Here is a 288358-nt window from a genome sequence, read left to right on the forward strand (position 1 = left end):
AGGAGAAATTGAAAAAATTATAGAAGTGACAACAATTATTGTTTATTTTTGATAGGATGTCAAGGAATGTTTGGTTTTGTGAAGAAAAAAAAAGCAAAATAAACAATAAACAATGTACAATTTATATTTATACTTCTGTCCATTGCTGCAGCACCTCTGTTCACCCTGTGTCTGAACCCTGTTTCAGTGCCTGTCCCATTAAAGTGAAACTCTCGCCAGAAAGCAACCGAGGCTTTATTTGTGAATGAATATGAGTCAAACCTTCGTGTGAAAGCATAATTACGACGAAAGAGGCACTTTTAAAATTTACCGTAGTTTCGTTTTTGGGGAAGCTTATTTTCAATGGAGTGCATGGGGCACGGGTAAGCTAGCACCAAAATCTTTATTTTTAAAACAGTAAGAAGTCTCGACACAACATGAAACTTTGCTCGTAGTATCACCAGGGTCTCTACACATGAACATGAGAATTGAGAACATTGTTTGTGTACACAGAGTTTACTGAAAAGAAGGTTTTTGGCCAATTCACGTTAGCAGTAGCACCTCTGGCGCGCTGCCATCATGGCAGACAAAATGTGTTGATCCCCGAGTGCGACCTAACAGGAAGGTTTGAGCCACGGTCCCCCATTACTCTCCTGCCTGTTAGGGCGCACTCAGGGATCAACACTTTTTGTTACTGCTAACGTGAGTTGTCCAAAAACCTTCTCTTTAGTAAACTAGTAATACCACAGTGTAAAAGTCTACAGAAATATAAGCATCACAATAATGTAAGTATTCATTTTGCAGCCTGACTGAATTCAGAAATAATATATAATTGAGTTATTAGTAGTGAAGCAGGCAGTCGCGGCTGTAGCCTCACACACCCGGCTTAATGACACCTATGTCAGGTACTATACATTGAGTTACTTCACTGAAACTGCTACCTGCTGCTTCTGCTGCTCGAAACAAGGCTGATGATGAGAGCCAAAGAAAAAGCTGCTCCTCGTTCACCTCTCTCACATTATACATAGTGGTTTGTTTTATCAGTGCAACTTTAGTTCAGTGTTTTATTGCTGGGAACACCCGAGAAGATTACTGAACAGCACAAGTGACTCAGTGATGGCTTGGTTTGATTCTGGCTCTAAAAATTAAGTTTCCAGTCCATTCTACGTCTAAGAACAAAGAGTTGTCTGTGTTCGTGCCTGTCACTGGAAAGACTCTTACAGTAATACATGTCTTTTGCAAAATGTTCACCTCTCACAGACCTGTCGCCTGGGACAGATGGACATCACAGAGTTCAGAGGGGTGCTTTGAACTGTTGACCAAGTAAACCTGGGACCTTTACAGACCTACAAGCTAGTTTCTTGTTATATTAGCCTCTCTTATTTTAACTTAGCACATCTACAGTATGAAGAGGATGATCTTAGGAGACAAGGCCACGTTATCTGCAGAGATCATCAGATACTGATGAGAGAACACTTTTTATATGATAGTTTGTACTTACAAGACACACGTACTGCCTGTGTTACTCCAGTGAAGGGCTAACACAGTCTTCTTCATTATTGCACTCTCATAAAGTTAGATGATTTAAAGAGACAGGAAAGAAAGAAAGAAAGAAAAAGTAAGAAAGAAAGAAAGGAAAAGCGAATGGTTGGCTACATATAAAAAGAGGTTCATTTACTGATTTTTTGTCGCAGCTATCAAGCTCCAAAATCACTGGACCAACACTCCCATAATGCAATCTTTCAGAGGTAGGGACTTTGGAATTTGGTGATTTTAAACTGAACTTGACAACAGAAAAGACCTGCAACTGAAATCACTTGGACGTCAGCCATCAACCTGAGGTCGTCTCTACGCCCCGTCACAGAGGGTATACAACTGATTCCAAGAGGGGGAAAATAATCAAGATCTTTACTTCAGTAAACATAGCAAGATGGAAATCTAAAATACTACATTCTCAGTTGAAGTTACATGAAAACATGTTGTAAAAAGATATAGATAGATATTTGATGCGTGTATACATACAACAGCTGGAAAAATGGATGTGTGGATTTGTCAAACCTCTAAGACCAGATTTTGGTCTGTGATTCAAGATAAGCATGAGAAACCACACTTTGGGTACAGGATACATACATGGGTGATTTTTTTCTTTTCCATTGTGGAATTGTAAGGGGTTCCATATGTAGAACTTGTAAACAAAGATTGCATACATATGAATTTTTTTTCATTTTCTTATTCTTTAATATTCTATTTTGTTAATTATAATTATAACTGTGCCTGAAGGTGTTTTGATACATCAGACTAAAAAAGTCGTAGAAGTGCAAAAGTATCAGCAGCAAAATACAGTTAAAGTGCCAAAATTTAAGTTATCATGCAGAATGATCTGAGGTTTGTGTTATACATTAAATATACTATATCATTGTCCCAAATGTTTCCAACAAGGTCCAAACTAGAGAAATCCACTAGTTCAGTCAAGGTAATGGTGTGTTTCATTCAGTCACATATCTGTAGTGGCTGTAACTTCCAGGGAAACACGGGAAACAGCTGAAGATGGTTGTTTAACAATAAGGACAACAACTACCATGATCCCATGCTGCTTCATGACATCATCATCATCTCCTTCTTTCGTAACTGTTTGACTGAGACATCTTACGTAAGAAATGACGTGCTGTGTGTTTCACACAACCCTGTCATATTTAGGCTGAGGGCTGATGTTTAAAAAGTTAGGAATGTCATGTTGAATAAAAATGATGAAGGATATTTCAAACTTTCATTTTAAATATCAGAGAGAGCATTTTAAAGAATATCACTGTCATGTACAGCTGGGGCAATATCACAGTATCAGGTGGACAGTGCAGAGACTGGAGGAGGAGCTCAGGGCCCGGAGATAAAAAGTCCTGTCCTGGTCTGAGAGTGAATGTTGATTAGCAGCCACACAGAGCGCAGTGTTGGATAAAAGGAATGAACCCAGAAATAGTTCACTCCTCTGTAGGTCAGTTCGGTCCACACGGGGTCCTGAGCGAGCCTTGTGTTACTGCTGGTCAGTTGAAGCTGAAAACAGGCTGCGTTCAGCTTCTTGGACCCCCGAGATGGGCCTCAGGTTGCCGAGGAACAAGGATCCACTTTAGACAACAGTGTTCACAGAGCTCAAGCAGATCAAACACTGCTGTGTCTGAGCCAGAGACAGCCACCAGGGGGCAGGAGAGACTCTGCAGCAGCACCGGCATATCAGGTGACGTTTCATCAAAGATGCATTTCAGGCACTCTGTTGGATCTGTGTCATTGTAGTCCTGTCTCCAGCACAGTGTTCATGGTTCCTACAAATTAATGATAATTAATATCTCATTTTCCATAAATGAGCCAAGCTTACATAGTAAAACATGAAATAGACTTTACTGTAACCGTGAGTCCATACATCTGTAGGCAACAACCAGACAGGAGATGTTCGCACTGAACTGACCTGCAGAGGGTTGTGTTACGTCACCAGCTGTTTGATGGAGAAGAGCTGCCAGCCTTAGTATTAAAGAGGAGCTCAGTGTGATGTGAAAGGATGAAATCTGCCTGGAGTCACATAGCTTGAAACACATGCTCCTCATGGATACAGGACCTGTATACATGTCTACTGTTTTAATAAAAAATGTATGTAAAAAAACCAAATAACTAAGCTTTTTTTTTGCCTACATTTGTGTTTATGACAGAATGCAACACATGCGCTTGATAAAGCTACTTTTCGGGCATGTTAGCAGCAGGGCTCCAAGGACGCTAGTGTCAGTCTGTCTGTCTGTGAGGTGCTTGGTCTACCACTGTGGTCCAGTCAGAAGGTTTAGTTCAGTATTGATATCCACAGGCTGATTCCTATTGACTTTTCCTCTCGTGCCATCATCAGGCCAACATTAGAATCTGTCCAATATTTTGGTTTATCACCACATACCTGCAAAATGAATGACATTCCCTCAACCTCAGACATACTTTGAGTTTGACGCGAACGAGCAAAAGTTAGAATGTGAACCCACCGAACTAAGATGGTGAACACAATAAACATTATACTTAAAGGTCCAGTGTGTAGAATGTAGTGGCATCTAGCAGAACAGACTTGGCAGGAATGGAATATAATATCCATAAGCATGTTTTAAGAGAACACATGGAACGATAACTAACTAGGATATTTAGCGCTAGGAGTGTGCCAAACACAGTCAAAGAAATGACGTAGTGTGACAGATCAACTGAGGAGAGAGATTCTGTGAATATTTTTCACAGGTCTCTCTACTTTCTTTGTATGATCCTAGTATGATCCTAATTTGACTAAATACATATTTACCTCATCACTTGATTCAGTAAAAATACTCGATGCTTTTGCAGACCAGTCCATGTTTAGAAAATGAGTTTCTTGTTGTTCTGAGTTTCCCTAACCCTAACCCTTGGGCCACTGTAGATTCTGGAGCTTCTCCCTCTTCTTCAGAAAGGGAGGGCTGAGCGAGGGAGTGTTGCAATCTATCTCACTGCTAGATGCCGCTAAATACTCCAAATGCTACACACTGGACCTTTAATCATATTAACATTGTAATTTTGAGCATGTTAGCATGCTAATGTTAGCATTTAGCACAGAGTATCTCTGTATCTTAGTACAGCCACTCAGACCTGCAAGCATGGCAGTAGAGTCTTTTTACTGGCTCTGAAGCTGGTTTCATTCACAGCCTGTCCCCGTCAGGAAACAACCATCTGGGTCAGCTATGAAACTTTGAAACGTTTGCTGTTGTTAGGAGGAAACCACAAGTGGCTGCAAAGGAGGAACTCAGGTGAAGTAGTTTAAAACGCCACAAAGTCCCTATAGGCAGGAGGTTGTGGTTTGATGCTTGGGACAAAAAAACCACTGGACTTTCATGCAGGAGACCACGGTTCAGGTTTCTTTGTGAAGACTGAGATGTTTTAAGCTAAATGTAGTTAAGTTAAAAAGCCAAAAAACCCACTTACACCCTCTTACATCTGGCTTTTCTGTGCAGTGTGAATATAAATTATGGTCGTGTGGTGTGAACCCAGCACCAAGGTGAACACGCTAATTTCACTCTTTGGGAGCAATGTGACGATGTGTGTTGAAGTAAAAGCTGCTGGCTTGTTAATACTTCCCCATCCATCTCTGTCAAGCAGCACTTGTACGTCGGGATGAGTTTGAAAGAGAGGCTGAAGTTAAAGATATTAACAAAGTAACCGTTGTTGTAGCTTCCGTGGTCCGAGCCTGTCAGCCGCCTGATCGGTACTGAGCATGTTCCACTCATCAGAGACCAGAAAGAAGTGTAAACTGTGTTATCAGTTATGGAAAAAATTACGTGTTTATTCCAGAAAATTACTTATTGATAAATGAATGAACAATGACTTGTTAAAACAAGTCGAACATCTTCCGGGTGTAGTCTGATGAGGTATATGATCTGCTGATTGCTACTGCTCCCTGTTTTCCCTTGTGTTTGTGATGCTGACAAAGGGGAAAAAACAGAAAGGCAAGTGTTCTCACTAATGTCAGCAGTGACATTACATAGTCAGGAGGTTAAGTGGCTTTAGTGCTTGCCAGAGTATTTGGAATGTGCTAACATCCAGCAGATGTTCCTTGTAATAGGCACATTTTAGTTGTGAGCATAGCAAGACTGAAGGGCCGTCACACCAATACTAATGACTACTGTATAACAATAACTACAAATATATCATTTCAAAAATAATTTCAACACAAGGGGATGTAGGAGTTCACCCCACAACTACAACGACAACCACAGCGGCAAATGCTGTCAACTGGATCACTTTTAGAACAACTGAAGCACTCACTGCCAATTACATTACATCATGAATTTACAGGGCACAAACACATAACTAACGCAGTACTTCACTACAAATTACACATTAAAAGCACAATTTTACCTGACACATACTGTCAAACGTCTTTGGTGCTGATGCAGTCACTGAAGTTTGTTCTGTCTTTTCTGTTGTTTGCTTAAAGGGATATTCCGGCGTAAATTTAATCCATGGTCTAACACAACGTGACACTGAGTAAGACCCCCCCCCTCAAGGGATCAAGTTTCCGACCGCTAGTTTATGTAGTTTTAGCATCCTCAGAAAAGAGTTGATAACCGAGTGCAGTAAGAAATGCTCAATTCCGTTCTTTTCCCTGTCAGCTCTCGATAATAACTGTTATAAACTGGTAGGCAAGACACATGGAGTTCCATGGAGTAATAATCATACATTTTCATCCTTGAGCTTCGGAACTCTACTGCACTCGGTAATCGACTCGTCAGGGCTTCCACACAACGAGCCAGCTGCTGCAGGAGAGTGGCGAGTTGTTTTGTCTTTTCAGCAGAAATCCGGCTAAACTAGCAGATGTTTGATGCCTCAAACTGAGACCCTATTTGTTCTGTTGCTGAAGTTTGGTGCTGTTCTGAGCATTATTTTTGTCTATGAGGGGCTTTTTGATGGTGGTTTCTTGGTGGAGGCATAGACTGCAGTGTATTGTTATTGTGCTGTCTTTTCTGAGGTTGCTAAAACTACATAAGCTAGCGGTCGGAAAACTTGATCTCTCGACGGGGGTCTTACTCTGTGTCACGGTGTGTAGACCATGGATTACATTTACGCCGGAATATCCCTTTAAACCTGAAATTGTATAATTTTTCATGTCTGTTTTTCACTGCTAGTTACTACTTTAATCAGGTTTCTATGTTTTTGGCTGACAATGTTTGAAGTGAAAGACTGTGTGAACATTTACTACTGTGATCCGTAAAGCTGCATTGTGTTACATTTCTTGAGAACACACACACACACACACACACACACATAGACGGACACACAGTAAGAATAACTTGGACCCATCAGGGAGCTGGTAGCTTCCTCATGCAGCCACTAGTCAAAGGTCAGAGAAGGTCAGACTGCAGTCCAAACACACACACACACACACACACACACACACACACACACACCAACAACAACAAACCACTCGTCTCACTATCCGAAGGTCAAGAGGTGGTCAAGAGGTTCTTGACTGTTTCTGATTGGCCAGGGTCAAAGGTCAACAGACTAGAGGCGGACAGCGTGAGGTCAAGAACAGGTGGAAGCCTGTGAGAGAGAAACAAGAACAACAGAGAAGAGTCGGAGCAGAAGAGAACAAAGCAGAGAGCACTCAGCCTGACAAAGGCTGACAGTCCTCAGAGCATTGCTTTACCATCATGCTCCAATGAAGAACAATTACCATCAGAGTAAAGGAGGATTACACTGGTTTGAACAGAGGCTCAGCCTGAACATGTGCTTTTCTACACTCACTGATATGGAGACCCTATGGAGTGGTTTCCCTCTCATATAAACAGCAGCAGATTAAACAGTGATGGGTGAATTTACCACCACATCCTTCACACCTGACAACTGTATCAGTTTCCATGACGTGCACATTTTAGAACATTTAATGTCGATATTGTTATGGATTTGTGGCAATAACAAAACGCGTTTGATTTTGGCAAGTGGCATTCTTTCAAACAGTCAAAACAGTTCAACCAAAAATGAAAAGTGTCTACATCATCTCCTCCCTCCATTCTGATGGAAAGTCAGGTGAAGTCTCATAGTCCACAAAACATTTCTGGAGCTTCACAGCAAAACAGCGTGGCAGCATTCTCCTAAACAACTGAAGTAGCTGGAGATTTGGTCTATGATGGAATAAGAACCAAAAATGGCATTATTCAAGTCTCTGGACGCCCTGAGAGCCAGCAACATTATCTACACCCTTGATGCACATTCCCACTTGTACCCACTTCAAAACAGGGTGTAGGCTAACACTCTTAGCTTAGCAGCTACAGTGAAGATTTCAGATCTTCACAAAGGGTGCAAATAATGACTTCTCAAATTGATTTGGGATCTCAGGGCTTTTGGAGACCTGGGTTATGGCAAATGAACTGCAGGGAGCCATTTTACAAATTATTTTCCAGTTCTCTTAGTGTTTTAAAACAAGTTCCCAGCTACTTCAGTTTTTTTGGATAATGCTGCCATGCTGTTATGTTCCAGAAATGTTTTGAGGACTACAAAACTTCATCTGACTTTCCATCAGCATGGGGGGAGATAGCTTCTCCTTTGAACAATAACTACTTTCTGCCCTGTGAAAACATTCAGAAATCCACAACATATATATAAACAGATGAATCATTGACTCAACTTCACTCAGTCACACTTAATGAGTACACACCATGGCGACAACATGCATGGCATAATGTGTAGACTGTGGTGTCCTCTGGAATACGTTATGTCCCTGCTACTTACCACACGTTTTTTGTATTTGGGTGTGTTTTTTCCTTTATTTGCACTGCATGTGTTGAATTGATGATGTTTTCTTAGTTTGCTTGCCTTTGTCTATTTGCATATGTTTTATCAATGCTGGAGTGCAGGAGGCAAGCCCCAAGACCAAGAGAGAGATTTACTGATACTGTTACAGAATCACAACGTCCAAAAGATTGAAACCATCGGGTGCCCAGGGAAGGAAAGGAAGAAAGAAGAGGAAGAAAAATGTGTAGAAGATAGAGGTACAGTAACGTCAATATGATGAAGTGAATGAAATTAGTAGTTTAATGATCGTAGTTACCGTTGAGTGTTAACTTGCTAGCTTAATTCAGACGATAGTAGCCTTGTTTAATAATGAGTAAATACCTGAGTTGACATAAGTTAATGTTACTTCACTTGTTTTCATGTTCACTGTGCACTTATTTTTTATGTAAATAGAATAATATTTAATATGTTTGTGCAATGCCTTATATATAGTGTATTTAATTTATCACTTGTTCCTTTCTTCAGTTTTTATTTGGTGTGATCCTTTTGACTTAAACGTAATAAAATCTTGAATACATACATGCAGTTTCTGTGTGAGTGTATGAAAACTGATTGTGAAATGAACTACGATGGAAGGGGGCACCGGCTAAAATCTTGCCTAGGGCACCACATTGGTCAGGGCCGGCACTGCTCACACTTGTCAAACAAATCGGACATTGGTGGTCAAGCGTGCTCGGGATCGCCTAGTGTGAGTGTGCTTTTAATGACTCTGCAGTTGATTGCCTTGGATCATGCTTCTTGTTTATATTTTTATATTAACCCTAAAGTTTTTTATGTGGCACAACAGATCAAAATATCAAAATATGTGATAGTTATTCCGTGTATACGTATATGTGTAAATGCAAGCTTTGCAGTCTGGAACAGATCTCCAGGTGTGTTCCTGAAGGTCCAGTGGGGATTCGTTTGGCAAGAAAAAGAGATTTGAGATCAAGGTTGTGGCGATGTGGGCGTATGTCAGTGTGTCTATTCACTAGATCTTAACCTTGACAAGGCAACTTGCACTGAGATAAGAATCTCTGTAGAATGAGAGACCTGGAAAAGACAGATGCATTACACCATAGGTGAAGTTTATGATACTCAAACACTGAGGGGCAAAGCACACGCAGCAAATGTAGTCATCTGTAGCTTTAACACCAGTAAATCTACAGCCATGCTAACATCTCTATGAGGCTGTGCCTGCTTTAAATGCTAACATTAGCATGCTAACATGCAAACAATGACATATTAACATGCTGAGTATGTACTGTGCTCACTGTCTTGGGGCTGACAGGGGTGCCGGCTAATGGCCGATAATGAAATCAGAGCTGGTTAATAGAGCCAACAGGAGGGGGCAAAACTGCTGTCAATATGCACAGCATCTACACAAATCTATAGTGTGGAAGTATGCGCCTTTACACAATGTAGACTTGAGGGGAAACATGCAGTAGGTTTGGATTTATTTATGTTTACGTAGGAAGAGAAAATGATAGCAATTTGTAATACATGTTCCACAAGTGTTCAGAGAGAGGGGAACATGTCTGTAAGTTTTAAGACTACAAAACGTGTTAGAGCTTTGGAATAAGACATCATCCATCTTCCCTCCCTAGATCTTAGTCTTTCCTACCCTCAGGTGTGCATACTACACTGACAGGGGTTAGGAGCTGACTTCAGGTTAGAACTTCCTTTTGAAATACAATAATCTTCCATGAGAAGCAGGTAGTTATCAGTTATCTGTATTGCCTAAACATTCCATACTGTGCATCCCTAATTCTTTAACCTACTGGAGGAGCTACAGGAAAGTTCATTAGAATTCATTGAGCAGCTCTGCTTAACACCACCTGGTGGGACTTGCTCTGTAAAACTGAACTGTGCTGTGACTCCAAATGTTTTTTCAAATCTGATGTTGCGTTTTTGAAGCTTGATAGTACTTTGTCGCCAGCACAGAGTGAACAACAAACCTTAATATTCTCATCTTTAGCTGACACGAACTCAAAGTAATGACTGTATTTCCAGCTAAGAAAACGCGCATCTCCTCCCTCCATTGTTGCTTGTGTTTGTGTCGCTGCGTGGTGTTAAACGTGAGTTGTCCTCATGCTGAAAAACGTGACTTGTCACATACGTGACATCACTCCCCGAGACGCAAGAAGAAAGCAAAAATATATATTCTTACTAAGGAAAATGAAAGAAACAATTATATTGTAAACCAGCTGACATCAGCCCTTGATATCAATTGTAAGCTTCTTCAGTGGGTCGGTGTCAGTCTCAATGAGTTCCTATAGTACTAGATTTACACTGTGCTGCCGACGAGAAACAATCTGTTTATTCTGATCAATATCGCATTTCTCTAACCTTTGTTTTTGTTTTCTGTTCCCACAAGCTGCAAGCTGTGTCACTCTCTACACTCTCTATAGATTCTCCTCCTCCTCCTCCCCCTCCTCCTCCTCTTCTCTCTCCTCCCTCTCTTTCTCCTCCTTTTTCTCCTCTTCCCCTCTTTCTTTCAGGCTCCCTTCTGATGGACCACGGCCCTCTGGGACCATCTACTGTTTCCGGGCTCCTGCTGCCTTGAAACACGGACTGATCTGGATGGTCACACCCCGGGCTCTGCTGGAGCATTGCTCTCCTCTGCTTCACTATCTCCTCATATCTTTATTTCTGTTAACCTTGATGCCTCTCTCTGTCTATGACTAATTATCTTGTGTGTCCTGCCCTCTTCCAGGTCAACATGGTGGACAGGAGGTCGTCTGGCTCGGGCTCCACTTGGTGATGCCTCGTCCTGCTCGGTCGTCTCCTGGATCCACTCACTTTACATAACTTGTATCAGACTTTCTGTTAATGTAACTTGTAAACTGTGAATTGTTGCTCTGTTCTGTACACGCAACATCTATTGCATGTCTGTCCGTCCTGGAAGAGGGATCCTCCTCTGTGGCTCTTCCTGAGGTTTCTTCCATTGTTTTTTTTTTTTTTTACCCTGTTAAAAGGTTTTTTTTTTCCATCAACATGTGAAGTTTTTCCTCACTGGAATCGAGGGTCTAAGGACAGATGATGTTGTTCACTATACAGATTGTAAAGCCCACTGAGGCAATGTGATTGTGATTTTGGGCTATATAAATAAAATAAAATTTGATTTGAATGCACAGTGACTTGAATAAGTAACTTTAATCTGATTATTGGTTTGGAAATATTAACGCATTAGATTACTCGTTACTAAAAAGAGTTGTCAGATTAGAGTAACGCGTTACTGGCATCACTGCATGTAAGTGATGTGTAATGCTATTATGTGGAAAAGCTGTGAGTGTTTCAAACATGCTAAATGTACAATCAACTTCACAAACATGAATTAGGCTGCAGGACTTTCTTTTACATGTCATGGACAAAACTCTTGGTGGCCATCCAATCCAAGCTGAGTACAGCCGCTGTCTGCTGTGGGGGCACGTGATACAAACATCTTTTCACTGGAGTATTTCTTTTGACACAGTCCCAGCCATGAAGCTGATTGGAAAACTAAACACTCTGGACTTTAATCCAACATTCTGCAACTGGATATTGGGCTTTTTCGCAAACACTTTAACAGCTGAGATTGGCAGTCACACCTCCTCAACATTAGTGCTCAACACTCCAAAACACAAATATTGCGCTTTAAATTATATTTACTGTAAACACTGAACCTTATCCTCTCGCACCCTATGTACCACTTACCTTTTCTCTTCTACCTCAGTGTTTTATTTTATTTTATTTTATAGTTACTTAAGCATTTTTATGTATTAAGCATCTATCTATAGCTGTTTTTAGACAGGGCACCAAGCCACCAATCTGCCCGTCCTTTTGGCGGCTCGGTCCGCGGTTTTAGACAGAGGCCGGCAAATTGGGGGTCTGTTGTGGTCCGCTGATTTTACTCCTCGGAGGGAACACTTATTTCCACCTCGCCTGCTATCTAAAACCGAGGCGTCAATGTGCCGGCCTCTGCGTGAGGTGGGCGGAGGTTTCGATGACCTGCACGGTTGTGCGACCCACAGCCGGGGAGTTTTAAAACCAAGAAACAGCTGATCACAGCAGTCAGTCCATCACTTCATCAGCAGACATTAAGATGAGCAACTGGACAGCCGCTGAGATCCAGGAGATGCAGCGCCTCCTCGGTCTCTGTAGCTGTTTGGTTGTGTTAACTTGTTGTGTCGGGAAGCTAAGACCGGTCGCTACTTTCAAATTAAAAGCCCCCCGCTAAGAACCCAGTTCAAAACTCCAATGGGGTGCAATGTAAAGCTCTTATTTTGAAGTCATATTCTATGTCACTGTTCACAGCCCAACTTCGAGCTTCACATCACATCACATGTTTACGCCGACCTCAGAGGCGGCTTTTGGAAAAGGAGGAATATTACGCCTCCGTTTTAGAAAGACAGGCCGGCACGTTGCCGCCCTTACCTTGGAGCAAATGTGCCGCCTTTTCTACCTAAAAAGGGCTTCTAACACTGGAGGCCCCCAGGGTTGCAGAGTGGTGCACAGAGAACTGCTCAATGTCAGCAAAACCAAGGAGCTGATTGTTAATTTTAGAAAGAGGGAAGCAAAGACACACCTTCCTGTCTACATCAGTGGAGCTGAGATCGAGCATTTGAACAGTTTTGGGTTCCTGGGAATAAACATCATGGAGAACCGATCTTGGTCATCATACATCACCACTCTGGTTAAGAGAGCACAGAAACAGCTCTACTTCCTACAGAAACTAAGGAAGTCTAAATTCAACTTCTACAGAGGAGCAACAGAAAGCATCCTGTCTTGAAACATCTCAAACTGGCATGGTTTATCACGGCCCAGGACAGGAAGGCTCTACAGGGGGGAATAAAACCACCAGAACATCACTGGTACCATCTACAGAGCATCAGTGACATCAGTGAAGTGAGATGTCTGCACAGTTCCCGTTTTTGCAAACCATACAAAAAAAAGTTGAAAAGATTTAAACAGAAGAACTAATTCTTTTTCCCTCTGATATGCGACGCGCCAGCCGTAGCTGTGAGGGTCTGGGAGTGGCAATGCACGATGTGCTCCAAGTGGAGCGGGTGGACGGAGATGGAGTTGGGGGAGGAGGAGGAGGAGGAGGGGGCACAACAGGAGCAGGTGGTGCGTTTGGAGACTTGAGGCGATGCGCCTGAGAGGCCGCAGCAACATCGCCACCTGGTCAAGACGGGCATTAATTCCTTGCTGCATCTTGCTTATGTAATCTATATATAATATGATAGTTAGGTATTGCTGTTGGCTGTGGCTACACCACAGATACACTTACATTATGGGATAGAATAATTTTATTCTTTATGCCATGGTTATGTAATAGAGCCACTATTAAATTTTTATTACTCTATTTTTTACTGTATAGTTTTAGTGTAGAAGTGATACCAGTGGCATCCCTACTACGCTAAAATTATAAAGTAAAAAATACCGTGTTACATGTCTCTGACAGTATCACAGTTGAGGTGCTGCTTTGGGCTGAGTTCAGATTCTCCTTGTCTGCTTGAGGAATCACTGCTCTGACCTTGTCAGAACTACAGACAGAAGTGAGAGCCAGCCCCGCAGGGATCTGTGGCTGCCTTTTTGCCCTTTTGAGAGATTTTAAAGAAAGTTTCTCGAGCTTTATGAGTATCACAACATGGATGTAACCCTGAAGATGAACAGAGAGAAATTTAAAAAAAATTTAACATTTCTTTACCCTTTATTTTAAGATAGACTCCCATGACAGAATAATATCATACCTCATATGTCATATCATTTTTCTCTTTGGACCCAAGTTCAAATGTTTGCAACCGTTGTCTGCAACTCCAAGTATTTACTACTCACATGTGACCCCTTTTGTCTGTGCTATAAGATCAGACACAACTTACAGGCCTGCACCCACCCTGCTTTATACTATGGTCTGGATTCTGATTGGCTGCAGGGTGTCAATTAATCCCTGATATATGGACACCTACTAAGTAGTTCCAGTCAAATTGTCTGTTCACCGTTCTAAATTAATGCGTTAGCTGGCATATCATGTATCCACATGAAAAAAAATCGAGTATTTTATTTCCAGCACTGAGTTCAGTCCGTCAGTCCTTCAGTGTCTTATCCTCTGAACACCACAGGATGGTGACTGTAACACACAAGCTGCAGAAAGTTCACTTCCCCTCTAAACTTACTGCTACTTTGTATCACAGAAGCGAATAATCTGACATCCCGTTCACTGTTCAGCTCTCTGCTTCAGGCTGCGGCTACAGTAACGTTACACACGGCCGATCATTTGTTCGTGAAAATCTTGATATTGATTTGGGGACAATGACATGCCTGGTTAGCTAGCTAGTCTTGTTGTTAAACATACTGTCAAATTATATTTACTGTTTTTCAAACGTACGCAATGTTATTGACTTTGAATCTTACCAGCATAGCGTTAGCTTTCTGGCTCATCACTGAGCGGACTAGAATATTTCCCGTTGCCAAGTCGTATCTACGGTCCGTCCTATTTACTGGAGGAGCGAACAACGTTTCCGTTACATAAGAAACTTACGTAAAGATTGTTCCAGGTATTAGTCAAACCCTCAGGCGTTACCAGGGAAACTAAGTTATGGCTTGTGAAAAACTTTATATTTTGATTGTAAAATGCATGAAAATATAAATTAATGGTCTTAATTTCTTTTCTTTGTCAAGTGACCATGGTATAATACCCTTCGAGGTGTCCATAATCAGGAATGAATGGATTTTGCAGAGGCAACTGTCCTCCGCTGCGCGTCGGAGGATTCCTGATTATGGACACCTCGTCGGGCATTATCCCTCACATATACCACCTACAACAACTGTTTGATGCATGCCCACTGTTGGAAGGCTAACATCAGTGTTGTGAAAGTTTCTGCTTACGTGACAGATTTGCAAGCGCAATGTTACTTATATCATAACATTTTGCCGCTACTAAATTCTGATGCGAAATGCTAATGTATATTGGTGACATTCTGACCAGCAACAACATCAACGATCCAAACAGGACTCTCGTGAATGGCTGTTCCCCCACTTGCAGTACCAACTGATCCAATCAGAGCCATTGTGGGCAGGACTGAAGTACCGTCAGCCAGAGGTGTTTGAGGTTCTTACGATCCAGTTGCCAGAATGGACATGAGAAATGTCATTTTCTACATCCCTGTTCAAACTTTACATTTCTTAGCGTTCTAACTTTCCAATTCTTTAGGTTCAATTATAGTTATAATACTGACGACACTTTATGCTGTGGTTAGAGGTAGTTACCAAAACCACTTGGTTAGGGCTAGGCTAAGAGCTCGTTTTGCCTTACTTGGTTCTGTCTTGAAATTGTCCTAATGTCTTTATAAACATATCCTGTGGTTTCACACTTACAAAAGTTGAAATTTCGCCTGCAACAGTGGTCTGTTGCTTGATAGTCAGTCCTTCCAGAAAAACACAGAGTTTTTTGTGATTGTTGCAGGCAAAAATCCTTGATTATGCGGCACATTTTTTTCTTAAAAAATGCGATGGAATATGTGGGATATTTATGCAATTTTATGCGATGAATTTGCGGGAACTTGCAAAAATTGCGGTTTGATGAAAAAGAGAAAAAAAAATGTATTCCCCCAACACCCTGTTCTCACTGGGCTACTATTTCTTATTACTTCCTATGATAAGCAGAATACGACATCACAGAAAGTGCTGAGAATATTTAAGTTCTTGTTTTATTTCAGACCTTAATAAACACATGGCTCAAACTTACAAAACATTGATGAGTCAAACAAGTTCTGTAGCTTTACAAACGGAATATGCTACAACTTCTGTAAAAATGAATAAATAAAATATAAAAAAATAAAATGTGTTTCTTGTTTTACAGAGGTAGCTGTACAAAACAGACATCTTCTGTTAAAATAAGTGCTTCCAATGTACAAAGTGCAATCTCTTACTGTACCATACATTTACATACTACTAATATATTTACATCTGTAAGGTTTTTGAAACTAGTATGATTTTTTGTTGGCAAATGAGACTGATTTGCGGGCTTCATCACGGGGTTTGCAGCTTTTCGATGATGTTCACGTCGTGTAATTACGTCACTTCATAACGTTCCCATAGCAACAGGGGAAAATGGCTGCTCTTGTGTGAAGTAAACACAACATTTTTAAACTTTCTGCTGAGATATATGTGACTTTTTTGCAACGAAAATGCGGGGATTATGAAATCATGCAAGCCCTGAATATTTTGCGTGGAAATCTGCAATTTATGCGGCGAAAGTGCGGCGTATTTGAAAAAATGCGGCCCCTGCATAAATATGCGGACTTTGGCTGATTATGCACTGAATTATGTGATCGCATAATCGCGTTTTTCTGGAGGGACTGGATAGTCATGGTCAGCTGTCACACCAACTCCTGACAGGAAAGTCACTTGATACTCATGTAAAGTGAATGTGATGTGACACATACTGCAAAAATGTTCATACAGTTTATTACCATCAGTACTGGACCCATGCTGTATGGTTGCAGTTGGTTAGGTTTGGGCAAAGAAACTACTTGGTAAAGTTAAGGAAAACATCATGGTTTGATACAAAATAACGACTTATGTAGATTCATATATGAAGGTACTGATATAACTTACCGTGTCGTATCTTATGCAGGGGTTGAAGCAAAGAAAATGTTCAATATCTTTAGACCATACTGGAAGACATTGCAGGACATCCACAGGTCTCAAACTCACAAAGGTAGCTGTACAAGCACACACACACACACACACACACACACACACACACACACACACTTACTTGACTGTTATCTCGTCTCTAAACAGGCGTGCAGTCTGTCAGTATCTCGTTGGGGGGGGGGAATCAGTGGTGCATTGGGGATTATTAAACATTTATTATTAAAAATATCTAAAATTATCAATATTTTTAGATCATACTGGAAGCACTGAGGCATAAGTACTGAGGCATTGCTATAATCACTTTCCTGTGTTGAGTTTTTACTCCATTGACAGTTTTGTCAGAGCAATGTTGTTTTGCGATGAATGTGCACACGCATATTTTCAAGTCGTATTTTCACACACGCGGTCAGCCACTGATGCCGGTACGTCAGCTGTGGTTGTTGCTCCCGGTAATCATGTTGTGTGTTGGAGAGTACAAACAGCTGCTCTATGAGTGGGCTCTGATTCGTGACGTGGTAGCACTTTTTCACCGCTAGTTACATAGATAAGCTTTCTCGAGCACAGAGTGCAGGAGCAAGCACTTGCTGCTCTTAACTTCTTGCATGAGCTACCAAAAGGCGTACCGTCTTTCCCTATTTCTTCTATCTACGCCCGGCGCCATTTATTTGTAAATCCGTAATCAATTAGGAGGGCATCTTCCCCAGGCTTCGTGAATTTACTTACTTCCATCCTTCCACTTTTTTTTTTAATATAGGATTTTTTTTCCGCAGCCAAACGCTGCATGCCGGAAATCCGGCACGGTGCCGGAACACTTCAAGCCCTGCTTATGTTACTCAAGATACGATATTTTCGTGATGTACCTTCGCTACGTTGGATTAATGACTAACTTCTACCTTTTGGTTTCATGGCTGGTGATATGCTATATTTTTCTAATTATCAGAAAATCCCATGAGAAGACCAAAACACTGAACTGACTCCTACCATTGCACTTGATGACACTGTAGCTCAATCCCACATACACCCTCAGACAGTCTTTAATACTCACAAGTTCAATTTAGTTGTATGAATCTATAGACCCTAGTGCATGACAAATGCCACTAACTTTGTGGCACTACCCACCAAAGCACAAAAAATGTATAGATGACTGACATAGTGTGCTTGGTCTGTTGGAATTGTATGAATGTACTGGTATGTAAAATACTGTAGAAAGAAAGGGAAGAATCTAATCCTGGATCTTCACATTGGTTTTGCAAGTTTAGGGGAAATGTGGCACAAGGAGTAGATTATTATGAAGAAAAAGGCTTGAAGGTGAGCGACTCAACATACAGACACACCATTTTACTATTCTATTTACAGTATCTCTACTGTAAGAGACATAGTAGTCTCATAGTAGCTGACACCCACACCCTCTCCACATACACTATTTAAATGCAAATTGACAAGGTTGCAAATGTGTGTGTGTGTGTGTCTGTGTGTGTACACACAGTTTAACCCTCTCTCCCCCTCCAGCTGACATCCACCAACAATGCCATTGTCCTTGTCATTGACCTTTCCAACAGGTACTTTTCAGTCCACTTTAACTGCAGTCAAAGGCACTATAATAATTGTGTCTGGATGGCTATCACTGTCCTGCTGCTGTGGGGCTTTTATTGGATGAACACCCTAGCCAATAGAAGAGATTGGAATTACATCTCTCCTAGCAACAAGGCTCATTGGTTGTGTATTGCCACTAGCTAAGTGACACCCCAAGAGAAACCATTTAAAAACTAGTACTATTAGTCTGATGACATTATTCTTGTGTTGTGGCAGTGGTTGTTTAAGACGTCATTGACAATGTTAGAAAGCTTTATTACATCGATAATGATAATAATAATAATAGACTTTATTTCTATAGCACATTTCAATCCCATAGTTACAAGATGCTTCACAGAATATGATGGCATTCAGTACAAGACTGACATATTAAGCAAATTAAATGCAATAAAATAAAATCAGACGCTTCACAAAATACTGTACTGGTGCAAAGAGCAGTAAACAAGAAATATAAAACACAGATAAGACAAAATATAAAAAGCAAGATTAAGACTTGAAAATACATTATGATAATGCTTAATCTGTACAGGTGTGTTTTTAAAAGTGTTTTGAATTGTGGCACTGACGCGGCTGCTCTGATATTTAGTGGGACTTTGTTTGTCAGTGTCAGGGTGAGAACCCATGAAGCATGATCCCCCTTTGTTTCCAGTCTGGACTGTGGTACTGTTGTACCATGGAGGAGTCTTGGAGCAGAATAAGGGGTGTATGTAAAGTGTAACAAGACCATTTAGGGCTTTAAAAGTAATCAGTAACATTTTGAAATGAATTATGTGATGGATTGGTTAGTCTGGCTGTTGTATTTTGTACTAACCATAGGTAGGCAACTGCTGTGTTGTTTAGACAGGTGATGATGAGTTACAGTAATGTAGATAGGAGATATGAGGGTTTGGATGAGTTGTTCAACTATGTTTCTGGGTAGCATTGGATTGACTGTGGCAATATTTCTGATTTGTAAATAACAAGTTCTGACTAGAATGTTAATGCGTTGATTGAAGGTGAGATGGTGATTGAAAACAATGCCCAGGTTTCTAGCTGACTGTTTTGTGTTTGTTGTTATTGGGCTATGGTTAAGGTTGACAGTATTAGTAATATGATCTGGACCAATAACCAGTACTTATATGTTGTCTGTGTCCAGCTGCAGAAGGTTGGAGGACATCCAGTCCTTAATGGCAGCATGGCAGCAATGCAAAGAATCCAGGTTATTGTGTTTTTCAGGGTAGCAATGGCATAGCATAGCAATGGTACAACACAGAAGTAAACTTGCGAATAACATGGCCGAGAGGCAACAAATACAAACTAAACAAAATTGGACCAGGGACTGAGCCCTGTGGGACTCCACATGACATCAGAGCAGTTGAGGAAGTGCAGTTGTCCATAGTGGCCATGAATACTCTCTCTGAAAAGTGGGATGAAAAGCAGTCCCAAAACAGTCCCTGAAGGCAAATCCAGTTTCTGAGTGTGTCTAGTAGGATAGCATGATCAAACGTATTAAAAGCTGCACTCAAATCCAGTAAAATAAGGACAGTGGTGTTTACGGAGCCTGCACTCATTAACATATCATTTGTCACTCTAAGTAAGGCTGTTTTGGTACTGTGGTTCTTTCTAAAATCAGATTGGAATTTGTAAAATAAATAGTTTCCTACCATTATTTCTAAGAGTTGCTTGGCAATAATTTTTTCGAGTGTAAAGGCAGTTTAGACATGGGACAGTAGTTAATGGGAAGAGTTGGGTCTAAACCAGGTTTCTTAAGGAGAGAGTGTGACACAGGCCTGTTTAAAATAGTCAAAGACGAAGCCAGATCAAAGTTATGTATTTACAATGTAGAGAAGCCAGGGGTCGATCACTCCAAAAGTCTCTTTGAAAAGGGCGGAGGGAAGATTGTCAGGTCTGCAGTTAGAGATATAAATACTGGATACAAATTCAGCCAAATCCTGAGGGGTTATGGGTTTGAACGTATCCAACAGTGTGGTGGAGCTCAGCTGAAGGTAAAGGTGAACCTGCAGGAGTAATAAAGAATTTAACATTTTCTATCATTAAACAAATTAATTTAAAAACTTCTCGCAGCCTGCTGCAGAGGTAATATGAACAGCATCTGAGGCAGGATTTACTAGGCTGTTAATGGCATTAAAGAGGATTGCATAGGAGTTATATGTCTTTAACATGGATGTTAAAATCACCAACTATTAAAATGAGATCATAACTGAGAACAATCGAAGAAATAAAATCAGAAAATTCGGATACAAAAACACTATTTGGCTTAGGAGGGAGTTAGACGATAACACAGCATGCATCATGACTTCAAAGCTGGGGGGTCTCTCCACTGAGATGCAGGTACAGTTCATAGATCTTCATCTTCTTCATCTTCATCATCTTCTTCATCCTAATCTTCTTCATCATCATCTTCTTCTTTTTCTTCATCTTCATCTTCTTCTTCTCATGTGAGGCTCTGTACTGCGGCACAGGGAACAGCGGGATGCCCACTCTTCCATCGGGGCTCCAGTGGCAAAGACACGGGATGAAGGTGCTCAGTGCTCCTGGTCATTAATAACTTGGTCGCTTCGATACTGTGGCACAGGCTGAAAGTCTTATCACCCACAGATGACCACCACCTGATCGACGACATCCAGAAAGACCTCGTGGACTTCTTCTGGACTGGACAGCACTGGATCAGGGCTGCAGCTCTTTATCTACCAGTGGAGGAAGGAGGACAGGGACTGGTGGACATAAGATCTGTAATGATGTCCTTCAGACTGCAGACTGTCCAGAGGCTGCTGTATCAGTGTGGTCTGCGGTGGCAGGAGACTGCAGAGCAGCTTCTGCAGAGGGTAAGCTGACTGGGATATAATAAACCAGCTGTTCCTGGTCCGGCTGGATGAAGTGGACCTTACCGGCCTGTCATCTTTCTACACATCTGTCCTGGAAGCATGGAAGTGTTTGAAACACACCAGAGACTCTGCTGCCTCACCTGGCAGGTGGCTCCTGGAGGAACCTCTGCTGCATAATAACTTAATAACATCTCAGACACTGTCCTCCTCCAGTCTGTGTTGTGCTCTGCAGAGAGCTGGCTGTGTCTAACTGGGAAATCTACTACACAGCGCAGAGACATCTCTTGAGGGTTTGGCTCGGAAGATGGACATCAGGTCCTCCAGGATCCTGGACAGAATGGTGAAGGAGGTCTGTGCCTCCCTGCCGGGGCCGATGAGGGCCTACGTTGAGAACCAAACCTGTGGTGAACAGTGTGAGGACGGAGGTCTTCGTAGCTTTCCAGCTCTAACTGTTGCTCCTGTGGTTGGGGAGTGGCAGGAGGAGAAGGGCAAGCTCGCAACCTTTGTTACTCCCAGGCTTGGATGATTTGAGGCTGTGGAGAAGAAGCCGCTGTACCAGCTGTGTGAAGGTGTGTCGTCTGGACTCCCTGGTTTGAGTGAAAGTGTTGAAGTGGACCAAGTTGTTTGGCCAGGATAAGTCCCCGACAGGCAGCTGGAGGTCCTTCTTTAAGCTGCCTGTAGAAAAGCATTCAGCTGATCTGCAGTGGAGGATTGTACACGGAGCAATAGCTACGAACAGACACATAGCACATCTGGACCCTGGTCATGGGAGGGCTGTCTGTTCTGTGCGCAGGACGAATCTCTGGTTCACCTGTTCACCGAGTGTCCCTGCTTATTTGGTCTGCTGGGAGTTTTAACGTCATGGTGCACCAGTTTTGGGGAACAGTTTTCTTTGGATTTGTTTATTTATGGTCCCAAATACAAGGTGAGGAAAAAGAAGGTTTTTATTCTGATGAATGTTGTGTTTGCCGTGGCGAAGCTAGCGATCTGGATCTCCAGGAAGAATAAAGCAAAGGGTTGAGGGTGCACTGAGGATGAGGAGGTGATGAAGGGGCTGCTGGCTGCACATATCAGGGTTGAACATGTTTATTATCAAACTGTTGATGATCTGGAATCCTTCTCAGTGCTCTGGGCGGAGGGAGGAGTGTTGTGCTGTGTGGGCGGGGCAGGAGAGCTGCTGCTCTCTTTCTGATCGTCACACATTGTTGACTGTAATGAGTTACAGTTGTTTTTGTTTGTTTGTTTTTGTGTGTTTTTGTTTTTTTAAACTTTCTTTTTCTTTCTTGGTTGTTTAGCTGCTTGTGCACTTTTTGATTTTGAGAATAACTAACTGCAAAAATAAAGTTATTTTTAAAGTCAAAAGTCTTCTTCCTCTTCTTCTTCTTCTTCTTCTTCTTAACTTCTTCCCCCTTTTTTCATATAAAAACCGTATTCATTTTACTCAGTACTTTTACTCTTTCATGTTGTTGAACTATTGGTGTAGTTGCAGGCTGACTTCTGCAAGAAATGTAAGGTGAGGATGTCATGCTACCTTACAGGATAGCCAAGAACAGTGAAGTAATTCAAACATTAGACATCAAACTCGTATTTCCCCAAGTACCTTGGGCGGTTGAGCTAACGGCGTCACACCATACCACTCTGAAAAGAATCTAGTGTCGTGAGCCTGTGCGCGTGTGTAGTAGCAGTTGTAAACCTTATTTTAGGGCAATGTTGCCAGAACTTTTAAGTGTTTTTATCAGATTTGACAGGTGATTCTACAGTATACATGCATTTGTATGAGCCAGTGACCATTGAAAACGAAGTTATGGCTTACTCCCCATTCATTTTGTCAGGAGGTCTGGTCTTGTTACTGAGATAACTGCCTGGGGGCATTGCCAAGATGGCTGCTGAATGGAAAGACTTGCTTAAAAGGACTAAGAATCTCAGGCAACGGCTGAGCAAGCCTAGCTTTATTAGGAACAAGTTTTACATACAGCAGCATGTTGTGCACTGATTGCTATTCTCACTAAATTGCATTTATAAATGAGTTTCAGTCTTTTTTTGAGAAATTGTGTCCTGAACAATATTTCTGCTAATGAGCTTTGTTGACACACAAACCAACTCACATTCAGTCTTTTTCCATGAGACCTTTTCTCCTTGGCTGGTAAATAAATTAGGAGCACACCATCTGTCTCTGCTGTGACTTTAGAATTTGACCATCACACCATTCTGACACACACACACACACACACACACACACACACAGCTCTGCTATTTGTAAGCTTCTGATTTGTATTTACAACCACTTTACTAAAGTGCTGTTGTAGCTCTGTAGTTTCCCTCAGCTCTCCTGTATGTTTATTCAGTCTGCAGATGCCTCCTTGTGCACACGCCATGTTTAAAAAGCCCTGCCTGTAGTACTTTTTAATGATGGTAAATATTCAGAGGGCTCTTGGCAGAAGCATGCATCATTTTCACCCCTTCAACACCCAACATTCGAGGACAAAATTGCCTTTCCAAATACCACAAGTTTGCTTTCCTTCAATTGCTTACGTGCAATTACTGCAAGTATGTGTAACCCAGTGCTGCCACCTGCCCATAATGTCAGTGTGCTGTACCTACAGTGTGCTGTACCTACCTGTATGTAAATATTACATAATACATTCATAATACATTACAATATTTCATATGTAAAATAGCAAATATTTGTATAAATCTTTTCATGGGACAACACTGAAGAAATGCCACTTTGACACAAAGCAGTGAGTGTACAGCTTGTATAACAGTGTTCATTTGCTGTCCCCTCAAAATACCTCAACACACAGCCATTAATGTCTAAACCGCTGGCAACAAAAGTTAGTACACCCCTAAGTGAAAATGTCCAAATTGAGCCTAAAGTGTCAATATTTTGTGTGGCCACCATTATTTTCCAGCACTGCTCTCACCCTCTTGGGCATGGAGTTGACCAGAGCTCCACAGGTTGCCACTGGAATCCACCTCCACTCCTCCATGACCACATCACAGACCTGGTGGATGTTAGAGACCTTGCGCTCCTCCACCTTCTGTTTGAGGATGCCCCACAGATGCTCAACAGGGTTTAGGTCTGGAGACATGCTTGGCCAGTCCATCACCTTTACCGTCAGCTTCTTTAGCAAGGCAGTGGTCATCTTGAAGGGGTCATTATCATGTTGGAATACTGCACTGCGGGCCAGTTTCTGAAGGGAGGGGATCATGCTCTGCTTCGGTATGTCACAGCACACGTTGGCATTCATGACTCCCTCAATGAACTGTAGCTCCCCAGTGCCAGCAGCACTCATGCAGCCCCAGACAATGGCTCTCCCACTACCATGCTTGACTGTAAGCAAGACACACTTGTCTTTGTACTCCTCACCTGGTTGCTGCCACACATGCTTGACACCATCTGAACCAAATAAGTTTATCTTGGTCTCATCAGACCACAGGACATGGTTCCAGTGATCCATGTCATTGTCTGCTTGTCTTCAGCAAACTGTTTGTGGGCTTTCTTTTGCATCATCATCAAGGAAGAGGCTTCCTTCTCGGATGACAGTCATGCAGACCAATTTGATTCAGTGTGATGATGATCTGAGCACTGACAGGCTGACCCTCCACTAGGGATGGGTACCGAATTCGGTACTTTTATTGGTACCGACCAAATTCCCCAAATGTATTTTTATAATGTTTTTACAAGTGTTTATAGGTGCTAATGTATGTAACGCTGTTACTGTGATGATACATGACAGTTAAATATTTAATCTGTGTCTATAATAACCAGATCCTGACATGTAAATGTGACATCGTTCTACCATACTGTCAACTTGTTTCATTAAATTTAAGTTTAAATAACTGAATTCATAATATATGAATCAGAATCAGAAATACTTCATTGATGCCCGACGAGAAAGTGCAGCGTTACAGATGCTCCCATTCAAAGTCAAGAATATGCAGAAAAATAGTACTACTACAGTCTACTACTACTACTACTACTACTACTACTAATAATAACAACAATAATAATAATAATTAAAACTATATATGGTGCATATTTATAATAGTAGCCCACTGCAACTTTACTCTTTTTTTACTATAATTAAATGTTATTTTATACAATGTCATATGTTATAATGTTCTTTCATGGAGTATATCTCCATTCTGCTGAAAAAAAGAAAGCAGGCTCACTGCTGCTGCAGTTTCTTATCTTGATTTGCAGACTTTGTTAATTTTTTGTCGCCATGATTGTTATAATTAGTACTTAGATCATCAAAAATCAAGCATAATGTGACCATGGATAGACACTTCAGAAAGTACAGAAAACAGGTACCGATATATACCGGTACCGATTTGCAGGTACAGAGTATCGGTACCGTATCGGTTCAAATGTGAAAGGTACCCATCCCTACCCTCCACCCCTTCAACCTCTGCAGCAGTGCTAGCAGCACTCATACGTCTATTTTTCAAAGACATCCTCTGGATATGACGCTGAGCACGTGCACTCAACTTCTTTGGTCGACCAGTATGAGAGAGTGTGAGAGCAATAACACCAAATTTAACACACCTGCTCCCCATTCACACCTGAAACCTTATGACACTAACGAGTCACATGACACTGGGGAGGGAAAATAGCTAATTGGGCTCAATTTGGACATTTTCACTTAGGGGTGTTGCAGCGGTTTAGACATTAATGGCTGTGTGTTGAGTTATTTTGAGGGGACAGTGAATGTACACTGTTATACAAGCTGTGCACTACTTAAATTGTATTAAAGTGTAATTTCCTTAGTGTTGTCCCATGAAAAGATATAATAAAATATTTACAAAAATGTGAAGGATGTACTCACTTTTGTGAGATTCTTTAGTATATATATATATATATATATATATATATATATATATATATATATATATATATATATAAACTGTCAACACAAATGCGGTTGCCATGTCCACGCCTGCCTTCATATACACATCCATGCTTATATACAGGAGGTACTAAAACATGAGCGATCAATAATCTCCCACTGTCATGCGTTCGCCTCAGGCACAAGGGGCTATTCATGTGAAATGCCATAAAATGACAGCTTTTGCTGTTGTATGGTCATAGGGAGTGTGTCAGTGGAATATAAGCTTCAATGTATTAATATCAACAGAGAAACTTGAATAAATGGCAATATTGAGTAATAATATCAGAAAAAAGGTTTGGCAGGTGATCAATTAATAATTTATTTTGAGAGGATAATTTTTCTCAGTGTTTGTAATTTTCATTTCAGCAACACTGAAGTGCACCACAACCCCATTATCTAGATAGGATAGTTATGTTTTCTCTCAGGCGAGTCATAATTTCTCTTATAAGCTATATGCAGTACTTTGCGTGATTGCAAGTTTTATAACATTACTGCTATGTCTTTCTCTTGGCAGAACAGTGCGGTCAGTAAAATAAAGAGGAATGAAAGACAACAGAACAGCTCTGTGTACCTTGCAAAAGTCTGTACCCTGGGTGGACAAGTGTGAGGGATTGTTGTCGAGATGTCTGGTGATGCATGGGTGTGCCTCACAAAGTGCTGGAGAAACATGATGAAAGTCAGTCTCCTGCGACCAGCCTGACCCTCTGGCTGTGCCAGTGAAGCCAGTGGGTTCACCATTAATCCTGAAAGGCTGGAACTTCTTTCTGGCAAAGATGAATTGGGGAGGCATGCCAACATGTTCTCACTCCAACTGCGTCAAAGACGGCAGCTTTGGTCAGTGGCCTTAACCTCGAACTATGACGCTACCTACCTACCCCTCTAGGGTCCATTTTGCATGAGAAGGGCTCCATAGTCAAGTTAGCAGTAATATGTTATACACTGTCCAGAGGTTTTCTGTAGTCAAAACCTTCACTGATGACCCATCCTACCATCCCCTGGCTTCCCCGTTTCTCTCTCTTGGTGATACTAAACTAGTGGGTGAGTGACAGTAGAGTGGTACCTACAGCATCAGCTGGGTATACTGTCACCCTGTGCCTTAACGGTGTGTGCTGTGTGAACCCTCCTCCCAGCCGTCCAAAGCTGCTGTGATAGCGGTGTAAACAGCAGCACTCCCTGGCCGTGCACAGGGCGCTTTCAGGAAACTCAATCAATTGAAGAGCTGAGGACGAGTAGCTGGAGAACATCAGAGGGAAAATTAGAATATATTTTGTTCCATAAAGTATGATTTAGTTTCACCAAAATCACTGTTAGCTGGTGTTGAGTTTGATGTAGTGCTGCAAAGCGTTAACCCCTGTGATCCTACCCATTGACTGAACTGACATTGCAGAAAAAGTGGTAGGGGGTGTATCAGCAGAGACAGAGACATTCATCCTACTATAAGTGTATCGTTAAACTATTTTGAAGCTGTTATCCTAAGGTAATCTGGTTACTCCCCTATGCATTGCTGTTACCACGGCTTTTGCGATTCCTCCACTAGCAGTCACTGAAGAGAGACATTTTCCTATCCCAAATATAGGGGCTTTCATATTTTTGTACTGTAAATCATCGTTATTTTTGAAATCATCACCAATAATCAAACATAACAGAATTCACTGATCTCAATATAGCGAGATCTAACAACCATTATAGATAGAAAGGACTCTAAAACATTGTTAATAAATAATAATCGAGCAATCTGTAACCTTATAAAAACCAGAGACAGTACAATGCCATATCAGTCATATAATGCATGGAAAATGTTTTTTTTTTTTTTTTTATTTAAAATGTTCTTTTCCTTTCTTTGTATTTATTTATTGTATTTTTCAATGGCTCCATGTTTGAATACACACATGAAAAATCCACCATACCACAGACAAAAGGCTGACGCACTTTAAGAGATACTGTGTGCATTTCAAACTCATGAGTGCATTGTGCAGCATATAGAGATGTAAGTACATGTCAGTGCAGCTCTCCTCTGACCCCGCAGAGGTGTTGCATTACTGCAGGCTAGACTGGGAACTGTGTGTTTGAAGACTCCCCGCAGCCTCAACCAATAACACCCCCCACGATGCTGTCAAAGGGATGGAAGGATGGAGCCATCGAGGGAGGAGTAAAAACCCCTTATTGGCAGCGAGGAGGGGAAGGCTACTGTAGCTGAAGATATAGATGTACAGCGCAGACTCCCCAGTTGCTCGTCTGGAGGAGCAGAATATGTTTGATGTGTGTGTGTGTGTGTGTGTGTGTGCGCGTGCATGCGTGCCTGTGTATGATGTCCTCCTTTAATCTCTGTCAGCATGCTAGGCCTTCCGAGAGAGTCTGGCTGTCAATATGAGCTCATGGTGGTGTCTGACTTAGATGCTTATGTTTGTGTGTTTGTGTGTGTGTGTATATGTGTGTGTGTGTGTGTGTGCAGAGGGTCTCATTTCCATCTGCAGTGTGAGAATACACCCCTCCTCATACATTTCCCTATCCTCTCCTCCCCTCCATTCTCGGAACAAGGCCCCCACTGGACACAAAGGACACATTTGTTCTCAACCTTGTGCCATGCTTCTCCGCGCCATTGTTCTGAAAGCCTACTGTTAATATCCGTTGCAAATCTGCTTACTTTCAGATTCCATCAATACGGGTGGGGTGGACAAAGAGAGGACTATATGGCCCGTTCAAGACCCGGAGAAAGGATGCAAACAGAGGTTGTCAGTGTGTTCCTTCACTCTGGGAGGGCACTGACAATGGCAGCAGTGTGCAGGAGCGTGGTGATTGATCAGTCTGATGTTGTGCTGTGTGGGATGGATTGTAGCAGACAGAATTAACACAAACAAAGGTTGAGAGGAAGTGGCATGATTTAGTTGATGGGGTTTAGAAAGGATGAATATGAGCTGCGTGGATGTGGTGGGTCTGCATCTCCTTCCTGTAATATATAAATTATTTCACACTGTGTCATGATTAAGGTAGAAAAATAGCACAACCACCTACAGCAGATTTCTTTTTGAGAACACGCAGCTGCTCTGGGTGCAGAAACGATTCCATTTGGTGACGTTGAGTTGTAATAGACTGAGGCAGACAAAGCTATTTGTAAAACTTGAATGGAAACATAAGATCTTCGGTCAAAATATAAATAAAATATAATAAGTCCAAGTTGTATAAAAGCCAAGGAGAAACATAGTGCTGTGTGCCCATCACAAGCCAACAGAGAGAATTAAGAAGGATATGGACTGGAGTCTGTCAGGAATTGGCCAATGAGGGAAAAAAGGACAATAGAAAAAAAAAAGCTTTCTTCATTTTAGTGTATTGAAATTAGATGCTGTGAGTATAGATGGCTTGAGTTCATAAAATGGATGGGTGGATAGAGTTTAGCATGGCTAAACTGCATTCTTAAAGCTGCACTGATATCGCTATTCCAGCGATGGAACAAATGACTATGTCTAATGTAAAAGGCGTCGCTCCCTTGAGCTTTTTTACCAGCTTTTAGCTCATCGTTTTAGTTTCACGGTCAATAACTTTACTACTTTGGTTCACCTAATTTGGCTCATTTCCGGCAGCAGACATCTTTTTTCAATGAAAAGGCTCAGATAAACCAACCATCTTACCTGCCCATCCCAACAGTATACAGATAACATAAGTATCTATTTAGTGAACATAATGTATCCACTTCAGATATTTATCAGGACGCTGCACACAAGAACAGAGGATTAAATTAATTATTGTGAAAAACTTAACATGAATTGAAATGTTGCTCTGTGTGTTCAGGATGTGTAGATAAGAAACTATTTGCCAGCGTTAGGGTTGTTACTCAAAAAAAATAATGCTGTTCTCCCTGTAGAAAATATCCATTTACATTTACCAGACACTTTTGTCTAAAGCAACTTACAGTAATTCATACATATATACGTACACTACATACACTCCATGCAAGGTGCCGACCAGCACATCAGGAGCAGTCTGGGGCTCACTGTCTATCCTGGGGACAATTTAACATGCAGACCAGGGGATCGAACCAGAGACCTTCTAATAAGACGTTTGCTCTACCGATAAGCCACACCCGCTGTTACAATGCTCCTTACATCACTTTTGCGTTAGTCCACAACATCACTCTTTAACAAAGTGATACCACAAAGCTGACAGGAGAAGTTACAGAAAATTAGACCAAAGAGTGCTCAACAGAAAAAAGCTCTGCGCAGTAACTGAATAAAACAATGTAAAAGGTTGTCCTTTCTATCACTACCTGCTAAAAATATGAATAGAATATATGCATAAAACATGAAATCATTTGAGATTGGTATTCCACCAGTACACCACTACACAATGATAATACAAAACGTGTTTAAAGTGAAACTCTCGCCAAAATCCAACCTAGGCATTTTTTGTGAATGTCTGTGAGTCAGACCTTCGTGTAAAAGCATAATTACGACGAAAGAGGCACTTTGAAGATTTACCTTATTTTCGTTTTCGGGTCAAACTCATTTACAGTGGGAGTGCTACAGACACTCTTACGCTAGCATCAAAAGCTCTCTTTTTAAAACACTAAGAACACAACATGAAACTTTGCTGGTAGTATCACCAGGGTCTCTACACATGAACACGAGCATTGAGAACATTGTTTGTGTACACAGAGTTTACTAAAAAGAAGGTTTTTGGACAACTCACATTAGCAGATGTTTCCTCCACTCGCTGCCGTCCTGCCAGTGAGAAGTGTTGATTTCCGAATGCGACATAACATGGAGGTGAGTTAAGATGGAGCGCTCCTAAAGCTTAGTTCAATATAAATGCACATTTAATTCATTGTTTTGTTGTTAGCGAAAAACAATATTGACCTTGAAGTTGTAAAAGGAGCCTCATATAAGAAACAGTGCTAAAATCAAAAGTCGGAAAAGTCACGTGAGATATTGCGTGGATAGTTGTTGCCGGAAGGCAGTAGTTCCACCTTAACTGTCCTCCAGGTTACGTCACATTTGTCTGTGTGTGTGTGATGCAACACATGCTGGAGTACACACACATGGTTACGTTATTTTAACAACATAATTGTGGCATCTTTTCAGGTGGAACGTTTCTTGCTTGCAGGGCTGTAGCCAAGATTTTATAAATACTGAGGTCATATGTACTAGAAGGAGCAGCATTCAGAAATGTTTTTCTTGAAAAAAAATCTTTAGCTGCACAATGACCCAGAAGACATTGACTTTTTGCATATATGACATGTTTATTGCCCTGATAAAATCCATCCTTGATCAAAAATGTATTCCCATGGTGCCAAATATGGGTATGAGTATGAGTATGGCAACGTAATAGAGGTAAAAAGTGTAATTTATGCATCAGGTAGGCTGCTAGTTTATTCACAGCTGCTGCTGTGCACTGTAACTTTTGTCATCATGTTCTTGACACGGTGAATATGTTTGCCACTGAAAATGTCAGAGCAGAAACTTCTGATTGACTCTGTGATCAGAGCCTGACATGTCATGTTTTAAATGAATATATGTTAATAATTTGTTGACTCAAGCGGCTGCTTCTGTTCCTGTGCTGTGACTCTTGGTTTCTTGTGTTGAGTGTGTAGGTCGGTGAAGTTCAGCCCCTCACACAGAATGACTGACAGGATGATACTGTACATACCAAGCTCGTTACCTATGTGTCAAATAATGTCACACGCTGTGAATGCAGAGCTGAAAAGATGCAAACCTTTGTTCAAAACAAACCATATAACTAAGTAGTTTGAGCAATTCATCATTTTAACAATCAACCACATTAAACTGACTGTCAACATTTTATTTTCTCACTTTGTGAAAAAATGCCTATGTTAACATCAGTGTTTTTGTGGCAGGACATCATCCATACAAAACAGCAGCAGCAGCTTCAGTGCCCCACCTGTGTCTACACAGGATGCATTGTGGTGTTTGTATCACTCACTCAGAACCAACACACAGCTGCTGTAGTTATATACTGTATAACAGAAGTAAATAGAGTTGAAACTCAAACCGAGCGCCACCTAGCATTCATACATACATAGTGTGAGAAAAGCCTTTACACAGCCTGTGTAGCAGGTGGACAATCTATAATATGAGTGCAAAGATGAGAGACGGACAATTGAAAAGCGTGGCTGAAAAAGCTTCTGTGTAAACACACACCATTGCCCCGAGCCTGGTGATGAGCCACACACGAGATTCAGGAAGTAAAACTATTTAGTACTCTATTAACAAAGATGTCCACAGTTACTCATAGCTTCAGCACTGTCTTCCCTAACTGGTGAGGCGATGACAGGCAGGCGTTGTCCAACCCTAACCCCAACACCACAAAAACCTACAAAACACAATGAAAGGAGACAGAAATGACAGGACCACAACACTAATTATTCTAATGTAATTATGTTGAGCTTATGTAACACAGTTTTGCTGAAGCATCATCAATTCATCAACAAAAATGAAAACGAAGGAAAGGTGAACTTTCATAAGAGTTATATTTTCCATTTACTGCACCACGTTAATGTCACCATCCCACCACCGGAGTGTGACCCATGTAGGTTTAAAGATAAGATCACACATGAAGAATAGTGACACTGAGACATATGCGTTGTAACTTATCGGCCCTGTGAGGAATCTGCCGCTGATAAAGATCCCACGTGAGATGTCTCTGTGTTACGTCTGAAACGTAACAAATCCTCCATCTTCTCTCCGAGCCTGAGCTCACAGCACGGCACATCAGCAGCACATGTCTCTTCTCTAACCTTCTGTCAGGTCCTTGTTTTTGATCTAACTGTTATTTAAAGACTTTAGACAGATAAACTATCTTTACTGGCCCCCGGTGCTGCTTCTGTTATGCTGATAGATGTGTCTTATTTGATAATGCTTTAATCCCTTTACATGCTTTCCCCTAAAAGCCGTATTGGTAAATGTGTCCTCTCCCATGCTCAATGACACACAGCTCAGCCCTGCAGGAAAAGTAGCATTGTTCAGAACAAATCCTGCCTCCTGAGGATGGAAACCGATTTTCTTCTTGGTGCTGACAAGACTTACTGTAAATGCTACCTTTAGACCCTGACTGAGTGCCAAGACCTGACCTGTTTGATCTCTTCTTCACCTGCATCGTTGCATTTGGAACTTAGAAGATACCTTTGATCTTAATCTCTCCTCAGATACTTTAAGTATATGAGGGCTAAATGAGACACTTACGCCTGGGACACACTGCCTACCTGAGCAGCGCGTATGTCCATGCTACACAGTGTAGAGCAGCGTGGCTCAGTGCGTCACCTTGACCTTTAATGCATGAGGCAGCATATACTTTACAACTTGCCAGTGTTAACACAGTACTAATGTAAACTAACTTTCCAGTAGTAACATACATACTGGTTATGTACTTATCGCTCATGTGTCTGTGTTCCAACCTTTTCCAGTTGGCATCGTTTGAGTGCTAATGGTATTATACTCTGAAAAGTGGTGTTGAGCATTTCTAGGGCCCTATAAAATCTGTTTTATTTTTTCCCAAATTCCGTTTTATTTTTTCCCTAATTCTGTTTTTTCCGTTTTAATTTTTGGGAATTCCGTTTTTTCCGTTTTAATTTTTGGGAATCCCGATTTACTCTTATTATACTACCAAAAACAGTGTGTTTTTAATGTAAATGACTAAAATGTACACAAATTAAATAGAAATTACCTTAAATTAATTGAGGTGACAAACATATTTCCTCAATACTGTACCGTACAGTACAGTAAAGTGCATCAAAAACATTTTGACTTCATCATATCTTCATACATTAGTATATTTTGTGTTTTTATGGGTTTCATTGAATAAAAACATGGTCAGCTCTCAGGCAGATCCAGAAAAGCCTCCCAGCCCAGGCAGAGTCAGCTAGGAGGGCTGTGGCTAACGGGGCTAGCTAGCTAACAGCAGCTACTGTTAGCAGCAGTTAACAGTCACTCTGGTGATATGCCGATAATATGAATCAGACAGGTAGCTAACTCTAACGCATTAACGTTACACCTTTAATTATGATTTCTCAGGTCTGCTTCTTTGCAAAACAGTTCACCTGACACATACAAGTCGTTCGGGAACTGCTCGGCTCTGTACTGAGGGGTTAATGTCAAGTTTCTCAGCTTTTTCGCAGACGAAGACGGAGCCGTGGGCAGCCGCTTCGCCGTGCTTACATTTTTGTTTACATTACAGCTTTGACGGGGGAGCTCAGTCTGTGGGAAGGGGGGCAGCGTCTTGTTGTGCCACACAGATTTGGTTCCCCCTGTGCAGTTTCCCCAAGACAAACGTTCCTCTTCCACACGAGAACAACCTTTTTAGTGAAATTATGTCAAATTCCGCGATATTCCACGTTAAAAAGTAGATTCTGTTTTAATCGGCCAATTCCGCGATTCCGTCCGCGTTTCCGTGATCGCCGAAATCATAGGGCCCTACATTTCAGTCTATGAGTCTATGACTGAGCCAGTCAGAGACAGTGTTGGGCACGTTACTTTAAAAAAGTAATTAGTTATAGGTACTAGTTACTTCTTCCAAAAAGTAACTGAGTTAGTAACGGAATTACTCCACTATAAAAGTAATTAGTTACCAGTAAAAGTATCGCGTTACTATTAATTATTGCCCCTTTTGAGCTTGGCATTCATTTTAGCATACTTGGCATCCATGTATTTAGAAAATATCTTTCTGCATGGCGGACCGGCACCTGTTCTCCCAGATAGTTTTGCCAGTGAGTGTTCTGAAGGAGTCTGAGTCAGCTGTTGATAACAGGAGCATGTTCTCAACAACATACCTGCCTATCACTGCATTCAGTTCAGTCTGTGTCACAAGTTAAGGTGAACTTGGAGCAGAAACATCCAGCTGTAGCTGCTTGGACGGCTCCGTGTTAGCGGAGCTCACGTTAGCCACACCTGGCCTGCTGTCATCATCAACAGTGTCAACAACGGTGTTTTTGGCCACTAGTTTTGTAGAAGCGTGTGCTGCTGAGAGATGATTCATTAGATAAGAGTTGCTTACAATGGACGTGGACAAAAGAGATTAAAGTAGTATCTGTACTTCCACTTTGAAAACGCCAACTTTCCCTCTGGACTCTTCATTGCTGCAGCTCACCACTGCTAGTTAGTGTGTGTGAGGCTGCTGTGTGTGGTTTGTGTGTAAACTGAACACTGCCTCTGATTGGCTTACGAACTCTCACTCTACCTTAGAGAGCCAATCACCATCACTTATGCGGTTGTCCCGCCCCTCCCTTCTCCCTCGCCAAGCTAAAAAAAAGAAAAAGTAAAACAGCTCTGCTGCTCCGGTGGCTGAGAGCCAAGTCGGATGACAACAGCTTCAATGAGCAGCTTCAGTTTGTAACGCGCCACATTTGATAGTCGGTAATGGTAACGGCGTTGTAACGGTGGAAATAGTAATTAGATTACCCGTTACTGAAAAAAAGTAACGCCGTTTATTGTAATGCTGTTATTCCCAACACTGGAGACAATGAATAGCATCCTGTCTCTCCCACCAAAGTGTACATTTGGGCGCCATTTGGACGCTATGGCCAACAACAAGGAAGGTTGTCAGCTCTGACTAGACAATCCAATTGGCTTTAAAGTCATTCAGGTTTATACATGGTGAAAACTTGTCTTATCCAAGGGAACATCTTTTGAGCCTTTGAGGCCCGGAGCAGGAAATAATTTTTTGATGGCGTCTGGTGTCTGAACAGGAGCGCTGGTGTTGGGGTCATTATTTGATACCACTGATGGTCCTGTTACTGAAGGTTGGTGAACTATCAGCTGGCAACTATCTGGCATCTAAATGCAAAACTTGACTAGTTTTACACATAAAAAATTCTGTCTGTATGCAGATGGTAAGTGCCAATGTAGAAATTCGGGTGAGGCAGATGGTAAGCGTGTGGAGGTTGAGGTGGAGGATGGGCATGTAGCAAGTCCAACTTTCATGCAGGAGGTTTGCCACCTGTCCCAGACCTGTAAAAAACATAGCTAGCTATGATTTAGCCCCTTTTAGCTCTGTTCTGATCTCCACCAACTGTTGAGCTAAATCTATGGCAACATTACGTAACTTTTTTGTAACAGCTTCAAAATCATTTTTCTAATGGAACAGTGACTTTTAATAGGGAGAATGGTGTCTCTGTCTCAGCCACTACATCCCCTATCATTTGTGTCTGCACTCAGTGAGCGGGTAGGATCAGTTCCTGAATGCAACCTGTAGCTGCTGCTTACTGTAGCTACAGGTTGGCTGTGCTAATGTTAGCTGACTGTGCTCAGAGCACCAGCAGGGAGTACTGATGTTTACACCGCTATCACAGCAGCTTTGGACCACCGGGAGGAGGGACCACAACCGGTGCCGGGTTAGCGGGCAATAGAACCAGGCTCAGCTGCCTCTATGGACATCATGACAGAGGTGAGAAGACCAAAGAGGACATTGACAGAGGAAAAGACAGAGAAAAAGAGACAAGAGTAAATCTCAGACTGGCTTGCGTTGCAGACAGACCACAGCTGGACTAGCTGCTGATGAAGAGTCAGTGATATTAGCTGCTTGCTAAGTTATGTGTCTTGTGTTGCTGCACTTGCAGAGGTTTAGCTGGTAGCATGTTACAGCCAGGTGTGACTGTCTCTGGTTCAGGTTACATTAGCTTGGGCCGCTGTTACTGTTTTGAGTCGTGTGCAGTGCAAATACCTGAGCATGAAGGTTTACGACATGCCAAGTCTGTTTGTAGTTAGCCGTTTCCAGTTAGCCGCTAACGTTACATTACATCTAACAGAAGCCTGGGATTTGTGTTAACAACAGTTTTGCTGCGAATCACATGTAATATGTTTTTCTACATAATGTTGTTTTAAGCAGCTCCATTATGTAAGTCATTTTCAGCTGAAAGCTACATCGACAAAATTGTAATGTGGCAAAATGAAAACAATGAGGTGGAAGACACTCAGAAGAGGTGATTAGACCAGCAGAGTGGTGGTAATTCTCCGTGGAAACCCCTCTCCGCTTCATACTGTCGTGTAATCCATTGTTAATGGAATAATGTTGATTGGAAATGCCAATCTTATATTGACATCAGACATAACAAAAATAATTGAATGTTATTTATATTTATACAGGTTTGTCCAGCATCAACTCTTTTGTTTAGTAATAGGATTGATACCAAGATGTTATCTAATACGTAACATATTGGGTAACATCAACTGTAAATATTAGCATGCCATGTGTTGTTGACTGATGTCACCACACAGTAATTTCATTCTCAGTCTCTGCCAAGGTCCAAAGCTCTCTGAAGCCCTCAATCTCACTGATTATCAGTAGGAACTTTTAGTCTTTTGTTCTTGCGGAAGCATGTTGTGGATGCTTTGCAGGGTAGTGTGACCTGGCACTGCTGCTTCAGAACAATGGATCCATCCGTGTGAGCTCTCATTGTGTGTCTCGTCTTTGTAATGAGGGAAGTTCTCCCCAGTGATGAACCCTCGTCCATTTTATTTTAGACACTCTGGCTGCCCGCTGCCCCGCCTTGCTGGCAATCTCCTGTGGTTAATGAAAACATAACAGACTGTTTAGCTGGTTTGGGCAAAATCCCCATCATCTCCCAGTCATACCAGCCAAAACTCCTGGTGGCCCACCCCCTTCGCACCCACCCAAACTGTCCCCTCTGTCCCCCGTCTCTCTGTCTCCCCTCTGCTTCATTTACAATGCCCCCCTGTCACCCCCTGGCCTTCCACCAGCATGAATGTCAGCCAAACCTATTCTGCTCCCTGCCTCTATATCCTCTGGGCTTCTTCTATCTTCCTCATCACTCCTCAGCCACCATTCACTAGTCCTCCACTTTCTCACCCCTCCTCAGGCTCTCTCATCCCCCATTCCACAAAGTTCTGCCTCCACCCATGCCACAATTTGTCCTCAATTTGTGCCCCTCCAACCTCAGATCCCTTGGTGCCCAGCCACCTTTGCCCTAACGCTTCTCCTTTCCCCTTGTACAAACATATCTGGCTGTGCTCGTCTCTCTTCCCCCTTCCTTCATCCCCTCATCATCGCTCTCTCCCCTCCCTTATCTCATTGCAGCCCCATTCTCCTGCCTTTTCTGCTGTTCTGTTTGCCGATTCAGTGGCTCGGTCCATTTGCCCGACAGCCCAGTCTGGGGAGGCTGCCTAGTCCCTCTGAATGCAGCCTGGGAGACATAAAGCCCTGCCAGCTTCCGATGTCATTACTGGAACACAAAACGGTCAGACAGGCAGACGCGAACACATACACACACCAACACGCTATGCACATTTCTGCACACACACAAAAGCATGCACATAAACCAACACACACATGCACACACACTAGGATGGAGTGAAAGAAGAGCCTACCAGAACACACTTTACCAGTTCAATTTTGAATTGGTAAGACGAGTTATCTCTCCAACAGTATGATGAAGTTCATTGACTGGGTCATTCAACACAACTCACCTCCATCACAGTTCATGTCATGGATTAAAATGGTTAAAACTTTTATTAACTTCATGGGACCTTGCACAATCCTATTGCTGTACTTTTTTAGTGATGTAGTTTTGAAGTCAGGCTCTTGAGCTTAATTTCAGATTCTTTCTATGTGTATTCTGAGCCTTACAATGAAACCCTAAAGGTGATGTATGTAATACATGTATTCAATTGAATATGCAGCATGTTTACAGTAATCAAATCAATAAAACCTTTTTTTTTTCCTCGAATGAAGAATCTTTCATTTTGAAAAATTAATATCTCCTCTAGTCTTCACTTTGTTGCAACCACACTTTGATTCTGTGATGTATGGATGTAGTTCTGTCACATTATCCGGCATTAAAGATTGAATGCCACAGGTCTTGCTAAATGTAGCTTTGGGGAATTTCGAGAGGGAATTATTTTAATTTCACTTTTATGTGTGTATATTCATTGCAGACATAAAATCTTATATTATTCCATCATATTATACATTTTGAAAAACCACTGATACGCTCAGAATTATACGCGTCATAGGTCACGTACCATATTGACATTTATACAAAATGTGTCATATCATGTTCACATTATGTTCATGACCTGACTCTCATGTCAACAAGACCACGGCCATCTCCAGATGTGTTTGTGGAGAGTTAAACCAGGTGTTTCTCAGCTGATACCTGATAATTTCCCAAACCGAATCAAGTGGTGTCTGTGCCCAAATCTAACCCTAAATTTGAATTTGAACTGTGAATATTTAGAGTCACAGAGAAATATGGGTTTGCCTAACTGGACCTAGGTTGGCAAACATGGATGGATGGTTTGTTGCAGAGGTTAAGAGGTGGACGTTATTCTTACTTTACAAATCAAAAAAACGTTTTGACAGAATGACAGGGCAAAACAAAAATTCCTCTCATGGGCGGGTAAGGTGAAGCAACATGGTACATGAAATGTAGTTTCCATGCGGAGCATTGTTAACAATAGTTTTACTTATGCTTAAAAACGCTGGCCACAGGTAGCACATTTAAGAAATAAACACTAATCTGGCATGAAAATGTCAGTCGCCTTTGTCAGTGGTTTGTGCTGTTTATTGTAAGCAGCTCTCTCTACCTCTGCTCCTCCTCCTCCTCTTTTGTTCTCACACATTTTTGCAAGACCTTCTCGGAAGAGTCTCCGCAGACGCATCATGCTTGAGTTGATGTGATTAGTTTTAAGGCTTATAGGATATAGATGAAAGGATACAGACGGAAGCCTTCTGTTGGCTTTTCCCACTGACAGTTGAATAGGCACTCTGTGGCTTTGAGAGTACCCCACACTTAATTTGCTGTGGCAGGCTTAGATAGCATATGACTTAAGATGGCCACCTCGCACAGTGGTACACAGATAGAGTGAGCAGTGTGAGTCAGAGATAGGCAGCTGAACTCAGACAGTATTCATTAAAATAGCTGTTGTACTATTAGGTAATTCCTCCACAGCGAGGACGACCATCACCTGGAGCAGCGCAGGGCTCAATCCTCGGTACATCACATGGCTTATCTCAGTGTACATGTTTTTAAATCTGTCCAAGCTATAGACCTCTGCTGCTCAGAAAGTCCGGCTGAAACTGGCTCTAACAATCACTGCATCATTTGAAAGTACCAGAAAAAGCTGGTAAGTGGAGCTTACAATATATACACACACTATATATACCATTCTTCCCAGATAGCAAAATTGTACCAGATGCCCCAATCCAGCCCATCGTCTGAGCCAAAAGCAGCCATCGCATGGCCACATTTCAGCCAAGAGCAAACTGCCCAAATCTGGTCCACAGTTAATTCTATTCTGGTTTATTCAGTTTCGCTCTTGGCTGATGTGGCCATGCTATGGCGTGCTAGTAGCTAGGATCTGGCAACCAGGAATGGGCCGCCTAAGTGCAGTCACTCCAAGTGGTATGTGGGCCACATGAACGTTTTTGGTGTGGGCCAGATTCAGGCCACAACAATTTTGCTATCTGGGTTACAGAATTATAATCTGTTTATTATTTTATAGCAAATTTGACATTAGATAAAAAAAACCAAAACAAAACAAAAAAAACATTCTTCATAATAAAGAAAGCATTACAAGTTTTTTCCTGGAGTGCACTTAAACAAACATGGTTTAGGAAAGTATATGAAAAACGAAGATGTCTGTTTTTGCTTATGATTGATCCACTAGCTGAACTGCAAGGGACCATTGTCTTTCTCCACTATTGCATTAGGAAAAAAAGGCCAATAATGAGGAAGATGAGGCAGAAGGTTTTGCTCCTGGTGTGATTCTAAAACTCCCAGAAGGCACTGCTGCACCATGCTGCCGCTTGTTTCACTTCTGATGTTGCGAAAGTGATAAGGAATCTGTTAACAATGCATGATGACAATAAGGATAAGAGACGCACACAATCAGCTGACAAACTTACCTATTTTTTGTAACTGTCAGTATATGTTATGATATGAAATATGCTGATGCATATGATCATGCTCATGTTTTGTTTTTCACTCTGAAGCTTATGTGTGATCTTAGATCTCATTATAGGTGTAGACTTTCAGAGGTTAGTACTGTATACCCACAAGCTTTTAGTTTGACATTACTTTTAAGGCTTTAACATTTTCTTTAAAAATTGTATTCACTGTATTTAGTGATAAGTGAAAATCTAATCTATTTCTCAGTATTTACTGTTTGTCTTTCCCCCTGGTGAACATATTAGCACATTTCTATCAGCAGTGTGAGGATTGTCCTTGGGTTTCCTCCATCAGTTTCTTCCTTTGTCTGGAAATGTTGTAGTTTGTCACCAATTAGAATGAACATGAATGGAAACTACACTGTCTGTGTCTGGTAATGTGCCATCTTTTGCAAGGTTAGACCTGCCATGCCAGCCATTTAAACCAAACATTGTTGGTGCTAAGCAGTGGTCCCTGTGGTCTTCTTATTGGGTAACGAGGGATGAAAAGAGAGCGAGTATAATGAAAGAAATCAGCAACTGAAGAGGAAAGAAAGAGCAGTATTTTAGGAATTACTTTTATTGTGGAAGATTCATTGTCCCTACGATTAATGTCCAATGACAATGACAAAAGCTGCTGCAAGGAGCAGAGTGGCCTTCATGCTGAAAGGAAGGATGTGGAGGTCAGGGTGGCATAAAAGGCCTGAAGCTCATCAGACTTTAATGCTGGAGACTGGAGTTTATGTCCCGTCACAAACCTGCAAGTAAACTCTGGCTTTTAATTCGCTGCAACCACAACCTCACTGAACTTTTAGTGCCAAATGCTTACGACACCTTAACCACTTTAATCACCATAAAAAACATTATTTCCAAAAATTCTGGAGTTTCTGGAAATACTGTAGTTTCCAGTTGCAGATAATGTAGAATACAGGTATTTTGTTTTCTGTCATTAAAGTTTTTATTTGAAGTTCGCATTCGTCAAACTTTCCACGAAAAAAAACTACAAACCATACAACCATGTTAGATAAAGGTACATAAAATAAATAAATATATGTTCATTTCAGCACAAAAACATAACACATTGTCGTTTGATACTAAATACTATATTCCATATGTCCTCATCTATGAAGGATATTGAATAAAATAATCATCTAGCTCCCAGACCTGGTATATTGTTCCTTCCTTAAAATTTAAACTGGCTATCATCAATTCAAAGGACGCACTACCAGTCATTTGCCGAACCCAATAAATTCTGACTCTCTCAGTTAGGAATAATAATTCTAGCTGCAGTGATGAAACCTGTCACTTCTAAAGAAAACTGTTAAAAACTGTGACACTGAACAGAAAATAACATTGAATGTTATTCAGGCTCTTTCAGAATGGTCGATCATTACATTTGTTTAGTGACACAAAAGCCATTTTATACATTAAATATGTTTATTATTTACCCATTTATCTACAGAATATATTTTCGCAAAACTGCAGAGCTACAGATAAATTAAAACTCAATGTTTCTTTAGGTTAAACATTTGTCTTCTTTAAACACTGTGCCTTGGTGAGGTTAGTATGGCTTAGGAAAACAGGTTTTTGCCTTTGAATGCCTGATTTGGTCGCCGCAAATGGGGCTGATGATGTCCAGACTTCATGTTAAAACACATCGACTACTGGAAATTGTCCTAAAGTCTCCTTAAAAATATCCAGTGGTGTCACATTTACAAGTGTTGAAACACTAGCCTCTTTCACACTGCCATTTGTATGCGGGGATCCTGCGCCAATTCTCCGCACCCTCCTCTGTGTGAAAGTTTCAGATGTGGAGAGGGGGGAAATTTCGCTCCGGCGCTGATCCGCCTCTGGAGGTAGTATCAGGGCCACATTATTGGTGAGCCGTCCCAGTGTGAACGGATAATCCGGAGGCACGCAGCGAGGGCGTGTCGGTCTGACAGTCTGATAACTGCACAGGTCCTTCACTCAACTAAATACAGAGAAATGTACAACAAAGCAACGTTACAGGACCGAACAAAAGTAACGTAGTAACTGTAACTGTCTTTGGCAACTTATATGAGGAAAACAAATACTGCAGCTGTATGTGGAGAAGCGTCTGTCCTCCTGTCTGTCCTCCTGTCTGTCCTCCTGTCTGTCCTACTGACTCTTCCTCACATGTCTGCTCAAAAAACAGCATCTGTCACAGGCAAAAAACTTTAACTCACCCAGTGTTTAATAAATCACTGCGACCGTCAGCCCTCCGGGCCGAGACTTCAGGGAGCTTTCCCCCAGAAAACAGCCTCCATCCCCGCGAGTGACAGAGTCAGACAGCGTCCTGTTTACTGATGGTGATTATGTAATTATGTCATTTAGCGCAAAAAATTTAACTTTGTCACTTTCCAGGATGTTTGGTGGGTCAGGATCTCAATCACTACACATTATAACAGCATCCATATGATTATAAACTGTCCGCAGGTTTAGATTGACAGGAGGAACACCTGGGAAACACCGACGTCATCAACATGACGTGTACCGTCACGCCTCTTTAGGAGCCGCAGCGCCGGCTTTCTGTGTGAATTACACACGTGAAGGTGGAGATGCTTCGCTCTGTGTGAATCACCATCGGTGGAGAAATGGCGAACCACTGCTCCGGAGATAATGCGGAGAGGCTGTGTAAAAAGGGCTACAGATGCAAACTGCAGCTATCCATTTGGAAGCCTTGTCGCTTGTAACTCCACCACCACCACCACCTCCAGCTCCTGACATGACAGCCAGGTAAGAATCATACAATAATCTAACATGTTTTGAGAAGTGTCAATATGGTGCGCAACCTATGACATGTATATATTTGAATACACCTGTGAGTTGCAGAAATGTTAACAGCTAACATTCCATCCTGTAAACTGGATACAGTCTGGTACAATGTCTCACATGTAATTAGACAATTAGACATGCAGTATAGATTATGTGGGACGCCTGGTGGCAATGCAAAAGAAGCTGAAACCACGACGTTGACATTCCATCACCTTGTAGGGTTGTTATGGCTAACTTGTTAGCAAACAGTTTCCTTTTAACACAGTCAGCAGACATGGGGCAACGGTGGCACACATTTACAGTACATACATTACCAACTTCTGAGAAAAATATCAGCTGCCTGACGTGGCTGGAAACTGGATTGATGAGAGTCTTGCCATTATTAAAAGAATAAATTTAAAAAGTTTTAATTTTCAAAATGAAATTGTACCTTTCCCCCTGAATCATTTCAACTCCACTGCCACCTTGCACCCTGGCAGAGTGAAACATAGCACACGCACAACTGCACACGAGCCCACCACTATCGTAAACTACTCACTGATATCCTGATGTCAGGAGGCTGAGTTAAGGTGGGTCACACACTGCCACTGCTAAAAGCCTTGAACACAGAGAGTATACAAGGTTGGAAGATGGCAAACATGATGGGAAGGAGGAAAGTAGGAGGGCAAATTAGACTAAAAGAGAGGGCGAGAAAGAAGGGGATGAAATGTAGCAGGTGAACTAAACAGAAAACTATGAAGGGTACAAAGGTGGGAAGTGGCACTAGCAGTAAGCTTTTATTTTTAGTTATTATCTTTTACTGCAGGACCACAAGTACATTAGACGATACAACTGGGAACCTGATAATTCTGCAAACAGCTAAAGTCATTGTTGGTGATTAACTGTGTTTGGTATTTAATTAGATTTTTTGGGCTCTGTGTGTTAGAATTGTATATTCTTTTCTATTGTTTTCTATTCTGTATTAATGTGAGCAAATATGTATTTTAGACAAAAAATGTTTTTGGTCTGAATGTATTGACTGTTCACTAATGGGTTTTCATTTACAGCATCAAGTAGTCTGAGACAAAGAGTCAGTAATGTAACTACACTGAGCTGTGGGTGGGAGAGGAGCAACAGGATAAAACTGACTGAGGATCAGAGAGAGAGGGAGAAAGAGAGGGAGCAACATCAAGGGAGAGAGAGGGGTGAGAGAGGTAGACATTTGGAGGGGTGGGAGGAGAGCGGGGCGGGGTGTTTGGGGGGCGGTGGGGTTAGTGCAGTGGAGTCAAGCTGCCGTCTGGCCTAATGTACCCGCAGTGTGATTGGCTGGGATTGCTGGCCTGCATACCTGATACTGGGCTCTGCTATAATCGTCCTTTTCCTGTAGCTGGGCTCGGACAACGCTCCTTTCTCCTTTTATCTCGCCCTGCTCCGCTCCCTGCTCAGATCAGGTTGCTAAAAGAAAAACGCCGCCCGCCACCAACTCTCCAGTTCTTTACCCCCTTGCAGTCCCTCTCGCTCTCTTTCTCACACTGCTGCTGCAGCCCTCCTTTTCCTCCACCCTTTCGATTCTTACTCTGTCGTGATGGCAAGAATCCATTCTTCTCCATTCAGTAAAAAACCCTCCACACTGGAAGCTGACACAAAATGGCTGCCAAGGGATAAAGAAACAGGGAGCGAAGGCCTATTTGTAGCGGGGTTGTTAGGCAAACTTTATGTTAGAAAGGGATGGAACCACATTTCTGAGGACTCAAAGGTGTTAAAAAACAAACACAATGATGTTGATGAGAGTTTGACAGGTTTTCATTTTAGAAACCCTATGTTGACATTTTGAAGTCGTTATTTCCTGATAGTTAGGGTTAGGGTTAGGGTCAATCTTGTAATTATTGCTTGGTCTATAATTGTGTGGGACATTCTCTTACAAGTACATTCTAATATTCTGTGAACATTTGTAACAGTTTCAAAGCCGCACTCATCAATATTTTCATATTAACCATGGGAGAAATGAATATGTTTAATGTAAAATGAGTCACAGTCAAATGTGGGTAACTGTGGGTAATTGTCAAACAAACGGTTAACTGAATTGTTAAACTTTAAACTTTCTTCGCTGTCATTTCCAGCTACAGCAGGCAGATAAAAAAAAGCTAAAAAAGGCTAAAACAAACTAAAATAAAAATAAAAAAACTACTTTACCTGCACAGCTTCAAACAGCAGCAGCTTGACACGGTGGATCACTGATCAGCTAAAGAGCAAAACATGGTGGAAACCAAAACCAAGCTTAAACAAAATGAATATTGAACTTATTTTCACAAGTGAACAGTAAGCTACTCCAAATAACTGCTTGTGTTGTATGTGTAAAAGTCAACTGTTTGCTGGTAATCAACTACTAATGCCTTCACATAGGCAAACATACACAAAATAAACAAAACTATGAATTGCTTAAAAAAATCGTCTTGTCCATAGATGTGGACTGGAGTCATTATGACTTGGACTCCAGTTGACTGGAGTAACTGTTTTTGATGAGTAGTAACTTGTCTTGTCTTACAATTTTATGTTTTCACTTTTTCTTCTGTCAGTTTTTCACCATTTAAAAGTGATGGGGACGGAATTAAATGATCGAGAATGCCATAAGAAATAAATAAGCTAGTATAACAATATTTGTTATACATTATCTCCGCGAAGTCCATTAATTCCTGTTTATGGACACCTCGAAGGGCATTATCCCGCTTATACCATGGTCACTTGCCAAAGAAAAGAAATTAAGACCATTAACTTATATTTTCATGCATTTTACAATCAAAATATAAAGTTTTTCACAAGCCATAACTTAGTTTCCCTGGTAACGCCTGAGGGTTTGACTCATACCTGGAACAATCAATACCCTCCTGTAAGATTCTTATGCAACAGAGACGTTGTTCACTCCTCCAGTAAATAGGACGGACCTTAGATACGACTTGGCAGCGGGAGATATTCTAGTCCGCTCAGTGATGAGCTAGAAAGCTAACGCTATGCTAGCAAGCATTCCCCCAGCCCATGGCATAAATATATTTAATTGAATCACAATAATTATAATTCAAATTCAATTCAATGTGATATTTTCTGAAAGGGTTAGATAAACCGACCAGTAATATCATTATGAGACAGGTGCTATACCTTGTCTTACATCTTTATAAAGACAGGATACTGCAGGTAAGACTGCAGCACACTGTGGGTGTGAGGATTGGGGGACAATGTAGTTAGTGTCTTTCAAAAAGACCCATGTGCTAAATACAACCATGCACAGGCAACTGGAGTTACTTGGTTAGGATTAGGGAAGGATTGTGGTTTGCTTAATAGAGATAAAAATAGAAAGCAGCTTTGACTGAGAATAATGCTCTCTCGTGTACTACACACTTTACTAGTTGTGGCAAGCCAATTGTCTGACTCAAGTGTTAGCCAAAGAAGTGCAGTTGAAGTCAGCCATATCTGACTAAAAAAACTGAGAGGATACAGAGAGGAGGTCCAATATTATCAACAAGAATCACAGGTGGGATACCACAGGGTTCAATCCTGGGCTCAGTGCTTTTCTCTGTGCACATGGATCCAAACTCCAAATATAAACTATTAACCTGCACACTTTTGTCACTGGGGTAAAGAAAGAGCAGGTTGAGGGCAACAAAAACTACCTGGTTAAAATTAGCAAAAGACTGCGGTGATGATAAAAATGTCATCCAAGTCTCATGTCAAAGGGTGTAGTAAACCCACCAATCCACTGGAGGACAGTATGGAAGTGTTGCTGTTTATCTCCTGCAGGTGCGATAACAATGCGTGCTAAGAGCCAGGTAGTCCATGTTGGGAGGTCAGGCTTGGTTCATTTATTAGACGTTCACCCAGGCAAGCAGGGTTTAGGTCCTGTGAGAAGCTTGTAGTCAGTAGTGACCTTAAAGGAATGAGTTATTTTAAGTGAGATCCATTATCTTCTCCTAAACCTTTGCATACCTGTCTTTATTAACTTGATCACAATATGACAATGTGTTGTGTTCAAAGGTAGATTGGTGATGAAATGGTAGGTCTGTTAAAGAGGTTTGGAGTGATGCCTTGTTTAAAAAAAAAAAACTGTTGGAAGGAGACAGAATATATACGTAACAAAGTTGAGGTTTGTCTATAGCCAACCTCGTCCCTCGGGAGTTTAGCGCAACAATGCCTGTTTACTTTTACCTTTGCTTTCGACAAACAACAGTCATCATTTTTATGGCCACAAGGGGTCTCTTTGTCAGGAAACTGTTAACATTGGTGTTGGAACTAACGGTCGATTTGGTATTCGGTTCTATCCTGTCTTATCTAGCGTTGTCCTACATTGTCCTGTCCTGTCCTGCCTCCTCCTGTGTTAAAGCAGAGGAGACACAGAGCGTTGCAGGGGCCAGGTGTTGCTGTGTGTGGATTCTCAGTGTCACTGTGCACAGTGGGAGGACAAAGACAGTATTGAGGAGGCAGGCATGGAGCAGGGAGCCGCACAGGATACTCTTACAGACCGGCCAGTGTTTGTGCCAAATCCTCCCTTCATACACACAACAGACACTGTGTTCAGTTTCTCCCCACTCCCAGCTTTGTCCTGCCTAGCTCTCTTTCTCTGCCTCCCATTCCCGCTACCTCCTCTCCTCCGTTTTTTTTTTTTTTGTTTAGAGCAGGTTGGCTTCCACTGGAGTCGGCATCTAGGGTGTAGATGAGAGGCCCAGATAGCAGAGGGTCTAAGAACAGACTTGGGCATTCGAGACCGTTCTCTCAACCTCTAGGACACAAAGAGATGGAGGGTGGAATGAACTTGAAAGAAACTCTGTCGAGTTACGCTTCAGACTGCATAACAAAGAGACAAGAAACATCACTCAATATATATATTTTATTTTTAGGGTGATGTCTTTTTCTCTCAAAAAGCAACAAAATATGAGCTCAATCTTGAGGCCATATTTGTTTCTGTTTGTGTTGAGACATCATGAAAAGATCAGATCTTGTTACGTGCAGCACTGCAGGTGAAAGTATCAGATTTGTGCTGATAGCATAAGGGAGGCATCAGACACCCGAATACTCGACATGCCAAAGAAAGGAAATGATAATACAATTGAGAAAGGACATTTAAACAAAAGCCCTGAAAGCATGAGGAAGCCTTCTGCTGTCATGGTTACAGATTCCTTGGAGACTGGCACTTTGCCACGACAAACGTAATTGCCTGAATTAGCCTGATATTCAGGCTGAATGGCCATTTCGTTCGTTTCACTCCATCATTTAGGCTGACATTGCCCTCTTGTTGGCCAGTTACTGTGTTTTTTCTTTTTTCATCACAAGTCACCAGTGGATGACATATCCAGCCTCTCCAACATAATTATTTCCTACACCGTAGTATGCATATGTTAAAGGTACAGTGTGTCCCTATACCCTGTTACATAGGGGTGTGTTCAGACATTTTTGACTGGGGGTCGGGGGGCACCGACTTATGCAGGGGTGGCACAGAGTACGTCGGAATAGCATTCTTTTACCATTTCTCAGATTCTTTGATCACCAACATGAGCAGGGGTCGACAATATAAACGGCTCGGTGGCCCGGATGTACTTTTAAAACTGTCAGGGCCACCAGAACGCTCCAAGCACTGGCCCGGTGGGGCCAGTGAAAAATAATGCCTTGAAAAGAGATAACAAGTAAAAAATCTAATAAATCTAATTTCACGTTAATTCCCTGTGGTTTGAAATGATTTCTGTGAAATCGTCTCGGTAGCTAATTACCGCTAATAGTGTTATGAGATCCCGACCCGATCAAAGACAGAGACATCTACTTCCTGTGCGCAGCGAGCGCTATGCCCTGGGACGTCAGCACACCAGCTGCACGCACCTGCAGTGTGCACAGCTCGCTCGCTCCTGCAGAGCGCGCGCTGCTCGCCCACTGCTGCTGATTGAAGGTTGTCACAAGAACCGATAAGAACCTTTTTTTCATTACCATGAAACTTTGCCCTCAGCGCGCGTCGTGTCGAGTCCTGTTGGGACCGATGCGGACGTTACACGCGGGCCAGAGCACGCGCTGGGCCTCAGTGCGGCTACAGTCGAGCTCGCGGTCCGTTTATGTGAACGCGGCCGATCCTCGAGCCGCTCCAGCTGCTCGATGTGCGCCACAGCGGTGGTGCGCGTTTAGACCATAATACATCCATGGTTACACAAACGTGTGTAAACACAAAATAGAGCTGAAAAATGAAACAATGAGTTGCATCAGTCTGTGGAAGCAGCTTAAAAGTGAATGAATGAGAACAACAGTTCTATCATTGAACTACTGGAAGATAAAAGTAATGACTACATGACTTTCCGTTTGTGTTGAGGCATATTTACCATTTTAACTCATTTTACTTCATTGTTAAAGCGCAGTGGAGCTTAAATACAAGTTTGATGTGAAACAGTTATTCATTTATTTATTAAATAAAGTAGCCTAATGAATTTTTTATTTGGAATTTTTTTTAAGTTCTTTTCTTAAAGAGGCACTATGCAACCATTTTAGCAAAATTACATTAATTATGCAGGCTGAGAGTCGTTCTGATGGTTCATTGACACTTTCTGGGTTGTTTGGTGGCCCCTAGTGCTTCTGGGCGGAGAAACGGAACATGCAACTTGCTGCCACCGGTCCGAGTTCAATCCGGATGTGAGTCGGCGGAAGTATCCCATCGCCCCTCGAAAATGTAGTCAGATTGTAGTTTCGAAGCTGCTTTACGGCAGACACACCCCCAACCATGGAACCGGGTAGATATAAACTGCCAGTTGCAAGGCAATTGTTGTATTCATCATGGATCAGTCGACTAAAAAGAGACCCAGGAAGCCACAGTCGGAGGAACAGAAGAAGAAGAAAATGGAGCTTGACAAAAAAAGAGACCAGACACGAGTAAACATAGGACGAGCTTTTGAGGAATGGCGTCAAGTGAGAGACTTGGCCATGTTGCTGTTGAAATTGTAGCCTACCCTTGGATGAACTTTGTCTTTGCAACGTGACTTGATAGTCTTTTGAGCAATGTGTTTGCTTGACTGTTTCATTGTGAGCCCTGTATGTGTTTAGCTTGGTTTCTTGATGGCTAGCTCACTAGTTAGCGGGTGTTTAGCGTAGCAGTCACTTGCTACCAAACACGTTTGTTTGCGTTCTGAATCCAGGTTCTCGTTGTGTATTTAGATATGTAGATCGGTCTTCGAATGTCACATGATTTGTGGCCTGTATCATGTGATATGTCCCACTGTTTAGCCGGCCGATACACATGGTAACGTTGTAGCTTCTAGGTGGGCGGGGGAGATTCGTCAACAAGTCTTTACGACAGTGTTAGTGATATATCTGTGCCGAAGCTGTAGGGGGAGCCCTGTAGTGAAAAACGTAAGCACAAATCTGGTGCAAAGCTAGAAAACGGCGAAGGAATCTGGTCTGCAAACTGCTACTGCATAGTCCGGCTTTAAATCGTGGTATCGAATAAGTATCGAGAATCATGGAAATTTACTAGTATTGGTATCGTAGAAAGTTCCAGCCTTGATGGCTAGACCGCAGGAATTGGCTGGGATATGTTCTTTTTGTTTTTATGGGGATCGATACCTGACATTGTCCTGGGCCAGTGGTTAGAATGGTGGGGCCAGTGATCTTCAAACTTCCCTTATTGTCTACCCCTGATGAGTGTCTCACAGTTCTTCACATTCCGGTTTATATATTCATTTTATTTATTTTTGGTTGATTTAAGTAGATTTTTTACAGTATATTACATTTAGCTGATAGTAAATGCACTGAAAAGGATTATAGTCGCACCAATGACGACACAACAGAATAGGGCCAAACAAATCTAATATAAAGTTTCCATGCCTTATTCTTTTAGTCTTGTTGGAGCTCTAAAAGTATTCTTCTAACAGAATGAAGGTGTTGCCTCTCACTGGGCAGATAGCCAGTCATACTTTAGGGGTTGCATTTGGGGTGGCCAGTGCCAATAAGTTCTGCACTTTTTGGATGTAGTGAGGCAAATGTTTTGCCCTTTAATTAACCATAACCATTATCTTAACCTTAGTTTCATTTAAAAATTAGTGTTCAAGCCTCAAGAAAATAGGTGGGGGGGGGGGCTCTGTAGTACTTGAGTGAAGCATACAGTGTCTTGATCATATAAAGCCTTTAGTCTCTAAAACTGTGCAGTGATGTATGCCTGTAGTCTAACCTGGAAGTCAGAATCATGCTGTTCAGTTTTTTGATACTTGCCTGCTTTGTTCGGCAAGTTAATCTTCACAGATGAGCATCACTTTCTTGATTTTTGAAGATAAAAGGCAATCAGTAGAAGTTGAAATGTTAGGCTTTGAACAAAGTACTTCGTGATCACATAATATCAACATCACCACTACTAAGCATCTTGCTACACTGTCTAAAATCCAATGAAATATTAGAAGCTCTTTCACACTGCAACAGCACTTAGAGTTGATTTGAGGATTCTAAAAGTTCTTCACAGGGTAACATGTCAACAGGTCTGATGATTCCAAACAATGACACTGTTTCCTCGCTGAATATGATGAAGAAAAGTTTCAGACATTCAAATCATTCTCTATTTATGTGTTCAATACAAGTGAAATCAAGTTTATATCTGTCATACTTGAGTTTAGTCATGTTATGAGGTGAGTTATCTTCACAGTCTCGATTACTGGCAGTGATTATGCAGCATGCAGGGACAGCTCTAGTCAATGGATGCTTGGATGAATTATGCAGAACGTTAAACATCTTTTAGATCTGGCGTAGTATTGCGACTCACTCTGCAGCTTATACTTATGAATCTAAAGTCATAACAAATAAGGAGCTGTGGCACAAGCATCAAAAGAACTCCTAAAGTTCAGTACTTACAATAATCAAAAAGAAGGGCAAAAATCATCCGTGCTTATGTTAACATTTTTTCTAACACTCATTTTTCTGTAAATAACTTCCAGAAGAGCAAGGTGAATACAAAGATGTTATAGTAACAGTTTACTCAGTGGAGGCTACTGTATTGAATCAATCAAAAATATCTGAATCAAATTCATTTGAATTAAAAAGAAAGACCTGACTTGTAAAGATTGGAGATTTCTGCAGTGTGCAACTTTATTTGAAGTGTTCAGAATCATCTAGTTCTGCCTGACAAAGCCTGAACACATCACAGACTGGAGTCCCAACTACAAATGCTCTGATTGGCCCAGTTGTTTCTCCAATCGGGGACGAGCTGCTGACAGTGGTAACACCATCTCTCTGAATCGCTGGGGCAAATTTAAAAAGTGGGCGGGTGATTCAGGGGGCTGGAATGAGGCCACGGTTACATTTCAAATAAAGCATTTGTGTGCTGAAATGAACCCCCACCGCTCTGCACAGACGAGCCGCTGAACCTGTTGTACAAGTCAGGTTCAAATGAAGATAGTTAGGCAGCGTGCATTACACAGTGCAAGACACCTGCCCTGACAATGTTGTACCATGCATACAAATAAAGGACAGGCCCGTCTGATAACAGGCCACGAACCACTGTGGATATCAAGACTGTAAGGCCCCGTCCAGACGACAACGTTTTTTTTCGCACGCGTATTGCATCGTTTTGGCCAACCATTCATATGGATCCTGAAAACGCACTTTTTTGAAAACGGGTCTCAGGGTGGAGAAATCCGCATACTTTCCAAAACGATGACGCCATCGCCCCACCCCTCGACCTCTTGCCTCTGACCTCTGAACCCTGCGACGTCTCATAACAATAACAACAACAATGGCGGACTACATGCTCGTGTTCATGCCGCAGAAGATGTTGAGCCTTTCTTGCAACTTCCTCTCCTTGTAGTTGAGTGTGAGTCGCAGCAGCAGTTCGACCTCATTAACAGTCCACACAAACGATTCTGGTTTCCTTGCACTAGCCATTTTCATCTTCTTCTTGTTGTGTTCGGTTTCTCCGTCTACTGTCTGTTTGTTTACAGCGCACAAGCTTAATGCGCATGCTCCGTGTCTTCTTCTCCGTTTTTGGTGAATGTCAAACGTCACCTAGAGGCCTGGAATATGAACTACAGCGTTTTCGGTCATTTTCAGTAGATCCATGTGGATGCAAATATTCTTAAAACGATGACGAGGAATGATAGTTTTCGCCCATGTGGACGGCCCCTACGTGTGTGTGTGTGTGTATGTGTCTGTCTGTGTCTGAGGGTGTGATCTGGCGTTTGAATGAAAACAGAGAAAGATGACACTGATGTGATAATGAGAACCTCACCCTGTGGCTCCTGGTGAAGAGCGCGGTGTCATCAGAAAACAGACGGCGGTGCATAGTCTGCTCACTCTCTTTCTGTAAATAAAACAGTTAATTAGCCCCAGCTCTGTCAGGCTGTCTGCAACACCTGCAAGTCTCACACATCGCCCATCCCCCATTGATTCTCTCCTTTAGTCTTGAAGCAAGTAAAAAGAAAACCCCTCAGAGAGAAACACATCGATGCCGTGTTGTAGTGCACAATGATGCCGGCAATGTTTAATGTCGGAAGAAGAGCTTTTACTCCCTCACAATGATGATGGTGAACCTGCAGTATGTATGTAACTTTTCTCAACCTAACATAGAAAACAAGTCTTGGTTTTATGTGTTCTGACTTACTGTACACTGTATATTGTCATTATTACTCATGACAACATGACTGTTCTGATGCACACTAGATGGGTGTATCTCTGGTGCCCCTTAAAGCTAGCTGTGGAAATGAGCTGTTATTGGGCAGTCCTGATTTCTGAAACATACCTGTGGTGTGCTTTTGGGTCTTTTTGAGTCCAAGCGTTCTTCAATTGACTGTGTAAGTTGCAAATGTTACTTTCCAATGGCTTTCATACACAGTTTTGCCTCATGGTTAACCAAAGCTACATCTCACAATAGGCCATATGACAATGCTCAAAAGGAGAAAATCCTCAACTATGCGACAGCTGCAATGTAGAAAGCTGCAACACTGCTACATGCAGAATTAATTAAATTAAACTAAATTAAAAAAGTGAAAGGTAAATTAAAGGTTCAACCCAACATAATAAGTGTTTCTCAGCAGAACATGTTGAACAACTGAATCAACGTGTTGATTCTACCAGGCAGACTTGGACAAAGATATGACAGGTTAATAACAGGAAGATAGGCAGGTTCTGGAATCATCAATTTTGTTTGTTTTTTTTACCAGTGATTTCGCTGTGAAATCATGAACATTTATTCAAGATTACACTGAGATAATGATATCCTTTGGAAAGTCACACTGAATCCTAAAAATATATGCATCATGCCCCTGCATTCAGATTATACTGACATATGACTCAGAGAAGAAGGATTTCAAGCGCTGATTTGAACCTCACACAGTGTCTCTGCCCTTGACTCTACTGGCTCAGGAATTGTGTCCCACAGTTCAACAACCTCTGTGTGGTCTGTGAGTCTCATGAGGAAGCATCAATAAATAAATGGCTTTACAATTTGCATCTCATTTACACAGTGTCACACAATTCGGGGGGCTGTGGCTCGGGAGGTAGAGCGGGTTTTCTAGGAAGGTTGCTGGTTTGATTCCCCAGCTTCCCCAGCTGCAAGTCAAAGTATCTTTGAACTGAACGATGCTGAACCCCAGATTGCTCCAGAAGAGCAGGTGGGCACCTTGCATAGCAGCCTCTGCCATCAGTTAATGAATGTTTGTGTGAATGTGCCAAGTGTTGTAAAGCGAGCTACCAAACACAGTGCTGGCCTGACCATCGGGAGCAAATTTGGTGCTCAGGATCTTTGAGATGTGGAGCGAAGGAACTGGGGATTAAACCACCAACCGTGTGATCAGTGGATGACACACTCTACATCCTAAACCATAGCTGGCCCAAAGTGATGTTGTCGTTAGGGTAGATTTTGCAATCTGTACATGTGGCCATTGCCATCCCCTACTTTTATTATCTCAGTATTGTACTAGTTCCATCAATCCATTGTATATTCACATCTACATTATATTACAACCATTTCAGTATATTACATGGTAACTAATTTATATCTCATGTAAGTCGGTTCTAATTCCTTGTTCTGGGTAACCAAACCTGGAATGAATCGTCAACCTGCTCTACCAACAGAGCTACCATTTAATCAGTAAAGGGTGCAAAAATGATTTACTTTGTTTTGTCGTCATTATAAAAAGTCAATGTGATGAACAACAATGAACTGTAAGAACAATCGAAGTGTGAACTCCTTAAATGCAGAGCAGAGGAAGAAAGAATAATCTGACCTCACCAGTGTGATTGATTGCAGCCATTCACTTGTCCCTTACAGTTTTGGTAGATTAAGATCCTGCTGATAAATGAAATATTAGTGGAATATAACTTATTAGTTGGATTCAAGAATGGACATGTATCCAAGAGAAAATGCTAAACAAGCAAAATGGCACAGCATCTTACTCATGCTGATGATTGTGAACTAACTATGAAAGTCTCAACCTCTAATATGCATAAATCCCTGAACACACAATCCCTGAGACAATGTGGCGGAGAAGCTCTGTTCATACAGCAGCACACTCACTCTGCAAAGCTGCTTTATGAAGTGATAAAATCCAAATCTATGTAAAGCTTTTATGGCAGGGCCGGGCACTGGCTGTCAGAGCATCAGTGCGTCCTGGGTGGCTCCTTCATCACCTTAAGGAAACTGGTATGGTATCCTAAGTCTGTCTTTTGCCTTGTTTGGGAATTCCATTTCCACTTATTTCATTTATATAAAGAGTGGACAAAAGAAGATAGTGATTGTCTTCTTATATAGATGCATGCGCACAAACAAATACACACACACAGTCATATGTCTGCAGAATGGATGGTTCCGCTGTGGCTGAATAGATGTTGCTCGCAGCGAATATTGCAGACAATGAGTTTGGGTGAATAAAGCAGGATTTGGATGGAAATCAGTGAGACGAGACGAACAGGGTGTGGAATAATTATGTGTATGTTTGTGTGCGTGCATGCACGAATGTAGATGTGTGTGCGTTGTGGTATATGTTCATCTGCATTTGTGTCTGTGGTCCATGCACGTGTACCGAAGTGTGTGTCAGTGTGTGTGTGTCTAAGATAATTAACCGTCCACAGAAGCGTGTCATTCCTCTATTGTGTGTCAGAGTGGACCGCGGGGGTCCTGAGGAGGAGCGGAAATGCTGATTTAGTCTCACATTAGTCCATGGGCGCGCTTTTCCATTTGATTAGAGCAGCATCCTCCTTGGCTGTTAGATGGCTCCGTTTATAAATACCTCCCAAACGTTACCTTCCTACCACCTGCCTGGAAAGCTTAGACACATTTTAACACACATACACACACACACACACACACACACACCTATACACACACACACACACACACATACACACACACACACACACACACACACACACACACACCACACACACACACACACACACACACACACACACACACACACACACATGTTTACATACATCCAATCGACCTCAACCTGGTACATCCACAATCCATTAACTGTACCACCAGCAGACCACTGGCCAGCCGGATCGACGCTTGGTGGCCTTTTCCAGAGGAATTCTTAGGGTGGGTTTTTTTCTTGTAGATATTCCACGCCGCTTTGCGCCCTCAGATTTCACGCTGCAACATTAACATGAGCTGACACACTGGATTAAAGGCAGACAGCTGGAATGCCCGGGCCCTTTGTGCAGCGTGGACCTCAGCCAAGAGCCTTCGCTCTGAGGCCAAGAGAGACCTGGGAAAGAGAGCCCTCCTTGGAAATAAACACAAGATTGGCAAAGGATGCTGGAATGTACCTGATGTAGTAAATCCTTCACTGGCTTGGTCTGGCCTGGCCTAGGTTGTCTGAGTCTGGACAGGTGAACCTGAAAGAGGTCTCTGAGGGCAAAAAAAGATTTAGGGCAAGTGTGAAGTCAAAGCTGTGGAGGAAAGAGGACTGCCTAAAACATGGAAGGCCTGTCTCACCTGTTTGGGATACATTCTAAAGATTTTAAATTAACAGAAATCAGAGCTTAAACTGGTGTTCATTAATTAAAGGGTCATTAATCAAAAGTTTAAAAATCAGGAGGGCCAAATAAGAGAACAAGAAGGTAAAACCTTTGATTTTGCTGATGCTCTGCATTGTTTTTCAGAGGTTAATTGCCACGAGGGACAGTTATGTGAGAATGTCGTCATTCAGTTGACTGACTCACTAATGTCCATTATATTATCAGAATCAGAATCAGAATACTTTATTAATCCCTGAGGGGAAATTGTTTTTGTTCCAATGCTCCATGCAAAGTAGAAATAGAAATACAGCATGAATGGAAACAAGAGATAAAAATAAAGATATAAATAAAATACTAAAATAGGCAATAAAATACAATAAAATAAAATATCAAAGTAGACAATAAAATGAAATATTAAAGTAGACAATCTGGAAATATATACAATATAGAGTGAAATGGTTGTAGTGTTATACATGATATAAGAATGAGTAATTATAGTTTGTTTTGTTTTGTTTTATTTTTATAAATAGCTATTTGAGTCCGATCATCAGAGGGATTCACGGTATTCTACCATTAGCTAACATTAGATTCTAGTTGTACCAGACCAAGTAAAGTCTGGGTCGGACCAGAAAGTGACAGATCTTTGCATCCTTCTAGAAGTATGGGGACCGAGTCACTATTGAAGGGGCTACATACACAAACATAAATCATATACTGGGAAGTATTTGTTCCACTGACTGTATCCATGTCATTTCAATAATAATTGAAACATTCAAAACTTTGAGACTCCTTCAAAATGGTTTCAGCCACCGCCCTCCTCCATGATGCAGGTAGAGTGAATGTGTGGGAATCTGACAGTGTGCTGTTGGTGGCTGACCTCCAGTAAGTAGTTCAAACAAAAGAAAAGTTACTTATTTGCCACACAATGCAATTAAACACATTTACAACTGGAGTCATGAGAGATGCTGGTAATGCAATAGTGTTCCTTAGCTGGTGGGTGACGTTAGCAGCGTTACTTTTGGTGTTCCCCTCATTCTAGCTTAAAGAAAATATCATGAGGTTGTCCCCCCTCAGTGCTGATATTAGAGGTTTGCCCCTCACTACGGAGCCAACTAAAAAAAGATAACTTCTTCTATTTTGGACCATAGATATATTAACAGAGGTGGATACTTTGCAACGAGTCACTCTTGACTCCTGTCAATTCATCCCAGTGGCCAACTGTGGTACTGCAGCAAAATAATCTCCTTTTTTCCCAAAAATATTTTCCCCATACCACCATGATAAAGGGAAGAGACATCTGTAAAAGATCCCATGTTAATCATAACTCTTTGCACTTTGATTTTTGATTTTTTAAATATATGTGTATAACTTCCCCAGAGCCTTGAAAAGCAATTGTTATGCATGTGACGTCATCCCGACATCAAGTCTTGTGGTGACTGAATGACTGAGCGGATGGGTGATGGTGTGTTCAATAGCTTATGTCTTCCTTAAAATAATAAATATAAAAGCATTCTCTAATGATGCAGTGCATCAATATTATTATGTTCTTCAGCGTATTGGTATCCGCCTTCAAAAATCTCTTTCCCTTCCGTAACATTTCAATACTTAAACAGTGTCTTTAATCCAGCCTGCAAATGAGATTCACCCAAACGAGTTTTTAAAAGTGAGAAATAAGAGGAAGAGAGGGAGAGAAAGTGGTAGAGCGACACTGGCTTGTTGAAGGTCTCCATGGTAACGGAGCAGTCTAGTCACGCCTCATTATGGCGAGCAGAGTGTTTGTATTGGCCGGCCAGTTCCGGAATGTATTCTCCCCATGCTAATAGCCTTCAGATGCCATCGGCTCATTGCACTCAGCAATGTCACCCAACTCACCCAGGCACACACACACACACACACACACACACACACACACACACACACACACACACACACACACACACACAATAGATACAAACACAGAGAGGCGGGGAGAATAGAGAACTGGCAGTTTTATGGCTTCAAATATTTCCCCCCGGAGATCTGTCTAAATAGATAACATAATCATTCCTAAAGTACTGCTGGCTGGCACAACTGGCTAGATTCACTTCACTAAGCTCTCCCCTGGTTTGTGTGTGTGTGTGTGTGTGTGTGTGTGTGTGTGTGTTCATAAGCCCTCATGGATCCTGCATACTGTGTTCTTTTATCATTTGATGACAATGACGCATTTCTTTGTTTTTGTGAATTATTTCTCTTCCATCAGATTTCAATGAATTGTCATTGCTTCTCAGACAGACATACTTTCATATCAAACACTGAAGTCACAGAAAACCAGCCCTATTCTTTTATACAATTTTATTTCATAAAAGTAGAAAAAATAGTTAAATAAGTGTAATTAATTCTGGAGGTAATACTTATTTAAACCTCCCACTATAATGTAGATATAGCTGTATAAAATAATACATTATTAACAAATCTAATGTATTTTTCAGCAATTATTTTTTATACAAAAATAACATGTTATGATACCCATCCTATATACATGGTTATTTTGTAGTAAATAAACTTTATTTCATTATTTCACTGTTTAAAAACAATACCATGCTTTTAAAATCATTTTTTGTTTGCAATTACAATTGTATGTGTTTATTGTACAATCCAACTGATGTTTTTAATACTTTGTAATTGGCTAATAAATCCTGTGTAGATCACTATTTGAATGGTTGATATTAAACTGCAACTGAGTTGCATTTTCTTTCAATATTCACTAACTAATACTTTTATCAGTTCTTCTTTTTTGTCAATTATTACTGAACAAACTCACAAAGCACTGATGAAGATCACAAGTTTTGCATGAAAGCCCCAGAAAAATCTAGTAGGTGGACCTTGAATTCAAAATTTTGAAATGTTCTTTTTCTAATCACAAGATTGAATGTTGTAGCTCAACATGTCAACACAGTTGATACAGTGTAATGCTGTGTTCACGTGACTAGATTACACTTAAAGTCAATGATAAGAGTGATCAGACACGATTGAAGCAACGGTGTGAAAAATCATGTCAAGTGAGCATTCGTGTGATTTGAAAATATTGAACTCACTTTTTCACATGTTGCAAAATGGACGTGATGGTGTTTACACTGCTGATATCCGGACATTGAACAATGACAACAATGGAGGACAGGATAATAATCCTGGCTGTTTGCGAACACCCAGAGCTGTACGATAGCACATCTCCATGTACTAAGACAGGACCAATAAGGAGCTGCAGTGGAGGGAAGTGAGCGAGAATCATGAGATCAGGCTTTTTACAAGGCTTTTATGATGTTGTTATTTCAGCGTTCTTTTGATCCATTTATTGCAGTCAGATCACAGAGAAATTTCCTGGTTCCATACCGATGTGGTTCATGGTTATTTTTATTCACCTTCCTCACTTGAGTCGAGGCGATTAAAAATGGATTATCCCGTGATAAAACTTGTGCAAGTAACACAACGTTCGATCAGAACACAACATGAGTATTTATTTATGCTTGTACAGGTAATCATACATCATGATTGCGGCTATGTTTTACTGTGTTAATCATTTATCAACTGTTCATACACAGTTGTGGATGCTAATAAAACACTTTACTGCTCTTAAAGTGACCAAAGTGGCAGGGATTTTAAAGAGAGATAAACTGACATTCTGCTTTCAATGAGAATCACAATCAACACAAGTATCCAACACAAACATATGGACATGACACAGAAAAGCTATTTGAGATTCTGGAATCAATACATTTCTGGTAGTTTTGGTTAATTAATAAATCAATATATTTTGATATACTTTTTCCCCGGCACTAGTTACTTCGTACTTTTTTGCCTTTTGGTTAATCATTTGCTGTGAAAAGATGAAAAGACTTGATTCTGTGTGCAGTGATGCTCGCCTTGATGCTCCTTTGGGACTTCACAGGGATTTAGTTTTCCCTGGCAACTCCAAAGTCCAGCCCGGGCCCACTAATCTGCACAGTGTAAGGCTACTTCACTTAAGACAGTATCAGCAAGCCTTCATGCAAAAGATGATAGCGCTGGCTTGGCTCAGCATGGTAGCCAAGTGAAGAGGTAGGAGGCGTTCAGAGGGAGAGGATGGGATGCAAGGTGGGGAAGTGAGCACAAATAAAGGAATAAAGGAGAGCGGGAAAGGGCAGTGGAGAGAGAGAGATAGGAAAAAGAGAGGTGAAACCAGGACGAGGAAGCGTATGAATGGCAAGATTAAGGGGCCAAAGCGAGGATAACCGCGGTTGGTGGCGCGGCTGAGGGAGGGCTTGGTCCTCCAGACAGTATTACTAACCGTCTGGGCTTCTACACAACACAAAATCATAATTGGGCATCAATTTAACTTCACTGAGCTGCATGATTGATTAAAATAAGCTGAATGATTAAATATAATGTATTGAGCTGCCTTGCTGTGAAATGAGTGCAAATAAAAAGATGGAGATGTTATGTTTTTGTACAGTAGTCTTACTGTGTCGGAAGACAAAGTGCCATATTAGCCAGCTGTCTTTTAGAGGGACTTCAGGCTATTCTATACATGCTGAGAACTCATTTTGATTGGTTTTAATGGACAATGGGTCACTTTGAAGAAACAAAAACAATGCCGTGTTGCTGTGGGCACCACACTGAGAATAGATTACTGATTACTTCTATTGTTCTGTTTAATGTTTAAAATCAACCTTTTTATTGTGTTAAATCTGAAATGTTTAAAACTGTCTGCCTTCTTGTTGGCAGCACAACAAACTGTGAGCACAATATGTTCACTCAACAAGGTTGTGGCTCACTTGCCAGGTCACCTCTTTCACATCCAGCAGACTTTGAGCAACGTTAGCATGTGTTTGTGTCTACTTGATGAAGTCCACCATTCACTCGAATTTTAGATCTATTCTTGGTCTCCACCAGTTCCTGAGAAAAAACAATCTGGGACTGCTCTATTCCACACTATTTTTATCAGCTAGTTTGGCTTTTCGCTCGAATTTATGTGCCGACCATGTGAAAACAGCTACCAACTGCACCTGGAAATAAAGTTAATAAGAGCAGTGAAAGTGAGTAAAACAGTAAAAAATGCAAGCTAACAAATCAAAATAATAATAAGGAAGAGATGATTTACAAAAGCAACAATGTTACAAGGTAAGTGCACTATACTCTATCCCTGACAATGCTACATGGTGAACAACAAATCATTAAAATAACTATAAAAGGAAATAGTTATCAAGACAGAAAAAAAAAATCTGCTGGTCACTGCTACCGACCATCTGCTCACTGTGTTCATATCTCTGTCATTGTTAGACGTATCATAAAAAATAATATGGTATCAATTTCTTTGGCATTTTGTGAAAATCAGATTTCAACACGGTCAGAGAAAGTAAAAGTGTACGCCCTGCAATATTTCAGTTATAAAATCCCAGTGGACATGGAGCATCTCTGCTGTCATGCTCCTGATGTTGCTGTCAGAGCAGGGTGGAGCTAAACATTTAGGGGCCCGGGGCAAGACTAGGATTTGGTGCCCCTAAATTGAAGCCTCTCTTATCAGTAGTTTCCCCCCTCCTTCTCCCTAACCTGCCCCTCCCAGTGTGTGTGAGTGTTCTGGTGGGCATTTCTCCGCTGCAGTAGAGAGGTGCACCTGTTCTTCATTCTGTCTCATCAACTGCGTCTACAATACCCTGATCTCTAAAACACTCCAGTGCCAGATTGTTCCCTCACCTACCAATGACTCTCCAGTATACTCTCTTTGTGACTAACTCTTGTGTTTTTGATCTCTGATGTTTTTGACTTCTCGGGCTCTCATTTTTGGACGCTTTTGTTTGACACAGTTTTTGTCTCCACCTTGTGTGCAGATTTCACCAGCGACCATCTGCTCAGCCTTCCACACCACCACCATCTCCAATCTGCCAGTGCTACCCGCTAAATCCCAGTAACCCAGTGAGACCACTCTACCCAGCCACTCGTCAACACCTGCTTACTTGCTCATCTCCATCTTTGCCCATTCACTTCTTGTTCAAAAAAAGCTTTTGTTTTTGCACAGCTTCTCATGTCTCTGCGTTTGGGTCCAACCAAAACGTCACAGAACAATCTCGCCCATATGGACCCAACAGACAACATCACGCAATTTATGGATATATGTGACAATTCGTGTTTTACTTTGAATATCAACATGGACATTATGGAGATGCTAGAAGTCATAGCCATATTTAAAAAGGAGCTGGTCTTTAAGCCCTGGTTGCGAGAAACACTGGGAGGAGCGGAACTCAATTCTTGTGTGGCTATGTTTGAAAATCTCCAGTGTTTGCCAGAGTCCCATCAGCTCCAATGTTTGGCAGCTTCTAGTCAGCTCCAGGGCCTGCTAGACACCAGCTAGCTAGTCTCCAATAAGATCCACTGTTTGCTAATCCCCAGCCAAAGACCACTGACACCTCCAGCAGGCCCCAAATGTATCCTTTCCGGGGAACCTGCCAAGCCCACAGGGTGCCTCAACTGAAAAAGCGAGCCTCCCAACCACATCCAGACTCTCTAACATCTGGCTCCCTTGTCTACTGTTCTTCACCACTGTCCAGGTGCTCGTCTTTGCCACTGCCCAGTGGCCCAGGGCCAAACCTGCCCAAGCTCTGCCATCTCAGCATCCATCAGGCTGTGGTTCCAAGTCGCCATCCATACTAGCCATCTGCTCAGCCTTCCACATCGTCATCTTCTCCAGTCTACCACTGCTACCAGCTAAATCCCAGTAACCCGGTGAGACCGCAATACCCAGCCACTGGTCATGAACCATTCGTCCTGCCTGTCTCCAGCTTTGTCAGTTCCCTTGTTGTTCAAATAAAGCTTTTGTTTCTGAACAACTCCTCGTGTCTCTGCATTTTGGTCCAACCAGAACCTCACGTGAGGTTTTTATTTTTTATTTTTTTTACTTCATTTTGCAGAAATATCACTCAATTTAGTTGTATTTACTTGTGAAAATGAATCTCCTTATACTTTTCCATATGTGTTAAGTTTGTCTCTACTGGATTCATAATCATGTACATCTTATGCTTTTTATTTGCAGCTGTTGTGAAGCTGTGCCCCCAGTTAGAACTGTGATTACACACTGTAATCATCGTGTGCTCTCACCGGTGAGGTGGTAAAAAAAAAAACCTAATAGGCAGCAATTGAACATGAATTTGTATGTGTTAGCGTGTTAAACTGTGTTTCTATATTGGACGAGTTTGACTACCCTGACAATTCAGTGCTTTCTTATAGCAACTGGCCTTAAATTCATTAAGTTCATGATACCACAAGCCTGGGTTGTTAGTTACTTGGATTGGATGAAGAGACTATTAGCAAGGGGTGGGAAAAATGTTCGATCATTTGATGCATCGCGATTCTCTCTAGAATGATTATATCTTGATGCAGGTACGTCATTAATTGGATTTTGAAAACTGAAATTAGTTCGCCGCTGAAACATTCAGTTTGCCCGTTGCAACATTCAGTTCGCCTGCTGCAGAGTGCTACAGAAAGTGCCTGCTGATTCTCTGCTGTACACGCATGCACACCGAACACACATGTGCGAGTTGTTGTTTGAGCGGCGACAAAATGGCTGCAATGGCTAGCAAAGCCTATAAGACTGGCACCGACTTCTGTGAAAGCTACTGTATGGCAGCATGTTGAGTTCTGTGAAGTCAAGGGGAGAACAGACAAATACTTCGGCAACAGAACTAATTTGAGAAACCACCGTGCACGATACCACCCAGAGTTGGGAGAGAAGCAGTGACCTGTTGCAGACGCCAGCCAGAGAATGATCGAACAGGCGGTGGCACTGCTTCAACTGAACTCTGAGAGAGTGAAGCGGATTACCAAATCCATTGCAAGTTTTATTGCATTGGATTTAAGACCATATTCAGTTGTAGAGAATGTGGGTTTTCGGATGATGGTGTTCACTGTGTAGCCAAGATACAAAATACCATCTCGGCAATACTTCAGTGACACAGCCATACCGCAACTACAGTGAAACTAAAACAGAAGTTTTGGACACTTGATGAAAGATTGTCCATTTTAGAGTGTCATCACCAGATTGATAGACTGACAATTTTAGTTTCCAGCTCAGGTCCAACGCCAAACCAAAGCATCACATCAAGATTAGACTCAGGCAACCACCTTTGACCCAATCCCAATACACCCCCTTGCCCCTATCACTTACCCCTACACCTCTGTTTTGCACGTTCACATCTAGATCTAGGGCGTCGTGAAGTTTTTTGGTCCTTCTTGTAGGGATAGAGGGGTAGGGTGAAGTGTTTGAAAAGAGGTTTTTCAGATGTGTGCTTCAAACTGAGGGTTAAGAGAGCTCTCTGTTGATTAAATGTATTGTGGTCATTTTCTTTATAATGAGCATTACATAATTGCAACTGTTGTGATAATACTGAGATTGCCACAGTAACACAAAAGAAATCACCACAGCAAAAGACGGCATATTTGAAATCATCGATCGTAATTAAAATCATCTTCCTCAACTGATGATGTATGCCGGGGTCTCATAGTTCGTAGGAAGACATTTCAACCACTACACCTTGTAATTCTGTTCTTAAGGGCAAGGGGGTTCACTCGAAAACCAGGGGTAGGGGTTGAACTTGGAAATAGGATTGGGACTTTCTCCAGGAAGTAAATGTGTTGCTGCTTTAAATATATAGGTAGCTTAGTAACTGTTTGGTACAGCATTGGGAAGACAACCATATCCACCTTCTCTGACAATACACAATACTAGTCACAAGGGACGGCATAATTAATTATTTACACACACACACGTACACACACACACACACACACACACACACACACACGCATGCACAAACAAAACCTCCCACCTGCTCTTCACTCACATGAGTTAATTTCCCACAGGGCAGAAACACATGCATGCCAAAACTGGCAGAAGCTACAGGTAGGTTGTGTGAGAGCCTGTTGCTAGGCAGACTGCTGAGCCTCCATGTGAACACATAAGGCTGGTAATTAAAAGCCATTTACAACCAGCAACTGAAAGGGCTTAAACCAATACCTGTCTCTGAAGATCACATGCCAATTTAATATTTTGTGCTTGAAGCTGGCAATAGATAAAAATGATGCTAATCCTTTCTAAGCTAAGCTACTTGCCTTTTAGCTCCATGCTTAATGCCAGTGATGGAAGAAGTATTTAGGTCCTTTCCTGAAGTAAAAAGCAGGATAAATTCTCTTACAATTAAAAGCCCTCGTAAACACCCTATCACATTCAGATATCTCTTTTACAGAAGGATCATTGCATCGCTCTTGTAGCACATCTCTGTGTGGCAGCAACAAAGGGTATTCAGACATGGACAGGTCTTCCAAAACGACATCAGCACCATTACCGTCAGGCACCACATTTGGACTTGGTTTGGCCATGGCACACGCAGCCGCGCAGGAGGAAGACACCTCTGGCAACACTCAAGCTCTCCTCGGACACAAAACCAGACAGACAAAAGTTACAATAGCCGAGCGAGTAGTGTTGGCTCACACCAGCCAAGCCTTTGCCTAAAAAAATTTTGTACCTGGGCAAAACCGGGCGCACACCAACAGCTACCTCACCCTTCACCAAATCACAGTCCAGAACCATATTGAGTATAGGAACAGGAAGAATGACTGAGAACACATTCACCGGTATCAGTTTGCCCTAACATGGGAAAGACAGAGTCAAAAATAAAGGAATCATAGGCACCTTTGTCTCTGAAGATTGTTACAGGGACCTTCGCATCACTTCCCACTAAGGACACAAACAATAATAATAAGCTTGCCAAACATCTTGTTCATCAGCCTGATGCACGATGAGCTTAAGTACAACCGCACGCCGCAACTCACAATTGAAGCTGTGCAATTCAGCCTCTAATCCTCTCATTAGTATTCCCCCTCATAATGAAGGATTGCCGCTGTGTCCTGTTCTTTCCTTCCATATCAACTCTGCTGTTTCCCCGAGCTACAATCCTGAGAACAACCACCATCAGCCCTTTAGCAGGACACTGATGCGGCCAATGCCGTTCATCCATGCTGACGGACCCATGTGCTGGATCAAAAAGGGGGATTGGCACACTCACAAGTGCAGTCACAAGTGAGGTAATTAGTGTCTCAGCAGATACTTGAGATTTATAGCGAACATTTGCATGCTTTTAAGCAACATTTATTAGGGAGTTTGCGGACTGCTGATTCTGATTTGCTGCTGGTTTTACACTGTAAAACATTGTTATTGCTGCTTGCTTTTCTTTGTGCTCACAAGCTGACTTGAGCCTCTCCACTTTGTGGAGCTCGATAAGCCACGTTTCTATCAAGGAACAAGGACCAATGGAACGTGATTCGCTTGTTTTTCGCTTGGAGAAGTGCATCAAAGACAGAGAGAAAGGGGGCTTCTTCCTGTTGTAGGTCAACTACTTCCACCTTCAGCCAGGCTCCTCACCCTGCCCAGGAGCATAGACTAGTTTCATGCCCCTCATCTAATCCCAGAGCTCCTGCTGCTGCTCCGGAGCAACCCATGTAAATTAGCTTGGTCTCATCTGTCACCTGAAGAATGCCAACAACGCTTCATGAACAAGCTGTGTATATACTGTGGATGACCTGGACACCTCCTCACCTGATGCCCTGCTATGCCAAAAGGACAGGCTCCCCAGTGAGTGAGAGCACACTGGTGAGCCAGACCTCCACCACTACTAGCTCTCATAGCCACACTACTGCCTCTCACTAGTGGTCATGTGAGCTCCTCCCCATGCATGGATTGATTGATTTCGGTGCCAATGACAGCCTTATTGACTCTACTCTGGTGGAACAAGCACATGTTCCCATTGTGGCACTCAAATTCTCCACGATAGTCAATGCCCTGGACAGCCTGTTCATCATTTCCTCTCCTACCTCACCAGTTTTACTTGGTCACCCCTGGCTAGGACTACATAACCCCTACATTAACTGGGCATCAGCCACCAGGCAAGTTGGAGCATGTACTGCCATTCTTGCTGTCTCCAGTCTGCTGCACCTACCAAGTCAACCTCTCTAGTGCCCAGGATTACCATGACCTTGCCAGAGTTGTCAGCCCCTGCATCGACCTCATGAGCGTGCCATAGAGCTTCTCCCTGGCACCTCGCTTCCCTCCAGTCTCCTATACAATCTGACACACCCCGAGAGAGAGACCATGGAGAGGTAATTAAATGACTCCATGGCCATCAGCTTCATCAGGCCCTCCTCCTCCCCTCTCGAAGCCTGGTCTTTCTTTGTGGACAAGAAAGACAAGACCCTGTGCCCTTGTATTGATTGCCATTGCCTCATTGATATCACTCTCCACCTTACTGATCCCTACTTTGAGCCTCTGTGTCATGACACTGTCCTCTCTAAGTGGACCTGCCGAAATGCCTACCATCTTTTTCGATAAGGGAGGATGAGTGGAAAACAGTTTTCAACAACCCTGTAGGCCACTTTGAGTACCTTGTCGTGCCTTTTGGGTTAACCAACGATCCTGCAATATTTTAAGCTCTCATCAATGACATTCTCCAGGACATGTTGAACCATTCTTGTGTTTGTTTATTTAGACAACATCCTGATTTTGTCCCACTCCATGAAAGAACACATACAACATATGAGGTTGGTGTTGTGAACAAGCTGGCGCTGGAGAACAAGCTCTTCCTTAAGACAGAAGAATGCAAGTTCCACTCCCCTGCAGTCAAGTTTCTTGGTTATGTGGTGCCTCAGTGCCAGCTTTAGCCTGACCCTGCCAAGATCGATACTGTGGAGGAGTGGCCCACACCGACTTCCAGGAAGCAGTTTTTGACAATTTCTGCAGATTTATTTGTGACTGCAGTCGAGTGGCAGCCCCCCATACCAAGCTAACCTCCATCAGCTCGCCATTCACTTGGTCCCCTGAGTCTGGTGCAGCCTTCCTGAAACTTGAAAAAATGTGAACCAGTGCACCTGTTCTCCAGCATCTGGACCCGTCCCTTCAGTTCATGGTAGAGGTTGATGCCTCAGACTCAGACAATGGAGCAGTCCTCTTCAAGTCTAATGCCTCCACTCAGAAACTACATCAATGTGCCTACTTCTCTTGCTGCTTCTCGCCAGCGGAACCAAAATTACAACGTCGGAAATTGGGTGTTGCTGGCAGTGGCATCGCCTCTTCAGGAATGGCGGCACTGGCTAGTGGGTGCCAAACAACCATTCATTATTAGGACTGACCACAAAAACAACTTCCGCTGGATACGTGTCAGCTAGCGTTACGTCTCCGCCACGCAAGCGGAGCTGATAGGTTCACTTTAGTCTATATGTTAATTTCTACCAGGTCCAGTGCGCTGCATATCACAGGACTTCTATATCTGGCGGATACCGGAGCACAACGCAGCAATTCAGCTGAATTTAGCACCGAGCAGACAGGAAGTCAAGCACGGAAACAACAATATAACATCCGGTTACTTTTTAAAATAAAACACTGTGTTGACACCAGCACATAAATCTCAAAAAAGAGACAAGCACAAGTTCTTCTGCTAATCCTTGGGTCAGGAACACTTTGTGTTGTTGTTTTTATAACACAGACCTATAACTGCGGTCGCGAGTGATCATGTGATTATCACGGGAACTCCTCTGCCTCGCAACGCCAGCTGTATTCTGTCCTGCGCCATGGCGGACTCAAAATGCAACCGGTGGGGATTGCCGGACGGCGGAGAAAAACTGGATCGGAGCCGTAAAGCAGCGGACACGTATCCAGTGGAAATTCGGGGTTACTCATTCCCTCCTGGTTCCTTGTTACTGTAATAGTAAGCCAGGCACGGTTTCCCGGCTCACCTCCCCAGATTGATATTTGCTGACCCTGAGTCTATTGTGCCTCCCCTCCTGATTATTGGAGCAGCTACATGGGAGATAGAGACTCGTGAGGGAGGCACAACGGGACCACCCTGACCCTGGCATGGGACCTGCCAACTGCCTATTCATGCCTATGTCAAAATTTCTACAGTGGGGCCACTCCTCCAAACTCATCTTTCACCCTGGAGTTGAGCAAATGCTCCTGCTCCTCTGTCAGCATTTTTGGTGGCCCAGTCTGTCCAAGGATGTGAAGTAGTTTGTGGCTGCCTGACTATTTTGTTCCTGATACAAGGCCTCTCATTGCCCTCCGGCTAGTCTCCTTTCTCTACTTCAAGTCGCCCCTGGTCCCACATGGCAATGGATTTGGACAATGGAGCTGCCCTCAGCCTTTGAGACTGCTGAGCTCCTTACACTTCATGTTTTCCTGATCCAAGGTCTCCCAATTGACATTTGCTGTGTCTCAATTCAGGGTCTGCATCCTTCGAAGGACCTGGCCTTTGCGTTCTTCGAAGGCGAGTCCTTCGGAGAGACCTTCGAAAGCCACATCAACTTTTGTTAAATGGGACGGTCTAGCCACTGTCGCTCTCGAGGGGGGCAGCTAATATCATCTTTGAACTTGGTTTTGGCCCTTTTTTGTGTTTGATTTCTGGTGCTTATTGTGTTTCAGAGGTAGTGGAGAGGCTGGGTGGGGATTTCCCCCTCAGCACCTCTGAGCCTCTCCCCCTGCGCTATCCACCATTGCCACCTTGAGTTGCATCCATTGCAACCCTGGCAAAGTCTAGCCTGAGCTTGAGTTCCTTCTTTGACCTGCTTGCATCTCCCGTTGTGTCTATAAACTCCTTTCAAACTTCTTTCTGCTCTGGTGTCTGCTATTCATAACAGAACCCCTTCTTTTGAGACTGTTTTCCAGTGTGGTTATTGGTTCCTGATTCCAGGATGGTGTTCCCTATTTTTAATTTATATTGATAATTTATATTATGGATTTTGATAATTACCATTAGTGATTATTAATTGTTAGTAATAACTGTTTGCAACTGATGAATTTGTAACATGAGCATCTTTACCTCCCGCAAAATGAACAACACTCATGAGTACAAATGGGCAGAAAAGGGAGAAGGGTAATATTTAACCAACCATTATAGCTCAAGTTCATTGTAATTCATTACAAATACAGTGGTGGGTGACATTAGCCCAGAGCCCCTGAACCCCCGCATAGTCAGAAACATTACATCTGATTGGTCGACATATACAGCCAAAGGCATTATGGGCCTGCCAGTGGACAACTAACAGTCTTGCTAACAACAACAATAACTGTTTTTGAACCAGAAAATGGAAAAATAATCACAGAAGACATTTGGTATTGGTTTTATCATTGTGGATTTATTTTACAAAGTCTCCAAAAAGGCTGGATTCCAGCTGAGAAGGATACAACCATACTGAAGGTTTCAATAGCAAAACAGTACAAGCAAAAAAAGTAAGTCAGCAACATCCAACTTTCCAGAGATTTAGGGTGTCAATAAAGATAAGAAATATCAGTACTGATTATTTAAAATGGTTTCATGGCTTAAGCTGTGACTCGGATGGAATACTGTGTCTGATGGATGCTAGTACAGAGGTGATTTACAGCAGCTCTGACCAGGACTATGACTCCGGGGCAGCAGGTGAAAATGGCAAAAATATTTTCACATCATACTCTATGAATTTATGTTTTTTGAGCCAAACCAGATATGATTGTGAAAAGACAAACCAAGACTGTTTTAGTGAGTTTTATTCATTTTGTCAGCTTTAAATGAAATGTGTTTGCAAGAGGGATATTACACTCATCTCAGTTCGGTAAATGAGAGGAACTTGAATTCAGACCGTGTAGAATTTCATTTTAGTGTGTAGTTAGGACAAGAGGTGCAAAGTTGATAACTTTCTTTACATTTTGTGAATTGATTTTGTTTAAATAATCAACCAAGTAGTTTACATCTCCCAGCTGAAACTATGGGAGCTATCAGACTATCAACTCTTCCTATACAATTGGTGTTGTGAGAAAAAATTCCTTGCTGCATAAATTGCAAAAAAAAAAAAAAAAAACCCAGCTGTGAACAGCTACAGTGTATGTGGGTAACTTTACGATCTTTCCTTACAATGTTTTATAATTTTTTACAAATATTTATCGATCAAAAAAAGCGTTATTTTGACAGCCCTAATACTGTAAACACACATGCTATATATAGTGGGTATGAAACAATGTGAAGAATTCCCGCAGTGATTAATGTAGTGGAGTGTGGTAGACAAGTGGCTGTTTGGATAAAGTCTCTGTGGGTTTCCTCAGTGTCGGCAGTGACTGATATGTGCCCTGTGATTGTACTTATCTCCTTGTATTCTGGTTGAAAAGGCACATTGAGTCAGCATGCGAGATAAAAAGAAGAAAAAAAAAAGGCTGGAAAAGGCCTACAACAAAGATCTCTACATTGTTTATGTAGTTCCACACAATTGGATATGAATAGTCTATAATATGCAGCCTTTTATGGTGTGGTGGAATTGCCCTGCTTGTGGCATAGCGTGACATACACACACTGAATACATACGCGCACAGCGATTGTATCGAGCAGCTCGGTTCATCCGAGCATTAAACAACTCCAGCACCTATCTGTAAGACAAATAAACAGTGTCTGCAACCAAGCGCAGACGTCTCTAGCCTGTCATATGGCAGCTGGCTGCAGTCGTGCTGCAGGGACCAGCTTGTGTGTGGGCGGCCAGAGTCTCTTTGCTCAAACTGTTATCAACAGAACTCTGGCACACACATATACAGACTAAAGGATGAGAGGACACAGAGAGAAACAGAATTTTAAATAAGATGTTTTAATTTAAATTTAAATGACTCATGTTATTCAATTCAGGCAAAACCCCTCCTGTGCAAAATCAATTACATAATTAACAGTAAGTAAAACAAACAGACTGCATCATACACATCATTAACTGTTTGATAGAAGTGTTTCTTTAATCCTCTATATTTTCACTATGATTTTTGTGGTTTGTCTTTGAGGTGGGTATTTGTTAAAAACAAAAGATATTGGTTCTAGTTTTAACACAAGGCATCACAGTTCCTAGCCAACACTCTGCTCTTGCAGGTTGAACCTTTTAGCAGCTTAGCTGATAAGAGACATAAAACAAACCAATAATACAACATAACATAATATAACTGAGGTGATGAAACTGTCATACCTGTTTTAATACAAATTTGTATCTTTTCAGTTCCCCTGTTCAATTAACATATTGATGCACCTTTGTAGTTATGCTCCTACACACAGAATTTGGAAATTTCAACAATTTAATCAGTATTAGCTATACAATATCGCATCTCTGCTCACTTACTAACCAGTTTTGGCTTCACATTATGTCAGTGTGTGCTACTCAATCGCAGCATGTGATATTAAGCTGTTAACACAGACCCAGGAAGGTGGGAACTGACACTCTGTTGATGTGTGATGATGATACTAAAGATCACCATCATACCTACAAATGTGTTAATTTTGGCTCCTAATAACAATATAATATATATAATAATAATATAATATGATTATTTAACCCAATCACCAAATTAATCTGGTCTGTTTTTATAATTATGTTTTAAAATGTTGATATTTAATATATGTTTCTAAACCATATAAGTTTATACAAGAGTGTACATTTTGCCTACATTTTGAATAATACATTATGAACCTAACTAAAGTAATTTTATAGTGTATTTGGTAAATTTACCTCGTGCTGCTACCTTGTCGTGGTGGGGAGGCCCTAAGATTCTGGAGGCTATACCGGTGGGGGTCAAATCCCCCGGCAGGTTCAACCAAACCGGGCAGGTTTCCAGAGGAGAAGCCAGACGAAAAACAGCACACTGGCCCTCCAAGTTGGGGGTTGGGCGTGGGGCTAACAATCCAACCCCGAAACGAACGGTAAATATAGTTATGTTTATTATCATTTTTTATGACAAGGTGCAGTGCTGTCAGTAGTTCAGCATGCTTAGCTGGTCGCTATGTACAGGGAAAATGTGATGCTGGTTCATGAAGACACAATCTCTGTTTTATCTCTATCAAAACAAAAGACGTTTGCTGCGGGCGGAGCGGGGACGGCAGAGCCGATGCTCAGCTGCTGCAGAGAGTCGCTGCAGCCAGAGACCTTCTGGAGGAATAAACACCTGGAGTCACTTCAGATTCTGCTTTGATCCGAAGCTATTTAACGAAGGGAAGAGAGCTCAGAGATGACTTTTTGTCTTTTGGAATTAAAAAGTGGATTTATGTTCACTCCTGTTTATCAACCTGACTGCAGCAGTGATCCGTGGAGGTGGCCTCCTTTTTAAGGTGTTTTTGTTCTGTAATGTTGACTGCTGACTGGAGCTGAAGGGGAAATGTACTTTACCTCATGAATGTCATGTTACAGAGGGGAGAGGGGGAAAATAGAGAGAGAGAACCAGAGTCTCTGCTGACTACTGAGTTCAGTCAGAGATTCACCTGGATTCAAACACACACGCGCGCACACACACACACACACATTCACTTCATTGGTGGTGAATGCTTTATTAAACAGCCACCATTGCTCATGTGACTCAGGCACTAATGTTCATGAACAAGGTAAATGTTTTAGAGTTTTATTCCCATTATGTTCCCTGTTCGCTGACTTCCTTCCTCATGTATATCAGGGCCAGATGAAACACAGCGTTACATTAGGTACAATTGTTTTTCTGGATTTAAAAAATGTTGAAAACATAAGGGATAATGGCACACAGTTAAATGTACAACATTACATATACAAAGTTCTAGTAGCTTTCAGACATTTTAATACTGAAATGTTACATATTATATTTTTAATGTATTGAATCGCCAAGACCTCCAAGTAATTCTAAAGTACAATTTGCAAAATACTATATATACGTTTGTCAATGCCCTTTAGAATGAGAAACAAGTGGGATCTGCTATGCTATCGGAAGGTCAACCTAACATATCTGTGCCTTCCAAAACCATTACAAATTACTGTTACAGTAACAGACACTATGGTAACGGTTTGGTTAGGTTTAGGCACAAAAACTAGTGGTTAGGTGGAGAAAAAATGTAGTGTGATATAAAATGACTACTTTGTAAGACAAGGGGATATTCACATAAGGTTATGGCTAGGGAACAGTTGTCATCATGCTTTAAATAAAAACCTTTACTGGCAGTTAAAAAACCAACAGCAGTCTCCCATGGTGAAATCTAAAGTTTTCTTCACTCATCAGTCCCCCGACATCCTCCCTTTCATTCCTAAACCTCATTTGAATTCCACCTTTTGCGGCCATCATGATTCCTACAGCCACTAGAGGGCTAGGTCACTTAAAAAATAAAGAGAGGTTGTTTTGAGGAATTTGCTGTTGCAACTGATGCTGCTGGAGAACAGTCTCCGACTTAAACAACAAGTCGGCAATGGACCAGTCTGAGATGTAACCTTTACACAGGATGGAGCCTACTGTGATACTGTAATCTAAATCTGCTTCAAATGAACCATCGTTCGCTGCCTCCTGGACCAAGAAATTACTTCATTTTAGAATCAGTTGTGACAGTTTTTTTCAGTTTTTCCCTTGTAAGTATGTGCCTTGTGTAATAGAATATGAGAAGTTATTATTGATAGCTTTAACCTCCGAGGAGTCATTAAAATCTAATAATCACCCAATTGATATTAATAACATTCTAAAATTATAGAAACACTCCAGTTCACTACAACTACAGGAAATTGTTATGGGAAAAGTAGTAACAGCTCTTCGAATGGCAGATAGAATGTAGATTATAGGCAGTCAAACATTTCCCCTATGAGTAATTATAGTGTCACATAGAATAATATGGTCATTAGTCATTAATTAGAAGAAGTTCAAGCTAATTCTTAAAGGAAAACTTGTCATGCATCGGCAATAATGATGAACGGGCAATGCAGCCCTTTCAGATGGGGGATAATTAGCTTGGTACTTCAGCTTTGCACATGAACAACCCTGAGTTTAAGATAAAATCTGAGGACCAAGATTTAGTTATTCCACACATCACACTTGATCCTGTGAGTTTGGAAATTCACCCGTCTGTAAAAAAGAAAAAAAGGAAAAACCTTTGGGAGCCACCTGGTTGAGAGGGCGCCGTTTCTAACGGGCACTGTTCATTCATACTGTAGCAGCCTGTGATTGTGTGACTGCGCTGCGTTTCATCTGAGCGTCTGCATGACAGCCTGAATGCAGCCCTCCCTCCAAGATATAATAGGGTTTTATTTGCCCCTTGAGAACCAGTTAGGAAGCCCAAAATGCAGCTGCAGGGCCACAGGAGTGCCAGCCCCCCTCTGGAAAAGAAAAGAAAATCCAAGTGAGGAGGACAGAGGGAACTGGATGAAAGAGAAAAATATGTTTGCATGTGTGTGTGCATGCGTGTGTGTGTGTGTGCGTGTGCCTGCATGTGTGTGTGTGTGTGTGTGTGTGTGTGTGTGCCTGGGTGCGTGTGTGTGTGTGTGGTTTTGTGTGTTCGTACATTTATGAGGACCAAGTCTACCTGCAAAGATATAAAGATGAGCATATTTAACTTTTCAAAGGTTCCCTGTGGAGGTTTTGACCTCTAGTTACACAACTTAGCAGTTCTATGGATGGGTCCTCATTTTGTTTGTCTCGTACACAAGGACGAACATGCACACATATGTGCATGGTAGTGACATATTTCTGACGATTCTCTCACACTATTTCACTGATTACCAGTTGGCGGCAACATGCCAAAGAAGTGCAGTAATATTCCCACAAATACAGGGAAGATGTGCTGGTGCTGGTTTCAAACATCAGGGAAAAGGTGGGTTTTTTAAGTGTTGAATGAAGAATGAAATCCATTCATCCTGTTTGTTAGACCTTGAAGATTCACACAGTGAGTTTAAGTAAGAAACAATTTAAAAGAACACCTCTGTTTACAATCAAACTGCAGAGGAGCTTTAAGGAGCTCACAGGTATTTAAATTAGCCAGGCTTGTTGAGATCAGTGAAATGATGTAGTGTCATTGCAAGACCTTACTTTTAACTGTAAGGTAGGAAGACATGAGAATGTTACATTGCAGCACTGATGCTTAAAATGTTTGCCACATTAAAGTTAAAAGTATAAACCCACTGTGACATCAACCATTGATTTGTGGACTACCATTCATCGCCGTTCTTTGGACAATATTTAAACGAGAAGGTGGGGCTCTGGCAGAAATGTATACCCTGCTTTACTGTAAATGGGACCATAATTTACAAAAATGAACATCAGCCTGTACAGAGGAGGACTTGAAATTGGCAACTGAGACCCTTAACTCATTTGGAAAGTAAATCAAGTGAGAAGTTGGCTTATTTTCCCATAAGCTTACATACATCCCCAGCTAATAGAAAGAATACAGCTCTAATACACTTCAACACTGGCTTAATTTTTCAGTCAAGGTCTGTCCACATTTTTTGTAGTCAATAGTTAGTTCCCATCTCTTTCAGAAAGGAACGCCAAGGAATGACAAGAAAGGAAAAACGTGTTTGGTTAATTTTCATTGTTCAGATGATGATACCACTGCTCTTCTATTCTCCTATTGGAAGAGGTGACTCATCAAATAAAAAACAAAACTGGAATAAAAAAACACACCGATAGAGTTGTATTCATAGATAGATATATATGTAAAAAGGCTTGTGTACTGTCTGTATATTATATAATATATTATTTGTACTTAAAAGAACTGTTATAAAGTATGCACAAGGCCACTAGCTACATTAACATGGACCCTAACATTCCACTGATTGTCAATCAATCATAACCCAGTCAGAATAAAAATCCTTCATGTAAACACCTGAATCGGTAGAGACTGATCCAATCTGGCCTAACCTGAATTAACTTTCAATCTGATTGAGAGGGCAGGTGTAAACCTTTGATGTTCAGATCAACAGGAAAATCTTAACCCTGTAAAAGCTTATTCAGATCATTTCTCTCTGGTTGGAATAAATATGTACTTCAGGGGACAGAGAAACATTGTGGGAGCAAAACAAAACTGGTCTGTGGCTGCCGTTTTATGTGCCGGAGGTCTCAAAAGGAGTAAAAGGTTGATGACTGCCTTGATGGATGAGAGGCCACCGAACCACTGACCAAATAGAGAAACACTGGTGCAGTTTGAAGGCAGCCTACTTGCGTTTCAAGGCTAAAAGTCCTGACTGCAAAAGTGATTCCAACACAGACAGGCTAATGGATGCAATGATTGGCGGACATGACTTGCTACAGTGTGGATTTGGGGTTTGAGGATAACTTGTGTGAGGCTGCTGTTCCTATTAAAGAGGACAGCAGATTCGATGTTTCACAGTGGCTTGGAACACAAAAGGTTACATTCTGATTAAATCCTTTGGGACAATCCTTTTATTGGATTACTTTTTTTTTGCCACCAATGTAAACGATGAAGTTGAAATCTCCAATCAAATGATTTCAATCTGATCGAAGAATTATTGTTCATGTAAATGCAGCTACTGTTGTAGCTTGCTGTTTGGATCAAAATCAAAATGTTATGTTATGTTACTTGTAATGAAAGTTCAAATGAGTGCAGGGTCGTCTTGGCATACATGCTGCCTTTATCTGTTCAGTGAAAGATCACTATGGCAAGCTAGCTGGCTAGCTAGTTCAGACTTGGAGATTTAATTTAAAATGCAAAGATATCAAAACAAAACTCTCTGGACAACTTCTTTAAGAGGCCATGCAGCAGAGGATGTGGAGCAGATGACAGCGGTCTGAAGAAAAGAGCTGTCTAGGGAAAATTGGACGCCGACATCAGGGATGCTTCTCCATCCTCCAGCACCTCTCCAGCCACAGACCACGGAGTTAGGGTTAGGGTTAGGGTTAAAAGTGTAGCTGTTTGATGAGTATTTAACCATCATTACACCACTGCAGGCACAACTCAAGGTTTGACATTGCTGCAACAGTTCTGCTATAATGTCATTGGATGTATGTATTGCTGCACTGAATGAAGAAATAAAGTTGCAGCTCACCTCGACCATCTCGTGTCTTAAAGCTATCGCTCTTCCAAGCAACAGTAAACATAACCTGTAGTCTGCTATCGATGCAATAATGCTGACAGTCGACAAATATACAATCAGTAATATTTGAATTAGTGTATTAGTGCGTGTTGATGAAAGTGTCTGGGTGCTTTGACAAGGAAAAACCTCATTAAAAAGAGGTTTGTGTTCAGTGTTGTCTTGAATAAGACATCCATGATGACTGCATGAAAATCAACCATTTGCATGTGTTGGTTAAAGTCCACATACAAGCATATAAGTTAGTAAGTAAGGTCAGTCTCTGTGTGGGGCAGGGTGGCATTTAGGGGCGACTGGATGGCGGGGCCAGCGAGCTGGAAGAGTGGGGGGCATTCAAATCCCAAGAACAGTGGGGCTGATTTGAGGGACCCCTTGCTGGCTGCTGTGAATGGAGAGTTGCATACCTTTCTGACTGTTGTTTGTGCAGCAGCCCATAGAAGAAGAAAGCGGAGGAAAAGAATCACAGGAAAGGAAGAGACAGAGAAAGAGAGAGACAGAGAGAGAGAGAGAAGACAGAGGGAGGGGTACTTGAACTTGGCTGATAGCATCTGTAATTTCCTCCTCCACTGTTCCTCTATATGTATCAGCCGCTGGCTTATTACTGGCTGGCCTTGTCTCGCCTCTGATCTGGCTGTTGTGAGCCAGAGTGTGAAAATAACAAAGGTCTTTGTAAAGAGCTTTCAGTCAGTGAGTGCTACAGAGGATCATATAGCTGCCGTCAGACACACCAACACGTCCTCTGCAACACCCCTCCTGGAGCCACCAGCTGGTCCTTCTCGACAAACTCGGACTGTGTACGAACTCACAGAACTTTACGGGACTTCATCACAATCAACTTTTTTGGCTCACAGTGTTGAAGCAAACATGAAATTTGTACATATGTATGCGTATTATTTTTCCATACATTGCCTTTAAACAATTGTTGCACTGTAACAGCCAAATGAATGCAAACAATATAGTACTCACATTGTTACTGTCCACTGAATACACGGGGGGGGGGGGGGGGGGGGTTGTTTAAAAGTCCAGTCAAGTAGTCAAGATACATATTACTTTACAATGAAACAATAAAAAAAGATAGAATAAATGAATTATTTATTTTTAAATATAATAATATAAATCAAATCAAATGTGCACAAAATGCGTACTTGATCAATGTGTGCATGACAAAGATTCAAATGTAGGGAGATTCAGACAGAGAATATATCTACTGTACAGTATACAACACTGTCATGACTGGTGGACAAATGTTGACTAAGGTAACAAAAATCAAAATCATGATTAACAGGTTAAATTCAAAACACAAAAAGTTTACCCAGGAACAATGTAGGCAATGGCCTCTACAACACCATGCACCGGCAGCTCTACAGAGGAGCTGTAGGATGATTCCAGTATTTGATTCACTCTTTTATTTTTGTCCCTGAGGACTATTGGACCTTTGGCCTACAGATCTGGGAAATGCAGTCTAGTTCAAGAAGAAAGAAATATAAAAAGGTTGTGTACTGTCTATTGAGAACAACAGCATTCTCAGTGTAACTCCACCAACTTTACACTTAAAGTTTGTTTACAGGTGTTGGGAGTACTACTGCATATGTGAAAACCTTTTATGGCTGCAGAGGAAGCTGCATGTAATCTGAAAAGTTGCCTACAGTGATGTCAGTGGCTGAGTGTGCATTGTGGTTTATCAAGGCAATAAAGTCAAAATCAAAAAAACAAAAAAGCAAAAGTTAGATGAATTGATCCAGTGATTATGATGATTCATATCTTATTTATAATAGCTTAAATTGTTCTTAAAAAATGGCGTGAGTTGAACTGCAAGGCACTAAAATAAAAGCTCTTCTCTATTTGAATGTCCAAAGGATGAAGTTATAATGCAATGTATCAACTTGAATAATGCAATAATTCTTTATTTTAGAATAAAATGTATTAAATTCACGATTAACAGTTTACATTAAAAGTTACATTGCAATTAATTTCCATGCATTAAAAAATTAACATAGGCAATTGATGAGTAACAGTTTTTAATCTGATCGAAGACAATTAAACGTTAAATTGTATTCACTTCCCATTAAATCATATTTTGATGAAAAAGTAAATGTATTTAATTCATCACTTGTAATTTTCAATTTCTTTTAGAACATCCAATACAGTAGAACCAGAGATATGACCTTTTCTATGCCACACATTATTCTGCCTTTTCTGAACCTAGTGCTTACATCTCACCTATATACTGTAAGCAGTAGTGCTCCCCAAACACCGGTGGAGTTACCCGTTAAGGCGAAGGAGGTGGCTGTAGCTCAGGTGGTAGAGCGGGTCATCTAATAGTTACATCGTCGCTGGTTCAAATCTCCAGCTCCCTCAGCTGCATGTTGAAAGTGTACTTGAGCAAGACACTGAACCCCAAATTTTCTTCTGATGAGCAGTTGGCACCTTGCATGGCAGCTTCTGCCATCACTGTATGAATGTGTGTGTGAATGGGGGAATGTGTGTTTTGAGCTGTCAGTAGAGCGCTTTAGAAAAGTCAACTTATCATTGTCACAAGAGTTGAAGTTCTGTACTTACCTTCGATTGAAGAAAACATTTTTTGGAGTAACTGATCATTTATAGGGTAATAAAACAACCAACATATTAATCTTTTCATTCAAGTTATTTGAAACAAGTACTGAAAGGTTGGAGTCTTTTCAATAACTGGCGATTCTTGCCACTGTAATCACAAACACACTGTAGTTGACCGACAGCTGCAGTATTTAGTAGTTATAACTGTATTTATCGGTTATACATATAGATGACTGGCCAACTCACACTGCCACACACCTGCCTTTGGTTATTTTCAGGGTTACAGTGATGCCGCATTTTTTCTGTTATATCGGGTGAATATGTGCTTTATTAAAATATGACTTGTGTTTTTCTATTCTTTTAGATATTAGCTTCTACTGTATGAGTCTATAAAACATTCCTTGAGCTTTTTAATATTTTTAAAATATCTATAATAAAATAAATGTATAATATTTAGTGAATTCCCACATAACTCAACAAGTACCTGTCTGAACAAGCAAAAAGGTGCACATAAGACTCACTTCAAGATGCCATTTAACTACACTCCTCATTTAAAAGGGCAAAACATCAAAACACTTCAAGGTAACAAAAATAATGTATGTATATCCTTGAGGAGCCTTTAAATCTGTGTGGTCAGACTGAATGCAAAGTACATTTAAAAGGCGGTGTGATTGCGTATAAAATCAATGGAATGATGTGAATAGACAGAAATAGACTGTCCTCCCCAGACGGACCATCCGCTGTGAAAGCTTATTATTACCCTTAATTATGTTTCTTGTTAGGTTGCGACTTCTCGTTGCCATAGTAATTATCACAACCACAAAGGAGGTAGTCAGGTGAAGTAGAAGTGAAGAGCAACAAAGTCTGCTTAAGGAGGAGGTCAGGGGAGGATGGCTGGGTTAGACAAGCAACGGCCTTTCACCCTGTACACTGCAGTTCATGTCCAGTGTGAGTTCTTTTAACTGCCTGTTTAAGTCACATCATGTACATAGTGGAACTAAAGATACGTAGGTCACATAAGAACGTTCTAGGATATAAGATTTTATCACAGGTTGGGATTAAAACACTTAAGTTGATCGTGGTGAATTTCCATTATCAAGATTGTCATTGTGAAGAAGGATAATTGTGAATTTACTCACATCAGAGAATTGAAGAAGTTGTCAATTGCTTGCTAATCTTAAGTCCTATGTTGATTTGCTGATGCATTTTGAATGAAAACAAAGGAAGGCAGCATCTGTCCAGTCATTGCAAAATCCTGAGCCCATCAATATGACTGAAGGCTCAGTTTGCCCAGTGTATCTACACCCCAAAAAGTTCAAACGGATGTGTGGAAATACAATGGATTCCAAACTAACGAACAACAGAGAGACCACTTAGGTTTCCTTTATTTATGTGTGGGGACCTTATGAATCATGATGACCTGATTCAAGATTGTTTGATTGTGGATTTTCACTTAAAAAGGATGTGTGTCTTATTGATGATGCAATTAAAATATTTGTTTCTTAACAAAATGTATGGTTATGTGAGTTTAAAACCAGTCATTACCAGCCTAGAATATTTGTAACTGAAGATACAGTAATACATGGTGATTTTGACCGAAATAAAAAAAAAATCTAAACCTAACCAAACTGAGAATATACGACGTACAACTGTCACTGGTACACTTCAACTGTCATGTTTTTTTGGGAACAGCAATATATGTATATGTATATACCTACTCACTCGTGTAGGTATGAGGAGGTGTTAGTGCAAGAGGAAAAAAGAGAGACTGGAGGGGAGGAACAGAAAGAACTGGAGTTTCTGGTGAGCTGCACACAAAGACACACAAGCATACTCCCAACGACATGGGCAGTGCATTTATTTCTACTGTAGCTTGCTTACAGCTAGATCGTGGACATTTTGCTCTTTAGGGCAAATAAACCTGTTAAACTTTTGGTGGGGGCCTGAAAACACATGATTTGGAACCAGGTTCTAGAAGGTAAACGTTGTCATGTAAACTGGCAACAACCAACTCCTGTGGAAAATGTTTCGACACAGCCCAACTTCCAGTGTGTGTATTATGTTTTCAGCCTAATAACCACGGGCGAATAGGATGACAGCTGTACAAGAACAATGGTGGACCATCAAGCTTTGTTTGTGCTGCTGACTTAATTAATTTATTCAACGCTGGTGTTGTTCTGTGGTGAATAATTGGAAAGTCACACCACTACCTACCTGCCCGGCATGCAAACTAACAATTTTTCAATTGTTTTTGAAGATCTGTGCACGAGGATCTATTACACAACGTTTCCAGCAAAACTGTTGTCATGTTAACAGGGCCTTAGTATTGGCCTTGTGAAAGCCTTATCGGTCGTGCCTCCGTCTTTACTATAGAGCTCCTATGTCCCCTGCAGCCATAAGCAGCTCCTGTATGCTCGTATAGTTTCAGTTCCACCAAATCCTCCCGTCAGACAATGCTGCTCCGCTTGGCTAACGTATTGTTCAGCCTGTGGGAACCGGCTTCCTATACTAAGAAACTGAGGAGAGAGAGAGAGAGAGAGAGGGCTTAAACGCCTGCTCGTTCTCCCACTTTCCACAGACATAATAGCATTCTTAGAATGGGAGAGCAATGAAAGACAGTGGGAGAAAGTTGCACACTCTTCACACTTCAGTGGTCCTCACCCCCGCTCTCCTCCCTCCGCCACCTCCTCTTCTTCTTCCTCCCCCTACCTTTTTTCCTTCCCCTCCAGCACACACACTTTTCTTCTTAGGGGATTCTTTTGAAATGGGACAAGGGAGAGGGCAAGATCAAAGGAGGCCAATTGCCACACACAGCATTCCCAGCCTCGGCTCTGTACATTTACACACACACACACACACACACACACACACACACACAGACAACCAGTCCTTCATTTCCAGCATCCATCTTTTGTGATGTTGAAGATATATTCCCTCAATCACTGCAGTGTAATGGAAAAGTCTTTGAATACTGTACCTCTGTCTCAGAGAGGGAAACGTAGAGGGTGAGAACCCAGGTGTTACCAAAAATACTGCACACACACACACACACACACACACACACACACACACACACAGCTCTCATATCCCAACCTTTTAACGGCTTTGCTTCTTCCAATTAAGTTTACAATAATCTAATCAAAAGTATGTTTTATTTTTCAAAACAAATAGTCAAATAAAAGTATTCCACAATTTCACGGCCATGTCTTTGTCCTAAATATATCCTGAAAGTGATGCTGGATAGACAACGTGACAAACACAACTGCGATTCCAAAAGAGTTGAGACTTTTTGAAAAACACAAATGAAACAGAATATGATCATATGCCAACCCTTTTTAATATATGCAAAGAAGAAGAAAACTGTACAACAACAATATATTTAGTTATTATCTATAAGTACTTATTCTGAATTTGATGCAGCAACACCTTTCAAATGTGGGACAGGGGAAACAACTGTGAAAGTGGCTGAACACTCCAAAAACACCTGTTTGGAACATTCTAAAGGTAAACAGGTTCATTGGTAACAGGTGATAGTATCAGGATTGGGTATAAAAGATGTTTCCTCAAAAGGCTCAGTAAAGGTTTGAGATATAGTCTGAGTTTTGTTGGGGTCTCTAAAATTATTGACTTCAGGGGACGTTGCAGGAAGCAGCTGCTATTTTTCTGGCAGCCTTGTTGTAGATAATATGGGCCGCGGTACATGTTGTGTTTTCTTTCTCCAGTTTGGTTCATGACATGTTCACGGCTCTAATGCTCTTGACAGACATATTCTACTGGGTCCTTTTGGGTGGCTTGGTGTTAAAGGTGTAAATGTGAGGAGTATAGGGTATAGTTCTTATAGAAGATGTGTTTCTTTTGGCCTGTTTACCATTAACGTTAATAATACTGATTACATGGAAAAAAACATTATTTGGGATTAAACCAAGAGTTGCTGGTAATGTATTATTGCACGATTTTGCTGCTTGCATGGAAGCTCAGCCCACTCTGGGCTCACTTGTTCACCAGCAAGGTTGGGCGACATTCAACAGCTTGTTTGCAAATGTTGGATTTTGCATTCAGCATCTCAGGGACTCGGGTTGTATGACAAAGTGAGTCTAATGCTCAGGTCGATCAAGTGGATGCCAGCCCACAATGAGTTGAGAGAAATGAATGCTGCCCTTGATGGATGTATTTTCACTGTACTTCCCTCTTACTTGAAGGGCTTTTTCTACTTCATCCACCCCCATGAGCTCCTTATTTCTTCCCTTTTTGACGGTCTATTCTTGCTGCCGGAGGTCACTCCTCTATCCACTACCACTATCTTTTTCTCCAATTAGTGTTCCTCTTTCAAAAAACAGGTAACAGTGGGTTTTGGAGATCTATATGTCCTTGAACAACCAGGATACTATATGTGATACCTTTATATATTTCACCTCTTGGCCAAATTATTCTGAGTTAGCGAATACATTTCCACTTCTATGCAGACGACACTCAGATGTAGGTGCCCATAAAATCTGATGATGAATCTCAAATTATGAAATTAGAGACCTGCTTGTATGCAGTGAAGAAATGGATGTCAGAAAACATCCTGCTCCTGATTAAAAAAACAACAACTGAGATGCTGGTCATTGGCCCCACTCGACAGAGACACCACTTTGATCAGGGGACCGTAACTCTCGACAACTGTGTTATTTCTCAAAGTTCAACTGTCAGGAACCTTGGTGTTACTTTGGGTTCTGCCCTCTGTTTTGATCAGCACATCAAAGACATTACCAAGATCGCTTTCTACCACCTGCCCAACACAGCCGAAATGATGTCCTTCCTGTCCACCGCGGACGCAGCGATCCTGATTCATGCCTTTGTTTCCACTAGGCTAGATTATTGTAATGCCTTATTTTCTGGTCTTCCGCATGAGAGCACTAAATGTCTTCAGATGGTTCAGAATTCTGCAGCTAGAGTTTTAACATATTAAAGAAAATGTGATCATATTACACCAATCCTAGCGTCACTGCACTGGCTCCCAGTGCATCTAAGATCAGACTTTAATGTGCTGCTGATGACATACAAAACTGCACACAGCCTCGCCCTGTCGTACATGTCAGATCTCATTACACCATATATTCCAACTTGTGCATTACGCTCTCAAAATTCAGAACTCCTGATGGTTCCCAGGGTTAAGAAGAACTCAAAAACACACTTAAAACTCACTTCTTTGACCTTTATTTAGTCCTGATTTTGATTGGTAGCTTCTTTAGTGGGTCGGTCTCAGTCTCAGTGAGTTCCTATAGTGTTACAATTCACATGTCCTGCTTATTTCTCAAACTTCTGTTTTTGTTTTCTGTCCCCACATGCTGCAGGCTGTGTCACTCTCTCACTCTCTATAGCTTCCTCCTCCTCTTTCTCCTCTTTCTCCTCCTCCTCTTCCTCCTTCTCTTTCCCCTCCTCCTCCTCCTCCTCCTCTCTTTTCATTCAGGCTTTCTTCTGATGGACCACGGGCCCCTTGGACCTTCTACCTCTCCTGGTCCCTGCTGCCTCGAAATACTGACTGATCTGGATCATCACACCCTGGTCTCTGCTGGATCATTGCTCTCCTCTGTTTCACTATCTCCTTATTTCTGTATTTATATAAATGTTGATGCCTCTTCACTCTGATGTTTTCTCCGTTACTGCTAACTATCTCGTGTGGCCTGCCCTCTTCCAGGTCACTGTGACAGCGAGGAGGTCGTGTGGCTCGGGCATCACTTGGCGATGCCTCGGCCCGCTCAGTCGTCTCCTGGATCCACGAGCTTTACATATATTAGAATTTGTATCAGATATTATGTCATAGCAACTGGTACACTGTGGTTTTGTTGTTCTGTTCTGTACATGTGACATCTATTGCATCTCTGTCTGTCCTGGGAGAGGGATCCCGCCTCTGTGGGGCTCCCGGAGGTTTCTTCCGTCTTCTTTTTCCCCTCTGTTAAAAGTTTTTTCTCACCAAACTCGAAGGCCATTGAGGCAATGTGATTGTAATTTTGGCTTTTTATAGATAAAATTGATTTGATTTTGATTTACCCTCTGCTGAACAATGCACTTGCAGAGCTCTCTTTCCACACGTCTATCCCCCACCAAGGCATCAGATGTGATGAGGAGCTAAATGTGGCCTCACACCTTCTGAGACACCATATGCCACCTTGCTGTATACCTCAATAACTATGTGGCACCTCTGCTTGTTAGAGGCCTCCCACTGGTTTTCAGGGAAATGAGATATGGACTGCAGATATGGAACATTAAAGGCTGGATTGGATTTAGAGGCTAATGTGATTTCCGACCATGATAACAAATGTATAAAGGTCAGTCAGGACACTAGTACTTAAGGGGTTCCTCTGCTGGAGGTCAACATACAGAGCGATAATGCAGTTTGTTCATGTGTAAATTTGACTGCTTTGAATCCACGAGGTGTTTTGATTAGTTCTCTTGCAAATCTACTAAAGAATACACATAGTTTGGGATCTTACAGGACAAACTCCAAATTCCAGAAAACTGATGGCTGCATCAAACTGTACATGAATAAGACTCATGAGACTTCAGTTTTCATTTCTGTGGCGTACCATGGGCAGGAAATGTGAGGCAGGAACTCACTAGCTGTACTGCCTGCAGCTGTACCACATGATGACCAAGGTTATCACAGTCTGACTGCACACCATAAGCCTCTGGGAGGAATGTAGCTGATGTTACATCGAGGCTGCTCCATCCTAAACATGCTCCTCCTTGTGACCGTTCAAGTCAAACCTTTCTTTATGGAGCTCACTCGCTTCAATACTTTTGAGGCCTGAAGACATCAGTTCTTCATTGGGTCCTTACTCTGCATACTGGCACTTGCACCTCGTTTCCAAAGCTGGGTATAGACTTCATTGTCTTCACTGGAGCTGCTAAGCTAAAAGCATTAGCAACTCAGTCTATAGTGGGTGTAAAAGCTTTACCGCTCACTGAGGGTGTAAATGTCATTTTTTCAAATCAGTTAACGATCTCAGGAATTTTGGCGACTTGGACGACTCTGGACAAGCTGTATGGAGCCATTTAACATGGTTTTCCCCACCTACTTTGTTGTTTTGTTGTTTAGAAAAGCACTGTTTCGGTGAACCTGCATATGTTTTATGAACTACAAAACATCGTCAGAGCGTCAGTTAATAATGAATGAATCTTAATTTTTGGGTGAACTTTTCCTTTAAAGTGTTGCATGCTCACTAGACATGACTATGAGCTAGCAGCTGAGAGGAGAAATGTGGTATCTCTATAGAACTGATATGGTTTCACTTCAGTGACAGTGACATTCATCACACCAATGTCAGGTGAATCCAGTGTTCCCCCTGTATGTATCCAACAACAGCTCAGTGCAGCTGTTGAATAATGCAATAAACTGGCTATCTCTATTTTAAGCAGTCAGAGTCATTGTCATTGCCACTGCTTAGCAGTCTATTATTGGTTATTGATCTTTCAAAAGTGAAGCTGCCAGAGGTCAAACCTCTATCCACTACCACTATCTTTTTCTCCAATTAGTGTTTCTCTTTTGAACCCTTTGCCGTGAAGAAAAAAACAGGAAATAATGAGAGGCTAAATCTTTGGGCCTCAATATGTCCTTGAGCAACCGGGATACTATATGTGATACTTTTATATATTTCACCTCTTTGCTCCACTACCTAACTATTACAACAGAGTTCAGCGAAGATGTAGAGATGCACAAAAGTTCAAAGGTGGCTACACCTCCTTATCAAAGGGGTACCCATCTTTGTCTTAATGGTAAGTCTAATATTTAAGTGCGCAGTCAGAGGGAGAGGACATCCTGTCTATCAAAAGGATCAGATAACTTAGAGATGACTGAACTCTAGTATCTGAACAACTACAGTTTGCTATAACGTTACATCAGTTCTCTCTGAACCTCCCAGCAGGCACATCAATAATCTTCACCAACTTCCTCTAAGCATGACTTTTTTCTGGCCATTATTTGATATGGAGGGGGAAGACAGAGCAAACGTTTCAGTGAACCTGAAACTGCGTGGTGCGTTTCCATGTTAAGCAGCAGACGTGAATAGGAGATCTACACTGGAACACAGCAGCCTGATCAACATGGAGGACTGAAACTGCCAAGAAAGAAATTGGTAAAGAAACCAAACATGTGGCTCGATAAAGAAAAGTAATACACCATTAAACGTACCAAAAATAATATTCAAAACAAATGTCGACATTTTTTATTTATTATTAACTGTTAGTTAATATATAAAATGTGACATTAATTGTGAATTCTATTTCTAGTGGAATTTTTTGCTGTATTCATTTACCTTTTGACTCTATTCATTCAACTATTTATTTACTCTTCAATTTATTTTCCATTTTATGTATTCATTTATTCATTTGAAAAACGATGTATTTAATTCTGTATTATTCTTGTTTGAACTTATTTCCACAAACACATTTATAACTGCATGGCCTTTCACATTTTTGCATGCATTTCTGTGTCATCATACAAGTGATTTACAGCCAATCACAGCCAGGGGAAACAGGAGAAAAGAGGCCTCTGCAACCTGGGATCTGATCTGGATCATATTTTATGGAGATGATATTTTATGGTGTTATAATTTAGGGTTTTTCTGATGTCCTCCAGCTGATGATCATCCCAGTGAAGCTGAGGCTGGTTAGATGGAATGAAGTGTGAGAGAAGGCCTATCAGGAGATTTTTAATTTCACTCTTGTAGGGTGCTTAATCAAGCACTTTACTTGATGTTTTCAATTTTGAAACACTACAACAAGGGTTAGGGTTGGGACAGGTGCAACAGGAAAGAAGAGGAGAAGCAAGACCAGCCACTGGACAGTTTATTGATTGAACGTTATTCAACATCTACAACTGTGTTCAAATATGTTTCTAAAGGTCTTCATGTGTCAGCGGGATAATAAGATAATAAAAGATAATGAAATTACAATTGCTGGGGAACAAAACCTCTGTGTGTGTGTCTGTGTGTGTGTGTGTGTGTGTGTGTGTGTATGTGTGTGAGGGCGTTTGTGAGAAGAGAAGATGAAGACAAGTTTCTATTTTCAGAACAGTTAACTTCTCTTCATAGACATGTGACACATACACACACAGAGCGTCAGATGCATGAAATCACAATGTCACACTTCATGTTAAATAAGTAAAATTCATGCTCGCTGCAACAACAACAACAACTCAAGAATAGGATCCAGTGCTCCTGAGCATTGTCTGAAGAGAGGCTTCAGGTTGTTTTCCAGACTATTCATGTCGAGATTTTTCAGGAAAAATACATTATTTTCCTTCAGTTGAAGAATTGACAAATTAACCACTTGTCATGTAAATTTGCTGCTGAAAATAACATTGAACAAAATAAATGTGTCCAGAGTATATTGCTGAACAATTTCATAGTTCCTTTAAACAGAAATGCTCCTGTGTTTGAAAGAAAAGCTCATCACGAGTGATCAGTGGTGTTTATAATAAAGGTCTCTTTTTTTTAAAGACATTTTGATGCAGAAACGTTGCATATTGAATCAGGCCTAACTATGTAATATATAGACCGACTACTGATACTGAATCTACCCCTCCTATACATTTTGGTACAAGTGTTTTTTTTAATAATTCATTGTCCTTTGTCATTTTAATCAGCAGCAGTCAAACCATGACACAGTTCTGCAAAACAGATGAATCCTAAAATCAACTCTGCACCTAAATCTTCATGCTAATCCAGAATAAAACTCCATGATCCATCATGAAAAGTGATCATTAAAAGTCTCTTGCTAAGTACAGATGAATCAGGGCTGTGTATTAACAAGGATTGACTGTGAGTGCATTTCTAATCCATAATGATGGCTATCGCTCATGCCCACAGCTGCTCTTTGTGGTGAACAGGAATAAATACGGGAAGTGAAAACGACGCTTGCCTTAACGATGTGATACGATAAAACAAAGCTTTTGTTCGACCATGTAGAGCTTATCCAACTAGATCTAATCAAGAACTTGGGATACAGAAAACAAGAATTAGAGTAGAAAAACAGATACAAGTTTACTAGGGAGGTGAAAACGGCTGCCTCAATTGCCTTTGGTGCCTTTGAACTTCCCACTTGCGCCGCCAGAAATCAGTGCCAATTATGCAATACGCTGAAAAGATACAGTGCATCCTACAAAACATCAGTACATCAAACACATTGCACTTTCATCATTCACAGCAGCTAAAAAATATCTGTGTTAGCCAGGGGAAATGGTGTTAACGCACAGGAAGAGTCATCTCAGCTGTCTAGACATACTGACAAACAGAAAACCCCGAGCTACGGTGGGCTAGCAAGAGGAAGTCATTTGGATGAAACATGGCTCCCCAGTATAAATAGCCTGCACAGGGCATGTGTACTGACAGATTAAACCATCTTTGAAGTCTGCCATACATCAGTTGAAAACTCCCTTCCCCTGCTCTTTAAGCTAATAAGCTTAAATCTTCCTGCAGCCAAAGCTGCTCCTCCATGAAAAAAAAAAAAAAAAGACGAAGAAGTGGAAAAAAAACCTTTTAATCCCGGCTTTGATGATACATTATGTGCTGCTGGAAAGAACACTCAAAGTTCCCCCTGAAACTTAAAAGTGACATGGACCCCATCAGGCTGTTCTGGATGGAGGAACCGGCAGAAGGAGCGTCCACATGACAATAGCATCGGCAGCTGGAGGGTTTGGGGGGTTGGGGTGATGGGACTGTACAGAGTGGGGGGAGTGGGGGGCATTTTTCCATTCTCCGTTTGTCATATAATCACTTGTATTTCAACCCAGCCCCATTCCTCAGATATGTCGGCGGCAAACAACACGCAGACGCAAGCATAAACTAAACATGACCCTGCTTTCTGCATGTGTAGCACTCGGCGGCTCAGCGAGCGGAGATTAAGCTTTGAGGAGACGCAGCGTGGGGGCCGAGGTAGTACCGAGAGAGGAGGGAAGGGAAGGGGAGAGACGGAGAGCGAGAGATAAAAAAAAAAAATGAGGAAGGACGGTGTGAGAAGGAAAAAAAAGCAGGATCACAGAGGGAGGAGAAGAGGGCTGAGAGAGGGTGAGAAAGGAGAACGGGAGAAAGGGGAGGGAGGTGGAGGGGGAGGCCACGGAGTTCAGATTCGACTGTCATTTTCCAGCAGAAAGACAGAAAGAGAGAGAGAAAACAGAGTGGTGCAAAGATCTGCTTTCGGGTTTCTATGGCAACAGCAGGCTATTATCCTCAACTGTCATTTGTTATGAAGGGATCTGACTTCAGCGAGGGAACGAGAGAAAGAGGACAGACAGAGAGGTCAGGCCTCCTGTTTACCTTTGGGAGCAGAGAACGATCTGTGAAGTCATATTAACTGAGGTGAACGCCGACAAATGGCTGCCTCTCCTCAAATCACATGACGACATCAGGATCCAACACTGATACTTATCATTATAGTATCCAGCATCTTTAAGGTGGACTTTCCAAAATATTATTAGAAATCTTTTTTTGTGTCAGACAACCATTTAAATGCAAAGTTAAAATTGATCTCATGTCATGTAAGATCATTGCAGTATATTGACATGTTTTGGAGCCATCACACAAATGATATGTGCTTCATGTTAAAGTGAAACTCTCGCCAAACGCAACCAAGGCTTTATTTGTGATTGAATATGAGTCAAACCTTCGAGTAAAAGCATAATTATTACGAAAGAGGCACTTTTAAGATTTACCGTAGTTTCGTTTTCGGGCACGTTAATTTTGAACGGGAGTGCTCGGGGCAGGATACGATGGCATCAAAATCGCTATTTTTAGAACACTAAGAAGGCTCGACACAACATGAAACTTTGCTCGTAGTATCACCAGGGTCTCTACCCATGAACACGAGCATTGAGAACATTGTTTGTGTACACAGAGTTTATGAAAAAGAAGGTTTTTGAACTACTCACGTTAGCTGCTGCATCTCCGGCGCACGGCCGTCATGGCAGACAAAAAGTGTCGATCCACGAGTGCGACCATCAGGAGTAATGGTGGGACGCTCCTCAAGCTTAGTTCCATATGAATGCACAGATAATTCATTGATTTGTCGATAGCGAAAAGCAACATTGACGTCCACGTTGAAAAGGGAGCCTCATATTACAATCAGCAGCCGGAAAAGTCACGTGACATCTCGCGTGGATAGTTGATGCCAGACTGATTTATTTCATGTACTGATTTAATGTTTTGCAAGTAAAATCTTAACTACTAAAGTAACTACTAGCTGCAGTTGCAAAAGAAATCTAGCGGTGCTAAAAATACAATTTACTGTAACATCGGTAGTGTTATAGTAAAAACATAAAAAGTCATATTTCCATTTTTAAATTGAATTTTGAACTGATGTGAAGAACTGAAGAAGCGTCTTGGATGAACTGAAAGTCCAGTTGCCTACGCTACAGCACTTTACACTGACCTGGATGAGTGAGAACCTTCATCAGCAGCTTGCTACAGACAGAATATTAATCACAGAGAACAAGCAGCATGTCCACTATTAACAAAGTCAGGTTTCGGTTCTACACTGATACAGTTGTAACTGCAGATTGACTGGAAAACCTGTAACAGTAAAGTTATTTTGACGAATGAAAATGAAAAATGTAACCATGATTTGTTTCCAATGAGTGATTATGTTGAGCGCATATTAAGAAAAGCATGAGAGATATTTGTTAACATAGGAATTCAACTGCAACTCGATCAGCAGAACGGGTTGGTTTCAGTTTTCATGATGGATCAGTTCTCTTAACAAACATACACCAGCAGTCATGGACAGTGCTTATGATCTCCCTGCACATGCATGACTGCTGTTCCACTGACTGCACTGCTCTGTGAGATACAGTGGATATCTCAGAAGTGAGCCAGTAAGTTGATTCTGTGTGAAGTTTCTTTTCCTTTCTGTTTTTTAAAAATTGCCATTATCTCTGATGGGGATCATAAAAGTAAGAATTGTGTAAAACAGTGGTATCATCCTTTAATCAACCCCCTAAAGGAGCACCCTGTAGTTTTAGGGAAACAATGTTAATGAGATCTTTATTGGCTGATTTTGTATTTCTGCCTCAACAAACTAAATAAACTTACTCTCTTTGTTTTCATGACTTAATAAATTGAATAAACAAGTTAACCTTATTATTTTCCTCTGATAACAGTTTGTTTGTTCAGTTATGGGAAAGGGAATATTTCTAAGTTCTAAGTTCTACCTCATCAATATTTCAATATTGTGAATATTAAAATTCTGTGTTTGATTTCTCCAAAACTACATAGTGCCCCTTTAAATAATTGAACTCTGTAGCTGTGCCTTTCAAATTGATTCATATAAAAACACCTGCATTAATACATCAGATCAAACTCTGATATGAATGAATATCATATCTAATTCTGAATAGCCCATTATTGCATGTACAATGGCAAAAAAAAAAATATTGTTCCAACTCCAATCTACATCTCAGGTTGATCAAAATGGCTGCCTAATGTCCATACAGCAATACACACATTGTATACTGCAAGGTTAAGAGCGCCTATGGAGTGGCAGGACAAGAGTAGAGGAGGAAAAATAATCAAACTTGAATGAAAGGTGTTTCCACATATAGCATGGTGTGAGAGAGCCTCTGCACACAGTAGCAAAGAGAAACTGTTGCTGTGACCAAGGTGGAAATGATTATGGAACAGGAAGCAGCTATTCCAATTGGAAATGGATAGCACTGCCCCTGTAGAGTACATGGAAAATATCCCTCCATTATTTAAACTGCACACATGAGCTAAATAAGCATATAAATATACATACATATACATGTACAGATTGGGTTTATTTTCAGCTTACTGAATTCCATGCTAAAGGAAAAGAGGTGGAGAGCTGTGTAGCAGAAAGAAAAAAGAGAACTGTAGAGTGGATGGGTGGGGGCGGTGGACAAGAAATAAGATATGAAGAGGTGGGTGGTATTTGGGTTGAGATGGAAATATCTCTGTCTTGTTTTCCTCTTTCCTCTCCCCTCCTGTGTATCTCTCTATATCTCTCCACTCCTCCCCTCAGTCGGCTCCTGAGAGTGTTTGGGGGCCGGCCCAGCCAGGGCTCCAGGTGGCCCTCTCCGGAGCCCCGCGTAGCGCTGGAGGGATGGGCTCTACATGCCATGCACTACCTCAGGGTCAATGGGTTTGTTCTGGCAGGGACAGCAGCAGTGAATGGGCATCATTACAGTTTCATTACAGCGGGAACTGGCTGAAATGAAATCTGTATTTAACGTCCAGAAGAGCCCCTGCATATACTTGAAAGCCAGGGGAGAGAGAGACAGAGGGAGGGAGAGACGGTGAAATTAATCTCGATGGGAAGCAAGAAGAACGTATTTTCCAGTAATACATCTGGAGAGACCTGTTGTAGAAAGGGCACTCGTTTTTTCTTAATCTGTGAAGGAATTCACAGGGATGTGGATAACAAAGTTTGTTTCTCAGACAGTAAATAACATCTGGCCCAGTTGTGGCCCACATATCACATAAATACCAGTCCAAATCAGCTTTTGTGCCCACTCAACATCTTCAAAATACATTACAGTATTTAAAACATTAAATATGATAATCACATATGGATAGATGATCCAAACTATTATTTTGCAAACAAATTAGTTAAAAATACATATAATAAAAACATGGCCAATCATGTAAGCTATGATGCCTCCTTTTTACTGCCTGGCCAGGTTTACAAAACTAACATTAGCGCTGACTCCACTGCAGGAGCGCCCTCAGCTAGCATGCACTGTAGCTGCTCAGCATTCGGGACAGAGCCTTATCTATAATTTTCCATGGACGTGTGTTGTTTGGATAAAAATGTGTTCATGGTCAGTGGCCAACTGTCAATGAAAACAGTTTTCAATACAGACAACTGAATAAACAGCCACAGAAGACCCCCCAGTGTCAAATGTATCATGAATTCATTATAAAAATCTCCTAAAAGAGACTTCAGTTCAACAGTGGATCACAGGGACACAATCACACTGAAACCCTTTTTGGGATCAAAAAGTAAGTCTCTTAACACTCAGATTTCCGCAGATATTAAGTAAGTCCTGTATTACACTGTCAACCCCAGACTACAAGATAACGAGGTGCATGTTGTTTTTCTCTTAGGCAGTCATGCAATTGTAAAATCAAATGAATTAATTGAATTTAAATATTTTTGACACACAAAAAAACAAGCAAAAAAAAGATAAAAACAAAACAAATGATCTAAAAACAACACGACAGGTTCAGACCATATATCTAAAAGCTTGGTGTGGGGTTGTCACCGATTGTAATGGCATTAAGAGCAACAAGACAAAACGTACCTTAAAGGTGAGTGTCATGTCCTGTCATGATAGCCAGCAAGGTACATGCAGGTGCCAGTCAAAGTAGTAGCATGTTGTTTCTTGGGATCTCCATAAATTATTTCAACATCAACAGGACACTAAATTCATTCAGTGTATCCAAAACATGTACAGTATTCTACCATCGACCACTGTCTCGCAGTTGTCTGTGACCCAGGCCTCTGTTGTGGAGCAGGCAGAGGAGGTTGAACCTGCAGTTTTACTTTATTACACATCAAGCAGTTCAATCATCAAGAATTTGAAAATGGGTGACTCTAAAATGTTATCAATATTGATACTGATGCTGCTCATTGATATTTGGTGCTTCTCTTTATTATTTAGTTCAATTTTAGCACATTTAGACACTGAGTTTAAAGTTAGGCTACCTAGCGATTAGCTGAACTAACTTGCTTGTATATTTTGTAACACCCCTGTGACATTCAGCTCTTTCATTATTATTCATTTGAGTCCATCTCTGGACACCAGGCAAAAGTAAAGGCAACTTTCCCCCCTTTTTTTGGCTGTTGTGGTCCATTAACTCCACCACCTATATCTGTCTATTTAGCCACTAAATGCTCCAATATGTCCACCAGCTAGTCTCCAGCTGTGTCTGTCTGTGGAAAACAACACTCTGAGATTGGTGAGAGTGAACCAAACACTAAGGCTTTAGGTCGGACAGAAAAGTATCAACCAAATACACTTCAAATATGGCACAACACAGATAATAAGCTACAACAGTGTCCTCCATTTTCTGAGAATTTTGCTCTCAATTCTGTCAGAGGTCAACACTGTCAAGGTGGCTATCTATTGGCCAACGTCAGATTTGTGTGTCAAAATAAACCAATTCAAGATTAACTTAAAAAATGTGTGTGGATTTACAGTGAACTATGACACTGCAAGAACTGAGTTTGAATTCCTGAGAACTGAATTTCAAAAGTGGCACTGCTGTTTGAAAAAACATTTGCAGTTTTAAAACAATTTCACCCAAAATATAGAAATGCTAAATTCTGACATAAAAAAGGCTCAATAAAATCTTAATTGCAAGTTAAAACATGTTTTTCTAATTATGTTTGCAATTTCACAGATAATTTTCCCCATAATATTACATTTATACCATGGTTACATTTCAAAAGTCACTCTTATATTGGCCTGACATGATGGATGATGTTTCTGAAATGGAGGGGGATGTGCCAGACCAGGCCTAGATCTGTTCAATTTATGAAACAAATGAACTCAAAACATATGAAAGATAGATAAAATATACAAGATACACATGAAAACATTTCTATAAACCTTCTGGCGGGTTGTAAGGCACAATTATTGTCATGGTAACTTTTCAATACTCAACCTAAAATGGATATATTTGGATGAATGTATATATATATGTATATATATATATATATATATATATATATATATATATATATATATATATATATATTTATATATATATATATATATATATATGTTTGTATGATATAACAGTTGAGGCCATGACTCTTAAATGCCAAGCAATTCTCAAAATCCACTGTAATATCTGTCATTCAATCTATTTGTTATGTTATTTTTCTTTCTTTTTTCTTTCTTTAATTGATATACATTTCAGCTTATTCTCGAAATACAACATCATCAGCACTTTCAATTCTACTTCCATAACCACAGTGAATGACAATTTAATATGGCAGTTTTCACAGCCTAGTCAAAGTGCTGTACAACCACTTGCGTGAGAAAGATATACAATCAAACAATACAGCTATCACTTTTGACGTTTTGTTCAGACCAAGCAGTTTTATGAATGGCATATTTTGTGTTATCTATCCAGTCATGGTGTACCCATTATAGTCTGAATAATGGCATTTAGAAGCTTTTCAACCTCCAGAATCCTGGTTTGTCTCTTTTATGTGGAGGTCATTTCAAATTCAGACAATATATAATATATTTGTCAATCTTGATATTCAGTACCAATGCAGGAATTAAAGTGTGACATTATAATATTATGTTATTATATTGTAAATAAACCTGATTGTTTTTGACACCAAGGAAACAGGTGCATGTGTGATGTCAGGTCAAAAAACGTTTTCAGTGGTTCATATTCAAAATGTAATCGTGACTAGAGCCTTTGTTTTACGTTGATCTGGTAATTTCATTGCTTAACCCCAACTGAACACAAAAGGCCATCACCCAAACAGTTTCTTAGCCTCAATTCTGCTATTCAAGATGCATAAACATACTAGTGAATACATTAATTATGCTTGACATTGATATAAAACTGTAATTGAGCTGTTATATTGCCCCTTATGTTATATGTTAAGTATTAAAACATAAAAAGGTTGGCAATGGACACTTAATCATAATGTTTTGTGTATTAATATGATTACAAAAATGTTATCTTTTGTCATTAGGTTCTCCCCTAAACATGTGAATGAATGTTTCAACATAAACAGTTTAAAAAACATATATTTGATGTAATTATTAAAACTAACTGGATATAAATACTGTGACTGTGGAGTAACATGTTGTGTGTACAATAGTACACATTTGTGTAGGACTTTGCACACTATAAGGTTAAAACACACAGCAGTTGAGCTGTGCTAAAATGAAAGTGAATACCACCCAGTCTTATTTAATTGAGTGAAACAAGAACTCGTTTTTAGACAAAAATGACATAAAGAAGGCCATCATTATAACCTGATAATTATAAATAGTATGTTCCTCCGTACTGAATTATGAAACAGTTGGTACAAACGTTTCCCCTTTTCTCAGGAAATAAAATATTTGAGGTTAAACTGGCATAAATCATAAACATCATTTAAATAATGAAATGTATGGTAAATCAAACTTTAACCCATATCAATTAATTTAACCCATAAACATTATTCACAAACATTGTCATGTTTTATAAACCGTTTATTGAGTTGTAACTAAATACATTGTATTGCAAAGTTCAACTGATGTAAACGGTTAATTAATACTGTGCAGTTCATTGATATACATTATTTGCGATGGCAATATCAAAGTTGGAACTGTTTGCAAACAGTGAAATGACTGTAAACTGAAGATTCATGAACTATAAATCGAACACTTACTGATGATGGCTGTTACACAGCTTTACCATTTGTAAGTAAAACAACTGTCAAACCTACAGCAATAGGCTTTTAAATGCCATGTAATGTGGAGGTTTAGGGCAGATTTGAGAATTAAAAAATACATTTAGGTTAAAATTAAGACTTTCATGAGCTGGGAATCAAACATACGTTATGTAGATGTACCAGACCCCAAAATGTCTTTGATATCTGTCAAATTCAGCTGTCAAATAATGGACTACTTCTTGTCATGTGTCTTGTTTCTGGTCATGCATGTTGTAAAGTAATACATTCTAATTAATAAGGAAAAACATTTGTGATTTAGAAATCTAATCTCAACTCATTATATGACTATTTTATAAGAATTGGGTGATTATCAGGTCTGGTTTTACTGATGGAAGTCAAACATAATGACTCGGTTTTTTTTATCTTTAGTTTGTATCATTTATTCAAACAAAAATGTCAATATTAAAAATGACCCTTTAAATATTTACACATAATGTCTGAACTCTGCGGATCTGTAGGCAGCTGGATTTGTGTACCGGAGTTCAGAAGATCAGACAAATTGGGACTTTCAGTTCTCTCAGTGGAATGAACTGCTTTGAAGAGCAGAGGATACAAATTCTTTACAAAGAGTTGTGTTGGGGATGTAAAATATGTGATATATATTATAATGTGCCATGTGTGAGATGGTGACACCAAAAATGTGAAGCCGATATTTTTTTGTATGTGAAGCCTCAATTTTAAAAGAAAATCCTTTAAAGGGCAAAATAATTTGTTCATTAAGTTGCATTCAGGGTCAAGTCAGTAAAAGAAAGAATGTAAAATTTTGTATTCACATTTTAGAATTCAACATGAAGATACAATTCTACACATTTACATGGTCAGCAGATTGATTTATTTAACATTTTATTACAGAGGGTTATATGATGAAATGCAGTCCTTGATACTTCACAAAAAAGGGTAAATAGATGAAGAAATAAGAAAGAAATAAGTCATGAAAATAAAACTATATTTTTGCCATTAAATAGCACATTATCCAAATTACATGAAAAGGGGGAAAATCCATATTGTCATAACCCATCCATGATCAATGTTCATTGTATAAATCTGCCATGTTGTGGGGGACAAGGACACAACTACTGTAAAAAGACAAGAGGGCAAATTCTTTTCTGGTCGATATTATAACTCGGAGCTTAAATTCACAAAGACAAGTTTAAGAATGAAGTCCTGAGGGGTCGAGAGAGTGACACCAAGAAATGTTGCTTCTTAATTATCAGAAAGGAGCTTTTGTTTTAATGGTGAGGCCTGTAGAAAGACTGTCCCTTCACAAAGATGACCTTATTCATTTACATTCATGCACACTACAGTCGGTTTCAGGATTCTTTACAAAAAAAGAAGGCTTAGATTCATAAAAGGAAGAGATTTGTGAAGATTTTGGCTTAAATGTTTTTACTCGCACAACAAGGCCGTGTTTGAACAATCTGAAGTTGAATGCTCATCCATTACTTAAATATTGTTAACCATGACAACTACAGTCACTTAGCCTATTTTGTCATTTCAACAACAGAGACAAAAGTGTTAAACCGGCACGTGCCTACGTCTTCTAAACCACCATAGCTCTAAACACAGCTATTGTGGCCCATTAATGTCAGTTTACTTGTTCTGAAATATGCAAGCATCGCTTCTTTTTCTGTTTGAATTTTCAATCAGAAAGATCGTTTCAATTCAACAGCTTCAAGGATGAGTTAATTCGGTGCAGAGTTAATACCTTTATATTGTTGTCTAAATATAGCTGTCTATAAAAATGCAACAATTAAAGATATAAAACATCTATTGACCCTAAAAAAATAGATTGGATTGCAGCCTATTCACAACAAAGAATTTTAATGTGTTGTGTGATCTCAAAGAGGAGTTGCATAAAAAGGGCCTTAAATGAAAAGAAAATAGGATTTATAGGTGCAAATGATAAAGAATCATCTCCTTCTTTGTGTCCCCTGTCAGTTGCTTTCTGTCATTTCTCCTCATCCGCCTGTCCCGACCTCCCTGCCTCGCTCTGTCTCTCCCTCTGTCTCTCCCTGAGCCCTGTCCTCAGATGGCTTTTGGCCTACTTTCGGCTGCAGTGAGTTCCAGTGTGTGTGAGCCAAATCTCAGCGTGGATTTACAGGCAGAGCGAGCGAGAAATGGAGGGATCGAGGGAGTGAGAGACGGCGATTGAGTGAAAAAATTCATGTCGAATGAGATAGAGATTCAGTTTTTTGCTGTCGGTATACATTGCTCTGCCGCTGTGTCTTTGTTCCAACAGTCGTGGGTAACATTTTCTACAGATTTAGTCATGCACATAAACGACATGTTAAACAAATTACCTTACTTATTCCCTTAGTCAAATTGACAATGATCATAACTCTCATGGTATACATTCAATGAGCTGCTCATATGCATTCCTCTTGAGGCAGTTTCTGGTGTGAAAACTGTTGAGATTGAGCCTCAGAACAGCCACATTTAAATTAAAATGGAAAATACTCGCAAATGTCCTTAAAATATGACTGCATCTAATTTTCAAAAGGATGCATCAATGCATCCTATTAAAAGCTGTAAATAGGGATTGATTTCCTCTGTGCTGTTTGTTTTCTATAATCAGAGGGCTCCATGGCGACCACACACTGAGGCGATTCACAGGATAGCTGTTAATGAAGTCATGTAGAGGAGAGAGGGGTGGGAAATCAAAGTGTTGAAGCAAAGCAACAAACCATCAAAATATACTGTGTGCATACTTCCAGTTTATTCCAGACTGAGCTTAAGTTATAACAGAACAGATAGCTATGCTGTACTCGTGATGATCTTTTATACCTTTTTTTCTTGAAAGTCATTGAAAGGGACTGAATCTAAATGACTGACATTGATGATGGGATAATTGACTTTATTGTTGTGAACTGTTTTAAAGAAAGGCAACAATTTCATATTGGTTGACCAAATGATAAACTTACCTGTTGGGAATTAGAAATCAAAATGGTTCATGTTTTTTTTTTTTTTTTTACTCTGGTGTTAACATTTAATCATAGATTAAGTGTTGTTGGATCAAAAATACAAGTTTACATTTAAAATGTATGTTTAGAGAATAAAAAGACAATGGCATCTACTTCTAAAAAGTAACTTCATCAGTACATTTCAATATATTAAGCATTAACATTTTACAATTTTAGCTGAATATATGGTTCTACAAATATTGGCCTCTGAATTGCATACTGATGTAAAGATAATTCTAAAAAGGAAAAAGTTAATAATACATTTATTTGCAACTGCCCAGAATAACAAAAATACCACACAACCACCTGTGAAACGGAAACAATTGTAATATATTTTTCTTTTACATAAGCAAGCATCTGGAGCTCATGCTGCCGTCTGTAGCTCAACCAGGACTTTAGCTGTTTGTACTATTTTGTGTAAATCCAATAAACCCAATCCAGAAAAATATAATAGTCTCAGTTTGACATTTACTTGAAAAGGTTTGCAACATGGAACATTTTTTTTTCATCTCACCAACCAAATCTCATCTCGCCAACAAAACATGTGACAGGAATTGTTTATCCTGGATTTATTTTCTTTTCCCAGTGACATGGATGATCTGTATGGCCAAATATAGACTGCACCATGTTGCACAGAGAGCAGCTGACATAATAGAAGATGCTGATCAAAAGCATATAATGAACATCAGTTCTTTGTATTACAATAATGACTTTCCATAATATACTGAAAAATCTGTCTATGAAGAAGCATGAGCAGTGCATTTCTTCTTTCACAGTAGCCCTGGTTGTTTATGAAGCAATACAACTACAGGACTTGAGTGTTGTTTTTCACACTTGGAAAGTATCACCTTGATGCAGTTATTAACCATCTTGCTGTATCAGCTACACTGTGCCTATATCACTGTCATTATAACTATGGCCAATGTTAAACTGAAAGCTGACTATCACAAGTCCAGGCAAGACCTCCTGCAGTGTTGTAAGTAATTCTTGGAAGTGTGATGAATCACTGAGGAAGAGGAGGCAGGCTGAGGTTAATGGACACCGCAAAAGGTTTACACTTCATCGCTCAACCACGTTTGGAATTAATGCCATGAATTGATAGGTTGCGGCACCCTGGAGCATGTGAAGATCGAATTTTCCTCTAAAAGTCAGCAATAGAAATTCACTTAGCATAATGTATGCTATAATGTTAGCATCAGAATGACTTAATGCTCACTAAAATGATAGCATAGGGCTATATTACTCATAATTATGTACATGTAAATTAGCTGGGAGTATACTAACACATGGCATAATGTCTGTAATACAATATTAGCACGATGCCTTGTGCCGCTCAACACTTTGTATGCTTATATGTTAGCATTGGGTAGTATTTAACAGAATAGTATACACTAAAATGTAGGCTTGTAATATAGTGTCACAGTATGGTTGCCTACAATCACTTCAAATACTTTGTATAAAAATGTCAGTATTGAACCTACTGTCACTTATCACAGAACATGCTAAAATGCTGCTATAAATATCGTTTAGCACAATGTGTCATATGTGTGACTGTACATGTGACAAGAAAACCTGATTTGATTTGACATTCAGATACTTATGGGTTAGCATGACACATAGCCTGCTATTGATATATGCTTACACAGCATTATGTGTACTTAAGTGTAAGCATAAACCTTATTATTACTTTTAGTAATTATTTAGCAAAGTGAAAAAGTGAACAACCAACTTAGCAATAATTATTCCTGTCAAATCATAGAATTCTTAATTCTTCTTCCAGCCTGTGAAAAAATGTTTGAATAGAACCATATCCATTTCTTGAAATAATGCAAAAGACGGACATTTTTAATAAATATCTTTATTAGCATCAAAACATTTTAAAAGTCATTACTCTGGAAAAAGCATCTTAATATCACATTAACAAAAAAAGATAATAGTCCTACTTTGGCTACAAGTCAGTATGTGTGTGTGTTACCAGTAAAATGTAAGAACATGTCAAAATATCATGTACACCACACCAATATATGAAGCCCATGCATGTGTATGGGCAGTCGGAGCTTGCTTCAGTGTGCCTGTCATATCCGTCTCAGGTTCATGGACCATTCCTCGACATGTCCTGACCTGGTCTAATAGGCTGTAAGAGAGAGAAAGACAAAGCTGTTTCAGAAAGTACAGCACAAACTGTATGTATAACACGCCAGCAGCACACCACATTGGTGCTACTGAAGTTTGGATTTCCTCTCCTCCTGCTGAAATGAATGTGAGCAAACGAAAAGCAACACAAATTCATCACAATCTGAACATCATACTTCAAGTCACATTAATATTTGGATTTCTAGTTACATATTTATGGTATTTATGTAGGTCTAATTAGCGTGACAAAAAGGGGTTAATCATGTATTATTGTGATATTGTAAGCCATTTCACATCAATACACAAATGCATATATCCAATTTCAGATCATATGGACTAATTACTGCAAGCATAGTGAGACTAATGAGAACTTGCTTGTCAACCAAATGTATTAATGTCTTTATTTCAGTCCATTTACTGTACCACTTCTTTGTGGTCAGCACAGAGGATGTTGTAATATATCTTGGCAGCTCTGCAGAAACAAATATCAGGCCAAAGAATTAATCGTGTTGAAACAGATTCAAGACTTAAAAAAAGGTACAAAAATACCTTCACAGATAAAATATACAACATGCCAGATGACATGCCTGTTTAGAAAAAAAAGTCCCACAACTCACTCAGAGCTTCTATTAATAAGCATGACAGTTGAAAGAATTGACAATCATGTGAAACGACAGCATCAAGGCTTTATTTAGACACAACTGTAAGACGTCTCTATTTCAATACCAGGCCTCTGAAGAGAACACTGCGCTTACTGTACTGCTCTCACATCCGTGCTTTATTTATTGGAAGGGGAAGAAAGTGTCATTATCTGTTATATGTTATATTGTAGTATGATCCAATATCTAGTCATGATCTTTATAAAGTTGCCAGAGCAAAATAGAAGTAAAATGTAGAAACACATTAACTAAATTCTCTGCTGTTGTACAGATCACTATATAAACGTAACATGAAGTCTACATGATCCATACACTATAAATTCATAGCATAAAGACTGTTTTCATATACGTTTGCCATACACATCATCTTTGGTAATGATCTGCGGTAAGCACACACGTAATGTTTCTTCTGCAGTGGCTTAATAAAAGAGATGCACCAAAAAAGATCCTTGTAAGTTGTAGATTTGACGTTCACCTTGTAGAAGAAATGGAACATGGCAGTGACAATGCACTCTGACCAACACAGACAACACATGACAGTCAGTGTCACTGAGGTGAACAATGCACCGTGATCTCACAGCTGGATATTCACAATCAGACCTAATGAATTGGAATTCATTTGGACTTATTTGAAAACATTAACGCCGTGCAACATATTGAACATTCACAAGTAAAACACAGAAAAGGTCAGCTGAAAGACAGGTAAAAAAAACAGTAACACATGAGATCATGTGCTGAGCAAATTATGTCCCAAATTGCAATACTGTACAGTGTAGTATTAAGATGTATGTACTAGATGCACATAAAGTACTCCATATTTTAGTTTTTAAAGATTACTTTAAGATACTGAATATCTGCAGTGACACTTCAGCCTCCCTGGGCTGTTTTTTCATAATTGATTAATCTGCCTTTTATTTTCTTGACAAGCTTTGTCCATAAAATGTAAAAAAAAATAGTGACAAATGTCCACCTTTTCTGACCAACAGTCCAAAAATCTAATATATTCAGTTTATATTTCTGCATGACATAGAAGCAACTTGGAAACCGCACATTTGAGAGACTCAGATTATGTGAGAATTGTTGGTGTTATAATACTGTCCTGATCCAACTGCTGCAAGACAAGCGCATCATCATCAAAAAGATTAGAGATATAGTCCTTCAAAAATTTGCCAGCTCAGTTGAATAAAGAGAAACCAACTCGAAGCCTCCAAATCAAATCTCTTTCTGTGCAGACTCAGAGTGGCTGATCGCATCTGCACGGCTCCCCCGTATCAAGGCTGTGGAGGCAGAAAATGATCCAAAACGATGAGCTCTTTTTGCTTCAAACACCCAGAAAATGTTTGCAGCTTTTAGGCTGACGTGGCAGTAAAGGGTTAAATGTTGATTCATCAGGGGATTTCCAGCGTGTCTTTAAATCCAGCGTGACCTGCAGCAGGACAACACTGACACTGAAGAGGAGACGGGCTCGGCCTCAGCCTCCGGTCATCACTACCTGGATTTCTAATAGGTGGAGACAAAGGGAACAATTTTAATGCAGGTGTTTCTGTGTGTGTGTGTGTGTGTGTGTGTGTGTGTGTGTGTGTGTGTGTGTGTGTAACTGCTGACACATTGTTGGTGACATTAGTCTCTCTGATTAATGAGGTTAGTGTGTAGCCTGGTTAATCTGCTGGTGTGATCTGGCTGCACACAATCCCCAAGCTCCTTTAAACTGGCTTTAGTCAGGGTGGACCTACACACACACACACACAGACACACACACACACACACACACACACAGACAGGCGTGCGCGCATACACACATGCGCACCCACACGCACCCACACATACAGGCAAATCATGATGAAAATGTACTCGTCCACCCGACTAGCACATTAAAAACTTCCAGACTGCAGACAAGACAGCATACAGTTTGGCAGCTGATACACAGACCGAGAGAGAAAACCAACAAGAAAAACAACGAAAGCACTGGATCTGCCCCAAATCCTAAATCTCTCAGTTGGCCAAGATACAGTTCTGAGAAGCACATCAACAATTTCAGCGCTGTGGTGGAAGAAATACGCCCCAGGTGTGCCATTACAAAAAGGACCTCCATGGTTTTCTGGTCATAGAAAGTGGGTATGAGCCCACGTGGAGCTGCGACGCCATCTTGTTTCACCGACAAGACTGGGAGGAAGGGGTAGTGAACTCCTCTGCAGTGGGAAGAACTGCTAAACACACACGCACACACACACACACACACACACACACTAACAGACATTACAGACATGCTGACAGATACTGTAGGAAGCAAGCATGCGCACAAACACACGCACGCACGCTGACCAGCTCTGATTATTGATGAGTGTGCTTCTCCCGCCTGCAGCTGAGCCGAGACTGTGTTGAAGGGAGTGGCAGAAAAAACTGCAGAATGGTGACTGTAAACTCAGCACGGAGAGAAACCACCCTGCCGCCACAAAGGAACGTCTCGGCTTATCGCCAGCCGTCTGTCACCTCAATCGACGCTCTCGATGGGCCGATCAATCTCGCTGATCAATAATTTTGCTCTTTTTTTTATCCAATGAGGTTGATTTGTGAAATGTTGTCTCATGGCGCTTTGGGTGTAACCCTGCAGCAACCCACCCAACATACCCTCCCCGCGTACACCTGAACTACTGGACTCGAGACTCCTTTTGACAAGATTTAGATCTTCCACTGGGTGTCCACCGCGCGTTCCACCTTAAAAAAGGTCTACCTTAAAAGGGATTTCATCAATCAACAGCTGTCTGCTAGCACTCTGAATCAACCGATACGGGAGTAGCAGATATTTTGAGTCACAAAAGCTGCATTTAGACAAAAAAATTGAAAATGAAATCTAGACAAGAACATGGCGCAGGATCTCGGTAGGGAAGGTGTCATCACAGGTTTTACTGACTGACACACCTGACGCTGCTCAGTGCAAGGTTCCCAAAGAGTCACCACTTATCCAAAAAAAAGAAGATAAGCATTTGCAGCACATTTTCGTTAGCTCTGTTGGAAATGTTGGATCAGATCTGCTCACGGGCTTTCCAGCTGCAAACCGCATCGTCTCCATCGTGTCAGGAGGCGACGACACTCATCGACACATATCCTCTTTCGTAAAAAAATGTAATCAACATTGGTGAAGCAGATTATCTAGGCGGGTATATGCCCTGCTCAGTCTGTCTGTCTGTCTGTCTGTCTGTCTATCCTCCATGTCTGCCTCAGCTATGGGGACACAGTGTACAGACAGTGTGCGGAGCAGTCGAACAATGGAGAGCAAGCCTGCAGTCCCTTTTTCAAGCTTACCGGCCAGACACTAACTGCTCCAGGTTAGTGTTTGTTCACTGGGCTGGACAAATAAAAAACGATTTTTAGGCAGAGCACTGGCAGAAAAAGAAAGACACAGGGCTGACAGAGGTGTTACATAAGAGAATTGCTAAAGCAGCAGATTAGCAGCACAGAGGGGGTTCAAGTTATAATCCATATTAGTTCATTAACAACCGGACGGAAGCGTCTCCGGAAATCCACCAAGTCACGGTTGATGCACTGAGATACAGGGAAGCATCTTTTGCAACATCATATCCAGCTGTTGCGAGCTGGAAAAAAAATGAGACTGAAGGAGGGAAAATGATAAGTGTAGCTTTCAAGGTCAAAAGTGAAAGCAAACTGTAATGGATGTGATGTCAAAAAAGGCCTTTATTGATCAACATAAAATGAAGCCTCAGGGTCACAGTGATGTCAGACGTCAGTCATACAAGAGACGCAATCTCTGAAGCCAAGCATGTCCGAATACGAATCTTACAATGTCATAACATCAAATCGAAGATAACAAACTGCAGAACATTTAAAACCAAAAAACAAGTTTTTCATACGCATCTATGTGGGGCTTTGCATTGGCACAACTAATGTCTCGCACCCAGCTCAACTTCCAATTCCAAATATCTGAAATGTTCAGCTGTATAAGATTCAGCATCTATTCAAATGAACAGAAGCATCCATGAAGAAGAGTTATCATCAATATCCATGCTGCGCGCCCCATTAAAACCAGATATTAGCTGTGGTGTGATTGGCCTAAGTCAAATATTGATGAATCGTGCTGTCACAGAGCTGCTGTTAAAAAAAAAGAAGAAAAATGCTGCAACTGGCTTTCAGGAGAGCGACAGCCTCCTAAGCACAAACTGTAAGGTTCAGAGGAGGACGATATGATATTCTCAGCTAACCCTTAAACAACCAGTCGGAAGATTCGGGAGAGAAAACAACCTCATGGCTCAAAGAAAATTGATGTGCACCCTGAAGAGCCGCCATGTGCTGCCTTGCTACTATAACCAGCTGAACTGTCATTCAAAGTCAGAGAGTCGGAGTCTTGCTACTATCAACGACAGGTTGCGGCTACACACCACGATCAAATCAACAGTTTCATATTCAGAAACACTTTGCGCATGAATCATGGAGGGTGTCGATGGCGTCGTCTAGCGGCAAAAGGCGCCCCGGGGTATCCTCAGTGGACATCACTAGCTGCGCCATGAGTGTGTTCTCGCTGCTGCCTTTTTACATTTGTGTTAGCATGAGTGAGTGAGTGAGCTCTGACATCGCTGAGGGTTCACTGAGGTCAAGCACATAATGTACAGAGCTGTCATGGTCACGCTCTCAACATTACTCTGTGCTGCTCTCAAGTCATAAAGGTACATGCGCACACACGGACAGCCAGGCTGCTGGAGAAACAAAGAGCGACCGCACTGACAGATGCTTCTTTACTTAACAGTGTCCACTGGTGTATGAGGAGGCTAATGCTATCACAGCGGCAAAGAGCAGAACTTTCACTATTCCTTTAGCAGCACCTGCGACAGCGCCTATTAGGTTTAGTCAGCAAGTGGCTGAGGGTGCTAAGAAGGCTGGTTTTTAAAGATTCCTTTGCTAAATAATTAGCTTAGATGCTCAACCAAGAATTCCATTGAGGTGGGGAGTCATTTTAAAATTAGCATGTAACATTAAAACTGAAAAGCAGAATAAAAGGCTTTCACGCATCAGATCAAAATGCTACATTAGCATGGCATCATGAGGTGTTTTATTTGTGAGCACACGTGCAGCATCACATTAAAGTTCAACAATACCGACTGACTGATGGCTGATGGGTAAATTAAGGCAAATATCAAAGGCAAATTATTAGCGCAGCCCTCGTGCCAGTGGCCAACACAGATACAATCAGGCCTCTGTTGCATTAAGAGGATAGCTTCCTGTCATCCATGTAGCTGCTTCGGCTCACCCTGCCTTAACTTTGTCACATGACCCCTAAAAAACAGATGACATGCCACTACATCCTCCTAAACCCAGAGATTTCACCAGTCAATAGTCAATAGTATCGACTTAATCCACATTTCATCATACGTGATGGTGCGTGCTGCAGCAGACTGAGCACAGGTGACATGCAACATACAGCAGGGTGTGAGCCAAACTGAAAAGTGTGACACGGTGAGCGTATGGTGAACGCCTTAGCTCACTGCGCCATGGCCTTCCCCCTCTGATCGCCATTGTTCGCGGCAGGAACATGTGGGAGATAATGCTGGCCGTGCATCCCTCTCAGCTCCCGAGAGCCTAACCCGTGGACATGAAAGCACAACGTCACAAGTTAGGGTCTCAGGGACGGAGAGAGATGCATCTTCCCACGGACTCCTCTACTTCCTCATATAGCTGCTTCCAGCGCTGAGCGTTCGGGATTTTCACTCTTTCGTTCTTTGCCATAAAATTCGAGAGGAATATTGTTCCTTGACAAAAACGCGTCCGCGCACTGAACTCGTCTTTAAGTCAAATGAGGACTCAGAGCGTCTGAGCATCTCTTGCATACAGAGCGAGCGCTGCCTCTTACAGACACGCAGCTACGCATCACACACACACACACGCACACACACACACACACACACACACACACTCCTATATTACTGCATTAATTGAGCATGCTCATTGCAACCTCCACTGCCCCATATGTATCTGTGAACATACAACAAGTGCAAGCCTCAGCCAGACACAACATTGGCCAGCCTCCCCCCCAACTCTCGCTCTCTCTCTCTCTCTCTCTCTCTCTTTCTCCCTCGCCCCCTCCCCCACCTCAGTTGAACAATACAGCACTTTGAAAAATGCCTCCTGCCATCAGGTACAGAGCTCGCTGTTGTACAGTACGCCTAAAGATCCCCCGCCGTCTCAGGGAAAATCAAACTCAGCCGATGATTGTTGATCATTACCGCAGACGTACGAGATAAAAAGCCTGTGTGGATGCATCGATTACAGCATCGAAATCTGAAGCTGAAATCCCTCTGACACGATGACTTGCATGCTCGTCTGACCGTCATGTCTTTCACTGTTAATAAAACCGTTGAATTCATGCTCAATCATGGCTTGCGCAAATTTCCCGTCCAGGCTGCACAGAGAAAAAGACGATCCAGATAACAAAGCTCTACGGCTCCTTCATGCCACCATGGTGGTCTGAAGCTTAGGAAACAGATGGGGAGCAGAGAGGAAAGTGGAGAGGAAGAGTATACGTTGGTATCGACTCACCCTCCCCTTCGGATCCAGGATGCCTTCTTCGCTCGTTGTTCTTCTAGCTGGCTTCCTGCTCGGGAAGGGAAGAAATAAGAGACAGAGAGAGAAAGAGAAAGCTCAGATTTAAACTCACAGCATGCCAACAAGATTCCAATTATTTTCAGAAGAAGGGGCTTTTTTATCACAAAAAAAAACAAAGCGCAGAAGAGGTCCATCCATCCGGCGAGCTGCTTGAAGCCATGCGAAATAAAAATAGGAAGAGATCGACGGACGGAGAAAGAAAGAGCGGCATGAGGATGGGTGGTAGGACCGAGCCGGAATGAACCATGTGCACACTCTCTCTCCCTCTATCTCTCCGCTCTCCAGCTCTCTTTCATACACACACACACACACACACACACACATATACAAACACACACACACACACACAGAGGGAGAGTGAGCAGGCCGGGGAGGAGGGTAGCGAGAGAGAGTCGGCGAGACGACCTTCTTCCCAGAAAACGAAACGCTGAAAGGAAGAGAGACTTAAAGGTTAGCAAGAACAGGTAGACGGCAAGGAAAAGTGAGGGAGACTGAGCGAGCGGACGACAAAGAGAGTGAGAAAGAGTGATAGAGAAAAAGCGCTAGAGAGAGAGAGAGGGAGAGAGAGGGGGGAGAGAGAGAGCTAAAATAAAAGCGAGCATCGAGCCACGGAATCAGTGCTTGCAGCCAGGGCCACAGTGCCAGTGAGCATACCAGTATGCTGCCTCACCGAAGGGAGATGGTGGAGGGGGTGGGGGGGGGGGGGTAGTTGTTGGTGGTGGTGGTGGTGGTGGTGGTGGTGGTGGTGGTGGTGGTGGTGGGGGGGGGGGGGGCACTCACACACATGCATTGCATACACTAAGTAGTGACACACTCATTTGCTTTTCCTCACACCCAAGCTACTTACTTTTTTATCCAAACCTGTAGGTCCAAGGCAGGTTGGCGAGGGAAACAACACACACACACACACACACACACACACACACACACACACACACAAATCCAGGTTAAAGGACAAAACCAATGCGCCTGCTGATCTCTTGTCTCGCTCCTCTTTCTCTCTCCTCGCCCTTTTCCCTCGCATTGTTTTCTCTCTCTTTCAATCACATGCAGAGCTGGAAAGGAGGGAAGACAGGAAAATAACATAACTCCCCCCTCCTCTCCTTCTACCCAATATTAGCACTCCACCTCTTTCACTCAATCTTTCTCTCACTCTGTCTTTTCCCCCCTCTGCCTCCTTTTTCTTTCCATGTTGATCGGCACGAGGAAAAATATTTTTTTCTTTAAAAAAGGCAAAAAGGGGGAGAGAAATATCATCCATAATTTGCCTCACAGCTGTAATTGCTTACAGCCAGAGGCCCACTTTTCCTCCGTGTCAGACGAGTGAGAGAGAGGGAGAGAGAGGGAGGTGGGGAGGAGGGAGGGAGGGAGGGAGATAGAGAGAAAGTAGTCCTCCTTTTGTTGTTTTTTCCACCTTGCCGTTGTCCGCTTTCCACCCATAAAACAAATCCTCTGTTCTCTTCTGCATGCATGCAAAAACAAAAATCCACTTTTCCAGTGTTTGCACTCTATCATTTCTTTTCTCTTCTCTCATTCTGTGTCTCACACGAGCCGACATCACTCACACTGTCCCTTCAGAAAAGGAGAGAGAGGGAAAGAGACGGAGCGAGAGAGAGCGAGAGAGAGAGAGAGAGAGAGAGAGAGAGAGAGAGAGAGAGAGAGAGTGTGAGAGAGAGAGAGGGGAGCATAGAAAAATTGCTACATGATGTGCTTTGGCTTATAGAGGCTACATTTAATCTCCCCCAGGCTGAGAGAGTGAGTGAGTGAGTAAGAGAGAGAGAGAGAGAGAGAGGGAGGGAGGGAGGAAGGAGAGAAAGAGGAGAGATGATGGGATGATGGGGGGAGGGACAGATGGAGTGGAGAAGGAGAGCGAGACGTACAACCAACTGTAGGCCCAAATCAGCGACGGGGCCCGGAGAGACTGGGAAGGGGGAAAAAAAGAGAAAAAATCCCTGAGACCACACTGCCCTCTTGCTTTTCTTCCGCTCTCTCCCTCCCTGACTGACTGATTGACCGACTGCGTCTGCACCCCGGCTAATCTCCAATCCTCTTTGACTGCCGTCTGGCAGGCGACGCATTGTGCCGTTTTCTATCTCTATACAGCTGCAGTTGCCGGAGAAAACTGTGCATCTGGATCTACAGTGCGCTACACCCCCCCGGCAACATACACTGACCTTAACCAATTTAAAAGTGTCCCTGTTGACACAAACATGCAGACACACAGAGCAGCTATCCTCATTTAACACCTGCTTTGTGTCCAGATAGAGGCAGTCTTCAGTGAGGTGCTAATATTAGCATGCTTTGACGGTGAGAGCCTGTAGCAGGCAGACAAAGGCTCACACACCCCTGCACTCACACATGTGCATAGTGAGGCATACACACACACACACACACACACACACACAGCTTCCTACGTACCTTCCAAGTAGGAAGGTGCAGGAAGACACCAACTATGAACAAACAGAGAAAATCATTGAAAGGGTTTTCATGGCTATGAAATGAAAATACTTTGATTAATCTTGGTGCAAAACTCCATCCACACGCTGAAGGCTAAACTTTGCATCCAGGTAAATGACAGCTCATCCATTGATTTACCGATCCCATTTCACCCTCTTCAAGCATTCGTTATATGCTGGTAATGGCCAGGAATCAGCCCCAGCGAGCCAAGTAGTACATCAAGAGAGACCCAGATCTGTCACACTAGCCCACGCATTCGTGAAAACAGCAGCAGGACTGCAAATAAGCACACAGCACCGGGCCTGCAGAGCCAGAGAGGCAGAAAACAAACATACAGTGTCAAGGCTGAGTGTGTGTGTGTGTGTGTGTGTGTGTGTGTGTGAGAGAGAGAGAGAGAGAGAGAGAGAGAGAGAGAGAGAGAGAGAGAGATAGAGAGAGAGAGAGAGAGCGAAAGAGCACGCTGAGCAGAGCAGGGTGACATGCCAGACACACTTGCTGGATGGCTGAAGCAGCAGCATTGTTGGCCAGTGTGACTGATTGACAGCTGTCACGTCTGACTGATGGGACGAAGAGGGCAGGCGTTCATGGGGTCATAAAGGTGTGTTGCTATGGCAACAGTAATGATGAAAATAAAGGTTCAGGAAGAAGATGTAGTGTTACTGTCATAGAGTTAGACTGAATGACTGCATATCTGTAGTTGTTATTGTTAATACACATTTGAAACATTTAATTTCTTCTGTTTTTGTTTTCTAGAGGAAACCTGCTTAAATTGTTGAATCTCAAATTTCTGACAGTGAAATAACAAAAGAAAATCCTAAAAAACAAGATTTGAAAGAACAATCACAGTGCAAGGAAAGCCTGCAAAAAATGTGCCGTAATATCACTTCAGTATTGTAGTAAATGCTTGGAAGCAGTTACAGTAAATGCTGACATTTCTAGATTTGAAGACGATAAAATGGGAGAGTAAAGTAAAGAAAACAAGTGGGGAAATCTACAAAATGGAGTAAAAAAAAAAAGTCTGGTGGTTAGGGTTAGCGCGCACGCACACACACACACACACACACACACACACACACACACACACGGAAAAAGGAACAACATTTGTATATCTGCTACAGAGAAAAAAAGAGGAAATAAGGGGAAAACTGAAGGAGCAGACAGACCGCATCATACCCTACACAGCTCTAACTTTGTGCTCTGGTTTGGATTAATGCATCATGCCACACTCACACACTCTCACACGTGTGCATGCACACACAGTCACTAAAAAAACACGCAAGTGTACATGTCACTTTAGGATAGCCTCATATGTTTTAAAATCTATTGTTTCATTTTTTCAATCATTTGCCAAGTCACCAAATCTTAACCTCCAACAGCTGTACACTTCACAAATGTAACCAACAGGGGGCAGTCTTTTGCTCCTCTACCTATTACCTCAGCGCCACATACACACACACACACACAGACACACACACACACACAGACACACACACACACCCACACACACACACACACACACACACACACACACATCCTGATAGACTGGGAGGCAGGCGACTGGCAGGCCTCAGTATACTCTTGGTTTACACCATGTGAAGGCTAATACATGCATGCTGCTGCTTCACTGGGAGTTCTCAGTGCTGTGGCTCCAGCAGAGACAGGCCAGCTTTATAAGCACACATCAGCCAGGAGATTCACAGCAATAGAGAGGAATTTACTACGTTTCTTATCACGAAGAGAGTGGAAGAAACAGGAGTTCTCTTTGATATGAGAGGACACGTGTAGAGGGAAGGGACTGAGCAGCGATAGTTGCTGTGATTGATTTCCAGAGGATTTCATTAAAAATAAATCTAAAAAATGATTTTATTTATTCAAAAGTTTGACATGAGAAGAGATTCCCTTTTGAAATAAAAGAATAAAGTAGTGAATCCAATAAATCTTGTCTAACAAGCCGAGCCAATGCCATGCTGTGGAATCCGAACAATCTTCTGTGTGTTGCTGTAATTGTTCAGTAGATTTCTCGTTCCTCCATGAGTGTCACAATATTTCACATGTCAGATAGTATGACAGCAGTAGCTTCCACGCAGTCTGCGTCTGCCCATTGGAAATATTATGACAATAATTGTTCACGGTGACAACTGATTTCACTGCCTGTAAACGGACTGGGATGCTGTCGTCTGAGGCTCGCGTTCACATTTCAAACTCTTCTCCCTTACGTGTCTGATACCTTTTACAACGGCTATCTGTCATCACACAAACAACTCGACGGAGGCAGCTGAAACTTCTTCCACACAAACATCGGCGTTAATGAAGTTACCGCTGAGCGAATAATAAAACGCCACCTCACAATGAAACTGAACTGGTGCTTCAGACGCTGAGCGAGGTTAAAAGCCCTCACATGTCAGTCCATCAGCTCTGATCGCTACCTGCCTGCTACACACAGACCAACACCACCTGACACACACACTGACACACACCTAACAGGTCAACACACACACAAACCCAAAGATTTGGACCTTTTAGTAATAATCTGATTAGAGCTTGAACCATACTAGATTTTTGAGACAGACGTTGGTAGTAAAAAATCAGCCAATATTATCATTTACACAGAGTATTTACATAGACACACATTTGTGAAAATATATGTAATGGAGGCAGGATATTTTACAGTTTAACAACAAACTTTATTGCATTCCAAAATGACCGTGGGGCACTATATCAGTAAACCTCACAGTGAATTTAATAGATATAAATTATGTTATTATTATATAAGTATATCTTTCAATGTAAAACACATATAACAGACACATCCACCAACTGATGTGTCAGTTGGGCTCTGAACTCTGAAATACTGTAGCTCTGAAATACCATCCAATTAGAGTTGTCTACAACTGGTGGATTTGCCGATTTGCTGATTGTCAGAAAATGTATAGCAGTAATTGATAAACCTCCGATTAGGTCAATTTTACAACACAAAATACCAAAAATGTTCCAGCTGCAGCTTCTCATTGTTAGAAACCTGAATAGGTTTATGCAGGTGGTCAAACAAAATAAGCCACCTGAAGACATCACTTTGGGCTTTGGAGAACTCTAATTGACATTTATCACTATCATTGTTCTGACATCTGATGGACCAAACAATCCACTATTTGAAAAAATAATCTTCAGATTAGACTTTTTGCTGTGACGGGCCAAAACTCAAACTTAATGTTGGACCACAGGACAGAAGTTACCACATATTGTGCTGTAGTGTTACTGAAGACAAGTAAGGAAAAATAAATAAATAATTTATTTTCTAAGTTTGATCTATTCTCTTTTGTCCTGTGTTAATGACTCAAAAACTTAAAATAAAAAAATACAAAAATAAATACAAATAAAAAATGTTTTGCCATGATGATTTTTCTAATTTCCTCAAATCTTTTTCACTTGTCTCTCAGGACTTCTGTAGCACTGAGTTCCCTGCCTGCATAAAATGTCCCTCACTGTGCTTTAGATTATGAAGATAATGATCATTTGAAATGCTATGTATCTAAAGAGCATTTTTATAATAGCATTTAAAAACATTTTTTTTAAAGAGAGCATAAACTGTGATTCCTTAATGCTTCATTTATTTTTTGCTAGAAACATTTGGCAACCAAACACTATCTTATGGCGGGCTGACTTTGGTCCTTGGGCCCCACTTTGGTCAGCACTGTTTTAGATAATAATTAAAGAAATTTAAAAGAGATATTTTGTAACTCAAATATGCAGATAAATATAAGTACATATAAATCTGAAGGAAACACTGAAGACATTTTTACAACACTATTTTGTCATGTAAAAAGTTCACATTTAACACTTGTAATATTTCCATATAGACCCATAAATATCAGCTTCAGTATCAGTCTAGCCCAAGAATTAACCGATAATGTACAAACACACACATGTCATAGACAACACACTGGCATCACTGAGCCAAAAGTGGAAACCAGAGCTTTCTCTGCTCCCGCTCCATCAGCAAACAGCCTCGATTGTTATTGACCATGTGGAGTGTATACTATCTTGTGTTGGCAGGCTTTACTTTTTTTAGTTTAACTGCTACAGTAACATTGTATTGTATTGATCCAGCTGTGCAGAGCGCCATGCGTACCTCAGGGAAAGCTAGGAGGTTGTACAGTTATCTCCCGGGGTGTAATTCTCAACTATACAACCTACTACCTCAACCTGGGAGCAAGCAGACCTGGACACCAGGGCTTACTGGCCCAGGGAAAGTCAGGAGACACTTGAACCAGAAAGGGAAGTCCCTCAAAAAAGTTGTACATGCTAACTGGATGCACTTTTTACTCAAACTGCTTTTATCCCGTCTCAAAGCAATTATATCATTTTAAGAGCTGCCCTGGCAGTGCAACTGTGTATCTTAGATACAGTCTCTATACACAAAGCAGATAAACATGTGTGACTCCAAAGCGCCTCCAAACTCTCTACGTCACTGACCCCAAAACACACAAACGAGCCCCAGCCTCCCCCCACACGATGATCAGATTTTCTCCCTTAAACAAAAGGCTCACAGTTGCTCATTTCAAACTGCTAACATGGGAGGTTATGGCTGTTTGTGAGGAAACAGGCATTACAACTGTCATCCGTATGTATTCTCTAATTGGGTTGTCGCCTATTTCATTAACACTAGAAAGGCCGAGCGGCAGCTAATTGACTGCTGAGTAAAATAGCTGCCTCCAACATTTGAAATACACACAAAGAAATTGTAGCTCTAATTATATTTTCTTTTTAAATTGACTCTTTGTTGGCTTTGTCTAACCCCTCAGGGTCCAGTTAGATTATGGACTGAACTGTGTAGAAAATGTTAAAGACCCCTGGAACACCAAAACCCAACTTTTCCAAACTTTGGAGTCATTTTTTTTTTAATAGGTTTTTAGAGGGTTTGAGTTGAGAAACGTGTTCAAGAATGTAAAGATTAAATTTTAAAGAAGCAATCTCATGCGAGGAGAGAGGGAACAATGTAGGCCAGGACTAGTTTCTTGATCAGAGGAAAGCAGTACTGCTGCTATCTGTGACAGGGAAATGGTTAACAGAGTTGGTGAGAGCTGGTGAGCAGCCCCCGCTGTATTTTGCTGATGCTGCTCAGGTCGTTGGTGCTGCACAGACGCAGACCTGTAGATACAAGCTTGTGGTGTCAGTTAACACAAGTTCGGATCTACGGGTTTGGGGCCGTGAGCAGATGACTTCATACATCCATCAGCATGGCGAGACTTTTTGTACTTTATCTTTCAAGAATCCTTTCTAATGGCAGTAAATAAGTGCAAGTTAGAGTCTATCAATTTAAAACTAAATACACAGCCCTTAACACCACTTATTGCTGAAAATTAGATGCAAATAATTAGCCTAATGTTCAACAAAAATGATGAAATCTCCTTCACCAAAGACTTACAAATATTCACAATTTATCTATTTCATAGGAAAGAGAGTGTAAGTGCAGAATAAGGTGAACTACAGATTGTACATCTTATGAAAAAATAAATAAAAGAAAAACTTTGTAAAAAAAACCAAAACAGAACTGAGAGAAGAAAATTCCCTGCTCTCACACAATGTTATTCACAAAATTGTGGGTGGTCATATTTCATTCAATCTCTTTAGAGAGTTTCCACAAAACTCCTTTGACTCCTGATCTCATTTTGATCCCACAATGCACAGCATCATTTCTGTACAGTACACACTGAACTTCGTGTTGTACTAGTTATTTGCTCACAGATTATTACTATGCCAACACTTGCACATCACTCGCGAGAGTCGTTTTAGTGAGTGATAGGCGGAAAAATCCAAGTGGCATTTTAAGAGGCATGTGGCTGAGCTCAAATGAGACGTAAGTAATATAAAATGTTGAAAATAAATTGCAGGAAAAATTGCTCTCGTAAAACATTGTGTTGGAGTTTTTGCTTCATTAATACCTGTGGATATTTAACAGGGCTCTGTGACGACAGAACCATGCCTGACTGTACAGTAAACACTGCAGGAATAATGTGAATTGTCTTCAAACTATTAAATGACCTCTGATGGCGTGTTAGATTTGGGATGCTGTTCTGGTCACTTGATGTTCACGTTGTGTTTGAATACATACAGCTTAAATCATATCAATGATTTGTGTTTTAAAGGATAAAACTGACAGGGTGAAGACTCATGGCATGGTTCTGGATTTCTTAATTCTCAAATCCTCATGAATGTATAAATCCATTCATTAAAATGAATAACAGCAAGAACGGCTATTTAACTGAGGTGATAAACCACCTCCACGTCACAGGACTGTTATCTTGATATAGAAGAAAAATATGGTCATTTTTCACAAATGTCAGAGAGCTCAAACTGATCGCTCACTTTACATTACAAACATTTCACTGAAGGTAAAAAGCCACAGTTGACATCGAAGCACATAAAGTTCAAATCTGTTTCAGCACATTCCTGACTGATGTGAATAGAGTCGTCGCTCTGCAACACAAGCAACAAAATAAAACCTGTAAAACTTGGGAGATGAAAAAGAGAGTGAGTGGTCGAATTTCAACTTTCAGACTCCATCTGAAGTTCTTTCTCCTTCCCTTCCCTCTGCCTGAATTTAAATGAGACGTCTGACTTTGAAGCTGTTGCCAAGTTGCTTAAAGTATGTCAGTGGGTCTTTGCCAGCGAGCTGAAAGACACCTTGAGATTGGCTGAACAAAGAGGTCAGCGGGGTCCACAGCACCCTGCTGGCCAACGCCGCCACTGCTGCACCGGCATGTGTGTGTGTGTGTGTGTGTGTGTGTGTGTGTGTTTGCATATGTTTGTGTGTGTATGTGTGTCTGTGTGTGTGTGTGAGCATGACAAAACGAAGACCAGCTAAAGGCCACCACCTGCATTATTTCGCCACTGAACGGGGCCAGCAGCCAAACCCAGCGGCGCAACGTCCTGCTCGCCCCAAATCTACCCAGCAACAGAGGTGGCGTGTGTAAAAGAAAGGGTGGGGTGGGGAGGGGTGGGGGGGTCAACAGAGGTGAAGAAGTGAGAGGTGAGGAAGCGGCATGTCGTTAGCACTTCATAATATCACGCAGTGCAAACAGATAGCCCCGGCTAGCCAACAGGTAGCATTCAGTTAAGGCCCCCTTCACCACAGCTAATACACAGTCAACATCACAGAAACACTCAGCAACCACACCGGTGAATGTTAAGAGCCACAAAGCAAAGACGTGGAGAAAGCTCGGAGCACATTGGTAGCATGATGACTTACCGATTTGTCTTTATGTTTAGTTTCCAAATGTTTCTTTGCTCTACTCTGCAGGGCCTACGGTGCTTGGCAGAAGGTATAGGCAGTCATGTCCACTGTGGCCCATCAAAAAACAAAACAAAAAGAAAAACAGCTCAAACATGCAACTACAGTAACAAAACCACCCCGAAAAGGGAGCTCGGGGAGAGGGTGGGAAAGAGTGAGACAAAAGAAAAAAGCAAAGAGGGAGAGAAACTGGTGGGGGGGAAGAGAGGGTGGGGGAAAAGTAAACGATAACAGAAAAACAGACTCGTTTTTTTGGTGTTTTTACAATTTCGGTTTACCGCCGGCTAGTAATAATAAGTATAAATAAGCAAGAGGTAGTCTTTCTGCCTGTAAAACTCTGCAATCTACAAGCTGCTTCCCTGCACTACGAGCAAATGACAAGCAACATCTGTTTGTAAGACAGCCAAAATCCCACCCTTAAAAAAAAAAAAACAAAAAAAAAAACGGAGAAAATTGGCTTGATTTTTCTCTCATTTTCAGTCTTGAAACTGCAAACTCTCCTTGTCTGTTTGACTCCCTCACTCGCTCAGCTGAATAAGGCAAAACAGAGAGGAGAAAGGGGAGTGTGCAAATTCAGCGCAGAGAAAACGCAGCCATGAAGCCATCCTCCTGTCACCCCTGAACCTCTCCCCTTCCCTTCTTCTTCTTCTTCTTCTTCTTCTTCTTCTTCTTCTTCTTCGACTTCTTCTTCTTCTCTCTCTTTTTTCCCCTCCTCCTCCTCCTCGCATACTCCTTCTTCCTCTTCTTCTTCCTCTCCCCCCCCCCCCAAAAAAAAAATAAAAAACGCGGGAGGGACAGTCCAATCGAGGTTTAGCTACTTACTCACTCAGTCCTTCTCTTCCCAAAACGCCCCACTACTCTGACACATAAACACTTGGACACACACACTCGTATGCTCGTCTCCCAGAGTGTCCCACAAAGCCAGAAGCAGACTGACTGGCTTGCACGCACACACTCATGGATGCACTAACATAAGTGCACATGAAGACGTACACACACACGCACGCACGCACACCACACACACACACACACACACACACACACACACACACATTTCTTGGAAAGCTTCCATGCACCAAAAACAAATACCAATCTTTAGTTAGCCTCAGCTGCGAATAGAAAAGAAGGAGTCATTTCGGGACTTGGCTCTAGTTTACCAAGGCACCGATACAGACCATTTCTCCATATGCCTGTCTTTCACAGCTCGGGAGCAGCTCCAGATTTGACTGTATCATAATACTGCGAAAAAACGTTCTCTGTCACTGATATCTTATGATAACATCCAGCTCCAGTAATAGGACCGTGAGAGTGGCCGACATTCGGCAAACCTGAATTGCTGGACTTGTTTGTCGTGTTGTTTAGTCCCCGAATTAATAGGTAGGGTCGTGCGGCTCTCCAAATCCTAGTGACAGCACATGAGCTCTGTTCCATTATGGGACATAAGTGGGTGCCAAGCGAATCAATACAGCCCATGGAGACAGAGAGACAGTTTCAATTTAAGCTGCAGTAGCAAAGATACACATACTCCACTGAGGTGCTGCAAGCTTACCCTGTTTTTTTCCAAATTAAATTCAGGTAGAAGGTGGAGATATCTCCTAGAACTCAAACTTGAGAGTATAATACGAGCTGTCTCCTTACAGCAGTGCGTGAGCACTCACGTCCACAGAAAGCTGGACTCACTGAAATGATCGGTTTCCCTCCCTCATCTCTTTGGCATTCTTTGGCATAGGGCGTCACAGACTGGCTGGTTTGGTAAACAGGGGCATGATGACATTACATTACAAGAATTCTGGGTATTCAAGTGGACGAAATAGATCGCCCAGAAATAAAATCCAACTACTCATCTGGGTAATTATGGATCCCATTGCAGTTAAGGTCAGAGACCAAAGAACTATACCGAACCTGTACCAAAGCCGTCCTGTCCCTCAACGAACAGGCCCTTTTTTAATCTTGTGCCAAAAGACAAACTTTCAGTAATGAAGGCCAATCACAGCGACTCTGCTATTGTTGCTGTAATTCTACCACAACTCCTCACAAAGTATATTCAGACTAGCCCCGGTTCATGCCTCTCATATATCATTATTGCCCCGGATCACTTTTGTCACAGGGATCCTTCACAATCTCTGAACAAAATCCTGAAGTTGTTCACTAACTCCTGCCACTGTTTTGAAGAGCCTCTCCACAAAGGTGTGTATGCATCATAACAGGTGCCCTTTTAAAAAACATAGAAAAAATACTGAAAGAAATATGAAGATAAAAGGTGCGCGCAACCAGAATAGATGCTGCAAAAAATATGTTTTTTAGAATAACTATGTTATTTTCAACAGCCATCATCTCCTCCCCCCATGCCGATGGAAAGTCAGGTGGATTTCATAGTCAACAAAACATTTCAGTGTTGCAGCTGGAGATTGTTTTACTTTAAACTGACATGGGGATGAGTAGATAATGACCGGATTTCCATTTTTGGCTGAACTTTTCCTTTAAAGTTGAATCAATGAAGTAGACTTCAGACATACAGGCTTCAATCTCCCAAAACTGTCAGAGGCACTAACTGGTGAAAGTCCAAACAAATCTTTTCGGTTTTTTGGTACAAGAGAAAGAGCATTAAAATTGATTCAACAGGCGATGGTTCATCAATCAATCTGTCATAATAAAAGCATGATCATAATAAAGCAACTAAAAACAAGCTAACCTGCTATGTGCTGTATAGCGGAGTAATCTTTCACTTCAAAGGTTTGTGAACTGTTGCCTTTAACTGTCATATCGGGTCAAGTAATCTGACGAGAAAACAGCACAAATACACGTGTACCAAGCTAACAACTGTTCGACTGTTCCTGCACTCTGAACAAAGGGCAAAAGAAGAAGCCCCCTATGACCACTGGCCTTCACACACTCACTCCAGTCCAACCTCTGGCACACACAGATAACTAGCATAAAGTTTCCTCCAGGGACTAGAAAACAAATAAATGCTATAAACTCAAAGTCGATCCACAATAATCTCGCTGTAATGAAATTTTACTGTGTCAAGCCTTCAGCCCGAGTCGGTCTTCCTGAGATGTGTTTGCTGCAGTCCTTGTAATCCCTTCAAATTGCTTCTCATACAGAACTGAAAGTTGTATGGTGCCATTTCATAGATGGTGGATTAGGGGTTCTGCCTCAAATGCACACGATAAACCCAGACTGGAGTTTCACTTTCTTGGACTGTAAGCGTGACTGTTTGGTCTGACTAGCAGCTCTCTGCAGCAGGCCGACTCCATGTTACTTTAAATGGGCTGAAACATTATAGAATGATCCTCCTTGTCCTCCCACTTTAACACTTCAGGATTAATCCTCGTCCAACTCTTAATTTAAACAGCTCCTTATAAACTAAACCCCATGCAAATGAGGACTCTATAAGTGTGCTGTTTTACATTTTTGTTGAAGTTTACTGGCACTTTCTTTCATGCAGCGTGAGCGGCTTGTCTTTAGTGTCTTCAGGCGGAGACTATCACCCCTTTCCAAAATTCAGTGTCTGTACCCTTTCCATCTTCTCTCCTCTCTTCTCTCTCTTCTCCCTCCGTCTGATATTCTGCTCACGCACAACTGCGGCAGCCCTCCTCCAATCGCTGGCATTAATCCACACCTCAGACCCCCCAGACACACTGTCTGCTCTCCCACAATGCACCTCAGCTCCAAAACTTTCCCAGACACATTTGGCCTTCTCTCTATCGCTTACCTCTCCCTCCCTCCCTCCTCGGCCCCTTTTATTTCTCTCGGTCTCCCCATAGCTCTTCATCGTCCAGTTTCATTTGCGCTGCCTCTTTCTTCCTCAAACTCTCTAAATTTCCCCTTTCTTTCTCTCTATTCAGCCACGGCCTGTCAGACAAAAGTATCTCCTAATCTTCCCCAGAGTCCATTTGACATAAAATGGCGGCTCCGCAACCGACCAATGCTGGTCGTCCTTCTAACAGTGGAGAGAAGAGCGACACTCCGCCTCAGTTGTTTTATGAAGTTTTTTTTTTTGGAGCGTCTCAGAGGGCAACAGTACAGGATCCTGTCTATCAGGGGGCACAGACCCTAAGAGTCCAATTCTGACAAAATGAGGTTTTGGCAACACATTCTTGTTTTTTCATTCCACCCAAATCAAATAGTTCCCTAATTTATATTAGGTAAAACTGGTCAAATGGAGACATTATTACATTATCCGACAAAGCTGCAACCAAAACATCATCATCAGTTGAGTCACCATATAGGTCGGATGTGATAGCAGCTTATTACAATATTATAACTTATGACCAATATTTATTTTTCTCTATTGGCAAGCACGATGGCAGCAAAGGAAGAAGTCAGGTGAAGTAGTCTGGCAAAGTCTACACTGGGAGCAGGACAGGTGGATGCGTGGCTAAAACAAGGACAAGACTTTAAGCCATGATTTCACTGTTTCTGTTTCAGAAGTCGACAATGAGTTACTTTAAAGGGACTCTGTGGAACTTGTGTGTTGTGATGGAAGCTGGTAGTTTGAATTTATATTACCTGCCTCTTTTTGCTCTCTGTTAGAGAGCGGAGAGAGGTGCTCAAGATCGAGCATAAAGTCACATCCTTTCGTCTGTGGTGGAAGAAATCCAGTCCCTTTCAACGAAATCCACAATCCAGCAGCATTAAACTGCTTCAACAAAAAGTCCACAGTACCTTGTAAAGGCAACTGAGAGAGACGGGGAGGGACTCAACGAGACAGTCACATTTATTATGGTCAATGAAACAAAAGAAATTAATACATGTGTTTGCAACAACTTCAGACAATCACATTTTTTACAGTGAGAGTAAACCACAGCTCCAAACATGTGTATTGTCACAACCACTAGAAAAAGGTCCCTCTGACATCTGTTAAAGGAGGATCACAGACATAAGTCATAAAAGCAGAGGAGCACCTGCTGACGACCACCACAGAATGGACTTATCAATTGTTCACCTAATCTTCGATGGGATGCCAAGCTCCTTAACATTCTTGTACTGCACAGTCACTAATTTATTGCACGGTCACTAATTTATTCTTTGGAAATCGACTTGTAAGAGATAAAAGACCCCTCTGGAAAGGCCACTAATCAGCATCTGTTGGCTTGGACTGGTAGTCTCCCCTCTGTGTTTTCCTCATAAGGGTTTTAACGTTTATCTGCGATCTTATTTGGCTTCGGTCTTGGGAATCTTGCTGTTGTGCTGGGAAAAGACAAAGCCAAGAGGATTGAATCTGGAGCTAGAGGCAGACATGATGGGAAGGACAGATAAAACTGGAATGAGTCAGCCCTGCTGACTGATAAAGATTCATCCAAGATGAAACTTATGAGGAATGAGTTTTAATTTATTGAGATGTGATAACAAGTTAACTTACAGCTCCCTCCCATCCACAAAGACCATATATTCAGTTGCTTAGAAGTTTTATTACTAAGCACCGAGTGCAATAGCCATTTTCATGCTATGTTTTCTCTTTAGAAAGGTGAAAGGAGCAGCCTTCTGGAGAATCAACACTCATGTAATACGAATCTGCACATCATAATCCTTACCCTGTGCAAAAGTTTAGCGTGAGGGCATTCACAGTGAAGTTATGTTCCCTATATGCAGTAGGGGATTTGATGAAATGTAACATGAAAGCAGCTTATTATGTTTGTTGTTTGGTGGCCACCTCTAGTGGCTGCAGTAAGTATTACAGCTGCAAAGGAGGAAGTGAGGTTATGTAGTATAAAGAGTGTAAAGTCTGTGAGACTGCTTTTTGAGTGAAAATATAAGTCAATGATGAGTTCCTTTTAACCTACTAATGTAGTGAAGTTTTTTTCACGCCCATAATCTAACTTAATTTATTTAAGTAATGTAGGTAGCGGATGTTACAGATTTAACACAATGTGTGCCTAAACCTTACCAAACTGCGAGTGTACGACAAAGGTCTCTTACGCCTGACACCTTACGCGGCAGTGATCATGTTGTTCTTTGGAACTGTGATGTAGTTTGTCCTTTTGTAAGACACCGACCTATTCAGTTATTCCAATATGAGGATGTGTTGGTTCGACATGTACGGATATAGAATATAAGAATTTTATTAAGTGCTAAGTGCTAATAAAATTGAACAAAATCCAAATTCCAATTTTTCATTTTTGCTGCTGTAACAATGCCAAGTGGGACTAATGAATGTTTATCTTATTTTATCTTATCTTATGGCAAGCAAAGTATTAAAGTATGGCTATTGTTAGGCAACTAAAACATTTGGTAAAGGTCTGATTAAGAACACAAACTCTCCTGTATCACAGGATTACATATGTATCCAACACTCCATGCTCTTTGTATTCAAACTACACAAACAAGTACCATTAGATGCAAATGATGAGGTGTGCACATTTACACACCTAACGCAGGTGAACAGTGGCTTCTTTTGGTAAATAAAAAACATCTTTTCTGTTCCCCAAAATAAAGTATAGTTACAGACATCCAGGTAACTAGGGCACTGCAACTTTTCACAGAAACACATGATGCAAAACACAATCACACAAAACACAAATCCTTTATAGTCAGATATAGGAACACACTGCATCATACGGAGGTGGATGATGATTCTGTGACATCACGTGGCCATTATTGGCAGCATACATCAACGAACAGATTCATGGGTCTAACCCTGCCGCCCAGCCTTTGTTTGCCTTTCTCACTGTCCTTTTGTTCTTTCATCGTACAAACGCTCTCTCCTCCTCCTCCCTCCCCCCTTCCTCACAATCCTTTTTGCCTTCCTTCTCTTTCTTCCTCCGCTCGCCATCTCTCTGCCCGCCCCACCACCTATCCCCTCCACGCCCCTCCCCCCTCTGTGTTTGTGTCCTCATCTGACCCTGCTCGTCCTGAATTGCTGTCGGTGCCCATTTGGATCGGGCACAGCTGGTGCTGCCACTGAAAGCAGGGTGCCATTACCGCCGCTGTCTACTGCCTGTCTGAGAGACACATCTTCATGATGATACAGTATACACCCTTTTTCTCTGATATTGTATGGGCTCCATCACTAATTTCACATACTATTTTCCGTGTTTTATGTTTTTTCCCCCACTGTATTGACCACATTCCTCCAGCAGGAATCATTTAAGTTTTATCTTATTTGCTCTGCCATTCTGGAAATATAAAGAAATTATAAAAAAAAAAAAAAAAAAAATACAAACCAAAGATAGAAATAGAAAGCCCAAACGTGTCAACAATTTCTGAAGAGGACTACAATAAGTGGATGAGAGGAAGAGGGCATCTGTGCCCCTCTCAGCCCAATCAGATGTCACGGGTTGATAAAGACCAGGAAGTGGACACTGTGTGTTTGTAGCTGATTGGTTGGAGTCGTTGCAATAGCTCACTTTGTGCCAGTTGCAGATAAGCTCAGTGAAAGCAAAAGAGCAAAATCAGAGCGTGCTGCGCAGAGCAGAGTGCTGCAGCGACGCTCAGATAACACTCAGTGCTCATAAGTGCATGATAAGAACAATAAGAGCTAATTGTTACAATACAATCTTAAATATTTAATGGGGCATGTGTGGAGTCACTGACATTTTTGTTCATAGAAACATGTGATTAGATTGTAAATCATTAATCCGTGCTCCTAATGCGATTAAAGTTTTTGAAGTTTGTTTTTTAATTCTAAAAGGAAGTAGAAATTTCTCTGTAAAAATAAAAGCCACCGCTGAGCCGGACCCTCAGCGGTCCTTATTTGGTGCTCGGCTGTGCCTGTCAGGTAGCATCAGCAGCTCCGGCCTCGAGGACGTCTTTTTATAGCATGTAGAAAATATGACAAAGGTGCTTTAAATTTCAATGTCTTCAATTATTACTGTGATTAAATAAACTGTGGGGCTTAAGCAGGCTCGAAGGTGAAAAATAATTTCTCCAAAATAATGAGTTGTACACTGAAGGTCCATCGATTAAACAGGGACCGAGGCTTTCAAAGCACCATTTTATATTTGACCTTTTCAACAATGGCTTGCATAGAAAACAAGAGAACATAAAAAGGAAAAATGGGAATAGAAATAACCACAAGACTGACAGCAGCATTGAACTCTCCTTATTGCTGATTCCACTTATCCCATATTCTAGTTACATAAAACAACCAGGCTTCGGTCCAGATACAGTCCATCATTCAGAAGCATTACATGTTTCAGTTTTTATATCTCAATCATGTATGCCGAGGATTTACAATTAGTGGATAACAATTAGTGACAGGACGGTGTGGCTCTAAATCAACATTACGTCCAATACTCAGTGTTATATTTACAAGACACTCTTTAAGGCAAACTAGAGAAAAAAAGGAAAGAAGCCCAGTAAAGTCTATTGTTTGTGGTTCACGTTCGATTCAAACAATAAAGAATTAAAGTCACATAACTATTAAGGTTAAAGTTGGAGAGAGCAATGCCAGTAGCAAGGAACAGAAGAGCTGGCTGCTGAGCTGGGGAGGAGACTGCTGGAGAAAAGATCCACGAGGAGAAGGATCTGTGCCTGGCTCTGTCTGTTATCTTATCAACTTTATCTAAAGCAGCGTTTAACTTCAATCGTGTTAGTTTAGGTCAGGTAAATAAACAGAACAAATACCATAGAGTAGAGAAAACTGATGCAGAAGTCATCTCCCCCCACAGACGCTCGGGCTGATGACTCATTCATTTTTGTAAACGGCAAAATCTATACAGTAGATTTCTCCCCTGAAACGCTATCAGAACTGAAGAAAATTAAATAAAATCCATCCGCCTCGCAGTCCAGCGTTGGACGCAGAGACACAATGCATTCTGGGTAGAGTAAGCTGACGGTGCATGCTCAGAAATTATTGCTAATGTAGTCCAAACCCAAGACACATAATCCACATACTGCAGCTGTGACACACTGCATTTACATCGTAATTAGTATGAATAGTTATTTTTCAAGAAATTCCGAACATGCACACACACACACACACACACACACACACACACACACACACACACACCTATGTGGCAGTATTAAACAATAGGTAAAGACAGAAACAGTGAGATTCAGCTAAACAGCTTACAGCATATGTTATTTATGTAACCATTAAAATAAAAGAACAAATAAATAACTGTCAGCTAAATGTAAGCCACATGTTCACTTGTGTTTGATATTTGCTTTAACCTGGATAGCCAAATTAACTAATGGGGTAGAATTAAAAAAAAAAAAAAACACCCATGCAGATAATAGACATGAAAGGTTTCAGGTTTTATCCCTGATGTGAAATGTGCATGCAAACTCTTAAACAGGGTTCTTTGAGCATCTAACGGCAGTGCACAGCTGAGTCAGGTGCTTCTCAGTTCGAGGACAGCAGGGGAAGAAGGGACTGATTTGAAGCAAACAGACCAAAATTGAGTCAAACTGAAGGACGTGGTTTTGAATTGGAGAGACTGATATCAACATTTTGCCAGACACAACAGACTGACAGGAACGGGAAGATCACAAACAACTTAAAAGCTAAATAGGGTCATTTTAAATTAAAATACAAAAAAGAATGTCTGAACAGATTCAAGCATTTCTGTCACAATGTGAATCCGGTCAGAATGGAAGACAATCTATTCGTCGTCATGGCACATTGTTGGTGAGCAGCTCAAAGCAGGTGAACCAGCATGTTTGTAGATGTTCTGGGGTGGTTTTTTTTAAACCAAACTATTCTTTATAAAAGACAAAAATCATTAAAACATTGTGACAGCTTTTAGAGATTAAAGTATTTTGCATCGGTGGAAAAACTGACTGGGTAATGTATGATACTTAATAAAGAGGCTATATGATACAATGCAAACTGCTGAACTTGTTTTCTGCCGGCAGAGCTGCAGCCTTTGGCAGATAAAAATGCAGTGAGGAAACTGTAGCTACAACGTTTTTAATCACGCTCAGCCCATTACATCCCATTATTAGCATCTGTATGGTATCTGGCTCACAGCAACAGATGTTTTTTTTTTTTTTTGCTTTTGTTGCGTTTTTTAATCTGTGATTGGCCAGCGAAACCTCCAGCCCTGTGGACAAATCTGCCTGTGAGCAGAGTCATGCAGACCAGTTATTCAGGCACACAGCTGCATGGAACCAATCAAATTCCAGGCAGAATTTTCTCCGCTGTCCAATCAGACAGCAGGACTTGAAATTAACTTTGGAAGCAATTGTAGCTTGAAATAGCCTGGGCGGCAGTGAAATTGGCTGTGATTCTGAATGTAATGTAACACAGTTCATGCTACCATATGAAATGGATGCTGCAGTGCCATCCCTGCAGGTCACAGGCTGGCCCTGCCGCTGCCCTGAGATGACTCCAGACTCCATCGGCTTCCACAGTTCAAACCAACGTGGCTAACATTTCCCAAATAATGATGGAAGTCTCTGTCTGACCCATGGTCAAAACAAAACGTGGGTCCAATCAAACTGATCTGATGTGTTCAAAGCAAATCAAACTGTAGCTCACACAACTAAATACCATACGTGAATGAAAACTCAGCTATGAGAAAAAAAATAGGTAACACTTTATGATAACATCATTAATGAATTGTATATTTACAATTAAACTTTAGCTAATAGTTATTTCACTGTTATCAAACAATAACATGCTTTAGAAACCTTGTATGTATTTATTAAACAATTGTAAAGCTTTATGAACATCAGTTTAATCACCATCCATAAAATGTTAGATTATAGATGAACTACACAGTATTTATTTGCTATAAGTATTATACACATCAGCTATCACTTTACAAGCAACAGCTGCTTGTAAAGCAAAGCAGTATTTTTTAAAACATGTCATTGTATCTTAACACACTGACCCACTACCTCAGTACACTTCTACAAAAACTTCAAGTGGAGGTCGGCAAAAACAAGATTTAAACTAGTGCTTTGTTGCTCTTTTCATATTTTGATTAACCCTAACCTTAACTGAAATCTGAGATTAATAGCTTAATAAACTAAATAAACCCACGGAATGTAGAAAAGTTAATTATTAAGAAGCTAAGTACAAAAGTGGGTTTTCATTGCTTTTAAACCAACATTTTCTATACTGCATTTCATTTTTGTAAAGTTCTTGAACTTATAAATACAGACACTGATCAATTTGAGAGGTTTGCAGTTTGGTTATAGTTTAGGTTTAGGCACCAAAACTACTTGGTTATGTTGGGGAAAAGATACTACTTTGGGCTTAAATAACTACATCCACTCACATAAGTCACATAACATAATATAAGATGCAAGTATGTCACTTAAGTAAAGTTCGGCAAGTGAATTACGTTCAGTATCTTATTGTACAAGTAAAGTAGGGGGGGGACTGTACCAACAGCATCAAACTGAGAAGCGTTAGTCCACTGTTCAGGCGGCTGTTTTTGCAGCACTGGGAGTGAAAACAGGCTGCACTGTCAGCTGTATTGAAGAGATTTTAAGCAAAAACCAGGCCAATAGATAAAAACCATCAGTCAAACACAGTTAAGTTGTGCATTTGACCCGCTTCTTTTGCAAATCCACATGTTGGAGGATTTGGGGTACTGAAGTAACCCTGCCCTCTTTCTGTCCTTCTCGCTGTCCTTCCCTCCTCCTCCTTCTCTCCTCTCTTCCTGTCATTTTCATTTGCCAGCCCCCCCATGAAGGACAGCCACTGTGAGCTGACAGTCTGGCTGCCTGCCATTCGTTACTCTGCCAGTCGATTTTTCTGCCTCCCCACCCACCCACTCCACACCAATACCCATCATGCATTTGTCAGACACTGTCTGGGTGCTGCTGCTGCAGTTGTGAGATGAATACAAGAGAGAAAATCAATGCTTTTGTTCAATCTTATGTTTTGAGATGATATTTGTTTATCGCTTTTGAGACGAAATGAGTTCAACATGTATCACTGCACATTTGCTACTGAACCCCAGATTATAATAGCAGTAGCAAATGTATCTCACAGTAAAAAAAATGGAAACATACCATCGACAATCAGTAGTATTGCATTCAGATAAAAATCACAATGTGAGATTTGCGCTTTAAGTTTGCTGACAACAATTCCAGAGATCCGGCAGCAAGGGAGTGTGACATTGGGCTGGAGAGCGAAACACAAAGAGAAATGTCTGATCGTCAGATAGGAGAGACCAGGATGATTTCAAGGCCAGAAGACAAGGCTGCAGACAAGCTGCTCAGAAAAGGAGGCAATCCCTGCGTGCAATCATCCCACAAAATGATCAAAATGAATGCCTTGGAGCTCTTTCCACTGTGGAACATGGTGACCCCAGTTTTGTGGGTATGGTTCTGGACGACTGGGGCAATTCCTGCTTGTTTCCATGGCTTCTCTGGACTGTACTTTAAAATTGAGTAGACACTAGGCTGACTGCTGTAAGGTTTGCCAAACTGATGGAGCCAAGCTGAGGTTGTGTATTATCAATGATGCTGGGGCTATCGGCACAGTGTCTGAAGGCTTTCTTTCTTCTTTTCTTTTCATCCCCAATCCAGCTGTTGATATACAACTTCACCACTGAACAAGATGACATTTGATATTCTGCAATTTTCAAAATGAAATATTGACCTTAATATGTAGTGCGCACTGACTGCAAAAGTGTTTATGGCTGTTCCGAGGGAAACACTGGAAGCTTGGCTGAAAAGCCAGCGTCAAAGGGAGAGGGAGACTTGGTACTCATACGAGGGGACAATGACCCAGACTTTTGGACAGCATCCCTTTGAATGCATTCATGTTGCTGCATTTGGTCACTTACTTTCAAAATGCAATATATTACACATTACTAGCTGCTAACATTTTAAAGTAATATATTATATTACAATTTTATCTAGAACCTTCTAAAATAAATGAAAGGTCTCAGACACAGGGATGAGCAGACAGACAAGATTTATTCTGAGATAGGAACACATCTACATTTAATTGTAGGGCTCAGTCATATGAAACACAACAGACCTATACTACATATGCTGTTTGTTATCATTTAACCCTTCTTAATTTGTTTTCAAAATGTCTTCGATTTACTGTGCAGGACTCCTAAAAATACCAAGAATGTTAATTATGTTTAAATTCATCAGTAAATAAAATTGTGTGTGAGTTTGATAAAGAAGCCAGACACTGACAAAAATAATCATCTGGTAGAAGTGTGGTGGGGCTGAATGATTTCCACTTCAGGGATAGATCCTACAGCTCCGTCTTATTTCCATGCTGTCAAATACCAAGATTTTGTCACATACCTCAGTGTGTCATACAGATACAGACAATATGAGATGACCAACTGCTACCATCAACTGCGTTGGATCCTACTAAACTTGCCTTCGTGACGCTTCTTTTGTACATGTATGTAAGCACATTTTTTGTCTGATTTATAAAGCTGTGTGTTGGCATCATTCTCTTAATTTCTAGTGCTGTGGAAATGGGTGCACATGCAGGAGCTTCGTTTCCACTCCGACAATTATCCATAAATGGATGTAGAAACGCCCTTAAACATCTGTTTGCACGTCAATACGTTTGGCCACTCACCACTCATTAGACCTGTCAATGAGAACAACGGCAAAGAAAAGAAAGGTTTACATCAGCAAGGTTCTCATTATGTGTGGCCATTACGCACGGCTGAGGCTTTTCATAGAAGGAAGATCAATGACTGATCTATAGTGCTCATTTTCACTTTTCAAAGTGCTTCACGATTCAGCATCAAATGAAAAGATGTAATGAATGACTCTAATGTAAATGAAAAGAATGATATAATGTGTCACTCATAAATAATTAACAATTTTGTTTATAATTGCGCCTCTGAGAGACATTTTACTGAATGCTGTCAGTCAACTTGGCAATCAACTTACAGTAAACAAGGTCGATTTTACTATTTGTTTCTCACCTTGTATTTCATGTCCACCTCATTGGTTCACCTGCAGTTATCTCCAGAAGAGCATGTGCAGCTGTATGCGTGAGGAACATACATCCTCTATGCACAGTCTCTTTCTAAACACCAGTTCATATTTCAGACATGTGTTTTGTGAGTGCACATTGTTTATACATCTGGCCCCAGAAGTGGGGGAATGTCACAAAGGCAGACATGCTCAAGAAGTATGTATAATCCCAAGAGGAAACAGAATAAAATGTTGCTCACTGTCTCTGCTTCTCTGCCACACTCTACACAATCTGCATTATATAGCAGCACAAGATTCTTGGCAAAGATTTCTGGCACACACCAAACACCTCTCTGGGTGCCAATCTTGCGACTGAAGTTGTTAAATCAAAATTTCACTGTTAATGGTGCATTATTAATTGTAAACGCCCTCATAATGAGTGCAGCCTCTGTGAATGGCCTCCTTGGTGTATCTAAATCCTGTCTGCTTTAATCAAACTGTGATAAAGCCCAATACAGCACGAGACTTCTCTTGCCAGAAAGCCCTCCTTGTTTATCTGAATGGCAGAAGGCCACAGGATGTGCTATGAGGCTGTTATTGCAGCGAAAGGGTGGCTATTGCTAAAAAAAAACAAAAAACACAGGAGGGAACAAAACAAAAAAAGCCATGGATGGCTATTAATGAACTTCACATGCTGAAGGCTTCTGTTGTTCAGGAAGGCTAGAAAGATGGCACACATCTGCATGCCTCAGTGGAAGAAGACGATGAAGACACAGAGCAAAGTCACACATGTCTGTATAGAATTTTGCATGGTTGCATGGTGAGGTTTTTTTTTTTTTTTTTTTTATCATTTCTGAAATACATTATTTGTCTACCAAAACCTTTCAAACCTTGTATTTGTAAGGCTGATTTTCAGAACTCGTAGGTGGCATTAGTTCCAAGTAAATGTTGAGGCACTATGGGGTCGTGAGATGGCAACATCATCCAGCGCAAGTCTATGTTTATATATATGATTTAATCCTCGTTCTACTCCTCTCAACAGCCATCACAGGCTCCAATAAACATGCATGACAGACAATGGAGCTGGCATCTCATTAAACACAACTGCTTTAAGCAGCTGCTCTTGTTCAGCATGGAAAAATACTGGTGAATATAAGCTCAAACTGTTTATATAGTAGTATAGTATATAGGCCCTAATATATAACTCTGTGCATAGGTTGTGTGAGGACACAGTGTAATTGATGCTGCTGGAGCCTGAGTGGAGTCAGCCAGCCGGAGGATGCCTGGCCCAGAGTCGAAACATGCCAGGAATTTAAGAAGACGGCTCAGCAGCAGCTCCAGATGTAGGCAGAGTGGGAGGCTGCATTAGTTATAGAAAAAAGAAGTATAGGGAGCGAAAGGGAAGGGGGAATAGGGATGCCTTCTGGTATGAATGGAAGACAGAAATGGAGAGTGAGATTGAAAGAGGAGGGCAATCTGTAAGTGAGGTCCAGCAGGGGGGCAAAGGAGGAGACAGAGGGAATAGAGAAGGAGGCATTGGAGACTAGAGGAGGGGAGGAGGTAGGCAAGCAGAAGAGAAAAGGGAGGAGCAATGTAGGTAAGGAATAATGCGACAAAGGGGAAAATGCAATGGCGTTTTTGAAGGCTTACATGACTGGTCTGGATGATCTACATACAGTGTATTTGAATATCTTTATGCAAATAATAAGTCAGAAAACACAACAGCAAGTTTTCTGACTTGTTGTGTTCTCTGTCAAATGTGTCAAATACAGTCCTGTACTGCACTGCACATGTGCTACTCTCGACAGAGATGAGAACGAAGTGAGATGTCTCACTCCTTATTTATTATTGTTATCAGCTCTGGAAAAAAATGATGTGTCCAATCAGGAATAAGACGTTGTTATTTGTTAATAAGACAACAAAGGTGCTGCACAAGAATACAAAAAAAATCATTAAGTTAAACTCATCTCCTGTCTGTAGGAAAAGATTCCATTGCAATTTTTGGCAGATTTACATGCACTTAAAAAACACAGCATGCTAATTTGGGTATTTTTATATCGCAAAACCTGTTGCTTGTTTTTCTTTTTACAACTTGGCTTATGATCTATTGGGTATATTCTGAGCTTTTCCAGCTTTCAGCACTAATTCAGCTAAGACTCTCCAAAAATGATGTCCACATTTACATCCAGCACCAACTTATGGTGGCAAAGCAGGAAGAAGTGTGCACCTTGCGAAGCGAAGCAGAAAGTAAGAATGGGGAAGTTGGGGAAAGAATGGGCATGAAACTTTCATGTACATGACCAACATTTGTGTACAGTAACCACAATCTTACACAAACTTAAGTATACCATAGGGATATCTTCTAGCTCAAACTAGAACAATTTGACATGTAAAAAGTTGGACTTTTCACATGTACCATGGGTGTGTCAGTGAATGTAAATCCTGATTTTGCAGAACAATGCAATGAATGGTGTTGTCTGACGGTTTAGGTATTTAGTATTTTTTTTAACAAAATGTTATCATTAGTTACATTGTGATAACCTGCAGTTTTTCTTTAGTGCTTTTGTAAACGTCCTGAGAATAAATTTGGTTTTAGCTGCAATGACTAAGTATATTCCTACATGCTAATTATTAAACCTGGTTGACACAACTGGAAAGGTTCTTGTGAAATGTTGTCATACCCTAGGTAACAAGATGCTGATTTCATTGTCAAAATGATTAGTACTGGACAGACAGTTTTCATTTCATGAAACAGAACACTTCTATAGTTGTGCCCTGACATTTTCTCCACAGCCACACAAGCTGTAAAATGATCTGGGCAGCCAACCTGCTTTACCTTTAGTATTGCATCCACAGTACATACTGCTGGCTAACCAGACTTATCAGCAAAGTGGGCTCTCAATGATGATGTCTGGAATATGTGGAGGCTAGGGGAATCCAGTCAAATGATGCATCAGTTCAGTCAAATAGACAAAATGATGCAATGCATCATTCTGACCCTACAGACAAACAGCAACCAATTCTACAATAAATATGTAATCAATAAAGCTGCATCACAGCCATCATTCCAAAAGTGGATGATGCTGACCTGACGATACACAATTTTTCATAAAAGGTTGATATCAGCCCTTTATAGAAAACCAATTTATCACAATGGAGAGCATTCTACAGCTGTACTCGTTCTCCAACTGTGAATCATTTATCATGCAAAGTACTTGAGTCCTCTGGTGCATTTAGCCATATGGGAACATTGTGATGCACTTTATTTCCTAGACAGATGATAACGGGTGAGGGAACAAGGCAGACAGGAAGGAGGAGGGGGGAACAGTGCTGTCTACGACTTCCTCCAGCTCTTAAAGCCCTCAAGAAGAACAATGATTTCTTCCCTCCGAATCTGTTGCAGCACTCCGGCACAGACAACCACTGGGAGGTGTTTGCCAAGAAAAAGATGGAGGAAGAATACCCCCATGTCTTACTGAAAACATTAACTTCCACAGAAAGAGGTAGAAGCTGTTCGCTCAATGCACAGCTCTTGAGAACTGCTGGCTGCCAAATGAGCGATGGTAAAAGTTAACACAACGCTGATGAAAAGTATATGTGAATGATGGTGATGAACTGAAAAATGCTACGGAAACTGTTTCATTCTGCTCTTTCTGGAATACCTAGTCTCTATTATCTGTTTTTTTCTACCTCAAGAGGATCGAACACACAGAGAGAGGAAGTTGGTGTTGTTCTTTCTTAAATAGATGGTTTTGGTAAGGGGAAAAAGAGGGGGAAAGCTAAAGTACTATCCATTCCATCTTATCCACTGAAATAACAAAATGGAACAGGACAACATCTCATTACCAATAATTGAGACAACGTAGACTCACCAATTTCAAACAAACTAAATGACAAGATGTTCAATTTGATCTCTTCCCTACAAAATTACACATGTAATTGTTTACCTGATCAAGCACTCTTTATAGCACTTTCTTTGTAATTGCACTTAACTCTGAAACTGATGATTGTTACAAAATTGATTCATGAGTGTTTTCTGCCACCACTATGATTAAGATACACCAAACCCACTTCAAAGAACTAGCACCACCCAAAGTCGACTCTTCTCACAGCAAAGACTACAGCTGACAGACTACTAGCTTGTACATTTTGCGCCTGTGTGAGAGGAAATAATTCTGAATCCCAGCAGGTGGCGGTAGTCTGTATTCAACATTCAAAAATGGAAACCAATGGAGACTCAGAACTGACCCATGTTATGATAAAACATCATATTTTCTTGCTAATATGGAAACGTCTGGCAATAATCTGTCCAATTAAAAGTTACACATGGCACTGAAAAAGAGCTGAAGGTGAAAAAAAAAGAAACTGCACTAAATCATGGATATACAGCGACAGGCTCCAAAGGTTTTCTCTTTCTTATTTGATTCTCTTCTTGTGCACCGATTCACTTCATTCATTCAATCAGAGTGAACAATGGGCTCTGCCACTGATTCTACATGCTCAGTAGGGAAATAGCAGCCAACAAGGGCCGACTAGTGCCAAAAGTGTGGCACACATATAGTAGCAAGAACCAGGGCCACAGAGCCTCAGTGACAGCCTGACATCAATCCGGTGTTTCAGGGTCCTCAGTCACTGAAACCAATTTGGGGGAGTTAAGGAAATGATCATGGCAACGTTAAAAAGAAACCAATACTGACTGTGGAAATGGAAACTTAACTTCTAACCATCCAACCGTTACCATGCCAAGATCACTTCACTCATGACCAAGATTTGCCATTCAGAAATGGGCTTAAAAAGAAAGCCCAAGGACATCTAATTCTGAATAATGCTTCCTCTTTTCAATTCCTTTTTCCATCAGTCCATTTTATAGATTGATTTTATAGTCTGTGTGATAACTGTGACTGCATACTTTCAGTTCAGCCCAATCGCCAGGATAAAATGTTTGGAGTTAACGTTTCTGCAAACGGCCTAAACATCTATACACAGGTTACATACCATATTGACATTCGTACAAAACATGTCATAACATGTTCACATCACATTCTTGTTAAGTGACTTTTTTTATCAGCAGGTGGAGGGACAGTGGCGTAGTTATAGGCGACAAGGCTGTCAAGCCAGTGGCCACAGTTCAAGTCTGCATTTCAGCACTTGTGAGACCCCTGGACACCATAGTGTTTCAAGATTTGTGACCACTACACTACTGGATATAATTAAGAAGGCCTTACGACAATCACAGTGTTGTTACAAGAGAAAAAATGTGTTTTTTAAAATTTGCAATCTCATTATTATATTTGAAATTAGGTTATTCAGTTAGTGTTGTCTAGTTGGACTGGTTAGAGTAACCTGGTCTCACACAGTCATTCAGTCAGTCAGTCAGTCAGTTGCCTGTAAGGAGAGCAAAGTACATTTTCTATTGCTCACAAAAAGTTAAGCTTTGTTCTGGCTTGAATTATTATTTGTTGGCTTGAATCACTTTGCAGTTCAGTTATTTTCCATTAGGTAAGGGAAATGCATTCATCAACTTGCCAGTTTCAGCATCAGCATCAAAGGGAAAAAATTCTTTTGACCTCCATGTCCTCCATATCATGCATTTTCAAAAAAAGCCTGTCAAATCTACCTGTCACTTCATTCAAATGTTTAGGTTAAGCTTACCTCATATTCTGTTGCCATCTCAAAGTGTGCCGGTCTCCCATTTCAACTGAGAGTTCATATACTAACTTCGGCTTTGAATGTATTGGCCATCAGGTCTTAAAGAAATCCCAAATCAAGAAGCCATGCAACATTTTTTTGTGATTATTGTTCAGGGCCTCCGAACACTTGACAAAGTTCAGCATGTAGGAGCAAGTCACCGTAAGCAGCATCAACATCGTCTCTTGAAGATTTGAACAGTCAGCGCTCAGGTTCTTTTGAGCCAAACCAAGCTATGTGTTGCTTCACAACTCCTTATCAAAGTGAACGCACAGAGTTAGTGAAAACTCCAACCAGGCCCAGTTAGGGTGGACTAACCTTTAAGATGGACCTACTATTCTCATTTGAGTGACAAATCACTTCTGTGCCCTGTGACTCTGTGGACCATGACTGTTTCATCTTTTCCTATTAACTCTAAACCTTAACTGGGTGGATGGGTTGTTTCAGTTGCCACTGACTGAACTAAAATGAGAATGGGTGAGTTTACATTTTTAGATAATAGTAGGAATGTGCTCTTTCTTCTTTCAGAAATGCTAAAAATTGAGTAAAAAATAGTAGAACAAAGTGTGAAAGGGAAGTATTAAAGTGGAAACCACAAAAAAATGACACGTGCACTTAAATCCCATATCTCCTGCCAAAGCTCAATGTAAAGAAAAACAATTCTTTTCTTTACTTCTTCTACTTCTCATTGCTCCCCCAGGGGGTGTGGACTCTTAATGCCCCCACTGTACTCTGTTTCAGTGCTTTCTCCCGGGGAGTGCCATTGGTATGAGGCAACAAATCTTTTTACTGTACAGCACCTTTGGGCCACATACACATACACACAAAAATGCACACACACAGGTCACGTGGCATAATAAATAAACTAATAAACTTCAAATAGATATTCAGCTAACAAACAATGTTCCAGTTCTGGAAAATCTTGGACTATCTAGAACAAATCTGCGACCAAGTCTGGGTAAATTAGAACTTTTCAGAATAAGAACATAGTTCTAAGCTCCAGTCACTCTAGCTGACGATGTGTGCCTTGTGGCAGAACATTTACAAGATCATTTTATTTGAGTGAAGCAGTAACCAAATTCCTCCTGGCTACTGCTTTCTCTTTAAATGGAACCCTATTATTACTTGCTCTACAGGATTGTAAGCAAACTACAAATTAAACGTTTTCCCCCTTTTTTCTCAATTGTCAGCAGGTGTTAATGTCAGTTGTCTGCAGGTTTTTCTGTTGCTTTTACAGTAGTTCAGAGGTGTCCTGGGAGGGCTTAACTTTCTAGACTTTAAATTTAGTGCTCATTTTTGTCCAACTTTCTCACGTTACACCAGTCAAGAGTGAACTGGTTTGACTACATAGACCAGTCTAACATATCTTTGTGAAACCAACCTCTGATTGGACAGATGTGTGGGTGGTTCAGTTGGGGTAAGAAAGCCATCTATTTTCACATGTTTGTATGAGCCAGTATTCAAAATCAATTAATACTTTCATGGTTGAACACCTATGTGTTGGTGGATCATGTGCGAGCTGTCAAGGTAGACTTTGCAGTTCTGCATCAAAAGGCAACAAGATTAAGGAAAAAGGATGAACGGATTCCCAGCCATTCAATATAGTGAAGGTGACTGGCTTACCTTTTGTGTATCTCCTTATATGTCCTCAGCCTTCAGCAGCAGAATCCTCCATGATTACTAATGTGAACAGAAACAGTTTCAATTAGAGCAACCAAAACAAACACCACACCTGAAACCCAACCATCTTCCATGTCCCAATCCATTTTAATATCCACAAACTCACATGTCATTTGATATGCATGAGAGGAAAAATAAGAATGCGCTGACGCTGGAAAGAAAGACAAAGATTATCTAGACGATGACCAAGGTTGCTTGGATAAAATCCAATTGTAGCTCTATTGACGGACTTGACTTTTAATTGCTGCACAGAGCTCCGGCTCACCATTCACTTCAAACCTTTTGGCTCATCCCATTCTCAACAGGTTCAACAGACCTTCAGTCACTTGTTGATGTAAGCTCATTCAGCACCCCCCAATTCACACCAGAGAAACTCAAGTATCAAACACGTTCTGCTTTTCTTTCTACAGATGCTGTGGGTCAGGCAGTCAGATCTGTTATTAAGATTTAGTTTGTCTTCATTATACAGAGAACTAGAGAGGGTGACACTGCATAGAATGAGAGGAAAAGGAGGGCTGAAAACATTTGTGTGAAGGAATGAATAGGACAAGTACCACATAATTAAGATGACAAAATTTAACTTGACACATTTCATGTTTGGGTCAATGTCAGGACAATCTTTGTGACCAACTTAATATTTACATTTCAAAAAAATTCAATCAATTTGTGACATGTATCACTGTCTTCTATAAAAACTACTTAGTTTGAATAGATTTTCGGTAGGTTCCAATAATATTTTTTCTTTTATGCTTTGGCAAGTCAACCCTTCAAAATGTCAGGCGACTTTCCATGCGACTGAACAGATTAAGAAAACTGTTCAAAATGGCGTTTTTTTTAATATTTGAAAGGCCATTGTATTTTATTTTGAATTTATTGTCATTACTCGTTTGAGATTATTGAGAACGTTTTGTAGAGCAATTTGCATCCTCTAAAAAGTTAAGGTTGCACAAACATGAACATAGCTCTTTTAACTAAAGTGGTAATAACAGTAAACAAGATATTTAATCAACAAGACATTCATGGTGCCCTTTATGACTGAATGAACTGTTAATATTGTAGAAGACAGCTATTTTCAACTCGTAGGTAGGCTGATTTTCCACGTCAGGTGGTACAACCGAAGTAAAATTAGAACGATTATATTACTATATTAGTTAAATAAAAGTCTTCATTTTATTTACCATTATATAATGAGTTGCAAAAGTTCAGGTAGTTAAACCTGGAAGTTTGAGGGCGCAATTGCAAGTGTCAATATATGAAATAAATAATGCTATTCAAAGCTCAACGATTATCGACTACATTTGTGTAAACTGGTCTTTAGTTTTAAGTAAAAACCTTTTTCATGATACTAGTTCATAATTTTGTGAAGCCAATATCAAGAATAGGGAAAGCAACTCCACACAAGGAGTGCATTACAATTAATCCAGTAGAAAGAGACGTGTGTGTTGCAAAATTAAAAAAGAGAGGTAATACAGTTTGATACACTGTGATACAACTCCAGATTGAAGTTTATTTTGACGCTATCATCTTTAGACAGTAGACAGATGTCTCAGAAATAGGAATATACCAGTCTATACATTAGTTAACAGAGGAGAAAGAGAGGGTACAAATTACGAAAGATTGTTCTGTCCAGAACAGAAAATCATAAAGTAAAAGACAGGATGCAGTCACTCAATCTGCAGCATGATTCAGAAAAGCAAAAAAGACCCACAAAACCTCTTACACACAATACGTTAGATATTGTCCTTTTTTTGTAACACAGCCAGTGTCAGACAGGAACACTTATACATACTTGGGCCAAAGGAATGTCAAATTCTTCCAATAGGTTTTTATATGTGTCTCTTATTCAAATCAAAGATGTATGATTGAGATACAATAAAAATGTAAAGCTATTACCATTACACCTAATGTATCTTAAGCAGTGACATCTGAGATATTACCATTGGCAATTCACTGAGAGAAACAGCAGCATGTCAAAAGCTAAACTAAATAGTATTTACCATATCAAAGACCAACTGTGACTTTCTTGATTTGCACAATTATCTCTCTATAAAAGCAAGTAACCTCTGTCTGACTGTCTGTGTGTGTGTGTGTGTATGTGTGCCTCAAATATCTCTGCGGATCAGGATCAGACTAACCTGAGACTTACAACATGGCTGCTGCGTGTTTTAAGGGTGTGCGACGTCAGATTTGTTTGGACTGCAATACCTTGTTATTTCATAAATGCTTTACTAATTCTGCTAGCATTGTCAACCGTAGCCACCATAGCCACGTGAGCACTAGAGCCAATCACTGCACACCGTAGCCACGTGCGCACCAGAGCCAATCACTGCAGAGCTCAAGCCCACGACACACTTTAAGAAACAAGCGGATTTATACCTGAAGCGGCGCGAGCTGGACCGGGATTTTGCCAGCGGTTCGGTCCCGTTCTATTCTGTGCATCTAAACTGACTGTTGTGGATTAATGAGACTAAATGAGTCCGGACCGAGTCTGTTCAGGTCTGAGGAGATCCGGAGACGCGCGGACAACAAAGTGGAATCGGAATCTGTGGATGTTCGTGTGTAGCTAGCTGCTAGCCGCTATCCCACCCACACGGCCCACCTCCTGAGTCGATGGACCGGACCCACCGGCACGTTCAAAACCGGACTTAGGGTAAATAATGTCCGCCACGCTTTTTCACGAACATTGCCGTCACGTTTGCTTTGTGTCTGGTGCCGGAAGAAACAGTAAAAACGGGCTTTTGTCACGATAGTGTCCAAGCAGCAAGTTTGGTTGCTGAGGAACAGGAAGTTGTGGGAGGGACCTAGGCGGTGGTGATACAGACAGCGACAGAGATGGCGAGTTTTGAGAGTTGAGAGATTTGTGACATATAGCGTGTTTGGAGTGTATAGTTAGTATGTTATATAGTGTTTAGTGTTGTGTGTTTAGTGTGTAGTGTAGTCGTTTTTTTGTGTTGTGGGTCAAAACAAGGAGGAGACGGCTGAATGTGGAGCAGGCAGTGCAGCTGAGGAGCCTGAGGCATTGCCTGCATTTAAATGTAAATAGTTACATATAACTTTGTAAATTTTAAAAACTTATGCACAAATTTAGCAAACAACAATTTATATTTGCCACTTTTGGTATCACAAGGTACTACATGAAACTACTTGCATCGAGCAGTCAAGAGTTAGCCACAGTGTAAAAACAGAAAACACACAAATAGTTCAGGGGACAGGTTATCTCTGGCAGGTGACCCAAAATCTCAAAACATCCACACAAGAAGCCAATATCACTGTTAGCTAAGCTAGCTCTGCTTTTTTAGCTATGTTAGCTAAACTGCGAGTACAAACACAAGAGCATACCGCTAATTTTAATTCTTCATTGTGATACCACAGTGAAAGTGTCTGAGATGCCTTCCTTGTAGTCCAAAGTATCAAATATTGGCAAATTGATTAGCTGCCAGCTTCTTTGACATTAAGATAATGGGACCCTGAGAGTGACATAGGCCTTACATGAACACCACAATTCAGCCACAAATCATTGGCCTCCCTCTACCTCATCTTCTGCCTAACTCTTTAATCTATGCATGTATGTGTTAGTGTGTCTTCTAGACACACTACGTCCATACCTGTCCTCTAAACGTCCTCACTGGGCTCCCACAGCTGTGGTCAAGCTGCCTGTCTGTCTCGCGTTAGCAGGCAAGCGAACAAGATTGTTCAAGCCTGTGACTGATATCCTGTCTGTCTGCTCTAGACTCTAAGACTGACTACTAAAAGTGTCTTCTTATCATTTGTACCATATGGAGACCACTTTTTGGCTGAGTTGTGGACACCGCTGTGACAATTATGTCCACACTGACTGCAACTGAAAACTCCCCAGCATTGGTTTCCCACTGCTTTTCCCAGTCAGCGACAAATTGCAGCAAGTCAAGGCTTACTCTGACTAATTTAGCATTCTAGAAATCTTTGACTGTACCTCCTATATTATTTTTCTATATTAGGACACCTGAAACAACAAAGGTCTTTGCATAAGCGACATGTACGTACTGAACAATAGAGTGGGAACAAAATGTCAATTTATTGTGAATGTCACTTTATTATAGAACTGTTAATGGGCTAGAAATGGCGTTTGCGTAACTGAAGTTACCGACTGCTACTGTGCGTTTCAGAACTGACCCCTGAGTGACACTAAACCATTCAGCAACAGTGAGAACAGTATATCCATAAAGCAGTGACCATCGTATTAAAGCAGATAGAATGAGGACAAGTCACAGTACGAATCCTGCATATTCACAATCAAAAGAACAACAGCAATATTTTTAGCTGTGATGAAAAAAGCACCAAGTCCGTTATCTGGCTAAGTATAACAGGAAACAAACAGTCCTTTTAAGCCTCTGTGAAACCTTTCATCTATTTATACTGCAAGAGGCCTAATGAACTTTGCTCGATTTGTATTCTTTAACAAAAAACTGAGTGGAGGTCAGCAGTGGCATGCTTTCTCTGGTCTCCTGTCCCTTTAAAGACAATGACCTGACCAGCGGGGCAGCTTGGCTGGAGATGAGAAAGCAGTTATTTCCAGCACCCTCCTCATTTATTTGTGTACATGTTTTAAGAGACCTAAAGCAGCAGTCTGGATGCCTGGGTGCCATGCTGATAAAGCAAGATGGGGACTCTGTGCACTTTACTCAGGGCCCCTGAGTGAGTCGAGGGGCAGTGTGGGGGGGCTTGGACAGGGGATCAGGGCTCTAAGCCAGGCGGATACACTCGGGTGGATAACATGTCTTTAATGCTACTGATGGACTGCCCAACTGGCGCCCCGGCTGCCTGGCAACGTGCCCAGCGTTCTTCCACTGGCTGAGCGGCTGTATAGCTTGGCTGACTGTTGTGAGACAGACAAGGAAAGTCAGGGGTGACAGACAGACAGAGAAACCAGAAAAACAGACAGAGCGACAGACAGACACACACACACACACACAGAGGCCAAAGGCAGAGACAGACTGGGAAGAATCACTGAGGGACAAACTGGGTGGAATGTTAAGGTACATACATACACACACTCAGTTCATTCACATTTTAATGTAGGATATGAGGTTGCTTAATGCATCACAGAGAGCCAACAGCATCGTACTTAAGTCAAATGAGGCCTGATGTCTGACTTTTCGTGTGTTTTTGGGTGAAGTTCAAAGCAGCATCACAGAGCAGCCATGTTGGTAAAATATGACGTTACTCAACTGATGCCAGCCTATAAGATTTCCTGATGCTGAAGTTGAACCATTCTCAATTCTGTCAGAGCATATCCATCTTTTTACTTTAGCATTTCATCACCACAGCAAACAAGCTACAATTTATTTTCCTGATATCCATTTGAGATTGTGTGAAAAACAAATCTGTCAGAAGAGACTGGCAATTCTGAAGAAAACACAATATAATTCTCCTGGAAGAGTTCATGCTAAATGTGCTCAGTCAGCCTAGAGCTGCAGTCTGAAATAACAGAACGAGAGAAACATTTGGAAGGAAACTGCAGATTTTAGAAGTTGGAATGCCATGCATCAACTGATTCACATTAAGTGAAATCTGAACCAATAAAGTTTACTGCAACAATGTCAAACATTTTGACTCTTTCCCAGCGGTCATACACAAAGACTTCTTCATGGTCCAATACTTTCCTTAACTATAATAGCACTTAGCAGAGCACGTTCCTCCACCAAAGCCCAACAGCCTCCTTTTTAACTCATTCAAAGATACCAGCCACCTATATATGGCTAATTATTTCATGAAGTTCTGTGCATTATTCTTTGAGGAATTAATGAAAATGTAGAAAAACACCCCATTCCTATATTGCAATCCTAAAGACAGTGAAAAACAATCCTGGATCCATCACTTTATCTGGATCAGCACCAAAACCTAATGGGATCTTTTCTGGGCTGAGATCCATTCTGCATCCTGCTGACAAACTAAGCAACCAAACAAAAAATTGACACAGGTGATAACACAGCCTCCTTGTTGGAGGTAATAATTAGTACAGACTAGTCTGTGTACTTCAGAACAAGCATCCTAGCATTAGTCTGATGTTGTGAATCTAGTCTAATATGATCAATACTAAAAAGAGCAAAAGTGAAATCAGAACTTCCACACTGACATTTGTGTAAACACAAATAAATCCATCCTTGGAACATTATCTTACTCAACAATACAATGTCATGTGGTTTACTCTAAATGTCTAGATTGGTCAGACCAGGATGGTAATTTAAAAAACTACTCCTACTTTTAGCTTTTAACAAACTGCTCTTCCCAAAAGCCTTCAGACATCCCTGGGTTAAACATCGCAAGCTCAACATCAGACAAGTCAAGTGGCTGCAGCTACAGACATGGAGTAAACCTTCCAAACCGCTATCACTCCAAACCATGTTATCAACCTGGGCTGATAAATTCATGATACCAATAACAAGGAACAATCAACTACATGTATAAAATAAAGGAATAAAAACTACATTATTAGGTTTCAGAAAAGATCAAGGTATCACCTATGATAACTACTTCCACAAAACAATCACCACTGGCTCTCTGCCTGACAGGACTCCATCCCTGGTCACCTTGATGCAGGTCCTCTAAATAATCCTCCCAGCCATCACCAGCCTCATCCTACTATAGACCGTGTGGCACATTGAACTGTGTCTATCCATCGTTCTCATCATTATCGCCCCCTGCAGGTACTGCACCTTCATACACGAATGTCATTTTTGCGCCTAGGTGAGCCAAACTGTCACACTCAAAGCTGTCCTCTGGTGGATCAGCTGGTTAAACACTTTAACATGAGGCTTGGTTGAAAACTTAACACTAGCCGCAGTTTCTTGTTTTTAACAAATTAATCATTGAACTTAAGCATGTGCTATAGCAGATTATCATTTATCTTAAAACACTGGTTCCCAGCCAGGGCACTGGACAAATCTATAGGTCCCAAAATAAATTCAAGAGGTCATATGGGGATTTAACGGATTCAAAAAAGTCTTAATCAATGACATCTCTTCTGTTACTTCTGTTTTTTCTTATGTACTGAAACCTTTCAACTCTTCAGGCCTTTACAATTAATCTTTGTAAGAAACCGCTGATAGCTAGTGTCCACACTGAGAACATGGCATGTGATCAGGGCAGTAGACACTATTTCCAACTTTTTAACAACTTCAGGTATGAGCCTGTCCACCAATAAAATGGCTGTATGATTGTGGTCTAATTTTTCAGGTCTAAAATGTTAACCAATCACAATCATCTTTGGCAGTGCTAAGCCCTGGATGCCCCTGCAAAACAGTGTGTGAGAGAACGTGTTCTGCACATAAGGAGTCAATCCATGCATTTAAAAAGGCTAGATCTCCACAAAGGAAAGGTAAGCGCTGCTAGCTCGGTCAGGGTAAGCGTAACATGCCATTCTCCGTGTGTAGGTTTCTAGCTCAGAGGTTGATATTGTTTCCCACAGCAACCATGGTGATTTTGAAAACAGTAAGTCATAGATCGCACATGGGAGGAGGAGAATGTTGCTTGAAATAGATGCCCAATGGCAGGATAATTCTTACAGTCTACATACGGGGAGTCTGACTAAGATGTGTCAGTTTCTAAAATTCTCAGATTGTCTCAAATTGTAATATATAGAATCCTGACACAAAGATTTTATCAGTTTCTATTGTTTACCTCTTTTAATTAGCAATGAGCAATGTTATTATTGGCAACATTAGCATTAACATGGAGGACTTCTTCTGGACTATAGGTGTAATCTGGAACCCTGTGAGGCGCTCTGAGTACCTAGAGAAGAACCATACAAATCCAATCCATCATTATTATTATTATAATTATTATTATTATTATTATTATAACATCAACACTTATTTTAGGTTTGGTTTTATACCAACTCAAGGGGCTCTTTAGCTGCTTAATGCCCCTCTATGTTCACCAGCTAGTTGCTAACTTTGCAGGTTGGTGCCAGACAGGTAGTGCACAAAGGTTTTAGCTGGGCTTTCTCACTGAAAACAGCTGCATGCTGTGTCTTCAAATGAGATTAGTGTGAGTGGGGGCCAGAAAGCCAAAATAATGAGCCAATAGAGGCTCAAAGGAACTGCAGAGTCAGCCCATTTATTCTTTGAAGTTTCATCAACACAAGCGACCCCTTTCACATGACACATTGTCATTATATTTATACATATATATTTCATCTTAAATAGTGTATTAGTAACACTCTTTAAAAAAAACATTGGTCAGACAGTCTTATGTTTTTAGATACAGAGGATCCGGATATCATACTGAGATTTATTTATCCGTGTGATCCCAGAGAGATTATTGTAACCAAAGCAAGGGATTCTTGGTCTTTGGTTTTGGTGGAGGTTTCCTCAGTGGGCAGGGCCACACTCCAATAACTTACTTCTCCCTAAAATGTAAACATAGCATGGTTAGGAAATCTAAATTGATTCAATCTGAGATACCGGGACACAGCCCCATTTTAAGTTATTTACTTATGACCAACCTATCAGCAGGAAGCTTTATTTAAAATGGGCAGAATAAATATACTGTGTACAGTTAGCTCTAACAGGATGGACTCTGTGTATTTGGAGGGCTCTTAAGGAAATCAGGCTGTGTTTGGATTATCAGACATTTCAACTGCTGCGGGTTATTTAATAAATAAACAGCTGAAGCTCAGTGTCTTAGATTCTGTTATGTGTTTGCTTCAACATCATTGGAGTGGTCTGTTCAAGCGTTTACCATATATTATTATAAACCCTCATCTCTGCTCACTTGATAGAAACTCAAGTTGGATCTGTACTATTTGTGTTGAAGCGCAGAGAGAGAATTGAATAAAGTGTGGCAAGCAGCCAGAGTCTAACACAACAACACTGTAATGACTAGCCAGTTTTGTGAAAAATGTAAATATGGTACTGGTACTGGTTGTCCACATTGTACCTCATCTTTATACTTATATGATCATTTGTATAATATATGAGAGATTTGAATAATAATTAAAGGAAATCACAAGTGATATAGTAATTGTGTTTAAAATGTCTATGATTATGGCTTCTTGAAAATATTCTGGTGGAATATGTTCGTAGAAAAATGTGTCAACTCTGGGGAAAATTCATATAACCAATGTGTTCATTCATCTCAGTGTGACTGAGGTTGCTTTTTTGCCGAGGGGGGTGACAAAATTGGAAATTCACAAACACAGCAGAGATATTTAGCAGGAATGCTGCAAATTTAGCATCACTCCAATTTGTCCATTCAGCACGATTTTTCCCAAGACCAAAGATGTAAATGAGCCCAGCTGTAGTTCGTCTGATCTGCCGCTAAATAAGGTTTAATGCTGACCTGTTCTGACATGTGATGCAGATGTCTGGAAAGTACTGAAGTGCAAAAAACAACCTAACAAGAAGAAGACTGTATGTGAGAAATATTAATTCATCAGCATGATGAGCATGATGTTGTCAGCTCAACAAGGCGATAGAGTGAGAATCACATTGATTGATTGATGACTAATCTACAGGATGTAGGATTTTTGCTGGTCTTATGTCTTCAGCTATGGCACTGAACAGAGAGCTCTCGTCAGGGAACTTCATGGTGCATCTTTTAGTTTACTGATGGTGAATGTAAGTGTCGTGGTTGGATTTCATTCTACCACTCTGAGGAGGCCTGGGAGAACGGAGAGAAACATGTACCCTGAGCTTGATAAACACACTGTACATTGGCTGGACCCCAACTGGCACTGCACTAACATGATTTTGCAATATGGTATATGCTAACTGCACGCTAACAGACTGACACTGTGTACTGACTGCAATGCTTACTATTTATTGGAAGACTGTTATGGGCTTAATGGAATAAGTGGGCTAGCACCTATTGTTGTTATTGTTCCTGACATGGGATCATGGCGTGTAGCCGGGGCCACTGGGCCAGTCGGCTGGTCGGTTGGAACAGCTGAGAAGTGGCCTCGGAGCTGTGGGAGTGGTCTGGCCCAGATGGCCGTCCTATACAGCCCAGGGATTCAATACCTTTCTTTCCCCCCTCGCAGACCAGATGGAGACCATTACAGTGGCCTGAAAGACCTGAGAGTGAGAGCGAGAAAGAGAAAGTTAGAGGGAGGAAGAGAGAGAGAGAGAGAGAGAGAGAGAGAGAGAGAGCGAGAGTGAGAGAGAGAGAGGTGGGGTAGGTGTTGGTGGGGGTGTCTCGCCTTTCCAAAATCTCTAATTACCACAATTGTTGAAATCTTTTCAGCCTGCTTTTTTCTTGCTTTTCTGATACAAAAAGCTCCCTCTCAACATGCACTGCAAGCTCTCCTGAGAATTCCTATAAGAGACCAGACTGTTTCACACAAGACAGAAAGACAGAGAGAGAGAGAAAAAGGAGAAACGCAGAGAAGGGAAGGGGAGAGGAGGAAAAAAGCACATTAAAGATATGCAAATCCAACTGTCTGGGGTGAGGAGCATTAACCAGCGTTAGTAGGATAGCTGCCTCTATTTTTAGTGTTTGCATGTGTGTGTGAGTGCACGCATGAGTGTGTGTGTCTGTCTCTCTCTGCCGAGGTGTGTGATGACTTCCTTAAGCCTGGGCTTTCATGTTCTGGTGAGACAGTCTGGGCGTCGAGATATGTCGGCAGAAATATTCTGCCTAATTGAGACACTTCACAAATGAAGCTGTCAAGCCCGGGCTTCAAACAGAATACACAACAGCAGTTGAAAGAGAATTTCTAGGACAGCAGTGTGAAGGAGTTTCTTTCTTTCTTTTTTCTAAACAAGTACAGTGCGTTAAATGATTACAGGTTGGTTGCAGGACAATCATCAGAGTTGCCAAGGATGTTTAAAAAAGAACTTCCACAGAGAGTCGAGGAGAGTCAAAAATAGCAGGCCTGCCAATCACGTCTTCAAATCACATAAAAGAAGGCAAGGGGAGGGATGCATTTAACTCGTTTATTTTGCACACGTGGTTCTGACATTACCCAAGGCCGATGTCAAAGTCATTAAATGTAGAGGACTTTCAGGTGATGTAATGCAGCGTCTGGTGGCCTTTCTAAGTTCCTGTAAGCAGCTCGGTTGTTGCCAAATGTACAACATGGCCTTGACAACATTCAGAGCCCAGAAGAGGCTTCTTTAAGATACAAACGTAATGCTCTGTATTTTATTACCTCAACCAAGGAGATTTCACCTTTGTCCATCTGATTGTTGGTTAGTTTGTCAGCAGGATTACACAAAAACTACTGAACAGATTTCCATGGCAGTCAGATGGAGGACGGGCCTCAGTCCAGTATGGACCCCATTAACTCTTGGTGCAGATCCAGATAAAAGGATTGATCCAGGAGTTTTTCTCATGTTCTTGAACATTGTGAGATGAGGCATTTTTCAACATTTTCATACATTTCTAAGGGAATAATGCGTGGATCTTAGGTGTTTTTAGTAGGGGTGTTCCAACAAGGGTACCTCATGATTCGATTCGATTTCGATTATGGGAGCTTCGATTCTTCGATTATAACGATTGTCGATTCGATTCGATTATTGGTGTCACGATTCTTCGATTATTGCGATTTTTAATGCTTTTTTCCATACAAGATTGATTTTGTAAATAAATAGCCTATCAATTAACTCAGTTCCTCTAAAACTACACTCATTAAGTAAATAACAAGGTTTTTGGAACATTTGACTTTTTTTATTTTATGACTATGTTAACATTTGCACTTTGACCGACTTAGCTTTGACCACGGAAAGCTCCATTTGCAAGAGAGCCACCTCTATTGACGGAAAACAGTCAAGCCCTGGATTTAATGAGTTCATTAATTCAAGTAAACAAGATATGTACTTCCATCAGATGTATTTAATGGAAAATGGAAACTTATTCAGTCTGGAATATGGATAGGATAACTTAACAAAAAAGCTGCCATATTCCAAGGGAACAAATTGCATTCTGAACAAAAGTGCATAATTTAACTGAACTCATGGATTAAAGCAAAAAAAAATCTTTTGACTGAAATGTTTTTTCGAGCTGTAGCCAAGTCATATTCAGGGCATTTTACTTGACACGTGCTAAAAATATAAGATAAGATTTACAGCCTCACCACACACCATGTTCTCTAATACAGACATCAAGTTTAAATATGTGACCAACAGTGTTTTACAGGAGGATGATCTGAACAGCTGTTCAATTCACACTTAAAATGTTTTTTGTCTTTTCAATGTAATTTTCAATCTATGAAATCAAACTGGGCCTTTATTTGCCAAGCTTCTCTCAAGTTTTACTCTTTCAAATAATCAACCATCTAGAGAACTTTTCAGTATGCTATTTTTCCTATTTCTTCTTCTCATCATCATTATCATTAATTATTATTATTAATATTAATAAAATTGTTAAAGTGAGCCTCTTAACAGAAAAATACATCACACAAACAGCAACTTTAGCATTACACTGCAGATACACTGCAGACAAAGTTCAGATTATAGTTGTTATTTCACACATGTAGCACACAACAGGAGACTCTCCGTGTCAGACGAGTTCTCATGTGTTGACTAAACTCAATTGGTAACGTAGCAGCGCGACGAGTCCTTGCTAGCTAAGCAGCTAAACGTTAGCGCCGCTCCGTGTTAGATCCCGCCCTGTGTGGGTCACTACACTGTCATTGGTCAGGCGCACACACGCTGTTAACGATACCATTGGCTGTAGAGTGTGACAATCTGTCAATAAAGATCAGCCAACACTTGTTCTCCTCCGATCTACATTTATCTCATAAGTCGCCTCTGTGAAGTTTGAATACGGAGAACTTTAATCCATGTGAACTTATTCAGTCTGGAGCTTCAGTACAGTGAGGTGAACACAACACAAACACAGTAGAGCAGAGTGGCACTCACACTCATCGGTGAGGGAGTTTGTAGCGCGGCTCCATGGTGCGCACCACTAACCGAAACTAACGTTACTGCTCCGTTTGTTGTGGTCCCACTCACTAAACAGTCCAGGCAGCGCGCGCGCCAAGGTTCCGGTTACGTGTTTTTTGTTCCGGCTTTGCGGCAAAGCATCTGCGTTAATTAATCGATGCCAAATCGTTACGCGGCGCATCGCGATGCATCGCCACATCAATGAATTGCACCAACCTCTAGTTTTTAGGTGGCTGGTATCTATGAGTGAGCACAACATTGGACCGTTGGGCCTTAGCAGAGGTATGTGCTCTACTCAGTGCTATTCTAGTTCTCTCTGTACAGACTGTTTTTCTGATACTTGTGTTTTCCCACTAAGTCAGTTTATCCATATTACTGATGATGGTTACTGTGTCTCAATGTTGACTTGAGACTTTAAATCTCTGACAATAATTCTCTGATAAAAGCTGAGCATGTTGAGTTTGAAAGACAGGGAGGGTCTGATGAAAGGTATTATTAAGATGCATTATGGGTATTACAGGAGCTGTGTGTTTGGGGTGTGACTCACGCCTGCCTCTGTTGCTTTAATTTTGACCATTAAATAAGCCTCGCAAGCCTTCCAACTTTATCAAAGTAAAATACAAAATCCCTGGAGGACGGTGAAAACATGAGGAGGGCAGGTTGGTATATCCATCTCACCATCATGCTGCAGGGAATATGCTTGGCGCACTAAGAGTCCTCATTTAGAAACTTTCTTTCCAAGTCATGCCTGTGGAGCATACAGTCCATTGAATTAGACACAATCCAGGAAGTTGAACGATCTGGTGAGACGAATAAAAGTGATATAGACGGGGAAATGATGCATTTAGTTTTTTTCTGCAATATGTGAAAAAAGGTTTGAATGGGTTTCATTTCACAGAGTTTCCTCAACATTAGCATAACATCATTTTGTACTGTACTCTGTATGTACTGTATTTGTTTTAAATGCATAGCAGCAGTAGAGCACCACACACTGATTTCCTCGTGATAGCTGATGACCACAGCAGAGCTTGGGGCTACTGTAATAGAGGTGCATAGCTGTGCGGAAAGTGGATCAGTAAAACAATATGTGAGTCTCTGCTCCGAAACTTTCATCATGAACTCTAATACTTGACTGTGTTTGTCAGTGTAGTCTTTGTTTAGACAAGACGAGCCGAGCCCTGAGAACAGCAGGCTACTGAGGGCCTGCCGCAGAGTGTGATACCAATGGCTACGGATAGCATATGGCACCGGGAACTAGATACAACACAAACAAACACAGGACACAGGGATGGGCAGGCACAGACGATGGGATTACATAGGCTGTATATATTGTGTGTGTGTGTGTGTGTGTGTGTGTGCGCGCATGTGTGTGTGTGCATATTCTTGACACTGCATGCTTGTATGTGTACTTGTGTGCACTGTACAGTATGTGTGTACAGCTGAGCATTTTTAGCACCAAATGTCCGGACTGTCTTTGCTGTACATGCTGGATACTTTTAGCAAATGTGCCTGCAAGAAGAAATGCCATCGCACTGAGCATATACTGTACATGTAGACAGGGAGAGGTAAAATATTAATGAGAGGGATCATAACAGACACATCAGCCTGTGGCTTGCGACACTTGACTGTAGCTGTCAGCGTCACATTTCTAATGGACAATTAAGTGTCCAGAAATACGAAAATAGTGGATGAGGCAAGTGCTGCTTATCTGACAGGCACAGTACATAACAGTATTAAGTATATAGGCTCAACTTGAAGTGTATTATCTCAATATACCTTGGCCCCTTACCAGAGTAAAGAAAACCTAATAATGGCATTAGTTCTTTTTTTTTTTATATCACTTTTTTTTCTTTTTTAAAATTTTACATTTTTTGTACAGCCTCTTCACCCACTGTATCTTTTTGTTGTTAACATTTAGTAAGATTTTTTTCCGCCTCCAATCAAAGAATTTTACTTTCTTCCCATCTACTGTGTCTGTGCGTGAATCTGTTGATCTGGGTGGCAGTTATACTGTACTGACCTGAACTAACTTACAGCAGTAGAATGAAAATGGCTCCACACTTTATTTCTATGTCATGCATACAGTGATGCAAGCTGTGCCAAAACCCCAAGAATCTCAGAGAGATTTTTTTAAATTGTTGCAAAAATCTGGATTATATCTGTTTACTTAAGCACTGCTATGTGCGTGGTATTCGTGACAGGACTACAAGCCAATTCAAATAACGTGTCTACTCAATATTTCAAAAGTAGACCTTTGAAAACCACGCAGTATTTACAGTCATTTCAAACAGGTTTCAACTTTATCCTTGAATATCGAATACACGACCATAAGCCATTTCTCAAATGTTCCACACATGGATACCACATGTTTAATGCTTTCCTTTTATTAAAATATATGAGGTGAGACATTTCGGCCGTAACATTTGATATGCTGACAACAGAAATGTGTGTGGCATTCAAATTACAGCATCAGTCATATCTGGAAGTGTCTGAAATCCATATTCAGATAGTATCTAAGTGGTCCCGATCTGGAGACAGACATGACCTCGGCATGATTCATAGATGGAGAGTAACCACAGTCACTAAGATCAGATTGTCTTTGTATACCTGATTTTGGGCTAATAATATTCACATTATTTTGAATTTTTGGGCGAATAGGACTAGAACAACATCACGGTGAAATGAAAGTGTTGCCTGGAGGACAAGCGCTTGTTATATGGTTTTCATTGACACAGCTGTGCCTAATACTGTCTGCCTCTGCCTCTTTCACTGTCAGATTGTGAGCAAAATAAAGAGCTGTAAATCTCATATTGCGTCTGTCATTCCTGTTATTAGGCTGTAGAGTAACTGATTGTGGGCTAACTCTAAAGAACACTTACACGTTTTTTTCTCAGATAACGCAGTAACGTAAAAAAGTTACTTTTTCATGGCAATAATCTTGTAACGTGATGAGTTCCTTTTTAAAGTAACATTACGCAACACTGTTCAAATCAGAAAGATGTTATAACTCCTCATACTGATGGGCTCCATTCTGGAGATAAGATATGCTCCAGATAAACATTTTACAATGCTGTGAGCAGACAGTCTCTTGCATGGATTTTGGCATAGATATTTGGAAATACCCAGAAATAAAACACCTCCAGATTCTGGCGTATTTTGCACAGTGATATAGCATATATCACTTACTGACAGTGGTGGTGGTAACACATCAACAAAGGAAGCAATGCCAAGAAAATTGAAGAATAAGACCGCTAGAATCTGTGTACTGTCAATGGAGCATGTTTTCCCCAGAGTAGATTTATAGTGTTCTTTGTATGGATTTTGTCAATGTTCCCATCAAAGACTGTAAAAACATGAGTCTCTTGAATAATTGAACATACTTTACTAAAGTTTGTGTTATGGCCAATTGTTTCAAGATGTCCGCTTCATTTGCCTTTTTTTCTGTAAGTTAAGTTTGGCATGCTGAATGGCTCTAAATAATACAATACCCATGAGCCTTAGCTACCGTTGCTATGGAAAAATATGTAGTTAGAGGTGCGAATCAGAGCTGTGCAGTACCTATGATTTGTTGTTGCAGTTTGGAACTAAATACCATTCGTTAAATTCATCCAAAACTGACTTTACTCTGAAAGTTAAACGTACAATATGTAACCTCTGTCACTAAGGGGCTCTGTATCAAAACAAAACAACAGACTTTTGCTGAGTGTTGTGTGGAGGGCCTGACGGAGCAGAGGGTGTAGCTGCTGTTCAGCTTCAATGAGCTGTCTAGAGAGTCAGGTGCAGGCGTGACCCTCTAGAGAGTTAAGACCTCGAGTCACAGTGGATTTTGCTCTGATCTGGAGCCGTTTAACGATAGGAAGAAAGCTCAGAGACCACATTTATACTTTTAACATTTAAAACGATCTTCCTGTTTATTCAGTTCCCTCCTGTATATCACCCTGACTACAGCAGTGATCTGTGTGTGTGACCTCCATTGATGGATGTTTATATTCTGTAATGTTGACTGCTGACTAGAGCTGGAGTGGAAATGTACTTTACTTTATGAACGTAGGTTACAGAAAGTAGAGGGGGAAAAGAAGTGAGAGAACCAGAGTCTCTGGTTTGTGTCTGCATTGGTTTGTGCCGTTACTCACTAACGTTAGCTTATGTCTAATGTTCAGTGAAGTAATCTTGGCAGATGAACACTGCACAAGTAACCTAAATTACCACAAATGATCGCTCCTGTTGTGGTGGACCTTTAAACCCTTAAACAACCACCACTGCTAATGAAAACCGTTGTGACTGTCTGTCTGTAGTGACTAAGATGCTTCTATGCAAAAAAGGATTGGGACTTTTATTTCACTGGAAATAAATCCTCCAATTTGGCAGCTCACAAGGCTGATCACTGATTTAGAACTGTCCTGTTATACATTTTTAATGGGCACGATTTTTCCATGCCCATGGTATAAAAACTTGAAAAATGACAACAGCACTGCTGCTTGAAATGGGTCCAATCCACCTAAACTGGTGCCAGATCAAGTCCAAGTGAAGCATGCAGACTCGTTACTGATGTTTTCTTTGTTGTACAAGAGTCTATATTTTACATTCCACTTTTGATCTTTCGGCTCGTAACAATCCCTTCTTCTGAATTGGAATCAAATTGAAAATGTTGCCTTCATGACAACACTGGTCTAGCTGTTTAAAGGAGCTGTCAGTAGAAGGATTAGCATTTGCTGCAGCAGGACTCTGGTGGATCATAGCCAGAGGAGAGAAAGACAAGTGGGGTCTGACAAAAAGCAGGAGGCCTAAAGTCAGCCTGGCCCGGGGCGAACGCTGCACTCCACAGGGACACAAACACACTGAACTCCAGCTCAAGTCTCCTCTGATAAACAATGAGCGAGAAAACACACATTTGTGAACAGCACACACAAGCATACATGAAAATACATGCAGCACACATCGTGCTTGGGGAGGAGACGTTAAAGCCACAGGCCTGTTGTACAAAAGGATCCTTTGTTCTATTACTGCAAAACACACACACACACAAACATACAGTATACACACACAAAAATGTACGCACACATAGCAAAAAACACAAGTGCTGCATGCAAACCAGACAGAGCAGAGAGAGGCTGCAGGTTCAAGGCTGTCAGGACTGTCGAAGTCTGAAAGTTGCATGTGTCTTACACATCTGTGTTGTCTCACTTGAGTACAGCTACACTGCATATCATCCTGTTCATGCATCTAGTGTTTCACATAAGAGTGTGTGAGTGCATGTGTGTGTACACTGAGATAAGACGCTGAGTGCATGCTGTATGTGTGTCTGGTCACCTGACGGCAGGTCCTGTCAGGAGGTGAAGATGAACTGTATGGAGAGAAATGTCTCTCTGTGTCAGTACATCAGTCTGGCAGCTTCACCCCTCCTCCACCCTGCCCACTAACATCTCTCACATACACTCCATTTTTAAGTTGATGTCTCTGTGCAAATATGGAGACATCACAGAAATACGCAGGGATGTCGAATATATCCCTTTTTAAAAAAAACAAAAAACTATATTTGTCATTAAAATGTAAATGTGCAACATACAGGTAAACAGTTAAGACAACAAGACCCATATTAGCAGCACATGTGAGCCGGCCGGGACAGCACATTTAACTTTTTGTGAGTTGTATTTGCAAGGCAGCCAGCTGCCAAGATAAAATGTTGGCAGTTAACATCTCTGCATATCACATATCACATTTGTACATGAAATAGGCTAGTATGTACCATACTGACATTTCTACAAATCCTGTCATATCATGTTCACGACCACAGTTTGAGGATATGCTCCAACATATGGACGTACGACCCTGCGTTACTGCAAAAACAAGATTTTTTTTTGGATGGGAAGTTGGGACATGTTTGTACTGACAAAACCGGGTGTTTTTAAGGTGACATCGTGAAAACTTCTACTGTGTGTGGGGCAACCAAAAACTTTTTGGACATTTTTGACAGCAGTCAGAGCTGCGTTTGTGGCAACACACCAGATTAATGAGACCTTGGGGTAATTACCAGCTGTGTATTTGATGATCAAAAAAAGGTTTGTAGCTGTTTTTGAGCTGAATACGAACCAGAACATAAGATAACATTTCTCATATTTCTCTATAACAGATCCCTTCTACCAACATAATTTTTAGTGGACATTGAAAATGAGCCAACACCGTGGTAGAGATTGCTACAAGCAGCTAGGAGTTACAGCACTTTTCATGTAATTCGAAGAAAGATGACGGGTTGCGTCAATCTCATCCACGATTGATGCCACCACTCTGTTGCTACTTTTCAAATATATATTTTTCTCATTCATGCAAAGGAAGATGTCTTCTTGCGTTGGCTCAATGTCTCAAACTATTCAAACAGCCTGTCAGCGAGCAAGAAATCTGGAACCAGGCTGAAACAATCTGACACTTGTGATCAGATCTGGTGAAAACATTGCTGAACTCTTGATTATAAACTGATACAGATTGGGTGCATTTTCAGCATTGTTCGGCAGGATGGTCGATGATACATCCATCACTTTGCAACAAATATTAGCTGAGAGATAGAGATACATCTTTATTTTGAAATTCCCATGGCATGGCTATGTGCAACTCCTTTCTAAACAGTTTATAAAAAATAACTGATTGTTTTCCATTTAAATGTCTGACAAACTAATAATTCCACTGAAGAGTTCAACAATAAAATTGTCAAATCAAATTTTAGTTGCTTTTTATGAGTTGATATAAATAGTAGAGTCAGGGTTAAATGAGCATATGATATGATCTAATAACAACCTCAAGCCCCTGTATCAAAGGAAATCAATATTGCATCGTGGCAGACTTTGTGATACTGGCTAGGGCTGGGTATCACCAGGTACCTCGCGATACGATACTATCACGATATTTTGCCCACGATAATGATAATATCACGATACAGTGATTCTGCGATAATCGATATATTGCAAAAAAATTTCATCCACGATACATCACGATATCTGTGTCAGTAAAAAAATTCAGAATTTATTGACTGCCCTGAATCCATTTCACAAGAATTACAAAACATTTTCAATCAATTTCACATGAATGACAGCCAAGTAAACAAAGAGTATATTGCACAGTTACTGTTCTTAACACACATACTGACTACAACTATCATTAAATATCGATATGTGTGGGTTTCAGAGCTACTTAAACCATTTTTTTAATTTTATTTGGTTGTATACCTATGTTTGAATAAAGATAAAGCTGTCCTCCGAAGAGGGGTGGTGGTGGTGGGCCAAAAAAAAAAAAAAAATATATATATATTTTTTATTTTTTATTTTTTTTTTTTTTACATTTTTAAATATCGATATTTGGCACCAGTTTATCAATAATGTACCTCAAGACGAAATATCGCGATATATCTTAGAATCGATATTTTGGCACACCCCTAATACTGGCAAATATCAGATTGTTGTCAAAATAATCATTATCTTATTTTGATGAGACTTTACACCTCTGATTCTAAGGTTTGCTAACCCACTGACCTTTCCGTGTGAGCCACCAAAATGTTCAGCAAAACAGTCTCTAAATGTACTGGGCTTAAAGTAATGCGAGCCACAGCACTCCATAGTGGATACAGTCTGCTTGGATGCTTTTTTTTTCGAAGACATATTTTACAGACAGTAAACACAGGGTGTGCTGTGGATTTCTGAGGCATACTGAGGCATTTTCTTCATTTGTACTGGAAATAACAAGCAGAAAAAAACATGTATTTAAGGAAAGAGGTAAAAGCATAGAATATTAATAGATGGGGAGCAGCAAGCAAACCTAGTTGAAAGGATGAGAAGAAAGGCAGATAGAGCTCACTAACTAATTGTTAGGCCTACAAGGGCAGACAGAGCAGAAATGACTGTGACTAAAAATGATTTAAAAAATCTACTTGACTTCAGTCATAAGATGTGAGAGCTCTTCTACTAGTGCTAGATCAAGACATTAGTCTAGGGTGACATGCCAGTATCATCCTTTCATAAAAGAGTTGAAGAATTGATTTATATGACTGTAAAAACAGCTATTTGTTGAATTCTAAGTGGGCAACTTTCATAATTTCCATACCTCTTACATTTTACTTTGAATGTGAATTTTATGCTAGTTATTGACATTTAAACTCTGCTCTGAATACTGATTCCATAGTTTTGTATCTGTCCACATGCTGAGATTGTGTGCATGTATAAAGAATGATACCCTGCATGTATAAAGTGTAGAAGGTTTCTGTTTGAAACCTAGTCAAACCAAAAACGGAGTGGATTAAGCGCGGTTTGATTACAAGTAGATACTGCTCGAATGCTCTGAATAACAGTATGTTTCGACAGTGCTTCGGGTTCATGTATGGATTAGTTTGTGCCAGAGAGTGCACGGTTCTCAGAATGACTATTCACAAATACACCCTATATTTCATGTATTCAATATGGAACAGGTGAGGAAACTAACTTACTAACAATTTTCACATTTTAAGAAAAGTCAGCTGGAGACAATAAAAGTAAGCAGGGGGCAGACTTTCAACCGACTCGTTTCATAACGTTATCATTATTAAGTTTGCTGGTATCAGCTGATAAAATATTCCAGTGACAATTGCCATTACAGACGATAAAATCAGTGTCTGCTGCCTTAAAATTAAAAGTTGCCTTTACCTGCCTCTGTCTAAAATCAAGGGCCGTGTTTAAAAAATAACAAATAATCAGAAAACAATTCAATCTGTCACTTCTCACTGTAGTAGGGGAAAGCTCAGCATCTGGCACAGCAACAATAACTGAGAGTTGAGACGATGATTGAATTTACCATCATGTTGAGGAACAGTCAGCACAGGGACACCAAGCACCGGCTGAAAGATGAACTGACATGAGCACACACAGATCTGAGATAATCATTCCAGATCTATTGTTCATTTTGTATTCCAGCTTCATCTCATCCATTCTGTGACTGTGATGAATGGCTTTACACTTTATAAGCATATATATAGTAATATCAGCACTTTACAGAGAGACCCAAATCAAATCATCAGAGCTTTAAGTCCCTGTTGGCGAATCAAAACAGCGTGAGCACGGCTGTGAGCTATTACTAATAATATAGATGGTATAATACATCTGGGAATGTGAGTTACTGACAGTGAAAGACAGAACATTTACAACATGAGTGTGAGGTAACGCCTCTCTGTCTGACTGTCTGTCTGACTCTGTCTGGTCCTCTGTCTGTTTCCTCAGCTGCTCGCCCCACCTCATTCATGCACAGTATCTCTTCGTGAAGACAAAGCCCAACATACAACAACCTAATATTTCTGTATGCATGTTTATTGATGTGCCACATAAAAAAAAAAAAATTACAAACAAAAACATGGCTGTGCACCAACATACATTCAAATACACAGTAATCTGTGCTCTGGGCGGCCGTTCTTGGTCTGTAATTATTTGACACTCGGTAGATGGCATTTGCTTGCATGTTTCCGCGCCCGCCCACACAAATACACAGGCAACAAACCCATATGCATCCAACCAAAGGTGCACACACACATTCACACTCTAGCACACACACACATACGCGCACATCAACTCTGCACCCGCCATCAGCCGCCAGCTCCAGTGTCTGAGACGTGAGGAAGACAATGAAGGTCAGACAGACAGATGGAGACGGCCCGTTAAAATTAAACAGTTGGATCTAATTATTATTGGGTGAGGATAATTGTATTGCTGAAGACTGGCGCTCATTCACCTTACATTGAACATGCAATTGTAACGTGTTTGTATGCTTTGATGCTGAAGCGAAAACAAATATGGTGCCATTGAAGGTCAGAGTTTTTTCAGCAATAGCAATTCATTGCATTTTCTCTATTTCAATGCTAACTCCAGACCAGCGAGTAGTATTGATATTTTGTATCTAAAGGCTCATTCATGCTCCACATAGAACAGGATATGGAGGGAGACCTCTGAGGTCTCTCCATTCTCTGTGTTCATTTGTTCTGTGTGTGTGAACATGTTTCCTAAAAGCCTACAGATGCAGACCAAACTGCAGTATCACCGGGAACTGTGGGTGTCGGTATAGCGGATAGTTCAAGTGAGATGACCACAGGACACATCGTAGCTGTACAAAAAATGGCAGACAGCAGAAAGTACAATTAACTTTCTTTGTCAATTTCTCTCAACAGTAACAGTGGTGAAAATAATTTACCATCCACATGTGGGGATTTATGGCCTCACATACCACTGTCTACCATGATTTTTCCTCTTAACATGTAACACTATCAGAATATTAAACACTATCTTGGTTGTTGTCAGAATTTCTTGTTCCAGAGCTGGATGTATTGCTTATCTGGGGTTCCTTTTTTAAGTTTCACTGATGTGAATAGTAGAATAAATGGTGTGCGCTGAATCTAAATGGGCTCTTTCGTTGTGACAAATCCACAGAGAATTATCATCTAATTCTGCAGGACTGCTTTAGCGTCTTTCAGCCCATTGTTTTGTTTTCCAGCCAGCAGACTCCGCTCTCATCAAACCCATTTCTAACCCAGCAGGAAGCCGTGATAAATTTACCTACTCAGCACCAAACGGCAGACAAACAAAGCTAGCGAGTAGCCGGTGAGCACAGAGGAGCACATGCCAGCCTAAGAGCAAGATATTTTCACTTAAGACCAAAAGAAGGGAAAAAAAGTGACTGAACCTTGGCTTGGACCGCCAGGTGATGAGGGACATGATCTTACATGACTAATTATTGTTGTTCAATGATTCTACTGTGTCGAACAGTTTGAACAGCAAATCAATCCATGGTTGGGTGAATCCCTTTCATACTTTTGCTGCACTGAAGAAAATACGACCAGTGTTTCAGCTCTTAACAAACACCGTACGCCTGCTCTGCTCCTGCTCATCAGCACAGAATCCACTTTCCTCCACAGTTCTGCATGAAAAGTTTGCTTCTTAACTTCTCGAGTTATTAGATTTGACTAGCTCATTTTTCATCTTGACAGCTTCATTAAAGCACCCTGAAAAGGCTCAAAATATTTGTGTGTGTGTGTCGGTATGTGTGTGATCACGAATACAGTCTCCTTGCCCATTTCCCTCAAGTCTGCTCGTCCCTGACGATATTTCAAAAGACGTTTTTTTCCCTAGTTCTTTCTTCCCATCTCTCTCTTTCAACGTGTCCCTCCTTCACAGCCATTGTCCCTCTCTTCTCCATCATCCATCTCACCGTGCTTCATTACCCTTCACTCTTCCAATCATTTTCTCTACAAGCCACCCACCTCCCCCTTCCTCACCCTCCATCTTATCACTCTTTCCTCTACTCCTCCTCCATGATACTTTTTTTTCATGATAGGAAAAAAAAAAAAAAAGCCCACACAAACACTTGTCTGCTGGCTGCCCGTTTGTCTCCAGCCCCTCCAAACCTTTCCCTGCTTTGGCATTGGCTGGCTGGAGCATCTGCTGTATTGGTATTGGCTGGTTCCAGCAGGTGAGGCATAGCTGTGCCACTTAATCAATGCCCTGCAGTAAGGGAAGCATGTGCCAGACACACAGTGCAGCAGCAGCAGCAGCAGCAGCAGCAGCAGCAGCAGCCGTCAGCACTGGCAGCTCTCCATGAAGCTGAGCATGGGGATGGCATGACCTTCAGACGGCCGGGACCAGCGGGAGAAATACACACACATACACACACAAACACAGGCTGTGCATACTTTCTTTGCAAATCACGCTCTTTCCCACAATGCCTGCAGGCCACGCCCAAACTCCACCTTTCCTCTGCAGAGGCCAATGCTCAAATTCTCACAATGGAAGAACGACGGTAAGTGTGGCAAGTAGGCATGACGGTACTTTCTGAAGGTCAAGAAGAGGCTCCGATGGCACATGTACACACAAAAACACACACTGCAGAGGCTGCCAGGGGCATGAGACACAAGTGCTACCCACTTCTTTAAAAGGGGAATTCATTTAGGAAGTTGTAATACTGGAACCAGTTTTGAACTGATATCAAAAATATATTTGAGACCTGACATGAAAGAGATTGCAGGTATGAAGGAGGATATGACATCATATCTAACCCCTTTATTTTTTTTAATAGCAATACAAAAATCTGCTGTCAATTAATCAGTGTGACTTCAAGTTTATCGAGGAAGTGAGTAAGTCTAATGTCCACCAATCCAACCAACCCTTTTTGTTTGTTCTTCCTTGAGGCAAATTGTGATTTGTTAGTCTGGGCTACACAAATAATATTCAATGGACTATTTACAACATTTTGGGACCATGAAGATGCACTGAGGAACACTGCAACAGTGGGCCCGATGATCTGTTTTTCAATATTTTTAGGGGAACAATGCAGCTCTACAGGAAGAAGATGTGTCAGGCCTTTCATACAGCACCAACCCAATCTTGAGAATAAATGTTGGCAGTGTACATTTCTGCAAACCACTGATATGCTGACACTTTACATTTCTTAATGTTGTAACTTTACCTTTCATCGGGTCAATCATTTTTTTCCGATGCTGTGCTCGTGCTTTGATTAGGTTTGGGCACAAAATCAAGATCAGCTGTTACTCCACCACTGTCCCCCTCCACTTCCTGACATTAAAGTCAGCTCATTTACATCTAATGCAAATGTAATTTGACTCATACATTTGAACATAGCCATGGTTTGCAGAAATGTAAAATGCCAACATTGTATTCTTGGGACTGGGCTGTGGATACGGACTAGTTGGTAGGATACATTTGTTGTTGGTTTGGGTCTGCACATGTGATTTGCTAATGATAGGAACATTACAGACCACTACCAGCCAATCACAGCTGTGGAAATAGTAGGTAATAATTTTGGGGTAAACCTACAATAACTGATTTCTTTTGGCCACTTGTAGGCCAGAGAAACAGATTTGTGTGTCTGGTTAAAATATTTTGATTAAGATTAGCATCTAGCAGGGCTGTGCTGCCATCATATCAACATCTATTTACCATCGAAATGTTCACTGGGTTACGGCCAACTGGCAACCGACCCCAGACCCATTCACACTCTTTCATTCAGGAGAGATAAAAATACCCCCTATACTGTACACAAAGTCATTTTCACTTCTTCACCCTCTCTCCCTCAGCTCCCTGCTCCTCCTGTCTCAAACACTCCTCCCGCGTCGTGTCCTCCTCCCTAACCCCTGACCTCCCTTTGCTCTCCCGCCCTCCTCTGCTCTCCCCTCTCGTGAGCCCCGTGCAGAGCCGGCAGGCCCCCCACGTCGCGGGCCTATTAACAGGCCGCGGTTCGCTGTAATGATGCCTCTCCTTATGTCTGTGCAGCTGCTGCAGTGCTGAATGGGGAGGATAAATGTGGGATCCTCAACATCCGCATCATTGTTTCACTGCCACTCTCTGCTGTCATGTGTTGCAGACAGAGGAGGGACACGATGCAATCATCTGTCCACACCTTGTCCATTTCAAAAGTCTGATGACTGGCTTAGACCGATGTATCAGGAGGATATTTTCATTTTACTTTTCGTTTTTTATGTGCTGGATATACCTTGTAGTTAAATTGCAACTATCACATTTATTTAATTCAATTTGCAGACACCTTTCCACCATGACAAGAACACACACTCTCTGAGGGATGGCAGTCGTTCTAAGAATAAAAGACTGAAAAAGAAATGTATGGGACATCAGGCAGTGGTATTTCTAAAAGATAAGCGACTGGCTATTGTTTAAATGAATGTGATGATTTCATGGGATCTTACTAGCGAATAATCCCATAATTCTTTGAATTTATGAATATAGTTAATTGGAGCCACTGATAAAACAGGTAAAGTTGTAATTGTTACACAGTCTGTTCAACAGAAATTTGAATAAAGGCAAAAGAAATAATGTAGGAAAAAAAGATCAAAATATTCTTGGGTCAGTGTGGGCACTCTCTCTTTCACTCCCTGTGAAATGCTTCTACTCCAACAACAAACACAGTGCATGTGTTTTTGCACCATTTGTATCTGTGTGTACAGTATGTGTCCATGCTCCATGGGACAACAGACAGCTGCTGCAGGGTCCATCAGTCAGCTGCTGTATTTATAGGGTGATGACCATCGAACGCTAACAGCTGCATCACACAGAGGAAGAGACAGTCAGCACACAGGGAACCAGACATGTTCAGAACTCATCCCTTCAATTCTGCCGGTGCTGAAAATGACTGCAGAACCTTTGAAACTCTGTACAAACTATGTGTCTGCACAGGATTTCAAAGTGGAGCTGGCACATCAAAGGCAGAGGCAGCAGGGGAGAGTAATGGGACATGTCCACTGCAGCACTGAGGAGGATAACGTGTCGGTGGCAAGGAAAACATCAATAAGGAAATAACACAACTTGGAGTGCTAATAGGGTAGACACTGTTTGATTATTATGATCGGTTTGAACCTTTTAAAACCCACGGCCACATTATTTTCAGTGATGATATGCAGATTCTTCATTATTCTTGTGTTTTCCATAGTGATTCTTTTGACAATGTGTTTATGGATTATATATATGTGGTGACTTCAGAGTTTAAGGATTAGTCATTCGTATGCTATGGACTTGAACCATTTCTTTTGACCACAGTACTACTAGGAAACTGTTCTCTTGGTGTAAAGCATGATAGATACTGTATGATTTGGCAGTTGAGGAGGATGTCAGTTGGGTGACTTGGGATCATGGACAATCCTTCAGCACAGCTGTGGACCGCTATGTAATCGTGGGCTGTAGTTAGGCACTATGTCACGTTGTCATGGTGTCACATCTTGATGTAAGTCTTTGTGAGTCAAAAAGTTTCTTCTTTTTTTTGTAAGTCAACCGATGCAGAGGTGAAAAGTCTTTTCTTGCTGGACATAGATTTCTATGTCATGAATGCATCATTCTGCTGCTTGGCATGGACATGCTGGGCTGTTTAAGGTGATTAGATGATACAAGATTTGATAATAATCTCAATAATACACCTCACACTGTAACACAGTCAGCAGACCCTGAGTGGTCTGTCTCCCCAGAACCTCAAACTCTACACAACTCTGTACAGTGTATGACACATCAGTACTTACAGATCACTGCCAGGTGTCATCTGCAGGTTCCAGTCTGCTGTCCTCAGAACTCCTGATTAGAGGAGGAGATAAGACAGGTTAATATCTACATAATCATAGACATTATAACTGAGGCAACTGCAAATAATATTCTGAAGTCAAACTGGATGTTGAATGGGTGGAGTTTAACTGTCAGCTGACCTGCCGGTGAGATTCTGTGTCTCATGAGTAAAAGAGAATTAGCGCCTCGAGTTGAGTCTTACATGTATGTAGTTTAGTCTTTGAAGTAACTTCATAAAAAGGTATTAAGTGTAGTTATCACTGCATTGCAGTTCATCCTCCTTGAGTAAAACAACAAGATAGGAGGACTGTGAAAGCAGCTTATTACAGCTCATTTTTACACTTCTTGTCAGGCAGTGACATCTAGTGGCTGCTGTTATCATAACGACTGCGAAGTAGGAAGTCAGGCAAAGTCGTATAAAGAGTGAAAAAGTCTGCATACGGACAAGTCCGTGAACAGATGGCCGGGTTAAACAAGCACAGGACTTTGACTGAAGAGACAGCTGTTCATATCCAGTCTGAAGAAACATTCATCAGTGAGTCCTTTTAACTTACTAAACTACTGAAGATACGTCGCATACTTCACAGCACTGCAGTGAAATATATGTAACATGTCTGTTGCATAAGTAAAGAAGTTATCAAAACCCAAACCAAATCAAGCAGTTTTAGTGCCTGAACCAAACTGTGAAGGTCAGGTTGGCCTGTCGCTGGTTCACTGCAACAGTCATGTTGTTTTGGAAACGGTGACATGTGTCGTGTGGGGGGTCACTGGCAACCTGTTCAGTTATTTTGGTATAACGATGTGTTGCTATTTTGACGTGGATGATTCCAGTGAATAATTTCTACCATTAAACATGCTGACTTCATTTAGAAACTATCTTTACAGAGGGGTACAGAAGACTGGTAGACATTCTGAGTGAGTTTACACCTAAATCAACATGCTCTTTCCTTATCTACACAAGATAAAAAGGTCTGCTGTGAGACAGGTGTGTTGCTACAAAGAAGGAAGAACACACTGATCCAGTCTGTTCGGTCGGGATCAGGACCGATACCGACCTTATTGCGCAGATCAGGTATGAGTCGGATGTGACCGAGCTACAATTAAATAATGTTTGTTCATTTTTATTTTTTTTAAATACAGCAATGTTATTGGCTCAGGGATGGGTACAGGAAGATGAGATGAGGTATCTTGTAGGAAAGTCACACCAGGACATCCCTACAAACAGAGCTGTCTAACTGAAGGACAAGACATTCAAAATATCCTGCGGATGAAAGAAATGCGAGCTAACCCTTAAAAGGCAGTAAAGCTTCGTGTGGAATTATTTCAAGGTTACAGGCGCAGCTAAGTGAACGCAGAGCCCCATATTAGAGACAAGTATGAGCAGTGAAGGTACAGTAGCGTATATTAACATATGACGTCAAGGTGCCCTTCAGCAGGGCTCTGAACCCCGACTGCTCCTGTAGAGCTGCTGCAGACTGTGGTTCTGCTGGACAGCCCTGTGTGAATGAGGGATGTACAGATTGCGACAATCAAGGCAGATACTGAAGTTTAAACATCCACTAGGCCAATATTCAGGGTTTTTATTAATCATGTTTATTACTAATTACACTTAGTAATAAACATGATTAATAAATGGTGCATATATAGAAACAACTAATAACTAGAAGTTTAATACATTATACATTTACCAATTATCAATAATGGTCATTAAAGCGTCACCCTTTTTCTCATCATCAGAAAATAACTGAACTGTTCCAAAGTCACTCAGCCCTTCATCACAGTGTCTTTGAGAGAGCACAATTTTGTTCATACTGCATACTTCTGAAACAACTTCTATAACCTTCTTTCTCATGAAAAAGATTATTTTCTTGAAAATTAACTCCTCCAAAAGCCCTTTCAGCTCGCTATACGACCACGTACTCAATGTGAAGAATGTCTCAACGCATAGTCTTACAAACTGAGTCAGTAGTGACGGATAAGCACAAGTGATTATTCTACTGGCGGACTGGCCAAAAGCAGTCAACGAGGTAAAAATCTGTTAATGCAGACGTTCAGCCCGTAGTGCAGCTGTATACGTGTGGAGCAGGAAAAGAGCCGGTCATTTAGTCAGATTTCACTGCACAAATAATGTTCGTACTCATCCCTGACCTGCTGACACTGAGATGATATTGTGTTTGAGTCTGAGTTACTTTGTGTGCAGTAGTTGACATGGTCTATACCAGTGATGCTAACTGATTTCTAATCACGGACTTCTCCTCTGTCGACGATGCGGCCTTTCAGTTGAGCACTGTGCCCTGTTTACAATGAATGTAAGATACTTAATGAGGCTGATGACAACCATGTTGCCGCTACTGATGATGACTGTAGCACAAAAAAACCAATGATGAACGAGAGCGCCGCCGCTCTAGATTTCGGCCGAATCCGAGTATCCCATTAAAAAACGCTCAGTCTACTCTGATTAATTGGCATACAGTTCAAAGTTGGCTTTGAGGTGCTCTAGGGTCAGCAGAGACAAAGATACAGAGAGACAAAGATTCAGAGAGACAAAGAGACAGAGAAAGAGAGAGGGAGAGAGAGAGAGAGAGAGGGGAGGGAGAGAGAGAGAGAGAGGGAGGGAGAGTGGGGTTCATGGTGAGTTTGAGCTCAGCTGTGATGTAACTGTGGACGATGGCTGTGCCGCAGTCAATTTAGGAGGCGATATCCTCAGATGGCCTCGGCTCCCCCCTCCTCCTTCCACCTCTCCCTCCCTCCCTTCCTCCCTCCTTCTCTCTCTTTTTTCTCCTCTCCTCATGCTGCTGCCATCCATCTCTCCCACACCCTTTTTTTTTTTTTTTTTTTTTTGCTACAAAATTCTCAAACTACCCCGCTCTACCCTCGTGCAAACTCTAATATGATCTCCCTTCCTCTCCTCTTCTTCCCCTTCTCTTCCCCCTCTCCTGCTGTCAGCTCGTCCATGCCTCACTGCCTCTGCTCTCCTCCTGCCCAGCATCCCTCCTCTCCTCCCAGGCTGCACCACTAACCTACACACACACACACACACACACACACACACACACACTGAAGAGAACAATATCTCCTGCTAAATTCACTTCAATAGGACTCTGGCGGCGTGAAAACGCGTTAGCACGTTGCAAACTGTCCACCCCCACAGTAAAGCTGCTCGTCGGATAACCTTACTGCTTTTAATAACAGTATATCCCCCAGACGTATTTAGCTCTACTATATGTTTATGGCCCCTCCACACATCTCAACCTCTCCCTGCACCACTCTCATCGTCGCTCGCCTTTCCACTCCCCTCCCTCCCTACACATTTTCTTTCTCGCTTCCATCCTGCCCCTGCTGTCTCCTTGGGCTCGCCTGGCAATTCAGGTTTTTTACGTTTGCTGCTGTGGCCGGAGACGATATCGCAGACGCAGCGAAGAAAAACGCTTTCAAAGCAGACAAGCACTGGTTTACTCGTTTTAACTGAGTATTTTGGATGTCAAATCATCTAAAACCCTATAAGAGTATTTTGGACGATGTGTAAGTGTGTGTCTCCATAAGTTCAGTGATGTGTATGTGTGCACATCCCTCTCTCCTCTCTTCTCCTCTCTTCTCCTCTCCTCTCCTCTCCTCTCCTCTCCTCTCTCTCTGACTGATGGAGGGTGGGGTAATCTGCACCGGTTGCCATGACACCAGACAGCCCTTGCTTGGCGAAGGCACGTAGCTTCCTCTCTGCTCTATTTCCCCGGAGCCCTCCACTCAGGAGTGTGTGTGCATCTGTGTCTGTGTGTGTCTATGAATCTGGGAGAGTCATATATGATGCACATGATGCACAAAGCTAAGTGGAAAAATAGAACAGGGAGCGGGAATATTTACTTTCTCCATATGTTGAACCGAGAGGAATAAAGCAAACAGCAGCTATCTCAGGGCAAGAGAAAGTAAATATTTTAGATCTACGTCTAAAAACAGTGATCCGATTGGAAATAACTACGATCTGAATAGTCCCATTTTTAAATCATCTGTGAAGGAAGACATTTTGGTGAATTGCAGTGAACTTCCATTAACTCCCATCCATTCCTCACAGGCTCACACACCCTGAAACCCACTCAAGGACCCCTGGACTTCCCGGAGCAGACGGTTGCCACATATGTCTACAACAAATCTTCTTTTATGAACCGGGTCGTTTCCTCTCTTAACCATTTTTCATTTTAATTCGACCTCGCTGTTGAGACAACTTCTTCTCGAACCCAAACTGTCGAGGGCAGCTGGGACGTTTGGGCTCCCAGCGTTTTGCACACAACACTCTGTTGCATCCTGAATCACCTCATATGGAGTCGGTATTTGGTCAAATCAGGAGCTTGAGGCGTTTTTTAAAAGATGTATCGTCATTTTCTTTTTCTTAATTGTTACACTCTGCAGGTGTTGGCTTTGGGAAATAAATGACTGCAGCTGAAACAATCTGGGAGATGATCGATGGATGGCTGAAACTTATTTTGTATCCTTCACCAGTTAGGTATATGCACATACCTATCCTTATTTCACAGTTTAATTTAATACAGGACTTAATTCCCCCAGCAAATAGCTGTTCCCAGACCTGATGCAATTACTTTTCTTAGTCTCAAAAGGCAATCACGGTGTTTTGAACCACTCTCCTCACAGCTCTTGGAATCCTAATAAAAGTGTCCATGCCAGCTCCCATCCATCTATCTATCTCCAGACTCCAGCCTAGATGAATAATTTAGCAGGCTATATTTCCAGCCATCTGCTTCCCCCCCTCTCTCTCTTACTCTCTCTCTCTTACTCTCTCACTTGCTCTCCCTTCTCAGTAAAAGTCTCTCGGTTCGAATTTTGCTCTCAATCTTATGTGTCTGGTCAGTAACGGGGTTACATATAAGAAAATGTGCAATATATATATTCAAAATCAGAGCTTTCACCTCTTGTCACCATCGTTTTAGCTTCTGCTAGAGAGCTCACCATTATGTGATTGAATTATACATTCACAGTAACAAATGATCTCCTCAATCCAGGTCAAAATAAAATGCGTTTTCAATGTGGCCTGTCATCTGAGATGATTTTAGGAACGCTGCGATTTAATCACAAACTTGACTCCATATTTACTGCTGCTGACTGACGCTGGACAACAGCAGGAAGCAGCAGCGCATCTCTGGCGATCCCTGAAGCCATTCTGTGGCTAATCGAAGCCAGAGGAAGCCCTGAGAATACATATACATCCTGGATTAAATCATTAACTGTGATCAACATCTGCAACACTGCCTGTCAGAGCCCAGCAGAGGTCAGCCAAGTTCCTCTTTCCTGTCAGCATAATGAGCAAGCAACCACATGCTCCTCCACCACCATCGTTTTCATTATCTGCGTGCAACAATTACGCCACCAGAGTAATTGACCATCCTCCCCGTGCTCGCAGCTGCAGCACGAGGATCACAATCCAAGGGCAAATTAATACATGATTACATACTGTATATAGGAGCTGGCTGATTACACAGTGTCAGGGATTTATGTAAGCAAATACAAGTAACGGGGGTGAATGCAGGGATGGTCTCAGTTCGCTGAGGAGAAGGCTGGGAGGAAGAGCCACAAGCCCAGCAAACAGAGAGACAGACAGACAGACAGACAGACTGGACGAGGAAGAAAGGGAGGGTGAGAAAGTTTAAAGTCCAGCAACACTGACTCAGTAGATCAGATTTGTGTTACTTCTCATTGTTATCCCCTTACAGTAGAAACAGAAACAGAACCAAGCCCAGGCATGTGTGTCCTACCATACAGACCGTCTACTGTGATCTGTGTTGATGAGCTTTGGTCAGGAGTGCATTGATAAACATTCAGGTTTTGAAATCAGTCAAATACAATTCCATTTGAGCATCCCTTTGAGCAGAGCATTAAAACAGTATCATTTTTTACACAAAATACAAACTACCATTTTTACTTTCAGTGGATACAAACAAGTCCAATAGAAACTCTGGCAACAATTGGAAATCCCAAATCCAAATCCAAATTGAAATATTACAATATTCTTGGTTTTTAGGCATCCCAGGTCTTTCATCTTCAAACTTTCATCAGTATCAGGTTTGAGTATCCATTTTTTATTAAGAAGCAAATCATTCTGTGTCTTTCCCACCTAATTTTTCAAAACACAGGATATTACAATTTCTTCAGTCTATTCATATTTAGTCACTGTGAACACAAATGTTCATATAATATAACACCAATGCAATAACTTTACCAGAATTCATTGAAACGACCAACGACACAGGGCTGTTTTGACCCAGTATTTTTCATATCGCTGTTGGCTTATTTTCTTAATATGAACAGGTTGGTAAGTGTCATCATCTACTCTAGCTCCTCACTATTTGTTTCTGATTGTTAATGTGCATGTGCAGTTTTGAATATCCTACATGTATATTGTTTTGATATACTTTGAAGGTAAAACCTGTGCTTGTAATGTCTTAGAGTAGATCAAAATAACCTGTTTGAGCAGACCACAACAGTAATATGACAGATCACACTAATTACGGGTCGAAACAAGCCATTAGTACCAGGGCGGCCCAGAATTGTGATGAGCTTCGTACCCTGACGCAAAATGGGTCAAACTGTTTTTAGTGCGAGGTTAACCCTGACCGCCATCAATGTATGTTTTACCTAACACATCTTTTCATTAACACCATTTTTCAGTTGTTCTACAGTAAAATACATTAATGTTAAAATTTGAGAACAAAAGTAGGTAGTTCCTCATCCAGGAGCAGAGACTGTGTGATTTTAAATGATTTAAACAAGTACTTCAGTTCTGATTTTCTTGATGAACTATGGCGTACGGGAGAGGAGTTTCATTTTGATGAATTGGAAAAAAATGAAAAAAGTGTTTGCACTTCACTGGAGTATTTCTATTGTATGCTACTTTCCAGTCTGCTACATTTTAGAGGTAAATATTAGCTAGAGTTCCTTGCTACATGTAAAGCACAAAAGATAAAAAAAAAAAGATTCCCCAAAGGTCAAGTTACACTAAAATACAGCTCACATGTAAAACCTGAGAAATATTAATCTGATGATAAAATATATTATGTATTACATGATAGAAACTTTTACTTTCGACACCTCAGGCACATTACTTTGCTGATTATTCTGTATTGTACTTAAGTTAAAGTTTGAATGCAGGACTTTTGCTTGAAACTGAGTATTTTAACAGTCTGGTACTGTTACTTTTACTTAAGTAAAAGCTCTGAAGACTCGCTCCACATTGCTCTCAAAGTTACAGGGTCAAAATGATACAAGGATGTAAAATTGACCATTCCAATAGAAATGCAAGAAGTTGTGCTCATGCCTTTGAGGGTGCATGCTTAAAATGGCCCGCCATGACCTGACAGAGACCCCTTGCTCGCACACACACACACACACACACACACACACACACACACACACACATGCCCTCTCCTCTGATCTATCTATATTCATGCTATCTGTGTTTATCTGCTGGCTGGCTGCTGACCCTGCTGCACAGGTTAGCTGGCAGCCTGACAGACTGGCTGACTGGCTATAAAACTGGCTGGCTGATTTGCCGGCTGGGATGCGTCTGCCCTCGTGTAGCCCCTGCAGCACTAGCAGCATCTATTACAAATACACAAACAGTCTCTTCAGCGCGACCTGCGATGACCGGCTGCATGTATTTATAATCCGCTCTATCCTGCGGCAATTAAACCCCCTGAACCTCTGCACATTGGAAACACCACAGTCAGGGAGAACTGCAGGCAGCACATGTCTGCTCTGGCCATCTTGTCACCTCGGTAATCAAACCGACGAGCGGCCAGATGCACTTGTAACCCTTTGCTCTCTGTTCCCTCAGACACCTCGCGGCGCAGAGACACTAAAAGAGACACTAAAGCCTCTGGCTCTTGGTATCCTGTTTCTAGGAACCGCAGTCCACTGTGGGCTGAGGTGGGGTGGGGGGGGGTGGGGATGGGGTTGGAGTAGGAGAGTAAGTGGGGCGGGAGGGTGGGCTCAGTGTGCAGAGGTGGGCTGTGCATGTGCGAGGCTTTGCACACAATGGCGTCCGAGCAAGGTGTGCGTGTATGTCTGGAACACAAGAGACATCCGTGCATTTCGCATGTTTGCATGAAGAATATGATCCTGCTACACCCACTGCACGTTGCCATGCCTGTAACCAGTGGTTTCACTACTGCCGCAGGTTTTCAAGTCCAAATCATGTCAGTTTGGATTCTGATGTGTCAATCAAGTGGGTGAAGTGAACCAGACATAAAGAAGACAGAAAAGAGACGCAATCCACCGCTACGCTGTGAAATGGCTGAGAGGTAAATGACAAGCGGGTACAAGGGGAGGAAGAAAGAAAGAAGCGAAGAGAAAGGGAAAAGAGGCTGGGGGTGGTGATGGTGGTGGTGGTTGCGGTGGTGGTGAGGGACAAGGACAGGAAAGAAAAAAAGGGGGTAAGAAAAAAAGGAGGAGGAAGAAGAAGAGGAGGAGAGGCGAGACGAGGAGAAGGAGCAGAGGCAAGGCGGGGGGAAAATAGAGAGAGTGGAGTGAAGGGGCTCTGGAGGGGGAGCTGAGGGGGAGATGGGGAGGGGAGGTGGGGGGCTGCTGCTGCTGCTGCTGATGCTGGAGCACAGCGCGGCCAGGCTGAACCGAGTGAACTGCAGTGGAGGTCAGGGAGTCCAACATTCCTCTGGAACACTGTGTTTACACTGCGTAGCAGAGAGGAGGGGGGCCGGGGCCCAGGAGTGGGGGGGTACGAGGGGGACGACGCGCAGGGAAGGAAATCATCTCCCAGAGACACTCCTTTCAGGGAACGTGTGTATAGACGTGTGTGTGTGTCTGTATGTGTATGAGTGAGTTAGTGAGAGTGTATGTGTGTGTGTGTCGCTTATCCTGTAGCTGGAGTGCGTTTCTAAAGCACCGGGGTAACTTGATTCCAAACTCCCCTCACTGCCTACCCCACCGCCCTCACCCTCACCGCCCTCACCCTCACCGCCACCCCCAACCCCCACACCCCACCTCCATCCGACGCCACTTAAATCAACCTTAAACTTCATCCACCTACGCCGGCGCGGAGCCGTGTGCTGCGTCCGTCCTAGAAATCAGAGGATTAAAGCAGAAACCCTGCAGTGTTTTATCACTCTGGGTGCGATTTGACCTGCATTAATAATGTACATCGTTCACAAGCTTTTGATGTATAAATATGAAAACATGATTAATACGAATATTGAAAAGTTGTATTCAGAGGGTGTTTGGAGTGTGGAGCTTTTAAAATAAAAGGATAGATAAGAGGACTGGGGAGCGCTCCTTTGTCTCCTGAGATTTACCTGAGAATTACTACAAGATTTGAATCAAATAACAATCAACAAAGTGAGTTCATTATGAACATTACGAAACAGCAAAAATTCAGAGTGAGTTGATTTCATATGAAATAACATGCAACTTAAAAAATTTAGAGTCACTACCTTTTCTTTACTTGTTCAGAAAGAAGTTTGCAAACTTGCTGTAATTTGATATTTTGTCAAATATAATTTCAGTTATTGTAAGATTTTAACTAATTCATATTGTATTAAAATGTATTTAATGATGAGAAATAAATGTAAAAGTCATCAAGAAAAAAAAAAACATTTCTTTACTTTCAAAATAAAAGAAGCTTTTGAAGAGAAACTGTTTGCTACAAATCAAATACCAGTAAGTTTTACAAAACAATAATTCATTAAGAATATGTAAGTATTTAAGAAGTCACCACAAAATCAAATTATATATTCGTTTTCTACTTTTCTTTACTGAAAACATTAATATTGTACCTGCAACAGCAGCCGAATTACAATAACTAATAAATTAAAATAATTAATGCACTTTTGAACTTTGGAAAAAAATCCTCAATTTTGATGACAACAAGAGCAGCAAAAAGTTTTGTCTAATCAAACAACAGCAAACCAGCGAGCGGTCGCAGCGCAGGCTGTGAGCCCTGCAATCATCTCCTGCTATACTCCCGCACATACTTTCATTCATCTATAAAGATGTTTCCTTTCCCCATCTGCTGGTACAACAGAGACACTACAGTGTGGCCAGTGTGCACACACTGCTGACACACAGACAACTGGAGACATTCAGAATATATGAAAATCTCCTCAGTCTGTATTTATACCATATTACCTTTAGTATTAAATGAACATGGGATAATTGGTATCTCTCTTAAATTGCTCATTGTGGTTATAACTGGGAAAAAGTGTAATTTTGTCAGACAACTTGTGACAATACAGTAAATAAAGTAAGTAATAAAAGTGGCACTTAAAAACAACAGTCCTCTGGGTTTAAAGCTGCAGAAGGCAGATTTTCTTCCGGACACATCCACATGAGATGAAACTCGTTCACACAGAAAGGGTTTTTCCATTTGTATTCCACGCAGTGCAGGCCAGTTATTTTCCAGACCACTTTGATACAAATATTACCATTTAAATCAGATCTAGCCGGTGACTAGACTCAGTAAATATTTAGTGTTTACTGTGCCATTGAGGAAATTATCACCGCTGGCATCAGTCAGAATGACATTTCAGCGAATCAAAGCAGAGCAGGAGACAATTGGCTGTCTGGGCTCCGGACTGAATAATCAATTTGTCCCGAGACTGCTGCATAGCAACACTCGTCGCAGAGGAACAAAATATGCAGAAGCATCAACAGCAGACTAAAGTTTAGGGATGTGAGACTCTTTAACTTGATTTAAATCTGAACCCTTTGGCCTCCGTTCCAAGTGTTTGTTTCCTCAGTTCTGACACAGCAGGCGTTTTCATTTCTGAATCATCAATGTATGGTAACAGCTTCAGCCTCAATATTCTACTAATCATTCAAACAGAGAGCACATAAAGTACAGTTTGACATCAGGTGTCAGCTCTGGTCTTGTCTCCAGTCAGATGTGTCGGAGGCTGAGTCATGGCCTGAACTCCTGTCTCTACAGCTGACTGTCATTTGACCAGGATTTCCCCAAACTTCCAAATTCAGCACTGACAGCTGCAGGTCATGTTACTGTGGCCTTGTCAAAGTGAAAGCACTAACTTACCACACAAGTATCAGTATTAGTTTAAGTCTGAATATTTCTGGAAATTTGACATGTTTATATCTAACACTTAAACATATTTCTTACACATTACTTATTCATGTTTTTTGTTTTGTTTTAGAAAAAGAAATGACTGTGAATATTTGTTATACAGTTAATGTACCCCAAAATACATAACTGACACCAGAACATATATAACATACAGGCACATTAACGTATAATATACATATTTAAAAAAAAATCTGTAATGAAATAAAATGATTATCCAAAAAAAGCTAGTGAGTGGACCCTGAGTTGTTTTTTTTCTTCTTCTTTCTTTTCTGTTCAATACCAAAAAATATTGATTAGAGTTTGGTAGGGGGCGATGGTCATTCATTTCTCAGATGTGAAGGTTCCTGGCAGGAGTTCAACTATTTTCAGTTTTTCTCTGCTGTAAAATCTGAAATATTCAGTGATGGAAGAATCATTTACTTAATATTTACTGAAGTTAAGATACAAATTCAATAATCTAGAGATACAACACACAACACAAGTCAAAAGTCTTGCATTCAAGACCTTACTAGAGTAAAAGCACAGAAGAATTATCAAAAAAATGTACTTAAAATATCAGAAGTACTAAAGGATAATGGCCCATGTAAAATCGTACTGTATATTACTGTGATTGTTAATATACAAGGATTGGAACTACTGATTTGATTGTGTTGTGTTTCATCAGATCATCATGTTTTTAGGCAAAATCCTAACCAGAAAAACTATCAAATAAATGTAGCAAAGTAAAAACTACAATACTTCCTTCAAATTATGTAGAAATATCAAGTGAATACAATAAAAATCAAATAAATTACAAGTACCTCAATATTTCACTGAAGTGCTGTACTTGAGTAAATGTACCTGGTTACCTTCAACAAAATGGCGCTAACTCAAAAACGAAGAAACACAACTCAGAAGGACTTCATCAGTTTATGTACCAGCAGGTGGATGAAAAGGTCGAAGAGACTGTAAGAAAAGACCGGGCCAACAACCCCGAACTGCCCCAAAGTTTGCACCCTCACCGGAGGCATGAGCACCTCCCCTGGGGTATTAACAACCAGCGCCAAAAGAGGAGGAGCAGACAGTGCCGAACGCCACCACGCTTGAAGCAGCCACGCCGTTAAACGGGCAAACAAGCTTCGCGGCAGACAGCTGTCGCATTTCCCTTCTTCTGCGTTCCCATCCCTCGCTCCGGGAAAACCAGAGAGGCCTGGGGAAAAGGTGGACAGAGAAGGAAATCTGAGACAGAAGAGATGGGAGAGGTAGGCGTCGGATCAGGAGCGAGCCCAGAAACAACAATGGATAGCCACGGCTTTGACAATGGCTTTCCAACCCTGACACCCGGCCACCGCTCCACCCTTCCATCCCCCCCACCTCCCTCCAGAGAGCCAAGACCTTTGCTCTTTCTCCATGACAGGCAGTATTCTTTTGTCTGGGTCCGCCAGACTCTGGTCGAACCCAGACAAAGGCAAGAGCACAGAGGGGACAGAGAGAATGACAGAGCGGACAGAGGGGACGGTGGAGGGGGGTGATGAAGGGAGGGATAGATGAATAGAAGGGGTAAGATTGGCAAACCGTGCTCACCTTTTGTCCGACACTTTCTCTCTCCCCCTCCCCTCTGTGTGTGTCTGTGTGTGTGTGTGTGTGTGAGAGAGAGAGAGAGCGTGTGAGTGAGTCATTCATTTTTCCAAATTTTTGCAACAAAGGGTTTTTTTTTTTCTCTTTTAATTGACTACAGTGTGATAATATATATATTTTTTTCATCACTGTGTCAAGTGTTTTTCTCCTTCTCCTCCTCCTCCTCAATGCTGTCTGCTGAGTCCAGTGTGGTCCACTTCAGTCCTGGTTGGCGATGGCATTAAGAACAGACTAGAGGAGTCTGGTGATGTCGTTCAGTTGTTGTTCCAGAACTTTACTTTACCACCCAGTGACATCATCAAGTTTCCTCACCCCCAGTTTCCTAGTTTACATAGTGCGTTCACCTTCACGGGACAGGTTATGGTATGTTAACTGTGTCAGAGAATGATGAGGGTCCTCACTCCATGAACACATGATCAATCGTCAGTGGGAATGCTTTGCTCATAGCTCTGAACACAGAGAGATATATGGGCCAACTCTGCAGCTAAATTGAGCCCATTAGCCTTTTCTAGCACTTTGTTTTGGTCTTACTGTTTAGTTCAGTCTCGCTGCACTGATCAACATTTGTCTCCAGCAGCCAAGATAAACCCACCAAATGCCAGGCTACCTGTTCAGCACCAAAATCATAGGAAGACATCCTCACATTCAGCAGCTTACCTTAACTTAGGTCTACGGGTAGAGCTGAGGTAGAGGGAATTTTATCTTCACATTGTCATGTGTAATGACACTTGACTCCAAATGAATCCTGAGGTTGCTCACATCTACTGTGTAGGATCACAGGTAGTCCGGCTAACTAGATCTTACCACCTGTTGCAACTTCTTGCTAGCCAGCTCAGTGGTGCTTGGAAACAGCTGTTTTGGTAGCTTTTACTGGACAGCTCACAACATTGTGATCTTGGTGTCTGGCAATTCCTTTTTCCTTTTCCGTAAGCTAACAACATACCATTTCAGTAAACAACAGGTGTGCACCAAAATAACAAAATAAGTAAACTACTAGGATTGTGATATTTAGCTAGTATACAGCAGAAGACTAGCATTAAAGTAAAGCTGATAAGGCACTTAGATTGGCATGGCAAGTATTTTAATTTTTTTTGGAACCAGCTAGGCTTGAGTCTGAGGGTGTCTGAGGATCTAATAAATATGGCTGTTAACCATCAGACGTTTGCTGTGATATCACGCAAGCTAACATTTTTACATCGCATCAGACAGAAAGTGACAGGCCAGGTAGTAGGCAGTGCTGGAGACTTGTGACTTGTGGCTTTGGATTCAAATGAGACTCGAATGCCCAAAGACTTGACTTGAGACTTGAAGGCAAAAATCTGACGAGACCTGAAAAAATGCAGTATTTGGTGTAGTTTGGCCTTCATGAACTCTGCCAAACTGGCATGAATGAAAGTGTAATGAATAATTAATGAAACAAACGAAGGCACACTTTCAGCTGCAGCTGCTGGCAGCAGAATTAGGTGCAGAAAACTCTAAATTCAGATGAAAGGAATTAGCCTTTCATTATAAAAATGAATAAGTCAATACACATAAATGAGAAGCTTAATAGTTTCCCCTCTTCATATCCGGCATGCCGCATATTTTCCTCCCTGCAGCTGTGAAAATGACTGTGACGCACAATCATTTATTTATGTAATTGTTCCCGCTTGTAGTTATTTAGAGCCCCTTTTCATTTTTGTTAAATATTTAGGATTATTTTTCATATGTTGATATTTATATGTGCACTTGTCTATTGTGACCTGGTAATTGTTAGAGATGTCAGTTCTTCTAAGCCGCGTCTTCTTTATGTTTCAAACGAGGTGTGAGGGGGGCGACCGCCTGCTGTGTGACGAATTATTGATAAAAATATCTAATGAAATGTGTTTTGTGTACATGCTCCTACAGCTTGAAGATAAATAAGCTTTACCGTTGAAAAGACTGCTTGAAATGAGCGTGATATACCTGTCACTGGCACATGCATCTTATAAACACAGCTGTGTTTATTATGCGTTTATGTACGTCATGATCCTCAAAGTGTGATCTAACGATTGAAACTAAACTTCAAATCAAGCTCAGTTGAGTGCTGACGAGAGCTGCTGGTTAAGCTTTACTGTCATGCTAATATTTTTCACAACTGAAGCAGAGTAAGTCTGATCCCTTACGCAGCCTTCTTATTGTAGCGTTTGCTGGAATGTTGGTCACATTCAGGGTCGACATTACAGGCTTAATGTGGGATATGAGCCATGTGCTCACTTCAGCACAGGCGCAGCTTCTTTCAGAGCGTTTTCATTGAACTGTTTGACATGTTCAGACACTTTGATTGGTGTGTGTCTTTTGCTATTGTGTTACTGTAATTTTGATTCTGTGTACTGATGGACCAGAAAAACTTGACTCACAAGTCACATCTCATAGACTTGAGACTTGACTTGGACTTCAAGACTTTACAGCTTTACAGCTCTTGCACTCCTCCTGATAGATCATCACATATCGGTCACATCCCATTTTGTGCCTCATCAATGGGTTTTGGAATAGAATAGCTCCGATCTTCAAATCCAATCCCTATCTCCTCCGGTCTGCTGAGACCTGGCTAAGTCCCAGGCTCTGTATAGATAGATCAGCCTTTAACGGGTTTCAAAAAGGTGTGATACCTGTGAAACCCTGAGGCACTTAGACAGGAATTTGATTCTCCATACAATACATTTTTAATGTTAAGACACCTACTGGTACAAACTTTTGTGCCCTCCCTGAATGGTCCCGTCTGGCGCTGACAATCTAAGGTGAATCTGAAACATTTTGGGACCAGGTCATGAGGCTTCTGGCTACGACTCAATGATCTTTTACAGCCTCAGATTAAAATATCCCTTTCCCTGTCCCTTAAATCAACATGGGAAACTGACAGAAACTTTTACAGAGGCAGAATTGGGAATGGGAAAGAAAACGTCAAGGTAACTGCGAACAATATCGATCCAACTGAAAATTCTAAATAGAATGTAACGGACTCCATCTCAACTGCATAGGGTGGGTTTGGTCCACAGTACTGGAGGTGACTCTACACCAGTGGTACTTTAATACACATGCTTTGACATCCCTTTCTCCCACAGTCTGTTAATAATGGACGAGCCCTCTGCATTGATTGATTAGACCACACCACTCACATCGTCCTTTAGCTGTTGAACAGTTATCATATCGGCTGCTTGATAAGGTGGAGTAGGATCATTTGAAATGGAGACAGTACCACTCTTATATATCAAGCAGCTGATGGTAATTCCAGCTTATAAAAAAGCAGCATAACAAAAATGTGCATAACTGAGGGGTTAACTTTGTTGGAATACTAGTTAACAAGTTACCACAATTTCTCTTTCATTTGAATCTTTTTGAGTTTCTTATTTTAATTTTTGTTTAATTGTGTTCTGTCCGTTGTGAAAACAATAAACCATTAATCATAAATAAAAAACAAAACACTTTAACACAGCTCTGACAGGAGGTATGGGCAGTCGCTTTGTCCTAAACCCACTTTATTGTGAGCTGAGGGTGGAGGAGATGTTTTCACCTGTTCATAACTGGCTCAAATCAATCAGCACTGTGCTATAGGACATGGGAAACAGGAGGACAGACGCATGAGGTCCACAGGGCAATGTTACACCTTCTGCTTGCCCACTCTCACACAAACACAGTGCTGTGTCACCTCCTCTAGCGCACCACCGACGGAAGACACCCCTCCCCTCCCCTTCCTCTGAGTGTGTTCCAGCCCCGAGCTCTCTTGCAGGGCTATAACTCATAAATTGCTATACTGGCCACACTATACTGCACCTTGTGCCGGGGTACATACGTAGGGCAGCTCAGCCCGTGTTTTTTAACGGCTCAGCCGAGAGAGGAAGCCAGCAGGAAGTGTGTGTGAAACAGGCACAGGGACAACAGACAACGTTTTCCACTGAAGGCGGTAAATAAATAGAGTCGTAACAATGAACCCAATGAGCCTCAAGTGGAAACTGGCGGTTTCCAGTACATGATCTGGACTGTAAAATATGGTGGGACAGAAGTTTGCGCTGCTGAACTGATGTAATAAGTTGTCATGTATAAATTCACCCCAAAATTAATATTAAGTCATCAGCTCCTCCCTCCATGCTGATGGAAAGTCAGGGGAAGTCTCATAGTCCTGAAAACCTCTCTGGAGCCTCACAGTAAAACAGATTTGCAGCGTTCTCCTGAGGACGCTGAGGACAACAAATATCCTGGCTTGTTCTTTTCAAGTCTTTAAAACTGTGCCACGTTAACACAGCGCCACTTCTCCACTCACATGTTAAAAACAGTCCACATCACTGCACTGCAGCCGCTGGCGCCTTTGCAGATGTAGCTGATGTATTCTCACCTCGAAACAAAGTAATAACACTTTTAATCATCTAATGCGAGGTCAAAGACTGTACCAGTGCCCCATTCTCCATGCTTGCCGTAGACACAAGATTCACCCCTCTATCACAGCTGATCATTTGATTAACTACAGTAATGAGGCATCACTTCATAAGTCAAAGAAGAGATCTCCTTGTCAACTTGATAAATTAGACAATTGTGACACATCAGCATAATCCGAGTCTCTGGAAGCCGCTGGATGACACTGATTGCAGAAGACGTTGTTCACATCCTCGACGCACGTCCAGCTTGTGTACACACTTCAGATGGGGTGCATGCTGTCACTTTTAGCTAAGCAGCTACAGTGAAGTTTTCAGTTTAGAAAAGGGTGTAAATGGCATCTTTCCGAATCAGTTTGGGATTTCAGGGCTTCCAGAGGCTTGGATCACACTAGACAAGCTGCATGGAGCCATTTTATGAGTGTTTTACAAGTATACTTAGGAGAATGCTGCAACGCTGTTTTGCAGCGAAGCTCCAGAAATGTTGCCTGGACTATGAAACAGGGGGGTAGGAGATGAAGACTGAACTTTCATTAGTGGGTGAGCTGTTCCTTCAACATGATTCAACTGATTCAAAAACAAAAATTATGCTCTCTGATTTCAAATCCCCAAAGACACTGAATATAAGTTCCCGAATAAGGAGCCAGAGAGGTACGGGAGCAAAGATAAAGTAATGCAGTGAGAGTAAGTTGTCTGAAAGAAGGAAAAATGAGAGAAGCTAGAAAATGAGCTGTCTGGTGCCCAGAGGAGTTGAAGAGCTCGATACTTCTAAAGCCTTCACTTGTACAGTATGTTTTATTTATGCTCTCCTCTGCTGCTCTCTGCCAGGCTGACTGGCTGCTTGGTTGGCTGAATCATGAACTCACTGGGTGAACAGATGAAACGCTGATTGACTGGTTGGATGACCTGATGGCCAGCCGACTGACTGACTGATGTGTGATGCATGATAGCAAGTTGGGAGCACCTGTCTGCCTCACACTGACTCACTCAGAGAAAAGGTGTTTGTTTGCTTCTGATGCTGTCTGTCAATCATATAGACACCGGAGGTTAACAAACAGCCCTTTTTTTCTTATTGCGCTCTGCGTCGATTCAACATAATACATTTTCAGCAAGCCTTTGTGTCCTCGTACAGGTTTCACTTTCATCCTTAGGATAAACTCATGATTAAACTAAAATTACAGTTATTGTCATTGTGTGTCAAGTTGCAGTTTACATCTGTGCCAGTCCAGACTCCTTGAAAATATGGAGTGAGAAACATGCTGTCTTCACTCAGAGACTATTCCTACAGCGGAGCAGAGAGGACTGATGGAGCAACGACAGTCACCTGAAGATCAAGATCAGCAGAGCCAATGAGTTGTGTTGGACTGTAATGCTTCATATATTGATGTTGCTCCAAAGAAGGGACGAATTCAACAACACGGATGCTTCACACACGCATTGATCCCCGCAGCATTTTGAAGGTGGGCATCCAGGATTAGTGTCATCACTTCAGTATCTGACCAAACGTAAAAGTGATCATGTTATAATAATGGCCAGAACGTGTTATGATGACACAGTGGAAACTGACCTTTGATCTTGTGGACATAAAGTGTTATTACGTGACATTAATGTGACATCACAGTGACCTTCGACCACCAAAAAGTGGACGTTTGTGCAAAATTCAGAGAAATCACCTCAAAATACTCAAGAAATCGTGCTCACAAGAATAGGACACACGCACGAACAAGCTGCTGTCATAAATGCTTATGAATAAGCAGCATTTCTTGACACCACTCTGGCTAACATAGCCGAGAATTTGTCTGATAAAAAGCTGCACTGGTGAAGATGTGGAGGAGAAAAATAAGGAGAGACTGCAATAAATGGGTAAAGCGTTCCCTTTCTTTTTCGATTGCACTGATCTGCTCACAGGAACAGCCAACCAGAGTGACTTCTCTCGCCAACGAGCGCCGTGTTCAAACTCCCAGATAAACCTGATTTAAAAGAAAAACGATGGTTTGGACAAATATAATTCATCAACTTGGATTACATGTCATATAGCCTGGCCACCTGTTCAATCAGCACGTTAACTCACAAATGTAAATGTTGAGGCAACGTCATAAAAGACAGCGATGGAAAGACAAAGACAATTTTTTCAGGTTGTAAACAACAAAACAGGTTGATCTAATTGACAAAATAAACAGGACACAAACGTTTGGGTGTCACGCCTCATATTGCACCTATTTTTAGTGCTGTCGCTGTTCCTCCATTATAAGTTACTGGTCTTAACGGAACAAGTAGAGGACTGTAGCAACAAAACCTCTGAGTGTATTGAACGGAGCAGCAACGTATTCTGAACATAAAATAGTCCAAATCAGAAGAAGTAGTAGAGAGCCACAATGATATGATTCAAAGTGCAGCAATACAAATAACACTCAAACATGCTCCTTCATGGTCCTGTCTTTTTCAGTTCATTTTTAGCTGTCCCAGTTGTCTCCTCCACTCCTCCTTAATAGGATGCTTTAAATCACAGTTAAACAGTTTCACTGTCTCATTAAGGCATGGGCCTGGACTGACAAGCTGTGTATTGATCTGGGGCCTTAAATTAGTGGCGGACACACAGAGTTGCATGTATACAATGGTGCAAAAAATATCTTTATACAGTCTATATGATGTCCATCAAACATGAAAACACTTTATTTATAATTTTTGTGTCAATAAGCCCCTCATCTCACTTTCTTAAAACTAGACACAAAGGGTTAAATGTTGAGAAAATGGCCATGTCAGGATCCAGTGTGAAAATTAAGGATGTTTTTATTCAATATAATCGCTTCACTAATCTGACTTTGTGAAGGGTGAAAGATAAAGCTCAAGAGGATGGATGCCTTCCATTGTTTCACATCATCCCTCTATGAGTCACTCCAATTCATTAACAATTTAAACTGGCAGCTTGGTACCTATGAGCTGAAAATAAAGAGTCATTTGCAAATAAGGAGATCATATTGGGGCAGAGCAGACAGAAAACATGCATCAAGGTTATTTTGTGCAATTGCACTCTGTTGGAGTGGAGCTTCAACAAGGAGTCCTGCAGAATCCCTCAGCATCTTCCAACACACATTCAAATTCAGCTCCTCAACAATGACTGGACTGACGGGAACCACCAGGGAGAAGTAGTGTCTTCACTGTTTTACATGCAGGGCCTCTAATGTTTGCTTTTTCAGTTTAAAATATCATATATCACTGTCATGTTTCATCTTTGTTTACACATATTCTTGGGCTTGTTCTAAACTCTCTTTACGTGTGAATGTCTTGTGTTGTCCTTTTTTCTCACTTGACTTTGTCCGTTGCCTTTGTTGTTTTACTGTTCATATCACTTCAGTTACTTGCATTAGACATAACTTCTGCCAAACTGAAACAGACATCAGTGCATGTTCTACAGTAGTGAGTACATCAGACAGATGCAAATACAGTGTATGATATAAATCTAAAAACTGTACCAACACTTCACCTTCACAGGCACTGTATTATAAAGTGTATGTTTGTGCTGCAGCTTTGATTTGATCTGATGCTGTTGTCATCACGTCCGTCATGCTGGTATCACTTGTGAAAGAGATTTTAATCTCAGTGTCTTCCTATTAGAATAAAGGTTATTCATATACAAATCTATAGTAAATACCTTTTCTTTTGTCAAGTTGTTTACTGTATGTATACTGTATACTTGTATATATTACTAGTGTCTACACTACCTTAGACTTAATGGTCATGCAAGTGATTTTTTTGAGTTACAGATTTTTCCTTCATTAATTCCAGTGTTGTTTAAACGTGCAGCTCGAATTTAACCAGCTCTAAGTTGGCCATCAAAAACAGGCCCATCTTTGTCTTGTAGCATCGTGAACAAAGCACTGCAATCATCATCATGAGAAACCACTGAGGTGACCATCGAGTGCAGATTCCATGCAGTGTTGTGCCTAACAATCAGTATGATAAGATAAAAAGACAGAGGCCAGCTGCAGGTGTTGAAGCATGTCTTTACCCAGCCGACTATACTGCCTGTATGTGTGCACATCCAAGTACTACATACTGTATCAAAGCTGTCAAAGCTGTCAAACACATTCAAGAGGTTTCTATGTTGGAAGAATTTACCAAACTAGTGTAATTAACGTAGCTCGCTACACTCTCTTTGCAGCAGCAGCAAGTGCAGCATTTAGAGTAAAGAGTCACTCACTGTAAAGTATTTGTGACTGCTCGACATGCTAAATGCATACAACATAACATCCTAGGCATGTCATTAATTAATGTGTGCCGGAACTCGTACTGGCAAACTCAACTGATTTGCACTTAAAGTGGTCCCACGGACGAACGGAATCGACCTATATATGAGCATGGCTAATTTCGAAAAATAATACATTTCAAAATCATGCCGCTATTGCTCGTAAATGCATAGTATATCATTTCTACCACTAGAGGTCTCTCAATCAAAACTAAACTAAAGACGTGTGGCGTGGGCTCAGTGGAGCTGTTGGCCTAAACCAGCATTTCTGATAAAAAACTATCTATGTGACTTAGGGAAAATTGGTTACCGTCTAAGTTTTATCCACGTAATGTTTAGCTACGTTCACTGTCTTTCTTTCTCATTCTCTGATTCCCTGCGGAGGTTGTGGCGACAGGTGACCGAATGAAACACACAAAAAAAGGTATTTCGCTGAACATTGGTGAAAACATTTGGGAAAATGTACGTGCAAAATTCCTGTAATTCCTTCCAAAGGTCTAGTAGTTTTTAGACAGTTTAATGCAGAAACATTACATATTATTAGTCCCCAGTTCCCCAACACACACACACACACACACACACACAGGCAGGCACCACCTGCATCCAACCTCTCCAAAAACCTCCTGCTGTCTGCCACACCCTCCTAAACCCTTCTCCCTCCTTTCTGCCATTATGTATAAAGTCCGGGTGGAGCCCCTGCCTCCAGGATCTAAGCTCCAGGCAAGCCCCTCACATCACAGCATGGCTGCCCCACATTCCTCTCACTTATCTGGGGTAGCTGAGCACAGATGGCCCCCTGAGAGAGGTGTAGATATCGGGTTGGCAGGGAGGCTTTGGGGAGGTCTGCTGGTCGCCAAAATAATTACCTGTCACACGGGGCGATAGTTTGTGGTGAGAAGTAGTCATTTTTACACCATGAAATAAAGTAGTCTTGGGGATAGTCTTCTTATCCAGCCTCTCTAGCTTTGCTTTAATTTACCGCGCTCTCCTTCGCCTATCTTTAATCATTGCACTTCCTCTTGCTGCGCTGGTCTCTCACATTTCTCCACTATTCATTACCAGCTGTCAATCATCCATCTGACTAGGCAGGCTTACACATGAAACTCTCAAGCAACTACAGGCGAGAGGCATGATTAACAAGAAGCAACAAAGGACAGAGAATGGCCAGATAAACGCTTCCAGCCTCGTGTGTAATATGAAACAAGCCTCACATACACCGCCTCCATCTGTGGAGCAGAGTCACACTTTATTTTGTATTGCTGGATGTTCAGGCTTAAAGCATCATTTCATCATCTGGTTCAGTCAGTGATATCCAGTGATGCTGTTTAACAGACTGTTTAAACACTGTATGTCACTGATTCATACCTGACTGATCATCTGAACCCTGATGTCACATTTTATGTGCACATGTACGCAGTTAACAAAGTTCACTGTCAGACAGTGTTGGGCCAACTTGTAACAAAGTAATCTGTTACAGAGTACTCTAATTACTTTTTTGTTGTAAGAGTAATGTACCGTGTTACAGTAGTTCTGCAGTTCAGGTAATACATTATTTAGCATTGTCTCTGTTTCTGTTTCTGTTCCTGCTGCTCAGCAGGCGGCTGCATGCCTGCAGAAGGTAAACCTACAGTTGTGTCAGTGCACATGTAGCTAGCTAATCCGATGCAGCAAGATGGCAGCGAGGACAGCAGTAACTTCTTGGAAATCTTCACATTATTAAAGTTTTGGGGCAAAAAAATTACAAGAACATCAGAGTGAAATGCAACTTTAACGATTTGCATGTAAGAATTTGTTGTTAAAAGCCCATGCACTTTCATCACATTTGGGCTTTTATGGTTTGTATGTAAGCACTTAAAGTTTGCGGTTTCATTAGTTTCATGTTTAGATATCATATACTATAAGAGCTGTGTTGTACTGTTTTAATTGAAACAGCTCTACCTAATACCCAGTTCACTGCTGTTAGTAGAATAAAGAGCTGTAAATGCTATATTGCATCTTACATTCCTATTATTAGGCTGCAGAGTTACTGATTGTGGTCAGTACAGAAGCCTTCAGAATGAGGGTAGAGTCAGTACATTCTAAGGTTGGTTACACGCCATAAACAATATGACTCACATGTGCAACAAGTCAAGAGGTTTGACCATCATTTTTGGTAACTCTAAAGCACTCTAGATAATGCAGTAACGTGACAAGTTACATTCTAATGGCAGTAATCTTGTAACATAATGAGATAAGTACATTAATTATCCAATTATAAATGTGAAACAGACACATATGAACTAACTCAGAAATGTCAGATAAGGTAATAAATACTTAGTGGAACAAAGTTACCGACGTATGGACTAACAAGGTCAGCACACCCACATTTACAAGGTAGACAAGGTAGCATTAACATTATCATCGGCTAAACTTTGTCATTATTTTTAGTTGGTTAGCTCTTACAGTCATTTCTAAAGAGATTTAGAGGGATAGATATCATTTTAGATTTCATGATCTGGGTGTTGCAGAAGGAGTGCAGGATTAATGCTGGTCTCAACTGTCTAACTCCATGATGTTCGCTCAGGGACTATTACTGTGTAAATGATGAAAACTGATGACCACAGTGTCCGGTTTTAATTAAAAGTGAAGGAAAATGTACAACAATCAAATAAATGTGATTCATAATTTTTTCCAAAGTATGATACAAGCCTATAATAATCTAATATATGGAATATGAATCATGAGTATAGCTTCAGTTATGCTTTTTTGTAAGGACAGTCGTGTAGACATGACGTGGGACGTTGGGAGCTTAAGAACTCTGTGCAGATAGAAGATGAGACAGGCGAAAAGCCGCCACACGAGACCGCCATGAAGGGGCGTCTGATGAGTCAGGCTTAAGACTAAATCAAAATAAGGTGCAAAAAATGAACACTAAGCTAAACAATGAACGTTCTGTTTGTGTGAAGCGCCTGGTGTGATGCATGATGTTACAGATTTTCTTTCTTGTTTAAAAAAATTCCAGTTGATTAAAAAATACTGAAAATACGAGCTTTATCACAGCGCAGTCCAAAACTCTCGCTATCACATTTCAAAACGCTCCTATCCAAAAATCAAGATAAACGTTCTTCAGGCAGAATGTTCTGGATCAAAAGCGGCCTCCCTGAGCTGTCAAAGCGGAGTCCTGCTGACTGACGGGCTGGGGGAGAGGGAGGGAGGGAGGGAGGGAGGGAGGAGCAGTGGAACAGGAGACGGAACGCTCATACCGCCTCACATGCACCTCTCACACGCCTCATGACAAAATAAACATTATCTGTGGTGCTTGGCCCTGCGCCAGCATTCAAAGACAAACAGCCAGCAAAAAAAAAAGAATAAATAAATCCATCCATCCCCATCAGCCCCTGTCACGCCATCAGGCCGTGGCGATAAAGTTTCACTCGACTGACACTTTTTACTAAACATCTCACCTCTGATGATTACGCTATATTTACTACAGAGCCGGGTGGCAGGCTGACTTCCTGTTTTTATTGGCATCGTTTTCAGCAGCACCTGTTTCCACCACTGAAGAGTTTGACAAAAGCCGCCGTTCACTGCCCGCCATGTTTTTTAATCACTTTCCAGGACGCGGAACATTAAAATACAAAATGACTCTTTAGTCAAAAACATCGAGTTTGACTAAAAATTGATTTTGACTTCATGGGATTTTTTTTTTTTCATTGGCCATCTAATAAATATAAATCTTGTATGCACCCACCTTGCAGCTCAGCTTTTGCTCACTGCCAAGGGAAATATTTGTGGTTTTAGCTGCTTAATGCTTCTTCACTGACTGGCCGCAAATTTTGTCTGCTGTTTGGTTTGTGTACACATTTTTCGTCCAATAAGCACACTCTTAATTTTATGATGATACCAGGAAACATCATAAAACTCCTTGCTTGAAGTATGAAGACAACACGGAGCATAAACTAAAGTAACTGCTATCTACTGCTAACCAGGGCCAGGAGCTGAACCTGGCAAGAAAAGCTTGGTGCTGTATTCCCTGTCATTAGATTGGCCTCTAACTTGTTGGTTGTTCTGTCACAGTCTGTCCATGCTAACTGAGAGCTGTCAATCCAGGTGAATCTCTAGCTCCATGGGGGAGGGGGGGGGAGGAGTACAGCGTGTTCAGCATGACAAATAAATATTCACAGCAAGTCCCTCCCTAGCTGCCTGTTGTTACAGAAAATCTGTGTAACTTTGCAGAAGCAAATAGTGCTCCACTAGCCGTTGCATGGGAACTTTGAAAACACTGAGTGTGTTCTATGTGCATATTTGCCATTGTTTTCCTAAAACGGTCACTATAACAACTTTATAGGGTGGCAATATGTTTGTGTTGATGCAGCCATAAACATGATCATAATATGTTTTACCATTTTCTCATAACGTATCAGTATCATATCTAAAAATATCAGTTTTCAAAGACCCATATTGATCAAACCAGGTGCAGGTGGCTGGCTAGCAGCTCAGACCTCTGCAGTCCCAGGGGATGTAGCCTTGGGCCTCCCCAGCCCACACAGCCCTCCACCCACACCACCTTTGGGATTCCAGCTAGTTTAATCATATTTAACAATACTGCTGGTTTACTTTCCTTTCCGCCAGGAGCCAAATGTGACCGGCCTGTAATTGCTTCCATACCTCCGCCCCCCGCCCCCCCACCCCCCACCTCCCGCACTGTGCAAGGGTAAATACGTTAGAATGGCAGGTAGCTCGGGCTCCTCCTATAGAAAACACAGGCTCCTACTGTAAACAGGATTTTTTTGTTTGAACCCCATGCTCCCTTCAAACTCCCTCCCTGACACCTAATATATAATGTGCTTGTGTGTGTGTGTGTGTGTGTGTGTGTCTGTCTGTCTGTCTGTCTGTCTGTCTGTCTGTCTCTGAGGAATGCTTTGAGAGGCTTGATGGATTCTGCCCAGAACATAACTCCCTTCACTAAGAAATACACAAATATGATTGAATTACGATGTAAGGTGCCTATGAATTTTCCTACACACTTTGGTCTTCTGTCATTTTTGTATCAATCTGAGGGCATGCTGCCCTCTCTGGGGCCTTCAACAACATTAGTTTGGCTGGAAATAGCCGTCTCCTATTTCCCAGAATTACCGCCGTGGGTGGATGTTGAAAGCAGTTTGAAAAACAGCACCTCTCAAGTCTTTGTCTTTCCTGAAACAAGACACTGAACAGGAACATGTGGTAAAGTTAAGTAGGCTAACTGCTTAACCCAACACCTTTCACTGCTAATAAATTATTGAAATTCTGTGATTATGTATTTCAATTTCCTGCAGCTGCACTGACATTCTAATTAAAATCCACATTCCTATACCACTCTACATATCAATAGGTTTTTTTACTTAACAACATGTTTTATAAATGTGACAGATTCAGTTCTGACCTGTGCTAGTAGGAGGCCCCAAGGACACAAATCTATGTTTCTATGGGGGGAAGGCAAACGGTTGAATCCACTTCTCTGAGGAGTAAAGGCTCTCGTTACCGACACACACAGAATGGAGTCTGTTCCTTACCGAGGTCATGCTCCAAATAACCTTTAAGTTATCTACCCAAAACCCTCTGTTTCTGATTACTCCTGCATGGTCACTTGGTTTGAGATTTCACATGTAATTTGTCTTGTTTCATACATGAGAGCAAGTTGTATATGATATATCTTGCTGTGAACACCGTTTGATAGACACTTCAAGGCTGGTTGAGAATAGTAGAATTGTTCACAACAAGGTCTAGAGATTATCACCATAACCATGTTGTTATATTTGACACTTGCTGTTTAGTTATCTAAAGTATTTTTTTTAATGTAAGCATCACAGATCAAATCTGAAATCGATCACAATTAGCTGTCAATTTCTGTCTTCAATTTCAAACGCAGTATTAGGGATAACCCCTCCAGCTTGGTAGCGTTCATCTTTATGTTTTTTTTTTCTTCCTTTATTGATTCATTTGGAAAGCTGGTTTACTCTGGAGAGATTTAAGAAACTAAACCTGATAAGAAACCAATTTCTATCTTTTGTTGTGTTTTTGTTAATACCCAGAGGGTGAAATTATTTTTGTTGAACTCTGGATTTCTTACTTTTGGTGAATATTATTTTGAGCTTGGCTAAAGCCTACAATGGAGCTGCTGTTGTAAAATACTTACTTACAATATCTTTTCAAAAAAGGAATTGAAAATGTAAATGACAGTTGTCAGGGCATCAAAATCTGCTGATCTCTACAAATCCATATGATAGTCTAACAATGGCATTAAATTCGAATTAATCAAATTGAATCATGACACCTCTGTACTGTGAAATAAGCCTCAGGAAATCACTTAAAATGGAAACATTAAATGACCCAAATAAAGACTAGACACCCCTCTAGAGGAGGTTATTTTGAGGATGTTCCTCAGTAGACCCAGTGGTGGTGTCAGAGCTTGGGGTCAGCCAAAATCTCACAATATATTGGTTTGTCAATAGAAACCAGGACTTTTTTTCCCTCAAAGGGTGTAAGTGTGTAAAACCTGCAGTGAAGCTGTCACACCCGGAGACTTTCATTAGGCTGCTTTTAAATCAGAGCGTGATCCCAAGGAATTAAGTTCATAGTGGACAATTCAATACTTCACAATTTACACTGAGTGCCAGAGTACAAAGCATTGTAAAGCCGTTGTAAAGCATTGTGGCAATGTAGAGTTTACAGATCAGGCAGAAATGATCAGGTCGGCATAGTATAAGTATTAGTATTAGTCTTTTTTGTTGGCCTAGCTAGCACCATGGCTGTAGGGTTGGCAATGTCATGTCAAGGTTTTCCACTTAAGCTCAGAATGAAATGTCTCAACTAATCGACAAATTGACATTAAATTCAAAGTACATACAATACATTCAAAGTTGACGTTAGAGTTGTAAGTCGTAGTGATCCCCTTGTCATTATTTGATCTGTGTAACGCATGTGCAAGTGCGTCCGCCGTCTAGTCAGGTACAGCAACACCACTTGGACAAACACACAGAGTCCTGGAGTAAACTGGCAGTTTGTTTAGTTAGCTTATGATGCTTTTTTCCCAATTCTATTCAAACACAATACAAAGGACAGTACACAATAACAGCAGTGTGAACATAGAAAAATATGCTATGCAATGACCAGAAACCGTTCACCGCTGGCTAAAAGAATCATGAGCAGATCTAATCATGATCATAGCTAAAAATAACAAATAGTTCTACATGTGGTTTGTCCTGGTGTTGCCATATGTAGCTTTCCAAGCCTGCGAGCTGTTTAAATTGGACAGTGACTCACATCTGGGAGTGACAACCTGCCTCTTCAGAGAGAACATTTTTGGTGAAATATTTAGACAACAATCGAATGGACTGCAATGAAATGTGGTACAACCCCTCACAATGACGCGTTATTTACCCTTAAATTCAGCTTAATACATAATCCATCCAAAGTTAAAATGTTAATTTGGCCTTTGCTTCATGACCAAATTCCTAAAAAAATAATATCCTTCCCATCAGCCTCAGCAGTGATTCAACTGTAGACTCTTCATCTTGTCTTGACAAAAGTCACGCTATAATCACGATCTTTCCATAACCAGAACCACTACTCATTGTTCCCATGTCCAGATGTTGTAGGAAGGAAGTGAAAAATTGTTTTTAATGGAATGTAATCTGCATTCTTTTTGCATTACAAATGTTCTTGTCTGGCAGTTGTTTTTGTCTGCGTTAGTTCCCAGTCAGGTTTAGGTAACTTAAAACTGTATCTCAAATTGTTCTGGCAAAAACATTGAGTGATTAGAGAATTAGTGTTCTGGGAACTGCAAGGTTTAAGTTAGGGACAGTGATACTGGTGCAACATGCCAAGTACTGGCATCTTCAAATTCTTTGTGGTATTTGTTCCAATCAAATCTTAATGACAAGCTGGAGATGGCATAGTTCCCTTCAGCCCTGGCTCAGCCTCAGCCTTACCAAGCCAACATCCTTCCAACACCAGGAACTCTGGCGAAACACAGCCCTGCTGCCTGCACCCTGCACCAAGGCCAGGCCAGTGTAGTCTAGCACAGTCCAGCCCAAGGCCAGACTCACTGGGGAATTTCAGCTGAATTCAATTTCACCTCTGGCCTCCGTCGCAGCAGCTTGAGCTGTGGCTACACAAAAGGCCAAGTTTCACATTGAACGTGAGAACCCCCTCATCTCCTGACCCCTATTACCATATGAATGGAGCAGAAAATGGAACTGGGAGCACAGAGGGAGCCACATGAGTGAGTCAGTCCAGGCAAATGGCTCATTTTGAGAGCGCTTGGTTTACCTTTTACGTTTACTGAGAGTACAAATTTGTCTCTACATGTCTCTCTGAGATGAACATACATGCACGGATGTCACCCAAAGGTCATCTGGAGGGCATGTTACAGCTGTTCATTGTTTTGAAGCTTTGAAACTAACCCTGCGACATTATTTGTAAGTCTCCCCCACGCTTGGGCTGAGCACTCTTCCTTGGCCATTAGCTCATAACATCACCAGCGCTAAATCCACTACAGGAAAAACTCCAACTGATCAATGCAAGAATCAACACCTTTGTGTCTGTTTAGAGGCCTCTGACTCCTCGCATCACCTCAGCATTTCTTTCTCTTTCACTATAGCGTAGATCCATTTAGGTTTTGCCAGAACTCGTAGTGTTTAACCTTGGTTGTGCTTGTCTATTCACCCATGAAGTGCTCCACTGGCACGAGAGACTGGAGAGCAAAAAAAATAAGCCACAGCAAAAAAGCTGAAAAAAACACAGGACAAAGTATTACGGAGTGGAGTCTCTGCCAAATTGTACAAATGCATCATTAAAGTTCAATATCAGACGAGAGCAACAGTCATTTTGACCAAGTAAAGTACGTCTCTGCTCAGTTGGTGCATCAGCTCACTGGTGCGGTAACTGGCCTAAAACATATGGCTTGGTATGGAAACAGTCCATGCACACATTTTATGCAACATCATTCTGAATAAGGGCTGAGTGATATAGCTTTACAATAATATACAACACACAATATCTATGTCAATATTTTGAAATCTCCTCAAAAGCAGTTCATAAATTCTAGGACTGGACTACAGAATCAAACGTGACAATATGTTTGACCAAATTTCTTGATATAAATATTGTGACAATATTACTTTTGTTTAGAATCTCACCGATTATTAGTCATTTTCATAATAGTTATATTTGATTATCATTTTTAGAGCTGATGACTCCCTAATGTCAGGAGTAAAATTTTTTATATGGACATATGATACATATATATACAGTACACATTTTAAGCATTGATCTCTAAATGTGATTATCAAACACATATCTAACACAGGAAGCATATCAGCATACGGACACAGTAATCTGTGTGTGTGTGTGTGTGTGTGTGTGTGTATATATATATATATATATATATATATATATATATATATATATATATATATATATATATATATTGGTTCATGTATAACGAAATACACAGATATTGATGTATCTGTGATCTGCCTGTACTGGCAGATACGATTGGCCAGCTGATATATCGGTCAGGCTCTACTTTTGGTATTTTTCACAAAATATGAAGACAATAAGAGATTTGATGAAAGATCATCAGTAATGTGGATACAGTGACTCAGTGGGTAGAGACAAGTACAAGTTCAGAAAATTAAATCACATTAAATCACCCATTTAACAATATCCATAATCTAACACCATAGAGTCTCACATCATGCTGATGTATATATGGTACTGATATATTGCCCAGCCCTGTTTTGAATATTTGTAAATTGGGTGTTGTAAAGGCCCTGATATTATAATAAAACGACCTACCTGTTGTAAAGTTTTAGGGCTTTGTGTTTTATTTTTCATTTTAATGACCAGAGTTTATCCAACAACTAACGTCTGTAATCCAAAAATGTTAAGGTTCTTTGATCTGCCAAATGTGCGACTGCCTTTTCTTTGTCAGAATGTCACTTTGGATTTTTTCATTTTCTTATTTTTTGTAACTGACTGAATGTCACTGCAGATAAGGATTACCCCTCAGTGATCAGCTGTGTACAAATTCAGGTTGAATGAATAAATGAATGAAAATATATTTTTCGAATCTGCTTCTGCCATGAGCAATTAAAATCAACATGACAACATCTAAACAGAGTTTTGACTGATTTCTGTATTCCTTTACTTTTGTGCTCTTCTGACTGGTTGAAAGGTGTTTCTGTACTTCAGTGCAACAGTCAGGATTTAGCAACATTTGAATCAGAACATGTTCACAGTTGCTGGGTTGTTTGGTCCCAATCGTACACATCTGATCAAACCACACCCACACAGTCCTGAATGTTAAAATCTTCATGAAGAGAGTTTCTTTTTTTATATACTTGACTGTTACTAATTATGTCATGAATACTTACTGTTAGAGATACTTATTAATACTTAAGATTTGAATCCCGGTTTTTCTGAGCTTTAAAGCCATAATGTAAAACAGTCATAAAATAATATATAAAATATCATTCTGCTGCCAACTGTTAAGGAATTTCTTTTAGTTTTTTTTTCACACAGATTGGTCAAAATCAGATACTTGCTGTTAATACTGATGGACAGAATAAATAATGTCACAGCTTTAGTAAAAATATTAGTTGTCTTCCAAAAATTTGGATTCGTCTTTGAGGCAACATTTTTCAAAGAAGTTGTCTTTTATTTATAGCCAACAGCTTTAATCCGAAGACGGCAGTTAGATTCTGTTAGTATGAGTGTTGTCCTCCTTTAACCTCGCAGCGCAGATGGGGGAGAGACGAGGAGAGGTGAGTATGAAGGCGGGGTGGGGGGAGCAGTGCAGGTTGTGGTGGTGGGGTTTAGGGCCGAGGAGCAGTAAGAAGACAAACAGCAGAGTGAGCCTGAGTGGAGCTGTGGAGCTGCAGCCACACCCAGGGAAGAAGTGAGCATGCTCTGTAACCTCACACTGCAGCATCAGGGGTGCTTACAGTTATATTAAAAAAAGAATAGACTGTACATACAGACCAACACCAGTCTGTTGTCCAATGCATCAGGATGTGACCATACATTTTTAATGTATGAGCAATGTTAATATTATTTTATTGAAACTAGAAACATAAAAAAAACAAATAAATAAAAATGATATGATAAATGATAAATAGCATAGTACAACAACTGATTACTTATACAATATGTGCAGTATGTATTCACTAGTGTTCAATAAAAGACTAAGCTCTGAGCCACGTGGTAAACCATTATCCAAACAACACAAGCTGCTTGTCTTTGTCCTTGAGTGTGAGGCCACGACGGTGGCAGCCCGAGAGGGACATTTGATCTATAACTGGGATAAACGATCAGGAACACAGGTCACAGGAGCAGCACCACCTACATCATGGACACATGTTCTTTTTATTCTGATCTGCAACACAGGCCCGTCAACTGGCTCCATTTCTCACCTGTGTCACGTCATGTCTTCTTCTCTCTTTTATGTGCTCTGCTGAGCAGCCGACTGCCAAGATTCAAGCAAGCACACGTACCCTCAGTGTCTTTCACTGAGCAAGAATAATCTAAATGACTGCTGAGTACAGGGATGTGTATTTGGGGTTTACCATTTTAAACTGTACAAAATGATCCTTCCTCTTTTGCTTTAAAGGCTGAAGTAAAATGTTTTAAACATGAATCCAGACACATACAGTGAGCAGTTTCACACTGATGGGGCAACATATTTTCACTTCAGCTCACACACATCACTCACAAAAGTATTCATATCATGCCTGTTAAAAAAAAAACACTTTTCAAGACTAGTCCGGAAAAGTCCACAAGTGAAATAATGACAAAAACATTGCAACAGCTATTTACGTTTATACATTAGGACAACATGGGATTAGGTACTAACTGTAATCTGAAAAGTTCTGACACGTACACTTTTCCTGTAAATAAATTCATATTTCTTGCTTTCATGTGTACACACATATTCGCAGGCCTCCTTGTGTATATTCTCTCTCTCTCTATATATATATATTATAAATAAAAAATCAATCGAAGTGAGCATCCAATTTCAATTATCGAAATCAAAAGCAAAATCAGCGATTCTCCCATATACTTATTTTTCTCTCCACTCTCGCCTACTTGGTTTTGCAGTAAAGAATAATCTTTTAAATTTGACCCTGTGGCCCTGGTGTTGTACATTCCCGACGAAAATATGCCAGTTATATCAGTCTATATACTGTACAATTCTGTTCTGTTCTTATAGATTGTGAAAATGTAATTGACAGTTGTCAGAGCGTAAAACCATTGATCTGTTGATCTTTACAAACTAAGATTTGATAGCCGTAACAATGGCATGCCCAGCAAGGCAGGAACAAAGATAGTGTTTCATCAAAAATGTTATCTTAGAATTCAAAGTCAAATTGAATCGAGGATTTGGAAATATAAAAAAAATATGAAATTGAAAATGTTTAAATATATTGTACATAATAGTTTATTAAATTAATTTAAATCATAGTATATTCACGTTTGTATTACCACTGCTAGTTTGTAGGATTTTACAGAGTAACCACAGCTGAAATATGAAGACAAAGCTCCGATACACATCAGCTCGACTACATACCATGTAGTTTTGATTAGCTTTTGTTGGTAATAACTCAGATATAAGTGCGTATGTTCAAGGAAAGTAGGCACCATAATTATTTGAGGTCACAGTTGCTAATACCCAAGGTTTATGTGGGTAAGTGTCTAAGTTTAATTACGGTCTACAAAGAAATATTTTCCAATGAAAGTGTTCAGGTCATAAGTGCTCAGATCAACTTCAACTGTTTTATTTTTTATTCAAGCAAAATAATTGGGGATCATATGTGGCCAGAGTATAATACCCGCGGGCAGAAAACCTTGACCACTACAGGGCCGACAGTATGAGAATAAAGACAACATAAAATGCAACACATTGAGGGCACAAGTAACAGACATGCACAGATAAAAGTTCATGGGTCTGGTTCAACCAATCATGACATGAGGTTTAAATACCAATATGAGGGATCAGGGATTACATTTTATTTACGTATCCATATCAATTTTATTACAAACCAAAACTGATCATTTAATTGTTTTACTAATTATTTTAAATTCAACTCAATGAATTCATACAGTTCATTCAATTAAAGTCAAATACCTCCTCTGTCTCTCTCTTCCACTCCAGGCTCAGAGAAGACACTGGAAACTACTTCAGCAATCAAGCAGCGATGCACTGTCCATAACTATCTTATCATTTATTTAAAAATCCAGCCAATGAGACAAAAGGATCTTAATATGTTTGCAAACCACAGCCAGTTCATCAGTCCATCTAATTCATTCTGATTGAACAGTTAATGCTGATCACATCTATTATCTAATGACCAACAACACTCATCCTGCATACTGTATGTTGAAGCTGTTTCTTAGTCTGAGTTTATGGTGTGCTGTAGGCCTGCCTTTTGCTCCTGGGTTCATGACCAGAAACATGTTCTCATTGTTAGTTAATATTTCTTGGTACAAGTTATTTTCCATAACAATTGTAATCATGCTAACCAGTTAAGTGACAGGGACAAAATCATCCAACCACAGTCCCACAGGTCCCCAGTGTAAGTGAAACCTATAGAGCCACCCGTTTGTAAAAGAGATATATCAGATTAAGACACTGGAGAACTGTACGTCAAAAATACTGGGTCGTTACTGCAGATGATACAATCTACTCAGTAAGTAAACTGAACCTGGATGTGAATGAAGGTTTGGTGGCTGACCTCATGCTGTTGACTGCCTGGAGGTCACATAGAATTCTAGGAAACAGAGATTTGGAATAAAAGATATAAAAAATAAATACAAATATATGTCTACAAGAAGATATGTGTTGAATGTTATGTGTTATTCATGTATAAATATGTGAATATATTGACCAGTCAACATTGAAGCCAACTGTTTCTGTTCTAAGTGTTATATCGTAGGCAACTGGACATGTTCGAGTTTTCCAGTTGCCTACGATATGGCTCTTAGAGTTACCACGACCTGGGTGACTGAGAGCCTTCATCAACTGTTTCGGTTGTTCCATTTCGTGTGAGCATTTAGGCAAGTGATCAGAGGCAGAGTGAGTAGCCAGACAGGGCCCTGCCTCTCCTCCTCCTCCTCCTCCTCCTCCTCCTCCTCCTCGTGCATCAGAGCCTGTGGTCATTATTGCCCTCCAGACTGCTTTTATCATCTCTATAAATCTCTGCTGGCTCAGACACAGCGTAATGAGGAGACCTGCGAGGCTGTCAACCCGCGACTCTCACCCCCGCTGAGAGCCAACGGAGGGGTGCGAATAAAGGTGGAGGGAGGCTGAGAGACGGACAGAGATGAAGAGCGGGAGAGAGTTAAAAAGAGAGGGCAGGAGTCACACACCCACCGCCGCCACCCACCCACACACACAAACTCACACACACACACACACACACACTCAGACAATACCTTATGCTTAGAGGCTTGAATCTGGAGAAGAGTCACAGTGGTCAGCCTGAGAATAATCGTCTTCCAAATAAAAAGCTTTCAGCACTTAAAGAAACAATCTCTGACATTTCCATATAGCTGTTTGTTTCTCTCCTCTCGATCACTGATTCACCTGAGTCGACCTGCAGCCAGTTCATCCACGTTCTTTACATTCGCTGCTCAAAGGCCTTCCCTGGCCTAAAATTCGGTTCTGCACAGGAAGTGACGCATTCTACATTTCTGCTTTGTTTACAAAAAACAGGAAAAGGACCTGAGGATTTTGTATGAGCAGCAATGACCCCCATACCGGAACAAAGATCTGAATGGCACTTCATAACACATTTAATCATTTGTACCTTCACCAACTTGATTAGTTACCTTGGAGTGATCCCTGGAATAAAGTTTATTCCATTTGTCCCCTGCATACAGCTGCAGCAGACTGTTTGGCTTTAACACAGTTCTGTTTTGTTCTTGGACTGAGATTTGTGAATGTGGTGGCACTCAGTAGAGCGCATACCTCTGCCACAGCCTAACAATCTATGATTTAATCAAGCCTAATCCAATACCAAACTCGAAAGATGGGTGCCACACTGAATTCGATTTTTGTCATCAAGATGAATGAGGGTTGGTATTACTACATTCAGAGCAAAGTAAATGCAGTCACTCTGCTGTAATGTGAAGCCAGGATTTGTGATTTGAGGGTATAGATGAGTAATCTGAGAGAAAGACTTAGCCAAATATTTTCTCCTTTGGCGCTGACTGGGCATCATAAATTTGACATAAATGTATCGATGAAAAAAACTGCACATTTCAGTTTTGAGTCCTTTCTCTTTAACATTAAATAAACATGACTAAATGAGCAACAATTAAAGTATCATTTCAGAATGAAACAGGTTTAAACAACATTGATTTAGAATTTAACAGTCAGAAATCAATTACAATTGAAATCAAATACTGCTGATTTATGATTGGTGCACATTAGCATATGTTTTTACCTTTTTTTTTTTTTATCAAACCTCTGCCTACTTCAAACCAGTGAAAAGAGCAAACAAAATACAAAAACATGAGGCGTTTTATAAGTGAAGGAACCAAATATTTCACTTTAAAGTTGCATAAATACGAGCTAATCAACAAAATATTTTTTTTTGCTGACACAAACCATTGCGGCCTGTAGTGGCAGCTAGAGGTTAGTGTTGAATGCTAAATTGCAGTTTTATTATAGCAGAGTCACAATGTCAGTAAACTCAGCAATATGTAGCTTACGTTAGCTAACGTTAGCCACCATAAGCTACTGGTCATACCAGACCAAGTAAGGCTGCAGCAAAGGTATGTACTGATTTAAGTAAGTGTGTTTTCTATTGCTCCTGAGTTCAACTTTTCTGTTCTACGAGAAATGTTGTTTTTAAAATAAACATTCAAACACACAATTAAAACATAAAACAGATATTTGGGACGGATTTGCAGTGAAAGTGAAACTCTTTGTGTCAAAATGTTGAACACCCAGTCAACACATTTTTACATGAGTTGATTTTATCAGCAATTTGACAGAAAAAATCACAGATACTGATAAATGGAAAATATGTAATCGGTCTACCCCTATTTGAAAGTGTCATAATCAACCAGGTGCTCCGTCCACAGCATGATGTGAGTCATTTCTGCTTGAGACTGGAAACTGTCAAAGGAAGGCAATCAGAATTAACGTCTGGAATTAAAAGGCCCAGCCAAAACTGAAATCCTAGCCCCGAGTCCAGCCTGAAACATGAGTAAACCTCCGCTACAGGACCGTCTGCCACCAGGAGGATCCAAACTAAACTGTGTTTTGTTTGCACATTTTTTAAATAGAATTTTGGATTTTCCACTTCACTGTTATTTGTAGTATTGATTGTAGTATTACTACGTATCATGTTGTGCAATGAAAATAAGAAGAAAACTGTACTGACCAGTTTTAACTTCAACTTTTCATGGTTATTTAGGTTTGTTTTATCTTTTCATTGATTCCTTCTGCATCGCTTTAAAACTTTACAACTTACTTATTAGTGTTTATGCCTTTTGTTACACATCTTGTGTTCTTTTTCAGCACTCCATAGTACCCATCACATCTGCCAGTAACAAATATTCTGTAGCAATAATTCAAAGCACCACCTTCAGTATTTCTTAACAAATTAATATACTTCAAATACTCACGTTGTGTCTGTAAAATACACAATTAGTTCATCATCATACAGTATGATCAAGATTATCAATATTATTCAGAGAAGTATATGATGCTTGGCAGTGTGGGGGGTCTGGAGGGTCCAGTTCTACCCTGGGCCTCTAAAAGATTTGGGCCAGCCCAGCAAACAGTAATTCTGCAGCTTCTTTATGTTTTTTTGTTTTGATTCCTCTGTTCTGCTGCCACAGGGCCCATGTCACCACATTTTGACTGTTTTGAATTTCAGCCAAATTGTTTTGAGGCATGATTATAATCTATGTCCCCTAAACAACCTGCCAACCTGACAAAAATCCTTTCAAGGATGAACTGTCCGTCTACTGTGAACATGTTTGGTTTTGGGTTTTTTTTCTAGGAACTGCGTGTACACAGCAGGTGGCTGGTACAACAGCTCAGGGGGAAAGTAACAAACAGCTCTAGAGAGATAGACCAGCGCTGACCTCAGTGACAGGGTCATTTTGTGTGTGTGTGTGTTTGTGTGTGTGTGTGTGTGTGAGAGAGAGAGAGAGAGAGACAGACAGACTGTATGAGACAGCTGAACTCCTCTCCCTCTCTGCTCCGAGTGTTGTTTCTGATGTCAGACAGGAGAGCCTTACGTCGCTGCTGACGCCCGTGCAGCCGGTAAGCCAAACACACTCTCTGACAGCTGATACATAGTATGGACTTTGACCTGCGCCGAACCTCACAACGACAGCCCCGTCATCCAGCGTCAGCTTGGCGCGTCCCCCGGTCCAGTCTGATGCCCTCCCACACTGTCAGGAGCCGTCTCCAAACCGCCCACTCTTGCTTATGTAAGGGGATAATCCTGTGCAGTCGTTAAAGTGATGCACGGCACTGGAGGTGTAGAGGCACATACGTAACCATTCGCTGCCTATGGTGACATCAGTGCATTAACGTGTGATAATCATAATACCTCACTTAGGATTATACCTCCATACACGGCTGAAAATCAACGTCCCACAACCTTGACTGTCTCTAAAATGCAGCGGAATATTTGAAGAGCTCCTCTGACACTTTAATGACCCCTGCTTCTCCAGACTCCCTGGCTCTTTCTCAGACATCTCAATCACCTTCCCCTCTGGTTAAACAAAAAAAAAAAACTCATTTCACATGAACGCTCGCTGTGTGGCTCCTCCAACAGAAACAAAAAGACAGCCTCTCCATCATCCGGCAAACCATAAGCTTCCCTTTATCTTCCCTCCCTCATTAAACTCTGAATAACTCAGCAGAGAGGCAGAAAGAGGAGAGAGAAAAGTGATTGAATTCTGCTGGAGGAATAAAAGCCCCTTGAGGTTGCCATTTTGAATGTGTGCCATGTTGAGCGGGCTGGATCCAGAGATCACCGAGACAACGGCGCAGGGAAGAATGGTCTATAGACAGAGCTCCAGGCCAGCTGACCCACTGTAGATAATGTACCATGGATGTCATGTCATTGTACTGAGACACTAGAGTCATGATGATGACCCATCGTGACCTCGGAGGGGAGGTGGACAGAGGCAGAGAGGGGGCTCTGAGAGGGAGGTCAGAGGGAAATCGTGGCACCAGACTTGATATCTCTATTCAAAAGCTGCACTGGCAACCTGGTCGGAATGAATGCAGCCCAATTATTTGAATACAGCAGCGATCCTGGGAAGGGGAAGAACGCAGAAAGGGGACACAAAAAAGAAAAATGGGTTTGACATTCAGGCAGGCGGGCTGAGGGAGGTAACAAGTTCACGGCCCTTTCAGAGAACATGGCCGCCTGCTGTGTGATGGATCATGGAGCCTCAGATGGGCCATCAGGGGTGGGACCCAGGCTGGAGCGCATGGGAACCCACTTTCCCCCGGGAAGAAGGGAGTCATCCTGACGGTTAACTAAATGAACTCCGGGTGGTTCCGATAGAGGCAGCTCAAACAGCTTTCACCATACTGCTGCTAGTACATAACAAGACCAATGCATCTGACAACGCCTCCATGCACATGGATTGATACACTACATGTATTCATTCTTAAATGCAATGGTCAGAATAAGAAAAATATGACCTAAATCATGCTTAAAAATGAGTACAGTTGAGCTGAAAAGGTCATTACCGATAAAAACACAAAGCCATCACAATAGGAGAGATAACAGGACAGATCCTTTAACTAGGCTAGCACTCAGTAGAGTACATACCTCGCCCAGTTTAATTTTATCAAGGCCCAATATTGAACTTGGTAATCCTGAATCACTCTAAATTTGAAACTATCTACTTAACCATCATTTAATCCATATGATCCATATCAAATTGCACTCACTCATAGATACTGGCTAACTAAACTTTAAGATCCATGCAATATTATATCTTAAAGAAAATGTTTATTGAGATCTGCATCAAAAGTTAATGGGGTCTATTCTGGGCTGAGATCCATCCTCCATCCGAGTTTTGTGGAAATCTGTTCAGTAGTTTTTGTGTAATCCTGTTAACAAACCAACCAACCGACTAAAACCAAACATGACCTTCTTGGTGGTGGTAATTAAAATGAGACACACCTGATTAGTGAAGGTTTAAAGGGGTGATACAGCAATTTAATAATGGTGTTTTGGGGAGACATGTTGAGATATTCTCACTTTTAGCTTAGCTTTTTGAGTTTAGGGTAAAAAAAGATGGATCCTCCATTTCCAATAATCCAACACATCAGTATCTTCAGTCAAATTCATGCATCTCACTGGTAGTCCAGATTTTGTTTGAACTTGTTTGGTTTGTACGGAATCCAACAAATGTCACATGAAATGTCATTGAAACTAAAACTTGTGATACAAATGGAAGCTAAACGAAAAAATAATATCGCAATAAATCTGTTAGAATAAGTGCAATATGATTATGTTTTTACGATATCATGCAGCCCATTTTAACACTTTTTCATCTTTTTCATCAAGAACATTTTTAAAATGTACATTCTAGAAGTTCTGTTGTACCCAGCGTGCACTCATAAGATACCAAATAACTGTTTCAGTGATAAAACAGTTTATCTCAAGTGTAATCCATCCTCATATACTGCATGTAAAGACAGTTTCGTGAGCACTGTGCTTACGCTTACGCAATGGAGATATTCCGAGAAACACCCATTGAAACCATTGCGAGCATGAGGATGGAGCAGAGGGGATCAGCTGCAGTATGTCTGGTATGCCAGAGATGACGACAACATCCCTTCTACTGTAAACATATTTAAGTACTGCTGGAGGTGGCAGGAATGTAATACTGAGGAAACATCCATCATTTTTACTTTCAACAATAACTGTGACATACGTCATGAAACTACCCACAAATTATAAGTTAGCCATCGTACATTTTGAAATGATTTAGTGGTCAAAGCATATAGTGTAAATAAAAGTATGAATGTGTCTGAATTGTGGTTATCAATAAATTGTTATTTTTCGAGCTAAACATTTATCATTTCCAGCTGCTCAGGTGTGAACAATGAGAAGGCTATTGGTTACTGGATTGTTGGTCAGATTAGAAGCTGTGTGGTTATGTCACGTGTGTCCCTCTGGGCCGTCTGCTACAGCAAACGAGACTGCAAATTAAAATAGGACATAAAAAGAGCTGAAACAATTCATCCATTTAATTCAAATAGGTGTCAATTATAAATTGATAGTCTATTTTGACAAATCAGTTTGAGTATTTTTTCTTCCCCTTCTTAGATCTGAATATTTTCCCGCTTTCTTTGCTCCTCTGTGACAGTGAACTGAATATGTCTGGGTTAAAGACAAAACAAGACAATTAAGGACGTCTGATCAGCATCTTTCACCATTTTCTGAATTTAATAGATTGAAGCAATTAATTGACTGCTGAAATCCTGAAAATATGATGAAAATAATCCCTTGGTTGCAGCCCTTAAAAATGTATCATACTAGTTGAGAAAACAATCAGCACATTTATCAATAATGAACAGATAAATTAGTTGTAGGAGTGTCACGATATACCGATATGTACGATAACTGTGTTGAAAAATATTATGCTACTGAATATATACATATGTGCATATTATAAAATTGTATGAATAATAAAGCACCTCTTAAATCCTTTTTTTTCTCTTCTTACTTTGTTATAGATGGCAGCACATTATGCATGTTAAATACACATTAACGCTGCCATGAAAAATTCTTCCAAGCAATTGTTGTTCAGTTATGGTTACAGACTCTCTAATCCTACCGCACTACATCTGTTTTTTAATACATTTACTAAAAAAGAGGCAAAAATCTAAATCAAAAGAAGTTTAAAGAGATGACTTTGAATGAGCATTTTTCTTCTTTTTGCTACAGATATTACGATCTTATTGTTATCATCAAATGTTACGGCCTCAATAATCATGTATATAAAATCTGATATAGTAAACCTACAACTAACATGACTCAGTAAAGCCATATGACACAAAAAATAATTACTGCAATTAATACAATAACAACAACAATAATAATAATAATAATAATAGTAATAATAATAATAATAATATATAATAATAATAACCTGCAAATACAAAAGTCACTCTCGTTTCCCCTATAGTACCATAGTATCTGTGGTGCACCTGGAAATAATAAACCTGTCAACTACATGTCTCCTGGGAAGTCACTGCTGACACTTCGTTGTCAGTGGCAAGGCATGCTGGGATAGCTAATGGGACAGGCCCTCAGGGGTGCCTCAGACAGAGGACAGCACTAGACAGGTGAGCTGTCTGACAGCTCTCATAAGAAATAAACAGTCATCAATAATAACCTCTCTGCCTGCGCTGACTTAAAACCACACACTGATCGCAGCAGTTAAAATCACAAATGACTAAATGTTATTAGAGGATAATTCCCCAAATCCAATAATATTATTGGATTAGGGGAATTTAAGGTAGGGCCAAGTTGATCAGTTGAAGGGAATAAATGTAATAATGAAACATCGTTACGTGCATGGTTTTGAAAATGTTAGAAGATGAGTATTCAGGGAAAACAGCAGATAGGACAATAAAAAATGAAAAATTTATGGTAAAAAGCACAATTGAGCAACCATACCCGACAACTTTAAACACCTTTTTATCCACATGTCATCCTGTCACACACACCTCATTTGTTATGCACCCGATTTGTGAGTATGTGTGGACACTAGAAACAGATACATTCAAAACTCCCCTCACAAAACTGCAAAATGAACCACGTCCGCCGCAACCCGCCCCCCCTCCCCCAGTGAGCACCTATCGTTCGGTACATCTCTGTGATTTCTCCCTGACTGTGACCACGTGGCCGCATTCGGTGAGTTTTGTCCTCCCTCAACACGTGTACGCATGTGAACATCTGAGCTGGTCAACTCAACACTTCCCATATGTAGTGCTGAAGGGAGCAGGTGGGGTTTCAGTACTTTCACTCCGCTGTGGGTGACATCGGTCGGATGGTGCTGACAGTCTGTCATGCAGTCTGTCAGTCAGTCAGTCTCGTTACACAATCCCTCACCAGAACACACACTATTTTTAAATTTAAAGTACAAGCAGATGTAAAAGCACTGTGTGCACAATGTACATTACGTAGACAGGAGTTAGGCAGCAGAAAAGGCAGGTAAAGGAAAGAAGTTGTTTGGTGTTTCCTGGACACTGACCTGGACAGCATAGCAAACACAGCGCCGGTCAGCCTCTCATCTTGCTTCTCTTCTCAGATTTCACACTCCAGCTCCTTCCTCACTGCCTTTTGAAGTTCGTCCCTCCGCTGCTTCTGAGGTAAAAGTCGTTGGCAGAGAGGAGTGAATGAGGGAGAGGAAGAGGAAGATGGGAGTGAAGTCTTTCTCTCTTTTCTTCTTCTTCTTCTTCTTCTTCTTGCTCTTCTTCTTTTTCTTCTTCTTCATAATTTCTTTACTTCCCCCTTGTTCTATTTTGCACCAGCTGAAATCTGCACCTCCTCTTGCTCTTCCATAGCAAAAAATCTCTTCACACACTCACTAGTGGGAGAGGAGGGGAAAAATAACATTGCGAGAGAGAGAGAGAGAGAGAGAGAGAGAGGGAGAGGAAGAGAGAGAGAATGAGAGAGAGAGAGAGTGAGAGAGAGAGAGAGAGTGAGAGAGAGAGAAAGCAGCAACAAAAGTCTGCTCAGTCACCTCGTCTCCCTTCTGTTCAAATTTAGAGGCTGGATCTCAGGCTGCAAGGCGAACTCTACTGGGCATGCCCACAACCGTGAGGCACACTTTGTAATGAACACTCACTTCCTCTCTTGGTCTTGCCTTCCCCCTCCTCCCTCACAGCTCGTCTCTCCCTCCCCTCCCCTTCACTCCCCTCCCCTCCCCTCCCCTCCCTCACCTCTCCCTATAGCTCTCGGTTCAAGCAAGGATCAGGAATACTGCTCGGGCCAAAGTCCACTCAGCTCCAAGGAGCAAGCCTCATTCTCACACTTTAAACACAACAGTCTGAAAAGCAGACTATATTATTAGATAAGAAAAATGTGACATACATTAAAACATATGAAGAAAATGTACAGCTGAAAAACATATTTTTAAACATAAACTTCCCTACCTGCCACAAAAGAACTATATTGTTGCCCAGCTGCACATTTCCAATCCATGTAACTCAATCATGTGCACATCAGATGGCTGTCTAGACTCCAGTGATGTAACACCTAATCCAAAACTAAGGGACACGTCGCTCAAAATGGCAAGGCAATCAAACACAGTCAATTCTGATAATGAAATGAGCTCCTGTCAACAATTTCCTGCATCCCGTCTGCTTGATAATAAAAATATTATCCAGGCATCCTGTAATAAGTCTGGGTTCCCGTGTGCACTGTTACTGATTCCCCTGAGGCACACAGTAACACTGATGAAACTCAAGCAGACACATCTGACAGGTATGCTCGGTATGTGGAATCTGACGTCTTTAAAGCAGCAGCGTGTACAGCCATGTGTGACGTATTTCTTTAGCTAGTCAGCCTCCTGCGTGTGTTATCTCAGGCTCCACACGCTGACCCAGATTCTCCCCAGCAAACTATCAGGACACTATGTATCAAAACCAGGCTATGGAATGAGGACAGCGAGTTCAGAGAGTGACAGACAGAGAGGGAGAGAGAGACAGGCAGAGAAAGTTCCCTCGGCATTTGTATGATGCTACTCTTGGAAAAAAAAAAAAAAACTTAAACGCCATCTAATGTGACAAGGGTCACTTTAAAATGCTTTGGAGCAATATAAAGCCAGCCAGTTCGAGGCTTGATGGAAACATAATGACAAAATAATTCTGCCGTGGATCCTCTGTTGAGACAACAAAGTAAGTAATCCCGTAGATGTCCTGAGCAGCGAGTAATCCATCTGGAGTATCTGACGGGTGGAGATAGGGGCCAGGTGGAGGAGGAGGACGTCCAGACGGCTGTAGGCTTGACCCTGAGAGGTCAGAGGTCATGGGAAACAGCGGGTCAATACGAAGATGAGAGTTCAATGTCACGGCTGGGTAAGCCAGAGCCGCATGTGTCTGGTCGAAGGCGGCTGATAGAGTGATGGGGAGCGGGGTGAAAGTGTAAAGGGATCAAAATTAAAAGCTACAAAGTCTCAGACAAAGGAAGAGAGGGGCCAGTCAAGCCCGGAGGAGTCGGAGTCAAGCTTCATGCACAGATATATTGTCAGTGTTGATTTAACTGTGGGAGTGTAAACATGGAGGGAATGCCATGTCCATAGAATTTACTAGGCAGATTTAAGGGTCTAACTTATTGAACAGGAGTAGTTTGTGTCACTCAAACACATCTAAAGGCAGAAGTCTTTATGCCCGTTCAGAACCCCACTTACGGTGTGTAATCCACACACTCTCAGATGGTCTGCTTTTGAAAGCATTTACCTAGGTTGTACATGACTCTTTTTTCTTACAGTAACAAATAATAGTTTTGTTAAAAATGAAACAAAAAGACAGTCTTTACCATCTGACATATTTAAGTCAAACATTAAAAAATAAAATGGCACTGAGTAGAGTACATACCTCTGCCAAGGCCCAACAGTCCCCTCTAATTCATTCCAGCCTAATCCAATAATAAATAAAACATAATAATAAAATATAATCTACTAGATCTGGATTTTTATTTTGATCCACGTCAAATTCTACTCATAGATACCAGCTTGATTATCTTTCTCCCAAAATGCATGCATTATTCTCTAAGAAATTAGCTAAAATATTGACAAATGCCTCGCAATGTTAAAAACGTGAGAAAATACATTACTGGCCTGTCCCTTTATCCAGATCTGCACCAAAACTCAGTTGGGTCTAATCTGGACCAAGAACCATCCTCCATCGAAGTTTCATGGAAATACGCTCCGTAGATTTTGTGTAATCATGCTTACAAACCAACCAACCAACAAACCTACCAACGGACATGGGTGAAGACATTACCTCCTTGGCGGAGGCAAATGACTAAAATGATCAATAGAATGTGAAAAAATGTATCTAAGGTACATCTGGGGTGTTACTTTACCCATAACACAAGTCATCGATGCTAGCAACAGAGAGGCAAAGACTTCCCAAACCTCAACATGTTGTGTAGCTCTGTGTGTCAAAGAAGCAGACTGATCCAACTTCCTCTTAGTAGTCAGGCTCACAATATTTTCATTGGCTTTGTAACAAAAAATTCGTAACAAGTATGCAAGTAAAGAGTCACTTGCCAAATCGATAACCATGCAAGGTCCACTGGTTTGCGGAGGGCTGCACAGTTTATCGAGGCTAGGTTAGTTTGTAAGGTTAGTTCGTTTGAGGCCCGAGTTCAACATCATTATACACATCAATATTTTTTTCAAGTGAAAATGAACATTTTGATGCAAAAGTGATCATACCTACTGATCGTGAATCAAATCACGACCACGAAATCTGTCAATATAACAGCATTAGCGTTTTTTTTACATTTTACGAGACTTGACCAATTTGAGCTTAGTCTAAACTATACTCAGTCTAACTTGGTCGGCTAAGGCCTCCTTTTGACGTTGGTTCAGTGTCAAAGTCTGATACCTAAGTTTATCCAGGTGGACTAGCTATCAGCTCTGATCACATGGTACATCATAACTTACATATTTTGAACCAGGATACACACTGAGTTTCTACATGTCCTTTCCATTCTGACTCAACTGCTCCACTGCAACAAATAAAATCCCCTTTCTCAACACGTAACAATTTATGTTATGTACCAAATGCTTGCTGGTAGCATGGCGGCTCTGCGACGCCGTGTCAGAGCCATCTGAGCCTGCGGCTGCAGACCACACTGGCCTGCTCCTCTCAGCTCAATACTGACTCATTAGCCCTCTCACCCTGGGTCTCTGAGGACCTGTGACCCCCACTATTGTCTGGCTCGGGCCTAACCTGATGAGAACCCAAGCACCAAACAAAGCCCTGTCATTAAGTCAGACTCGGCTGCCCCCTCGGCCACAACCTGCAGCCCCTGCTGCCTGTCTGGGATGAAATGAAGTGGGTCAGACAAGCACAACGCACCGTTCATCAACCTTAACCCCCCCCCTCCGACAACCACCAGCCGGACCCCCCCACACCATATGAAAGGGCAGGGAGTGACAAGCTGTTTACAGGCAATCGAGGAACAGTGTCCATCCACCTGCTCCTGTGCAAACACAGATGTGTGAGGTGTATTGGTGAAATGCAGCGAGCCAACACTAAGTGCTCAGTGACGGGAGGTGAAAAGCAATAATGGTGGAAAGTCAGTTGTTTGTTCTCGTTCCCTCAGTCAATAAACCAATAACAAGTAGCTGAAGAACACACAGACATGTTGAACTCGCTAAGCAGTGTGCTGCCTGTATTTAAATATGATACCGCCTTGCATTGATCCTATCTTATGAGTGCAACAAAAGAAATGAATCCATATACAGCACAATGTTGAGGCGATGATTTCATTTCTAATGGATATGAAAATATCAAGCAATCAAAATCAATTAAAATATCTTACCATTATCATTACTAGCGCAGCAACATTCACCACTCTATTTTATATGTTTGACTAGAAGCTGCTGTAGTAATGAAAAAGAATATCGTTCTTTTAATATTTACAATAAAACTTATTAAAAACAACCAATACTTTGTGTCTTCAAGCACTTAAGATCAATTTTGGCATTATAGGAGATACGTGGATTAAAATCTCCATCGCCACACCCACTGAAAATAAAATATGCATTCAAATATAGATGAACACTTAATATGATTTAGTGGATTGTTGTTACCTGTGTAATTCATACTCACAACAAATACAGGTTAGCATATCACCAAAGTGGCTGCTCACTACTTCTAACTGTAGCTGCATTTAGGCAGTTAGCTCAGTTAGCCGTGCAGCTGGTGGTCCAGACTGGGAGCTTGGGGAGCAGGGGGGTGTTAGTGCTTCACCACTAGCACAGGACCTTTGGACCAGGACAGGCCTGATACAGCTTGTGGCCATGCTAACTTCAGTAGATATCTCTGTAATACTATACATGGACATCATAACATCAAAACTATTTCTTCACATTCTGTTTATTATCTTATTCATTCTTGAATTTGTTCAGCTAAAATCCTTACACATTGCACCTTTAATTAAAATAATTAGCATTGGACTGTGTGAGCATAAAGTTCTAAAATGTAAATCCTTATCAGGCTTTACAAAACCTCTCTTTAGCAGACTCAAACTGAAGAAGGACAAAGAGCTGTCCAAGCTGAACTAATTGTGACTGGATGTGAAACTTAAATAATCCTGCACAAACATTATCACCCACTCATTAAACAACTGATGTGTTGAATGTGGTTAAACGCTATCATAATGACAAAACACCTGAGGCCCCATTAGCAATGTCTGAACACATTCCTCCACAGCACATCGATCAGTCTTCTCTCTACAGTGCGTGATTTAATAGCTGACGAGACATGTGGTAGAAGCTGAGCAGCGAGGCCGTGCACAGGACAGTACGGTGACAGAGGGCACTGACTCTGGTCAAACTATGACGGTGTGGGCTTTGAAACAAGGCTAAAATTGTAGACTTCTGAGACAGGAGGGTGATACAGACGATGTTTCCTTTTGTGTTGTGCAGTGACTGTTTAACAGCATGTGTAGGAGTAAACCCACACATGGAGCACTAGCATCACCCTTTGGACGGATGTCATACTGCAGCCAGCCTATCAAGAGAATCTTTCAAAATCCTAAGGTTAGCCTGGCTGTGTGGTGGCAGTACACAGCATCTATAATGTGTCCCCGCTCTATATTACATAGTGATTCCAAGCAGGTTTTGATGTGTTAGGTGTTCATGAACTTAAAATAAAGTGGAGCCAATTTACTTTAATTTTGGTTGTGCAGCTGGTATGCACTTTTCTCCCACAATGCAAAGCACAAGGCGATGAGGGGAGCTGTGCACATGTCTGCCACGTGATGGTATGAAAAGTCTTCAACTAGAATTTGAACTTAAACTAGGAAATTTCGGGTTGCTGACTCTATGACCATGTCAGATTACACTATCCATTCTTCTGATGAATTGTAAACTATCCTTAGTCTGATGATTTCCAAATTCTAAATGGGCACACTGCTTCTTACCTGTCTGAACTCCTTATTCCATCCCACGCTCTCTGCTCTCAGAATACAATCCTCCTGTCTGTCCCCAGAGTTTAAAAGAAGTCAGCAGGCTCCCTTCTTCTTCCTGTATAACCTCCCTGTTGACATCAGACACATGTGACACTGCTGAGGCATTTAAATCCAAACCTAAAATGCACTTAGTTGTTTATTCTTTGAATACCCCAGGCCTTGAGCTACAGTATTACCATTATCCTTCAGGCAGGTCGGTCTCAGTGAATGTTACTGTATTGTTTACTGTTATTGTTATTCTGAATGAACCTGTAGAGCCCACTCATATAGTTCATGTTTGTCTTTACATGAGGTTGCTATAACCTGCCACATCTCTCTGGCCCTCAGATTGCCTGCTGTCCCACAAGCACAGCTGTTTGCCTTTCTCCCTCTGTCACTTCTCTTTCTCCTTCTTGTAAAGACCCTTGGGGCACATTTGTGATGATACTGATACTGGGCTATACAAATGACATTGACTTGACTTGACTAATAAGAAGTCTAAAATGAATCCATCGTGGAACCTTGAAATTGCTTGTTTTGTCCGACCAGCAGTCTAAAACCCAAAGCTGTTTCATTCCCTATTATATATGACAAAGGACAGGTAAACATCCTTGATGGAGAGAAGGTAGGACCAGAAGGTTTCTGTCATTTATGATTGAAAAATGACTCAAATGATCAGTGTTCACAGTCAATTCTCTTTCCATTAACTGATCAATCAATCCGCTAACATTTAAAGCTCCTGACGCTTTGAGCAGCAGTTATTCTTGAGATTTCTGTTGTCACTACAGCCCCACTGATACTGGCCAATATAATCAGCTGATATTGGCCTATCACTGATGTATCCTACTGGCATATGTGTTGTCCAATATGAAAGCTCATTATAATGAAGATTATGAAGCTTGGGGTAATTTATATTATCAGATTAAGATTATCCGGTTATGATTACTTCTTCTGTACACTGTCATTATAGACAATAAAGTTTATTGTTAAACTGTAAGATGCCCTGCCTGTTTGATAACCACGCTTAACAGATTATTGCAAGAACTGTGTCCAGGCTATATAAGAAGATATATCTATATGGGGATCTTTTACTACCTAATATCGATTGGGGAGTAAAAGTGTAGTTGCAACAGTCATATGAGCGGGCCTCAGAGAACCCATGACCTTCTATTAGCCTCCAGCTGATGTAAATGACCTCATACTGCTCCCTTATCATAGCCTGCAAATTGTTCTATAATCTTATAATCACAAATACACGATTGCTCGTATCAGACTGTATCAGACAAGTGAAATGATTGATCAGAGCGGTCATGGCCTACCTGCTCACCCCGGGTCATCTCCATGTGGTGCGGCAGGACTTCCTCAGGTTGAAGCAGCTCAGCAGCTCTGAGCTGCTTCTCCCGCCGGTTCCGCTTTTATAGTCTGGACCCTGCAGCACGGCGCAAATTGAGGGAATGGATTTCCAAGACAAAACCTGCACCTCAATTGATCCGACCTTGAAAAAAAAAATAATAATACATTGTCGTCGATGACGCTCTTTGTTGCTGCTGTTGTTGGCGGGGCTCGAAGAGTGATTCACATCCACACAGCCAATATCAATCGGCGCGCTATTAACAGACGCTCCTGTCATTAGGCGGAGAAGGTTATCAATCCCACGTTTCTGACTCGATAACATGAAGAAGTGCAACTGATGTCATTTCGTGGGCTTGAGGATTAAAGTTCATCAGCCGATCGGTATGGACATATCCCTGGAAATGATGACGCACTCAAAGAACTTTTGATCATTAAGGCCCGTTCACCTGCGCTCCGTCCACACGGTCATATTGGGTTTCCAGTGCTTTATTGTTGGAAGGCTCCACCTTCTTTATTGGGAAACGGGCCGCGATGATTATTCAAACGTCTCGAAGACTATCGAGCTGCCACAACAAGGCGCAGAGTCGACTGTTTGAAAGTTATAGCTGCTCTCACGCTGTGAAAAGGAAGGAGGGGCCCGGCAGTCTCCAGGGGGCCCCTCACCGATAATTAGCGATCAATCACGAATTAGTTTAAAAGCTCGAAAAGAACACCGAGAGCAGCACTATTAGATTTCAAAGATTCACTGCTCTCCAATAATTGCTTTGGATTTTTCGTGGAACCGAGGTCTTCCTCTTTGTTTGTCTTATGCCACCAAGAGGTTCTGCCACCGGTCCTCAGTAAATATAAAAAAATATAAAAATGCACCTGAGGCCTACTTATTTATTGGATGTCTATAATGCATATTAATGAACATAAGTTTCAATCAGCTGAATTGAACGACAGAGCTGTAATTCTGATCTGCTGGGCCATCAGATGAATCTTCCTCCTGGTTATCATAAAGTTGACAGTTCAACTAGATAATAATCAACTTAATGTGATATGTGAAAAAGTATGTAACACAACAAATACAAGGACAATGAAAGATTTAAATATTAAAACTTAGCATCAAATTTTAACCCATGGAATAATGATAAGGAAAACTATGTTCATAGCTGATAAAATATGATCCTAGAATACCAGAGGCAAAGAGTACCGCATGTAAAACACTGGCATATACACAAATAATCATAAGATAGTCAGTAAAACATTGTATTTACTATATTGTAGTCATTGCGATTGCAGATGCAAAATTGTATGATAATAATCAGTATATTTTTGACTTGGTATCATTCCATTTCATCAGAGCTATTTTTCGGGCCACTAGAGGGCAGCAGACACAGCAAACACAACGCTGACTTGGTGGAGAGGCATATCATTGCTGTCTAAAAACTAAAGGGCTACCCCATCAATTTTACACATTAAAGTGTGTTTACAGGTGTTGGAGAATTCTACTGCACACATCAAAACGCAGTATCAAGCCTTTAATGGCTCCAGAAGCTAAATTCCACTTAGTGGCTGAGTTGCATTGTGGGTAATGTAGCACCAGATTTGGAAAGCAGTCCAGCGGTCTAACATTACACTCCAGAGTCATTATAGACAGTTTAAAAAACAAATGATTAAAATCGTTACAGCAGAACAGAGATGTCACCTTTTTATTCCACACAGTCTTCTTCTCTTCTTTAAACATAAAGGGAGCTGTTGGTGACTATCACAGATGAAAATATGTGGTTTTCCTTTAAATAAGACTTTTACGCATGTTTTTTCTTCGTATTTAAAAGTTCTTGCACAATATACGGTTCATTCTTTTGGCTGATGAGGCCTCTTCAGAGACTGGGATGTGTACAGACTGTGCTGTAAGCTTTGCTGCACCTGCAGGGCTGACAAATTTACGCTTTTATCGTTCTTATTAATAAATGGAATCCAGTGACATCACATCATTTCAAGTATAATTCCACCTCCCCTAATCCTGAGCAGAGGTCTGATAAGAAATAACTGAAAACACGTGTGTGACTGTGTGTGGTAATGGAAGCACTGATGGGTTTTGATTAAATGACTAAACTAGCATTTATGGAACAGTGACTGTCAGTGTGTCTTGTTGATTGTTGTTTATATCCTGTCTTTGAGGACATGTACTCATCCTCTCATGGTCACAGTTTTTCCCTTCTCTTCCTCCGGCTCTCATGGTGTTCCTGACTCGTCGTTCCTCATCTGACCACCAGGTGTCCTCGTTGTGCATCACTTTTGCACATCTGTGACCTCCCGCCTCAACAGCTGCTGTTAAGTTATTTAGTTCTTCTTCTTTTTCATCTTTATTTTCTTCATACTCTCCTTCTTTCATCTGTCATTCATTTTACCCTGTTGACCCTCTTTCTTCTCCCTTTCTGTCTTTTAACTCTTTCCTTTATTTCTTATTTCTACACTTTCCCTCTTTCATTCCTCCTGACCTTTCTCCTTTCGACACTTCCCTCTTGTGTTCTTGTCATGCTTTGTTCTGCTTTTTCTAATCTCTGAAAATTGAGAAGAGGATTGAAATACTTTTGTCTCTTTTATCTGTAGAGAGGGTCCCTTAAAGTCTCCAGATTAATTTAGGGCTGCACATTCTGATGACGTGAAGATGTTAATTGTATTTTAGCCTCACATTTTCTAGTAACCAGTCCAGGAAATTCAGCTCTTTGAAACACCAAATAAATCTGAAAAAGGCAGGATTACCCAAAAAAGTAGAAGCCTCTTTCATAGATGGATTTGGTTACAATGTGACACTCACACTGTGATGGAAGTCATTCCTATTTTCTGAGAATTTCAGCTCCATAGAGTGATGTAGGGATGATTACCCAGAGGTTAGCATGGCCCTAGTTCCCTCAGAGGGATTTTTGAATTGGATTTTTGAAATATTTTAATAATATTGAAAATAATGTCTGTGACAAACACAAAGTTATGACTCTTACAGGTTTTGTTCATCAAGATAATCTTCACCAATGATCACCACTGTGTGATTTTGGAAACCTAAATGAAATCTCTTGTGGTAAAAAGCTAATGTTGGGCTACTAACAGTCTACATCAAGGTCACATGACTTAAAAGTCATCACCACTAAGCATCTTACTACACAATTACTATACAGGTTTTCTACAAACGGATTAATTTACACGTTTTTTATTTATGTTGTTTATTTCGGGCATGTCAATTCATAAACATCACATTTCATCATTGTTCAGATAATACAATACACATGGCCGAAAGGGAAAAGCGGGAGAAGCCAAAGCTTATCAAGTCCCGCCCCCATTACCCACAGGATAAAATCTTCATCCTGATCTTTTCTTGTCATTTGCATTTTACATTTTCTTTTCTTTTTTCTTCTTTTGTTATGACCTTTGACAAAACATATTACAGCAGTAGCATACAGAGCTGAATTCAAGCTCTAGACAGTACATACAGATTACATGTGTGTCTACTGTTGTGTGCCGATTTACAGGGCTAGTTGAGTTCTTCACAGCTCAGAAGAACTTGTGATAACTCACAGTAGTGTCACAGTGTTCGTACCTAAGTTATCTCACATTGTTGATACACATTATAACAACATCCTGCTATGTACAACTGGCATTGGCCTTGGACCATACAATTTTCTCAGGTTCAACTTATTGTTTGGGTACAGAATGGTATTTGTTATGCTCACATGCCGTCTCAACACAACTCTAAAGTTAGAGTTAGAATAGTTTGTACCTACAGTCGTCCTGCAGAGACGGACTAGTGAGCAGATGATTTATTAAGCAATTTTAAAAGTTTATAGACATCAGTTGAACTTATATAACTGCCATTCAAATAGTGTTTATAGATGAACTACACCGTACTGACTACTTAACCAATTGCAAAGTCTGAACATTAGTTGAACTTTACAGTCAACAATCTTTTAATAAATGTTTTATAAAGCATTTAATTGTTTGTCAAATAGTCAACTCGTGTTTAATTTACTATAAATGAACAAATCATTCATGATGGATTTTATCAAATGTAACCAGCCTTTGTGTCGTCTGAAAGGTGAAATGTTTGACGGTCACTTGACCTCAGTCAAACTGATCATGTGGATTTTGTTGTGGTGAACACTATTTTGGAGAAGTAAAGAAGTGAAATGGTGAAAAATGAATGGAATGTGAGTGTGTGAGTTTGTTGGGGTATTACTTCCTCCAACGCTGTAGGTGTTTTCTAAGACATTCTCTTAAGAAAAGAGTCACTTCCTCTGTGTGTCTGAATGCATTACTGTTAATGAACATTTAGAGTTGCTCAATGTGTCCACTCTGTTGTTTATGGTTTCCTCACGTATGATTGTGTTTAAGCATGTGATTACCTTCGGTTTCTGTATGATGTGATGGGTGGATGAGAGATATATCAGTAAGTGATCAGCAGTTCATCCAACAGCACCAGCAGCTACTCAAAGAGGAAGGACCTTCTGTTGAAACCAATCAACGGCTCCTACTGATACGTCTGTCAGAGGTGAGAAGGGAAAGCTGAAGGAGGTCAGAACAGTTTTTGTGATGTATGTTTTCTATTCTGATGTATCTATAAATGACACTTGCTAATTTACTTTTTGGTACATCTTAAAGATATATTTTGGTTTGTTTGGCATGAGGTGGTCTGAGCTACCCAGCGGGTTCACAGATCTCTGTGAGTCTTACCATGTTATCTTAAAAAATCAAAGCTGTCTCTTTGAACTAATCCCTGTTCATTACAATGAACAGTTTATACAGCATTGTTGTGTTTTTGATGTTCCATGAAGATGTAAAGGATGTTTGACATTCAATCATATCCTTATGACACAGTTTCTAATCGGTTGCTGTACACCACCCTAAATAAAACTTCTCCTCACGCATTTGGTACTTTATGGAGCAGTTGTTAATAATGATAGCAGAGATGCAAGTGGAGTGAAAAGTCACACACACAGCCACTAATCATAAGGGAATGCAGAGTAAGTCAATGACATTCAAGAGTCAGCTGTAAGGATGTGTGTTGTCTTGCAACTCGTTGCATTTAGCATGATTGTTATAAGTATTGTATGTCAACAAGATTTGTGTCTTTAAATATTTAGGAAACATGAATACAGTTTAGTAGGTCTATCTGCAATGGTTTCACAAGTGCCACATGTATTGTTGTGTTAAAAGGCCTTTATCTGGTGTGGTAACATGTTTCTTTTCATGGTGGTGGGTGATTAGGAAAGAATGCACAGGATAATGAGAAATCATGCATTAACATGATGGTACAGAGATGTTAAAAAAACAACAACACAATTACCATGAAAATTATCATGGTATTTAATTTAAATTGAGGCAATATTTTTTGTATTTCACAATTTATTATATATTATATTATATATATTATAATATATTTAATGTTATGTGTGAGAGAAAGTTTGTGTGTGTGTGTGTGTGTGTGTGTGCGTGTGCGTGTGCGTGTGTGTGTGCATGAGTGTGTGAGTGAAATCAAAGCAAAACAATCAAATCCAAATAGAACCTCTACGGCAACATTTCATTCCGGGCCTATATAAAGGCAGGTTCGCAGGACAACATAGATAGATAGAATTACTTTAATGATCCCAGACTGGGAAATTATTTAAATTTGTTGAGTCCGATCTGTTATCGAACGCAGACACAGCCGTGTTAACGTGAGAAAGAAAAGTGAGGAACAACGTGACGATATCTGTTTATCAGAGACAACAACAGCATTTTTCTGAGACAGAATATATCAGCCGAACGAAATGGAGTACTCTAGTGAGAACCCCACAGACATGTCTCTGGAGAGACTTATCCAAGAGCTCGAAGACACCAAAGAGCAGCTCAGGAAGCAGAAAACCCTGAAGGAAATGTATATCAACAGGGGGAAAGAAACCTCCAGAGAACTGGAAGTATCAAGTATCAAGCTGACCTCCAGGCGGAGAAGGACAAGAATAATCTTCTTCAGAAAGGACTGGATCAGATCATTGTCACCTGCAATGAGATCAGACTCAGGTGATTATTATATATTGCACATTTTACACATAATATGACAGTTACTGTGAAGTACGTTTATCCTTAAATTAATCTCATTTTATCTTATCTATTCTTATCTTAGGTATGAGACTGATGTCATTGAAGTCAGACAGCAGGTTGAGACTCTCCAACATGAGCTTCAGAAGGAAGCCCTGCAAAGAAAGCTCCTTCAACCAACAACACAGGGAGCTGGAAATGGCACAAACATCCAGCCAGGACAAGTTTACTGCTGAGCTCCAGGTGGAGCAGCAGAAGAACAACCTTCTTCAAGACAAACTGGACAGGATCAGCCAAGGGTATGAATCAGAAGTCATCACTGTGAGACAGCAGGCTGAAAGTCTGCAGCGGGAGCTTGAGAAAGAAGTCAAGGCTAACGCAGACACAGTGTCCAAAGGCTTGCAGGTGATTACCAACTTGAAGGCTGAGCAGGATGACCTTCGTCACAGGATGACCAAGGAAATCAACAATCTCCAGCAAAACACCCTGGAGAAGGAGGAACGTTATTAGAGACAACTGGAGGAGCTGAAAACTCAGCTTACTGTTCAGATCTCTCTCAACCTTGAGCTCTCCACAGAGCTTAAGGTGTTGAAGAAAGCTGATGTACCCGAGGAGAAGGCGTGTGAGCAGGAGTCCATCACTACCGCCTCGGCCCTCGAACCAATGGAGGTGACCAAAGTCCCCGAAGAGAATACGTATGAGCAGGAGTCCATCACTACCGCCTCGGCCCTCGAACCAATGGAGGTGACCAAAGTCCCCGAAGAGAATACGTATGAGCAGGAGTCCATCACTACCGCCTCGGCCCTCGAACCAATGGAGGTGACCAAAGTCCCCGAAGAGAAGGCGTGTGAGCAGGAGTCCATCACTACCACCTCGGCCCTCGAACCAATGGAGGTGACCAAAGTCCCCGAAGAGAAGGCGTATGAGCAGGAGTCCATCACTACCGCCTCGGCCCTCGAACCAATGGAGGTGACCAAAGTCCCAGAAGAGAAGGCGTGTGAGCAGGAGTCCATCACTACCGCCTCAGGCCTTGAACCAATGGAGGTGACCAAAGTCCCCGAAGAGAAGGCGTGTGAGCAGGAGTCCATCACTACCGCCTCGGCCCTCAAACCAATGGAGGTGACCAAAGTCCCCGAAGAGAATGCGTATGAGCAGGAGTCCATCACTACCGCCTCGGCCCTCGAACCAATGGAGGTGACCAAAGTCCCCGAAGAGAAGGCGTGTGAGCAGGAGTCCAATCACTACTGCCCCGGCCCCCGAACTTCTTGACGTGACTCAAGTCTCCGAGGAGACTCACCCAGGCAAACCAAAAAAGTCTTCCTGGAAAAGAGCCAGTCACTTTCTGGGACTGAGGAAACCACAGAAGTGGAAGAAGTAAGATGGCTTCAACAACTCAAGCTGTCACACTCGCCATCAAACATCAACACCAAGAACATCTCTACTGTGGACAGCCAGTAGATACCACATGTCATCTGTGGTCGGGCATGGGGGGGGGGGGGGGGGGGGGGGGCACTATATCACTGTTACCTCCAAACAGCAGCACACTCTTGCAGAGATAGTACGAGGAGCTAATCAGAAATGCTCCCCATACTGTGTCTTTCAGACAAGCTACATGTGTCTGTGTGGAGTAAACACACCCTCCCCATGCCTCTGTGGGTTTTCCCCAGGTCCCACATATTTTTTCAATTAAAAAATAGAAATTGGAAAGAAAAATTCAAACCCTTGTTCATATGGCTTTATTCTGTAGAATGTAGTAGTTGTACAGTAATGTATGTAAAATGTAGGACATTGTCTTTCTCGAGGTGGGAACACATTTTGCCTCAAGTAGTATTCAATTTTTTTTGCCCATTGTCAACATGGTCTGTTATATATCCTGATCAAGAGGAACATAACATTCACTGAGTAATGAAAACTAACTGAGAAAAACCTTTTAGAGCTATGCTTGCTCTTTGAAGCTTAACTTAGGCATCGCTGCATATGAAACACATTTATCAATACCAGCATGCTAACATGGTCAGAAAGTGAAGGCTAATATGTCAATGCAAAGTTAAGTTTATCACGTTCAATGAGCGTACTTTAATAATAAGAAGAATTAAAGCTGCAAGCAGTGATGAACGGGCCCTGGCAGGAGGGGTTAAATGTCATTTCCTGTGTACAACATGGTGCTGCGACTATGTCTGTATATTGGCCTATGTGTTCAGGGCTGGACTCTTATCAAACATGTGAAGTTTGGTCCAAATAGGAATGAGGAAGTTGTTCGTTTATAATTTGATGGCCTGTACCGGAGGGTATTAAATAATGTACAGTGATGTCAGAAGGACTCCCTGGACTACAGGTGAGAAATCCCTCCAAGTAATTTGTGGTGAGTTATGTTTTGATTATTGATTCGCAGTCCACACGCGTCGGGCGGTGGCGCTGTCGCAGGGCGTGCTCACCCTTTAGTTGCATGTCATCTTGTAGTGTATGATATGGAGAAAAAAGTTATGAATGTTATGTAAATGGGATGATGTTTGTCTGAATTCCTGTGTCCAGTAGGTGACGCTATGGATATGAAACAGTATTGATTAGGGCTGCCCGATAAATCAAATTTTCATCGTCATCACCATATGAACATGTGCAATAAACACATCGCAAAAGACTGCCTGACACTCGATGAATGCGCCATGCATGCACCTTGAGCATGCCAACATTTAGCCTATCAGACGGAGCCCTGAATACAAGGGCCAATCAGATGAAGCCCCAGCTAGCCGTTAGCTACCCTGACATAATTAATCTGCATCAGTTTGGTGGTGATTGCCAGGTTATGATGGCTGAGGGAGGAGAGAAAAGCGATGAAAATGTGGTCAACGAAGACCATGTGGTGAAAAGTAACAGCACGTCTGCTACATGGACTTATTTTGGATTCAGGAGAGACAACGTGTTACAGGTACTGTGTAAAACATGGCGAGCAGTTATTGCAGTTCTAGAGGAAATACAACCAATCTCCATCACTGCCTGCAATACAACCATAAAGACCTAGACAAACAATTCAAAACTAATGTTGGCCATCATAAACTGTATAGTTAATAATATGCAAACTTCAGTATTTGTTTTTTCTTATTGAAAGTTATATCGTTATCGCAATATTGAACAGTGTTATTGCACATCGCAGATTTTCCTCATATCATGCAAGCCTAGTATTGAATCTGGTGTACATGGGAAATTAAATGGCGAAGTTATAAGGACTTGCTGCTTTATGGCGAAGCATGAAAATGGATGGCACCATGACACCCACCATGTTTGACGTAGGCGAAAGCTTTTGATAAGTTTTCATCTTCAGGGTTTGAGGATGATACTGAATGAATTGGAAGTCTGTGGTGTCAACCCTTCCTGTTGGACTGACAGTTTGGTACCCCCAATGTTTTTTGTGCGTCTGGTCATAATACATATGCATACTGAATGTCATTCATGTATGTGCATGTAGGAGGCGGGGCTTGGAGTTTTAATATTCTAGGGGGCGCTATAGAGACCCCTGGTAATGCTTTTTGTCAGCTATCGCCAGGAGGTCATTGGCAATAATTGTACTAAGTTTGGTGCTAATCCAACCAACCGATGTGGAGATATAAAATACTTCAATTTAACGAGTGCCACCTAGTGGTCATCGGCCATAATTTTGCACAGAGCTTCAGAGGCTAATGGGGAAGTAGTCGCCTGAGTTTGATGTCATTCGGACACACAAATGTCGAGATATGCAAGACTTCCTGTTTTGTGCAAAATCTGCAGGAAGTTTTTAATTGCAGGTCAAGACCTGCTCAGGCCCTAATAACCAACACAAGCAAAATAACCATTACAAATGTACCCCTGTCAGTAAAGGCAACCCACTGTGGCAGTAACTAGTGTAGGTGTGTGCTTTGTGCTAACTGAGATAGCTTGACTCAGGAGCTGTTGAATTCAGCGTCTGAATGAAAGTCTGTCCCTGCTGCTCACTCGTTCTTTAGCTAGCAGCTATGTGCTGTGAGACCAGCATTGCTGTATCCATATCCAAGTACTTAAGGTCTCATTCATGTGTAAGAAAAAGTTGTTACTATCAAAATGACTGTAAACAACGAACAGGGCTGTTGTTAGTTCTCACGGCATTCATTTTCCTTTTCCCTGAGAACATTCTATTTGTTGGTTGTTGTCAGGAGGTTAAGAGATTCTCTCCAAAAATCTTGCATTGCGTACATTCAACATTCACACAAGCTTTGAAGAGATTATTTAAGTTTCCTGAGGTATGTTTGTGTTCATGTCTGTGTAAGTAACATTTCAGGTTCAGAGTTTGGTTTCCAGACGTCAGGATGAAGACCCCTGCTCTGCTCTCTGCAGTCCTGCTGCTGGTTTCCCTGATTCCAGCTGCAAGTAAGCTTCAGCTTCACAGCAGTTTCTTTCAGTATTACTCAATATGAAAAATCCCTTTTAATGGTTTTCTTCTCCTGTTTTCTTCTTGTGTGGACAAAACAGTGTCCACAGAGGACAGGTCACCAGCCTGTGACAGTAGACAATGTTTTTCTACGCCCTATTTTCTCTTCTCTACTAACTTTGACTTCCCTTTTTTAGGTTCTGATCTAACGCCCTTTACTGTCCTTGTGGCAAACTCTGTGAAAGTCACCCCTTGCAAGAACTACACCACTGCTGTGGTCTTCAGAGGGATCTTGTTGGGTGGATTGAAGAGACTGCAGAACTCAACCAAAGACTTCATGTCAGTTCACTATTTCTTTAAGCAGAAACACTAGTATGAGCTAATAACATGCATTTTTTTTTTTTTTATTTAGATTAACACCTTCTGCTATATGTTTTCACCAACTGGAATTATACACCTACAGAGGGTTCCCTCTCTACAGACTATTCTCAGGGACAGGGACAACGCTCTTCTTTCTTGTTCGCCCATTTTGTGTTTCAAAGTCATTTTTTTATGAATTTGGGCGTCACTCAAACTGGAAAGTATCATGAGATAACTTTTACTGTGAGTTGACTGACTCACCTTGCTTAATCATACTTCCTCCAGTTGAGCAACATTGAGTCAGAATTAAGGCAGGTTGGATTTTTGCCTAACCCTGCTTCTTCCTGTCCAAACTATGGCACTCAGTGATAGGCTGAACTCTGCTGGACAGCAACTGTCGCAAATCATGCAAATAATAGCTTGCCTCCAGGACATTTAGTCAGTATAGCAGCATTACAAAATGCAGAATTTTAGTTCTTTTATTTTTAAGTGCCTGCAGTGTTTTAAGGCTTCAGAAAGCATTTTGTAATGTCTTTGTATAAAAGGTGAATAATACTTTTCTGGTCACAATAGGTCATATCTCAGGCCTTCATCAATCTTTTCCTGTTGTCCTGCAGGTTCACCTACACAGAGGATCCAAACTATGGCCCGTTCCTGCAGAGTGTCAACGGTTTGCCTGGAAGTCAGGGGAATCGTACCTACTGGGAGCTACTGGTAAAGAAACCGGATGGCCAAGTCATCAGGCCTGATGTTGGTGAGTCAACCAAGAAGTGGTTTATCTGTCTGTCTGTCTGTCTGTCTGTCTGTCCAATGTAATTTGATACGCAGTCCAAATCTCTCCGTCATTCTTATTCTGCATGTAAATGAATTTATACCATCTGTGGATCTGGTTTGCAGGTATTGGATGTTACCTTCCCAACAAATATGAGACAATCATCCTGAACTATAACAAATACTGATGAGTCAGTGGCCACAGGACATCAACATGAGATCTGAAGAAGAGTTAGATCCAAGTCTGTCATTCTACTGTATTTATATATCATTATTAATCAACTAGGACAGATTGGTCTTTGGTGTCCAGTAAGAATTCATAGCTGAGCACATGGCCCGCCATGTTACGAAGACAAGTATGCACATGGAAACAAACCATATTGTTGTATAACTGAGATGGAAACAGTAGATTTATTGTGTCTTGACTTTCTTATGATTATCTTTACGGGATTCTACCTTCACCTGGAAATCCTCAGTTTGGGAACCTGGTCATTAAAATGTACACTTGAAGTTATTAGCTCATTCATTGTCTATACATTGTCTATTTAATCTTCTTTATCATGTCTTCAAACTATGAGTAAACCAAGAGGAAAAAAACTTCTTTACCTCTGAAGTTAAGTAAAGTTTGGATTTTTCAGTAAATTTCTGCTATAGTCAGTTTGCTTTGCATCGTTTTTTTACAGTCCAGTCCCCTGGAGAAAATACCGGCTGTTGACATCTCTTCAGACGGGTACATTACATGTCACAGGCTTCATGCCGTATTGCAGTTCGACAAAATGTGCCATATGGAGTTCACATCACATTTATAGTCAATGACCACAGTGTGAAACAACCAGATATTTTAAAGGAGACCATGGGATAATTTCCAGCTGTATTTGAGGTAACAGAAACAGGTATTCTTAACTAGCACATGACGTTTTCTTATCTTAACCAAGTGCTTTTTCACAACAACAAAAATGTAATTGAAACTTAAGTAGGTGAATGGACAAAAACATACAACATTATTGTACAACATACAACATACTACACTACTGTGGCAAACACTGTAGGTTGTTTTGTTAATAATGCACATTGGTAAAGATGCTTTCTAAGTTGTTTGTGTTTTGTTAAGTTGCAGTGTGTTCAGCCCTCCCTCTGTTCCTCCATATTTAACACACACACAGGGGTTATAAAAGAACCAGCACGGCAAGTGTCCCAAAATCAAAACTTCTTCCTCTAATGAGAATACATCGTTGCTATCATGTCACTTGTTCAACATGTCTTCTGTTCTTTGTACGGCATAGTACATTTTGTCCTCATGTCATCCAACAGCAATATGAGCTGCCCAAAGAGGACAGATCTTCTGTTGAAATTTTAGAAAACTCAAATACCTCTTCTCAATTTTCAGAGTTTAGAAAAAGCAGAACAGAGCACGACCTAGCAGAGCAAACAGGAGAGTGACTATCGTACTGTAATTCATCAGGTTGTCAGAAACACAGTTCTCACTGTGTGCAAAGGCAAGTGTCTGCTAACATGTTAGCTATATCAGCTCTATGAAGTGAAAATATGAATGTGTCTACAGCTGGTTCTGCTGCCACTAGAGGGTCAAAATACCTTTAAGTCAGTGAATATATATATGAATAATTATATGGCTATGATTACTACGCTGTTAAACATACAGTATGTAAGTTATGCCACTAGGGGTCTCTCCATCAAAACAAAAGAAAGAAATGTTCTGACTGATGTGGGGAGGGCTGGGTGGAGCAGCTGGGAATTGCCGCTGCAGCTGTTAATTGCAGAGCCAGACTGTCGGGAGGAATAAACACTCATAGTAACATCTGACTCTGCCCCTTACCTGTTATGTGTATCTTCTTCATGTCTGTGACATATTCTATACATACAGACATTAAAACTGAAATGCTGCTTGGATGTCCATATGACTGTCTACAGGTCATTTTTCAGGTTGATTTTTGCTGAGAAACGCGTGTTTGTCGTGGTAGAAACAGACGAGAGTCTGAATCTCTAGATGACGTGACACAGCAGCCACGCATGACGGGCGCTCAAGAAGTACGTTTCATGCATCCAGTGTGAAAGGTCTAACCTGTTAACATGCACAACGAAATGAAAAGCAAGAGGCAGCTCCACACAGCAGCGCTACACACACATCACTACAATGAGAACATGTCGACATGAACTTTAAAGACTGTGCTGATTTGAAGAGAAGCAGCTGCATTCAAGTCAGCTGACATTCAGCCATGTGAGTGTTTGATTTTTGGTCTATAATGTTTCCATCAGTTATTTCAGTTTGATAAAGAATTGTTATTTAAGTTCAAATGCATATCACACACTAACCATGATATAATTTATTATGACTAAATTCAAATTATTCTATGAATTTTACATTTGTACATAGAAACTTTCTGCATCTTAGAAGTGAGAAATCCTCAGGGACACTGTAACTTTTCAACATTTTTAAAGCCGGATATAAAAGAGTTAAGAATTTCCATGAGTATTTATTATATGCTGGTATATGTATACCATACACACTCAGAGGGGCCATTTCTCTGCATTGACTACTTTTGATTTTGACACTTTCAGCCCATTTTACTTAAAGGGGCATCCCAGTATTTCTATACCTGGGCCATATATTTAGTGATTGGATGTGTAAAGGATTCATACTTTGGAGTGTGTCACCTCAGCTGGCAGCCATGACATGGCTGCAATGGCTGCAGCATAATCCTTTGGGGAAAGTGAGACTATCAGAGTTTCACACTAAAAGTGCTTGTGTGTGTCACTGACAGGCTGAGGTGGTTATGCTGTCCTATGTCTGACAACATTAGGAAAATGGTTCCTCAGGGAAAGACCAATTTGTTAAATAATAAAACCTGTTAAATTATTTTCGGTATTATGACTTTTATGATTTTACTTTTGAAATAAATTCCTTTTGAGAATCCAAACCTCTCTCTCAGATATCTTTATTTCATCCGGCACTAAATACATTTTATGCATAACCAACCTAAACTTAGAATTGCTTATCTGATTGCCTGAAGGAGGCTCTGACCACAGGGAAAGATTCAATGGTTACTGGCTCCACTATGTTCTTAATATCCAGTGTAAAGGTGACTGGATGACATGAGAGGTTCTCTGTAGAAATTATAGGAAAATAAAAACAGGATTCGGGTTACAGGTATACCAAACCTATAATGTATTGATACATATTTCAAGCAGTAATATTTGCCATACCAAACTCACTCGCCATTGTTGTCGTTCTGATCTGCAGAGCGACAGAAATCAAATGTGGCACATAGCAACACTTTCATTCAGCAGCTTTTACAATGAACCTCTATTGTTTGTACAACACAAGGAAGTAATAGAACAAAAACCCTACTGTATATAAGTATGCTCTCAAGGAAGTTGTACAGGATTATTAAACCATGCTTCTTTGTGTATTTGACGATTGTTTTTTGCCCAGCCAATGTGGACAGTTGGCACACCCTCAGAGGTTACAACATGTTCCACATTTGTTAAACAACAGCTCATCAAGATGGTTCATGTCTGCACTTGAGTATGACAACATTAATGCACCCAACCTCAGTTGCTTCTAACCTTCCCTGTCGTCACTCATGTTAAATGCCTGTATAGCCGATCTCACAGCACATCCGTACCCATTCATTGATCGCGACCGTATAATGGTTCTATCAGTCATCACAGTATTTATGTACTACCATCAAATTTCATATTGATCTGTTGTCTGACCATAGACACAGAAAAAACATGCAAAAGAAAACAACCAATTTGTGAATTTGCCTGCATAAAAAACAGTGAAGGCTGAATAGAGGTTTTACAGGCTGTCCCCTCTCCATCCGTCACAGGTGGGCTACCATATACCGATTTTTATGAACATTTTCAAGCATAAAAAAATCTGGGATGAAACAGATCATCAAGAAGAAAATGTTGATATATCAGAAACATGTTTTTACACCTAAGGCAATAAAAACAAATTGGGTAGAGAAAAGAAAGTGCAGACTGAGAGAACAAATCATATTGTACGTGAAGCATGTGATTTAGATATTCACCGAAGCCTCGACTCGAGTGAAGAGACAAAAAATAGACCCGCAAACACATCAGATGTGGAGCGATGAGGAGGCTGTAATGTTTCTTGAATTAATACATAAATCAAAGATAAATGCCATTGTTTTCACTATTTGAGGATGGCTGGAGATTATTTAACTGCTATATCTTGTTGTGCCCTCTCCTGAGAAACTACACCACCAGCAGTTTTTCTCTAAATTCTCTTTAAATTTTTCTTTAAATTTGTTCTCCATTTGGATGGAAACTATGGGCTGGGGTTAAACGTGAAAAACAAGGTTTACAGTGTATGTGTTAGACAAAAAATGAAAAATTATTTAAAAAAAGGATCTTTTTTTAAAAAGGAAAAAGTCTATTGTCAGTGCAGAGGATGTGAGGGGGGCAAAATTCATTACAGGCAATTTTGCAAATGATTTAATAAATATATTACTGGAATGGCTACTTTTGTGATACTGTTTGAAGGATATCAAATTTCTTTGTACTTAAAACAAACCCATGTCTGAGGTTAACTTCGACACCCACCTACCCATCCACACAAACACAGCTGCAGTGGTTCCGCTCAGCGCTGTAACAGTTTCATAAGTTGTCGTCCGCATTAGTCAGTTAGAGACAAACACATGGGAAAATAGGCTGAAAAATACTGAAGTTCCCCTCAAAGTTTCCCCCACTCTTCCGCTGTCCCAGTGCACCGTTTTGGCAAGCTGCAGACTTCCTATTAATCACATATGTGTCTGTTCATTGAGTTAATGATAATAAAATTGATGAAAATGAACTTGAGTCTAACCAGGCACCACATCTCTCAGATATCACTGATGCTCTGTAGATTGCGATGATGTTCTGGGCGGTTCCAGTAACCTGCTGCAGACTCCACCTGTCCTGTCTGTGCACATGCCATGCCAATCTGTATTGTTTCTGGGCAGGATGAGTTACAGTTGCTCAGTTGTTCATTGTTGCACAGACTGTTGTGTGAATGTGAGAGGAAATGTAATCTGTTTTTTCAAGACATCTTCCTGATGTATTATGACTGGTTGTTCGAGTATGATGTGACGTAAGGGGGTGATTATAAAAGTTTCTGGCCAGGAGTTCATCCAACAGGACAAGGAGCTGCGGCCAACCTGAAGAACAGTTCCTATCCGACCTTGACAACTTGGCAAACTTCTCCTGCACCCTTACAAGGCTGTTAGAGGTAAGAGACACGCAGCCGAGATAGGGTTGACATGTTTTCAATGTACTGGTTTACTTGTTGCAGAAGTAGAAAGACTTGAAGACAACAGACACTCCCAGTCAATACTGTGCAGGCCTGCACTGACAGATGAATGGATCCTAGTTGAAAACTGGTTAAAGAAAATGCACAATCTTGCATTTACTTGTACGAAACTAAGGTGAAGTTGGCAAAATCTTGTCATTTTGGTGACATGGTTGGTTGTTGGTCCTTTGTTTCTGTTTTTCGACTGTTCAGGTTGACTGTCTGCTGTCTGGCTGACAGGATGATGAGTCCAGCTCTGCTCTCTGCAGCCCTGCTGCTGTTGCTGCTGCTTCCTGGGGGACCAGTTGCAGGTAAGCTTCAGAACAGTCATTCATTTAAAACGTTTTATCATCCCTGAATACAAAAGTGTCTTCAGCCATGGCCATTGAGAAGGATCCAGGTTTAGAATTGCAGTTAAAGAACAGAGTTTGTCCTCTGCTTATTTTATTGTCACCAAACTTTGACTCATTTCTTTCAGGCTTTGGTCAGGCGAGAATTACTGTCCTGGTGACAAACTCTGTGACGAACTCTCCCAATCACACCTACGGCACTTACGTGTATTACAGAGGAATCTTACTGGGCGGACTGAGGAGACTGCAGGACTCTGACTCCAACTTCACGTAAGATCACCACGTCTACTGATTCTTTTCTGTATCACCAGCATGAATAAGATGTCACTTAAATGAACACATGTTTTCCCCCATGTCGTAACACCACACCCTCTGAGGGCGACAGCTTTCTTCTTGTTTGCACATTTTGTATTTCAAAGTGGCCTTTCATGTGTTTTGGCATTACGCTGAGCGTTCCTTTAATTGTCAGGTGACTAATCACACTTATCACACTTTTATCTGACCATAGCTAGAGTACAGCAAACAAAATCATCATCTCCTCCCTCCATGCTGATGAAAAGTCAGATGAAGTTTCATAGTCCACAAAACATTTTTGGAGATTCACAGCAAAACACTGTTGCAGCATTCTCCGAAACAGCTGAAGTAGCCGTGGACTTGTTTTAAAAAGTAAAAAACAACCCTCAACACACAGTTGAAAGAACATATTTTCAAGTCAATTTGGAAAAAACACTGTCAGACTTTATAAAACAGGCAGCAGAATTCATTATCACATAACATTCACTTATGATATTGATGTGAGAATACATCAGTAGCTTAAGTTCTGAGAAAAGGAGGTGTCTGCCCTTCACAAAGTCATTTCCTGTTGCCCTGCAGGTTCACCTACAAAGAGGATCCAAACTATGGCCCGTTCCTACAGAGTGTCAACGGTTTGGCTGGGAGTAATGAGGAGCGCACCTACTGGGAGCTACTGGTCAACACAACTAACAATGAAATCATAAGACCTGATGTCGGTGAGTCAACCACGAGAACACCTCTGTATCCATCCTTTATCAATCAACATCAGCTGTATGTTGTTCTTTCTGTAAATTCATTCTTAATCTGGTCTTTCGTCAATGTTGTTTGCAGGTATTGGATGCTACATTCCAAATGACAATGACCAAATTATCCTGAACTACAAAGGTTATTAAAGGATCAGTCGCTGCTGGACACCAAGATGGGATTTTTGGGATTATTATCATTTGTGTTTGTTGTTCAGTGAGAAATTATATCTTAATACATGACCCTGTAATAGTAGAGAGTGACAAGGACATTTTTGACAATAATTAAAGATTTGGTGATTATTTGACAATCATCTACCTTCGTCTGATATTTCCTGCTTGGCACCCTGGTACTTCCTTGTGAAGATTTCTTATTATTGCTTATTGCTGTGGAATGGCATGCTACTATTATGTAGTTGAAAACACTGTGTGAATCTTCTTGAACTAAAAAACATAACCCAAAAAATATTTCATTAACAGCATCAAATCTGTATATAGCATTATTACTTGTTTCCACTCTATTTCCTGGTTTAATCAGCAGTTTTTTCAAAATAATGCAACATATCATAAAATGTCTCAAACTAGACTAATCAGTTCTAACACTGCATCGCTTTAGACAATGCACCTTTCAGTCAATCTTGTTAAACATCACTCTGATTTAATGTTCAAATAACATTAACACTTTACTGTGTGTTCCATCAGACTTGCAATCTGAGTTTTTGCTAGTTGAATGTTGTCTTTTCATCTCCTAAGAGCATCTTTACTTCAGATTTGTTCAAGGAGTGAAGCCTAGTTTTCACAAGATGTTCTTTAGATGAGTTCCTTTGAAAGGCAATACAGAGACACACTGACTGTACCATACAATCAGGAAGATTTAAAACTTCCTTTTTTTTATTAAAAGTTCTTAACTCTTCCACATGCTTACCTTCACTCAGAAGAAGAAGCTGCTTCACTAAGATCGCATGACTTGATGTAAGTGCGACTTTAACAGACTGCAGTGCTCCTATTTGTTACTGATCTTTGTTACTGAGAATGATCCTTTCTGCAAATAAATTGTGATGCACGATCCAGCCAAGTGTGTTATACTTAGTTTCCTGGTCATGAGTTGTGTTCGAACTCCACCAAACAGGTTCAAATTATGTAGTGTGCACCCTGTCAATGTGACAGTTTGGTGTACTCCCAAAAGTCAGTCAACTCAACTTGATTTTTGAATGTGCTGGTTGGTCCCAAGCGTCCCGCAGTGCAATGCACAAATAAACTAAAGAGCTGCTCACTTTTTGGATGGACAGATGATGTTGAAGCAGCTCAATAAATGTCACAGAAACCCAAACATTGGTATTAAATTGCTGTTTTTAAGTTTAATTGGCATTTGAGGTCAGAGAAAAGCACGTTTGTTCGACACAACAACTAAACTATTATTAGCTTCAGTCCCATTTAAGAAGTCGCCACCTTAAAAGAATGCTAGGATGTTTGGAGAGCTAAGGCTCAGGTGGGTAACATCTCCTCTGACAGAAGGCAGCTTGTTATTTTAGAAGTATACGCTTCAAACAGAATGCAGTGTGCCACAGTGAGGCTCTGTACTGCTAAGTGTGTTGTTTCTCAGCACAGTACGCAGGGAAAGTTTCTCGCAGTCTGTGACTCATTTCCTGTAAGTATTTTAGCAGACTGCTTACACTGTAAACACCCCGTTTCACATTGCATTGTACCACCTTTACAAAGTCAACTTGTGATTAAAAAGGTGGTTTACCAGCCTCCATTTGCCAAGATGGGATGTTTGCCAATGTTTTAACTGAGGCAGAGCCCAGCCTCTGCGAGGAACAGACACCATGAAAATCAGTCTCAGGATTAAATAGTGTTTCACAATCTAAATCCTTATTACTGTGAGTCATAAATGTTAATGTGTGTGTTGATGGGCAAAGTGCAGATTCTGATCACTCCAACAGTTCATTTTGAAAATGTATACAATCCTGCAAAATATTCTAAAAAGCAAAAATGGGCTTCAAATAATGACTGGTACGAATGAAAAGCAGATAGTAGTTATTTGGCCTAACCATGAATAACCGCTGGTAAGGTAAGGCTGTGTTTCACTCTTACTCTGATTCATTTGCTCCATTGGCCTGAATAGCCCCAGTACATCAAACCCAGGCATCACGACCATAATCATCAAAAGAATCAGTTTGTTTCCATAAAGAACAAACCAGCAAAAAGTCGGCACACATTCAGTGACCCTTAAAAGACAGTAGGGAGCCTTCACAGCATTTTTAAAGGGTCAGTTCACCCAAATTACTAACATTAAAAAAACACATTTATCTTTAGTACCATCTCGCTGTCCTCTATTAATTTGTAGGTAAATGGAATTATATATAATGGAACTGTATATTTAAAACACAATCACATCAGCAGTTTCCTTGACAACTTCACCTTCAGTCAGCACTCGAAGGAGTTCTTTATTCACTCAGCATTAAACACAGATGCATGTTGTTTGATGGTCACTTCTGAAATACTTGATTCAGCACCGGCTCTGGTCTCATGTTGATGTACGCTGGTTGCCGAATCTTCACCACTTTGTAAATTTCAGGATGATTTTCTCATTTGCGCTCGGAATGTAACATCCAATACCTGCAAACATGATCCATGAAGTTTATCATAATCTGATATACTGTCAAATTAAAAGGAAAGCTCGATAGACAGACATTTTCATTGTAGACTTACCAACATCAGGTCTGATGGTTTTGCCATCTGGAGTCTCGACCAGCAGCTCCCAGTATGTACGGTCTTTATCATTTCCAGCCACACCGTTCACACTCTCCAGGTAAGGGCCGTAGTTTGGATCCTCTGTGTAGGTGAACCTGCACGACCGAACAGAGGAACAATTGATGTCCACATAGTAAGAAGAAGAGCAGGGTTTCAACAGGAAACTGGTTAGGACGGTGGTGGGAGAAAAAGAGCACACCAAAGTGTGTCTAATCTCCCCACATCTATCATTGGTGTAAAACAAATCAAACAAACACACAAATCCAGCTGGTCAATACAACATTTAAACCAACTGGAACTTTTTGCATGCTCTGTTGAGGAGGGTGTACCCAGGAGGTTATCAATTTCCCTATAGCCATAGTGTCTGACTGGTGTTACAGATCAACATGTGTCCCAGTTAACTGGAGACTATGGGCTGAATGTGTTCCTGATTGTTTCTGTTGGTTTCAAGAAGAGACCATGTGTCTGTCCTCATTAAAGGTTGCATAGCTTTAAGTTCATTTTCAATATAGAATCATCTGGTTCTTTTGTGTCTTAATAAACTAAGCAGCCTATTTGAGCGAAATGGTGTTGCCATAACTATGCAATAAATATGCTCAGCATTATAAATTCTACTCGATGATATTTTTGTGTCAGCCTGCTATGTGGTCACGTTCATGCCAAACTCAAACTGTGACGCAAGATAGTCAGAGGGTGTAAAATGAAAGGTTCAATGTGGATCTTAACATGAAATATCAGGAAGAGAAGTGTGGAGCAGGAGGATAACATTTCAAGCAGCCCTGTAGCACCCATGGCTAAGCTAACAGCACCACTGAGGCGCCCACAGTAACTGTTAACCGTCAGCAGCAAACAGTGAAAACCACACACTACTGGATTTTAACATCAGCCATGATGGTGTTCCCCTGAGCTCTATGGTAGAAATTTTAAAGTCTGCCACACCTTGCAGATTAAATAATTAAAATACAATAGTTTCAAGCTGACGGTCATTCTCAGAGTCTGAGAGTCTTACTTAAAGTTCGCATTGGAGGCCATGAGTCTCTTCAGGGCACCCAGAAGGATCCCTCTGTCCACCAGCTGAGTGCTGAAGGTCGCAGGAGGGATGCCTAGTAAGCTGTTCTCCACCACCACCTCAATGGGAACTGATTTAGTTTCTGAAATATATGACCAAAAGTTCAAAGACATTTCTGTGTATATTATATTATAGTGTATATTCAGTAATAATGAGAATCATTTCAAATAACATTTTTCAGCTAATTCTAAAGCTTACCTTCAGTCAATGTCCCTGGAAGCAGCAGTAGCAGCAGAGCTGCAGGGAGCAGAGTGGACACCATCATCACGGCTGCTGGAGCGACTCAGCTGCCAGCTCACAGTCACAGTGTTTTATACAGTCGTCACTGTTGACATACTGGAGCAGAGTGAACAATGTTGATCTTTGTCTGACAAAAGCTGATAATGTATTCCATTAATCCAGCTCAAATGTCACCTTGATTTTATGATATGAAATAATGTTTGCGCTGTTCTATTTTGTAAACTGTACTATGAGCGGTGACATTCAAATATACACATGTCATGATACTCTTCCATCGCCTCCCTACATTGATGTCCTATCAAGGTATCTTAACTCTCGGACCAGATTTACAGTTTTTCTCGATTGTTTACACACATTTTCTGAAAGCATGCCTCATGCTCTCAGAACTCTACACACAAATCAAAATTCACACACACAACGGGCAAAACCCCTCAATTCTCCTGCAAAATGAAACTTTACATTCAAAACAATGTTAATTCTTCTCAAAATGGTATTTTGTTTTCAAATGACACACACAAACCATCAAATGAATAGACATTTATAAGAACCAGTTGAACACTGATGTGCTCAGTGTAAAACACTATGATGAATGGAAAACACTTCTTCTTCATTTATCATAATGACTAAGGTCTTTTTGTTCAGTTACACTTACTACAGTCAGTACATACAGAAGTGTGTTGTAAAATATTTCAGAATATTGTTTTTATACCCAGAACACACAAATACACGGTAACAAATATATTTTATTTTTCCCACAAAAACAATGTACACAGTGTACATCCCAACCAACACAAAGTGCATATACAACAACATACAGTCTACCTACAAAACAACAGAAGAAATTACTGTACACAGTTACAGTGAAAAAGAAAAAAAAAACTGTGCAGCATGCTCTCCTCTGTTTCGGTCTGGCCATAGTACCTCATCCTCATCACAAGCAATGTTTTCCAGTGCCAAGCAGCAAGAGGAATATCGCCTAGCATGGCGAATCCAGCCGTGAAAAGCACCAACTGCTTTATATCCACATGCGTCTTCCATAGCTTGGAAGGGGTATACGCATTTGTGGAAAATAATTCTCAATAGGATTGAGGAATGGAGAATATGGAGGGAGATAAAGCGTGGTTGGGCGGTGAACCAGTTACGAACCAGAGCAGCCCAGTGGAAACTTACATTGTCCCAAATGACAACGTACCTGAGCTGCTCTGGTGGAATGAGTGTGTTGTGTAGGGTGTCCAGGTGTTTGCCCATGTGATGAGTCAGTACAAATAGTAGTACAATTCACTTTAGAATTTTAAATGACAGTGTGTTCCTTGTGAAAACAAGAGATTATCTTCATGAAAGTTGTGCCAAATGCAGAGAATTGTGTGTAGTGTTTTGAAAAAAGTGTGATTTAGAACTGCAATTTGAGTGTAAAGCAGGAATTGTGCTTCTAGTTTAGCAGAATTGGTTCAGGGGGTTGGTGCATGAGTTACATGTTGTGGTCATTGTGTCTCAAATACCAATTTTTGTGTGTTAACAATTGAGAAAAACTGTAAAGTGGTGGTGACTAGTGAAGACGGTTCAAATGTTACGATATTTGCGGTGAACAACAGCATGGCATTGGTGTAAAGCTGGAACACTTGTCAGGTTGAGGTCAGAGTGGATGGATGGTTTCTCAAATGTGCTTTTTCATGAACGCTCGTACAGCAGACATCTGACCTCTCCTTATATCTATGATATTCAACACTGGTGCTCTCAGTGTGTCTGTGGAGAGGCTCTTCTGCCTGACTCTGAGGAGGAACAGGTGTCTGAGACATGATTCCTCCTGATCAGGTATACTGCTTTAGTCATAAACACACTGTAAATGTACTATAAACACATTATTTGCTGAATGAGCAATTTAAGTGAGTTTGTTTCATCCGTTCAATCGAGTTATGCCATTTCAGCGTAATAATTTCCTTTCAAGTCTGTTAACATCACTTGTTGTTGTTAAAGACCAGTGTCTTATTATTTATGATATCGTATGTTAAAGGAGGCAGTGTTTGATAGGCCATGCTCCTTTTTACATATTTGGCATTTTGAGGCCGTTACCGCACACAGAATGTTTCTGCAAAGAGCTTTTGGGCTGGCTTTCACCAACCTCTCTGTCAGCTTGCTGTGGTCTTAAGCTATTAAAGAGCATTAAAAACAGAGTGTGTGCTCCTCCTTAGAATGGTGTAGATATGTGGGCATAACTTGCAACTGGTGCATGTTAGGCATGGCAACACAAAAGTTATGTAACTAGTAGTGTAACAAGTTACTTTCTACAGGCAGTGAATAAGTGAAGCAATGGGTTACTTTAAAAAATAATGTGTAATATGTAATATGTGTAATACTTTTTTTTTGAGCAACCCCATCACTGTTACCATCTACAGAGCATCAGTGACATCAGTGAAGTGAGATGTCTGCACAGAGCCCAAAGATACTAAAAGACAACACAGTGTGTTCACCCTGCTGCCATCTGACAACAGATACAGATTCAGATACAGAATGGACTTGCATTTCTATCCCACTTCTTCTAGTGTACTGTCCGCCCAATGCTCAAAGAATTTTACAACACGTGTCACACTCACCTATTCACACACTTTCATACACTGATGGCAGAGGCTGCCATCCGAGGTGCCAAGTTCTGATTATTTGTTTTATCATGCAGCGTAAATGTAGTGATCCTTGAAGGCCTCAGAGATTCAGCAGGTCATTTTGACCGCAGACAGAGAACATACACACTAATCTATTACAGATATCTGTAACTGTTGTTTGCTGTTCACTTTGTGAAAGTAGGTTAAGGTGCTGATAAACACCTGTGGTGCTGTTACTGAGGACAATAAATATTTTGCTCTCTATAATATGTTGCCCAACCTTTGACATGAAAATTAAAGGGCAACTCCACTCCGCTCCAGAGGCTAAATTGCATAGTGGGTAACATTGTTGCCATGTTTTTGAGAAGGAAGACACGTGTGTGCAATGTGACTGAATGACATCACTGCAGGTAATTTATCAGATCACACGAGCCCTCCTCTGGAGCCACAAAAGACTTTATACCACAAATACAAAACACCCTTTACTGTGTAAGATTGGTGACGTTACCCTTTAATTGGAAATTCTCCTGTCTTGTAAGTGAGGTTTTACGCCAGCAGGGGTCTCTGTACATCTCCAGGACATTTCATTAAAATTGTTGCTGCACTTCGCAGATAACCACAATACCTCTTTATAATAATCCAGCATGTTATTATTTTAAGTGTGACTTGGGAGCATAAACCACAATGTTCAGTATCATAAAACCAAACTTGGGCTAAAAACCAAGCACCGGCAGCAGAGTGTGAGGACCTTCATTCACATAAATACATTTCCCCAAGCCATTGCCTGCCTTGTCATGTTTAAGTGGTCACTGATTAATAACATCAGATTATATTTGAAAGAGTCAACTTTGAAGCCTTTTTTGAATAACTTGAAACCCAAACACAAAAACTGTTTTATGTCATGCCAAAACTAGAAAACTCTTCATGAATATAAAAAGGCTCCTTTCATATCAGCTTACCTTTGTTGAGTTAATGCTAGCGTAATATTTAATGGTCTCTACGATAGAACAAGTAAACATTTCTTCAAGAGCCAAAAACACTATTATACCGGTGTCAAGTGGGCATCAGATTAGAAAATGTGTTTGACTTAAAGTGAGTAAATCACAATGAAATACCATTCACACTGTGACAAACAGAGCACTCCGTCACTGACAACGTGCTTCATATAAATATGCTGAACAAAGTGCATGTCATATCAGCTGATCAGTTTATGAACATCACACGTTGACTCGTATCTTTCCTCACACTTAACAAATAATACTCAATACATAATACACGTGTGCTAGTGTCGAAGCACACATCAATTCAATTTCACATCGCTTCTCTTTTACAACATCTCCTGTATATGCAGGATAAAACTGGGCACTTTTAAAAACAGCCAATTAGAAGCAAATTGGATATTTTGCTACAATACAGAATAACTAAGTTATAAAGAGGGGAAGTGATTTCTATTTCATCACCTTGGAGGAACCTTGATAGCACCACCAGGGAATACTGAAGAGGAGTATGATAATCACCTGGATGAACCTTCCATCATGCCTACATTGGAGAGGTTGAAGGGACTACATTTGGTTGTGGGGTAAAACAATACTGAGCTGCTTGGAGTCTCACTAACCTGGTACTTCACCTGAATGGGCATGATTTCGCTGGACATGGCAGTGCACACTTTGGTGCGCTCTGTGAAAGTCTCAGCCCATGCTCTGAGTATACGTTGTTTTTCAATAATTTGTGTATTTATCCTCACATCTACGTGACTGTCTGGTTGGTTGTATTAGAAAACCTTTTGGGAAAAGAAGACCTCAAGGTGATATAGTTGAAGGATGATCAGTTACTTCCGTCTCCAATAAGTTGCGCTGGATTAATGGATCTTTAATATACGAGCAACTGGAGTTTCTGTCCTCTGTGTGTTTTGTTTTATATACTCTTATGTAGTGAATTTATCCTGTTTTCAGGGATTCAAACCAATATTTTCAGTATTCAGTTTGGTTTGCTACCATATATTCAACGAAAGCAAAAGAAAAAAAAGTTTTATTAAGGATATCTGCAATAATGAAACTACCTTTAAATATAGTTGAACACTGTTATAGTACAAATAAACAGACTTCTGATTGCAGAAGAGTTCTGTTTTAAGTTGGGTTTAACGGTATATTTATTGTAAAAAAAAAAAAAAAAAAAACCTGGTCATTAAATCAAGCTTCAAAATACAAGACATTTTTTAAATTATACTAAAATCATATACTACCCAAAAAACATTTACTTACATTTATAAGAATAGCAAAAATACAGCTTCAATGCATACCTCGCAATGGGAAAAGACTATCATTAGTTAGTCTTTCTTTCAGTGTGTTTACATGACACTCAACAAAACCGAATTACTGCGTTAGTCTGACTATGATGGGATTTTTAACATGCATGTATACACCTTAGTCTGACTAAAATCGGACCGGATCGGATTTCTCATAGTCGAATTACACCACGTAGATTATTCGATTGTAAGTCGCATTACTCCTGCATGTATACGTTTCCAGCGGATCGGATCGGATTTTGCGTTCTGTGCAGGCGCGAGATTTCTTTCCCGGGGCCGTGAGCTGGAAGTAGATGGACGGCGGCGGCGGCGTCTTTCCCCCGAAATCACCGCAAGAAAGAGCGCCATTGTGCATCTAGTTTGTGTAATTATCATGTACACCGTATACGAAGTGTACAAAGATGTAGCTTCGTCTCGCTCTTCGTACGCCATCTTTCTTGAATGCCGAGGCAGCTGGTGACGTAAAGAGGTCAGCCGGAGGTGTCCCCGTTAACACTAGTTGAAATGGGCACAGCGCCACCTAGCGTACCGGGGTATGACGTGCTTTTGGCAGTAATTGGATTTTCTCACCAGCATGTATACTCGGATAATTGCAGTTGTCGGATTGAGTAGCATAGTCGAACTTTGGCTGTAATCTGACTAAGCTGTGCATGTAGACGCACTGAGTGCGTTAACAGGGCACTCAAGAAAACCGAATAACTGTGTTAGTCCGACTATGATCGGAGGTTTAAGATGCATGTATACACCTTACTCTGACTAAAATCAGACCGGATTGAATTTCTCATAGTCGGATTAAAATGCCTAGATTATTCAATTGATAGTCACATTACTCCTGCATGTATACGTTCCATCAGATCGGATCAGATTTTGCGTTCTGCGCAGGCGCGAGATTTCTTTCCCAGGGACGCGGGCCGGAAGTAAAAAGTGCGGCGGCGTCTTTCTTCTGAAATAACGGCAAGAAAGAGCGCCATTGTGCATCTAGTTTGTGTAATTATCATGTACACCATATACGAAATGTACAAAGATGTAGCTTTATCTCACTCTTCGTACGCCATCTTTCTCGAATGCCAAGGCAGAGTTTGTTGTTGCTGGGTACAGCGCCACCTATCGTATCGGGGTATGACATGCTCCGGCCATTAATCCGATTTTCTCACTGGCATGTATACTCGGACAATTGCAGTTGTCTGATTGAGTAGCATAGTCGAACTATGGCTGTAATCTGACTAAGCTGTGCATGTAAACGTACTGTTTGACGCTGCCTGTAAAATATTTTGTTGCGAAAATGTCTGTAATTGTACAAGGTATATGTCAAATAACAAACAAATCTATGAAAAACTACAGAACCAAAAATTAATTGTAACTAATTTATTTAAGATGAATTTAACATTGTATTTTTTTTTTCTAAAATGGCATTAAAGTGATTTGTATGTGTAAAAAAATGTGTAAAAACATGTATCTTTTATTGTTATTGACATTTACAGATCTTTCATGTTATTTGACATAAGAAATGTAAATTCCTTTTTTTGTATGTACTTGTATATTGTATTTCAACAATGCAGATTTCTTTTTTTCAGTGTTGCTGGAGGATAAGACTGAAGTTTAAGGCCTGTCAACAACTATTAGAGGGCGGACTGCGATCCACTACAGCCCAGAAATGGACTCTATGGCCCTCTAGTGGTCTTTCTCAAACATCGACAACTGACCATACAGACAGTGCCAACTAACCTCCAGCCATAATGCTGCAGCATGAGCAGATCAAGGAACTATTATTTTTTGGAAATATTCTTGCAAAAAACAAGGACAGAAAATCTACTTGTACAGATGATTTGCCACAAAGATGGTGGATTATTGCTATTCTGAGAGAAAAATGTGTCAGTTGGGTGTGAATGTCCTCTGGATTGCAGCGATCTGCAAACCTTTTATATCCTGACTTGTGCTGCTCTTTGAAGACCCAAGTTGGAAGGCGATTACCTGGAGACTGGTATATTTGTTGTATAAAGTGCTATGACAACATGTCCATGCCATGCTGTTGTTCACAGCAAATATCGTAACATTTGAACCGTCTTGACTAGTCACCACCACTTTACAGTTTTTCGCTGGACACCATACACAACACACTCATTCCACCAGAGCAGCTCAGGTACGTTGTCATTTGGGACAACGTAAGTTTCCACTGGGCTGCTCTGGTTCGTAACTGGTTCACTGCCCAACCACGCTTTATCTCCCTCCATATTCTCCATTCCTCAATCCTATTGAGAATTTTTTTTCTGCCTGGAGATGGAAAGTGTATGACCGAAATCCACAAATGCGTATACCCCTTCTCCAAGCTATGGAAGATGCATGTGGATATATAGCAGTTGGTGCTTTTCATGGCTGGATTCACCATGCTAGGCGATATTTCTCTTGCTGCTTGGCCGGGAAAAACATTGCTTGTGATGAGGATGAGGTGCTGTGGCCAGACCGAAACAGAGGAGAGCATGCTGCACAGTTTTTTGTTTGTTTGTTTGTTTGTTTTTTACTGTAACTGTGTACAGTAAATTCTTCTGTTGTTTTGTATGTAGACCGTATATTGCTGTATATGCACTTTGTGTTGGTTGGGATGTACACTGTGTATATTGTGTTTGTGGGAAAAATTAAATATATCTGTTACCGTCTTTTTGTGTGTTCTGAGTAGAAAAACAATATTCTCAAATATTTTACAACACAGTTATGTATGTATTGACTGTAGTAAGTGTAACTGAACAAAAAAGGCCTAAGTCATTATGATGAATGAAGAAGAAGTGTTTTCCATTCATCATAGTGTTTTACATTGAGCACATCAGTGTTCAACTGGTTCTTATAAATGTCTCTTCATTTGATGGTTTGTGTGTGTCATTTGAAAACAAAATACCATTTTGAGAAGAAATAACATTGTTTTGAATGTAAAGTTTCATTTTGCAGGAGAATTGAGGGGTTTTGCCCGTTGTGTGTGTGTTTTTTGATTTGTGTGTAGAGTTCTGAGAGCATGAGGCATGCTTTCAGAAAATGTGTGTAAACAATCGAGAAAAACTGTAAGAAGTGGGATAAAAGGTTGCGTCTCAAAAGTTACTGAGAAATAGATTACTTATGCCCCCATGGCTGCCACTTAATGACAATAACACTGACTGTTGACATTCAGTTAAAAATAGATTTTACTTTCCTTACTTTTTCTCTGGAGTTGAAGACAAAGCAGAACTAACAGAGTTTTCAAGATAGACAGACAGACAGACAGATAGATAGACAGATAGATAGATAGATAGATAGATAGATAGATAGATAGATAGAAACTGTTTAGTAGATGATATGAAATAACTGAGAAGTACTTGAAACTTAGACTATACGGGGAGTGGTTTTGCGATTGAGGGGTGTCTGCCTGAGCAGCAGCAGCAGTTAAATGGAGTCCAGACAGTTGCTGTGGTGGTGGCTGATGAAATGGTGAAGCAAGGGAATGTGGAAAGACTTGGCGGTGGTGGGGAAGTGGAGGGGCATGAGTTAAATAAATGCAGAGAGTGAGTCATATTTTAAAAAAACAGCAGCAAGATAATAGGGAAGGTATGTTTTCTGGATAAATGTGACCAGCATGGCCCCAGATAATGACAGCAGGAAATTATGAGTTAGAGCCAGTATTGTTTGTAGTTGTCACAGTAACCGTGCGTCACCTCCGGTTTGCCCCGTTGTCTTCCCTGTTCATGTTTTACACTAAATGGCTGCTGCCGCACTATACCTTCTGCGTTGTGTGATTCATTTGTGTCGTCCTCCATTATCCCGAGGATATTATCAGCTGCTGACGTCATAGCGGTAACTACCCCGTCGGGGGAATCACAGTGTAGTAATGTCTACAACCAGACACAGTTGTGCTAATGTGGCTAAGTGGTCAGCATGGCTAATTCACACAGAGCTCCGAAGCAATGGTCTCTTTCCAAGATTGAAACTGTGAACTCTTTTGAAAACTGCCGTCAGAACCTGCTGTACACTCTGTCGCTTGACAGTGAGTTTGCCCCGTTCCTGCTCAACGGTGCAGAATGGGAGAAGAAATCCAAAACATTCCCATGCCGTGGATTTACAGATGACGCAACCTGGTTCCAGCTGTCCAATGTCGCACTAAAGGACGTAAGGCGGCCATGCTAGAACTCATGCTGGGACAGATCGCTAATTACTGTCCTGTCATCTCTCGTCACAGCATTGTCAGACACTCCACGTCCATTGACAGCATATGGCAAGCTACCCGCCTACACTACGGCTTTCAGTGCACTGGAGCCCACTTCACTGACTTTGCAGCTATCAAACGGGAACCTGATGAGAGACCAGAGGATTTATCACTGCATGAAAAGTGGGATTTTCGTCAGTATGCGGCACTGTAGATTGACGTGGAATTTCAGGTTTGCGGCTGCACGCGGCAATTTGCAGGCAACACTGAAAACTGACGTAAATTGTCGGAAAATGACGTGGGCCTTGCTTGGCAGTTGTCCCCCAATGACCCCCCTCCCCCTGATTCTAGGGGAGGCTTTAACATGTAAATGAAAATGCTGTGAGCTATACAAATGCAAATCAGGGTTGCAGGGGGAGTTTTACCCCAGGTGACCTTTTTCTAAGAGGTGTTAACTTCATTTAAGAAAATCTCTGGTATAAATAGATCAGGCTCAGTATAGCCTAATTACCCTTATATTTGAGCTTGAATGGATTTATTTAATGAAAGTATGCTAGATTAATTACTGTGTATGTCATTAGCAATGGCCAATGTTATGTAAAAAAGATTATTTATTCTTTTCTCTCTCTCTCTCTCCTGGGAACAAGTTAAAGATAAAACGCCAGTTGTTAAGAAGTTAAAATTTGCATGAAATATTTTGAGATAACCAAGATATTAAAATGTAAAAAAAAAAAAGTATTTCTATAATTTCATGGGTTCTGAATGTTTTAAAAGCAGTTGAAAAGTAATTCTTATAGCGTGTGAGAGTTCATGACCTGTAAGAGTTTTTACACTTCCGGGTAGACCGGAGCGTGAGTGACGAGGAAGAAGGAGTGGAGAGTTAATGGCGTCGAGCCGCTGACAGTGGACTGTGTGTGTCGTCAGTGTCGTGTTTTATCACTAACAGACTGTGAACTGTTGTCGGACGACGTGCTGTGAGTGTGTGAGTTGGACTCTCCATCGCAGTCGAAGAGTTTGTGTTTTAATGGACACGAAGCAAGTTCGGCTAAGCTAGCTAGCAGGAGCTAAGCTAGCTAGCAAGAGCTAGGCTAGCGGCCCGGCCATTGTCGAGAGGACGTCTGCGCGGACGGGAGAAGCTTTGCCGGGTCGCCACGAAGAATGTCGCCTACAGACGGAGCTTCGCTGCCGCAGAGGGACACGGAGGTTTATCGCTGCAAGCATTTTGTTTTCACAGACTAACCTCGCCTCATAACAAGGCCGCGACCTCCTGTTAGCTCGGAGCCACGCCTGCAAGTCCAGATTTACACGATGCCGACAATGACGCCATTGTGTAAGTAACTGTTACTGTTTTCTCCCTCGCTTAATTTTACTGTGACTTATGTTTCTTTATTCATATCAGTCTTTTTAATTGTTTTCCAGCTGCCTGTAAGACATTACGAGACAGTACGCAGGACAACAAACAACCAGATCTTGCATCGCAGGCGGAGGCTGTGAGGAGTTTAGCTCGGAGTCGATCGAGGACAAAGAGGGTAAGATTTATTAGATTGGATCCGTCTTTGGTCAATGTGATTATTATTCTATCAAATAATATGTGTGTTGTATCCATGCGCAGTACTGATCGTCTTTATTGATTGTTTTTACAGCTGCTGGAAGCGAGACAGAGTGCCAGCTGAGGATGAGGTGGACCTTCGGAAGTGCGCCGCCATGGACCTGATGTCTGAGGAGGAAGACGGCACAAGATGGCGGGTGTCTGGATGAATTGTGCGACCTCCGTCCTTTCGCAGCGGGAGCTCACCGAGCTCTGCGCCACACTGCAGTCACATGAGAGGCGATTCCGGAGTACAGGGCAGCGTACCACAGACATCTGCAAAAACAGACACTTCGGTGCTGTAGGATTTTGGGCCTCTTGTGAGCTTCCCGTTTGTTGTGTGGGCAGATTATGCTTTGTACATGCTGTGTGTTTGTGCTAATAAAACTCTTTCTTTGAATAAACAAAACCTTCCTGGCAAATGTTCCTTTCCTCAGTAAATTCATTCATGTCATTGATGATATCATAAATATAAATGAATGAATAAATCATATAAATATATAAACATTATATATATATTCCCACCGGGGTTTACATTTATAATGACCCAGGGTGACCAATCACGAGTGATTTTGCTTGTTTATGAGTAGTGGTTTCATCCAATACTGAGTGAGGATATTCAAGCCAGCCCACACATTCTCTGGCCAGGCGTGGTTTCGCTGCTATTCATTCACGTCATGGTTCGTTTCCGACAATTTTCGGCACAGACAAACGCCACGTTCACAGCCTGTAAATTGTTGTTAACTGCCGAAAATTAGGGAGATTTCCGGGTATTTACGGGGCCGAAAATCTGACTTTTCATGCAGTGTATATCAACGCCTGATGGTGATGATGATTCCGGCATCAGTCACATGGGAGACGCTGTGACTGAGGATGAGGAGTCAACACCCTCACTTGAGAACTTTGTTGTCCTCACGTGGCTTCGCCTCATACACGCTGATCTGCCGAAGCTCATCAAACAAATGTATGGCACTGAACTGCGGTCCCGCACGTTGGCATCCATTAAACCAGAAATCTCACAAGCCCTTGATTCGCTACTGGATGAGTTGCAGGCCTCAGAGGATGCCCGAGCTATGCGTGCAGCCGTGTCTGAGCTCCCCAGGTCAAAGCAAACCCTACCTGCCCGTCCGCGGAAATCATGTCCCCTGTGCAAATGTGCTGGCAGGCCTGATAATCACTTCCTGCTGCCCCCCCAAGACAAGATGTTCATGGTTAAAACGCGCCAAGTGGGGTGAGCAGGTTGAGACTGATGATGAGGTGGTTGAGTGCATTAGTGAGGAGACAGCACCATCTAGTGGCATGAAACGTGTACTTATCAAAGAGTCCCCCTACTTCGTCTCACCGTTGATAGCAGGGCAACAGGCAACATGATGAAGGCCTCATGCGCAACCAGGCTGAGCGTTACCATCACAGGAAGTACGCAGTCTGCGTTCCAAGCAGATGGGTCATCCCTTTTGAAGGTTGTGGGAGAGACACGGACCCACTTCCATAGAGGCGGTCACAGCCTCTACTTCGAGGGTCCAGTCGTTGAAAATCTCGACTCGGACATCCTGGCTGGAATTCCCCTCATGGAAAGAATGACGTCTCCATCAGACCAGCCAAACACCAAATATGCTTGGGTGAGGATACATACAGCTATGGCACCCTCCAGACACCAATGGACAGGCACGCTGTGCGACGCGCACACGTACTCCGTGCCCTGGATAAATATACTGTGTGGCCAAGGGAGTATATCGACCTCGAGCTGCCGCCTGAACTGTGTGATGTGGACTGTGAACTGGCTATTGAACCTCACGTGGACCTCTTGTGTGATCAGTCAGACACACGCCAGTGGCCCACTCCCACCTTGCTGTGGGGCGTATCAGGAAAGATCCATGTCCCAAATCTCACTGGTGAGTCACGGCTGGTTCAGAAGAGCAACCATCTATGCCGTGTCCGCGCGACAAATGTCCCTTCACTCAGTGACGCTGCTGCACCGGCCGACCCCCTCAAGCTGGCCTTGACAACCAAATCAGCCTTGTCCTCTGGCCCTGTCACTCTTGACCCTGATGACGTCATGCCACCTGACATCAGGGATAAGTTCCGCGCCCTACACAGAGAGTTTGACAGCGTGATCGATCCCCACTTTAAATGGTACAATGGCGCCATGGGCCCATTCCAGGCCAGGGTGAACATGGGACCTGTTCTACCTCCACAACGCAAGGGGAGGGTCCCACAGTACTCCAGGGGTCAGCTGCAAGAGCTCCAGGCTCAGTTTGACGTGTTGGAGGGCATGGGCGTCTTCAGGAAGCCCGAGGATGCCAACATCACAGTGGAATATGTCAATCCTTCATTCCTCATCAAGAAGCCTGGTGGTGGTTTTCGCCTTGTCACAGCATTTGCAGATGTTGCTTGGTACAGTAAACCCCAACCCTCCCTGATGCCTGATGTTGACTCCACCTTGCGCCTCATAGCCCAATGGAAGTACATCATCGCCACAGACCTAACCAAAGCCTTTTACCAGATCCCTTTGTCCAGAGACTCATGAAAGTACTGTGGGGTCGACACGCCCTTCAAGGGTGTCCGTGTGTACGTGCGGAGTGCTATGGGCATGCCGGGGTTCGAGATGGCGCTGGAGGAGTTGACATGCAGAGTCTTTGGAGACCTCCTTGAACAGGGCCATGTGGCCAAGGTGGCAGATGACCTGTATTGCGATGCGGACACTCTCGAGGACTTCCTAACTGTCTGGAGGCGGGTTCTTTCTGCCCTACAACGCTGTGATCTGAACCTATCCGCAACCAACACCACTGTTGCCCCTGTACAGACCTCCATCCTGGGCTGGGTCTGGCGCCAGGGAACAATCCGGGCCAGCCCTCACCACATCTCTGCTCTGGCTGTGTGCCCCCCACCTAAGACTGTGATGGGCTTGCGTTCATTCAGTGGCGCATACAAGGTGTTGGCTCGCGTACTGAGGAACTGCGCCGCACTGCTGGCCCCATTGGACAACGCGGTGGCCAGGCGTGAGTTGAAGGATGCGATACGAGTTGCATAGCGCCTTCAAGTCTGCTTAGAAAGCACTATCCTCAGCGCGTGCTATCACACTTCCACGGCCTGCCGACCAGCTGTGGATTGTGACTGACGGTGCTGTCAGAGAACCGGGCCTAGGTGCTACGCTGTATATCGCCTGCAAGGACACTGTGAGGGTCGCAGTCTACTTCAGCGCGAAGTTGCGCCACAACCAGAGCTCCTGGCTGCCTTGTGAGGTCGAGGCCTTGTCCATAGCTGCGGCAGTGAAACACTTTGCCCCTTACATAACCCAGTCATCCCAGAAGGCTTGTGTTTTGACAGACAGCAAGCCATGTGTACAGGCTTTTGAGAAGCTGTGCAGGGGAGAATTCTCTGCAAGCCCTCGCGTCACTTCCTTCCTGTCCACCGCTAGTTGGTTCCAAGGGCTCATCTGGCATGTGGCAGGAGCAGCTATCTTACCATCTGATTTTGCCAGCCGCAACACACCCACCTGTCAGGTGTGTGCCTTTGTCTGTTCGAGCTCCAACTCTGTTGTGCGCCAGGTCACAGCTGAGGATGTGGTGCATGGGACTGCTAAGTTGCCCTTCACGAACAGGTCGGCATGGCTGGACCTACAAGCGAGTGCTCTGACCTCAGACGGACCCGTGCTGATCTCGGTCAAGGTACATGTCCTTCTAGGAAGCTGACTGACATTCATGATGTGAAACGGTACTTGAACATCGCCACGGTGGCTAAGACCTATGACCTCCTGGTTGTTTGCCAGCACACCCCCCTTGCAGCCTCAACGGACTGTATCGTTGTACCTCAGTCCGTCCTCGATGGCCTGCTGACATCCCACCATATCAAGCTCGACCACCCCACCGCCTCGCAATTGAAGACGGTTGTGCAGCGCTACTTCTATGCGTTGGATATGGACGCCACCGTACAACCTGTCTCCAGCGGCTGCCACCAGTGTGCGGCACTGCGGAGAGCCCCTGTGTTTGTGGCTGGCCAGTCTACGTGTGACCCGCCGGAAGTTGTCGGCTCCTCGTTTGCAGCTGATGTGTTCAGGCGGGACCGCCAGCTCATTATGGTTGTCCATGGTTGACGACAAATGTAAAGAGACTCTCAGGGACGCCCTGACCCACTTATGTGTGGGCCTGTGCCCTCTCGACGGCCCCTGACTACTTTGCTGTAGTCAGGACTGACCCTGCCCCTGGTTTTGCCGCTTTGGCGGGTGACACGGGCCTCGCCGCTCACAGGTTGGTTGTTGAAGCTGGGAATGCCAAGAACGTCAACAAGAACCCGGTGGAGGAGAAAGCCATTCAAGAGATCCAGAGGGAGATTCTGCGTAGGGCTGTTACTCCCCTGTTACTCTCTGTCGCCACGGCCCACCTGAACAGTCATGTTAGGTCACGTGGATTGTCTTCGCGGGAAATGCTGCTTCAGCGTGACCAGTTCTCCCATAGGCAGTTACCTGTGGTCAATCAGATCAGATCTTGAGTCAACACTCAGGGCGTATCACCAACCATCAGTACAGCATGAAGTCTAAGGTGCCCTCTGGTCGTGCGGCCGTGCCTCTCGTCATCCGGCCTGGTGACCTGGTGTACCTGTATGGCGATAGGAACAAGTCGAGAGCACGTGACAGGTACCTTGTCCCAAGCGTGGACGGTTCATGGTGCAATAGCCAGAAGTTCACGGGGACTAAACTTCGTCGTACCTCCTACAGGGTTAGGTTGGCTGACTGTTACAAGGTGGAGGGTCCTGATTTGGCCTCTGGAGCTCTCCTGGAGGACCTTGCGTCTGATGAGGATGTGGACAACCCTGCCCCACACTGCCCTGATAGCCCTCCGGCTATTGCTGACCCCCCACCTGCTTCATTCCCTCCTCACATTGATGACATAGCCGTGCCTCTGCCTGCTCTACGCTCACGTCATGATGATGACATTGGGTATGGGGACAGCCCTCAGGAGTGGGCGTGCCTACGTGTGCATCTGCTGCTGCGCCTCGGCGCTCTGGGCGTCAGCTACGTGTGCCGCAGTATCTGGAGGACTTTGAAGTTTATCAGTGAACTGATGTTTAGTGTTGTAGTACTCGAGTCCGGTCTTGGACTCGAGACCGGTCTCGAGACCATTTTTGGCTTACTCGGTCTCGTCTCGGTCTCGAAAGCAAAAATACTCGGCCTTGACTCGGTCTCGAAAGCAAAAATACTCGGTCTTGACTCGGTCTCGTCCTTCATTGGAAGGAGGGGGACTCGTAATTTTAGACCGAGACCAAAATCTGAAGGACACACTAAACTCACTATCCATGCGTCCCAGGGACGCACCTCATTTTTCCCATGAAAAACGATACGTTGTGAACATTAAACAACTCGTGTTTAATCACAGTAACTGGCAAAAAAAACCTTGTTGTTAGCAGACCGGACAAGCGCTGTTTCAACCCTCTGCGCATCTACTGGGCGCAAACGTGATCCCCTGTACAACGTATCGCGTCACTGCGATTTCATTTCAACCAGGGACGTCGCACCCGTGGGGGATGTGTGTGTATTAACACCAACACTTTTCCCGGTGAGAGATTTAAACATCCACACTTTTTCCCGCAGTTTTGCACGCCTCACTGCGGCCGGAGTCACTTTCTCCGGTCGCTCTGTGTCTGCTCTCGCTGCAGCTGCCTCCTCTCCCCCTCCCTCTCCTGTTGCTGCTTCAAACATGATACCGGCTTTGGGACTGACCGGCTGATGATTGGCTGTTCTGCCTTAAGTCCCGCCTCTCTTGTTGTGTTAGATTTATTGTTCAGCTCGTGCTGATGAGATGGGATCTGCCGTAAAATACCAAATAATATCCGGGCGTGAATTTGTCTCAACCACTTAACAGACCAGGCGTTTATTTGGGACAGGCGTTTAATTCCCTCCTCACAAAAATCCGGGATGAAAATGTCACAAACTTCTCGAGCTTCTCTGTGAATTCTCTGGAAACGGAGAGCAACCAAAAACAATGTCTGTAACGTTCTCTGATGATTATAAACGTTGATTACTCCTGATACGTTCAGTAAACAGGTCGACACCAAACCACATGATGTGTTTTATAATGTTTTTATGTGTTTACAGCTGCTAATGTATGTAACGCTGTTACTGTGATGACAAATGACAGTTAAATATTTATTCTGTCTATAATAAGCACATCCTGACATGTAACTGTGATTTTTGATAATCTAAGTACTAATAATAACAATCATGACAAAAAATTAACAAAGACTGCAGATCAAGATAAGAAGCTGCAACTGGCAGTGAGCAGCTCTCTTTTCTATTAGCAGTGAAGTGACATAGTCCATGACAGAACATTATAGAATATGATAATGTATAAAATAACATTTAATGGTAAAAAAAAAAGTACAGTTGCAGTAGACTTCTATTATAAATATTATATTATATTATAATTAAACGAATCAAGACAGATGTCACATCTACATGTCAGGGTGTGGTTATTATAGACACAGATTTAATATTTAAGTGTCATTTATCATCACCCCCCGACCCAAAATTGTTTTAAAAAAAACACCACCACATCCATCCCCCGCACTTTTGAAAAGCTTGCTACACCTCTGATTTCAACAATTAAAAATGCGAACTTCATAGTAAATAAACCCACATTTCCACTGCTCGATGCTGTGCTCATTCGTGTCGATTATGTTTTAACATTTAGGGGACGTGCTGTAATGAAATAAATAAAACATAATCCTGTGGTGGTGATGAAAACTACATTGAATGGCAGCCGCAATTTTGCCCAAATGGCGTCTGCGCATACATCGCGCTTCCAATGAGATCCAGTTTTTTCTCGAGTAAGCAGGAAAAGGAGAACGCAAAAATGATAAAACCTATTGCAGGTCAGCATACTATTTGAATTTTAGGAATTTATTTTGGTGCTATTTGTTGGAAAAATTATGCTTATATTATCAGTTTCTTGCTTTGCATTGATATAACCTGCTTGTCTTCCTTTATATGTTTATGGAAGTGTACCGAGCTCTTGGAAAAGTACTGTGAAGAAACACACTCACCCTCCAGCGGGACCACAAGGCCTCGAATGGCATCTTGTGTGAATAACTGATGGTGGACATCATAAGAATGTTTGTGTGAAGGATAGATGCTGAAGGCCGTAGGTCCGAAAGTGTGTACGTGTACTTCTTCACCATGCATAACAACTGTATGACTCATATGTACTGTCAAAGAGCCAATCATATACGCTTACGCCCTATTGTAGGTGAATAAAAGATGCTTGGGGAGAGCAGCTCATTGGAACTCGGAAGCCCAGACTTTGTGTGCTGACTTCTGCTCTTCCCCTTTGCCTAGAAAGACAATCTCCGTGTCCGTGTCTCATTTCTTAACAGATTTAAACCTAACACTATTTATGTTGCTAAAAAAATGCTGTTTGATTTGAATGTCATGTGTCATGCCACTGTGACAGTTGTTTTGCAATAAACTTTTCAGATTTGGAATTTTATTTGTTTAATTTCAGATACATTTTGAACATACATGAATATATCCGTTTGTTATAACCATATCATACCACCATCAAAGGAGTTTAACACTCAATAAAATTGAAGAAATAGAATAATATAAGAAAGAAATAATTTTTTTTAACTGGGGAGTCGGGACCCATTGAATTTCCCAGGGACCCAGTCAACTCACCACCTGTGGGTCCCGGGTACTCACTACATTGAATCAACATCACTGCAAATATTCGTATTTTAATATTAATTTTTTTAAAATTCATAACATTGGCTGGTGTGAAAATATATTCCATAGTGCTACGCTGCGCAGCAACGATTTTGAAAGATATTGATACAATGTTTGCCCAAACGTCACACAGCAGTTGACGTTAAGCTTCTGGAGTGGGTTGAACAGTGAACTAGCAAAGAAAAAAAATCTGCTCTTTTTGATCGGTCTCGATGCGGTCTCGACTCCTTAAAGACTCGGTCTCGACTTGGTCTTGCCACCTCAAAGACTCGGTCTTGACTCTGTCTCGGCTGCATTTAAAAACCTATGGTCTCGGTCTCGACTCGGTCTCGACCCTTTAAAGACTCGGTCTTGACTCGAACTCGACATATGCGGTCTCGTTCCCATCACTACTGATGTTTTATCGTGCCTTGCAGGTCTGTTGTGTGGCCATGGTCGTCGTGGTACCTGCTGTTCTATGGTATTGTTGCTGTGCTGGGGGGGGGGGGGGGGGGGGGGGGGGGGCTCTTTTGTAAGATAAAGGGGTGAAGCCAGTATTGTTTGTGGTTGTCATAGTAACCGTGCGTCACCCCCGGTTTGCCGTTGTCTTCCCTGTTCCTGTTTTACACTAAATGGCTGCTGCCGCACTATACCTTCTGCGTTCTGTGATTCATGTGTGTCGTCCCCCATTACTGGCGTAGCATGTGTAAAGAGGAGGGATGAAATAATGTGAGTTGATGTGAGGATGTGAAGTCAAGGGTGTAGTTTTGATTCTGACATTGGTGGGGACATAACCAGTCACCCCCACCCCCCATCACCACCATGCGCCGCCACCAGGGGAGAAAAATTGAAAATGTTAAGCAGTGTAATGACACTAATAACAGACGAGGAGGCTGTGTAATAACGATGTCTGAACTTTACTTCAGTCATAGTGCAGAACATTACATTATAGTGCAAACCACTGCATTAAACTTTGCAGTATACGTGGATTAACAACAGCTGTCTACAGCTGGACCAGTTTCCTTAGAAATAGACCACATTATATAATTAACTACTCTCTATGACTGCACGTGAACTGCCTAACGTACATGCGGAATTGGGAAATGATAAAACACGGACTCACTGACACCACTATTAAACAACACAACATAACGACGTTATGTCTACCTGCCACATGTACTTGGTACACAGGTATTTGTCTACAGGCTCTAATTTCAGGGGCGGAAGATCTCGCGCCGCCTTCTCCCTCCAGATGCTTCATTTTTTCTAATGTCTCAAAAAAAGATCTCCGCCCCTCTGAACCGTTTACATAAAAGTGGAGACAACAGGCTCTTATAGAGCAAGACTTATGCTCCTGTTCAAGTCAGGATGTGGGAGAAAGCAAAAACAAAAATTCTAACAAAAATAAATATTAAATATTGATTACTGATTGACATTTTTTTCTCATTCTGTCAAAGTCTTCAAAAATATGTTCTCATACAAGTCTTCACAGTAAACAATTGAAAAAAGTGTGTTGCAACTGATTGGTACAATTAAGGACCTTTCAGAAGGGAGTGATCAACTGCATGTCAACGGCACTCTAAGTAAGATTGGAACCAGTGACCTTCCGATCACCAGACGATCTGCTCTACCTGCTGAGCTACAGCCGCCCAAAACATCTCGTTCTAAATGTCCCTGAATGTTCGAGGTTAACGTTCTCTAAAAACATTCCAAAAATGTTTTGTGATAACCTCCTTAAAATGTTCAGTGACAACATTGCTTGAACGTTATGCCCTAATGTTCTTGAAAAAGTTCTCAGCAGGACGTTTTCTTTAAATGGACTTGCATTTATATTGCGCTTTTTCTAGTGCTCAAAGCACTTCACAGTACTTGCCACATTCACCCATTCACACACCCATTCATACACTGATGGAGGAGGCTGCCATGCAAGGGGCCAACTTCACATCAGGAGCAATTTGGGGTTCAGTTTTTTTCTCAAGGACACTTCAACACGCAGCTTAACTCAGCCCGGGGGAGCCAGGATTCGAACCGGCAAGCAGACGACCTGCTCTACTCGCTAGCTGAGCTACAGCCGCCCCAAATATCTTGTACTAAGTTCCCAGAATGTTTGAGGATAACGTTCTCTAAAAACATTCTAAAAATGTTTTGCTGTAACCTCCTTAAAATGTTCAGTGACTACATTGCTTGAACGTTATGCCCTAATGTTCTTGAAAACGTTCTCAGCTGGAAGTTTTCATTAAGTTCCCAGAATGTGCAAGTATAACATTCTCTAAAAACATTACAAACATGTTTAGTGATAACCTCCTTAAAATGTTTACTAAAAGCCCTGTTTGAACATTATGCCCAAATGTTCTTAAAACATTTTGAAATGAAAGTTTTTAATGTTCCTGGAATTATACTATTTTAGAGTTGGATAACATGCTTTGAAAAAAATCTATAAATGTTTTGCAGTAACTTTTCATTAAAACATTATGACAACATTCCCACTTCGTCTTAAGACAAAAATGTCCTCACTAGGATCACTGATCATTTCCTTAACTATTGGAATTGGACTATTAACACATGTAAAAGTTTGATAACATTAATATTCAAAAGTCTTTCAACAAGAATTATTCATTTATATTCTTTTAGCTAAAGCAAGGGTAGGGTTACGTTTTTTCAATTGCACTTTCCCCACTAGACATTCTGCTAGAACAAAAAAAAAAAAAAAAATCAACAAAAACTGGCAAAGCCCCCAGACATGTGCACTTTAAACCTAAACTTTAAACTTAACTTTTTGGCTACAACAATAATGTAAAATGTACAGTAAACACTTGTGTTGATCTGACATTGTCATGAATTTATCTCTAATTTTGTCACCCAGATTGTGCATACTGGCATTTTACATGCATATTACATGTCTTTCAATCCCAGGAGAGGGATCCAACTCTGTTGCTCTTCCTGAGGTTTCCTCCATTGCTCATCCTGTAGGAAATCAGTCCCATGTAGCCTATGTTGTAGAATATATTGTAAAGCCCCTTGAGGTAATGTTGTGATTTGAGATATTGGGCTATAAAATGATTTGTTTGATTTTACCTGAATATCCTTGACTCATTGATTGTGATTGCTTGTGATTGTCACAAGTTAGAATCCATTCATCCATCTATTACAATTGGATGTTCTCACAAATTTAAAATTAGGCCTACTAGGCCAATGTGTAAGAATCAGATCACACTGATGGCCATTAGGGCAACTGCAGACAGCTACCTTGCACAGGAGCGAGCAGCCAGTGGCCAGACAGCATGGATCTGGCATTAGTTGCTTTGTAGCTGATAAAGTCATTTGCAAATAGCAACCTAGCCAATTTATCAGCCCTGGGACAGCTGGGAGTCTGGATGGATTAGCGACGTCATTGTGGTGTGTTTGGTCGTGTCTTGGCTTGCATTGGCTTTTCTGAGGTAACTTAGCCTGCTTCCCTGGAGCTGGCATGGGTTTATGACATTTATTAAAAAAGTTCTGTCATCTGTTATCTAAGGCCTTAAAAACATCCCCAAAACATTGTCCAAATGTTGCTTTGAGAATGTTCTTCCTTTGTTAACATATCATATTACAGAAACGTTTTATAAAAAAAACATTCTGTAATCTGAAGCCTTAATAACATCCATAAAAGATTTTCTGAATGGGGCAGTGAGAATGTTGTTCCTTTGTGAACATGTAATATTGTGGGAATTATTTATAAAACAATGTCCCTGAAACATCCTCAGAGTGTTGCAGTGAGAATGTTATTCCTTTGTGAACATGTAATATTGTTGGAATTATTTATAAAATAATATCCCCAAAACATCAAAGCATTTTCCTTGTGTTGCTTTGAGAATGTTTTTCCTTTGTTATCACATAACATCGTGGGAGTGTTTTATAAAAAATGTGCTGAAATCTGAGGCTTTGATAACATCCTGAAAACATTTTCCACATGTTACTTTAACAATGTTCTTCCGTTGATATTGTGTAACATTGTGGGAATGTTTTATTAAAAAACTTTCTGTAATTGGAGGCCTTAAAGACATGCTGAACTCTGAAAACAGAGTGTTGCTTTGAGAACATTTTTCCTTTGTTATCATCTAACATCGTGGGAATGTTTTAAAGAAGAGCATTCTATAATCTGTTAACTGAACAACGTCACCAAAACATTCTCAGAATGTTGCAGACAAAGTGTTCTACCTTTGTTAACATATCACATCACAGGAATGTTGAAGGAAAAATTATTTGTGAACTGAGGCCTTAATAACATCCTGTGACAAAGTGGGTGAGACCACACCATTTGTCCCTTTACATTTCATTTCTATTTGAGTTAGTATGCTTGTGTAGTTTGTTTAACCAGTAGTCCATCTTTGTTCAATATTATGCAGACACATCCTGTCCCGGGTTTGGTTTGAGTTTGCAGTATATATTTAAGTACAGATCATTAACATCAACGTGTCCGGCTAAATCAAACACAGACAAGTAATGTTAAGTTAAATAAGTTTATTGACTTAATTCAGTTTATGTGCAATTAAGTAATCTTTACAGATGCATTGTTTTGTTGCTTTTGTTTCATACTCACCATGTGGTCCATTGGCAAAAGGAGGAAAGGGATATTACTTCCTGCTTTTATAACCTGGATGACATCATCAGTGAGGTCATCGGGCGGTACCATCTATGGGGGGGGATGCAGATTGTGTGGGAATGCGAAATGTGCATAGTTTGATATGATGTGACATATTTGAGCACAGATGTGTGTGTGATAAAAGCCTATGTGAATTCCCATTGGGTGATGAAATTAAGATTAATAATATGGATGCTTACCGGTTTTTAGAAGGGAGAGGAGGCTTCCCTGCGGCTTGGGTGAGTCCAGGTGGATTCCTGTCTTTGGCTCCCAGCATGCAGGGAAGTCAGAGGAGTGTGTGGTGTCAAAGAGAGAGGACACCAGGTGTGCAGGAGAGTGCACAGTGTGTCTCACTTTAATATTGAGTGGAGTTATTTTCAGTCAAGTTGAGTTAACTGTTTTTTTCTTTGATACTTTTTGTAGATATCTTTTTTGTTGTTTGGTTCACTGTGCATTTTGGTGGCACTTTCTGCAAGAATTAAAACTCTATTTTTGATACTTGAACCCTGCGTTGAGAGTCTGCCTCCTACATTCCATTCACTCAGGCCAGCCCTACCACACATGGTGGCAGTTGGTGGGTCCCAGGCCAGTAGGAGGCAGTGAAGAATATGTCAAGTAGAGGAAGAGGAAGAGGAAGAGGAGCAGCTGAGTGTCCACCAGTGTCCACCATGTCCCAGGACGTCCAAGACCAGCAGGGAGCAGCAGGCGGTCAACCTCCGGAACGAGAGAGCATGGTTGAGCTCTCAAGTCTTCTGCGGGGCCTAATTCAACGACAGGCAGATTTTGATGCCAAGGCAGAGCAGGAAGGCAGACGACAAGAGGACAGGTGGCAAAGATTCAAACATCAGCTTACCAAGCTCCAACAGGGAGTACATCAGGACCGTGTGGATCGTCAGCTGCCTAGGGACGAGGCAGCAACACCTGGCACATCCACCCCCTCTATAGAGCCACCATCTGAACCACCTTACAGTCCATTAATCCAGCACAGGCCGGAGGCTGGCTCACTGCCGATGGCTAATGGAGGACAGCCTTCCAGTTTGGTGAGGTTTTCGGGTTGGAAAGGTCCCAAGATGCAGCCATATAGTGAAGGTGAGGACATTGAACACTATTTAATCACCTTTGAGAGAATTGCTCATGCCTGCCAGTGGCCACAGGAGGAGTGGGCTCTCCACCTAGCCCCACTGTTGGCCGGCAAAGCACGTTCAGCTTATGTGGCGATGGACATTGATGACACCATGGACTATGAAAAAGTTAAAGGTGCTGTTTTGCAGAAATTTGAAATCTGTGCAGAGACGTATCGTGTGAGGTTCCGATCCAGTGTTCCAGGGGAAGAGGAGACTCCAAAAGAACTCCAGGTCCGTCTCAAGGATCTGTATGACAAGTGGATGACACCAAAGACAAAGACAAAGGAGCAAATTGGAGACATCATTGTTATGGAGCAGTTCCTCAAAGGCCTGAATTCTGAGCTCTGTACCTGGATCAAGGAGCGAAACCCAAAGTCCTCCAGAGAAGCAGCAGAGTTGGCTGAATCATTCCTGGCTGCACGGCGCCCCCCAAAAGAATACCTCCCAGCCAACCCCCGCCCACCCATACCACCAAGTAAGCCCATTGGCAATGAGTTGAGATTTAGGTCCATAAGACATAGCCCTTCCTTTTCAAACCCTGCTAAATTTGAGCCAAGAAATAAAGCTCTCTTAGCATGTCATTCTTGTGGTCAGAAAGGTCATTTTAAGACAGAGTGCCCTAATACACATGTTAGCAAGAATTACATGTGTTTTGCTCCTCAGCTAATTATTAAAGAGGTAGAGGGGGATGATGTCTTAGAATGTCACCGTGAGGAGCTCACAATAGGTGTAGTAATTGGGGACAGACCCTGTGTAGCTCTCTTAGACTCAGGAAGTGACCGCACTCTGATCAGACAGGACAGTCTCCCAAGGGACGTTGTTTTTTGTGGGGGAACTGTGGATGTCTTTTGTATCCATGGTGACAAAGTAGGTTATCCCATAGCCGAGGTAACTATCCAGGTTAATGGCCAACAGTACACGTTATTAGTGGGGGTATTTGAACATCTGCCCTATCAGGTTGTGTTGGGCTGTGATGTTCCTACTCTTGCCGAGTTGATAGCTAGGCAGTCTTGTGAGGCCAGGGCTAGCTGCACCAGTGACAATTTGTTGGCGGTCACAAGAGCCAAGAGCAGCCAAGAGCAGGCCAGCTCAACAGGAGGGTGGGAGGAGTTACCATTTGCAAATGAGGAAGTGCCTGGTGTTCAGCACAAGCAGCTTAAGGAACGGAAAAGCAGGAGACAGAGGCGACAGGAGAAATTGAGGGGAACCAAGGTAGCTGAGCATGTAGTCGAGCCTAGGGACTCTGACATTTCTGCCATTCCAGGGGACATTGCTAAGCTACAGAGAGAAGACCCCACAATCACAACCTTGTTTTCTAAATGTGTGCCTGAGTCAACCCAAGTAACAGAGAAAGGAAAGGAAGTGTTTGTGGTTAAGGGAGACAAGCTGTATCGCCGTAGTCAGATCAGTGATCAGCTGGTCATTCCCAAGAGTTTGAGGCCCACAATCCTTAATCTGAGTCATTCTATCCCGTGGGCCGGACATCTAGGGCAGGCAAAAACATTTGCAAGAATGGTTCCCCGTTTCTACTGGCCCCAGCAGTATTCTGACACAGTTAAATACTGTCAGTCCTGTCCACAGTGTCAGCTAACAGCTCCAGGAAGAAAGGGAGAAAGGGCCCCTCTGATTAACATGCCCGTCATCGATACACCTTTTTCCCGCATTGCCATGGACATTGTAGGCCCACTAGAAAGGAGTAGTGGAGGCCATAAGTATATACTAGTAGTCTGTGACTATGCAACAAGATATCCGGAGGCCTTCCCCCTGAGGAAGATCAAGGCCCGCCAGATCGTTAGCTGCCTCGTTCAGCTGTTTTCCAGAGTTGGCATCCCAAAGGAGATCATTACAGACCAAGGTACAGGAAGAAAGGGAGAAAGGGCCCCTCTGATTAACATGCCCGTCATCGATACACCTTTTTCCCGCATTGCCATGGACATTGTAGGCCCACTAGAAAGGAGTAGTGGAGGCCATAAGTATATACTAGTAGTCTGTGACTATGCAACAAGATATCCGGAGGCCTTCCCCCTGAGGAAGATCAAGGCCCGCCAGATCGTTAGCTGCCTCGTTCAGCTGTTTTCCAGAGTTGGCATCCCAAAGGAGATCATTACAGACCAAGGTACAAACTTCACATCAAGTTTTCTAAAAGATGTGTACAGTCTGCTGGGAATTCAAGGTGTGAGGACTAGCCCCTACCATCCACAGACTGATGGCCTCGTTGAACGCTTTAATAAGACACTTAAGTCCATGCTGAGGAAGTTTGTTAATGACTCTGGGTCTGATTGGGACCAGTGGCTTCCATTTTTGCTGTTTGCATACAGGGAAGTCCCGCAAGCATCAACCGGTTTCTCACCTTTTCAGCTTTTGTATGGTCATCCAGTGAGGGGGCCAATGGATGTCCTGAAGGAGGCTTGGGAGTGTCCCCGGCCACAAAAGCAATGCAGTGAGCTATCATATGTGCTGAAGATGAGAGACAAATTAGAAATGTTCCAAGAGCTGGCAATTGATAATCTGGTTCAAGCACAGGAGAGACAGAAGAAGAGTTACGACAAGGCGTCAAGGAGGAGAGTGTTCCGGGAGGGCCAAAAAGTTCTCCTTCTGTTGCCAACATCTGACAGCGGTCTACTGGCCAAGTGGCAGGGGCCATACATTGTCAGCAAGAAGACAGGTCCAGTCACGTATGAACTCTTGTTGCCGGATCGCCGGAAAAAGCGTCAGGTGTTCCACGTAAACCTGTTGAAAGAGTGGGTAGACCAACCAGAGCACTCTGCCACCTTGTGGGCATGCACAGTAACTGATGAGGAAGAGCTGCAGGAGCAGTATTTTCCATCTGCATCAGAGACTGCTGTTTTTCCAGATGTAAGTCATCTCACACCAGATAAACGCCAGGAACTGCAAGCCCATATGACAAAAGAACTCTTCAGCCTTAAACCAGGTTGTACTCACCTCATTGAACATCAGATCCATCTGCGGTCACCCGAACAGCAGCCTATCAGGGACACAACCTGCCGCATTCCAGCCAGGCTGGTTCCTGAATTGAAGCAGGAAGTGGAGGAGATGCTGTCTACAGGGATCATCGAGCCGTCTCACAGTGAGTGGTGCAGCCCTGTAGTGTTGGTCCCAAAGAAGGATGATGCTAAATTGAGATTTTGTGTCAATTTTTCAAAGCTGAATGCTGCCTTTGATCCGTATCCTATGCCAAGGGTGGATGAACTGATCGAGCGCTTGGGAAATGCCAGCTACCTGACGACCCTTGACCTCTGCAAAGGGTACTGGCAAGTGCCCTTGACAGACTCATCAAAGGACTTTACAACATTCAGGGTCCCAAGTGGCCTGTTTAGATTCAGAAGGATGCCCTTTGGTTTGCATGGAGCTCCAGCAACGTTTCAGAGGTTAGTGGATCAGATGTTGAGAGGAGCAGAGGACTATGCAGCGGCCTACATTGATGACATTGTTATCTTCAGTCGAACCTGGGAAGAGCACATGCAACATCTGAACGAGGTGTTCCAACGTATCAGGAGTGCAGGCCTGGTTATCAACGCCAGGAAATGTCACATTGCCAAGCCTGAGGTTCAGTATCTTGGCTATGTGATTGGAGGTGGTGGTATCCGTCCTCAGGTAGGAAAGGTGGAGGCCATTGCAGCATCTCCGTTGCCTAACACCAAGAGGAGGCTAAGGTCATTCTTGGGGTTGGTTGGATGGTATCGTCGTCTCATTCCTGACTTTTCATCAAGGGCTGCGGCATTGACTGATATGACTCGTAAATCCAGCCCAGTTAAGGTTAAGTGGACTCAAGAAAGTGAAAATGCTTTCAATGACTTAAGAGACTGTTTGTGTCAAGAACCTGTGTTGCAATGTCCAGATTTCACTCTTCCCTTTGTTGTGCAGACAGATGCCTTGGGCGCTGGTCTTGGAGCGGTGTTACTGCAGGGTGAGGAGGGGAACCAGTTGCCTGTGCAGTACATCAGTCGTAAGCTTTTTCCAAGAGAGATTAGGTATTCCACAGTCGAAAAGGAAGCTCTAGCTATTAAGTGGGCTTTAGACACTCTGAAATATTATCTTATTGGCAAAGAGTTTGTTCTTGAGTCTGACCATCGAGCATTGCAGTGGATCCACAAGATGAAAGACACTAATGCTAGAATCACAAGATGGTACTTGTCTCTCCAACCTTATCGTTTTCAGGTCCAGTATCGACCGGGCTGTGAGAATGTCATTGCTGACTTCCTGTCCCGTGACTCGGAGGAGTAACGGTTTTAAGGGGGGGGGGGTGTGTGACAAAGTGGGTGAGACCACACCATTTGTCCCTTTACATTTCATTTCTATTTGAGTTAGTATGCTTGTGTAGTTTGTTTAACCAGTAGTCCATCTTTGTTCAATATTATGCAGACACATCCTGTCCCGGGTTTGGTTTGAGTTTGCAGTATATATTTAAGTACAGATCATTAACATCAACGTGTCCGGCTAAATCAAACACAGACAAGTAATGTTAAGTTAAATAAGTTTATTGACTTAATTCAGTTTATGTGCAATTAAGTAATCTTTACAGATGCATTGTTTTGTTGCTTTTGTTTCATACTCACCATGTGGTCCATTGGCAAAAGGAGGAAAGGGATATTACTTCCTGCTTTTATAACCTGGATGACATCATCAGTGAGGTCATCGGGCGGTACCATCTATGGGGGGGGGATGCAGATTGTGTGGGAATGCGAAATGTGCATAGTTTGATATGATGTGACATATTTGAGCACAGATGTGTGTGTGATAAAAGCCTATGTGAATTCCCATTGGGTGATGAAATTAAGATTAATAATATGGATGCTTACCGGTTTTTAGAAGGGAGAGGAGGCTTCCCTGCGGCTTGGGTGAGTCCAGGTGGATTCCTGTCTTTGGCTCCCAGCATGCAGGGAAGTCAGAGGAGTGTGTGGTGTCAAAGAGAGAGGACACCAGGTGTGCAGGAGAGTGCACAGTGTGTCTCACTTTAATATTGAGTGGAGTTATTTTCAGTCAAGTTGAGTTAACTGTTTTTTTCTTTGATACTTTTTGTAAATATCTTTTTTGTTGTTTGGTTCACTGTGCATTTTGGTGGCACTTTCTGCAAGAATTAAAACTCTATTTTTGATACTTGAACCCTGCGTTGAGAGTCTGCCTCCTACATTCCATTCACTCAGGCCAGCCCTACCACACATCCCAAAAACATTTTCAAGGTGTTACTTACTTTCTTTGTTGTCATTTAAAATCGTTGGAATGTTTTATAAAAAATGTGATATAATCTGAGGCCCTAATAACATCCTGAAAACATTTTCTAAATGTTGCTTTCGGAATGTTTTCATGTAACATTCTCGGAATGTTTTATAGATGAACATTCTATAATATGCTACCTCACCGACATCCCCAAAACATCCCGAGAATGTTACAGCTAAAACTTCCTTTCTTTGTTAACATATCACATTACAAGAACGTCTTAGAAAAATGTTCTGGGATTGTAGGCCTTAATAATATTCTGAAAACATTTTCTGCATGTCGCTTTGACAATGTTCTTCCTTTATTATCGTATAACACCGTGTCCTAACTGGAAGCGATGCGAGTGAGCGTCCAACAATCGCGTCACATCTGACGCTCTCTATCCATACTGAATACGCTGACTATGTGCGTCTGTTGCCCTGGAAACACATCAGCTGCTCACTCGACATCCGACTGGAGAGAGACCTAACTACCCATTTAAAAGATGGGTGAATACTTGCTTCCTACGTTTGTACTTTTTAAACAGCAAACTAGTTTTATATGATGTGATTTAGATGTTTCTTGACATATAATATAAGCAACAGCAAGTTAGTTGCTATTAGAGAGCGTCATTCACGTCAGTTAACTGACGTGAATTAACGTTACAGTGTGGCCAACGGGTCTCAACTGTTGGCCACACTGTAACCGATAGATATCTGTGTGTAATTAGGGCATAAACAATAATAATAACAATAATAATAACTTTGAACATTATCACAATTAAGTTATCAGTCTGTGATGTGTAAATAACAAAATGCAAACATTAAAGATTTTCTAAAAGTGTCTGTATTTTAATGAGAATAGTTTTTATATAAATTACACAAAAGGAAAAGAAAATGTGATTTGTTTTACCTATTTCAGCCATAAGCAGTCATATTGACCGCACATGGTTTCGCGGGATTTCATTAATTGTCTCATAGCGCCCTCTACCATTCAAACATTAACATTGATCAGCTAGTTTAGTCTAGCTACCGGAACACACGGATGTCAACAAACAGGTAAGTAGCTGCTTGCACAAACACACTGTTTTAACTACTTTTTTATTCATTTTGAGTCATACACGCTACAGTGCTGTGTGCTAAGGTGTCTGCTGATGTTGCATAACTTTTGGTGTGAGATGTGGAGCGTGTTAAGACGCTTAAAACACAGTGTAAAGTTCTGACCCCATGCTGTTAGCGTTCAATGCGAAGTCTCCGTTCACGGAGCTCTGTAATGGCTGGACCAAATTTGTTCGCGTCTTCGGTACTGGCAAGTCAAGGGTAGCTTGAGCAATGAAGCTGCATGTTTAAATCGACCGAAGTTCTCCTTTAAGTAAAAATAAAAAAACATATAGGCTAGAGTAAACTGATGCTTAAATAAACTTTTACTGATTTTATTTATTTGGAGAAGCACTTTGAGATTTTATTTTATTTTAGCATGTGCTATATAAATTAAGTTTATTTTTAAATCATCCCTATTTAAAACCATAGAAATAACAGGACTTTATCATTCTTAGCATGTAATAACCTAATTCTATAAAGTTGTGCTTAAGTGATGTTTTTAAGTTATGCTCACTTAAATACAAAATAGTTCCATTTAATCAAAGCTGATTAGTCGAAAATTACTCAAAAAGGAACATGTTACACCAACTTGACATAATTAAGTAAGTAGAACTTTTTCTAAAACTTTGAGTATACAATACTTAATCTATTTAATTACTTTGAACGTTCGGGTTTACAGTGTAGGAGTGGGCCCTCTCTCCTTCATCTCTCTGCTCTCTCACCTGTCTCTCCTCCCCACCATTTCTCCTCACCTCCCTCTCTGCTCTCTCCCCACTCTCCACATCTACTCTCCTCTCATCCTCATCTTCATCTCCTCCTCATTCTCCTCCCTCCTCCCCCTCCTCCTCTTCTGTCCTCACTACATCTCCCTGGTCGAGGCTGCTTCTGGAACTGAAAATAGACAAACATCCATGGTGCTTCAAATATGTAGATGTTAAAGTGCAACATGTTACAGTAAAATACTTAAGTAATGCTTTGTCCAAAAAGAATAGATGTACAATATTTATAATAATATGAATGCACTTTAGTGGAGTAGTTTAGGCCCAATGTCACTGTGGGCTCATATGTTTTAACTCCATGGTTATTTAAATTCTTATCTCACTAATGTGCCCATCACATAGATTAGCTTACTACTGCACTGTACTGTACTTAAGTACAATTTGGATGTACTTTACTCACTTTTTTTGATACTTTATACCTCTACTCCACTATATTTTGTGAGACAATATAGTGCTTTTTACTCCACTACTTTTATTTGATGGCTTTAGCTACTAGTTATTTTGCAGAATTAGATTACAAAATAAAACACACACTGTTACTTTTACAAAATAAAACACACACTGTGGTATTGCTTCTTTCACTTAAGTAAAGGTCTGAATACTTCTTCAACTGCTGCATACAGTACAAATAATCCTACCATCTTTCCCTGAGATGTGGCAGCAGAAACCACATGGATTTCAGGTGTCTCCATTGCTTCTTACCACCCCCCTCTGACCCACTGGGTAGAACAACTTTCTGGAGTCTGTTAAAAGTGTCACGCAAAGATTTCCACTTGTTTTGCATTCCTCTGGATCTGTTAAGAAAAGAAAAAAATATTATTCTATGCAAATAAAATGTAACTAAACATAGGTCTTTCTTTTGCAGATACATGGCATCAGGGGACTCCATGCATTCAATGGCCTATGACTACAGAGTGGGGGTGCAAACAATGTCAGACTGTATCCTGGACACCACCAAGGCTATTGAAAAACACATGCTGCACCGCTTCCTCCCTCGGCCAACTGATGAAACCTGGGCTGTGGTGGCCAGGGTTTTCTGGGAGAAGTGGCAGTTTCCTAATTGCATCAGAGCACTAGATGGGAAACATATTGCTATCACAGCTCCACCCAGGAGTGGAAGTCTCTTTTTTAATTACAAAGGGACCTTCTCTATTGTGCTGCTAGCCCTTGTTGATGCCAACCACAGGTTCCTGGTGACACAATGTGGAGATTTTGGCAGAACCAGCGATGGAGGTGTCTTTAGGAACTCTGCACTGCGCAGGGGGCTGGAGAACAACACCCTCCACGTACCACCACCAACACCCCTGCCAGACGCTGAGTTCCTAGGGGAGGTGCCTCATGTTGTAGTGGCTGATGCGGCATTTCCTCTGAAGCCATTTCTACTGAAGCCATTTTGGGGACGAAACCTGTCTCGGGACAGAGCAACATATAACTATCGGCTGTCAAGGGCTCGCATGACAGTGGAAAAGGCCTTCGGAATGCTGGCTGCAAGATGGAGAATCCTCCTCCGAACCATCCACATGTCTGTTGAAAAAGTGGACACACTGCATTCTGCACAAATTTCTAACAAGGCCTGGTGATGCAGAGTGCAGGCTGCCGTGCGAGGGTGAAAACCTGCAGTCTGTGAATGACCATCCGAACCGCGGTGGTCAGGAGGCTTTTGCTGTGCGGGACAAGTTTGTGCGATACTTTGCTGCATAAACACAGGCCTACTGCTGGAAATGAAATCAGCACATGTAGATTTTTATTGTATGGTATTTTGTATGTTTTTCTTTGACATGTTCCTTATTTCTATTATCACTGACTGTGACTGTACATAGATTTCAGAAACAGACAACAAAAAATGTCATTATTATTGCTATTATTACTATTACTACTATTATTATTATTATTATTATCATTATTATTATTAGTAGTATTACTACTATTATTATTATTATTATTATCATTATTATTATTAGTAGTATTACTACTATTACTATTATTATTATTAATATTATTAAAATGTTATTATTATTGCTATTATTATTACTATTATTAAAATGTTATTAATATTGCTATTATTACTATTATTATTATTATTATAATTATTATTATTACTACTATTACTATTATTAAAATCTATTTGTTGATGTAATTTCTCTCTTTGTCATCTTTATTTAAAATATATATATATTTTTCTCATCAAATGAAACAGTTCAATTTACAATTATGTTTGTGTGAATACCATTTTTCTTAACTAGGAATGTCATTGAATGCTAAAGAGGACTAACTTACAGTAGAAATACAGAATTACTGTACTATAGTGGCCTGTTTTCCAAAGAAAACAATGGGCTCTGTGCACAGCTCCACATACGTCCTGAACTTAATGCTTTCCCGTTATTTCCTGTCTTATTGGACAAACTGATTGTCACTGGTTTTCTGTCTTATTGGACAAATCCAGGATTAATCAGTTTGTCCAATAAGACAGAAAATAACGGAGCAGCATTACGTTCAGGACGTATGTGGAGCTGTGCACAGAGCCCATTAGTCAAAGCAATAAAATGTTAAATATTTGGGTCAGTAATGATCAGTCTAGTGATAAATAAATTTGAGAAATATTAACATCATTGTTGCACTGTACACAGTACAGACAGATGATGATGTTAAGTGAAAAAATAAAAGTTGCACAAAAACAACAAAACCAAAACAGACATGGAGAGGATTATTTCAGGGGCACAACTTGTTTAACCCTACCGTTAAACCGTTCAACCAACGGTTGGTTAACGGTAGTTAAATAGTACTGACAGAAAACCTAATGTAGCAAGGGTTTATATCAACTTTGAGTTAGATATAGCATGAAGAATAAATCCGCCTTCTCCGGATACTACATACACGACGGTGTAACAATGTTGCGGGTATTGATATTGTATCATATCACCATCTCAACTTTGTTTATAAGCTAACTTAGCTAACTGTTAGTAACTAAGCATCCGGGCAGAAAACACAAAAACATAACTTAGCAGAGACTTTTAGCTGACGGGCGATCTCCTTCCAGGCAGCTGCCACCTTATTGACATTTTTGTAGTGAAATGAGGAGGTATCGTACAGGTAGCTCTAGTTTCTACCAACTGAATCAGCTGCTCCTCCTCCATGGAGCTGTCAACGCGAGCGACAGAAATAGCAACCAGGCGTCGGGCTCTACCTTGCGCGTCGAGTCGCGCTGCATCGTGCTGCGTCGCTCGCGGCCAGTTAGGACATTACAATATAAAACCATTCATTTTGCAGCTGTCGCTCGCTCGTATCGCATTGCATCGCGTCCGGTCAGGACACGGTGTGACATTGTGGGTAAGTTTTATAAAAAACGTTCTGTAATCGGAGGCCTTAAAAAAATACCAAAAACATTTTCTAAATGTTGCCTTAAGAATGTTCTTCCTTTGCTATTTTGAAACATTATAGGAATGTTTTATAGAAGAACATTCTATAATCTGTTACTTCAACAACATCTTCAGAATGTTGCACTAAAACATTCTTCCTTTATTAACATTTAACATTATAGGAACATTATTTGAAATGATAAAAAATGTTCTTTGAACATTAGATAAAAACGTTTTTTTTTAAAACATAATAAGGACTTGTAGGGAATGTTAGCCAATGTTGTGGGAACATTCCCTGCTAGCTGGAGAGTAGCTCTGTTTCTGTATAAATACCCAGCTTGCTAACAAGTGTGTTCATATGAAATTAAATTTGAGTTTCCGATCCAACCAGATACCCAAGTATTTGTATTCAGAAACCCTTTCAAACTGGTCATACTTCACCGTCACCTGGTGTTGCCCCTCAACACACCTCACCTACGTGGGGTGTAGCTTTATGACTTTTCAGAAGACATTGACACATTGAATTGGAGAATGTCCACTTGCAAGCAACCATCCAGTTTAAATCCCCATCCACCGCAGACGTCACTTGTCTGAAGGGCCTTATCATCCCTGTTTGACACCAGGTATGTTCAGCTGGAGAAACCCTCCCCTGTGGCAATGTAGACAGACAGTTGGAGATGATTGAGAGACAAGTGGGGGGAGAGGGGGGAGAGAGGGGAGAGGGACAAGTACAATAGTAGGTATCTGTACATTGTATGGTGGTGTGTATGTTTACAAGTATGAACATGTCAGGTTAACATGTAGTAGTAGATTCTGTCTCTGAGATACGTGTTCCTGGTTGACGAGTTGTGGCTTGTTGCCATTTGTCACAATCCCAAAGCCTCTGAGGAATCTCCCGCTTCCACAGGATGTGTCGAGCTGCCTGAACCTGGAGACATGTGAGCACACACGCACACACACACATACACACACACACACACACACACACACAGGAAGAGAGGTATCTACAGAATATGGCCTTCAATTATAAAGCATCAGTTTCATCAAAAAGGTTTTATGTTTAAAGATTATGTCAGTGACTGTCAATGAATTCAGAACAAGTTAGAATTAATTTTAATTTAATTCATTTTGAGGCTCATGTGAAGTTTTTCTATACAAATAAAAAGAAAAAAGAAAAACACACATTAAATTTGTTTGGAATTAAAAAAAAAATCTGGTGGTCCATTTTCTGTTGTTTGCTTCACCTACCAAAACGTTCCTTCCCCCTACCTGTTTCACAGACGAAGAAAAAGAGGATTAGAAAGAGAGATTATCATGGTAAAACCTTTTTTTTCCACCTGTTCTTGAACAACAGAAAAACGCTTTCGATCAGATCTAGAAAGGGGACAAAAGAATTTATTTTTCCTTACTTGCCTCTCAGGGCTTCTGTAATTTTGAGTCAAAGTCCACTCAGAGTTTTCAGTCGTATCTTTCTCAGTGGATGTGGTGATGCTTAGCTGCGGAGCAAACTGAGGAAACTCAAATAAACTACTGATGAAGAATGAGAGATGTGATTGAGAGCACAGGAAGTCTTAATTTCACAGTATTTACTTAAAGATCCTATTTACTTATTTTGATAAAAGTACTCTTTTTAAGGTCATTAAGGATTTTTTTGTCAGTGTTTAAAATGTCATTACACTTATTTGTCTTAAATGTACTCATCAATTATCACTTTAAATAGGATACATTTATGACATTTAGCATTTGTCCAAAGTGACCTACAGTCATTCATTCATGCACTGATGGCGGTGGCCGCCATGCAAGGTGCCGACCAACACATCAAGAGCAGTTTGGGGTTCAGTATCTTGCCCAAGGACACCTCGGCATGCAGACAATGGGAAGTGAACCAGCGACATGCTGATATCAAGACGCTGGCTCTGAGCCACAGCTGCCTTTAATGTAATGTTTACAAATATAAAAAAATTATTTAGATAATAATGACGTTACTTCTACTACTCCTACTACTACTTCTAAATAAGAATGATAATAATAATACCTTCAGAGCCGACTTTAATCTGAGTCAATATTAGTTGGCCTAACTTTGCACACTTTGAAGTAAGAACTGGTGGGAAACAAGCCTTCACGCTTAATAGGTTATAGAAATGAGGCTTACATAAACATAAGCCTACACCTGTCACCCATGATGAAGATTTAAAAAGGCAGAAATCCACATTTCTACGAAGCAGAGGGGTCAGTCTTTCCCCCTTGTGACCCGGCGCTGACAGGCGGCTCTGTACAGTAGTCCAGCCAGTGTCCCTCCTCCCTCCCTCCTCCCCCCTCACCGCTCCGCCCCGCCCTCTCCTCTCCTCTCCTCCCCTCCCCTCCCCGCTCCGCTCCGCTCCGCGCGCCTCGGCTCTGCTCCGGGTCTCGTGCAGCGCTGCTGTAGATGCGGCAGACTGGAGCCTCGCGCTGTGTGACAGTGAATGCAGCAGCCGGGGAGGATAGCAGCAGCAGCAGCAGCAGCAGCAGCCTGACAGACAGCGCGGAGGACAGCGACACTTCACCGGACAGCAGCCACTGTGAGCTCCTTTTCTCTTCCCTTTGTTTTGTGAGCTCCTGACAAGTGTTGCTTCTTATCTCATCTGACTCATCTCCACCTAAAGGTGATGTGTCACCGTCCAGGTTGTCCCCTCTCCACTCAGACAATTCTGTGTAATTATGTGTTCCTTGCATGTACGCAGTTTAACATAGCATTACAACACAAAGTCATTTGTGAAGACATCGAGTACACTGTCAAATGTAGCTTCAAATGTACATTCTCATTGTGATTCAACTAGCCCTGCTATGTCATTAAGTTTTAGCTAATTGATCCACAATATCACTGAGAGCCTCCAGTCAGTCACTGTTCATAAATTAACTTCAGACTTCAGAGTGAGTACAATTGTGTCTACCTGAAAGCAACACAAAATACAAGAGGCTACTATCAGTCTGGAACTGTCCATAAGATGACTCGTAAGACTCAAAGAGCAGTGAGGCAACAGCTCTTGTCTCAGACATATCAAATTATGTTTGAGTGTTTTATTTGTGGGATGCAAAAAGTGCTAAACCAAATTTATTCAGCGTTGGTTTACACAAAATCCATGCTCAAACGCCATACAATAAACATTTAGTAGCCCTTTAATAATGAAAGAAAAGAAAAAACTTAAAACAATAAGTTTTAGCTCTTCTCTGAATCATCCCTTTATTGCTGATAAAATCTCTATCAGCTGAGATACAGAGCTTTGAATGCTATTTTAAACTGGAAATCTCTGAACTCTCTAAAAAATGTTCGTTCATCATTGTGGAAATTATTCTGTTGAACGATTTAAAATAGTTGATAACAGCGTGAAGTTGTGGTTGAGGTGGAATGTTGAACTGAATTACTGAGAGGTACTGAAAGTGTCAGTTTAAGTGTTAACACTGAGTGAAGTTGAAGCCTCATTTGAAATAAAAGTGCTGTAAGGAGTTGAATTCAGTGCAAGTTAAAGCACTAAAAGGAGTTCAGCTGCCAGAGGTAAAAAAGAAAAGTTTCCACTTTGTTGAAGTGGAAGTCCTGAAACAAAAATCTGTACTAATTCTGATGTATACATTTAATGTGTCGGGGCGGCTGTAGCTCAGGGGGTAGAGCTGGTGGACACATGTTGAAGTATCCTTGAGCAACACATGTGCATTTGGCACCTTGTGTGGCAGCCACTGCCATCAGTAAGGGTCCTGCAATGAGCTGGCGACTCATTCAGGGTGTACCCTGGCCTTCACCCATGAGTAAAACGGGATTTGGCCCCAGTAAGCCCTGCAACCCCTTAGGGGGATAAAAAGCGGCAACATCTCGCCGAAACGAAACATTTAACGTGATATACATGATACTGCATATCTTTATATGTATGTATTGATATTTTACATTGTTTCAGAAACATATTTTTGGTATTTCTGTACTGTATTTTCTTGCTATTCATCAGCCGAGAAATATGCTCATTTATCTGTAATGAGCTAATCGGCCAATACAGAGAGCTGCAGGGATGGCGTGTTTTTGTGTACTAACCCTGTAATTTGCAATTGCTCTTGTTGCATGGACAACAAATTGGAATGTGGATTATTGTCCAAAAGTAAACTTTGTGATACTTTTGTTCAGCATGATCATCTTCACAGATGAACACCACTTCAAAGATTTTTTAAGCATAAACGCAACCGCCAGAGGTAAAATGCTAATGTTAGGCTACAAACAAATGTGATATTACACTATTCTATGCATACTTTACTATAAATTGATCAACCTTGGAAAGTTAGAGCAAGAAGAGGTTGCAACTATAGTCGGCCTGTTTAATTCTGTAGTCACATTTAGACACCTTTTTGAGACACGTAAAAACACTTGATGATCCAAATGAGAGTATTTATTGAGGTATTTTATGCCGTAGACCACAGACCTTAATTCAGACATTTAACTAAAAACCCATTCAAACACCTGTTGACCTATTTCTGTGGTGCTCTATATTGGTTGGGCTCTAATGTATCATAAACTCAATGTATTCCCAGTTGTTTATTTATGTTTCATTTTTATTTTAACATTTAGGCCGTCTTCAGACTCATCCAGTTAACATGAAATTACCTTTTAACAGTGAAAGAAACATTTTTTCATATTTGGCGTTATCTGTCTCCTGAGGATCGCTGATATACATCTGTGCCAACATTGAAGTCTCTCTTTATTCATCACATTATCACTCATTCGGCTGTTCGGCTGGGATACTGTAAATTCACTGTAAAAAGTTTCTTCTCTTTGAACTTTCAGAGTAAAACCGACCCTCCCCCTCTCTACTTCAACTTCTGTCTCATGAGTAAAAAGTGCTGCTGTAGAGCCGCTGTGAGCTGTAGCTCTGACTAGGAATGTACGTGAGCTTGTAGGTTTTTTTTTTTTTTTTTCTGTTAAAGCCTCTACAGTGAATTAGCTCTCATTCTTACAAAGTCATGGGAGACCAGCACTGTTAACCTGCTTCCCTGGGTCTGATCTTCAAATCCTTACGTTCAGTCTTCTCACGTTATGTAAGAACAGCCAGTCTCTCCTGGAGGCTGCGATTGGAGAGTGTATTTTGGACTTAAAGTCAGACATGTGTAGCTTCTTTTCTGCATGCTGTTGTGTTATCTAAATGTCAATGTTCAGTTGACACAACAGTACTTATTCCTGCAGTGCATACTGTACTTACACAGGACTCACAGCAGCCTTGTGAGTCATCTTTGAGCATGTTTTGGAAGTACTCATCATCACTGCCATCGACCTACACAGATCCTACATTATATACAGTAGTGTTGATGGACTGTTTCAGCCATGTTGTTGGTGAATATGAATGTTTGATAATATCAAGAAAAAAAACCCAGAAATTGATATGATGTCAGCTTTGTGATTATTATATCAGTGATGTGGAAAATGTGGTCTGCAGCCATAGAGTATTAAAGATATTAATTAATCAATCAATCACATTTTATTTGTATAGCACTATATTCATATTTATTACACAGCTCTTCTTAATGCTGTACAATGCTCCATTCACTTGAATGGGCCTTCCCAACGTTCGGCAATTATTTTCATATAATTGACTGCTGCTCAGCATATTTGACCGTCGACAAGGAAAGTGGCCTTTTTGCCACTGATTCACGTATTTCGTATCACTCCGCGCTCTAAAATCTTTGCTCCGCAAGTAGTCAGTAACTTATCACCCCACCGTCTTCGGTTGCTAAGCGACGTCAGCTGATCTGTAGTCTACATCATATTGAAAAAAACGTACTGCTAGGCCACTAGTATGGATGAGTTTAGGGCTGAACGATATATCGTTATCGTATCTATATCTAGATATGAACATTCAAGATATTCATATCGAAAAAGCAACGATATAAACGATATAGATTGCCCCGCTCGCCCTGCACGTACAGCTCTGGCAGTTACAACAAACATCCTTTTTACGATTGCTCTTGAATGCACCGCTAAGGCCAGCCAACCACACAGCTTATTTCATGCTTGCTGTGGATCGACAGCTGAAGCCAACCAATGACAAACATACGAGGGCGGGAGTGAGGGAGACTGAGACTGAGACGCACACACACAACTTGGCGACTTTCTAGCTAGTTTGGCGACTTTTCAGACCCTCTTAGCGACTTTATTTCTAAAAAGCGACTAGCAACAAATTTAGCGATTTATTCAGATCATCAGGGGAAAGGCGAGAAATATATTATATAGTAATTCTCCTGCTGCTCAGAGTCATCGCAGTCTGCGGCTCCCCTGCAGCAGCGCCGGCTCTCTGTCCTCTCACCGGCAGGTGTGTGTATGTGGGGGGCAGGCTGGGGCAGCAGGAGCGGACGCTGCGGCCGCTCGCTCTGTGGATTTGAGACCGTATAGCTGCCGTCTACTCTGTTTTGATCCGGTAATTCTCTGACTTCTTAGTCTTTCTAAATTCCACTGGTACTTTACCAGCGATAACCTGAAGCTGCTGAGTCTCGATCTTCACTCTCACTCTTTCTCTCCAGATTAGGATGTCATCGTTCATCTTGTAAAAATGCACATAGTTCGTTTGATCTTCTCCCTCCCTTTACTCTTGTTACTTCAAATATATTTGTCTCTGTAGTGAGTTTGTGATTATTTGGTAAAGATTTCTCTATCAACCATTTGTATATGGCTTAAAATAATCTCTTTATTTTTCTGAAAAATGCTTGGTTTTCACCGAACCCGTAGTCATATCGTATCGTATCGATATCGAGATATCTGGCATGAATATCGAGATATGAAATTTTGTCCATATCGTTCAGCCCTAGATGAGTTTCACATTAACTCTAACATTTTTGGAAAATACGGTGATTTCAACTCTTGGCAAAAGGCTGAGTTGTCGTCACCGGTCAAGAAAAGAAAAAGAGAGGAAAGCAGCAAAGAGGGAGAAGCGAAACGGTGTTGGTTTGGCGAACTATATTTCTCTGCTGAAAAACACTATGAACGGTAACAAATACATTGTAAAAAGACACACTGTGTCAGATTTTTTTTTCGTGTTGGCAAGTAACCATGTAATAAGCAAGATAATTCATTGAACGGCGGTCATTATCAGGAAAATAATGACCTTCAGGACGAATCAGACCCCTCCGCTTCACGTTCTATACATTATCCCTTACATATTCACATATCAAAGTAACACAAAGTGCTTCACATATTGAAAAAAGGGGAACACACCAAACATCAGAACACCCCAAGACCGAATCAAAAAGCCATATTTCTGCAAACGACAACTCACCAAACATTAAAGGAGAAACGTCCACCAAGAAAAGACAACATGTGTTTGGTACTGCGCAGACTTACTGCACTGAAAAAGAGAGGGTATATTTCATTTAGTTTTCCTGTCTTTCTAAAAGGGAGGTGTAATATTCCTTCTCTTCCAAAAGCCGCCACTTGGCCGCCACTGGGGTAGGCGTAAACATGTGAGGTGAAGCACGAAGTTGGGCTGTGAACAGTGACAACGAATTTGTCTTCAAAATAAGACCTTTACATTGCACCCCATTGGAGTTTAGAACTGGGTTCTTAGCAGGGGGCTTTTAATTTGAAAGTAGCGACCGTTCCTAGCTTGCCACTACAACAACAAGCGGACAACGAAGACAGCTACAGCTTTCTGGGCTGTCGCTCATCTTGACGTCTGCAGATGAAGTGATGGATTGACTGCTGTTATCAGCTGTTTCCTGGTTTTAAAACTCCCGGCTGTGGGTCGCAAAACAGTGCATGTCATCGACACCTTCGCCCATCTCACGCAATTGCCGGCACATTGACACCTTGGATTTAAACAGCAGTCGTGGAGGAAATAAGTGTACCCTACGAGGCAGCAAACTGGCGGACCAAAACAGACCCCCAATTTACCGCCTTCTGTCTAAATCCGCGGACCTAGTTGCAAAAAGGACAGCCAAATTGGCGGCTTGCTGCCCTGTATAAAAATGGCTAAAGTTTGCTCATTGACTCCTTGTGTGGTTCAGTGGTTCCTCTGGTTATTGCTGTCACTCAGCAGGATGTCTCTGGGCTGCTGGAGCCTTGCTTTGTGGAGTTGGCATGATCTCACCGTGCCTGCTTGAATTTTTCAACAATCAGTCCAAAGACATTCAGATTGTGAACATTAACAGTTGTCTGTCTCTATGTGTCAGCACTGTGATTGACTGTCAAATTTGGAAACATTGGAATTTGAACACCTTAAAAGTGCCATACGTAAGATAGTTGATTGTTGAGTCTCATTCCCAGGTTGTCAAATACTGATGCTCTGGGTTTGTTGCTGGCTTGGCCTACTGAGACTAAACAATCAACTATCCATTTCAAGAATTGTGTTTTTTTTACAGAAAATACTGCACTGTATAAAAGTGAAACACTGTCAGATTAAAGCTGTCTAGAAATATTTATTTTAGAAACTAAAAGCTTAATTGTATTTGCTCTGGAGAGTTTCCTCTTCAGTAGTTTTGCTGATGTGACGTGCCATGATATCTGTTATAGTGACATTACTGCATTCATGGAAATGTTTAAATAACTGACAGCTGCCTCTCTTATCATTAAATCT

The 288358-nt window shown here is 41.3% G+C and overlaps 4 protein-coding genes and 1 long non-coding RNA gene across 13 annotated transcripts in view; 3 read left to right on the forward strand and 2 right to left on the reverse strand.

The window, feature by feature from the left end:
* Positions 1-105566: 105566 nt before the first annotated feature.
* On the reverse strand, positions 105567-216182 carry LOC115567611 (uncharacterized). Of its 3 annotated transcripts, XR_003981234.1 has the most exons (7): positions 215616-216182; positions 171958-172009; positions 143998-144054; positions 122839-122930; positions 113980-113993; positions 113067-113121; positions 105567-108020 (listed from the first exon to the last, which is right to left on the reverse strand). It is a non-coding gene; the product is annotated as an uncharacterized LOC115567611 (long non-coding RNA). The 3 variants fall into 3 exon arrangements; XR_003981233.1 differs by lacking the exon at positions 122839-122930; XR_003981232.1 differs by lacking the exons at positions 113980-113993; positions 122839-122930.
* An 11054-nt stretch (positions 216183-227236) lies between these two features.
* LOC115567581 (transcobalamin-1-like) lies at positions 227237-235127 on the forward strand. Of its 6 annotated transcripts, none has more exons than XM_030394323.1 (5): positions 227237-227435; positions 233239-233338; positions 233537-233678; positions 234317-234453; positions 234597-235127. In XM_030394323.1, the coding sequence occupies exons 2-5, from the start codon at positions 233278-233280 to the stop codon at positions 234656-234658; spliced, it is 402 nt and encodes a 133-aa protein (XP_030250183.1). In that variant the 5' UTR covers positions 227237-227435; positions 233239-233277; the 3' UTR covers positions 234659-235127. The 6 variants fall into 6 exon arrangements, with proteins under 6 accessions (XP_030250183.1, XP_030250174.1, XP_030250169.1 ...); XM_030394314.1 differs by having other exon boundaries at positions 227344-227458; XM_030394309.1 differs by having other exon boundaries at positions 227347-227478.
* LOC115567570 (uncharacterized) lies at positions 228459-230455 on the forward strand. 2 transcript variants are annotated; one of them, XM_030394288.1, is made up of 2 exons: positions 228459-228943; positions 229047-229624. In XM_030394288.1, exons 1-2 carry the CDS (start codon positions 228694-228696, stop codon positions 229469-229471), a joined length of 675 nt encoding a protein of 224 aa, XP_030250148.1. In that variant the 5' UTR covers positions 228459-228693; the 3' UTR covers positions 229472-229624. The 2 variants fall into 2 exon arrangements, with proteins under 2 accessions (XP_030250148.1, XP_030250157.1); XM_030394297.1 differs by having other exon boundaries at positions 228464-228943; positions 229047-230455.
* Positions 235128-243574: 8447 nt separating the features above from the next.
* Positions 243575-245272, reverse strand: LOC115573994 (transcobalamin-1-like). Its single transcript, XM_030405178.1, has 4 exons — positions 245193-245272; positions 244935-245076; positions 243884-244020; positions 243575-243790 (listed from the first exon to the last, which is right to left on the reverse strand). The coding sequence occupies exons 1-4, from the start codon at positions 245257-245259 to the stop codon at positions 243729-243731; spliced, it is 408 nt and encodes a 135-aa protein (XP_030261038.1). The 5' UTR covers positions 245260-245272; the 3' UTR covers positions 243575-243728.
* A 36955-nt stretch (positions 245273-282227) lies between these two features.
* The window catches only part of LOC115596494 (ATP-binding cassette sub-family G member 4-like), a 35566-nt gene continuing 29435 nt past the window's right edge, over positions 282228-288358 (forward strand). The window contains exon 1 of the mRNA XM_030441664.1: positions 282228-282340. The gene's annotated coding sequence lies outside the window, so the exon portion shown is untranslated. The remainder of the gene's footprint in view (positions 282341-288358) is intronic.

This window comes from Sparus aurata, chromosome 2 (genome assembly GCF_900880675.1).
Source record: "Sparus aurata chromosome 2, fSpaAur1.1, whole genome shotgun sequence".
Taxonomy (NCBI): Eukaryota; Metazoa; Chordata; class Actinopteri; order Spariformes; family Sparidae; genus Sparus; species Sparus aurata.

Coding starts and splice junctions, on each gene's coding strand:
- LOC115573994 (XM_030405178.1), bottom strand. CDS start 245,259: ATGATGGTGTCCACTCTGCTCCCTGCAGCTCTGCTGCTACTGCTGCTT. Junction 245,077..245,192: donor TCCAGGGACATTGACTGAAG/GTAAGCTTTAGA, acceptor CATATATTTCAG/AAACTAAATCAGTTCCCATT. Junction 244,021..244,934: donor GCCTCCAATGCGAACTTTAA/GTAAGACTCTCA, acceptor TCGGTCGTGCAG/GTTCACCTACACAGAGGATC.
- LOC115567581 (XM_030394323.1), top strand. CDS start 233,278: ATGAAGACCCCTGCTCTGCTCTCTGCAGTCCTGCTGCTGGTTTCCCTG. Junction 233,339..233,536: donor TTCCCTGATTCCAGCTGCAA/GTAAGCTTCAGC, acceptor TCCCTTTTTTAG/GTTCTGATCTAACGCCCTTT. Junction 234,454..234,596: donor AGTCATCAGGCCTGATGTTG/GTGAGTCAACCA, acceptor TCTGGTTTGCAG/GTATTGGATGTTACCTTCCC.
- LOC115567570 (XM_030394288.1), top strand. CDS start 228,694: ATGGAGTACTCTAGTGAGAACCCCACAGACATGTCTCTGGAGAGACTT. Junction 228,944..229,046: donor TGCAATGAGATCAGACTCAG/GTGATTATTATA, acceptor TTCTTATCTTAG/GTATGAGACTGATGTCATTG.